This window comes from Globicephala melas, chromosome 3 (assembly GCF_963455315.2).
Source record: "Globicephala melas chromosome 3, mGloMel1.2, whole genome shotgun sequence".
Taxonomy (NCBI): domain Eukaryota; kingdom Metazoa; phylum Chordata; class Mammalia; order Artiodactyla; family Delphinidae; genus Globicephala; species Globicephala melas.
This window is the reverse complement of record NC_083316.1, coordinates 91384750-91673107: the sequence shown is the minus strand read 5'-3', so window position 1 is coordinate 91673107 and position 288358 is coordinate 91384750. Positions and strand designations below refer to the sequence as shown.

Below are 288358 nucleotides of genomic sequence, written 5' to 3'. Positions count from 1 at the left end.
AATCATAATTCAAAGTTCCACACACACAATTGCTGTTACGGCTCATTCAGTGGGGATTTGGGGGTGGGGGATAGAGGGTGCAGGGGGCATTTTTCCTAACATGAAGATGCTAAGGCAAGGAGAAAAATAGGAGGGGCATACCAGAGAGTCTCTGGAAAACGAGTCATCTTTAGAATTGGGGGGCTGTAAATCCCAAAAGTTAGACAGCAGAGAATCGGGTCACATCATCTAGAAACCTTGCACACGTTGTGCTGCCCCAGGGACATGGTGGCTAGAGGGCCTGGGACTAGAACAACATCAGTGAGATACTCACCTCAGGTGCAAAAATTAAGGCAGCACAAAAAAAAACCCCTCAATAATCAAGAAAAATACTATTTTTATGCAATATTTTTAAAACTCAAAATTAATGCAAAAATAAATAATGAACAAAAGAGCACAATTTTAAATAAAAACAGGATTCAACAATGCCATGCTAAGCCATGTTGGAGCCTGAGGCAAAAGGAATAAGATACACCCCTATATAAATGGTTTAATGTTTTTTTAAATTTTTTTTCAGAAATTGATTGTGACTATATTACCTATAATTTGCTCTATTAAATACAGGAAAGTGAAATTATAAAAAATTCTGCTTGGAGTATAAATCGCATGTTTAAACTTAAAATAATGTTGTGAATTTTTATACACCTGCTTGAACGTTCTGGTCAGAACTCTGCTGTGGCAGCGCTGCACAGAGCTGGCCCAGGAGACATGTTAAATACGTTAATATGCGAGGCTGAGTAACCAACCTGAAGACAATGTTAAGAACTCTTGTCAAAGGTGCTTTGTATTTGTGTGACTGGATTTCACGATATGTGCAACACTAGTGGACCACTGTATTAGGATGCTACAATTAACAGACAACCCACTGCTGATTACTTGACAATGAAGAAAATTTATTTTCATCTAACAGGAAGTCCAAAGGAAGAATGGCTGCAAAGTGGTGAATTCAGTAGCTCAGTGACACCAACCAGGATTCAGGTTCTTTTCATCGTTCTGCTCTGCCAAAAATAGCAGTCGGCTTTACCTTTGGCTGGCTCGTCTCACACATAGAAAGTGGCTGTCTTAGTTCCTAGAGCCCCATGTAAATCTGACAATGCCTTACAAAATGGAAGAAGTACTGTTTTTTCCCTTTTTGATCTCATTTTAAGACAGAAGAAAACTTTCTTAGAGGCCTTCCTGCAGAACTTTCCCACATCTCATTGGCCAGAAAGAGGTCACAGCCACCATTGAGACCAGTCCCTGAGAAGAGGAATGGCAGGCTTATGTTAAGGAAGATTTACCCTAAGTCACATCATGGAGGGCTAGTCACCCAAGCAAAGTTAGGGTTCTGTAACAAGGAAAATGGAGGAGATAGCTATCAACTGGGCAGCCAGCAGTGTCTGCTACAAATACCAATTATGAGTGGTCAGACATTGGGTAGAAAATACATCACAAAACTTTGTATCAGGCAAATCATTCATCATTACAGGAAATGACCATGATGTCATGTAAGACAAACTGCAGAAATCTTCAATGAAACTACATAGTGAGATCCATACCTCCTAGCTGGCAGCAGGAGAAATTCCAAGTAGATCATAGAATTAAATGTGAAAACTTCACTACTATTAAATGAACACATTGGAGAACTCTATTATAATCTTGGAGTAGGAGAAGGCTTTCTAATTATGACTTAAAATCAAGAAGCTGTAAAGGGAGGAAAAAAAATTCAGCACGGAATGAAAACACCAGAAATAAAGCCAAAAGATAACTGATTAACTGAGGGGTGGGGATTGTAACTCATATCGTAGACAACAAACTAATCTCCCTATTGCATCAGAGCTCCTAGAAATCAATAAGGAAAAAAAGTCATCAACATATAGAATAACATAGAATGATAGGCAAAGGAGGTAAACATCCAATTCACTAGGAAAAAAACCAAAAAATGTCCCTTAAACATATGAAAAGTTGTTCATCTTATTGATATTAGGAGAAATGAAAATAAAAACTATCCTGAGATGCCATTTTTCAGTTATCTGATCAGCAAAAGTGTGGTAACACTCTACTGACAAGGTTGTAGGAAAAGAAAGAGCCTGGGAGAGTAAAAATTGGCATAACTCCTATGCAGGACAATTTGACAGTATTTGTTAAACACCTATACCCTTTAATCCAACAATTATGTTTCTGAGAATATATCTATGGATCCTACAGATTACACATTCTACAGATCTGTTTGTTTACCTGCAAAAAGATTTCTCAGGGCTAATATTTAACTGGAACACATAAAGCCCAACTGGCTTTATGGAACAAATAAAGCCCAACTGGTTAATTCATGGCCAGTATCTATCCTAAAAGGTTGATGTCCTGGATGTACTGAAATTTGAAATTTTAAAATATTATCCCTTTGGGTACGAAGAAGTCTATTGTTTTGTAGAAAAGTACTGGAGACAATCCAAACAGCCAACGAAAGTGGACTAATTAAATAAGCTTTGGTGACCCATACAATGGAATATTATGCACCTGCACAAAAGAATGAATGCATATCTGTAGGTAGTGATATGGAACGTTCTCCCAAACGTGAAGTTAAAAAAAAAAAAAGCAAGGTGCTGATCAGTATGTATAATACTCCAACTTTTGTATGAAAAAGAAGAAAGTAGCTATCATAATATATCAAAAAGATGCATAGTTATATTTGCTTATAAAAATATAAAGAAACTCTGAAGGAAACACTAGAAAAATAACAGTGGTTACCTGTATTGAGGGGATGGCAAACTGGGAGGATGAAAGACAAGGATAAGAGGAAAACTTTTCACTAAAAATCATTTATTTTTCTTTTGATTTTGAATTATGTTAATATATTTATTCAAAAGTTCAAATAAAATTTATTAAAAATCTGTAATTGTTTACTGTTGCCTACAGTTCCAGTTCCAAATCTTTAACTTGGGATTCAAGACAAATCATAAATTAGCTCGAATCAACGTTTCCATGGCGAATTCCTACCAATTTCTCCTCACCTCTACCCTCAACCCCTGCCATCCACATACACACAAAACTGCCTTTCCTGGATCCTCTCCCTAAAGATAATCACTGTTAACAGTTTTCACTTCAGAAAAAAATATAATATGCGTATGCCTACATTTATATAAGCCACATAACATTTTTGGAAAATTTTACACCTGTGATCATGTTTTTATTTATTACATGTTTTAAAGATTTTTCTGTATCATGAATTTTTTTTCCATTTATTTATCTATTTTGTAACCTTTATGTATTGATACATATGGCTTTTTTTAATGGTTAGATAACATTACATCACATGGACACATCATAACTTAGTTATTTTCCTTGCACATTTAGATTGTTTCAATTATAGTTGTTTGTACAAGCTATGCTGCAATAAATATCTTGGCATATTTTTGCCATAATATCAAAGTATAATTGTTAGGCAAGTGTTATGTGCATTTAAAAGTTTGATTGATAGTGTCAAGTTGCCTTCACAAAGGTTATATCAGGGTTATATCAAAGATTATGCTTTCAAAATATGAAAATACTCCTTCTTTCCTCACTCTCTCACCAATATTATTTTGAAACTTCTGAAAGTTGCCTGATAAGCAAAAAGTATTCTTTTTATGCTTAATTAGCATTTCCTTAATTATGAGAATGAGCATGTTTTTATATGTATATAGGAATTTGTATTCCTTTTTCTGTGAACTGTCTATTCTACTTTCATGGAGTCAAATGAAGCCATTTCTTCTCTTATGACTCCAGGATTTAGAGCTTTGTTTAGAAAGACTTCTCCACTTCCACATCTCTCTCTCACACACACATAGAAATTCTCCTATATTTTCTTTAGTCTCTCATATATCTTTAAATGTTTAGATCTTTAATCCATCCAGACTTGACACGAGTGAGAGAGAGGTAGTATATCCTAAAATGAAACATTGTAACTTAATTTCTTTCCAAATGTCCCAATACAACCTCCTGTACAATCTATACCTTCATTGATTTTAATTACAATATTTATTATATACTCAATTCCCATAGGCATTAGGTCTTGTCTATTCTGTTCTATTAATCTGAATATCTCTTCTCACCTAATACCACAACATTTAAGTTACTGTAGCTTTATAGCATGTTTTTCATCTGATAAGGCTGGTCCCCACCACATAAGTCTTTCCTTTTTTTTTTCCCCAAAAGAGTCTCAGCTATTTCAGCACATTTAATCTTCCAGATGAACTTACAGGTTAATTTGAGGGAAATAATATTTTTATAATATTGAGTCTTTCTGACCGTAAGTCCAGTGCTCAAAATGTCACATGAAATCATGAGATAATTACTTAGCGAATCTGAGACCAGATGCTTGTGGACATTTCTGACCAGATTAGTTGTGTGAGTCATATGAATCTATGGCATAATTGTGCAATTCTCCTCTTTCTTGTGTAGACCCATGAGAATGACACGGGTATCAGGAAAACCAGGCCCAGAGCAAAAAAATAAACAGTCCCTGCATATCCTTCAGGAATTTTTTAATAGAAAAAGTAATCATTCACATCCTGTCTACAGTGAGAGTGGAGCTCCAGTCACAGTCAATTCTGCTGCTCATGTGTGCTGGAGGCTGCGTGCGTCTTGGGTATAGAATTCCTGGCTTGTGGCCATAACCAATACAAGAATAAATGCCATTTAATTCCCCCCAGCTGTTCCTGGGGCCCTCCGTGGGTGGGTCTGCTGAGGGGTGTTTCATTCGATTCACAGGAAAAAACGTGCCCCTCAGTTGCTTTCACAGAGCCAGATTTGCTAAGACTTTCCATACACACTACTGTGGGGGGAGGCCATGAAGACTGCTCACAGCACCGACCAACCAGCCCAAGGTGTTCTGCAGGGGCTCTGACGGTTTGCTGCAATGCTCTAAACTTGCACTTCATTTCACACTGAAAAACCAGTGCTTTGTGTTCAGTGTAAGATCTTCCCAATGTGTGAGGTTAAGGAGACATCTTTACCTATCTAAATAAATGAAGCATTGGACATGATTAAATAGAAATTACACTTTACATAGTATTAAAGGTGACATCCATCTATGTAAATTAGTGTAACAGAAGAGAATGTAATGTTCCTAATCCAAAAATATAGATCTTCTTTGCTTGACATAGGCTACTAAGTTGATATTTTGTAGTTGTGTGTTTAGGTGCCACTAAAGTAATTTTAGTTTCTGCAAAGAGTAGTCATTTCCCAATTCATATCAGATAATTCCAGTGCTGTAGTTCAAAAAGATACTTCTTCCCTTGAAAAACAAAGGCAAGGGACCCTGTATGGTTTGCTCTTTTGTTGTTTTATTTTGTTTTGATACATCTCAAGACTATGATAGAAGGTTTAGGAATTGTGCGCCATGTTCAAGGTTATACCAAGAGAGGCTAATGTGGCCAAAACCATGTGACATAGTAGGGTTGGAGGTTCTTTGGGGCTGAAATATGGCTGAATGAGCTTCGAACAGCCCCAAACCAAGGGTTCCCTCCATTTTTGCCTCTGGTAGGCAGAAACTATATGCGGACTAGACGAACAGAGAAAGAATCCTTAATGAGAACACACTTAATACAAGGTACATATTTAATCATAGTTAATCTGCACCAGACCCTGCTTTGATAACTAAGCCTCACTATTTAGGTTAGCTGTATGCATTTTAACTCATTCAACAAACTCAGTTCCAACATGGGAGATCCGTAGGCTAGCCAACCCATGTTTTAGGAAAGGAAGCGTATTCACTGAGCGCCTACTGTGTTTCAGACCTTTGTTACATAAGACCGCTGTTCACAGTTCCTAGCCCACCATATTAGCTTTTCAGTATTTCAAATTTTTATTGTTACATATTTTTAAGTATTCAATTAAGAAATACATTGCATAGTCTATAATACTTAGAGAAAAGAAAGTTGGAAATTTCCCCAAAGGAGATGTTTTAAATACAAAAAAGAATATCTTCTGAGATCTACATGCTGCAATCGAAAGGGTTTTAGAATGTTTCTCAAGCCCTACAGTGCAGCACATCATAAGAGGGGATCTTCCTTCCAAGGGACATATTTCCAATAGCAAATAACAAGGTGCGGTGCTGGGGAGAGACTGGCTTGGATATGGTTGACTCGGATGTGGTTGATTGAGTGCTGCTCACCATGCATTCAATCTCATTCTCTGTGCTTCCCCACAGCAGAGGCTGGAAAACTGAAATCTACATTTTCCAGACTCTCCTGATGCCAGAGTTCTAGATGCCTCGTGGGCTCTGGTGACTGCATGCACTTTGATTTGATTTGGAGTTTGGGAGTGAGACTGAGAGCCTCTTACTGTGACTTTCTGCTGACAAACAAGGTCTCAGTGTGTCAAGAAGCAGGTGGTGGCTGGACTCAGACTTCGAATTTCTGGACTCCAGCTTTAAGGGGCTAGAGAGGAAGTTGTGTTCACTATGGCAGTGCTTCCTGGTCGCTAGAGCCCCACTACAGCAGTGTGTTCTTAAACGCAGTATTGCAGTGGCTGCCGCTGATCCCTGCTCCTCCAGCCCTTCCAATGGTTTTAGAATTATCTAACGCCCTGTATAAAATTTGTTTCTACTTCAAATACCCAGAGTTTTCTGTTTCCTTCACTAAACCCTGACTGATGCAGGAGCTCCTTAAAAGTTTCCCGAGGTCTTCTGAATTTAAATTTATACCCCTAGTAATGAAGTATCAGCAAGAAGGACATAAATAAGAGTTTAGTATATTTAAATCACTTACTTATAAGCAGTCTAGTTCTAGAACAATTAGAAGGTGTAACAAAGTACCTTCCTTTTATTGTGCATTTACAGTCATTACTCCATTTAATCCTTACAGAAACTCCATTTTACAGAAGAAAAACCAAAGGTTTAGAGACCTTAAGAAACTTTTGTTCCGCAACGTTGTGGTATACAGAATAATGTCCTGCAACCCTCCCCCAAAGGTATCCACCTCCTAATCCCTAGAACCTGTGACTATATTACCTTACACGGCAAAAGAGCTTTGTAGATGTGATTAAGTTATGGATATTGAGATAGGGAGATGAGCCTGACTCATCCAGGTGGGTTCAAGGTAATCACAGGAGTCTTGGTAAGAGAGAGGCAGGACGGCCAAAGGGGGAGAAGGAGATGGGATAACCAAAGAGAGAGACCTGAAGGTGTCATGCTGCTGGCTTTAAAGATGGAGGATGGAGCCATGAGCCGAATGCAGGAGGCCTCCAGAGGTTGGGAAAACAGGGAAACAGATTCCGCCCTGGAGTCTCCAAAAGGAATGCAGCCCTGCTGACCCACTTTAGATTTCTGACCTCTAGCACTGTAAGAGAATAAATTCTCTTGTTTTAAGCAGCTAAGTTTGCGGTAATTTGTTACAGCAGCAACAGGAAACTAGTACAAACATTTAATAAATAATTATTGAGATCCTATCATTCAGTGCTGGGATGGTTGTAACAAAACTAAGTGCCTGTACTAATATTCCAGCTTGCAGTCTTGCCTGGAGTTTAGCAGAAGCAGGACCCAAGCCCAGGCCTGTCCATCTTGCGAGCCAGTGCTCTTAACACTGTACTCTGCCACCCTCACCATACCAGGTTCAAAGCAGGTGCCCAAGCCTGTGCCCTCTTTTAGTCTAAAGGGATCTCATGAGTTTTATTCCTAATTGGATTTTGATAAGTTGACACAAAACATCTTTTCTCATTTGTAGGGACCCGGATGATTCTCTTCCTTCTGAGAGGGCCACTGTGGTATTTTCTGCAAAGAAGGTTTCCCCTCCCCCGACCAAGTACATTTCTAGACCTTTGTTTCTCAAGTCTTTTTCTGCATAGGGGGTGCTTGTTAAAACGTCCAGCTTTTAGAGTTCTAATTCCATACATCTGTGTGGAGCCTGAGGCTGTGCGCTTTTACAGTGAAGGTGATTCTGAGGCACATCAGGGACCTCACCTGTGAAATACTGTTTTCTGTAAAATTATAGAAGAGCCTTACTTTCTGAATCCTTAGAGACATGGCTTCCAACATTCCAATCGCCTTCGTTCTTCTAGCAGGGTTTCCAGCTGACATTCTTTTCTTGATAACACATGTTTTGCAATGGCATTGGAAAATAACGGAATCCCGCACTGACTAATAATATGGGTTGTATTGTTTTGTTTCTTTGTGGTACAGTAATGCTACTAGAGTTCTCTCTCTTTTTGATATTATTATAATATTATTAATATTTAATATTACTACTACTAAAAAGTCATGTTGAAATAGTCAGTGCATTTCAACATTCTCAGACATACTCCAGTAGGACTGGATTTTTTTTAATGCCATTTAAATTCAGTTGCAGATTGTTTCACTGAAATTGCCACTTACTGGTCTGTGGTTTAAAAATTCCTTCTAAGTGAGAGCTCAGAAGCCAACTTCACTTCACTGAAAACTACAGATTATACTGGCTTCCTTTCGATATTTACAATATTTCACTGAACCAGAGAATTTTATTGCTGCAGCTAGCACCAGTTATCCAACCGAGCCCACCATTTTGCAAATGAGGTTTAAAGGAGGGAAGTGACTTGCCTAAAGTTATACAAGTAGTTAAGGGACAGAAGTGAGATTAGCAACTGCTTTCCTGATTCCTGGTCTATTCAGAAGCTCAGTCACTATAATTTTATTTCTAAATCCTCTTATGGTACATTGATTACTTCCAGTGTAACTTAATTTTTTATAGTGGATAATCTGGAGAAGATAAATTTAAAATGCTCATATTTTTGTTTTGCTATTATTTTCTTTGAAGAAATAAATTCAAGACCTCTTCCACGTTGACCCCAGTGTTTTTTTCCCCTAGGTATTCATTATTTAAAAGAGGATCATTAAGGACTTAGAAAATTTTTTGTGGATCTCTGCTGTTAGCTTTGTCTTGATAACTCTCCCATTCAAATAAAAACAATCTCTACTTTGTTAGCTTTGTCTTGATAATTCTCCCATTCAAATAAAAACAATGTCTAGGGAGTCTGAGTGAGGCCTGGAGCACACCAACCTCACTCCGTTTAATGCACCATTAAGCCCGTCATATCCAGCCCTACCCCCCAAATCCTCTCTGCCTTAGCAACAATGAAATGTGTTTCATACAATTGACTCAAGTGAAGTTCTTTGAACAGTTGTCAGGGTGGGAAACTCAACACCCCAGAAGAGTGATAACAGAGGTGGTAGTATAACAGCTGGGGGCATTGTACTGCCAGCCACAAGCTGAAATAACGTGGGCCTAACTCTCAAGTTACCATTACTCTGATTTGGATCCAGGAGCAAAAAGCCTAGAACAGTGAATACCTGATTCAGTGTGAAACTCAGAGATACCCGATCCCCGGTCTCATCAGTATAACAAATTGACCCCTGAAGTCTTCCTATTTGCTAATTCTTCTGGCCTAAATGCCTTCCCCGCCGCCCCACCCACCCACCCCCACCCCCCGCCAGTGGAAAAGCAAGGGGAAGACAGTGCTGACAGGCAGGGCATTGGATTATACCCAGCAACTGGCTATCAAATGGTAGAGGGAGCCCTCTTTCTATCAAAAGAGGAAGAAGAGAGGTGGGGAGGGGCACAGGGCAGCTACTACTGCTCCGACCTTACCTCTGTCCTGTTGAAGTCACGTTTCTAAAACAGCCATGCAGGACTTCCTGTCTCAGCTCCGACATGTAAAAAACCATACTCAGAGATTATCTTGACGTGAAGCAGAGCAGGAAATTGAAGTGGGACAGGGAGTTCTCATTGTGTCTCTTGGCAGCAGGGCTGACAACAGTCAGAGGTGGAGGTAGTAATTTTGTGGGAGAGGCTTAAGATAAGTGTTGTGTGTTTTCACAGGTCTTTTACAGATTTCCAGTTCGGGCATGAGAAACATTGGGTTGGCGCTTCCATTTATTGTTGTCTTGAATTCCAGCCCATCTGGGACAAAGTAGTCTTGTTTGGTTACATCCCACTGGAAAATTAGTTCAATGTCTTTTTCTTCCTCCAGGACACAGATTTTCTTTGTAACAATTCATTCATTCACTTGTTTATTCTTTCAACAAACAATTATTTCTATGTATGATACTTGCTAGGTTCTTGGGATATAGGGGTGATTATAGCTGCCTTCATAAAGCTTAAGGTCTTGTGAGGGAAGCATACAATCAAATAAGTCATGACAATAAAGTGCACTAAGTGTTACAGTAAGGGACGTGAAGGGATGAGTAGCTGAAACAACAATCTTGCCTACGTCCTCATCTAAAAACTGGGCATGATAAAAAGAATATCTACCTTTGGGGCAGGCATGAGAACCAGATGAGATGATGTGGTTAAAGTCTCTGTTAAATGGAATGACTCTTAGTTATACTTCCTAGTCACATCCTCTGTTGAAATCATTTAAATGCTGCCAAGAAAGATTTGTAACAACACTTCTCTTGTTTTAAGAGCCCAGGCTCTGTTTCCATAAGATACAAGAAGCTAGCCTGGCGTCATCCACCAAGTGCTAAACAAAGACTTATACCAGCCTCCGTGGATGAGTTACTCCCCGTGAAATCCCTACCCCACTTGGTGTCCATGTTCCAGAGCAGACTGCATGGACAAAGGCAGGAGCCAGCCAAGTGCAAGGCACGGAAGGATGATGTCCTTCAGGTCTGAGTTCACCATGGACCTGCCCGACCTACCTCTACTCTCCTGGCTTCCTGCCTTTCACTCAACACTTCTCACAGTTGTATTCATCTATTTATGGGATCATGTTGATCCATCTCTCTCTTCCCTGGTAGATGGTGTGCTCTACTAGGACAGAGCCCAGGGCTCTTTTGCTTCCCACTGTATATGCCCCAGCCTCTAGCCCTAGAAGAGTGAATAGTGCTGCTTGATAGATAGTGCCTGAATGAATGACAGAATGCGTGGTACATACTTTGACTTATTCCCTTAGGAAAGTATCACTTTCTATCTGAACGTTGGTTTCCACTTGACATTTCTGGATAATGAAATCCCTACAAGACTCTTCCTGGAAGATGCTACAGGCAGGATGAGGCAATGACCCAAAGGGAAAGCTCAGGTTGAAAGGGGTCAGGACAGTCACCCAGGGTGCCTTTCAAGTGCCTACAGCAGGAAATTCTAGAAAGAGTCTCACAGCCACCTCCAGCTGGGAAACATTTCCAGAAACGAGGGAAACACATCCTTTTGAAAACAAGGTATTTAATGCCCTTTCGTGTTTGGAGAGGAGCTGGGCTCAGCACCCTGCTGTGAGGAGATTTCTTCCTCAGGGGTTCTTGCCTGAGCTCCCAGTGTGTCCTGCAAGGAAATAGTAAACATACACCCTCAGCTTCTGATGTCTATTTTTATGCCCTGGTTGTGTGTAGGGGGAAAGGAGAATACGTTTTGAGTATGTGTGTTTTTCCCCTGGTGCCTGGTGACTCCCACGAAGGCTGTAAATCCCAAAATCCAAACACAAGAAGCCTATGTCAGGAGGCAATGACCCACCACTTTGGACTCCATTCAACATCTACATGAAGAATGTCCTTGGCAAAGAGCAGTTACAGCATAATAGTGGTAAAAATAACAATCATTCTCTCAATTTTCAACTAAATATAACTCCTAGTGGCTAAAGTTCTATAAACTAATCAATTAGTTTATAGAACTAATAAAATAAATGTTACCTCGGATATACAAATTCGTTATTACCTATGACATAAGATATTACGGATTGCTGTATAAGTCGTTGTTTTACATCATTATCTTAGAATTTCGAGTGTTCTAAGCTTTCCTATATAGAGTGAAGGGAGACTAGAAGAAATAGGATTTACTGTATGCATTGCAAAAGATAATGCCAAAGAGTCTATAGTTAATTTAAAGAGAGAATGAATTTAATAAACAATGGAGAATATTGGAGCCTTGAGTTCAGGTAAACCTTCTGGAGGTAAACCAAATGCTGAAGGGAAATTGAGGTTAGCTAACTGGCTCCCATGTGTTTTTGCAAAGCTCAGGGAGTGACAGCAGCATCACTGACAAATGAGTGCTTCAATAGACAGTTGCCCGATGAGAACCTGTTACTAAAGCGGAAGTGAAGTGATTCACACTGTAGGGAAAGGGGCACTGAACCAGGAGAAATAAAGTTAAAATTAGAGCAGATTGGGGAGAGTTGAAAGGCAAAAAATCATATCGATTATGGTTCCCTTTCTAAGCTCCTCTAATGAAAACTGAAGATGACTATCATGTCTGCAAGATTTATTCATTCAAGAATATCAGAATCAATCTACCTTTCCCCTGACACGGGCGATGTATTAAACCTCCGCCCTACACATTTCAACCAGGAGATAGACTAGCCTAGGTCCCCTATTATACCATTTAGAGCCTCAAGATGTTTTCCTTCTTAGCACTAAATCGGGGCTGTCATGTGAAATCTACATATGTGGTTATTTGACGGTCACTTTCCCCCATTAAACTACAAGTTCCTCAATGACAAAATTTTTTTTTTAAATTTTTTTGCTAACCATTGGTTCCTAGTGTCTGGCACATTGCCTAACACATAGAAGACATCTATTAACTGAATGAATGAACAAATGAATGAATAAAACCTACTTTTCCTTCCCCTTTTCTCTCTTTTTCATCTTCCTTTCCTACTTAGTGTTTTCTGTTTTTCTTCTATTTCATTTCATTTCATTTTCAGATCAAAATCAAAGTTCACATCAACTCTTCCACACATTGGATTCTTTTGGTCAACAGCCCTGCATAAAGCTAGGAGTAGCCTGTTTTGTCTCCAGACTACTCATATGTCTATCCCACAGAACAAAGATCAAGAACCTTAGAGAGCCCTAAACCAGCAGTCCCCGAGAAAGGTGAAGAACGTGGTGGCTCCAATTACAGACGCTGGCACAGAATACTTGGGTTTCAGTTGTACTTGGATAACTTACTGAATGCGTGATCCTCCTTGAGTTGCTTAGCCTTTCCAAGTTCTAGTTTCTACAACTGTGAACTGAGGATGGTAATAAAACCAACCACTTCCAAGGGTTATTTTAATGATAAAATGACTTACTATTAACAAACTTAAGACAAACTTAAGACTGCTCTGGTGCTGGAGAGCACTATAAGGTATCACCTATTATTATCTCTGTGACCTCAAAGCCTAAATGTGGACGTTGTTATATATTTTTGCAACTTGTCCAAAATTTGCCCCCCAAAGTGGACAAAGGAACTAAATGTTAGACCTTTGTCCCCTGCTGCCTGTCACTGCTCATTGGCAGTCTCCTTGCCCAGCTACCCAGACTGCAGGAATGTCTGCTCTGGATTGGGGGGGCCGGAGCTGTTGTCCTGGCGGCTGTAGTAGAAGGGAGAAGAACCCTGTCAAAATCAGAGCCCAATAGCCAATTGTTTTTCCAGGGCAGAGGTTTCTTTGTTTCCACTCTTGCCTTTAGGCAACTGTGGTGAAGGTATTCCCTTGGCTCTCCAGAGAGGCAGTCTGTGCCTAGGAACACAGCCTCATCCCAAGGGCTCCCCTCTCTTATAGCCACCTTTCCCAAACACCAGCAGGATCGTGTGATTGAATTCCTGTGTCACTGGGGGAAAGGAATGCTTTATAACTTTACTTCAAGCATCCGAATCTTTCTCTCCAAATCTGGAGAGATTAAGGTTTTTGTGACATGCAGCTCAGCAGGCAGAAATGGTCGGGGCCTTGGCAGGGGGGAGGGGTAAGAAGCTGCCCAGAGCAGCTAGGGGCCAGAGTCACTGCACCCACCAGCCACTGCGTGGAAGAGGGCTTTTCTGAGAGAAACAGGAAAGAGTGGATGAACTATCATTTCTGCATTTTACCCTCCAGACAACCGAAGAAATCAGGATGACCAGCAGAGTCCTCTGCTGGGGGAAAGCAGCTCTTTGCAGTCCAGTTTAGAGGGTTGCAGTGGGGAGGAAAATGGAGTCACCCTAGATGTACTTCTCTTTCTCCAGGATGTGGGAAGGAGTGGGAAAGAGGCAGCACTCCAGCACGGCTCCCAGTGGACGGCCCCTGAGACTTGAAACTGTTCGGATGGATGGGACCAGCGGTGTACACAAAGCCACACTGCAGCTTTCTAATCAAAGGTCTGTGAGATGGGAACTGAGTTGTCAGGGACCCTAGGGGGTGCTTAGAAACCACAAACCAGAAGTGCTGGGGGCTGGTGAATGAGCTGAGATGGCCTGCTTGCAAAATTGCACAGGGAAGAGAAAGCTTACGTTTGGGAGCTGTTCCAAAGGGCCTGTGCCTGGAAAGCGGGTAACCTGAAGCTGTGTGTCCAGGCTCACAAACCCCAGTGCAGAGAAGCCTTGAGGATCATTCTTGTGTATGCTGTGTGGAATCAATGTACACAATTATACAACCTCCCTTTTCACAATCGAGCCACAAGGCAGGAACTCTATGTTTTCTTAAGGTTGACTCAAAATTTCCACTTTGTGGGAAATGAGAGACAGGGGAGGGAGAGTTTCTCATCATTTTCATCCCCACCTGGTTTCTCTTCTCCAGGCCTGGTTTCAAAACACTTATACATATAATCCTCACCTTAGACATTAACCTGACTTTTAATATCTTACTGATTTTAATTTTTTTTTAAGTTTCAATTTAAATAAATCTCTTTCACCAGTGGGATATCTAATGAAAGATGCAAGGTATCTAATTTAGGAACATTTTCTTAATGGTTATACATCTTGGGAGGAAGGAGAAACTACTTAAAATACTGTAAAATTTAACATTGGATTTGTTTTTCCAAAGCTGCAAAATAATTAGAACTCTAAAGGAAAAAAGTCTTCGGGAGGGACCCTTACCCTTTATTTAAATGGAAAAATAAGTTGATTTCCGAAAGAAAAGTTCTGGAGCCCTGGGTGCTGCTAATACTTCTCTCATGGTGCTGCTAATACCCCAATACTACTTACTATCCTTAGTCAGTACTATTGTTAATACTATTGTGAAAGTTACCATTGTTAGGCAAATACTCTAAAGCCACACTGATTAATTTCAGCAACCACGTACATTTAGGGCGTCTAGATCTTGTAGGCCAAACACTCTTATTTTAATAATGCATTACATTGATGTAGCATTTTCCAATTTTTACCATGCTTTTAGATACACTATCTCACATCTATTTTTCAAAATGGCCTTCTGAGACAGACAAAGCAAGCATTATCGTTTTTTGTTTTGTTTTTAACTAGCTTCTTGAAAAATACACTCACACACAGGGCAACAAATTCAAGTAGAAGGGCATAGATAGAAAGTTAAGTCCCTCTTAACCTGTGTCCACCTAGTCTCCTCCTGAGATATGATTACTGTTAAGAGTTTCTCTATGTCCTCTATGTCCTTTTAGAAATTCTATGTACACACTAGCCCAGTTCTATCCATATGTGCTCTTTAAAGATGAACTCACACACATGGCAGGCTCTTCCCTGGTTTGTACCTTGCTTTTTTCAATTAACCAGTGACTTGGAGATCTTCAGTAACATGCAAGCTGTGCCTCATTCTTTGTTTGATAGTCTATGTAACTGGTCCCCTAGTGATGGGTACTTAGGTTATGCCCAGCATTTTCTGTTACAAACAGTGCTACAATGAGCAATATTAGCAAAAACTTAGATAGTTCTTACTTGGTGTTTTTCATGCACAGAAAGTCAGTTAATCCTCATAACTATCCTATGACACAGAAACTACCATTAGTTCATTTTAAAGATGAGAAAATAGGCAGAGAGATAAGTAATTTGCCCAAAGTCACACAGCTAGTAAGTGGCTTTGATTTGCATGGATTTGAATCCAGATAGTCTGGCTCTAAGGCCCAAACACAATGTCCTGCCTCTCGTGTTTTCCCTGTGCATTTAGATCTGAAAAGCCAGACCACACTGCATAGGTGGTGAAACAGACCAGAGGGCTTGGTGCTCACTGCTGCACAGCTGGGTAGTGGCAGAGCCTGAACTAGAAACCAGGTCTCCCAGTTCCCAGATCCTGGCGCATTCCACTACACTTCGTGACCTGCCAGTGCCTTCAGAATGTTGTCTCTTTGAATTCCTGAGAAGTTCTGAACACTTTAGGCATGAATGGAGCATCTACACTGAGAAGTAGTTGAGGTGAAGTGGTGTTAGGAGAGACCTGGGACCGTGATGAAGGAGTTCAATTCTCAGGGTCTTTCTACCACTCAGCTCCCATACTGGTAGATACGGGATAGATAGATATTGTGTTAAAGCAAATGTTACCACAGAATATCTTTGATATAAACATGTACTTTTTGAGTTGCAAGTTTAGAGATAAATTATATCAAATTTTATTCAATGTTACCACTCATTTTTGGCTATTGCCACAAAAAAGAAATTATTAAATCATGAAAGTTTCGACTGAAGAGAGTAGGCCCATTTTAACCCTACATGGCTACGTATTTACCACAGAGAAAGTGGCAGGGAACCAACATTCTCCCCTCCGGCTTGAGAACGGCACAGCTGCGCTCTGTATCTGAAACTATCTTCCAAAGTGCTGGGCAGCCCTGGAGAGTTGTGAGCAAAACTATTTTCAGTACCCCTTGAGTTTAAATAGTTCAAGAATCTCCCTCAGATGCTCACACCCGCCTGGTCTGGCCCCACTTGACTATGAATGCCTTTGATTAAAAGGCTGGAAGCCTCCTCAGAACCATCTAGTTGCATCTTTCATCATCATACGGCCTCACATTGCTTGGTATTTACTGTCTTCCGATCACTTTGCCACTTATACGTTTCTATGACTGCCCCCATGACCACCTTATGAGGTACTGTGTCTTCACTAGTTCTGTATCCCCTTCACCTAGACAGGGCTTAACCCACAGTGGAAGCTCCACAAATGTTTGTTGAATCCTTCCCTGTTTTTCTCTGCTGTCCTTAAATTTCCTCCCACTATTGTCCAACTGTTGCCCGGGAAACCTGAACTCTTCCAGCAGCGATGCAGGCTGATGGAGAACCAGGCTCCCTGCCTTTGCTGCCAAAAGAAAGAATTGAGATAGGTTTCTGGGATACACATTTAGGTTTATAATTTTTCTTCATTCATTTGTCATTTGTGCACCTACTATGTGCCAGGTATAATGCCAGGCACTGGGTGTACAGAAATGAACATTCTTGTGTGAATGACAGATACAACACTGAATACACAAATATAGGATCACAGCTCCTGGCACATGCACTGAAGGTGCTATGAGAGAGGCTACCAAAGGAGATGTAATTTAGACTGGGAAATCAGGGAAGGCAACTCTGAAGAAGTGATATTTAAGCTGAGACCTAAGGCTGTGGAAGGGATCCAGTTACTCACAAAAGAGGAAGGAGGAGAAGGCCAGCGAGGGAACAGCATATACAAAGTCACCAATGCAAGAAAGAGTTTGGAGTCAGAGACACCTCTGGTGCCCCATGTTACATCCTCTCAGCCCTCCTCTGTTTCAGCCACAGCTATGGTGGACGGTCCCTGACAGCTCAAACTCATATCCATCTGACAGCCACCCACCTCAAGCATCTGAGCATCTTTCTTCTTTCTCTGATAATGGCACAAGTGCAGCCTAGAAATGCCAGGGTATTAATGCTGTCCCCTACTCCAACCCCCACCAGGCAACCCTCAACTGCAGGGCACAGGAGCTGGTCCATGAATGTCTCAGCCTCCCCTCCTTTAGGTGAATATCACTGGGAGACATTCTGTACACTTCTCAGGAGGTCTCAGCAAAAGATAGACATGTTGCTCACAACAGCAATTTCCAAAACTGTGCTTTTTTTTTTTTCCCCTCCTTTTCTTTCTCGTTCTTCTCATGCCCTCACTCCTTTTGGATCACTGACCTGTCCCCCCACTACCAATTTGCCCCTAAGTCATTTCAAAGGAACTCAGTCTAGGATACACACACATTAGAGAACTGAATAAAGGTCTTAAAGGGAGTGGGCAAGGAGGAGAGTAAAGCCAGATGAGGCTGGAATTGTAGGATGGAAGCAGACTGTGCAGAATTGAGAATGTTATACTCCACGGTTCCGGGTGCAGACTGGGTTTAGTAGATGTGCAAAGCAGGAGGCTCTAACAGTAGTCCAGGCAACAAAAGATGGTGACTTGTACTGTAATGTTGGCAGAGGTGATAAAGGGAGATGGACAGGTTGGGATATGTTTTAAAAGTAGAATGGTCTGCACTTGCTGATGGATTGGGTTAGAGAAAGGAAGGGATCAAGGATGACTTGGCTTGAGCAACTGAGTGGATGGTGATAATGTGTCACTGAGAATGGAAGGATGGGCAAAGGAACAAGAATGAGCAGGAAAATCAAGTGTAATTTTGTACTCACAAAATCTGAGATGTCTGTGTGACATCCAGGGGGAAAACATCAAGTACGTGTTTGTTTACATGAGTCAGGAGCTCAAGGGAGCAGCCAGCAATGTAGATTTGGGATCATCTGTTTAGACACAGCGTTTAAACCAAGGGACTGGATGAGTTCACCGGGAGAAATCAGGTAGGCAGAGAAGACAGGAGGATCCATGATGGAGCCCTGAGGACCTCCATCATTTAGAATTTAGGTAGAGAAAAAGAAAAAAAAAAAAGGCAGCAAATGAAATTAAAAAGTAGCCAGCAGAAATAGAGGAGACTCGTGGTATCACACAATCCAAGAGAGGAGAGAGTTTCAAGAAGGAAGGAGTGGTCAACTGTTTTGAATGCTGCTCAGAAGCAGGATAACTTGAGGATGTAGAACTATCATCTCCCATATCTTTCATCAGCATTAAATCACAAAAGGCACACACGCTCAGGCCAGGCATCCCAAGTGCAGCCACGCTACTCCTAAAAACCAGCCGATGACTCAAGGCAGAAACTAAATACTTCGTCTGAGAGACATCTCACTCAGAGATCCTTAGATCTGTGTGCCTCCGTCTGCCCTGGCCTCTCTCTTCCTACCTTGCTTTCCAGTCTGCTGTACTTCTGGCTCTGGTCCAAGTCCTGGAGTTCTTCTAGCCCCACGGGAACTATTGTATTAGTTTTCTAGAGCACTGTATTTTCTACGGCTGCCATAACAAAAGGCAGACTGGATGACTTAAAACAGCAAAAATTTAAACCACTCTGGAGGTTAGAAGTATAAGCACAAGGTGTCAACAGAGATGGTTTCATTCTTAGGCCTCTCCTTGGCTTGTAGATGGCCATGTTTATCCTTGACTTCATAGGATCTTCCCTCTGTGTGTGTCTGTGTCCTACACTCTTCCTATAAGGACATCAGTCATATTGGATTAGGGCCCACCCTGATGACCTCATTTAACTTTAATTACCTCTTTAAAGACCCTATCTCAAAGTACAGTTGAATTCTGAGGTGCTGGGGATTAGGACACTGACATATGAATTTTGGGGGGACACAATTCAGCCCATAACAGATATATTATTCTTTCTTCAAGTCTTAGCCATGATTTAAGAATCTCACCACCATAGGCCTACCCTTTCTAGGTCACCAGATCACAGATCTATACACTTAGTCAATTTCTAAACTCTCCTCTTGACTTTGTGTTTCTGTTACTCATTGCCTTCCTTTAAAATAAATTTTTTTTTACTTAATACAATTTTTAAAGGTTACTTTCCATCTACAGTTATTACAAGATATTGGCTATATTCCCCATGTTGTACAATACATCCTTGAGCCTATCTTACACACAACAGTTTGTACCTCCCTCTCTCCCACCCCTATATTGCCCCTCCCCCCCCCCACTGGTAACCACCAGTTTGTTCTCTATATCTGTGAGTCTGCTTCTTTTTTGGTACATTCGTTAGATTGTTGTATTATTTTAGATTTCACATATAAGTGATATCATATAGTATTTATCTTCCTTTATCTGACTTATTTCACTTGGCATAATGCCCTCCAAGTCCATTCACACTGCTGCAAATGGCAAAATTTCATTCTTTTTTATGGCTGAGTAGTATTCCATCATGTGTGTGTATGTATGTATGTGTGTGTGTGTGTATATATATATATATATACCGCATCTTCTTTATCCTGTCCTCTGTTGATGGACACTTAGGTTGTTTCCCTGTCTTGGCAATTGCAAATAGTGCTGCTATGAACATTGGGGTGCATGTATCTTTTCCAATTACAGTTTTATCTGGATATATGGCCAAGAGCAGGATTGCTGGATCATATGGTAGCTCAATTTTTAGTTTTTTGAGGAATCTCCATAATGTTTTCCACAGTGGCTGCACCAATTTACATTCCCACCAACAGTGTACAAGGGTTTGTTTCTGTTTTAAGTGTACATTCATTTGTATTATGTTTTAGACTCCACATGTGAGTGATATATATTTGTCTTTCTCTGTCTGACTAATCTCACTAAGTATACTCATCTTGATTTTTAATCTCATTCTGTACATTAGTCTAAACTCTCCATCCAAATGATAAAGTTCTCTCTAGTCTCACCACCTGCCCACTGACCTAGGTCAAGCCCTATAATCTCTCACCAGAATGATTTCAATACACTTAACTGGTCTGATATAGTACCTCCTCTACTTAGAAGTCCTTCACAAGCTCTTGGGATGAAGTTCATTCCCTTAACCAACACACACAACCTCTCATGCTCCAGACTCGCTGGCCTTCTGGCTTCATCTCCCTTTCTCTTCCCTCACCATCACACACAACTTCAACCCAGTCACACAGAGCCCCTTGTTCCCTGAACCTGTCATCCCGATTCATACCTCGCATGTGCCATTACCTGGAATGTGCTTCCATGCCTCATTCGCCTACCAATCCCCATTCATTTTTTAGACTTAGCTAGAGGGAAACCTCCTCCAGGAAGTCTTCCCTCATTTATTTATTTATTATTTTTTAGTTAGGTATTGAGTTTACAGATGCTTTTTTTCTTTTTTGCAGTTTTTAAAAATCAAAGTATAGTTAATTTACAATGTTGTGTTATTTCCAAGTGTATGGCAAAGTGATTCAGTTACACACACACACACACACACACACACACATTCTTTTTCAGATTTTTTTCCATTATAGGTTCTTACAAGGTATAGTTCCCTGTATTATACAGTAGGCCCATGTTGTTTACCTATTTTATATAGAGTAGTGTGTATATGTTCATCCCAACCTTGTAATTTATCTCCCTGCCCCCACCCAGTGTTCCCTCATTTAGATGCCCCATCCATGCTTCCAAAGCACCCTATTCCTACCACTCTCAGCACTTCTTGGGCTGTTCTGTAAGCACTGCTTCCCTTTAGCAGCAGAGGCTATGTCTTTTTTATACTGATATTCCTAGTGCCCAGCATTACAACTGGCACACAGTAATACTAAAATATCCCACAAACATTTGTTCAACGATTGAAAGAAGTTACTATTGGTTTCCTGCCTGCTATTTCTCTTCCTTCTCATTTATCCTACATATTGGTCCCATAGTAACCTTCCTATTAGAACAGATACCTTATCTCTTCCCCACCCCCAAAGCCACTGATAGCTCATCATGGCTAACAAAATCCATCCTCTTCAATTTAGAATTCAAGATCCTTGGCAATCTGATCCCTACTCTGCATATAACCCAGTTCTACTTGCTATTTTGTAAGAATGTCTCCTTTGCTTTCCAAACCCTGGTTATTGACTCAAACCTGAATAGCCAGCCTGGAGGGATGCCCTTTTGTTTCCCCTCCTATGTTCTCCTATCAATGGTCAACCCATTCTCCAAGCCTCAGGTCAAATCTCATCTCCTCTATAAAAACATTCCCAAATTCCCCCTCTGCCTGAGTCATAATTAATTTTTCCCCTCTTCTACTTTTATATACTTTTGGTATCTAATTATAGTATTCATTGCTGTTTGCTTTATATTAGGGGAGTGTGTGTGTGTGTGTGTGTGTGTGTGTGTGTGTGTGTGTGTGTGTGTTCCCCACTAGATCATGAACTCCTAGATGATACAGTCCCCTTGGTACCTAGGATGTAGTTCATGCTCAGTAAATGTACTAAACTAAACCTTTTTGTTAGAAGCCCTGAGTTCCAGTCTGGCTTCTATTCCAGGCTTGGCTGCTTATAACCTTGGGCAGGTCCCTTAACTTCTTTTGGCCTCCCTTGCTTCATCTCTTAATCATATCAGGGATGCTGTGAAAATTAATTATTTATCATTTTGAAAGTGCCTTGAGATCTTTAGAGATTGGCATTTCTATTTTTGTGGCATCCTTCTCACTAGAGCTTGCAGTTCTTTTAAAAGAAACAAGCAAAGGAGAGACATGGACTGTTCAAAGAACATTTTTTTCAGAATCTGAAATAATTACACCCTGTATTTCAGACAAGGTCATCTTTTACCCTTTGTAGCAAATGATGGAGTCTTGAAGAAACCTATTTTTCCTACCAGTGACTTTAAAGTGATTACAGTATTTATGTAAAATTTTTAAAAGATGAGTAAGGATTCTATCATGCAGAGAACAGAGATTTTCCTGAGGGAAGAAAAAAATGAAGTAAACTTTAAAAACATTCCAATGTAAATGACCTTTACAGAAACAAGTCACCTGTTATATGTCCTGGTCAAGGCTAGCAGTAGAAACACTTACTTGAGTGACTTGTTCATTTCAAGATACTCAAGGTATACCCAAAGTCAAGGGCAAAGGGAGCAACGTCACTGATGTAATAACTCTTGTTTCATACACATTAACTCAATCCTCACAATACTCTCATGAGATACTCAGAGCAGGTCTTACTAAACTCATTTTATGGTTGAGGAAATTGCAAGCCACTGTGGTCATGCAACTTGTCCAAGGCCACTGCATAAGCAGCAGAGCCAGGACTCAGTTCAACCTTTTTTTTTTTGCGGTACGCGGGCCTCTCACTGTTGTGGCCTCTTCTGTTGCGGAGCACAGGCTCTGGACGCGCAGGCTCAGCGGCCATGGCTCACGGGCCCAGCCGCTCCGCGGCATGTGGGATCCTCCTGGACCGGGGCACGAACCCATGTCCCCTGCATCGGCAGGCGGACTCTCAACTACTGCGCCACCAGGGAAGCCCTCAGTTCAATCTTTTGACTCAAGTTCACGACTCCTCCTACTCACCTCACTACCTCTCAGCCCAGTGCTCTGAGCACTGTGCACAGGTAAAGGATAAGATGAAGGTGAAGGATAAGATGGGAGGGTAAAGAGAATGGGGTACTTCAGAGAACTTCCTATGCACGTCCCTCCCCACACCCAGCTCCCTTAACCACTCCGCCCTTGTAGTAGGAGTCAAGTCACAGCATGAAATGAGACGTAAGAAAATGAGCCGCAGGTTATTTCTAAAAAGATAAAAGACCTCACCTCTCCCAAAGCCAGGGGCTAACAAAGCCAGAGCTGAGGCTGCACACCAGCTGCCCATGCCCCAAGCTGCTCGCAGACCCACCGTGGCCATCACCCTGCCCAGGTCTTCACCCTTGTCTCCCACTCATCACAGCGTACCCAGGCTCCTCCACAGAGGTTTCTGCTGTAGTCCACAGCAGACCTGAATTTAGAATCTTGCTCCTCCAAATGTTGTCTCTGAACCAACAGTATCAGCATCATCTGGGAGCTTGTTAAGAATGCATAGCCTCAGGCCTCACCCTAAACCTATCTAAGCTCTGTCCTTAGCTTCTCTTCGTGATGATTCCTGACTCGTGGCCCTGGCAATCTCTGGAAAACATCTAATTTCTCTGACCCAGATTTTACCCCACCCCCGTCCCCAACTCCTTCCCCTGTGTCACCCCCACCCAGCCTGGACACACTGACCAAACCACTTTCTAGCACTCTCATGCTGGGGATATGGCAATGAACAAACATTCCCTACCCTTATGGAGCTTACATTCTGGAGGAGGGAGATAGACTGATAAAAAAAAAATAGGTAAAAAATGAAAAAGACTACAAAAACAAACCTAGCCTTCGGCAAGGTCACTTCTACTCAAGCACCAAGGTCAGGGCTGGGTCCTCTGGGTAGAGATCTATCGCCTTTGGTCCGACGTACACCTCCGCCCCCTCTCTGCTTGGCAAGAGATGACAAAGACCTTGCTGACTCCAATGCTAAAACCTGGCATAAGAGATCAGTGCTCAGCAGTTCCCAGGGCGGATGGAAACAGTTTGGCCTTGCCCAGCAACTGGTCCTTCTCCAAATGTAATTCCTTCTGGAGATAGTCACTTTTTTTCTTTTTTTTTTTTGCGGTACGCGGGCCTCTCACTGTTGTGGCCTCTCCCATTGCGGAGCACAGGCTCCGGACGCGCAGGCTCCGGACGCGCAGGCTCAGCGGCTCACGGGCCCAGCCGCTCCGCGGTATGTGGGATCTTCCCGGACCGGGGCACGAACCCGTGTCCCCTGCATCGGCAGGCGGACTCTCAACCACTGTGCCACCAGGGAAGCCCATTATTACCTTTTTTAATGAACGGGGTGTAACAGATCAGAGTTTTATAGACAGACCTAATAAGCAGGCCTACTTATTTTTTCCAGTTGTAAGACTGCTCCACAGCCTGCTTTGCTGCTTCCCTTAGGTCATTTCCACACTCAGAGAGTCACAAACATGAGAGGAGGATGCATGCTGTCGTTTCTTAAGAGCCAAAGGTGACAGCAGCCTCAGCCCCTGAGATGCCACCTGGTTGGTTTGATTTCTAAATTGGGACTTATCAGACTTCATTTTTTTAGAAGTTTTATTATCATTATTTTTGTTCAGACAAAATAATCAACTCTCAACTAATTTGGAGATTTTCTATCAAGAGAGAAGGAAAGCAGACTATAGTGAAATGGGGTTGAGCTGGAAAGGGAAGGAAGCAGAGGGAGTTTTTCAGCAGTGCGAGTGCAGTCTCAGCTCAGTCGCCTCCCTTCAGCCAGAATGAAAGAATGGTCTCTTTCTCTCTCCTTCATAACCCAGCCAGTTTACTTTTTAAAATTCTGTAGTGTTTACAGAAAGCCACCCAGGCATATGTAGTTATATTTCTTTCTTCCGGAAAGATTTTGATTTTACAATTTCAAAAAATTTACCTATAATGTCTCAGCCTAAAGGAAATAATTGTTTACATTCCTTTAGTTCTCCTAATCTTTTCCCACATATACACATACTTTTCACATGATTCGTATCATAGAGTATGTATGATTTTGTGTTTCTAATGGAGATTTTTTCTTCAAGTCATCAAGGTTGGCTTGAGACGCTATTCCCTAATTCTTACGTTTCAAAATAGAAGATTTTTATTTTAAAGCAATTTAAGTTATTATAAAAACTGAGTTGCAAGAGTTGCTTCAAGTGGAATACCTGTTTTATTTAGTTTCTGGGTTAAGAGAGTCTACCATAAATGCATGAAGTCATAACCTCCCTAGTTGTCTGATTCCGTACTTTGTTCCATCTCCTTCATGCAATATTTCTAAGAATGAAGTGCCACTGTGAACTTTATAGGAGGAAAGTACTTCTCAGCGATTTCAAACAGAGAACATTGAGACTACGAACCTTGTGATACAGAAGAGCAATCAATTCCAATCAGCTTGAAGCAGAGGGAAGACAGTAGCGGTGCTGGTGACTGAGGGATCTGACATTCCAGAGGATCCAAGAGGAGTTTTAGAAGCAGGTAGAAAAAAGCGAAGAGATTCTTGGAGACGGCATCAAAGCCTTCCCTTGTCTAGAACTTGTTAAAGTACCTCTGTCAACTAAAAGTATTAACCTCCTACCTTGTTCTCTTTATAGATAAAATGTGAAGGGGAAAGACATACTGAACAGCTTCCGTCTTCACTGTTGTCCAAGAAATAAAGTGACAAAAGATTCTCTAGGTCTCCTATGACTTACGTACAACAGAAAGGAATAAAAAGCAAAGTTTAACATACTATGCCACGTTCAAGACAAAAGAGTTAACTTCAAAGGTGTTTAATATGGTGAATTTAAATTGCATATTTTAAAAAAGGAGAGCAAAAAATAGTTTAAAATCCAGCCCCTGGCTTCCCTGGTGGTGCAGTGGTTAAGAATCCACCTGCCAATGCAGGGAACACGAGTTCGAGCCCTGGTCCAGGAAGATCCCACATACCGCAGAGCGACTAAGCCCGTGCGCCACAGCTACTGAGCCTGCGCTCTAGAGCCCGCGAGCTACAACTACTGAGCGCACGTGCCGCAACTACTGAAGCCATGCGCCGCAACTACTGAAGCCCGCGTGCCTAGAGCCCGTGCTCTGCAACAAGAGAAGCCACCGCATTGAGAAGCCCACGCACCACAATGAAGAGTAGCCCCCGCTCGCCACTAGAGAAAGCCTGCGCACAGCAACAAAGACCTGACACAGCCAAAAATAAATAAATAAAGTAAATTTAAAAAAATTTTTTAAAAAAAGCTAGCTCCAAATTTACCAAAAAGAACCTAACTAGGAAATGGAAAATCCTAATCAATTCTATTGTTTATCTATTGCTGCTTAACAAATCACTCCCAAACTTGGCGGCTTAAAACGCATTTCTTTTTAGTTTTGGTAAGTCAAGAATCTGGAAACAGCTTAGCTGGGTGGTTGTCGCTCCAGTTTTCCCATAAAAAGACTTGACTGGGGCTGGAGGATCCTCTTCCAAACTCACTCATACGCTGTTGTCCAGAGACTTCAGTGCCTTGCTGGCTGTTCACAGAATCATCCTGTGGCTTTGTCCATCGGGCTGCTGAGTGTGCTCACGATAGGGTAGTTGGCTTTCCTCAGAGCGAATGTTGAGAGGGAGAGAAAGACAGTGGGAGAGAGGAGCGAGGAGAAAGGATGCCTTTCATGACCTAATCACATACCTTCACTTCCACCGTATTCTATTCATTAGAAGACAATTCAGCCTACACTCCAGGGGAGGGGAATGCACCTCTGCCTTTTAGGGAGAGGATGTCAAAGAATCTGTGGATATATTTTTAAACCAAAGCACAACAAACTTCTAAAACTGGGCAGTTGCAAGGCTCTGTGGGCTGTATGGAGGGCTGAGGAGGGGCACCAGCTTCTAATACAGAACATAGAAGCTAGATACACAGGAAAGCCCAGCTCCTAACCTCACTCCACTCCCAGAAACTGTAGAAGATAGGCAACAAAATCCTGAGGATTCTCACCAATCTGAAGAGAAATATATTCAGTACATATGTATATCTCTTTCATCTTCTGACTGAGGATGAGTGGAAATGGATATGGAGAGAAAGGAAAAAAAAATAGAGAACGGGGCAGTCAATGGTGTTGACTATCTCTGGAAAACATGAAGGATTTGAGTTCCAGGGTGAATTGGGGAAAAAATCCAAAACCAAAGGGTATCTATTGACACTGTAGGGGCTCTGCCCACACCCCCTCAGCATTCACAGTTACCATGTTTGCTTTTCAGGTTTCCAATCGCTAGCACCTACAACTCTCTGAGCGTTTTGATTTGTTTTTTTATTTGTTTTTGACCAGCTGAGCCCACATGACCTCTTGTGGGGCAGAGAGAAGTGCTGGGGAATTAATGCCTCCTTCCAGCAAAGCTCAGTCAGTGACTGACAACCAGGGGTAAATATTCCAGTTCCTCTGCTCTCAATTATGCTGACTCTGCTGTGTGTTCTACACTGCCTCCCAGAGTTCCTACTGCCCACACAAGTAAGCTACTGGAACCACACCATTTACTGCCTTCTTCCCCTACCCTCCCTTACTTTTTCTCCCCCTACCAGTGATTCTTGGGGTCACCTCCCAAATAAACCACTTCCACTCATTTCCTTCCCTCAGGTTCTGCTTCTGTGGAAACACAACCTACAGACCACTGAAAAGAATATACAGCTATATATATATATATATATATATCACCTATATGTATACATATATCCCCATATCCCCTCTCTCTTGCGTCTCCCTCCCACCCTCCCTATCCCACCCCTCTAGGTGGTCACAAAGCTCCGAGCTGATCTCCCTGTGCTATGCAGCTGCTTCTCACTAGCTATCTGTTTTACCATATGGTAGTGTATATACATGCATGCCACTCTCTCACTTCATCCTAGCTTACCCTTCCCACTCTCCGTGTCCTCAAGTCCATTCTTTACATCTGCATCTTTATTCCTGTCCTGCCCCTAGATTCATCAGAACCATTTTTTTTTAAGGTTCCATATATATCTGTTAGCATACGGTATTTGTTTTTCTCTTTCTGACTTCACTCTGTATGACAGACTCTAGGTCCACCCACCTCACTACAAATAACTCAATTTTATTTCTTTTTGTGGCTGAGTAATATTCCATTGTATATATGTGCCACATCTTCTTTATCCATTCATATGTCAATAGACACTTAGGTTGCTTCCGTGTCCTGGCTATTGTAAATAGAGCTGCAATGAACATTGGGGTACATGATTCTTTTTGAATTATGGTTTTCTCTGGATATATGGCCAGTAGTGGGATTGCTGGGTCGTATGGTAGTTCTATTTGTAGTTTTTTTTGTTTTTTTTGCGGTACGCGGGCCTCTCACTGTTGTGGCCTCTCCCATTGCGGAGCACAGGCTCCGGACGCGCAGGCTCAGCGGCCATGGTTCACGGGCCCCGCCGCTCCGCGGCATGTGGGATCTTCCCGGACCGGGGCACAAACCCGCGTACCCTGCATCAGCAGGCGGACTCTCAACCACTGTGCCACCAGGGAAGCCCTATTTGTAGTTTTTTAAGGAACCTCCATACTGTTCTCCATAGTGGCTGTATCAATTTACATTCCCACCAACAGTGCAAGAGTGTTCCCTTTTCTCCACACCGTTTCCAGCATTTATTGTTTGTAGATTTTTTTATGATGGCCATTCTGACTAGTGTGAGATGATATCGCATTGTAGTTTTGATTTGCATTTCTCTAATGATTAATGATGTTGAGCAGTCTTTCATGTGTTTGTTGGCAATCTGTATATCTTCTTTGGAGAAATGTCTATTTAGATCTTCTGCCCATTTTTGGAGTGGGTTTTTTGTTTTTTTGATATTGAGCTGCATGAGCTGCTTGTATATTTTGGAGATTAATCCTTTGTCAGTTGCTTCATTTGCAAATACTTTCTTCCCTTCTGAGGGTTGTCTTTTCATCTTGTTTATGGTTTCCTTTGCTGTGCAAAAGCTTTTAAGTTTTATTAGGTCCCATTTGTTTATTTTTGTTTTTATTTCCATTTCTCTAGGAGGTGGGTCAAAAAGGATCTTGCTGTGATTTATGTCATAGAGTGTTCTGCCTATGTTTTCCTCTAAGAGTTTTATAGTGTCTGGCCTTACATTTAGGTCTTTAATCCATTTTGAGTTTATTTTTGTGTATGGTGTTAGGCAGTGTTCTAATTTCATTCTTTTACATGTAGCTGTCCAGTTTTCCCAGCACCACTTATTGAAGAGGGTGTGTTTTCTCCACTATATATTCTTCCCTCCTTTATCAAAAATAAGGTGACCATATGTGTGTAGGTTTATCTCTGGGCTTTCTGTCCGGTTCCATTGGTCTATATTTCTGTTTTTGTGCCAGTACCATACTGTCTTGATTACTGTAGCTTTATAGTATAATCAGAAGTCAGGGAGTCTGATTCCTTCAGCTCCGTTTTACTTTCTCAAGATTGCTTTGGCTATTCGGGGTCTTTTTTGTTTCCATACACATTGTGAAATTTTTTGTTCTAGTTCTGTGAAAAATGCCAGTGGTAGTTTGATAGGGATTGCACTGAATCTGTAGATTGCTTTGGGTAGTGTAGTCATTTTCACAATGTTGATTCTTCCAGTGCAAGAACATGGCATATGTCTCTGTCTGTTTATATCATCCTTAATTTCTTTCATCAGTGTCTTACGGTTTTCTGCATACAGATCTTTAGTCTCCTTAGGTACGTTTATTCCTAGGTATTTTATTCTTTTTGTTGCGATGGTAAATGGGAGTGTTTCCTTAATTTCCCTTTCAGATTTTTCATCATTAGTGTATAGGAATGCAAGAGATTTCTGTGCATTAATTTTGTATCCTGCTACTTTACAAAATTCACTGATTAGCTCTAGTAGTTTTCTAGTAGCATCTTTAGGATTCTCTATGTATAGTATCGTGTCATCTGCAAACAGTGACAGCTTTACTTCTTCTTTTCTGATTTGGATTCCTTTTATTTCTTTTTCTTCTCTGACTGCTATGGCTAAAATTTCCAAAACAATATTGAATAATAGTAGTGAGAGTGGGCAACCTTGTCTTCTTCCTGATCTTAGTGGAAATGGTTTCAGTTTTTCACCATTAAGGATGATGTTGGCTGTGGGTTTTTCATATATGGCCTTTATTATGTTGAGGTAGTTTCCCTCTATGACCACTTTCTGGAAAGTTTTTTTTATCATAAATGGGTTTTGCATTTTGTTGAAAGCTTTTTTTGCGTCTATTGAGATTATCATGTGGTTTTTATCCTTCAATTTGTAAATATGGTGTATCACATTGATTGATTTGTGTATATTGAAGAATCCTTTCACTCCCGAGATGAACCCCACTTTATCATGATGTATGATCCTTTTAATGTGCTGTTGGATTCTGTTTGCTAGGATTTTATTGAGGAGATTTGCATCTATGTTCAACAGTGATATTGGACTGTAGTTTTCTTTTTTTGTGACATCTTTGTCTGGTTTTGGTATCAGGGTGATGGTGGCCTCGTAGATGAAGTCTGGGAGTGTTCCTACCTCTGCTGTATTTTGGAAGAGTTTGAGAAGGATAGGTGTTAGCTCTTTTCTAAATGTTTGATAGAATTCACCTGTGAAGCCATCTGGTCCTGGGCTTTTGTTTGTTGGAAGATTTTTAATCACCGTTTCAATTTCAGTGCTTGTGATTGGTCTGTTTATATTTTCTATTTCTTCCTGGTTCAGTCTCGGAAGGTTGTGCTTTTCTAAGAATTTGTCCATTTCTTCCAGGTTGTCCATTTTATTGGCATATAGTTGCTTGTCGTAATCTCTCATGATCCTCTGTATTTATGCAGGGTCAGTTGTTACTTCTCCTTTTTCATTTCTAATTCTGTTGATATGAGTCTTCTCCCTTTTTTTCTTGATGAGTCTGGCTAATGGTTTATCAATTTTGTTTATCTTCTCAAAGAACCAGCTTTTAGTTTTATTGATCTTTGCTATTGTTTCCTTCATTTCTTTTTCATTTATTTCTGATCTGATCTTTATGATTTCTTTCCTTCTGCTAATTTTGGGGGTTTTTTTTGTTATTCTTTCTCTAATTGCTTTAGGTGTAAGGTTAGGTTGTTTATTTGAGATTTTTCTTGTTTCTTGAGGTAGGATTGTACTGCTATAAACTTCCCTCTTAGAACTGCTTTTGCTGCATCCCATAGGTTTTGGGTCCTCATGTTTTTCATTGTCATTTGTTTCTAGGTATTTTTTGATTTCCTTTTTGATTTCTTCAGTGATCTCTTGGTTATTTAGTAGTGTATTGTTTAGCCTCCACGTGTTTGTATTCTTTACAGTTTTTTTTCTTGTATTTGATATCTAGTCTCATAGCATTGTAGTCAGAAAAGATACTTGATATGATTTCAATTTTCTTAAATTTACCGAGGCTTGATTTGTGACCCAAGATATGGTCTATCTGGAGAATGTTCCATGAGCCCTTGAGAAGAAAGTGTATTCTGTTGTTTTTGGATGGAATGTACTATAAATATCAATGAAATCCATCTTGTTTAATGTGTCATTTAAAACTTGTGCTTCCTTATTTATTTTCATTTCGGATGATCTGTCCATTGGTGAAAGTGGGGTGTTAAAGTCCCCTACTATTATTGTGTTACAGTCGACTTCCTCTTTTATGGCTGTTAACATTTGCCTTATGTACTGAGGTGCTCCTGAGTTGGGTCCATAAATATTTACAATCGTTATATCTTCTTCTTGGATTGATCCCTTGATCATTATGTAGTGTCCTTCTTTGTCTCTTGAAATAGTCTTTATTTTAAAGTCTATTTTTTCTGATATGAGAATTGCTACTACAGATTTCTTTTGATTTCCATTTGCATGGAATATCTTTTTCCATCCCCTCACTTTCAGTCTGTATGTGTCCCTAGGCCTGAATTGGGTCTCTTGTAGACAGCATATATATGGGTCTTGTTTTTGTATACATTCAGCGAGCCTGTCTTTTGGTTGGAGCATTTAATCCATTCACGTTTAAGGCAATTATCGATATGTATGTTCCTATTACCATTTTCTTAATTGTTTTGGGTTTGATTTGTGGGTCTTTTTCTTCTCTTGTGTTTCCCTCAGAGAAGTTTATTTAGCATTTGTTGTAAAGCTGGTTTTGTGGTGCTGAATTCTCTTAGCTTTTGCTTGTCTGTAAAGGTTTTAATTTCTCTGTTGAATCTGAATGAGATCCTTGCTGGGTAGTGTAATCTTGGTTGTAGGTTTTTCCCTTTCATCACTTTAAATATGTCCTGCCACTCCCTTCTGGCTTGCAGAGTTTCTGCTGAAAGGTCAGCTGTTGACCTTATGGGGATTCCCTTGTATGTTATTTGTTTCTTTTCCCTTGCTGCTTTTAATATATTTTCTTTGTATTTAATTTTTGATAGTTTGATTAATATGCATCTTGGCGTGTTTCTCTTTGGGTTTACCCTGTATGGTACTCTCTGTTCTTCCTGGACTTGACTATTTCCTTTACCATGTTAGGGAAATTTTCGACTATAATCTTTACAGATATTTTCTCAGACCCTTTCTTTTTCTCTTCTTCTTCTGGGATCCCTATGATTTGAATGCTGTTGCATTTAGTGTTGTCCCAGAGGTCTCTGAGACTGTCCTCAATTCTTTTCATTCTTTTTTCTTTATTTTGCTCCTTGGCAGTTATTTCCACCATTTTATCTTCCAGCTCACTTATCCGTTCTTCTGCCTCAGTTATTCTGCTATTGATTCCTTCTAGAGTATCTTTAATTTCAGTAATTGTGTTGTCCATCACTGTTTGTTTGCTCTTTATTTCTTCTAGATCCTTGTTAAATGTTTCTTGTATTTTCTCCATTTTGTTTCCCAGATTTTGGATCATCTTTACTATCATTACTATGAATTCTTTTTCAGGTAGGTTGCCTATTGCATCTTCATTTATTTGGTCTTGTAGGTCTTTACCTTTCTCCTTTCTCTGTATCGTATTTTTTGTCTTTTTTTTTTTTTTTTTTTTTTTTGATGGGTGGGGCTGTATTCCTGTCTTACTGGTTGTTTGGCCTGAGACATCCAGCACTGGAGTTTGCAGGCAATTGGATAGATCCAGGTCTTGGTGCTGAGATGAGGACCTCTGGGAGGCCTCACTCTGATTAATATTCCCTGGGGTCTGAGGTTCTTTGTTAGTCCAGTGGTTTGGACTCAGAGCTCCCACCACAGGAGCTTGGGACTGACCTCCAGCGTGGGAACCAAGATCCTGCAAGCTTTGTGGTGGGATTAAAAAAGAAAGAAAGAAAGAAAGAAAGAGGCAGTACAATATCAAATAATAAAAAACAAAGTAAAATTTGAAAGATAAAAAATATATTAGGAAAAATAAAGCTATAATTGAAACAACTACAACAAGGTAAAATAAAACCACAACAACAAAAAAAGGGAGCAGAGGGAACAAGCCAAAAGGAGAGAACAATAACAAAGTATAAAGAATAAAATAAAATTAGAAAAATAAAAAATTTATTAGGAAAAATAAAAATATAAAAGTGTCAACAACAATGAATCTACAAGGTAAAACAATCCCAATCTAAAAGAGAAAAAAGAAAAAGAAAAACCTTGGCTATGGGGGCGGAGTTTAGGTGGGGGTGGAACTTAGTCAGGGGTGGGGTTTAGGGCGGGGCATTGTTCAAGCATGGGGCAGGACCTGTGCTTAGTACCTGCATGGAAGTGGAGTGGCAGCACTTGGAAAGGAGGGCCTCTGGAGTGTGGGGTTCTGGAGTTTGGAGTTAGGGCCCTGGGTGAGGGTGTGTGGGTGGGGTTTAGTCCCCGCTCGTTGGAGGGGGTCTCCGAGTGTAGAGGTAGGGCCCTGGGTGGGGGTGTAGGGGCGGGGCTTGGGTTCTGCATGGCAGGAGGGAGGCTCCGGGGCAGAGGATTAGGCCCGGGAGCCCAACAGGCTTCCTGGTGCCTAAATGGACAGGGAAAGCACTGGCCGTGTCCCCTTCCGTTCCTTCACACCCCTCCCCCGCCGTCTCCCCCAGAGTCTCCCCTGTCCCTGCTGGACCCCTAACCGTGGGTGGGTCCTGCTGGGTGTAGGAACTGATTCCCTCCCCCAGCCACCCCTCAGTGGTGCTGTTCTCATAGATCCGGCCTTTACTTTTGCTTCCCCTTCCCTCCCTCCCACTCCCTCAGGCCCACGTGGCTGGAGGGGGCCTAGGTGGGCAGAGGATCAGGCCCAGGATCTCAACAGGCTCCTGGGGGCCCAAGTGGGCAGGGGAAACCTGGCCACACTCCCTTTTGATCCTCTGTCCTCCCAGTGGTCCCCCAATTTCCTCTTTCGGGCGTGGGATCCCTTTCCCTCCCCCAGCCACCCCTCAGGGGCATCAGTCCCATCCTGCCTCCACTTCTCCTCCCCCTTCACTCTCCACACACCCCACAACCTACCCGGTTGCTGGGGGCTCCTCCCGTCCCTTTAGGTGTCCGTGGTCCCCCACTGGTGCCTGGTAGGTGCCCTAGTTGTACAGAAACACGAATTCCCCCTCCTCCTAGTCCGCCATCTTGATACGCCCTCAAGGTGGCCATTTCTAATCGTAGACAACTGAGGCAGAATGAGAAGGTGATGTATGCACTTTTGTAGGTGATACTCATTTGCAGTTTCCAGCCTCAAACATAATCCTGTTCTATCTGCAATTTCCTATTTCTGCCAACTTCTATCCCAGGAAAAGAAAATAATTAGGAGCCCTCAGGTTCTGCTGTTTTCACATCTGTCCTATCCCCAGATAACTCTACTCCCAGGTGGACGGTTGTAACTTAGGAAGGTAGAGCTGCTGCATCAAGTAAATAGCAAAGGACTTAATTGGATGCTAGTGTCTCTCCAGGTTTTGGTGGGAGGGATAACTAAACCTAAAGACTTTGGTAGAATTATTGATATTTTTAAGCCAATGTAGAAAGTTGCTTTAAATTGAGTGAGGGAGATAGTTAATTAAATTTTTTTTCCACTTAATCTAAAAATCAGGCTAGGAAGCTGGAATTGCTATGGCTTCAGGGGAAAGAAAAGCAAAAACTGTTTGAGGTCAGCACAATCTCAATAACCAAGTTAGAAAAGTTGGAAAGTTATGCTATTTTTCCTTAGCCTCATCTTGTTCTCAGTAATTGCTTCCTTTCAACCATAAAGTTGTTTAGTGTAGGAGAGATATTCCAAGGCTTCTCTTTATATTCACTGCTGCAAGATCCCATTTTAGCATAATTACAGTCTTGGAGTTGCAGAGACAGGCTCACTCTATCTAGCTGTGCAGCTGGCTTTCTCAAATGACAATGGGATGCTCACCAGCTTAGTGACGGCCAAGGCCGTGAGCCAGGGGGAGGCCCTCATGCGGAAATTTTGCCCTTGCTTTGTCTGCATTTCCTCCGTGAAAATGGGGAAATGGTTTAGAATTTTAAAAAGCACTGTTTTTATTCTCTTAGGGCTTTTGAAGGGATGTGCTGAGCTTCAAATGCAGATTTCAGAATCCTAAATCAGCGATTATTCATCTTTACATCTCCGACTGATATTACAGAGCAGAAACAACAAAAAAGAAAGATAAATTTTGTAGTACTCTTCTCCTTGTCCTTCTTCTTATATTTCTCTTTCCTCTTATATTTCTTATATTTTCTCTTATATTTCTTTTTGTGAGAAGATTAAAGAAAGTCTAAATTTGCTTGCCTTCTTTACCTGCAAGATAATTCCATATTCAGCTTGCTTATTTGCTACAGAAGTTCTTTCCATGATTTGCTAACCAATAACTGTTCACACTCAACCCTCAGTTATCTACTTAGAGACTTCTGCTTATAAATACTTTGATTTCCCTACTTCTCAGTAAGACCAGGGCCCTTTCTGTCTTCTACCCAGCTTACCCAGATGTACTGTCCTCTGCCCCCAAGTTCTGTACATTCTTCCTTCACACGAATTCTTGCATCCATCCCCTTTCTATTTCACTTATCACAACTTTAGTTCAGGTCTTTACATCTCTTTCTCAATTATTACAGAAGCTTCCTAAAGGGTCCATCTACCTCCAGGCTTTCTCTATCCAACTTTTAAAGGTTTCAAATCAACTTTCTTATAGCACCATTCAAAGAGGCATGAACAAAAAAGACTTATACACCATCCATGATGTGTCAAGTGCCAAAACTGACACTTGGAATACATAGGTGAAGGATACTCTCATGAGTGGACTTTCTGTTCTGATCAAATTGATGTCTTTTCTAGCTCAGGGACAGGCTCCATATATCAGTGGTTCTCAAATAGAAGGCATTTTTGATTGTCCCAACGGGGGTGGAGAAGGGAGTTACTGTCATCTAGTATTTAGAGGCCAAGGACGCTGCTAAGCAACCTACAATGTAGAGGACAGCTCCCTCCAACAAAAATGGAACAGTGCAAAGTGTCAATGGTGCCAAGATGGAGAAAGTGCACATGTTAATAGTTAATTCATCAATTTCCCCCTCAGTTCAATGCCTCCCATCTCCATGTAATCAAATCCTACTCATTCTCCAAAGCTTACTTCAACTCCCCCTCGCCCAGTTCTCTCCCTGAATTCCTAAGGCACTTTTGGTCAGAAGCACTCCCTATGTGTGTATCATTTTCCTTTGGAGATAGTGCTCTGTGTCCCATGCACCCCATCTTGTCAGAGTATTGCTGCTGAAAGTCAGTGGGTCCATATTCTACTTTAGTGTCCACACTAGCAAGCACAGGGCCCCACATATATTACACAATCAGTAAATACTTATAACTCAGAAGTTGAATCCATTAGCACGGAAATTGACAGCTGAAGTAGTCAGAAGAGAACTTGCTACAGATTTGAGATGAGGGCAATTAATCTGCAACTATCTCATTAAGAGAAAAGCCAAGGGAAAATGGGAATATAAAGAAAGGGACAAGGACATCAGGATGTACTGCCTAGGATAAAATAGTTACAGTATGCAATTAATCAGATTCTTTTATTGTGGTAAAATACATGTAACAAAATTTATCATTTTAACCATTATTAAGTGTGCAGTTCAGTGATATTAAATACATTCATATTGTTGTGCAACAATCCCCACCAACCATCTCCAGAACTCTTTTTTTTTTTTTTTTTTTTTTTGGCCATACCATGCAGTTTGTGGGATCTTAGTTCCCTGACCAGGGATTTAACCCACATCCTCAGCAGTGAAAGTGCAAGGTCCTAACCACTGGACTGCCAGGGAATTCCCCAGAACTCTTTTAATTTTGCAAAACTGAAACTCTATAAAAAATAGAAACTCGGGCTTCCCTGGTGGCGCAGTGGTTGAGAGTCTGCCTGCCGATGCAGGGGACACGGGTTCGTGCCCCGGTCCGGGAGGATCCCACATGCCGCGGAGCGGCTGGGTCTGTGAGCCATGGCCGCTGGGCCTGCGTGTCCGGAGCCTGTGCTCCGCAACGGGAGAGGCCGCGGCAGTGAGAGGCCCGCGTACCGCAAAAAAAAAAAAAAAGAAAAAGAAACTCATTTTTAAAAAAAATACCTCCCTTTTCTCCTTTCTTCCACTCCCTAGCAACCTAGAGAGTGGAAGAAAGAAGAAAAGGGAGGTACTTTCTGTCTCTATAAATTTGACTACTCTAGGTACCTCATATAAGAGGGATTATGCAAGATTCGTCCTTTTGTGACTGGCTCATTTCACTTAGCGTAATATCTTCAAGGTTCATCCATGTCGTAGCATGTGTCAGAATTTCTCTCCTTTTTAACGCTGAATAATTTTCCATTGTATGTGTATACCACATTTTGTTTATCCATTCATCCATCAGGGAACACTTGGGTTGCTTCCACCACTGGCTATTGGGAATAAAGCTGCTATGAACATAGGTGTATAAATATATGTTCAAGTCCCTGTTTTCATTTCTTTTGGATATATACCCAGAAATGGAATTGCTGGATCATGTGGTAATACTATTTTCAATTTTTTGAGGGATTGCCATACTGTTTTCCACAGCAGCTCTACCATTTGACATTCCCAAAAGCAATGCACAAGGGTTCCAATTTCTCCACGTCCCTGACAGCACGTGTTCTTTTCTGTTTTTTTTTTTTTTTAATAATAACCATCTTAATGAGTGTGATGTGGTATCTCATTGTGGTTTTGATTTGCACTTCCCTGATGACTAATGATGTTAAGCATTCTTGCATCTGCTTAAGCGGCCGTTTGTATATTTTCTTGGAGAAATGTCTATGCAAGTCCTTTTCCCATTTTTTAAAAAAAATTATTTATTTTATTTACTTATTTTTGGCTGTGTTGGGTCTTTGTTGCTGCATGCGGGCTTTCTCTAGTTGCGGTGCACAGGCTTCTCATTGCGGTGGCTTCTCTTGTTGCAGAGCACGGGCTCCAGGCTCGCAGGCTCTAGAGCACAGGCTCAGTACTTGGGGTGCACGAGCTTAGTTGCTCCGTGGCATGTGGGATCTTCCCGGTCCAGGTCTCGAACCCGTGTCCCTTGCATTAGCAGGCAAATTCTTAACCACTGCACCGCCAGGGAAGCCCATTTTTTAATCAGGTTGTTTGTTTTGTTGTTGAGTTATAGGAGTTCTTTATATAATCTAGGTATCAATTCCTTATCAGATATACAATTTGCAAATATTTTCTCCCATTCTGAGGGTTACCTTTTCACTCTGTTGATAGTGTCTTTTTTTTTTTTTTTTTTTTTTTTTTTTTGCGGTACGCGGGCCTCTCACTGTTGTGGCCTCTCCCGTTGTGGAACACAGGCTCTGGACGCGCAGGCTCAGCGGCCATGGCTCACGGGCCCAGCCGCTCCGCGGCATGTGGGATCTTCCCGCACCGGGGGCACGAACCCGTGTCCCCTGCATCGGCAGGCGGACTCTCAACCACTGCGCCACCAGGGAAGCCCGATAGTGTCTTTTGATGCACAAACATTTTTAATTTTGATGAAGTTCAATTTATCTATTTTTTTTCTTTTGTTGCCTGTGGTTTTAGTTTCACATGGCCAAATTCTATGTCATGAAGATTTTCCTCTGTTTTCTTCCCAGAGTTTTATAGTTTTAGCCCTTATGTTTAGGTCTTTGATCCGTTTTATGTGCATTTTTGTACATGGTGTAAGGTAAGGGTTCAACTTCATTCTTTTGCATATGGATATTTAGTTTTCCAACACCATTGATTGAAAAATCTGTCCTTTCCCCATTCAATGGTCTTGGCATCCTTGTTGAAATCATTTGACCATATATGAGAGAGTTTATTTCTGAGTTCCCTATTCTATTTCATTGGTTTATATGGCTGTCTTTATGCCAATACCACACTGTTTGTTTACTGGGATTTTGTACAAAGTTTTGAAATGAGGAAATGTGAGACCTCCAACTTTGCTTTTCTTTTTCAAGATTGTTTAGCTCTTTGGGATCCCTTGAGATCCCACATGAAATTTTAGGATGAATTTTTCTATTTATGAAAATAATATTGTTGGAATTTTGATAGAGATTGCATTGAATGTGGAGATTAATTTTGGTAGTATTGACATCTTAACAGTATTACACCTTCCAATCCATGTACACTAGATGGCTTTCCATTTACTTGTGTGTTCAGTAATTTCTTTCAACAACATTTTATAGTTTTCCGAGTACAAGTCAATCAGATTCTTTTTTAAAAGAAGTTATTTTTTCAAACAATATAATGAGAACAGTAATGGAAGTTTTAAAATAGGAGTTATTCATCCTAAATCTCACTTCCCAAACAATCATTTGACTTCACTTTCCCCGTCTCCTTCGAGTCTTGTCTGCATGTATATATGATATCAACAAAATTGCAATCATTTCATGAATCCAATTTTGAACCTTGGTTTATTTACTTATTATTATAACCTATTCATTTTCCATGTTGTCATATAATCACTTTAACAGATTCTAAGGATGCTATACTAACAGTGAACTCTGGGAAGGGGAAGGGCAGCCGGTGGGCTGATCTTTGGGTTAGGGGTAGGGATGGAAATACTCTTTTTTTTTTTTTTTAAACTTCCCAAAGTAGCAAAAACCAATACTTCCTTAGCAAAATGAAAGCAAGGGATTTAGAGATTGTTCTGGGGAAACTGCTTTACTGATTGAATGGGAATAGTCACAATTCAAGAAAATATATTGACTGATTTTACCAGTGCTGTCTGAATATTCTCTAACCCTAACTCTAAAACGTAGCATTTAACATTTGGAATTCATCTTGAAAGAAAAGTGTCCCAAAGCATCAAGAACATTTATTTGCTACACTTATTACAGTGGATGACTGAAATATTTATATCCATCTATAATTTTCAGTTACAGAAACTTTCAGTTTTCAATAGCTATTCAGAAATTCTATGAAACTGGATAAAATGCAAATAGGTTTTTTGTATGAAGAGGCATTTTAGTCATATTTGATTTTATCACCTTTCTTGGAATGAAAAACTAAGCTGACAGTGTTAAGTGTTGAATTGGGAGGTATGAATTGGTAAAGACAGGTTTGGGAACACTTATCATGCCAAAGTTTATAATCAGAGTAGTGAACATGCCCCTACAGCAAAAGCAGCCTGTCTCCTAGAATTATCTCTCCTCAGTTAGAAGGAGCCTGTACATACTTGACTGCACCAATGAAAACCCACTGCTTACCTTTCTTTTACAAGATTTATGCCATTTTGTGGATGAATTTAAGGACAAAATATAAGCATGGATCTTGGATTCTTCCTTTCTCTGGCTGCCTGCCACCCGCCCTCCCTTTTATTTTTCTTAATTTAGGGGCCATGTATTTCTAATCAGACTTACTAAAGATATTATGGACCAAAACTTCCATCAATTATTTTTCTTCTTCTTCTTCTTTATCATCATCATCATCATGATGAGATTTTTTTTTATATGAAATATTTTTTTATTTTATATTATTTTATTTTTTGATGGGTCATATGGTAGTTCTCTTTTTAATTTTTTGAGGAAATTCCATAATGTTTTCCATAGTGGCTGCACCAATTTATTTTCTCAACAACAGTGCACAGGTGTTCCCTTTTCTCCATAATCCTGATCAACACGTTACTTGTTGTCTTTTTTTATTATTATTAATTTTTATTGGAGTATAGTTGTTTCACAATGTTGTGTTGATTTCTGCTGTACAGCAAAGTGAATCAGCTACACGTATACATATATCCCCTCTTTTTTGGGTTTCCTTCCCATTTAGGTCACCACAGAGCATTGAGTAGAGTTCCCTGTGCTATACAGTATGTTCTCACTAGTTATCTATTTTATACATAGTAGTGTACATATGTCAATCCCAGTCTTCCAGTTCATCCCACCTCCCCCTTCCCCAGCTGGTATCCACACATCTGTTCTCTACATCTGTGTCTCTATTTCTGCTTTGCAAATAAGTTCATCTGTCTCATTTTTCTAGATTCCACATATAAGCGATATTATACAATATTTATTTTTCTCTTTCTGACTTACTTCACTCTGTATCATCAGAGATTCTTATTGTAGTTTTAAAACTATCTATACTGTCTTAATAAGTCACATTTTTCTAGTATCACCACTTTCTCCAGGTTCAAGAATTGAGACCTGGGTAAAGCAATCACAGTGTTCCTTTCAACTAATTTCTAGTGTTTGTTTCCCACTCAGTTTAAAATGGAATATTTTTTTAAACTGGAATATATTTTGACAGTCTGGGATTTAAAACTTTTTTTAACTCCTAGAGACCAGCCCTGAAAGATCTGAGATTTTACTTAAGAGGTTAAAATAACAAATACCCGCACTGAATAGCTCCTGGAGAACTGGTTAGTTTAACTTTTTATGCTGGCTGCCCAAGGTGGTCTGCTTCCATCTGTGGGGCACACACTTTATTGTAGAGCTCAGAATGCATACACTTCATCCAGTCATTTTCAACATGCACGAGGGTAGTAGATAGCTCCATTAGGCAATGTCAGAGATGATAAATGTGTCCAAATTACTAGCCAGAAATGCTTAGTAAGCATCAGAAGATGGGTTCTGCTTTCCCAATTATTAAGCAGATTATTCAGAAATACTAAAACATTCGTTTTTCATTGCAGATTGTTGACCAGAAGCCAGGGACAGCTGTCTTCCTGTAATGCCCCATGGCAACGCCCACAGGAAATTTTCCCTTCAGCGTTCAACCCACTAAAAGGTATGAAAGGATGTGCAGTCATTTAGCATCCTTGACATCTAGGATTTGACTGAAAGGTTTTATGCAGAGAAACCCATGGATCCTGGAAGGTCAGTTGTCTACCTTTAGGTGAATTTGTTTCAGTAATATCAAATTGTCTGGTTTTCTCTGCATAAAAATAATGAAATGGTCACAGTATGTGTATGCATTGTCTGCATAAATGTATCGTAGGCCATCTGTATGCATCTTTCTGGGAAGCAGGCCTTGGATCTAAGTCATGATAAATTTAAAATATGGCATTTTCCACGGAGCAACTAAGCCCGTGTGCCACAACTACTGAGCCTGCAATCTAGAGCCCATGAGCCACAACTACAGAGCCCACGTGCCACAACTACTGAAGCTCATGCGCCTAGAGCCCATGCTCCACAACAACAGAAGCCACTGCAATGAGAAGCCCGCACACCGCAGCAAAGAGTAGCCCCAACTCGCCACAACTAGAGAAAGCCCGCTCACAGCAACAAAGACCCAACGCAGCCAAAATAAATAAATTAATTAATTAATTTAAAAAATAAATAAAATAAAATATGGCATTTTGCTTTGATTCTACAAAAGGTAGAGTGGAGAAATTAACCATCTTTAAGGAACAGTTTTTGAAAATGAGGTCCTAGGACTGTCTGCATCAGAATGATCTGACTTTAACAATTTTATATTTCAGAGTTTCACCCCAGGTAGGGCCTGGGCACCCTGCTTTTTAGCAAACACCTAGGGGATTCTGATACAGATGGCCCCATCATCTCTCATCTAACAAACACTACCCTGAGGAAACAGCAGAGGACTCCGTCAGAGGAACTGAGCTGTATTCTCCCCTTGGTGGAAGGACGGAATTGAGCATTTCCAATACTGAATTATTTTAGGCAGAACTAGTCATAAAAAGGACTTAAGGGCAGTTAGTATCATTACTTTGACAGCTGTCAACTTATTCATCTTTTCTCATTCTGGCATTTCTTCAATTTTTCTCCATGATGAAATGAACCCTTGTGGTCTAGCCATGGACCCTCAGTTATTCTCATTTATGGCTTTGTAGCTCATTAAAGAGCAGAGAGCTATGCATCATCATAGGGGAATGAATCATTAGGGAATGATTCAGTTATCAAATGATTATCCTTTTATTAGTAACTAATAATGTAATGGTGTGACTAGAATTCTAGCTGGATTTTCCCTTCTGACCAGTAGAATATTTTATTTTATTTTTTAGTGCTTTCCTTTTTTAAAGTTAATTACTTTTTTTTTTTTTTTTTTGGCTGCGTTGTGTCTTCATTGCTGTGCACAGGCTTTCTCTAGTTGCAGCAAGCAGGGGCTACTCTTCATTGTGGTGTGCGGGCTTCTCATTGCGGTGGCTTCTCTTGTTGTGGAGCACAGGCTGTAGGTGCACAGGCTTCAGTAGTTGTGGCACACAGGCTCAGTAGCTGTGGCTCATGGTCTCTAGATTGCAGGCTCAGTAGTTGTGGCACACGGGTTAGTTGCTCCACTGGCATGTGGGATCTTGCCAGACCAGGGCTCGAACCCGTGTCCCTGCATTGGCAGGCGGATTCTTAACCACTGCACCACTGGGAAAGGCCCTAGAATATTTTAAATAGAAAGCGTACAATAGGAGGTATAGGAAAAATATAGGAGGTATAGGAACATTTGCTTTGAATGATTTGAAACCATTTCTTACGGAACTAGTATAAAGTAGGTAGAGTTCCTATTTAATGCTTTTCTTATTGCTTGGGAATTCCTCAATCTCCTCATCAATTCCTTTGATGAGAACACACAGCTGTCGTACTCCTCTGCTTGCCATCAACCACGTGCCCCTCCTCTTCACTAAGGGGTCTCCAACTAAAACTTTCTCTACACCAGAATTTGTTCTACTGTCAAACTGTGCCTATTCACTTATTAATAACAATGCAGAAATTATAAATTAAATATTATCAAACAAATCTAGCAATACATCAAAAGAATAACTCACCAAGTCCAAGTGGGTTTCATTCCAGAGATGCAAGGGTAAGTCCATTTTAGGAACTCTATTAACTTAATTCATTTTAATAGATCGTGTAAGAAAAGTCATCTAATATTACCTACACTGATGCTGGAAAAGCTCTTGAAAAAAATGTACATCTATTCTTCATAAAAACTCTCAATCCCTAACATGACTGAGTAGATCTGTCTTAACCTGGAAGCCTTCATCATACTTAATGGGAAACCACCAGGATTATTTCCACCAGAGTCAGAAACAAAGGATATTTATTTACTCACACTTCTCTTAAGAGGTCTTGCAGTAACTGGTAAATCTTGTGGACTTTGGTATTCAACTACCACTACCAAGGTTCAAATCCCAACCTTGCCACCTAGAACCTGTGTGACTGTGGGCAATTTACTTAATATTTCTCTGCTGAGTTTCCCTTTCTGTAAATGGGGTAATGATAATACTTACAATCTTAAGGCTGCTTGCTATGAGGTATTAACAGGTTGATAGGAACAAAGTAATTGATAGGTGCATGTAAATGTTTTGTAAATATTAGCTACCATTGCAATTATGTAACATTATTTCTGAGGCAGTAGACAAACCAAACAGAAAGAAGAAGGGATTTAGAGGTGTTAAAAGAAGAAATAAAATTATCTACATTTTAGTTACTATAATTGTAAAACTTAAAAATCCAAGAAAGTACTGAAAAACTACAACAAATAGTAAGAAAATTCTTTAAATAGCAGGGTATAAAATTCACATACACAAATCAACAGAGCTCATGTGTTTGAAGAAAAAAATGAATGAAAAGAAAGGCATAGCATGTTCCTGCATGGGAAGACTCAACATCATAAAGATGTTAATCCTCTCTAAATTAAGTTATAAGTCTGACACTGTCATTAATAAAATACAAGGAATTTTTTAAAAACTGGATAAGTTGATTCTAAATTTCATGAGCAGAACAATCATGTGGGAAGTTACAGGGAATTCCTGGAAAATAAGAGTGTAAGTGGTAATTTATTTCACCAGATGTTAAACATTATATAGTCTCAATAATTTTTAGCACACACATAGACAGATTGACTGAATAGAATCTGAGCTTGAAATGAACCTGAACTCATACAAGAATTTAGCATACAACAAAATTGTCATCTAGAATCAGTTGGGAAAAAAGGAACTATTCCCCACTTGCAAAAAAAATAGTGATGGGGTAACAGCCATATGGAAAAATTAGAGGCAGTTCCTGTCAAGAACTGTGATGAGTCTGAGATTTTACCCTGCTTGTAAGCTAACAAGTTGGCCTGCTAGGTTTTCATAGATGCTGTCAGAAGACATGAGACTCCTAGGTCAGAGACAAAAGATTTTCTTGCTCATGGACCAGCAAGAAGCATGAGCTTCACGATTGTGTTAGTTCGTCTTGCTCCCTAGGTAATGCAGAGTTTGGTCCAGATGGAAGCTGCATACACAGTGGGTTTGTGTCATGGTTGAGGAACTCTGAGCGTAGGCAATTCTCTATCTTATAAGGGGACTGCTAGCAAATCTGATCCAAAGGGAAACGTTACCTTTATCACGCTGGACAACAAACAAATCTGCCCTTCGACATGGAGGAAAACACTATTTCTGTCTCCCAAGGCTGATTATTATACAAACATCCTTGAAAAGATAGTTCAGAACAAAAGCTGTCACAAGATGCACAGAAACATGAGAGATCCATGGAGAATCAACTCCCCACAGACCCTTACCTTTCCTTTATACCAAGATAAATTCCAAATGGATCAAAGAAGTAAACGTTTACCAAAAAGTAAGCAATATAAGAATGATAAAAAGAGAGAAAATCCTCAGAATGGTAAAGGCCTTTATAAACTATAACACAAAAACATTAAACATAATTTTAAAGTACATGCTAAAATCAAATAAAAGAAAGAAACTTGGAAAAAGAATTTGCAAATCATATTATAAACACATAGCTAATTAACTTAGTATAGCAGTTACAAATAAGATGCTGAATGAAAAACCAAAGACCAATAGAAAAAGGGACAAAAGAGATAAATGGTTCACCAGAAAAGAAAATATAAAGGGCTCCTAAACATATGAAAAAAATTTCAGTTAAAATACACTGACGATACTTTTCACCTATTAGATTGGCAAAAAAAAAAAAAAAAGAAATTTGATAATACACTGTGTTAGTGCTGTGCAGTACAATAAGGTATATATGCTGAACAAGCCCATCTATTGGATTTGCTACAATATTACTGTTTACAATTTTGAGCCACAAGAAGGTGTTTTAGCTATTTCTAAAAATTAAATTTAAAAATTTTATTCATAATTACAAAAATAAAAACAACCCAAATGTCCCTGTATTAGTCTGCTGAGGTTGCTGTAACAAAATCCCACAGACTGGGTAGCTTAAACAACAGAAATTATTTTCTTGCAGTTCTTGAAGATGGAAGGTCCAAGATCCAGGTGCCAGCTGATTCAGTTTATGGTAAAGACTCTCTTCTTGGCTTGCAGATGGCCGCCTTCTCTCTGTGTGCTCACATGGCCTTTCCTCAGTGTGTGTGCTCAGAGAGGGAACTCTTGTGTCTCTTCTTCTTCTTATAAGGGCACCAGCCCTATCGGGTTAGAGCCCCACCCTTTTGACCTCGCTTAACCTTAATTAAGTTTATAATCAATTTAACCCAAAGGCCCTATCTCCAAACACAATTATATTGTGGGTTAGGGATTCAACATATGAATTTTGGGGGGGACACAATTCAGTCCACAGCAGTCCCTTAACTAGGCAATGAATAAACAAAATCTGGTACCTCCATACAGTGAGATACTATTCAGCAATACAAGTGGACAAATTATTGAAACAGAAAGTAACATGGATGAATCTCGAATTATGCTAAGTGATAAAGCCGGATTTAAAAGGTTATATATTATATGTGCCCATTTATATGACATTCTGGAAAAGACAAACCTATCAGATCAGTGGTTGCTAAGGAATGGAGAATGGTTTGACACAAAGGGATATAGACGAATTTTTTTGCTGTGATGGAAGTGTTCCATATTACCTTGTTTGTGGTGCTGGTTACGTGACTGTGTTTTTTGTCAACACTAACAGAACTGGACATTAAAAGGGCTAAAGTTTACTGAATGTAAATTATATTTAGTTTTAAAAATGAAAAAAGCTGTTCTGTATCCTATACCCCATTAGTTTGTCATCAGACTGTAAGGTTATAATGTCTAATACTGATAATAGTTCTTTCCTACTAAGGATTTCTTATTTTTGTTTTTTGAATTTAACAGAGCCTTTCAGAGAGAGATAATGACTAAAAAAAAAAAAAAAGAATCTCAGTGAAAGTTTAGGGCAATAATTTTTTCCTGTGGGTTCGGGTGTCCTTTGTGTAACCCCACAAACAGAAAGTCACTAAGTGAGCCTCCAAGCCCACGAACTAATATTTTTGCTATCAAGGTTAAAGTAGAAATCTGTGGAAACAGCCCTGAGCTTTCTTTCTGGGGGCCAGTTTTTTAAAGAATGGACAAAGGCATCAAAGGCATTCAGAGAACATGAGCCCAACCTGCTGTGTCCTGTAGCAACACCTGCTCAGAGGAGGAGAGTTGGGTTCTGTTTCACAATTGATGTCCCCTACCATGTGTCCCCACCTCTCTCCATTTTCCTGCCATCTGCCCAGTGTCCACACAGTGACCAAATAGCATTTCTGCCATGCTTTACCATCAACAAAAGAAAAATAAACTGGTGAGCAAAGTGCTTCCTTATAGCAACATCAGAATGTTTTTAAACACCACCAAGCAGGAAATAACAGATGAAAGTCACAGTCTCTAAAGGAACTTCTCTTAGAGAAAAACAGTAGCACAGTATTGATAGGCTGTCAGTTAGAGGATGTGGCAACTATGCAGGCACATTCCCTAGGGAGTGTCTCCATTTATTTGATATGCAGTGAAATTTGTTTAAAATATTTTATCATCAGACTGAAAAGGTCACCTGTCCAGGATGAAAACAAAAACTACTTTCCTCTAAAATAAAATCTGCCACCCTACTCCTTACCCTGAGATTCCTTTCATCACTTCCCCAATAGTCAGCTTTACATCCTGTGGAAAGAGGGGTGTGAGTCTGTAATCCAAAATATTTCCAAGTTGGAGGATCAGTGTGAAAAGTAGATGGGAGTGGGACTGGGGTTGTGTAAATGGGTACAGTTCTTGGAGGAGCACTGGACCCCTGTTCTCTAGGACCTGAGCCTCCAGCCCTTACTGTGGGTCTGAGGTCTCTGTTCTTTGGGGCCGGCCTGCACGGGAAGAAAGTGCAGCCACTGTGGAGAATAACTGCAAGATAGCTGGCGGTCAGGTAGCTGCGCATGTTCACTGCTGCTCTGTTGCTGCAGCTGCAGAAGCAGCTCGGCACTGCCTTTGTCAGGTCTGGGCTGCCCGATGAAACCCACGGAAATATCTACTCCTCTCCACCCCTCTCAGCCAGTCACTCATCCCTATTTTTAGGATTCCTTAGCAACTGAGCGGCCTGTTATTCCGTAACTAATATTTTGCATTCCTGATTCCATTCCTACAGTTATCACCCCCTCCTTCCTCCTAAATGTATGCCATATTGTCCCTGCAAGTTCTCCCCGTGAATGTATGTCTTATTGTTCCTGCAAGTTCTCCAAGGACAGGAAAAGCACATTCATCAGGATCTGCTCTGTGCCTCATAACTCCTGGATTCACGAAATTCTTCCTCTGTCAACCCTAAATTCCTTCTAATGAAGTTGAACCCTATTCCTCGCTCTCCATCTTCACCAGAGATGAGGAATAGCCAATCAACATTCTCTTTGTAATAAACTTTCATTTTGCTTAATCAGAAACAAGAAAAGCATGATATTTTAAAAAATCAGTTATCTGCTTTTGAAGAAGTCAAAGGGCAAGAGAGCTGCATCTGGCCCACTCTGCCCCACTACGGGAGGAGGTCAGGGGAGAATTCCTTCTTTAAGTCACCAGACCTAAGGAATACTGCCATTTTGTTGTAAATTAAAGCAGCATTTGTGCTACTGTTGCAAGATGTTATAACACAATGGAGTGGGGGGAAATCTCTGCCTTTTTTTTTTTTTTTTTTTTTTTTTTGCAGTACGCGGGCCTCTCACTGTTGTGGGCTCTCCCGTTGCGGAGCACAGGCTCCGGACGCGCAGGCTCAGCAGCCACAGCTCACAGGCCCAGCCGCTCCGCGGCATGTGGGATCTTCCCGGACCGGGGCACGAACCCGTGTCCCCTGCATCGGCAGGCGGACTCCCAACCACTGCGCCACCTGGGAAGCCCAAATCTCTGCCTTTTTAAACTTAGGATCATTTATAATCATTAAGTCTTGGCAGGTCTAGTCCCCACCCATCACTCCCTCTTACTAACAGCTTGTTCCTATTCTTAGCTTGGTGGGAATGTTTGACTATGTGATGTATTTGGGGAAAATAAACTGGAGTCACTGAACGTACAAAGGAAGAAGCTCATTTTGTAGATATTTAAATTAAGATAATGCTAACCTTAAAAAAAATAGTCTATCTTCACAATAAAATCCAATTTTAAATGTATCATATTTATTATGAACATTTCTTTCTAATGAAAAAAAGATTCTATTTGTCTTTTACCATGAGAACTTGGCAATAGCCTGTTCTATAGTGAGCTTCAACAAATACCAATGTACTTTCAAGTTGGACAGTGTGGGTTCTAGGCTCACTGATAGGGATTTTGTACTCCTGCTTTTCTGTGGCAGCTGGTATGCTCCACTGAAGAATTTTTCCTCAGTGGAGGCTGAAGCAGGACATTCTTTGGGGCAGGCCCTTCATTTTCTTGCCAACTCTTTGAAGCTTTGCCCAGTGCAAAGCTCACATCACTCTAGTACATAGTGGAATGACAAGATGGAATTTGCAGTAGCATGAGCTCTGTGAGCCCAGGAATTGTAAACTCTTTGGATATAGATTAGAATAATACCTTCACTAAGTAATACCAACACTAACTTCAGCCTAGTAAACTAAGATCGAAAATTAAAGAAAGATGTGTGGTATTCTTGGTATATTAGAGCCACTGATTGCCTCAAAGAGCCCCCTTTTACCCAGAATATTACATGCTTCCTAACAGCCCAATGGAGGAAGTCACCATTATGACTCTTACCCCTAAGATTAAGGTATGTGTAGATTTCATACTTCACTCTATAATTTTGCCATCAGAGTCTGTCTTTTAGACATTGTCATCTGCTCTTAGTAAATGCTGTGGATAAATGTATTCTAACAACTTCATCCACATTAATATATACATTTTCCTAAAAAAATTATTTTAATTCTCACGTATACTTACTAAATGATGTGAATAACTTTTATTGTTATCAAAGATAAGCCAAAAAGACTACTTTTGCGTCAGCCAGCTGTATGTTTGAACAGAATTATTTGGCAATTTGCCTCAATTTTCAGAATCACATTGATCCAGCTGACACTCTGGTAATTTTAGTCAAATGCTGCTTGGGATGACCCCGCCCAAATGGTTCACTGGGGACCTTAGGGACCCAGAAGTCTTTCGTCCCCTAAGTCTAAAAGCTTTCAGCCAAGGAGCTAGAGGCAGAAGTGGAAACTAAACCAATCCATGCTACCACCCTCACTGCCACCCTGCCCTCTGCAAGCTTTTCAGTCCAGGACAAGAGTCCATCTGAGATCTGGCTTGTTTCCTTTGTTTCAGAAAGCACCAAGAAAGGGAAGCTCTGTGCTCTCTAGGGATGCTCTTCCTAAATTCCTAGCATCAGGATTTGATGGTTCTAAGTACAGCAATGGAGCCCTCTCCCCCTCTTCTCTTCCCCTGTAACTTTCTATCTCCTCCAGCAGGAATAAATGGTGGGCATCATGTTTCTCCAACCTCAGCCAGAAACTAATTAAATTCTGGTACCCAAAGGGGCCCTTTTGTTCTTTTACTAAAGGCAAGTCCAGCATCTTCTGTGTTTAATACCTGAAAAGCCAGTTTGTAATAGAAATTTATGGGTAATACACCTAGAAACAATACATCCAAGTAGCTCCTTATGGTGAGATTTTGCCAAAATGTTCTATTTCATTCTTATGTAACTCCTATGAGCTAATTTGTGAAATAAGATTTTGGCCCTAAGCACATTTCTTAGAAGTAAATAAGGAATTTAGGTAAATATTATGCAAGTGACTTTGAGCTACTACTCCTGTATTCCCTCCACTATCAGTTTTAATAACAGTTTTTAAAATACCATGTTTTGAAGGGAGCTTTATTTTTCTCAGCTCTGTCTCCCATCTGCTACATTTAGTAACAAAGCCATAATCTGGGGTTTATGATATTAATTGCTGTGGAGATTAATGTAATGCTATGCTCTTAAGGTTTTACTGAGACAGCATGGATGAGTAAAGGGGTTTGAAACATAAATAATACACTACAGTAAGCATTTGAGAAAAGTAAAACATTTAATAAATAGAATCAATTTTAGAATTAATATGTACTCACCTTTGTACTCACATATTGCTTGGTTGCATGTACAATTTAAAGGATTAGGTCAAAGCAAATTCTGTTTGAAAAAAAAACCTATTACTTGTGAAATGAAACTGCACACAAAAGAAGAGATGATGTTATTGTATTTCAAAGTGACCTCCATTCTACATCCCAGCATAAAATATTTTTACAAAGATAATTGACCTCTCTTCCGCCTCAGAATACTAGATTAGTGACACCTGGTTATGGTGTGTGTGTGTGTGTGTGTGTGTGTGAACAAGTATAGGAGGAAAGATAGCCCTGTAATAGAAGACTTTTCTTGCTTCAATAATAATTTTCTTAAAGCCTTTTATTCCTGCCACTAGAGTGAAAGGAAACAATGCCTCTCTTTCTTAGCACCTGCCTGCCTTCCCATTCCCTCCAGTTCAAGGTAGAAGAAGAATAGGCCTGAGCCTTCCTCCAAGCTTCCTGTCTCAGGAATTTACTAACCCCTGGGAACTGGTGAGCAAATTACAACATCCATGTTCAACAACAACAACAAAAGGAACCTCTACCCTTATCTTGTGCTATATGCAAAAATAGATCATAGACATAAATGTACAACCTATAAACTATAAAACTTCTAGAAGAAATCATAGGAGAAACATTTTGACCTTGAGTTAGGCAAATTTTCTTAGATATAACACCAAAAACATGTTTTATTTAAAAAACAACTGATAATTTGGATTTCAAAATTTTAAACTTCTCCTCTTCAAAAGACACCACAAAATGAAAATACAAGCTACAGACTGGGAGAAAATATTTGTAAAATGCATGTCGTTTAAAAGATTTGTATCCAGAATATGTAAAGAGTTCTCTAGACTCAATCATAAAAAACAAGTGCCACTACACACCTATTAGAAAGACCAAATCTGGGACATTGACAACACCAAATGCTGGCAAGGATGTAGAATAATGGGAACTCTTACTCATTGCTGATGGGAATACAAAATGGTATAGCCACTTTGGAAGACAGTTTGGCAATTTCTTACAAAACTAAGTTTTGTAAGTTTCTTACTCTTACTATACAATCCATTAATCATGCTGGTATTTACTCAATGGAATTGAAAACATATCCACACAAAAACCTGCACACAGATGTTAATAGCAGCTTTATTCATAATTGCCCAAACTTGGAAGCAACTAAGATGTACTTTAGTAGATGAATGAATAAATAAACTGTAATACAGCCATATAGTGGAATACTATTCAGCACTAAAAAGAAATAAACTATCAAGTCATTAAAAGACATGGAGGAAACGTAAATGTGTATTACTAAGTGAAAGAAGCCAATCTGAAAGGGCTTCATACTGTATGATTCCAATCATATGACATTCTAGAAAAGACAACTCTATGGCAATAATAGAAACATCACTGTTTCTTGGGAAGGGGTGGTAAAGGTATAGGCAGAGCACAGAGGATTTTAAGGGCAGTGAAAATACTCTGTATGATATTCTAATTATGGCTATACATCACTATACATTTGTCCAAACCCACAGAATGTACAATACCAAGTGTGAACCTAAGATAAATATGAACTTTGAGTGATTGTGATGTGTCACGGTAGTTTCATACTTGGTAACAGATGTATGTACCATTTTGGTGAGTAATGCTAATAATGCAGAAGTTGATTCATGTAGGGAGGTGTTTGAGGATATGTGGAAAATCTCTGTACCTTCCTCTCAATTTTGCTGTGAACCTAAATTGCTCTTCCAAAAAGGTCTTTAAGTAAGTAAATAAACAAGTGGAATTATTCATAATCATTCTAAACTAAAAACAACACAAGTGTTCCTCAACCAGTGACTGGGTAACAAACTGTGGTACTGTATACTGCAATCTGTATACTGCAATAAAAAGAAATGAACTACTGATGCATGCAACAACATGAGGGAATCTCTAATACATTATGTTAAGTGAAAGTAGCTAGACTCAAAAGTCTACATACTATATGAGTCCTTCTAAATGTCATTCTGGAAAACAAAACAAAACCAGAGGGATAGGAAACATTGGTCAGCACCTGGAGATGGGGAGAGGGGTTGATCACAAATAGGCTTAAGTGAATTTGGGGGGATGATGGAACTATTCTATATCTTGATTGCAGCGGTAGTTACATGACTAGAACTCATAGAACTGTACTCATAGAACTGTACTCTATGAGGAATTTTACTGTGTATAAATTATACCTAAATTTTTTAAATGTTAAAAACAAACAAACAAAAAAACCCTAAAACAACCTCTGACCCAGAGTTGGTATGGTCACTGTTGACGGAGACTGCTGGCTTCTTAGCTCTCTACAAGTGGGGTTGCCAGCTAACCCCACACATGTTTTATTTCAGGCCACACGGGTTGTGCAATGGTTTGTCTCCTTTCTCGTAGACAGCTGCTGACTGATGTTGAAAGACAAGACAAGGAGAACTTTCTCTTTCCTTTATTTCTTTTCCATTTCTTCCTCCCCTTTCTGCTTTTCCCCCAGCTCTTTTCTTTCACTCCTTTTCCCTATTGATTTATCAGTCTGTGCCTAGCTGAAAGAGATCTGCTGGAGGCTATGGTGAGTGGGGCAAAGGGAAGCATTTGCTCTGAACAGAAGTGTATTAGTAAATGATTAACAATGAGCTTTCTGAAACACACACATGAATGCACACACAGATTTATTTTAAATTCTACTGATATAAAGGATATAGAACACATAGTTTATAAATAATAATAGAATATACATTATTCTTTAGTGTGAATTCCATATAACCAATTGATTCCCAGTGAATGTTTCATTGATTTTTGCTGAACTTTTGTATCTGTAGCCAACATACCATTGTAAATAACAAACAAGTGTAGTTTTGACAAGAATCCTGGCTGTTATTTTCACTGACATTAATGATTAAGATGAAAGTGAAACAACAAAGATATGTGTTGGAACTTGACTCATTATTCATCAATGACCTGAGTGACTTGGATGAATTTGATAATAGTTTTTGAATACTGGAGGAATAGTTCCTTGAACTTGGTGCTAGTCACAATGTAACAGCTATAGACACGACATGTTTTTAAGTTTAATCTACAGTATTAACATTTTCTCCATCACTATACAATCAACAAAACAATAAATTGAGCCCAAATTTGGAGCATCCTTCTATTTCCACGGTTTAAATACTCTCACACTGAACAATTCCAAACTACCAACGTGAAATCACTGGACAAAGAGAAGTCCTCCAGCACACCATTATACACTATTTCCACCATCCAGATACAGTAGATGGAAACAGCATCAGGAACACAGGCAACAGCAAAATGTAGTAAAATAAGTTAAAATGATGAGTTTTGAGTATGACTTTTGCTCTGAGTGTAATTTATTTAATTGAAAGCTTACATCATCGAATTTTTAATAATAACTGTGTTTAAGAACTAGCTCACAAAATTCCTGAAATTTAACAATCAGTTTTCTAGCACTTCTTTGAGCTGGCTCCAGCCCATTAAGTATCCGAGTGCAAGACTATGGGCCCCTGCCCCACCACAGATTCTGCAGCAGCAGAGGCAGTATGAAGGGAGAATGGGTGCAAACTTACGTTGCTTCCCCAAGCGCCACTACCCTCAAAAGCAGCCAGGGCTGCTTTAGCCTTGTGGGATATTTCCCTGAGCCATTCAGACTGGTTGTCAGGGCTAAAATGTCAATGTCATCAGCCACATCTTAAACTGTATGAGAAAATGGATGTGGATTTCAGTGGCATAAATGGTTTGGTGTTCTTCATTAAATTTCATCCATTAAAATATTCTCTTGTTGCTAATGAGGATTTGTTGTTCAGGGAAAATATATTATTCTGAAATTCCTTTTATTTTTAAAGTCAAATATGGGAAGATAGTCATCAAAATGTGAACAATTATCTTGGATGGTGAGGTTTCTTTCCTTCTTCTTGCAATTTTCTGTGGTTTACAAATTTTATACAATAAACATGTAACACCATGGTAATATGTAAAAAAATTGAGACAAATCTTTGGTAACTTGATATTTAAAAGTGTATTGATGTTATGCTTTAAAGACCAAAAGAATAAGTTGCATTTTCGGTAAAAGAATGCCCCTGGAAACAAACATTACTATGTTCAGTTTCATTTAAAAGCCAGATGTCCAGGAATTGGATATGGCTAATTATCAATTTCTACCCAGATGGAGTGTTTTCTTTTTTTCTATCATTAGATGGAAAAACACAGAATCTCTGGCTGCTTACTTTATTACATTTAGTCACTTTAGTTGGAAAGCTTTAAGGAATAGGTGGAGCTTAGATAAATGTCAGTTTATTCTATTATGAATGAAAAGTTGAAGCAGATACAAGAGATAGAAGGCAAAGAGTTAAAATGTGTAATTAGTTATGTGATGAAGATTTTTAAGCCTGCTCTTTGTCGAATTCCAGCAGTGTTAGAAATGGAATATATCCCTTCTCATGTATTAATCTTCTTCCTGTATTAATCTGTTGCTGTGTAACAAATTACTCTAAGACTTAGCAGCTAAAAACAATAGCTATTATTTCACAGTTTCTATATGTCAGGAAGTTGAGCATAGTTTATGAATTACTTGGCTCCCTGTAGCTCAAGGTCTTTCTATGAAGCTGTTAGCCAAGGTTGTGGTATCATCTGAAGGCTTGACTGGGAGAGGATCCACTTCCAGGCTCACTCACATGATTGTTGTGGGATTGCATTCCTTGTGAACTGTTGGACTAAGAACCTCAGTATCTTGCTGGCTTTTGGCCAGAGCCCTCCTCTGTTCCACACCATATGGGTCTCTCAATAAAGCAGCTCACAACGTGGCAGCTGGCCTCCTTAGAGCAAACAAGGAAGAGAAACATCTAAGGTATGATATTTGCTTCCTGTCTTTCAGGGCTCACTGTTCTCCACTGCCAGCTGTCCAGTGCCTCAAAAACAAACAAACAAACAAAAACATTGCTTCACATATTTCATCCAGTTTGGGGTTGTTTAAAGCTTGAGGGTGTACCTGGTACTTATTACTCCATCTTATCCAGAAGTGGAAGTGTCTGAAAATCTTTATTAATAATCCTATCATACTTCTCTGCTAGAAACAAATTTAATTTAATTTCTTATATTTTTATTTTTGTAAGCATAAGGTAATGTGTTTTAAAATTATTCTTATTGATTAAAGAAAAATTATCAGCACAAAAAGTAAAATTAGAAATCAATGTCTTAATGAGATGGACTGGGGGAATTAATAGGGCATTAATAAATGTTAAATTATTCTTTTGCTTGGCATTCAGGGCAATGAATCATTGAGAAATGCTTGCTTCTCTTTGGTAAAGTGGTGGGATAGCCATTGTGAAAATGGAGTCGAGAAAGAGAACCAGTATGACTCTGGATGCCTTCTCAGGCAAATCAGTTTTAGAGACAAAGTCATATGAAAGTTGTTGATCTGAAATCACTTCCTTAAAACCATCCCTTACACATATTATTATTTCCCACATGTGCCATGACATAAAAATGGTTGGGAAGCACTAGTGTTGACAGTGCTCCATATCCCATTTCTGTTTGTAACTATGACTGGCTAAATGTGTCTTTGCTAGACTTCTCCAAGAAGAACTAGCAACCACCTCTGCAGTGGTCCTCCGCTGGAGTCTTCCTCCCCTTATGTTCTGGGCTGGAGTCTTTCCTCCACCTTGGTTCTTCTGTCACTTCCTGTCTTACAGATACTTGTCAAAAATCTCTAATGAACTGATGGAACACTCTCCCATTCTCAACATTCATGGATGTTTTCCCTTTTATGTACACTTATTGGTCAGGGAGCAGGTCCAGGTTTTGTCATGAATAGGTTTTGGATGTGGACCTTGTCAAATGCTTTTCTGAATCAATTGATAATGATCATATGATTTTTCTTCTTTAGCCTATTGATATGTAGATTACATTGATTTTTTTTTTTTAAATGTTAAACAGTCAGGCATACCTGGAATAAGTCCTACTCGGTCATGTATATTTTTTAATACAGTGTTGGATTTGATTTGCTAATATTTTGTTGATGATATTTTCATCTAAGTTTAAGGGAGATGGTCTGTAGTTTTCTTTATTGTAATGTCTTTATCTAATTTTGGTATCATAGTAATACTGGCCTTATAAAGTGAATAGAGAAGTGTTCCTTCCTCTTCTGTTCTCTGAACAGATTGTATAAAATTGGTGCTCATTTTTCTCAGAATACTTGAAAGAATTCTCCATTTCTTTTTCCAGGGAATTATAATGACAAGTTCAATTTCTTTAATGGTTATAGGACTATTCTATTTCATCTTGTTTGAGTTTTGGTGGTGTGTAGAATTGATCTATTCTGAGTTGTTGAATTATAAGTTATTGGTGTCTGTGATATTCCCTTATTACTCCTTTAAAGGCTGCAGGAACTATAATGATAAACTGTTTCATTACTGATATTGATGATTTGTGTCTTCTCCCTTTGGCAGTCTTGCTGGAAGTCTATTAACTAGCTTTTTGTTGCATTTGTTTGTTTTGTTTTATTTTGTTTTCCAGTGTCATTGATTTCTGCTCTTTCTTTTTTCTAGCTTCTTAAGGTTATTGATATGAGACTTTCCTAATGTAATCTTTCTAATTTTTCTGAGTAATATTTAATGCATAAATTACCTTCTCAGCACTACTTTAGCTGTAACCCAGAAATTTTGAAATGTTGTATTTTTATTTTCATTCAGTTCTGTGTATTCTTTTTGTTTTAATATTTATTTATTTGGCTGCTCTGGGTCTTAGTTGTGGCATGCGGGATCTTTGTTGCTGCATGTGGGATCTTTAGTTGTGGCATGTGGGATCTTTAGTTGAGGCATGCGAACTCTTAGTTGTGGCATATGGGATCTAGTTCCCTGACCAGGGATCGAACCTGGGCCCCCTGCATTGGGAGCGCAGAGTCTTAGCCACTGGACCACCAGGGAAGTCCCAGTTCTGTGTATTCTTTTAAATTTCCTTTGAGACTTTTTCTTTGACAAGATGTGATTTTTTTGTTTGTTTTAGGCTGCACTGCATGGCTTGCAGGATCTTAGTTCCCTGACCAGAGATTGAACCCAGGCCTTCAGCAGTGAAAGCACAGAGTCCTAAACACTGAACCACAAGGGAATTCCAAAAAAGGTATGATTTTAGAGGGTGTTGTTTAATTTCCAAGTATTTGGAAAATTTCCTTTTGCCTTTCTCTTATTGATTTTTAATTCAATTCCATAATGGTCAGATACTATACTTTGTATAGTTTCAATTCTCTTAAATTGTTAACATTTGTTTTCTGACCCAGCATTTGGTCTATTATTGGTGCTTGAAGAAAAAAATATGTATTCTGCTATTGTGGGTAGAATGTCTATAAATGTCATTTAGATCCTGTTGGTTGATTGTGTTGTTTAGGTCTTCTATATGTTTGTTCATTTTCTGACTCTTAGTTCTATCAGTTGCTGAGAGGGGGATGTTGAAGTCCCCAATTATAATTTCAGGGATCAATGTTTTATGAGAGATCAATTTTGGAGTCCCTGTGTAAGAGAAAAAAATAGAAAATTTGAATACAAATTTAAGTAAGGAAGTAAATATTAATTTAGAATGAGAAAAAATCACAACAAATTATACATTTGGAATGCCAACATAAAATCCACAAATATCACAAAATCCAAAAAACAATATAGTATGTTTATTATTTTACTGTCTGACATACTTCTATAATACTTTTCCCTACATTTTTTGTCTGGATTCTCTTTACTTGCCTCTGCATATGACAGTGATTTTGTTTTATCATATTTGTATCAATTGAAAAGATCATTCAGTGTTTCTTCAAGTATGGTTGATCAAAAAATTTTTTATTACTGATAAGTTTTTTTTTTAGCTTGACAACTTGTAATTTTTTAAGATTGTAGTCACATTTGGGGATGCTTCTATTAGGTTTCATTTATAGGAGCTATAAAATTTGGAAGAATTTTCTACAGACTAGCTTCTGGCTCTGTACTTCTGGTACAAGGGCCATAGGATGTATTCATATTGCAGCACAACCTCTGGCCCTGCACCTTGGTGTTACAATACTGGGAAAGTCAGACAATGGCTGGAGGAGTATTCCTGGAAGCTATTCCTCTGCAAGGATGGCTAGCAATAAAATACTACTCACAGAAGTGACTGTGAATCATATAACTATTCTCCCACTCAATTCTAACAAATTGTATCCCAAGCTCAACTTCCCTTTAACTGGATTCCAAAATGACTCCAACCACTCTAATACTACCTGACACAAGGAGAACTGTGATAGAGGGGAAATCAGAGTAGGAAGAGACAATGCCCTTAACCAATTGTGGTTGAAATATATTACTTTTGCAGGTTTTAGAAAATCGTACGAACGCATGAACATATTGCTAAGGCACCTTCCAGGACCTTGGAAAGGGCCTGTGCAAATGGGCGTCTTTGAAGCCTAACCTTCATTAGTTTCATTGAAAATTAAGCCCTGCTGACATTTTAATGGGATACAGAGAGAAGGGAGGTAAACACTTGTACTTAGTCTGCTATCTTGAAGCAGAAGTTTCTTGGATGTCTTTTTTTTTTCTTAACTATTATGAAAGTTTCCAAGTATACCCAGAAGCACTGAGAATGGTATAATGGATATTCATGGTTCTCATCAACCAAGTTCTAAAATTATCAAATTTTGCTGATCTTGTTTATTTGGATGCTTCCAGTTCAAGACATTGTAGGGCATAGGTACAAAGATGAATGAGACATGGATTCTGCCCTCATGTATGTACCTGGTGAAGAAGATGAGGCATGAGCCCTACACACCATGTCATACTGCCCAAAGGAGGACCCGGGACTGTGGAAACAGAGAACACCTTCAGCCAGGAATGACCAGTAAAAGCTTCCAGGAAGAAATGGGCTACTTAGGAGACAAGTACATTTTTTTAATTTGTTCAAGCTAAGACAGAATTGAAGTATCTGAAATACATATTTCTGATTTTTCACTCTAGAATGTTCCTCTTGGCTTTCGGGAAATAGTTCAACCTCTTTGCTCTTTATCTAGGTCTCTAATACTCAGATTCATCCAGATTTGAGTAACGTTTATTGAATGCTTGGTAGGTGCCACGCATTTTCACATACAATATTTCATATAATCCTCACAACAAGCCTGAGAGACAGATACCATCATCCCCATCCTTGAAGATGAGAAGACAGATCCAGAGGGACAACCTGCCTAAGGCTGCACAGATAGGAAGCATAACTAAAATCCAGGATTCTAATTCCACTTTTAGTATTCTTGAAGTTATACCTGTATCTGCATGGTACTTTCCTTAAACTTTTCAAAGGATTTCCCCAGTTCAGAAACCCTCTGTGGTTCCCAGTCACTACAGGATAAGACTGATAATGAAAGTCCTTACACTACCATTTCCCTTTCTCTACAATCCAGTCTTTGTTTTCCTTCAACTTTGTCTTCCATTCACAAGACTGCATCTGAACCTTCTTCTGGTGTCTGGGAAGTTGCCTTCCTCATGAAGCAGAGCCCACCTCTCACAATGGAAATCCAAAGTCCATGCGGTCATTCTCCCAGCCTCCCTATCAGTTAGAGCTGTGCTGTCATATATGATAGCCACTAGCCACATGTAGCTATGGAGCACATGAAATGCAGTAGCGTCACAGGTTGAAATGATAATATTTTGGATATATTGGCTTAAATAAAATATGTTGTTAAAATTAATTTCCCCTTTTTCTTTAATTTTCTTAATGTGGCTCCTAGAAAATTTAGGATTATGTATATGGCTTGCATTATATTTCTATCGGACAGCATTGAGCTAGAGTGTTAACACGGGACTGGGTTGTGTCAGTCATTTGTCCCCAGGCTTGGGACTGACAGCTAGCATGGTGAAGTCACAGTGACCCTCTGTTCTAATGAGAGTAGTGGCAGCATAGTAACTGTATGTTTCCAGGGGCAGCAGTGACATCATCCAGTGTCTAGGTCAAGTGCTGTTGGTGGTCCCAGGTTTGGTTATCTGTATCCAGCAGTGGATACTGGGGTGGCTCCTCAGGACCAGTTCTGGGCATAATGTTGAGTGTTGCTCCTGTATATCCTACAGGCACCCAATATTCTTCTCACGAATGCCTTTTCTGCTAAGGTTCTTCATGAATTCTCTCCTCTCCACCCCAGTCCACAATGATTCTTCTTTCACATCAACAGTGAATAAGATCCAAACTACACACTTGACACTTGACCTGTGCTAGTTATATTATCACAGGAAAGTACCTTTCTCTTCAGCCAGACTGTAAAATTCCCCAGGGCAGGAACCCTGGTTTTTTTTGCATAATTGTTTCTCAGTAGCTGTCAGGTCATCTTGGTTATATCATCTCTGGAGGAACACTTGTTAGCTATCGCTGCAGAGCTCTGAGGTAGACAGAGCAGCTATCATAATTCCTGTTCATGCAGATCAGGAGACTTGCTCCGTGGGGTAGAGGGACTGGCCCCAAAGTCCTGCAGCAGGTTGCTGCCAAATTGAGACAGTAACCCAGAACTCCTCACTGCTCATCCCCACCTCTTTCCTCTACTTCAGGCCCTAGCATATACATATATATATGTGTGTATATATGTACACACACACACACACACACACACACACGATGGTATATTTGTTTCTAGGGCTGCTGTAACAAAGTGCCACAAACTGGGAAGCTTAAAATAATGGGTATTTATTGTCTCACAGTTCTGGAGGCTATAAATCTGAAATCAAGGTATTGACAGGACCATGCTTCCTCTGAAACCTGTAGAGAAATCCTTGCTTGCCTCTTCCTAAATTCTAGTGGTTGGCTAGCAAACTTTGGTATTCCTTGGCTTGTAGCTACATAACTCCAATCTTTGCCTTTGTCATCACATGGCTTTCTCCCTGTGTGTCTCTTTCTTCATATGGCTGTCTTCTTATAAGGACACTAGTTATTGGATTAGGGGTCCACCCTACTCTAGTATGACCTCTTTTTTTTTTTGCGGTACGCGGGCCTCTCACTGTTGTGGCCTCTCCCGTTGCGGACCACAGGCTCCCAACACGCAGGCTCAGCGGCCATGGCCCACGGGCGCAGCCGCTCTGGGGCATGTGGGATCCTCCCGGACTAGGGCACAAACCCGTGTCCCCTGCATCGGCAGGCGGACTCTCAACCACTGCGCCACCAGGGAAGCCCTAGTATGACCTCATTTTAACTTAACTAATTACATCAGCAATGATCCTACTCCCAAATAAGTTCATACTGGTTAGTACTTGAGATTAGGAATTCAACGTATCTTTTGATGGGTGGGGGAATATTCAACCCATAACAGATGTTAACCATAAGAGGAGAGAATACCATAGTAACCAAAGACATTGCCTTGATTCCAGGATTTATTCCGAGGAGGAATCATACTACAGTGGGGTAGAAGGTGGAGGAGTCTTTTTCGGTATATATTCCCACCCACTACTTGGTTTGCTTATGGACTAACTGGGTTTGGTTGACAAGTGTGTGTTATTGTGAGTTAACAGTATACAAACGATGGTGTATAATTCTGATGAGTAGATGGGATAAGTGACTGTTGCAGTAACCCTGTCACTCTTTGCCAGAGAACTGTCTTTGATGACTAAAGTATTACTTGGAACCTAGATGAAAGAGTTAGTCATACAGTAACAAGCCTAACTGAGGGGATGCAGCTAGCATTTAGGGAATGCACCCATTTTTCTGTATCTCCTCTTTGATCAAACATATAAAAGTTATTAATAAAAAGAAATACAAATTTTAAAAAGACATGAAAAGGAAATGGTAAAATGAGCTCTGCTCTAGTCTGAAAGAAAAGAATGACAGCAGTTTCCAATCAGGCCCTTTGTTGAGATCCTGCACAAGAATAGCAGTATGATTGGGATTCTTAAGTGGCAGTAGCTGAAATCGCTAATGAAAGCCTGCTAATGACACAGACTCAAATCACCAAACAAACCCATCTCGAAATCCAGTTTCTCTAGATGGGAAGGACATGGGCTTTAGGCTCGGCACTATCTCTTAATGTAGAACACTGGGCAAGTGACTTAATCTCTCTAAACTTTTCTATGTATAAAAACAAGGATAACTACCTAGCAGGGGTGTAGTGAGGATTAAGTGTCTAGCAGAGTACACAGCCCATATAATAGGTGCTCCATTAAATTGAAGCCTTTGTCCTTCTAGTTCTGCAAATATCAATATATGCAATACAGGGCTTCCCTGGTGGTGCAGTGGTTAGGAGTCTGCCTGCCAATGCAGGGGGCACGGGTTTGAGCCCTGGTCCAGGAAGATCCCACATGCTGCGGAGCAACTAAGCCCGTGCAGCACAACTACTGAGGCTGAGCTCTAGAGCCCCTGAGCCACAACTACTGAGCCCACGAGCCACAACTACTGAAGCCCATACACCTAGAGCCCATGCTCCGCAACAAGAGAATCCACTGCAATGAGAAGCCTGCACACCGCAACAAAGAGTAGCCCCGCTCGCCGCAACTAGAAAGGCTGCGCGCAGCAACGAAGACCCGGCACAGCCAAAAATAAATAAAATACATTTATTAAAAAAATATGCAATACAATCTCTGCCCACTACCCCACCATCACCTACTCTTTTTCATCTCATTCTCTTTCTCTCTCTCTCTCCCCCTCTCTCTCTCATTCCTATTTATAATCTAGGAGAGGAGACATAAACAGGAAATGACTTGCATTTAATTTTAAAAGCCAACAAGTGCAAAACAATGTAGTATACCATTGACTATTTAGGTGCTGACAAACTTCCACATTCATGAATACAACAAACATATTGAGTGACCACCCATGCCAGGCATGGAGCTAGGCATGGGGTATTCACTGGTACATGAAACATCTTCCCTCTCTCGTGGAGTTCACAGTTTAGTGGGGAGCCAGTGAAGAATAATGAACATATAATTTAAAAATATGTTGAGTGCCCTGGAAGAAATGATCAGGTGCAATGATAGAGACTAATGAGAGGTCAGGAGGGAGACTTAGTTTAGGAAGGATAGCCTTTCTGAGGTGACATTTAAACTGAAACATGAAAGATGACAAGCTAGATGTGTAAAGAACCAGAGCAAAGGTCTTCAAGACAGTGGAATCAGCACGTGCAGTGAGGCAGTCAGGAGCTAGAAGTGACTGAGGAGGAGTAGTTCAGGCAGTGTCACCGAGACAGAGGAGCCGCTTGGAGTAAACTCCAACTCATACCATGGCCTCAATGCCCCTGCCTCCCCCGACCTCATTTCCTCCCCAGGTGTCCATGCCACCTATTCTTTCTGTCCCTTAAGTGCTGGTCTCATTCCCACCTCACGCCTCTGCTTTTGCTCTTTCCTCTGTCTGGAAGGTTCTGCCACAGATGGTCTCATGACTTCTAGCCCCTATGGTCAGTCAGGTCTCAGATCAAGTGTCATCTCTGGAAAGAGATCGCTCACTAACTACCACTTCTCACTCTCCATCATCTTTTTGTGGTTTGTTATCTTCCCATCCCTTTTCACTATCGAGCATTATTTTGTTTTCTTTTAGTCTTTTATTGTTTATTTTCTCCCCTAGAATGTAAGTCCCATGAGTTTATATTACTTACTGCTATAAACCTAGAATCATATCTAGTATATAACAGACACTCAAATATTTGTTGAATTAATGCTGAATGAAATAAAGCTAAAGAGGTAACGCAAGGTAAAAGAACTGATCAAACTGTGTGACAGGGAGGACTTCCTAGAAGAGGTATGTTTTGAATTAAAATTGCGGGGTCAAGAGAGAGGAGGCCGTGTGCAGTCACAAAACAAGAATTTAGGAAATTACTCTCTCTTTCACTAGAAAAAAAGTTCGCTTTTCCACTAGATTATGAGCATCTTTAGCGCTGGAGCCGAGTTCTACTAATCTATCATCAGCGCCTAGCCTGGGACCTGGCACATAGTAGGCACGAGACAGGTTTTTGCAGAATGACTGTGAGGTGCGCAGAAGGGTGTATTAATCTGGCCGCAGTACAATTCAGGAAGAGCCGGCAGCACCCGTGCAAGGCAGAAGACAGCGACGCCAAAGCAGAACACAGCAGCCGTGCGCAGCGGCCGACACGGCTGCGCATTATATAGTTCCCTCTCCGCGAGGCTAGCGGACGCCGGCAACCTCGGCGCACGCCTGCGCACTGCATTCTTCCCGCTTCCGACAAGATGGCGGAGGCCAAGTAGCGAGGGGGCGGGGTGTGGCCGCCGGAAACCCGGCCGCTGCTGGGGGGTGGGGAGGGGAGCTGCGGGTGAAGGCCCGGGAGCAGCGGGCTGAGGCTGGCAGGATGCTGTTCCTGGGAAGCATTGTTGGCTACCGGTAAGGAAGGCGAAGCACAGAGTTGCCTTCCCAAGCCCCCCGGTGCCCCCTATGTACGCCTCCCTCGGCTCGGGTCCGGTCGCCGCGTTGCCTGCTTCGGTACCACCCTGTCCTCTCGGGTCCTGGAGCTCCGGCGGCGGCAGGGGCTGTGTCCGGCAGGAGAGGAAGCGCCGGGGCTGCGTCCGTTCTTCTGTCCGCGGGGCGAACGTCTGGCAGGTGAGTGAAGTTGCAAGCTTCGGCGTCTCCTCCTTTGGCAGACCTTTGTCGGCTTTGCCCCGCCGTTACTTAGACCCTAGTGGTGCTCAGCCGGACCCTGCCGCTCCCTTGTGTCCACGTCCCACCCCCTCCCCGCCCCGCGCCCTCTTCAGGCCTCCAGTTGGCCCCTGGCTTTGCAGGTCCTCCGTTCTCACCCAGTGGGTGGGGGTTGCGACGCCTGACGCCCTCCGCACCTTTCCTGGCTCCTAGTGAAGCGTCAGCCCTGCAAGCGGTCTCTTCTTCGCGTTAGGTGGGTGGGTCGTCCTCCTGTTTTAGTCGCCTCCCCATCTTCCTGGTTTCGTTCTTGCTTCCTTTAAAAGTTTTTAACTGGGGAGCTTAGCCGATAGCCTGGCTTACAGAGTTACAAAGAAAAAGCTTGTTATCCAGAGGCCAGTGGATTTTGTTCACCTTGTTGGGGGAATCCAGTCCCCAGGAGACTGGGATGGTTTGGGAGAGTTTGACTCCTTGACCCATCGAACTCCTGCAGAGTTGAGGAATGGTGCCGGTGACGGCAAATGATTGATCATCTAAATTAATCTTTTTCTGACTATCGCAAATCTGGTCTGTAAACTTTGGGTGGGGGACGTAAGTGTTCTAGATCTAGGGAAAGAATTGGGAAGTGTTCGTTTCTTAAAAAGAAGGCTTTATGAATGTAAGAAATGTTATAGTACAAGAAAGGGTGATTTAAGTGATTCTTTTATTCAGTGTTAGCTTACATTGTCCACTGAAGCCTTAGAATCCCGTACTGTCCAAGCCCTTTGTTTTATTTAGAAGGGACTAAAATGGAGAAAAAGCTTTTTAAAGTCAAAACGTCTCAAATTTCTTGAATTCTCAGTTGTTGCTACTACTTAACAATCTTTATAGTACTTGATATTTTCTGTTAAATTTAGCCTGTGCCAGTCTTATTTCTCCTTCCTTTAATATTGGGGCAAGAGTAGTCAGAATTATTGGTGTAAGAAGTTGTCCTAAATAACATGGTACCTTGCCAGAGTTCATAAGTGCAAACTGCAGGATCGAAGTGGTTGGGGAGGAAGTTGCCATGGCTGATTCTCCCATCTTTTCCTGTAGTTGGATAATGTGTCAAGAGCCCCAGAATGGTAAAAATGAGGTTATAAATATAAATGGCATCTTATCCATTGAGATTGCAAATGGGTGGACCTTTTAAAATTAACATTAAATTGAGTGATATCATTTTGTTGAAGCTCTGCTAGATGCTCTCCAAAGTTATTAAAGCACAAACTATCCTTGCCCTATTTGAATTCTATACTAAAAATCTTTAACAGGTGGGTTACAATTGGCTTGACAGATTTTTTACTTTTCATTCTTCATGACACACATCTGCCTTACCCTTTATTGTAGACTTTTGACTTTGGAGCTAGAATTGTTCATTTTAAAAGGAGAGGAGGTAGTTTAATGTTTGATTCCTGTATGGGCTAATTAATTCATTTGTTTGTTGCTAGCCTTCACTTTTCTACAACCAAGGACTGCATGTTTTTAGAGCTGGTCGTCTCTCAGTTTTGTGCTTTAAGCTGAAAGGAACCTGTGCTTTAAGCTGAAAGGAACCTCTTCCACCTTAATGGAACCTGTTTTCTCTCTCTTTCTCTCCCCCTCTTCCTCTCTTTAGGAAAACACCCCTCTTTGTCTCTCTATTCATTCAACCCATTAGCCTACTGCTGCAACTCATTTGCCTCCCCGTGTAACTAGGATCCCATGGTCATCGGTTTTTACCAAGCTGTCATTGATGCTTTAGAATGCTTTACTTTCTGTAGATTTATCTTTCTAGTCCCCTGTCCTGAACAAGTCTCATCGCTAGCTTTGTCAGTTTGACCCCAGAAATCCTGAAGGATACAAGAGACAGTTATGTGAGGATATTGGTTTGCTTCCATACCAATTAGTGTTCTGCTTATCTGCTGGATCTTTAGTGTTGATTGTGTTCCTTTTTGTCTTACTTCCTGAAGGTTTTTATAGCAAATAACTCTTACTTTCCTGAGAAAAATCTCAGCCATCTGAGGTATAATCTTTTCTATCTTGGTATCATTTCCTTATTTACTCATATCTCAAGAGAAGAAATGTCCTTCCTTTTTTTTTTAAAGAGCAACCTTCTCCAGATGTGTCCACGATCATCCCTCTCCATCTTTCTTTCTCCATAATTGTCCAATATCACTCCTTTTTCAGTCTCTCCCTCTCTAGCCTATATACATGTTTATGTATACCTTTTCCAGGGCTACCAAAATACAGTGCTCTGTGCTGTGCAATTCAGGGGGGCCAGTCTGAATCTTGAGCCTGTTGTGCCACTGTATTTTTACTCTTCAAGCCCAGGAGCCTTTTATAGTAGGAAGAACATTGATTTTTAAGCCACATAGATCTGGTTTTGAAGTCTGCTAAAACCAATTTACTGGCTATGTGTCTGTGGGCAAGTTACTACTGAGACTCTATTCTTTATCTATAAAATAGAATGTTACAGTTACCTCACAGAGTTGTAATAGAAGGAGTTTAACGCATGTTACATGTCTTTCCAAGGGTTTGGTACATTATGGAGTTCTTAAAAATATAAATTATTCTTTCCTTTACACTCTGACTTCCTTTACCATTTCAGCACTGAAATTGCTTTTTTAAGTCACCTATGACAGTCTAATTAGCAAATCTAATGGCCTTTCCTCAGTCATCCTTGGTTTCCTTAGACCATTTTTGAAATACATTCTATAGGAATAAAATCTGATTTCTTGGTTCTTGTGCATTGTACTTCCTGATTCTCTTACTTCTCTGAAAACTTCTTTGCATTTCCTGCACTGTCTTGATTTTGCTCTCCCCGCTAAACATAGCTGTTTCCTACATCAGTTAGGATGCAAACTGAACGTAAAAACAAAAGAAATGTATTAGCTCAGGTAATTGGCAAGTGCGTAGGTAGAATTGGTTTAAAGAGTAGTTTGTTCATAAACTTAGCTTTGTTATCAGGGCAGAGGTTCTGGTTTTCTGCTTTTCGCTAAACTTTGTCCTCCTGTTTGGGCTTCCTGCTCAGACTGGCTTCCCTTCTAGAAAAAGACAGGTGTCGGCAATGCTCGAGTTAAACTCTTCTTCATTGACTTTCAAAGAGAGAAAGCTTCTCTTCTAGCCTTTGCCCAAAAGTCCTAAGCTTTACTTTGATAGAACAAATGGAGAAGATCATGCTGCCAAGTCTGTCACAATAGCTTTGTCAAGAGGGATGGAACTATTCTAATTGGCCTAATCAGTGGATAAATCCCATCTAAAATGAGAGGGAGGTGGAATGGATCATGGGGAGATAGCAAGCGTTTTCAGGGGTTTCTTTGCTTTTCACTGTGTTCTCTTGGTGATCATGTCCTCTTTTAAATGATGTAAGTCATCATTTTTGTGTGTGTGTTTCTCAGTGCTGTAACTACTTCCCTTCTACCCCTTGCTATATATATCTCTACCTTAGATGTACTAATTTAAGCTTACCTCATACCACACTGAGTCAATTTGATTTCCATCCACCTACCGTCACCTAAGGTGTTTACATGCGCATGTGTGAAGGTATATATATATTCCTTTTCCTCCTGTTTCCTTTTTCTAACCACCTTTCTCTCAGCCACCCAGTCTTGAAAGCTTGTAGTCATCTTGGTTCTTCTCCCACTTTCATTCAGATATCAGAGCTTGAACATACCTTATATTAGTTTGGCCCCAGGGTACGTAATACTGAACTAACAGTGATTTAAACGGTATCTTGCATAGAAAGAAGTTCAGAGTTGGAGGATTCCATGGTGAGTCAGTTTAACAGCACAATGATGTTATCAAGGATCCAAATGCTTTTAATCTTTATCCACAGCTGCTGACCTTTGTGCTCAGGTTTATCCTCTCATGGCTGCATGTTGCTCTTTCTGATCCAGGCATCACTTTCTTACATAGCCACCAAAGACAGGAGGAAGTTTGCCCTCCCATCTCTTGATGAGGCAAGTAAACCCTTCACTGAAGCCCTGTATCAGATGTCATCCTGGCATGCTTATGCCCTAGTTGCAAGGGGGCTGGAAAAACCAATATCTGGCATTTCAGTCTAGAAGGAAATTAGGTGAATGGCTACAGGGAAGGTAACCAACAATGTCAGTGACATATCTTGATAGTATTGTATGGAGAAGTAAGCTTAAATAAATGAGAATTTTCAGATAGTATTAGCAAACTTAAAGCACTGAGTTGATATAAGCTATACATGGGATTTTGGCCAATCATTAAGATAATCATAGATGACTGATTAAAATTGGATTATTATATAAAATTAGGATATTTGAGTGGTATATCCCAGTTATTTTAAGGTTGTTGTTAAGTACACTTAAGCATGCACTGTGAGAAATGGATATATATATATAACAACTATTAGGGAATAGATTTGTGGTTCCCCTTGGAGGTGGGAGGTATTTGGAAATATATGGGGATATTTTTGGTTGTCATAGTGATTATGAGGTCCTACTGACAATTACCAGGTAGAGACCAGGTACACTGAGTGTCCTGTGATGTTTGCCCACAAAATAAGGATTGTCCCTTCCAAAATGCCAGTAGTACCCCTATACACTGAAATAGCAAATGCTTTGGTCTTTGAAAGAATTCCCTGAGACTCATCTGTATACTTATATTACAAGTGACAGAAAACCAAATTCAAACTGCTTAAACAGTAAAAGGCATGATTAGATCTTGTAATTGAACTTCAGCTAGGGCTTCATCCAGCCTGAAATCATCAAGGACTTGGCTCAATTTCTCTGTGATTCGTTCTGCTCTGTCATTCCCCTTGTTTTGATTTCATTCTCAAGCTAGCTTATCTCATGGTAGCAAATTACTGTAACATTTTCAGACTTAATACTCTCATTTCATATATAAGGTAAAGTGAAGAATATCTTTTGTATTTGATTTTGCAAGTATTTGTTGATTACTTCCTCCGTTATGTTACAACTTATGTATCTCTATTACATGTCATACTCTATGGGTATTATTTTTATGTCTCACGAACTACCTTGTCTTACTTATCTTTGTATTCTTAATGTCCAGAATACTCTCTGGCTTAATGGTACACAGTAACCATTTATGGAAAGAATTAATGGATGATGGAGGAAGGATATGGGAAGGGGCAGGGAAATACAAGAAGGCCCCATTCCTTCAGTAGTTGTTAATTGAACCTTGAATTACGAACATTGTACTCCTTCTACCACCAAAGTATGTGTGTAATGCTCTTGTGATTGCGTATGAATTCATTTGAAAGCCTTACTGAATTCTAGTAGTGTTTTGTCATTATTTTCTCAACAAAAACAAAACCAATTACCATCATTCATTCATTCAACAAATATTTTTGAGAGCCTGCTGTTTGCACATAATGTGACAACAGTGGGAAACAAAACAGAGCCTATGCTTTCTTTGAGCTTAAATGTTAGTGAGGGAGACAGTAGACATTATAGAGCTGTGCACACTCATTCACACACACTCACTCACACACATTAGGTAGCTAATAGGCTTTGAAGTAAAATAAAATAGGTTTCAGGGGATAAAAAGTAATGGGATACTACTTCAGCCAGGTTGGTGAGGGAAGGCTTTTTGAGAAGCCCTTTGAGCTGAGAGACCTGAATGAAGTGGAGTAAGCCATGGAACTATCTGGGGGAAAATGTTCAGGTAGAAGAAGCAGCGACTTCTAAGATAGAAGTAAGTGTCTGTGGCATGTTGGAAGAACAACACAGAGGCTAGTGTGGCTGAAGTAGAGAGAGAAGGGCAGTGTGGCAGAAGAGGTGGTAGGACAGGTACACAGAGGTTAGATCAAGTAGGGTTTTGAAGGTCATTTGAAGACTTGATTTTATTGTGTGAGATGGAAACCATTGAAGGGTGTTAAGCATGGGAGTATCCAGGTTTGACTTGTTTTTTGAGAGGTTTTACTCTGGCTATGTGTAGAAAATTGATTGTATGAGGCAAGAATGGAAGCAGGAAGACCAGTTAGGAAAATCTTACAGTAATCTAGGTTGGAAATATGGTGCTTGGGCAGGGTTGTCGTGGTGGAGGGCCAGAGAAGTGGTCAGATTTGTGGTATATTTAGAAAGTAAAGTAATGAGAATTCATTGATGGAATTGATGTGGAGTGTGAGGGAAAGAGAAATAAAGGATGACTCCAAATTTTTTGACATGAGCAACTGGTTGAAAGATGGTATATCTTATTGAGATAGAGACTATGGGGCAAGGGTTAGGGGTCGGTGGGAAGCAGGTTTGGAAACTTAAATCAGGAGATTTGTTGTGGATGTGGCTTTGTTTGAAATACCTATTACATAAACCAACTGGAGACATTCAATAGGTATATATATTCAATGCTAGAGATAAACATTTGGAACATTTGGCAACATTTGGAAATTATCAGTGTATAGATGGTATTTAGGGCCATGGGACCAGATGAGATCACCTGAGGAGTGAGAATGGAATTCATGAAACATTTTGGTACTAAAAATGGGTTCTTATATCGAAGATTAGGAGCTACTGTTTTGGACAATAATAGTCATAGCATCCCAAGTATGGAGAGGGTAGTGAGTAAATCTCTGAGAAAGAGGTGGAACTTGACCTGGACTTCAAAGGATACAAAGGATAGAAAAGGCTTTTTTCTTCTATCATGCCAAGCATAGTGCCTGGCTTGTGGTGAACAGTCTAAGGTGCTGGTGAATGAACAAAAAGCATTTAGGCTGGGGAACAGCTTGAGCAGAGGTATGGCAGCAGGCAAAGTTTACAGTGTTTTAAAAGAAAGTCAGAGAACTAAAGAAGACAGTTTGTGTTGGGTGAGTAGTGAAAAGTAGGATTGGGTTAGTCTGTTCAAGGCTTTAAATGCTAAAATGCCAGTTATAGTCAACCCTATGATCTAATGATTTTCAACTCTATTTCAGTTGTTAGCACAGTGCCTCTTAGTTCCTGGCCTCTAATAGATGCTTAGTAAACATTGAATAAGTGAATGTGGAATTCCCAACATGTAAGCTTTATCTTTACAGTATTTTCTCTCTCTCAATAAAGTATACTGGGTTGCAAAGTATAGTAGGTCATATGGGGATAACCTTATGTTTGCTTCGATTTATTATTATTTCTAATGATAAGCTTTAAAAACAGATTACTTGCGACATCTCTCAAAACTGATCAGAAAACACCAGGGTTGGCACACCGAGGTAGAAAAATGGCTGCTTAAGAAACTGAGGAGCCATTAGCAGTCTTATATTCAGAGACTAACAGTTATTTTGTTTTTATAGGAATAACTACTTGAAGCCTGTTTATAGATCATTTTCTCCTTTAGCTGTCAAGGAGCAAACTGTTGTACAATTATGGGAATGTTATTAGCAAGAAAATTGAAGATGATATATCTTTGAGGATCTAATTAAAGTTATAATATTTTAAATACTAAATAATTAGAAATTACCTCTGTTCTAAGTAATTAGCATATCATAGACTACACAATTTAAATGTTAGAAAATAATTTATCTGAATAAAATCATACTGAGATAAAAATTGAAATATTAAAGTTATATTTTAAAATAACTTATTTAATATTTAGGATACTTTAGATTTGTGATTATTTTCTTCAGTTCTTTTTTTTTGGCTGTGTTGTGTCTTCGTAGCTGCGCGCGGGTTTTCTCTAATTGCGGTGAGTGGGGGCTACTCTTCATCGCGGTGCACAGGCTTCTCATTGTGGTGGCTTCTCTTGTTGCAGAGCATGGGCTCTAGGCACATGGGCCTCAGTAGTTGTGACATGCGGGCTCAGTAGTTGTGGCTCACAGGCTCTAGAGCACAGGCTCAGCAGTTGTGGTGCACAGGCCCATTTGCTCCGCGGCATGTGGGATCTTCCTGGACCAGGGCTCGAACCCGTGTCCCATGCATTGGCAGGTGGATTCTTAACCACTGCGCCACCAGGGAAGCCCCTTTTTCAGTTCTTATATACCCCATTACTAAATTTTTATGTAGTCATTAAAGAAAATTCAGGAAATGCAATAAAAAGTACAGATAAAAAAAGAAGTACACACAACATTCATAAGCTTATCATATGAAGAAAACCAGTGTAGCTTTTGTCTCTCCCAACCCCTCCCTCCATCCTTCCCTACCCTCCCTCCCTCTCTCTCTCATTTTCTCCTTTGTCTGTGCCCAGCACTTTCCCCCCTTTATAGTATAAATATGTGTATATATTTCTAATTTTTAAAAAATTAGGTTATATACATTTCTTGGAATATTTTGTAAATCTTATTTTTATTGACTGTATAATAATCCCATTATAAAAATTATTTTTCTTAACTATTTCCTGTAGTTTGTTATTTAGTTGTTTTCTATTTTATTATCATATGGGCAATGAACATCTTAACACATTATGGATATTTTTTCTCTTTATCTTGGTCTTTTTCCTTAGGATAGGCTTATAGATGATGGAGTTAACTGGATACGGCTTCATGGCCTTATTCAATTAAACATTTTTAAGGTTTATGATACATATTGCCAAATTGTACAACGTTTTATAGGCCCAATAAATGTTAAGTGGTTTGACAGTACGGTAATCATAACTGGGAAAAAATTAGGACCTACAGAGTTGCTGAGCTTTAGTGATAGCCTAGATCAACCTTTTGTTCATCTCCAAGTATTTCTTTCTTTTTTGTCTTTAACATATATTTCAAAGAGTACATAAAATATAACATGAAGAATTTAGTGTGTTACTGTAAACACACATGAAGTCATTACTCTGGTCAAAAAATAGAGCACTGCCATCATCCCAGAGATACTCTCCCTTCTGGTTCCTGATCTCAAAAGAGAAAGCTTGGGGCTTCCCTGGTGGCGCAGTGGTTGAGAGTCTGCCTGCCGATGCAGGGGACACGGGTTCGTGCCCCGGTCTGGGAGGATCCCACATGCCGTGGAGCGGCTGGGCCCGTGAGCCATGGCCGCTGAGCCTGCGTGTCCGGAGCCTGTGCTCCGCAGCGGGAGAGGCCACAGCAGTGAGAGGTCCGCGTACCGCAAGAAAAAAAAAAGAGAGAGAAAGCTTTTACTCTTTGACTCCAAGTATGTTTGCTGAATGTTCGTTTTCTGTTTTATTTTGTTTTTGTGAAAACCTTTATCATGTTAAAGAAGTTCGCTCCTATACCTAGTTTACTAAGAATTTTGTGTTTTGTTCTGTTTGTTTGAATTTAATGCTTTTTTTGTTGCTGTTGAAGCTTTTCATTGCCATATGAATTTTCTCCTTTACTGTGTTAATATATTGAATTATATATTATTTAAAATGCTAAACCTAACCTGATTCCTGAGATAAACCTAATTTGGCTTTACCGTATTATTCTTTTTATATATTTCTGGATTCAGTTTGTTAATATTTTGCTAATGGTTTTGCATCAGTGTTCATGAGTGACGTGACCTATATTGTCCTTGTCAGGATTTGAAATCAGCAGTCAACATTATGCTAGCCTTGTAAAATGAGCTGACCCTCATTTTCTATTCTGGAAAAGTTTGTGTTCGACTAGAATTATTTTTTCTTTAAATTTTTGCGAGGATCTGGCAGAGAAGCCATCTGGGCTGGGAAATTAATTTGTGGAAAGGTTTTTATTTATTTTATTTAATATATGATTTATGTTTATTTTACCATTTTTGCTTTCTTTTTTCCAATATATGTTTTTAATTTTTAATTTATTTTTTGGCTGCATTGGGTCTTCGTTGCTTGCACGGGCTTTCTCTAGTTGCGGTGAATGGGGGCTTCTCTTTGTTGCAGTGCGTGGGCTTCTCATTGCAGTGGCTTCTCTTGTTGTGGAGCACGGGCTCTAGGCATGCGGGCTTCAGTAGTTGCAGCACACAGTCTCAGTAGTTGCAACACACAGGCCATAGAGCACGTGGGCTTCAGTAGTTGTGGCACGTGTGCTCAGTAGTTGTGATGCGCAGGCTCAGTAGTTGTGGTGCATGGGCTTAGTTGGTCCGTGGCATGTGGGATCTTCCCAGCCCAGGGATTGAACCTGTGTCCCCTGCATTGGCAGGCAGATTCTTAACCACTGCACCACCAGGGAAGTCCCAGAAAGGTTTTTAATTACTAATTTGATTTCTCATTTTTAAGCCTATTCAGGTTTTCTGTTTCTTGATTATTTTGGTATTTCCCCCCTAAGAGGTTGTCTTTTTCATCTAAACTTTTAAATTTACTGACATAAAATTGTTTATAGTAAATATCATTATCCTTTTAATGACTGCAGGAAAGAATTACCTTCGCATGTCTGCTATAGGGTTTATGTACGTTTTCTTTTTCCTTTGTAAGTCTCACTGGAGATTTAGTAGTCTTTCAAAAGAACCAAATTTTGAATCTTTCTGATCCTGTTTTTAAAATTATATATTTGTTCTCTATTGCATTGATTTCTGCTCTTTATTTCCTTCCTTCTACTTTTTTGGGATTTACTTTTTTGTTCTTTTGCTAACTTCTTGTAGATCACTATTTTTCAGCATTTATTCCTTTTAAATATATGCATTTAAGGCTAAGCATTTCCCTCTAAGCACTGTTTTAGCTACCTCTATTATTCAAATTTTAATATGTACTACTTTTATAATTCACTTTAAAATGTTTTCTTATTTTCATTGGTGTCTACTTTGACTTTTGCATAAGCTGAAAGTATTATATTTCTCAATTTCTGAACACATGGAGGTTTTCTGATTATTTTTGAATTTGTTCCTTATTTCTAACAATATAACAATGTAATCGGAGAACACTTTCAGTGTTTCAGAGGTCTGACTTCAGACCTTTAAAATTTGAGAACTACACTATGGCCCAGTATATTATCTTTTCTTTCTCTGCAGTTATTGAATTTGGTGTTCTATATATTTCCATTAGGTCATGCTTTTCAGTCCCATATTTCAAATCTTCAGGATCATTAATGACCTTTGTTTGCTTGTATTAGTTACAGACAAGGATGTGTTAAAATATCCCATTTACGATTGTGGACTTTTCCCCTTGTATTCTTTCAACTTTTGCCTTACATATTTCAGACAGTGTTAGTAGGTGGGTAGAAATGTGTAATGGTTATATCTTCTTAGTGACTTAACATTATGAAGTATTTCTCTTTTATTCTGAAAGTACTTTTTGCATTAAGGTCTAGTTTGTCTGGGATTGATACAACAGTACCAGTTTTCTTTTTATTACTGTTTGCATGGTTTATCTGTTTCCATTCTTTTACTTCCAGTCTTTCTGTATTACATTTTAGATGTGTCTCCTGTGACGTGATTGGGTTTAAATCTCCCATATTATCATGTACTTTATGTCTGCCCTATTTGTTAATTGTTCCTCTTTCTCTACTTTCTTGCCATCTAGATGAGGTGGCTATTCTATCATTTTACATTTTTCTCCTTATTATTTGGAAATTATGACTTCTTTTTCTCTTTTACTAGTTATTCAAGAAATACAATATACATTTTATAAAGTCTCATGTTAATCAATGCCTTTATCCTCTTCTCAGATGATACACTTTAATTATATTTACTTGCAGCCCTACTTATATAGTATTGTTGTGCATTTTAATTCACTCTTATTTATTCTCTTTCTCATTGTTGTTGTTATTGTTTTATACCGTCCATGTTCAGTTCAGGTTAGTGCATGTGTCTACCATGTCGTTACGTTTCCTATGATCTTCCATTTAGGGCCATTTTCCTTGATCTTGAGGACGGTGAAACACACTCTTTAGAATTTCCTTTAGTCTGTTTGCTTGGAAATGTCTTTATTTTACCACATTCTTGAAGGATATTTTTGCTAGGTACAAAATTCTAGTTTAGCAGCTATTTCAGTACATGGTAAGTTGGTGGTTACTTTATTTCAGCACATTCATTGCTGTTGAATCCTCAGCTCTTTGTGCCTCATTTTCCTTAAAAAAAAGATCTGACATTTTCCTTTGGATGCTTTTAAGATTTTTATCTTTGTCTTTTGTTTTCTGTTGTTCTGTTATGCTGTGATTAGGCATTGGATTCTTAGGGCTTCATGAATGTGTGGATTGGTGTCTTTTTCAGTACTAGAATTTTTATTTGGTTCTTTTTCAAATCTACCGTGTCACTTTTTATAATTTTCAGTTTCAAGCAAAAATAGTGAAGCTCAACTTTTATACCCTTGAATGTAGTAAGCATAGTTATTTTTCAGTCTGTGTCTTATGATTCCAATATTGTTAAGTTTTTGTGGATTTGATTCTGTTGTCTGTTGTAGAAATAATTTGATGTATAAAATGAAGTGAATTTTTCTCTAGAGAAGATTTTCATTTGCTTTTGCGAAGAATATGAGACCATCTTAATTCAATTTCAAATGTTTACCTTTTCTGGACCACCATCTGATTCTTTGTTACTCTTCTTAGGGTGCATCCCTTTGGGGTCCCAGCCCAAAGACAAGGGCATTTTTATTATCGTCCTTACCTTCGGTGGGTCCCAGACTCTGACTTTTGTCCCCCAGTCCTGCAAGGCAGGCAACAAATTATAAAGCTCAGCCTCTTAAATACTTTTTTTTTTTTTTTTTGCAGTACGCGGGCCTCTCCCTGTTGTGGCCTCTCCGGTTGTGGAGCACAGGCTCCAGATGCGCAGGCTCAGTGGCCATGGCTCACAGGGCCAGCCGCTCCGCGGCATGTGGGATCTTCCCGGACCGGGGCACGAACCCGTGTCCCCTGCATCGGCAGGCGGACTCTCAACCACTGTGCCACCAGGGAAGCCCTTAAATACTTTTTTATTGGCAAACCCACAAAAGGCAAAAGCTGAGCTTACCTGTAGAGAACAAATGTCTGGACCCAAGTGGGGAAAGTGACGATGGGGGGGAGGTGGTGGTGTGATGAATTGGGAGATTGGGATTGACATGTATACACTAATATGTATAAAATAGATAACTAATAAGAACCTGCTGTACAAAAAATAAATAAAATTCAGAAATTCAAAAAAAATAATAGACACACACACACACAAAAAAGCTGAGCTTACCTTTCTGAGTTTTGACTTCTGGTAAATTTGAACTAGTGATTCATTCCTCACTATGTTGGTAGTTATTTGATGGTAAATTTGAACTAGTGATTCATTCCTCACTATGTTGGTAGTTATTTGATGGTTTTAAGATTATTTTAATATTTTGTCTAACTTTTTAAGTTGACTTCAGAAGGACAGTTGGTCCGAATTGTGTAGTTTGCTACTTTTACAAGTGGAAGTCCAGCTATTTCTTTGACTAACTGTTCAAGGAGAACTTGACATTTCTGTTAGTCATTCCTTTGTTTTAAGGCACATTTTGTGGTACAAATGAGATACCTGGGAAAGGTAAACATTAAGGTATGGTTGCCTTTTAATACTTTAACATGTGTTGCAATAATCTTCAGTTCTTATTACTTTGCAAAGCTCCAGAGGAAGGAGGCAGACAGTATTTTATTTGATGGGAGAAGTCAGAAATACTTGTAGTATGTGGGTAGTGCTTTGAGGTAGGAATTGTCCTTTGTGTGAGCAAAGAGAATACAAAGTGAACATTTTTGAAGTGGAGATGTGTGAAGAGGGAGGGAGAATGCTCTGAACTGAGGAGGGACTGCAAACAAATTTGTCCTTTAGTATTCCTGTTGGAAGTGGGGTGCATTTCTAATAATTAATGCAACAGCTCTCTGTATGTCATGTTTTATTTTTATTTTTTAAAATATTTTTTGGTATCCCTCAGGGACAGAATATAACTTTTGAATCTTTTTACTCACATCTATTTAAACTATTATAGGTACAATTTGCATTTGATTTCTGAGATTAAATCTATTAAATAGGTTAAACACACAGGTTAGAAATCACACTAGGCAAACTAAATTAGTCTTTACATAAATTGACTTCTGTGGTTGCAAGGATGTTGAAAATTTAGTATAACATACCAATATATTTTTATTTTAAAGACACATTTGATGTTAATCACAGCTCTTAGTATGAAATGCCATCCATCAGTTTGTGATTACATTGGTGCATCAACAAAATACAAAAGCAGTTCTCTTTTAAGGAAACCTAGGCTTCTTGTATTTGTTTACTTGATTCTTTCTTTTTTTCTCTCTGCTAAAAGAAAATAAGTTGAAGATTCTTGTTAATTATAGTTCCTTCACTTCCCTGCTATGTTAGATTTAAACAGTGGTTGTTTTTGGTTTGCTTACTTCCCTTCAGAAAACTGAAGGGTGAAATGAGGTGACAGAGAATTTTAGGAATCAGTTCTCTCATGTGTGCCCCTTTCCCACACCTTTCCCTTTTTAAATATGTGAAAACAGAGGTCCGAGGTAGTCTGGGTGACTTGATTTGCCTAAAGTTACACTGAACTGATACCCAGATCTCTTCCTCATCATAGTTTCTTGAGGTTCTTTTCAGCCAGATGATTGCATTAGCTATACCAGACATAGATAAGATGATGATTTATCTGTAACTATTAAGAGCTGATAAGTTATTAATGCATCTTGATTAGCCACATGTTTATTGCAAATGCAATTAATTTTATACTTCCTAAACTCAGTTCGTGAGTCTAGTGTTTAATTTTGTAAAGTTTGCTGTCTGTGACTAAACTCAGGTGTGTCTGTCTCGGTATTCAGTCTCAGCATTTGTTAATGTCTGTGCTGTTCCTGAGTTGGACTCTTACATATATTTTCTGGAGATTTTTACTTCAATAATATCACCTGTAAAGCAACTCTTATGTTAGAGTAAGTACTTAAGACAGTGGATGAATGACACTGTTCTACTATGGTAACACATTTAGCATATTTAGTCGTTGTTAAATAACTCGTTGCCAAAATCTACAATGCTTGCCACACATTTTCCCTGTTGTATTCATCCATGTTCATTAGAGCCTGATTTTAGTACCTCTGTTTAATTAGGCCTAGGGCATTTTCTCACTGTAGTCATTCTTTCATTTCTTCTGTCTTTGCTCTAGTTTCATTTCAGAGATGCTGATATCTTTTCTAATATTTCAATGGCATTTCTTGTATGGCTTTGGAGTTCTAACACAAGAGTTTTTCCTCTGCCTTCTCTAACAAACGTCAAGTTACATATTAGTATCACTGAAAGATGATATTAGCTATCAGTTAAGAAAATAAACTCTGGTTGGAAAAATGTCACACTGGACAAAATATACAAATGTATTTTAATTATCTGCTCATTTAGTGCTCAGTTATGTGCTCACTCATATCACATTATCCTGATGAATTACTGAGTTGGGTCTCAGTTAAAACTAAGTTTGAATTTTCACAGAAATTTAATGCTTACTCAAAAACCAAAAGCCATGTGGGAGAAAAATCAGTTCTGTTGTACCAATATAATGTGTTATGCCAGCTTTAAAATCCAGCTTTGCTTCACTTTTATAGAAGAATTTACATTCTATCTGTTGGAAGTACATATTGGTAGAATTTTTTTCCCACAACTTAATGATATTTTATGATGAGTTGCCACATACTATGATTTCCTATTAGTTATATTGGACTAATGAGATTCTTCATTTAGTGTACAGTTAGGTCTTTGACAAAAAGTTTTTAATCTCAATTCTGATAACAATCAGCTAATTAAATATTATTATTAAGACCTTGAGGACTGGACTTGAACCATGACAGTTTTCTTGCCAAAATGTAAGGAATTGAAAAGAATAGCTGAATGGGGAAAAGAGTTCTTCTCATCTTCTGTAAGCAGTGTTTGGTATACTGCTTTACTATATTCCTGAAAAAAGTAGATTATTGTATGTAATTTAAAAAAATTCTGTTCTAATCTGTCTCACCATTGCTGAGTTGCGAATTAAAATCTTTTATTTGGCTTTTAATTGGTTCCTAATGAAGTTGCGTAAGGCACTGTGTAAACCTAATAGTGGAGGCTTCTTGTTTTATTACTTAGGTTACCTATATTCATCATTTAATTTAAGTTTGGGGTATTTTACACAGTTTCATCATATCTGACACTTATGTCTCATTATATTTGTCCATTTTTTATTGAAATTAAGGACCAACCAGTGGCACAGGAAGACATCTCTTTGTTAAAAGTAAATATATTTAGGTTTCTAAATCAGAAGTAATTTGCTTTTCTTCACTGGAAAATGAAACCTGGGTTCAAGTCTGGCTTGACCTTTAACTAGATCAGGACAAATCACTTGACCTTCCTGTGATTTAGCTTTTTCGTCTACGAAATGAGGACATACTACGTTTGTTTGTTTGTTTGTTTATTTGTTTAGGCTGCGTTGGGTCTTCATTGCTGTGCACGTGCTTTCTCTAGTTGTGGCGAACAGGGGCTACTCTTCATTGTGGTGCGGGGGCTACTCTTCATTGCTGTGCAAAAGGCTTCTCATTGTGGTGGCTTCTCTTATTGTGGAGCACAGGCTGTAGGCACGTGGGCTTCAGTAGTTGTGGCTTGTGGGCTCTAGAGCGCAGGCTCAGCGGTTGTGACACACGGGCTTAGTTGCTCCGCGGCATGTGGGATCTTCCCGGCCCAGGCCTCGATCCCGTGTCCTCTTCATTGGCAGGCAGATTCTTAACCACTGTGCCACCAGGGAAGCCCCATATGACGTTTTAACTACGCTTTTTTTCAAATATTTTTCTGAAGTGATATAGGAACAACTGTCATAACTTTTCTAAGGCAGATCTACATACACAATTTTAAAAATCATATTTCTCTTTTATGTTATTAAAGCCAGATTGTTTCTTATCATATCTTCTTGGTTGTTTCCGGAGTTGTAACATGTAACGTGCTTCTTGGCCTCAAACCTAAAGGTAGCCACTAGTAAGATACTGAGATAATGTCTTACTTGGTACACTTTAAAAAGTAATGAGCATGATTTTGAATAAGTACTGAAGTTGTTTTAGGTTTCTCTTATTTTAAACATTAAAAAATATAGCTTTGTCAGGTAAAGAGACTTTAAAATTTATATCCTTGAGCAGATGTTACATGCATGTAGTATACATTTCAAAAAGTACAAGAGAAAACGAAAAGAAATGAAAATAAATTTCCTACCCCTGTTCCTTAGTTGCACACATCCCCTGCACAGAGGCAATCGCTGTTAACCAGTTTCTTGTTTAGCTTTTCAAAGTACAGTCCACAGAAACCCAAATCTCACAAACATAGCTGTTGGATATTCTTCAGAAGGGCAAATATATATTGTGGTAAAGTCTAATTTGTGCTTTCATCAGAAAGTAGCATTCTGGAACATGACATACTTAAGAATTTTAAATTATAATGATAACTCATTCAAGCTCCAGAACAGTTTTTCACTTCAGAAATTACAAAGCAGATACTGGAAAAGGATAAAAAGCTTTCTACTTAAATCTGATTATCCAGTACTTCAGTGTGGAAATCCTACTGGTTTGGAGTTTAACAAAAGCAGCCCCATGATTGAAGATAATTCGGAGAAATCTGACAAGGATGGCTCATTTGCTAGCTACCCAAGAAGGTGTTTGTGAGGAATTTCCATTGTGGGTTACAGTAAGGTGAGAGAATCTGTGTGTTTTGCTTATTCCCTGTCTACATGAGCAACAAATGTTGACTGGGGCTAGAGGATCTGCTTCTAAGGTCACTCACTCACTCATTTGGCTGGCAAGTTGTTAGTGGTTTGGGCCCCATCTTGGCCTTTCCATAAGGTTACCCTGAGTATCCTTATAACACAGAGGCTGGCTCCAGAGTAAGCAATTCAGGAGACCACGGTAGAAGCTACAATGCCTTTTATGACCTAGCCTCAGAAGTCACACACTTCTGCAGTATTTTACTGGTCACACAAGTCAGCTCTATTCAGCATGGGAGAGCACTGTACAAAGGCTTGAATAGCAGAATTTAAAGATCATTAGAGATAATCTTGGAAAGTGGCTGTGATACTTCCCAACCATAGCCCCACACCTCATTTAAATAAGTATTGGATCAGCAATCTTATATTTGGTGTTTATGGTAATCTCAAGGTGAATTTATGCAAAAAAAAAGTAAGGCTTTTAGAATGCTGCACACCTTTCTATTATTTATGCACTGCTCAGGAAAATGCCTGTTTGATTGCCAAGCTTTTCACAATGATTTATTTTTTATTATGTTTGATGCCTGATAAGAACAAAACTCACATAATCTGGGAATATCTTTAGATACTAATTCTGGCTTCCTCTTAGAAATTGTAGGATACATCCTCGAGCTTTAACACAGTGCTGAAATCATCACTACCTTCTATTGATGTTACTGCTTAATCTAGCCATTGGATCCAGGTGTCATTCAGAAACCTGACTGGATATAGGGCATCTTTCATTCACAAAGTAATGAATTCTGACTATAGTCTTCAGAGATTTTAGGTGCTGGCATACTTACGCTGCTGGAATAGTATGGAAGAATAAGGCTGCCACTGTAAGAGAAAAAAAAATTGCCCTTTGTGTTGTTTTTGAGAGAAATCTTTAGAGGAGTAAGAATTTGAAGATTTAAGTTTCGTAGGGAGAGGACAAGAAGATTTGTGGATCAAGTATCTGTTTAATTTAAATGTCTCAAATATCAAAGTGAAATAATCAGATAGATAGTTGGATATTCACAGAAGGGGGTTAGGATGGAGATACAAATTTGAGATTTAACATCATATAGAAGATGGTTAAAAGCGTTAGGAGTAGGTGAGAAAACAGTGAAGAGAGAGAGCAGTCCTGGTACAAGCCCTGAGGCACTCATGTTTTAGAAGACTAGTGAAGAGACAGGTCCAATAAACGAAATTAGAGGGAGGAGGAAAACCAGGAGAATATGTCACTAGAGCCCAAGAGAAGACATCAACTTCAGGTAGAAAAGAGTGATCTGCTTGGTCTAATGTTACTGAGAGGTTATTGTACTAAGATGAGGGCAATGGATTTTGGCCACATGGTGGTCATTGGTGACCTTGATTTGAGCTTCAGGAGATTGTTGAGGATTAGGGAGGGCTAAAGAGTGAATTAGAGGTGAGAAAATAGAGACAGGAAATGAAGGCCACTAGATCAAGAGGTTTGGCTGTGAATAGAACAAAGAAATGGTCATATCTAGTGGAGGGGGTGCGTGGAGGGGAGCTAAGGTCAGGAGAGGAATTTGTAAAGATGAGTAATACTAGAGCATGTTTGTGTGTTCATGATAATGATCCAGTAGAGAAGGAGAAACTGATTATACTGGAGAGAGAGGGGCTAATCAAAGGTTTTCTTGATTAGCTGGGCTCCATTGCCCAAGTAAGGTATTGGTCTTTGATAGGAGCAGGGATGCTTTTTCTATTTTAATAGGAGAGAAGCAGTATAGGCATGGTAGGGAAATGTGAGGAAATTTCTCTTTAATGGAATGAAGTAGGTCTTCAACTGAGAGTGGCATAGGTAGGAAAATAGATGTTACAGGTTTGAGGAGAGAAAAAAGGTGTAAAGAAGTTAACTCAAGTAGTGAGAAAGCAGACTTTATAGGAAACACAGTAGGCCTGCCAGGCGGTGTTAAATATTCTTCCATGTTTACAGTTGTGAATTTAAAGTGAAACCAGCCAGACCCTATTATCTGATCATTCCCCCACCCCCACTCTCCCCAGCACGAGTGCGCGCGCGCACACACACACACACACACACACACACACAGCTGCCCTGATGAAGGCATGCAAAAGTGGAATAGTTCATTCAGTTCAACCAGATTTGAGGTTTTACCAGGTAAATATAATAGAGGGAGAGAAGAATAAGGGGTTTGAGTGAAAGGGAATGGCTATTGTTGGGTCTAAGGAAGAAAGTAAAGACGAAAAAGTGATAGTGAAAATTGATGAGAACATTGGATTGAAGAAGCCAGTGAGGTAAAAGAATGTTGTATTTGGAGATGGTAGCATAAACTAGAGGGATAGGAAGTATGCTTCAGAGACTGAAACTTTGGGAATTGAGATTTTTTTATTAAGATTTTGGAGTTGGTCAGAGTTGTCTTATCACTTCACAAGAGACTTTTTTTTTTTTAAGAACTTTGCGTTCTCTATTGTAAAAGAACAAGTATCAAAAATACCTTTTCTATGAAAATTCCAAGTGTTTTAATTGAGCAGATCTAACTATTAGTTTGAATTAAATAGCAGACCTTCTTTGGGAACAGAATAAGAAAATGCCTTTTTCATATTGTATCAAGTACAGACTGGTTTGAGAATCAAGGTGCTTATTGACTGCTGGTGTCTGTTGAGGAAGGTATTTGAATGTGAAATGAAATTTAGTCCAATTCTTAAGAAATCTTACTTTTTGCTTCTATAAAAGCTATGTGACAGTTCAACTAATTCTACCCAATCTTAGAGAACTTGGCAAAGCAAGTTTTTTAAAAGACTTAACAAAGTAAATATGAAGTTTTAGTTTTAAAAACAATCTATATTGAAAAAAGAAATTAAATGTATTAGTTTGTCTTTTTTTCTTTCTCTCTTCCCTCTTAGAACATAATGTTAAGTGTTCATGTTGAACTCTTATGAGGTGACTCATTCTCTTAATCTTTAAAATGAATCTATATATTAGATACTATTGTGGGTAGTCCAAGTCACCCAGAGGTTTCTGATTTGATTGACACAGTCCAGTAATGCAAGGTAGATTTTGTTTTTCCATTTTACTTAATAAGACATTTGGATTTTTAAGCCTATAATAGCAAACATTTATCTTCAGATATCCAGAAGTGAAATAATTTTATAGTCTGTACTGTGCCTTACATATTAAAATTCAGCATAAAGCAAGAAGGAGAGAAGCTATTCAAAAAGGAAGGAAATGGTATTATAGAATTAGGCAATACCATCTTCAGTTGGTATATACGGTGTTGAAAAAGTCATTGCTTTCTCATTCAGGGTAACAATTTGGGGATATTGTGTAAGGATAAAAGTCTTAACCCAAGGATTTGGTTTAAGGTTCTAATAAATACACACCATTACTAGGCCATAAATTTATTCTTTCATATACACCAAATTTTGTTTTTAACGTCAATTTAAAAATTGGATTTTTTGTTATTAATGTTCATGTATTTCAAGGGGTAATTTGTGTGTTATAAATTGATAAATGATTTGTCAAATAATCTAAGTATTTTATGATATTTTAAATGTTAAAATGATGGGAGTTTTAATTATATTTTGGGGGAAAGACTATTTTTAAAAAACTCATTCTGTGTGCACCTTTTTCTTGAATTCACAGTGATACCGTAAGCATTTGGTGCTGTTTTGGTGACTTAAGTCACTGAAGTCTTTAATGTTAAAATGTTATCTTTATGAATAGGGTTTATAAGTTTGTATTGTAAATTGTACCTTTGGGAGCAGTCTTACAGCTGCTTTGGGTTTTCAGTAAAGATCAAACTAAAAACATTAAACAAGACATAGTTAACACACACACACACACACGGGCAAGAATAAAATTCTGCTTTAAACATTTAGTTTTTAAAAAATCAGAATTTGGTTTTTTTTCCCCTAGGGGAAGGGTAGCTTAAAACATTGGTGGACCAGAAACTGGAACTTTATCAGATTAGGGCATGTTAAGAATTTAGAAAAAAAAATTTTCTTTACTTACATGGAAATGTTTGAATATTTGTTAATTGGGCAAAATGGTTGCCAAAGGTGATTTTGAGTTTTTTGTCTTATTAACAACATAAATTAATAAGTAAGTGTGTAGTCAAAATTGCCAAAGTAAGACCAAATAAAACAAATTTCTCATAGAGTGTAAAATTTTGTGTTTTTTTCCTGCTATTATAGTTTCCAATTGAAAAAGCCTTTGACCATTAAATAACTATAAATTAGTAATAGTATGCATTATGACTTCTGATTATTTCTTCTTTTGAGTAGGAACTAGCAATTCTGTTAATTTTTGTAGATCTTGCTGTAATCATGTATCCTTCTTTATTTGAAATGTTTATATTTTTCATTGCCTGTAAGATATCTAAAATTTTTAACCTAACAGACAAAATCTAAATCTCTGTCCTAAAATATTCCTAAACATCTTTGAAGGCTAGTTCTTTTGCTGCTTTCTCTCTGAAATCTTTCTTGATTACCTGGCCAGAAATTATCTAATCTCTCATCCTTTGATATACATGTTGCCTTGTATTAAAACTTTTCTTGTGCACATTTTAGATCCCCTATCAGATTGTAAGTTGATGTCTTATTCGTCTTTATATCATCTACATTCATGCATTCAACAGTGTTATTGAATGCTTACTGTGCACCAGGCACTGTTCTAGGTGTGAAGGAAACAGCAGTGCATGAGAATATAGGTTCCTGTCCTCATGGCATTTGTATTCTAGTTTGGGAAACGATGATGAGGGAGACAGAAAATTAAACAAACAGATAGATACATAGGTAGAACTTTTTAGACCTTTAAATGATTTGAAGAGAAAACAGTATGATGTGATAGAAATTTAAGGACAGTACCAGTGTTGATTCGATGGTCATGGAAGGTCTCTTTGAAGACGAGACATTTATGCCAAAGCTGAATGATACAATAGAGCAGTCATTTGAGGATTTGGGAACAGAGTTCTTGAAGCTGAAAGAGGCAGTGCAAAGGCATTAGAGAGAGGGAAGAAAGGGGGAGTTAGGGAGGAGGGTGGGAATGGGAGCAGGAGGTGGGTTATACAGAGTCTTGTAAACCGAGTTAAGGAATTTGAAATTTATTCTAACTTCATTTGGAAGCCAGTGAACAGCTTGTAGCTTTTAAGGGCTTGTGATTACATTGGGCCCACCCAGGATCATCTCCTCCTGCCCTCTTTTTTGTTGTTCAACAAGTATTTATTGAGTGTACCGTATGACTAGCACAATATTAGGCACTGATTTGCATTATTGAGCAAGAAAAGATTTTAACCCAAAAGTCATGTAAAAACAAGGCAGAAGTGACCTTCATTCTCAAGGAAAGTCCATGTCTAAAGGCCCAGGACTGCAGTGCTCTGGAGCTGGCCTACTTGTGTCTCAAGAGTTTGACTGCGGCTGTAAGAGTTATTCCTTACAAGTTACAAGTTTCTTTTCTCATGTCTCCACATGGTTCTTCATCTGCAATAAAGCACTTATTTTATTACATTCATACTTGCCTCAAAAAAAGCAGATGTTTTCAGTACCATTATTGGATAAATTTCAACTAAACAGAGCCACACAAATCCTGCCATTGATCACTCCTGAACTTCTGGGCAAGGATCACAATGCTCTGGGGGTCATCTTCCCCATATAAGCTCATCTTTCAGAGTGTGTTACCTCCTTTAGGGGCGCAGGATACCATATGACATGCAGAGAAAGTGCCGAACCAGTGACAGGTAGTGAATTTCATCTCCCTATTTTAAAGTCAGCCTATTAATAATTTTAATTACATCTGCCAGGTCCTTCTTACCATGTAATGTAGTGTATTCACTATTGTAACACCAGGGCGTATTTAGCCTAATACACATTTAACATATTTAACATCATACAAGGGCAGTGAAGCAGAATTAACTCTGACAGAGTAGCCTTTTTTGAGTCATTCACAGTTTTTCTGATTTCTTTTGCCTTTGCTTATATGCCCACTATCAGTCATTACCTTGTATTTGCCACACGCCCATAAGACAACCCCAAACTGTTTCTCTTTAGTTATTTAACTAAATAAGCATGACAATGTGAAAATGTCTCCTGCATTTAAAGAAATTTTGTTCTAGATACCTTCCAGAGAAATCTGTGGTTACCCATTGATAAAAATTTATGGGTCAAGGGGATTTTTTGTAGATTCCAGATTGACATTTTCAAAGCTGTTTGAGATTTCTTGTTTTCACTTATTCTGATTATTAAAAAATGTATTCACTCAATAAGGATTTATTGAGCATCTACTACTACAGAGCTAGGTGTTGCAGTAATCATCAGGATGATAATTGAACAAGTAATTTTTTATGAAGCGTGAGGCTCTGAAGGAGGAAGTACAAGCTGCTCTCGGAGATGACACACAGTCGTCCCTTGGTATCCTTTAGGGATTGGTTCCAGGACCCTGGAGGATACCAAAACCCAGGGATGCTCAAGTCCCTTATATAAAACAGTATAGTATTTACATATAACCTACACATATCCCTCCCACTATACTTTAAATCATCTCTAGATTACTTATAATACCTAATACATTGTAAATGCTATGTAAGTAATTGGAGGCTGCTTGGCAAATTCAAGTTTTGCTTTTTGGAACTTTCTGGAATCTTTTTTGTGTAGTTTTGATCCATGGCTGGTTGAATCCTCAGTGGTTGAATGAAGAACCCAAGGATACGGAGCATCTACTGTATTTAAATCTAATTAGAAGATCTAACATGACGTGCTCGTGAGACCTGGAGGGTGAGGCAGTTTGACCAACACTGGCTTAGGAGGCAGACTGCCACTTCACTATGTGGGGACCTGAATGAATTTTGAAATTTCTTTGAGCCTATGTGTGTGAACAGTGATCTTTTTTTAATCTCTATAGAAATTCAAGTTAGATGAATTTGCTGATTATATATATTTGCTGATCATAATGTCTGCTACTGGTTTAGAAGATTTATCATGAAACTAACAAAGTTTAATGCACCTAATTTCATGGACCCTTCCTAGGTTCTTTTGCAGCAGCAATAGCAATTTTGAATTAATTTGTATTTTCCTTAAGGAAGGCTCCCCCATAATTTATATATGATCCTGAACCCCACAAGATCTGGATCTGCCTTTGGCTACAGATTAGATGAGAAAGAAATGTTAATTTCTCTCTTCTTCTCATGTTATGATATCAAATTGTGTCCAAAAGGCACTTAACTTTTGGGAAAAAATACAGAAATTATGTGTGTTAGGTTGTGGAAATTTTATAAAATTAAGAAAAATTGAAAAATTTATTTTTTTCTGTGAATTTGGCTTTTTATTTAGATTCCTCATATAAGTGATTCCATGCAGTATTTGTCTTTTCTGCCTGGCTTATTTCACTTAGCATAATGCCTTCATGGCCCATCCATGTTGTCCCAAATGGCAGGGTTTCCTTCTTGCTCATGGCTGAATAATACTTCATTTTGTGTGTGTGTGTGTGTGTGTGTGAGATTTTTATCCACTCATCCATTGATGGACACTTGTTTTCATATCTTGGCGGTTAAGAATATGCTGCAATAAACATGGGAGTGCAGATCTCTCTTCCTTTGGATATATACCCAGAAGTGGGGTTGCTGGATCATATGGGAGTTAAACTTTAATTTGTTGAGGAACCTCCATGCTGTTTCCATAGTGGCTACACCAATTTACATCCCCACTAAGAGTGCACTGGGGTTCCCTTTTCACCACATCCTCCCTAATATTTGTTATTTCTTGTCTTTTGATGACAGCCATTCGAACAGATGCAAGGTGATATCATTTTTGTTTTGATTTGCATTTTCATGATGATGGGTGATGTTGAACATCTTTTTATGTACTTGTTGGCCGTTTGGATGTCTTCTTTGGGAAGATGTTTGTTCAGTTCCTCTGCCCATTTTTTAATCCAGTTGTTTGGTTTGTTGGCTGTTTAGTTGTATGAGGTTGTTATATATATATATAGATAGATAGATATAGATATAGATTTTTTTTGATATTAACCCCTTATTAGATATATGATTTGGAAGTGTTTTCTCCATTTTGATAGGTTGCCTCTTCATTTTGCTGATGGTTTCTTTCACTGTGTAGAAGCGTTTTAGTTTGATATTGTCCCACTTGTTCATTTTTGCTTTTATTGCCTTTGTTTTTTGGTGTCAAATCAAAAAAAATTATTGCCAAGACTGATGTCAAGGAGCTTATTCTATATGTTTTCTTTTAGGAGTTTTACAGTTTCAGGTATTAAATGTAAGTCTTTAATACATTTTTAGTTGATTTTTGTGTATGGTGTAAAATAGGGGTCCAGTTCATTCTTTTGCAAGTGGCTGTCCAGTTTTCCCAACATCATTTATTGAAGAGACTGTCTTTTCACCACTGTATATGTGTGGCTCCTTTGTCATAAATTAATTGACCATATTTGCCTGGGTTGATTTCTGGACTTGCTATTCTGTTCCTTGATCTACATGTCTGTTTTTATGTTTGTACCATGCTGTTTTTTTTTAATTGAAGTATAGTTGATATACAGTTATCATACTGTTTTGATTACTGTAGTTTTGTAATATAGTTTGAAACCATGAAGTGTGGTGCCTCCAGCTTTGTTCTTTTTTTTTTTTTCTTTTTTTTCCTCCAAGATTGCTTGGACTATTTGGGGTCTTTTGTGGTTCCATAGACATTTTAGGATTGTTTTTTCTATTTCTGTGAAAAATGCTATTGGAGGTTTGAAAGGGATTGCATTGAATCTGTAGATCACTTTGGGTAGTATGGACATTTTAACAATATTAATTTTTCTAATCAGTGAGCATGAAATATCTTTCCATTTATTTGTGTTCTTCTTCAATTTCTTTCATCACTGTCTTATAGTTTTCACTGTACAGATCTTTCACTTGCTTGGGTAAATTTATTCTTATGTATTTTATGCTTTTTTATGTAATTGTATATCCGGCATAACATTAATCATCTTTAAGAGTGCCAAAAGTGGGCTTCCCTGGTGGCGCAGTGGTTGAGAGTCCGCCTGCCAATGCAGGGGACACGGGTTCGTGCCCTGGTCCAGGAAGATCCCACATGCTGCGGAGCGGCTGGGCCCGTGAGCCATGGCCGCCGAGCCTGCGCATCCGGAGCCTGTGCTCCGCAACGGGAGAGGCCACAACAGTGAGAGGCCCGCGTACCGCAAAAAAAAAAAAAAAAAAAAAATGAGTGCCAAAAGTATAATTAACCAAGCTGTTGTTATCAATCATTGAGGTTGTTTCTAAAATTTCACTTGTGGAAACAATACTGAGTATCTTTGAATATAAATCTTTGTGCATGTACCTGATTGTACATAAGATAATTTCTATTAACTGGACTTATTTCAGTATAAGCATTTTAAACATTTTAAGGATTTTCAAAAGCTACTGCCTTTTTTTAATTTAATTTTATTTTTGGCTGTGTTGGGTCTTCGTTTCTATGCGAGGGCTTTCTCTAGTTGTGGCAAGCGGGGGCCACTCTTCATTGTGGTGCGCGGGCCTCTCACTGTCGCGGCCTCTCTTGCTGTGGAGCACAGGCTCAGTAGTTGTAGCTCACGGGCCCAGTTGCTCCGCGACATGTGGGATCTTCCCGGACCAGGGCTCGAGCCCGTGTCCCCTGCATCGGCAGGCAGACTCTCAACCACTGCGCCACCAGGGAAACCCTGCCTATTTTTTAAAAATGTATCCTCACTGACCCGCAATATTATTTTAAAATATCATTGCCTATTTAATAGGTGAAAATGATACTCTTTTGTTTTTGTTTTCTTTGATTCCTTAATGTAGTAGAACATATTCTGTGTATTTATTAGTCCCTATTGTTTTTCTTATGTTAATTGCTAATACATGACGAGGAAGCTTTTTGACAGGAAAAAGGAAGGTTTTTTTCCTCTGTAAGCAAATGCCTCAATCTGTATAGCACACTGAATTAAAAGGCATTTCAAAATGGTCTCCCTATCATAGTGCAGTAGGAGCTTTGATAGCAGAAGCTAGAGTGGTGGGTGGTGCTTCGCAATCCTGCCAGCACCCACCAATGCTCGGACCTCATCCTCAGAGATTCTGACTTAATGGTGTTTTTAAAACTTCTCAAGCTCCTAAAGTGATTCTACTGTGCAGCCACCTAACCTCAGAAACTTAGCCCCAAGGCTGCGTCACATATTTTTCACTTACAGGGCCTAGGGTTTTTATTTAACGCATTCCATTTCCTCTGTAGAAAGTTATACTTTGTACTAATATTCATTATTCAGCATTTGCTGTACTATTATTCCTTGAGAGCATCTGCATTGGGTCCCCTTTGGAGATTAATTTTAACTCATTCCTTCTACTAATACTTAATGAACACCTGTTATGTACAAAATACTGTGGTATACACCATGAGACGTTCAAGATAAAATCAGGTGTGGCTCTTCCCTCGGATTCTTATAGTCAGGAATGGGAAAGGAGATGTACACACAGAGCTACAATGTGTTTGTGCCATAAAAGGAGGGAACAGTGGAGGGAAAAGGAGGGTGAGGAGTCTAGGAGTCTAGGTGGGATGGTAGATTACTTCATGAAAATGTATGTTTAAGCTGAATCTTGATTTGGACCAATAGAGCAATTAATAATCTGTTACTCGTAAAACATATTTCATAGTTTATAAAGTTTGTTCACAGTTACACATTTGATCCTTATAACAGCTCTATAAAATAAGCCAAACAGTTATTCTCATTTTACAGATGAAAGAGTAGCCAAGTCTTAGGATAGTTAAGTAACATCCAGAGTCACAGAGCTACAAAATGAAAGACTCAGAACTTTAAACCTGATTCTTCAGTCTCCATATGCTGGAGCCTTCTACTGTACCACATTATAGTAAAGGCAGAAGGTTCTATGTCTAAGGTGAGTTTTAGAAATGGCTAAGTGGGGACTTCCCTGGTGGCACAGTGGTTAAGAATCCGTCTGCCAGTGCAGGGGACACGGGTTCAAGCCCTGGTCCTGGAAAATCCCATGTGCCGCGTACCAACTAAGCCTGTGCGCCACAGCTACTGAGCCTGCACTCGAGAGCCTGCGAGCCACAGCTACTGAAGAGCACACACCTAGAGCCCATGCTTCGCGACAAGAGAAGCCGCCACAATGAGAAGCCAACACATCACAACGAAGAGTAGCCCCTGCTTGCTGCAACTGGAGAAAGCCTGAGTACAGCTCGAAGACCCAACGCAGCCAAAAAATAAACAAATAAATAAATTTATTTTTTAAAAAAAGAAATGGCTAAGTGTTTAGTTTGATTGGACTGGTATTAGGATGCAAGTTCTGGAATAGTTGAAGATAAAGCTTTAGTGTGGTAGGCAGAATAATGGCTCCCTAAAGATGTCCAGTTCCTAATCCCTAGAACCTGTGAATATGTTAGATTATGTTACAAAGGGGAATTAAGGTTGCAGGTGGAATAAAGTTGCTAATGAGGTACCCTGGATTGTTGGATTATTGAGGTGGGCCAATGTAAGAACGGTTTTTAAGTCTTTAAAAGAGGGAAGAGAAGAACAAGATTCAGAGAAAGAGATAATGACAATAGAAGCAAAGTGACAGTGCTGCAAATTGAGAAGGACTCAGGCCACCACTGCTAGCTTTGAAGATGGAGGAAAGAGGCCTTGAACCAAGAATATAGTTGGTCTCTAGAACCTGGAAAGGGCAAGAAAACAGATTCTCCCTTAGAGCCTCCTGAAAGAAGTAGAGCCCTGCAGACACCTTGATTTTAGCTCAGTGAGACCCATTTTGGACTTCTGAACTACAAGACTGTAAGATAATAAATTTTGTTGCTTTAAGCCACTAAATTTGTGGTAATTTGTTACGGCGGCCATGGAAAACTTAATACCTGTAGAAAGCCTTTTAGCGTAGGCACTCTACAGTTAAACTCCAGACTATCTCACTTCCACTGTCAGTAACAGAAAGCCATGAAATGTTCTTGAGCAGGGGTGTAAAAATCTATTTTGATATTTGCTGATTAGAGAGGAGAAAGATTGGAGGGAAAAACACTAAGATTCTATTATTGGTGCTAGAAACATTTCTTTTGAGAAACTTTTGCTTTTTGAGGTAACATAGAACACATCTATATGTCTGGCTTGTAGAAGACCAGGTATATATCTCTCACTTAGTTTATACATCACTAAAAAATCCAATTTCCATTGCAATATTTCAGCTCCTTCCCATGTCCCATGAGAAGTATAGAAACAATGGGAGAATTGGGCTTTGGTCTCTGACCCACTTTATTCTGTTCTTAGGATTTTTTGTCATACCCTAACCCAGTATGAATCTGAAGACTGGAAGATTTTTAAATGAATTTGAGCTTTATTTGGTTGCTTGGCACCTGGAGAACTTACACTAGCATGTGCTTTTACAATACATAATTATTTTTAAAGAAAAAGACTTTCGTTGATCTCTTTGTAGGCATAAATCTATATTTTATTCTGCTATCAATGTATCTGAGGTCTCCAGTAAAGAAAGAGTTAAGTATTAAAGTACGAGTTGAGATAACTGAATTCAGAGCACTGATTTTAACTCTTTTTATTCTAGTTGATATTGTTGCCCATATTCTTATCAGTTTTTAAAATCACAAGTCTTAAATTAAGCCTAACAGGTTCATGTTAAAATAGAATGAAGGATTTAAGACTTTAAGAATCCTATTATTTCTCTTGAGTCATCAATTTTTTTTAAGTTACAGAAGGTTCAGAGGTTGTTTATTTTTTTAAGGTGCACTATGTGTTCATATTTATAACATTTACTTACGAATATTTATTAAAAACAGTAAAGCTAATCATAATGAGCACAGATATTTGAAATCAGGGGCATGTTTTTCAGTACAGTCTTATAATAGCCTTAATGTACAATTTATTTCTATAGCAAATTTTGATCAGAAAATACTTTTAATGCATACATATGTATGTAGCCTGAATAATAACACTTTTATACAAATAGGGATGGCAGGAGCTTTATTCTGAGATACATATAAACCTAGTAGCACAAATTAATGCTTCAGTGACCTCCATTGTTTTCAAATTTGGTCTAAAACATTTTGATTGTATATATTTTTAATTGTAGTTTTAAAAATAGCTAAGTGTGTATATATATATATATATATATTTGCGGTACGCGGGCCTCTCACTGTTGTGGCCTCTCCCGTTGTGGAGCACAGGCTCCAGATGCGCAGGCTCAGCGGCCATGGCTCACGGGCCCAGCTGCTCCGCGGCATGTGGGATCCTCCCGGACTGGGGCACGAACCCGCGTCCCCTGCATCGGCAGGCGGACTCTCAACCACTGCGCCACCAGGGAAGCCCTAAGTATATTTTTAATACAAAATTCAAATTAAACTTTTGTGGAATCTGAGAAAACTGGTTTGAAAATTTTACTGAAAAAATTCAGTTGGCCACATTGTAAAATGTAGTTTTTAGATTGGCTTGCTTTTTGATTGATTTGAGTTTTATTGATCGGTGAACATATAATGGTCATAGCTTTCTTTAAAATTTTGTCATTTGAAACACTAACTGTTACCACACATGTAATAAAAATTTAGACAAATATTTTGGCTACAAACTGGTATACTAAATAATAGCTTGAGTCATAGTCTGAGTCAAGAGTAATAGAGTTGTTTCTTAGGGTACTAAGAAGTTATTTTTAGGAGCTTCTAAAATGTATTCTTACTTTCCAGAAGTTTTAGGCCTTATGAGAAATTATTCAGAATTTGTCACAAATAGTTGATGACTGTATAAATAAGTCCTGTTCAATAAAGCATGCACTTTCAGTAAGAGAATCTTGAAAGCCTTTTGTAAAACTAAGTCATCTTGACAAAAGGGATATTTAAGATAGAACCAAATTGATTTATGTTTCCTTTATTTCAAATATCAAGGGAAAGTGTTTCTAAATATATTTAAACTTTTATGTAATATATAATTTTTCTACTTACTAGTAAATTACTAGTAATATGTGATTGATGTTTGTTCATTTGTTCATTCAACAAATATTTAGGGGGTATTTGCTATATATTAGGCATTATAATACAGAGATAAAGAAAAAAATATCCAGCAGCAGAAAGGAAAAGCAGCAATCACTCCATAATCTCACCTTCCATGGATAACCACTGTGAACCATCCATTGTGTGTACATCTAGGAGCATTTTGCTATTTGTCTATTACTTTTCTAATTTATACCATTTTTAATAAAATGAAATTGCTCCAAGTGTGCTATTTAATAGCTTGCTTGCTGCTTTTCATGCTATTAATTTGAAAAATTAAAAGATTATAGTAAATACATTTCATTAAAAAACCTAAAGTTAAGTATCCTTTTAAATTTGAAATAGATCATGAAAACTGATTCCACCCCCATCCCCATTTAAACAGAATTTAAATCCACTTTAAATTCTTGGCAATTTGGATTTTGTCCTTCTAACTCATAAAAATTAGTAATTCAGGGACTTCCCTGGTGGTACAGTGGTTAAGAATCCACCTGCCAATGCAGGGGACACGGGTTCGAGCCTTGGTCTGGGAAGATCCCACATGCTGCAGAGCAACTAAGCCCGTGTGCCACAATTACTGAGCCTGCACTCTAGAGCCTGCGAGCCACAGCTACTGAGCCCACATGCCACAACTACTGAAGCCCGCGTGCCTCGAGCCCGTGCTCCGCAACAAGAGAAGCCACGGCAATGAGAAGCCCACGCACTGCAACGAAGAGTAGCCCGCGCTCAGCAATGAAGACCCAGTGCAGCCAAAAATAAAATAAATTTATTTTAAAAAATTAGTAATTCAAGCTTCACTTGGTTAAATTTAAGTGAAATGCAGAATTTGCATTAAAATATTTAAGTCTCAGATTAGTAGTGAATAACAGCATTTACTGTGTCAGGGTCTGCTCCAAATACTGCTTCCTATGTATTAACTTCTCTATTCAACATTTCTACTCCCGTTTTGCAAGGGAAATGAAAGTGACTAAAGTCACACAGCTAGTAAGTGACGGGAGCAAAGATTCAGTCCAGACTGTGTGGCTCCATGATTCTGATCTCAACTACTCTACTCTACTGCCACCATAGCATTTCTGGAGACTGTATTTTTAATTCAAACACAGTTCCAGTGATTTACCTAACAAAAAGGTGATACGTAATGTAAAATTATTCGTTTTAATACATTTAGTGAAATTCTTTTTCTCTGTGTTGCAAGCATGTATATCTTAGAAAATAGCGAATGAGATGTAATTTATTACCCACCCACCGCCAGTATCTTGTGCTAATCTTCCTGCTCCGTGGGCCTCCCCCACCCCACCCGCATTATGCTTGTCTGCTTCCATCAGCTCCAGAGGGTTGCCCGGAGGTGGAGTCGGTGAGCACTAAGTGCCGGCTAGGGCTGGAGCCTTGGGGTGGGGTGGGGCGGGGCGGGGCGGGGCCGGGCCCTATGTCCTGCTGCGGAGTGCGGAGTGCGGGTCGGGAGTGCGGGTCGGGAAGCGGAGCGTGAAGCAGCTGTGTAATCCGCTGGATGCGGACCAGGGCGCTCCCCTTTCCCGTCGGGGACCCTCCGATTGGCTGGGCGTGGGCACACGTGACCGACATGTGGCTGTATTGGCGCAGCCCGCCTGGGTGTCACTGGAGACGGAATGGAGGTGCTGCTGAGCTCGGAAATGGGGTAGGTGCTGGAGCTACGATGGCCCGGCTAGCTGCCGGGGGAGAAGGAGGCGATTTTCCCTTGCACTGTGTAAAGCCGATGGTCTTTCCTTGGCACAGAATCTGATGCCACATGCCAAGCGGGGAGGCAGGGGCGTCTCCCCCACCCCCCCACCATTGCAGCACAGGAGATGGATTTCCTGTGCTTCTGATCCAGGGTTTTTGACAGAAGAGGAAGAAGGGGGGGAGGGGTAGGAGTGTTAAGGGGAGTCTGGTGAGAAAGAGCTGTTTTTGAAGCTAGAAGGAGGTTTTGTTTTTATAATGCATGTTGACAGAGTCGAGTGGAATAACAGTATCTAAGGAAACGGGTAGAGGACAACAAAGAATGGAGCATATTCATGGTGAGGAGCAAAAGCTTTAGCCCACTGAAAGGCTTCTTTTCCTCCCTGGCCACAAGGACACATGCAGTGGTAGCCAGGGGAGGGGTTACGAAGCTGCTGCTGATGGCTGTTATGAACCTAGTGGAAAGGGCTCCTTGGGAGAGGAGGAAGAGGTGGAGGCAGGTACTGCAGAGCTTCAGTGGTGGTTTTGGTTGATCCGTGAAATTTGGGTTACCAAAAGTGCCTGCTTTTGCAGTTCTAAGTGAACTGCCAGTGAATAGGGTGGCAAAGAGATACCAGTGTCTTTGTTAGTTTTAAGATGCAATGTAATGCCTTTTTGCAGATGACTGCAGCAGTGCTTTTCTCCCTCCCAGGCTGGAAAGATAACTGCAGAGGAATAAGAACCCTTGCAGCAATGCTGGTGGTAGAAGTCTATTTACAAAAAGCCATAGTTTATCATATCATTACAACCTGGATGGAAAGAATAACTTAGTTTTTTAAAGTAGGAAGAATATCAGGCTATGAATGTTTTGACAGTGGAATTTATCAGACACTTTGATTCTGTATCACAAAAGAGATGCTCAAATTCTTTGCTTTAAATAAATCCTATAGGAAATCTTAATAAATTATGTATGAAGCAGTGGATCTATTCCTTTGTTAGTATAGCTTTATGCTATTAATTAGGTTACTCAAGAGTAAATCACTTTATAATGTAAATCACTTTGTGAAAAGTTACAGTGGTAAATTTTTCATAGGCTTAATATTTAAGGTCTGTGTTTATTAGGTAATTTTATATTACTCTGGTCAGTTTTAGATATCATTGAATAAAGTCTATAGGCAAATATTTCAAATTAAAGCAGTATGATTTTTCTTTTAGATGTATTTCTGTTTAGTGAATATTCATAAGATATACTCTTGATATAGACTGTTTCCGTTGCACTGTATTTTTGTTTCATTAAATGTCTAAAAACAAGTTTTCAGATTGAGTAGTTTTAAATGCCTTATCTTAATGCCTATTTAGGGTAGCCAGCTTGTCACACCTCCCTACTCTCTGAACAGGGTGGCAGTGGCTTTGTAAAGCCCTCCAGGATCAATGTCTCTTAAGTAGTGTTTATGTAATAGAAAGTCTTGAAAGAACCTATAATTTTTGTTTCAGTAATTTTTTTCAAGATAATAAGGAATTGGACTGGAATAAAATTAGACTATGTAAAGTTTTCACTGATAAATAAGTGATTTTATTCTTTATTTTTAAAACTATTTTTGCTTTAAGAATTGTTTAGTTATGGGTATCAGGGTTAATAGTTCTTAGGATCTCTTTTTAAAATCTGATGGAAACTGTACCTAGAATTAAAGGTGTTGCATTAAATTTTCAAGTGAAATTTATTTATTTATTTATTTGTTTTTTGCAGTATATCCAAATTTTCCAGAAGATCCTTCAAGATACTTTTTCAATAATTTAAAACAATTTTTTCAAGTGAAGTTTAATAGCTAATACCATTCATTTCTTTGAACTCCAATTGATATAGTTTTTGAGAGTTTATGATTCTTATTTTTACATAAATTATCTTATTTTATGATTTAAACAGCTCAATGTAGCATTATTTTCATTTTAAACGTTAGATTATTCCTAATTGCATATGTTGTGACTTTATCCAAGGTCATGTATTGTATAAGGATGTAAAGAACGTAAGTCTTCTATTTTGTTCTAACGCTATGAAACTATCATCTTATTAATCAACTTAAACTTCAACTAAACAGAACAGTATTAGATAGAGATATTTTTTGGAATTAAATAAGAAATAAAGAACTAAAGTAAGAAAAGTTGATTTCTTTCCCCTTGCATTATGAAATACCTAATATAAGACTGTACTGTTGGTCTTTGAAATTATTCATTGTTAATTGATATTGCCAGAATTGAGCTATTAAGGAGTTCAAAAGTTAAACATTCATAAGTAGGTCTATGAACTGAATCAAAGCTATTAATTGCAGTCTTTTCATGCATTGCTCTTTGGATTTTTATTTTACCATTTTTCTCTATTTTTTTTCTAATTTCACATAATTTAACAGTCCTTTTATATTAAATGTTCTCTTTAATTTTGACCTCCCTCCTCTTTTTTTCTTTTTCTTTTTTTTTTTTTGATACTACACTCTGGAATTTTACATAGCACATAAGATAGGATAGGGCAATATAATATAGAAAAGATGACTTGAGGAAATACATTGACTACACATTTGAGTACCTACTAAATGCCAGACCTATAAAGGTTCAGGAGAGTCAAATAAGACATGGAAACTAACCTCTAAGAAACTTACAATAGAACTGTGTGAAATATTACTGCTATTGCATTGAAAACACTGATTGCTTTGGCTACTCCTAGGATCTTTAAAGATTTATATCATCTAAAATGTCTTCTAACTGAAAGAATGTGATGGTTTGCTCTTTGAAACACCATGCCTTGTAAAATCTGCTTGGAATAGCAGATAATTCTAAAAAGCAAATTAGTTTTGAAGTATTAAGTGCCTTGAATGTAAAATGAGGTTAGATGAAGTGATTTCTAGATCTTCTAGTTCCAATAGTCAATAATCTGTGGTTCTTGATTTCTGTAAGTTCACCTCTTAGAAGGAAAGCTACCTAGACGGTTTCTTGTTTTTGGTATAGGTGACATCTCATATGTTATATAATAGATACGTTCTTGAAAATTGTTTTTGTAAATCAAATCATGACATCAGTCCATAAAAGGCAAGCCTTCTCCCCTTTATTCCCAGGCCCTATTCCCACTCCCCTTGTAGGCACTCATTCACATATGTTCTTAAATATGCGTTAATTCTTGTGAAATATTTAGCATTTTGTCTTTTTTTTTTTTTTTTTTTTTTGCGTTATGCGGGCCTGTCACTGCTGTGGCCTCTCCCGTCGCGGAGCACAGGCTCCAGACGCTCAGGCCCAGCAGCCATGGCTCACGGGCCCAGCCGCTCCACGGCACGTGGGATCCTCCCGTACCGGGGCACGAACCCATGTCCTCTGCACCGGCAGGCAGACTCTCAACCACTGCGCCACCAGGGAAGCCCGCATTTTGTCTTTTTTATAGTTAATGAGGGTTTTTTAATTGTGGTAAAATATACATACATAAAATTTACCAGCTTAACCATTTTTATGTGTATATATAGTTCTGTGGCATTAAGTACATTCATATTGTTGTGAGTGTATCACAGTCCATCTCCAGATCTTTTTCACATTCCCCAACTGAAACTCTACCTGGTAAACACTAACTCTCCATTTTCACCTTCCCCCAATTCCTGGCAACCACCATTTTGTTTTCTTTCTCTATGAATTTGACTTCCCTAAGAACCTCATATAAGATACGTCTTCAGGTTTCATCCATGTTGTTGCATGTGTCAGAATTTCCACCTTTTTTGAGGTGGAATAGTATTCCAGTGTATGTACACCACATTTTGTTTATGCATTCATTTTTCAGTGGACACTTGGGTTGCTTCCATCTTTTGGCTTTTGTGAATAATGCTGCTCTGAACATGGATGCACAAATATCTGTTTGAGTTCCTACTTTCACTTCTTTGGGGATATGTACCCAAATTTATGTTTTTAATTTACATAACTTCTGAACATTTTTAACTCGATACTGTTTTTAAGACCTGTTTTACTTTATGTCCATCTAGTTTGTCGTTCTAACTCTGCTATCTAATGTTCTGTAGTGTCTATCAGATGTGAAGGTCCTAGGTTTTTTCCAAATCTCTTTTACCACAAACTTTGCTATGGTGTACATCCTTGTATATGACTTCTTATAGACCATTTTATTTACATATCAGTGTACAATAAATTACCCCAAATCTTAGTGGCTTAAACAACAAATATTTATTACTTTAGAGTTTCTCTGGGGCAGAAATTCAAGAATATCTTAATTGGGTATATGTTTCAGAATCTCTCATGAAGTTACAGTTAAGATGTCAGCCAGGGCTACAGTCATCTGAAGCCTTGACTAGACTGGAAGATTCACTTCCTAGATGGCTCACTCACAGTCTGTTTCTCCTGACCGTTGACAGAAGGCCTCGCTTCTTTTCCGTGGGTCTCTACGATGGGCTGCCTGAGAATCTTCATGACATTGCAGCTGGCTTCCCCAGTGATCCCGGAGAGAAAGAGCAAGAAGGAAGCCATTTATGACATAGCCCATCACTTCTACCGTATTCTTTTTATTAGAAGTGAGTCATTAAGTCCAGCCCACACAAGAGGAGATGAATTAAGCTCCACTTTTGAAGGTATAAGGTCAAAGAAATTGTGGATCTATTTTAAGATCACTACATAGTCAGTGAGATTTCACTGAAATTTATTCTTTGGAGAGGGATCACTGGATCATAGGGCATTTTTCGTATTGCTGTTGTAACAAAGTATCTCAAATTTAGTGTTTAAAACAACCCAGATTTATTATCTTGCAACGCTGGAGATCAGAATTCGGAAATGGTTTACATTGGACCAAAATCATAACAGCAGCAGTGCTGTACTTCCTTCAGAGGCTATCTGGAGAATCCATTTCCTTCCTTTTTTCCAGCTTCTAGAATCTAACTGCATTCCTTGATTCATGGCCTCTTCCTCCATCTTTGTGCGAGCAGCACAATAAATCTTTCTTTGACTCCGACCCCCTTTCCGTCTTCACATATCCTTCTCTGACGCTGACTTTTCTGTCTCCTTCTTATAAAACCCTGTGATTGGGCTTCCCTGGTGGCGCAGTGGTTGAGAGTCCGCCTGCCGATGCAGGGGACACAGGTTCGTGCCCCGGTCCGGGAAGATCCCACGTGCCGCGGAGCCTGCGCGTACAGAGCCTGTGCTCCGCAGCGGGAGAGGCCACAACAGTGAGAGGCCCGCATACCGCAAAAAAAAAAACCAAAAACAAAACCCTGTGATTACAGTAAGTCCACCCATATAATCCAGGAAAATTTGCCCATATTAAGATCCTTTACTTGTTCACATCTGCAAAGTCCCTTTAGCCTTGTAAGGTAACATATTCACTGGTCTCCAGGATTAGGACATGGACATGTTTGTGGGGCCACTGTTCTGTCTACTATAGGCATACACATACAGGTCTTCATTTGTTTTCAGACATACACATACAGTTCCTTGTTTTAAGCTGAAGTGGTTTTTTTAAAGTTGTATTTTTGTGAATGAATGTTACTTTTTGGGGTAAATTCAGATTTTCATTTACCAGATTTGTTTATAATATGGTATATAATGGTGACTAAGATAGTAAGCAGATATCCAATGAAGAATATTGAATATATATTCCACTAGCTATTTTTAGATTCTTGGTTTTATTATCATTAATTAATTGATAAATTACCTGTCAGTATATTAGCTACTTCTGACATTGTTTATAATAGAAACTGAGAAACATTAAAGCAACGTGACTTTGTACCTTTTAGTCTTGTTATCGTACCGTTTCTGTGGGTACTCTATCCAAATCTCATCTTCTTTACACTGTGAAGATAGCTAGCCACAATGTAGCTCCAGTCCATATTTGTGCCCTTACCTCCAATTTTCTCAGCAAGGTGTGACTCCCATAGACTCTATATCAATCTTTTGAACCCAGACTTGCCTCTGAATTGTAGGTAAGTTGTATCTTAGCATGGGTCCCCTGTAAGTCAGAATCTTGAGATTCTGAGAATCTTGAGGCCTTGTACGAAATACTTGCTTTGGGAAGTGATCCAGGAACAGGAGTAGTGGCTTAGAAAGTGTTAAATAGTGAAGAGGGACAGCCAGTATGTGTTCTCAAGTTGGTCACCGCTTTGGATAATTGGGAAAGTCCTGAAAGCTGGGACTTTTAAAGAAGCCATATAAAATTGTCCATCTAAAGAAAAGAATTATATTTACTAGCTCCCATTCCCCTTTAGTCAAGGATTGTCCCATCAAGTGTTCATTCTTTTATAGGCTGTATATGCATGAATGCTGGTGACCCACACTGGGTTGTCACTGAGACTAGAACAGAAAACAAAAGGATACCTGTCAGCCGTTGTGCTGTCAGTTTATATCTTGCAGTGAGCTGATTGATGCAGCAATGACTAGAGTTAAAGTGAGCCAAGAGAATGTAAGATGAGACACAAACGTCTGATTTATTTGTGTATGGATCCTATTTCCCCTTCCTACTGGAATACTACCCATTTGCTGTTAATAAGATACTTGAGAATAAGGAACATGTCAATTTATCTTTTCCCTGGTGGTGTAGAGCTGCTGTGACAGAGTACCACACACTCATGGCTTAAAATCATAGAAATGTATTCTGTCACAGTTCTGGAGGCTGGAAGTACAAAATCAGAGCGTCAGCAAAGTTGATTCCTTTTGGAGACTCTGAGAGAGCATCTGTTCCATGCCTTTCTCCCTAGCTTGTGGTGGTTGCTGGCAGTCTTCGGCATTCCTTGGTTTGCAGCTGCCTCACTCCAGTCTCTGCCTCCATTGTCACTTGGCGTTTTTCCTGTGTCTCTGTGTTCATTTCCTCACTTGGCCTTGTTTTAAGTGTACCAATCATTGGATTTAGGGCCCACCCTAATCCAGTAAGACTTTATCTTGATTACAGCTGCAAAGACCCTGTTTCCAAACGAGGTCACTTTTCACAGGTACCAGAGATTAGCTACCTGTGACTCAATGTATCATTTTGGGAAACACAATTCAACCCACAAAAATCTCCTTATAATATTTGCACGGTGTCTTGTGAATAATAAGTTCTCAAATGTTTGTTGATTTGAATCGCATAGAGAGAAATCCATCATCTTACTCTTTTAATGGGAAAGTCATCCTGGACATTCTCTGAATTTGTGCCCTCTTTTTTCTCTTCTTTGCTCTCCATGGCTGTTTATTCTTGCATGTATTTATCTTTTTGTGGCTGTCACTGAGTAAAGCATTTTGGGAATTACAAAAGCTAAGTATTAGATACAAACCTTGTCTTAAAGGTAGAAAACAAAACTTGCCAAAGTAAAGTGGAATAATTAGAGAACAGTTAAGCCAAGTTGTATAGTATTTACTGTACAATCAGCAGGAAGACTCATTACTGGCTGTAGGAGACAGGAAGGTTTTATGTAAGGCAACAGAATTGGGCCTTAAAGGGTAGCAAAGCAGAGGGGAAAAGGATGGGGCATTCAAAAAAGGAGATGAATTATGAGCAGAAGTACAAAATAGTTTGTATGGAATGGTGAAGAGGGAATTACTTAAGGAGAAGGGTTATACTGGAACTTAATAGAAAATAAGTTTGGAACATAGACTGGTATCGGGTACACCAGGTCATGAAAGCCATGTAGAGGTAGTATTACATGGTCTTAGGAGCATGAGCATTGGGAACAAATATGAGTTTGAATCCTGGCTTAACCACATGATCTGTGTTTTTACGAAAATTATTTGCCATTTTGAAGTCCCAGCTTCCTTAACTCTAAAATGGGAAGTGATACCTACCTCACAGTTGAGAAGATTAAATTACATATATATTAATATATGGTACTTACTGTATTACATGACATGCAATAAATGGTAGGCTTTCTAAGTTTCACCTGTCAAGTACAAAAATTTAACAGATATGCAGAGGATTTAAATAATATGCTACAGTCAATAAATAGGTATATAACTTTGAGAACTTTGTACACTTTTCCCTTTTCTTAAATTTCAGTGAGATAGTTAAAAAAGTTAGTCATGTTCTTGACTACAAGGCAAACCTTAAAAAATTCAAAATGGTAGCATTTGTAAGCAACAATCTCCAATCAATCTAATAAACAATAAATCAATGGCAATAAAAGGATGACTCACAAGTCATCTTATACACCTAATAATTGAGAAGAATCTTTTAAGTATCCCTGAGTCAAAGAGGAAATCAATATTAAAATTATAAATTATCAAGAAATAGAGACGGAAACATTTTATACTAAAACCTATGAAACATGGCTAAAGCTGTGTGGAGAAGAAAATTAGTACCTTAGGGACTTCCTGGTGGTGCAGTGGTTAAGAATTCGCCTGCCAATGCACAGCACACAGGTTCAAGCCCTGGCCCGGGAAGATCCCACATGCTGCAGAGCAACTAAGCCCATGTGCCACAACTACTGAGCCTGCGCTCTAGAGCCCGTGAGCCACAATTACTGAGCCCATGTGCCACAGCGACTGAAGCCCACGCGCCTAGAGCCTGTGCCCCTGCAACAAGAGAAGCCACCACAATGAGAATCCTGCACGCTGCAACCAAGAGTAGCCCGCGCTGGCTGCAACTAGAGAAAGCCTGCGTGCAGCAACAAAGACCCAACGCAGCCAAAAATAAATAAATAAAATAAATACATTTATAAAAAACAAAAGGTTGGAATACTTTGTTCCTCAAATGTTTGGTAGAAGGTGTCTGTAAAACCATTTGGATCTGGTATTTTTTGTGTTAGGAGAAGGAAAGGGGAAATATTTAACTACTGCTCCAGTTTTTCAATGTTGCAGAACTTTTAAGATTTTCTTTTTCTTCGAGTCAGTTCCCCCCACCTTTGAGTTTTGTTCATTTTAAATGTTTGGGCTCTTCTCTCTCTTTAATCATAATCAGTCTTTTCAAAAAACCAACTTTTTGCTCTGATCTTCAAACTTTACACAAAGATATACAATGAAAAGAAAAGCTTCTTCTCAGCAGACCTGAGACCGTTTTTTCCAGAGGCAATGACTGTACTTTTGTATATCCTTTCAATGACATTTTTATCTTTATACAATCCTTTTATTTTTTACTAGAACAAGATGGACAGTATGAGACATAGTGATCTGTACTCTTTTTTTGTTTTCTCCCCCTTTTTTCGGTTTGTTTTTACATCAACCTCATTCTTTTTAATGCCAATGTAATGTTCCACTGCATGGATGTATCCTATTTATTTAAAAGTAGTTAAGCTTTTATACCAAGTAAAAACTTTCGCATTTGTTTAAAGGAACCTAAGAACCCAATCTGTCACTCCTAGTCTAGTAATAGACATCATCACTTCAGAGCTCCAACAGGCCCTCCATGTGCCTTACCCATTAACTAATCAGGTAAAATTAAAATGTTCATTTGCTCCATAATAGCCTTCTTGGAAGCAGGTATATTCCATTTAAGTATCTTTAGTTAAAAACAGAACTGTTTCCATGATTTAAATGCCACGTAATGTTCTTAAACATTTAAATCCCTGTTTCTTTTGTAATTTACCCTGTTGTGTAGTATAAGGAAAGGTGCAGTTTTGTCAGTTTCCTCATGGCTGTCCAGTTTCCGTTGCCGTTTATTTAAAGTTCATCTTTTCGCGTGTGTTTGAGATTGCTACCTTTGTTATGACTAAATTTACATATATTTACTTATGGAATTTTAAAAAATGTGTTCCCAGGCTTCCCTGGTGGCGCAGTGGTTGAGAGTCCGCCCGCCGATGCAGGGGACACGGGTTCCTGCCCCGGTCCAGGAAGATCCCACATGCCGCGGAGCGGCTGGGCCTGTGAGCCATGGCCACTGAGCCTGCGCGTCCGGAGCCTGTGCTCCGCAACGGGAGAGGCCACAACAGTGAGAGGCCCGCGTACTGCCAAAAAAAAAAAAAAATGTGTTCCCTTGGTTGATCTATTCATCTGCCAATATCATAGCTTTTTTTTTCTTTTAAATTTTATTTATTTTTTGGCTAGATTGGGTCTTCGTTGCTGCGCACAGGCTTTCTCTAGTTGTGGCGAGTGAGGGCTACTCTTCATTGCAGTGTGCAGGTTTCTCATTGTGGTGGCTTCTCTTGCTGTGGAACACGGGCTCTAGGCGTGTAGGCTTCAGTAGCTGTAGCACGTGGACTCAGTAGTTGTGGCACACGGGCTTCAGTAGTTGTGACATGCGAGCTCAGTAGTTGTGGCTCTTGGGCTCTAGAGCGCAGGCTTAGTAGTTGTGACGCACGGGCTTAGTCGCTCCGCGGCATGTGGGATCTTCCTGGACCAGGGCTCGAACCCATGTCCCCTGCATTGGCAGGCGGATTCTTAACCACTGCGCCACCAGGGAAGTCCTATTACGGCTTTTTAAAGCCTTTTTATTTTTAAATAACTTTGGACTTACAAAAGAGTTGGAAAAATAATAGAGAGTTCCCATGTACCCTTCACTTAGCTTCTCCTAATGTTAACATCTTACATATCCATAGTATAATGATCAGAACTAAGAAATTAACTTACTGTACAGTACAGTTGACTTCATACTATGTTACTTATAATGGCTTTGTACAGTAATTTAATATGTGGTAGGTGTACTCCTGCTCTTTTTTCATGTTTTCCCTTTTTTGCTTGTTTTTTTCAGTTTTCTAGCTGCAGAAAACAAAATAAAAACCAGTCATATAATATTTGTATTGGGACCATGTAAAATTTATAAATTAACTTAGGGAGAAATGACATCTTTATGATACTGAATCTTTATGTACACAAACAAGGTATGTCTTTCCATTTGTTGAAATGTACCTTTGTGTCTTTCAGAAGCATTTTATAGTTTTCTCATAATATGTTTTGAACTCTTTGTTCAGTTCATGCCTGTGCTTTTTTTGTTTTTGTTTTGGTTTTGGGGGGTTTTTTGCCTGTGTTTTTTAATTATAAATAAGATCTTTTCTTCCATTTCATCTTCTATCTGGTTTCTCTTTACACATACAAAGGAAAGGTTTCTGTATATTTTGTACTACACTAAATTACTAGACTATCTTGTTGTGGTAATATTTAGTTGATTCTTTTGGTTTCTCTTTACACATATAAAGGAAAGGTTTCTGTATATTTTGTACTACACTAAATTACTAGACTATCTTGTTGTGGTAATATTTAGTTGATTCTTTTGGATATTCTAGGTATATAATTATATCATCTGCCAATAGTATTCCTTTCTAATTTCATTCTTTAATTGTGTTGACTGGTACAATGAGTAAGAGTGGTAAAAATGGGCTTTCCCTTAGTTTAGGAATATAGTATACCCAGTGTTTCCATATTCTGTGGTACTGGCTTTGGGCTGCTATATATTGTGTTTAAAAAAAAAAAAAGTGTCCTATTATATTGAGTATTTTCAACAAAACTGGACATTGAATTTGTAAAGCATCTTTTCATCACCTTTGGCATGATAATATTTTTCTTCTGTGTAGACCCATTAATATGTTGAATAATGTCGATTTTATAATAGTGATTTTTGTTGTAAATTTTAGATTTTCCATCTCTTTTTGTTGTTAGTTTTGATAAATTACATTTTCTAGTAAATTATCTATTTCATTTAGTTTTCAAATTTATTTACATAGAATTGAGCAAAGTAGTCTTTTATGACTCTTTTGGTTTCTTCTTTCTATTGGTATTTTCCTCTTTTTTCATTACCATCAACAGTACTGGCAAATACATCTTTTTTTTTTAATTCATTAAAACAAAACAATAGGGCTTCCCTGGTGGTGCAGTGCTTGGGGGTCCACCTGCCGATTCAGGGGATGCGGGTTCGTGCCCCAGTCTGTGAAGATCCCACATGCCGCGGAGCGGCTGGGCCCGTGACCATAGCCGCTGGGCCTGCGCATCTGCGTCCGGAGCTTGTGCTCCGCAACGGGAGAGGCCGCAGCAGTGAGAGGCCCGCGTACCACAAAAACAAACAAATAATAAAAGCAGTTTAACTAATTTTTTAAAAAGTGATCCCAAACTTCTTAAATTATAATAAAGAATCCTTCATATTTAATTCTAATTGCATCCTTCAGACTTAATTTTAATTGCCTGCCTAAACTTTTCTGCCTCCTTGCATTAATTTCTTAGGATACTGGTAAATTTGTTTTCCAGTCAACATTTGGATAAAAATCTAAATAACAGTCCTTTTGCTTTCTTCTCCCCTACCCTACTCTTAAGGGGTGAGGATCTCTTTACTGGGTATCCTTACTGAAAAACAAATTTAGATCTTTGTATAAGTAGCGTGAAAGATTCAGAGTTTTTCCCCATTTCATGTGATAAATTTTGATATTTTTAATGATGCTGAGTGACTTTCATTTGAGATATATTTGGTATGAAATTCATGTGATTGTATAAAAGGCATTCTAAAATAAATTAATGAGTTCTTAAATTTTTCAGTAAGCAGTTTTGACTTAGGGATGGCTGCAACATCCTGCAAGGGTATAAGGCAAAGTATTACTCCATGAAACGTCTTATTTTTCCTGTAAAATTGTATCAAAGCACCCTGCTTTCTAAAGCAGAAGTGACTTAAATGATTTGATTCTGGAGGGGGGAAAAAAGGTGATCAAAAATTTTTTTTTAATATTTATTTATTTATTTGGCTGCGCTGGGCCTCAGTTGCAGCATGCGGGATCTATTTCCCTGACCAGGGATCGAACCCGGACCCCCTGCATTGAGAGTGTGGAGTCTTAACCACTGGACCACCAGGGAAGTCCCATGATCAAATGTTTTAATTGTCCATCTGAAGGGCTGAATTCTTTTCCCTCCAGTGAAGAGCACTTTTAGTAGTCTCGTGTTCATTTTGCCCATCTGGTTCTTTTTGTGATTGTGTGAGGTTATAACCTCTGTGTCTTAGCATACTTCTGTGTACTTTGCTCTTTCTCTGTGTTATTACCTTTTCTCTTATTTTATTGTTTTAGTGGAAAATTACCTGTTAGGATTTTATTTGAAATGAAGAATTTTAGGGCTTACATTATTAAATACTGTCAGACCCCCACTTCTGTCACATGGTTTTTAATGTGCTACCTCTTTCCAGACCTGCTTATTAGTGGTATGGTGTAAAACAGATAAGTGACCCCACCTATGAATTTCTCCCTTGTTTTTGAGACATCTCTGTCTTTTTCAAGAGGGTGAATTATTCTTCACCTCTTGTCCATTGGTTGGGGGACTGGGGCTTACAACAATAGATCAACAGTAGGTCTTACTAAGGAAGTTATGTTTCAAGTGTATTTTCATAATATAACTTACACAGCACTTTTATTTTTAGACCCTCCTTTTGTTTCTTAATTCTAATAATATCCCTGTAAATTATATTAGAACAGGTAGTAAATGTCCACTGTACAAATGGTGAAGTGAATTTCAATGAAGGGGCAAAGGTAAAAACAGGACCAAGACTGAAATTAAGACCCAGATCTCCAAATACAAGTCATTCTTTTCAGCAGTAAAGACTTTTGTGAGTGATCCCCACCTCCCAGGATTCCGTTTCCTCCTCAGGAATCGGTGGGTTGCACCAGGTTTATCATTGACTCTAGCCATTCGTGAACAGACGAGACTTGAGTCCCTTGATTTCCCTTGTTAGGGACCTTCCAGTTGTTGAACCCCCAATATTGTCATGACTAGCCAGTGTTATAATTTGTCTGCCTTATTTTGTGCAGTGGATTTTTATTACAGAAACATTTTTTTTAATGTCCAGATCTTTAAGTATTGCTTGAGTACAAACTTTGTTATACTTTTTAGCTTTTAAATATAGGTAGAATTTTATGTATTCCTAAGTGAGTTTGGGATTAAACTAAAAAGAGAATCTGGGTCTTTGAAACTTGGTTAGTCTGAAGGTAACTCCTAGCATTCTCTAATTCTTCAGGCCAAGGACCTCTTGTTACCTGGCTATCTTCTATATCTTTCTTTTCTCCCCTCTTCTTTCATAGTCTTGTAATTAACAGCCAGGCTCTTCTTCACTTCTCTTTGACAGTCTCTACTGCTGAAGTCATCAGTTTTCTTTAAGTGTCTTTCAGCCTCAGTCTGAACACAGTGGGTCCCAAGATGCATATGCCATAGCATGGCCTGTTATATTCATCCTTTTGGATGAATGTATTAGAATTTATACTAGTAATTATTATCATCTTTCTATCCAAAAGATTTGAAGTCTCAATCTAAACTTCTCCCTTGTGTCCATTTTGTTAATGACTGCCTTTTTAATGATGCCTTCTTGGAACTTCATACTTCCCTATGGATAATGTTTGAGACTAGCCTTTTATCAAATGAAAAGTGGTAGAATGCAATACCTAATCTCATTAATCCATTCTGGCTTTAAAATTATGTGACTATTGGAAAAAATCGAGAAATAAATTAATATTACCAATATAAATAAATTTCTTATCAATGATTATATTTCCTAAGTCTTGCCATTTAAAATATCTTTAAAACCTTCTAAAAAATTCTAACCTGATAGAAATCTCATCCACCTGTGAAAAGACAAATGTTTTCAAACACTACTGAAGTTCTCTTCTATTTTAGCCCTATCTGTCTTTAATTAAGACCCCAGTATTTCATCCTCTTAGAAAGATGCTGCTACTTGCCCAATATTGTTTTGAGATGGAAACTACTACATAAACACAATTCTTCTTATTAAGTGTCTCCAGGGTTTTGTTTATCCCTTTCTTTGTAAACAAGCAGCCACTATATTTTTAGTAGTGAATTTCAAAATCCTTTTTAACCTTATAGGTCCAAGGGTAGCCAAGGATGGCTGCAGCTTCATATGATCAGTTGTTAAAGCAAGTTGAGGCACTGAAGATGGAGAACTCAAATCTTCGACAAGAGCTAGAAGATAATTCCAATCATCTTACAAAACTGGAAACTGAGGCATCTAATATGAAGGTATCAAGACTGTGACTTTTAATTGTAGTTTATCCATTTTTATTCAGTACTCCTTTCTGTAAACTTGGGATTAGACACTTCACTTACTTAAAAGTGTGTTGTAAGTTAAGCAGTAATATGTAAACTCTTTCTTGCAAAAGTTAACATTTATATTTTTAAACAAAATGTTTTGAATTCATCCAGCAAATCATATAAATAAAATGATTGTAAAACCCCAGTGACTCATTAGTTAGTTCTTAGTTATTTTTAAGCTTAAAAATAAAAGGCCAACTTAACCGTCACTATAGTGAGGGTGGGTATTCTGTGTAATTCATAGAAACTAGCCTCACAACCTTAGAATATATCTCAAGTATTAAATATTGCCATCATCCCCAACTCTCTCAGATCTTGTCTTCACTTAAGTGCTGCAATGATAGATGATCAAGAAAATCAGGGTGCCCTAGTGGGAAGAGTCCTGAACTGAAAGTCAGTACCTGGTCCTGTTCCTGGTTTTGCCATAAGCTAAACTACATACTCTAGGGTACCCTTCTAGAAGTTGCCTTATTTGGAAAATACAGTCATTGCAGTAGCATAGATGATTTCCATGACACCTTCACGCCCTGAAATTGGTTTCCCAAATAACATTGAAAAGCTGTGATAACCTCCACGACAAGTTATAAAATATTAAGTCTGCACTGGGGAAAATATGTTCTAATTTCAAAATAATTAAGGTTAAAACTTTAACTGTTTTAATTTCCAGCTACTTAGGCAGATTCTCCTCTCCCTGAATTTAATAACTTTATAGAATTGGAGATTCAACAAAACTGTTACCTCCTTCTCTTTTAAAAAATTCTTCCTGCTACGTGTTGTTTCTGTGCCTTGGCTATTTTAACCATCTGGGTTTCCGACCCCTTCTTCCTGTCTGCTCACTACTCTTATTCCGTATTCATTTCCTAGTCTCTTCTAGTTCTTTTTCCATGCATTTTGAGGTCTCCCTTATTCTTCAAGCTTCTGTATATCACTGAACTATTTTGCTCCTCTTTTACTTTTGTATTCATTATCATAACAGTTCAGCCTTTTACTCATATGAGCTTTTCTTTCTTTTTCTTTCTTTCTCTTCTTTCTCTTTCTTTCTTTTTCTCTCTCTCTTTCTTTCTCTCTCTCTCTCTCTTTTTCTTTCTCTCCCTCCCTCCCTCCCTCCCTCCCTATGTATCTATAAATCTTTTCCACTCTAATTGCCTATTTCTATGGCAGTAGCAATTGACAGATCTCCAAGATACCTACCTCAAGTCCTTTTGGAGATTAAGTAGACTATAAAGAAACATTTTTTCTCACCACAGGCTTTGGGTGACCTTAAAAACAGCTGACTCAATTACCTACTAGGTTAAAAAAGTATAGTCTGGTATTTTAACACAGATCAACATAATATATCTAAAATTATTGTACATGGCATGTGGTTTTAAAAGTTTAAAGATAAAAAACTTAAAATTCCCAGCAGGACTACTCTTTCATCTACTTCAGAAGTATACTTAGTAGGGAATTCTTCCTGGCATGCCTATCTCAATGTCTCTTTTGTAGTGCAGAATTCTGAGGTCCCTTTTAAAAGTTGTTGGGTTTTTTTTTTAAACTACTTGAGCAAATTCAAAATTCATTTTTGGGAAACATTTTAACCTATCTTTAGATCCATCTCTATGTTGAAATGGAATGTCTCTCAGAGTAACAATACAAGTCAGACCCTTAAATTTCTACAGTGGAATATCAGGGTGACCTCTTAGCCATGTGGTATAATATACATCATGAATATTACTATTTAATATTAAATACTAATTAAATACTAATATTGTCTGAATTCAACTGTGAATTGATTATTACTCAGCAAGTGCTTTTACAGACATCCTTGCTAAGCCATCCACGTATTTCTTCAGGATTGGGTGTATGTTATCATAGCAGTTACGACCTTGTACTGAAATTATTTATGTATCTCTCCTTTTAAGAGGCTTTATGTATGGTGTTAAAGAATAGGAACCATGGCCTGTTTATTTTGTCTTAGAATATCGAGTTGTGAAAAGACACTTGGAAACATTGGCACTTCTTACACTGGATTAAAGTTAATCCAAAACAATGGTTATTTCTCATAAAATCACTTACTAAACTTTGGAATACATCATATGATCTTGAATTATGTTTACTGATCATTAACATATTTACTCTATGGAAGGCAAGGTGTGTCTCCTCCAACTAGATGTCTCAGGATTTCTGAAGTTTATGCAGTAGTACCATCTAGTGGCAAAAGAGAATACTGCTTTGCTATTGATTACATGTCATTGATACTATAAAAGTATTTTGTGTGTGTGTGTCAGGAAAGTATGTGTACAACAGTTAGGGGAATGTGAACACTGTATATTTGAGAATATTAAGGAAATGCTTATTTTTTAGGTATAATGATGGCATTGTGGTTGTGTTTAGAAAGAATCCCTGTGTAAATATACATATCGAATTTTTTTTTTTTTTTTTTGCGGTACGCGGGCCTCTCACTATTGTGGCCTCTTCTGTTGCGGAGCACAGGCTCCGGACGCGCAGGCTCAGCGGCCATGGCTCATGGGCCCAGCCGCTCCGCAGCATGTGGGATCTTCCCGGACCGGGGCACAAACTCGTGTCCCCTGCATCGGCAGGCGGACTCTCATCCACTGCGCCACCAGGGAAGACCGTATATCAAATTTTTTTACAGAAGAAACAGTGTGTCTGAGATTTGTTTTTCAGATAAATTTGGGTTGTAGGGGAAAGGAGAAAATGGTTATGGGTGTAGATGAAAGAAGCCCATGAGTTGATAGTTACTGAAGTAAGATGTGAGGATACATAGGAGTTTGTTACATTGTTCTCTACATTTATGTATATACTTGACATTTCTGTAATTAAAATAAAATACAGATTTTGTGGGATTTAGATCAGATAAATGCAGCAATTACAGCTAAACTTAAGAGAAATTATGTATTATATTTTTTACTCCAGGGCTAGAAATGAACGTGATTTACTTTAAAATGGTGAGCATAGCAACAAGGTAAATATGGTGTGTTGTGAAGCATTTAAACTGAGATATGGCATGGTATAGAAAAAATTATCTTTAGGTAAAATATTAATCATCTATTATTATCTTTTTGTATTTTAGCAAAATGAAATATTTATAACTTGCTCTGTAAACTATAAAACCATACATGGAAAGCATCTTTTATTTTCAGAGTATAAGAAAAAATGAGAAGTAGAAATTCAAATTGGCACATTTCATAATTTATTTTGAAGATTTAATTACCAAGTGTACTTTTATCTGGTAATGAAAAGAATAAATAACTATGATATATTGAGAAAAACAGAAGTGAGTCAAGCAGAAACCCCCTTGAAATGACACAGTTGATCATTGATAAATATTTCCTATTTACTGATATGACCACAGCATATTTTGTCTCTAATAATTAAGTTTCTGATGTTTTTAAAATCTTAAAATGTTTTTTAAAATAATGTGATTATGTAATGTAACTAAGTAATTTTTTAAAACCAAACTTCCAGAGCCATGGCCACTGAGCCTGCGCATCCGGAGCCTGTACTCCGCAACGGGAGACGCCACAACAGTGAGAGGCCCACGTACCGCAAAAAAAAAAAAAAAAAAAAAAACTTCCAGAATTTATAAAGACAAATGAATATTCTCTCCTTTAAAATTTACATATTAATTTAAAAAGCTGTTGTTTCTCAAAACATTTTTTTGAAGTATTTTATTTGGAATTGCTTTGTAGTTGTGTTGCATTTTCTCTTAAACACTCTGAAATTGAGGACTTCTTTAAGGTTGTATGCAGCATGCAGCCCCAGGCAATCATTCAGTACTACTGCAGCAACTAGAAAACACTGGACAAAAAATTAAAATCGTACTTTTAAAGACATTGGAGAAGTGTGAAATCATCAAGGACTGTATTAACTAAAATTCCTAAGAGGAAAGAGCCCTTTCTAGATGAGCTGAGATCACTGGTAATTTTCTTCCCCAGGGGTATTTGCTATTTCTAGGGACAGACTGATAATTCATCACTGGCACAGGACTCTACTGGAGGAAAGAAACTGTTGGAGGTCTTGACAAACACATGGGCAGATCTGAAGTATTGACATTTAGAGGAGCTCCAAATGCATGGCTAGTTTTCCCAAATTTTCTCAAAATGCATGGGGCCATTGGCTGAGTCTTGCTGTGGGGAAAGATGCTGGGGATGGACTGTGGAGGCAGGACGTTAGGAGGCCATGTCCTGCTAGAGGAATACTCGTACAACAGGTCTCCTCAGTTTAAGTGTAGAGGAGAGAGACATTCAAGGAACTTGGCAAACCAAATCAGATATGAAGTTCACTTAAACTGCACCTGCAACCTATTTTCAGCTATTGAATGAAGGAAATCAGACCCCAGTGGTGGAAAGGGCAAACTCTTTGAGGCAAAATCTGATCTGAAGTCTTTATTATTCTTGTATACATAATGACTAGCATGCAGTTAAAAGTTACAAGAAATACAAAGAAATAGGAAAATGACTGCTAATCAAAAGAACAAATAGAAAATAGAAGCAAATCCCAAGATGATCCATGTGTTGTAATTAGTAGTCAAAGATTTTAACATAATTTAAATGTTTTGAGAAAAAAGAAAAGGTTGGGGCTTCCCTGGTGGCGCAGTGGTTGAGAGTCCGCCTGCCGATGCAGGGGACACAGGTTCATGCCCCGGTCCGGGAAGATCCCACATTCTGCGGAGCGGCTGGGCCTGTGAACCATGGCCGCTGAGCCTGCGTGTCCGGAGCCTGTGCTCCGCAACGGGAGAGGCCACAACAGTGAGAGGCCCACGTACCGCAAAAAAAAAAGAGAAAAGGTTGGATTAAATGGATGAAAAATCAGAAAATCTTGACAGAGAATTGGAATCTGTAATTAAGAAGAGTCATATAGATGTTCTATAACTGAAATATTTTTGACATTAACTTATTGGATGGGCTTGGTCACAGATTAAACACAGGATTAATGAACTAGTGAGAAGATAGAATTAGTGAACATGTAGAAAGGTCAATAGAAAAATATCCAAACTGAAGCACAGAAGAGGAAGAAAAATGGAAAACAAAAAGTATGTAAGAGTCACGAGGGACACAGGCAAATAGGTAAAAGCAAGTATAATTGAAGTCTTAGAAGGGGCAGGGGAAGAGAATGGAGCAAAAGTAATATTTAAAGGCGTAGTAGCTGAGAATTAATGTAAAGCTGTTGTAAAGTTATTAAGACAATGTGGTAATTAGAGTAGATTAGTAGACGAACAGCAATAGAGTTGAGAAAAATACCTACATATATATGGTCACCTGATTTATGATCCAGGCATCCCTGCAGATCAGTGGGGAAAGGCTGGTCTTTTCAATAAATGGTGCAGAGGCAATTAAATATCTGTATAAAGGAAAAAAACCAAAAAAGAACCAAGAGCTCTACCTCAAATCATATGCAAAAAAGTAATTCAAGTAAATCATATGCAAAAAATGTAAATGTGAAAACAGAACAGTTTCCTTCTGGAAGAAAACTTAGGGAATAGCTTCATCTCCTTAGAGTAGGCAAAGATTTCTTAAATAGAATGCCAAAGTACTAAAAATTTATCAGTGGGACATCATTAAAACCAACAGCTTTTGTTCATCAAAAGACTCCATTATGTTTCTGGAAGAAAATATAGGGTAATATCGCTTTGACCTTCATGAAGGCAAAATTTCTTAGTACACATAAAGCTCTAAGCATAAAAGAAAAAAAGGTATAAGATGAATGTCATCAAATTTAAAACTTAAAATCTATTCAAGACTTCATTAAGAAAATGAAAAGACAAAGCATAGACTGGAAGAAAATATTTGCAGTACGTATATCTGATAAAGGACTTGGTTCAGAATATACAAAGAATTTTTACAAACCAAGAATTTTTAAAGTCCAGTTTTTAAAATCTGGCCCAAAACTTGAAAAGACAATTCAGAAAGGAAGGTAAATGGTCAGTAAGCACATGTAAAGGGATTCAACATCCTTTATCCTCAGGGAAGTGCAAATATCATTTCATTCCTAATCAAATCACTAAAATTTAAAAGACTGATCATGCCAAATGTGGAACATCAAGATGCTTATACATTGCTGGTAGGAGTATAAAATGGCACATCATCTTTGGAAAACCATTCAGCAGTTTCTTTTAAAGTTAAACCCTATGACTCAGCGTTTAAACTTCCAGATATATACTCAAGAGAAGTGAGTGCATGTGTCCACCTGAAGATATGTGCAAAAATGTTCATAGTAGCATTCTTCATAATAGCCTCCAAACTGGCAACAACCCAAATGTCCATCAAGAGGGAGAATAAAGGATAAATCAGTTGAGGTGCATTCATACAGTGGATAACTACATAGCATTAAAAAAAAAATAGCTGATACATGCAACAGCATGAATAAATCTCATAGAAATTTTGGTGATCAAAAAACGTGAGACACAAAAGACTGTATACTGTATGATTTCATTTATATGCAGTTCACAAGCATGCCAACTAATAGACACAGAAATCAGAATACTGGTTACCTCTGGGAGTGAATATTGATTGGTAAGGGACAAAAGGGAACCTTCTGAGATGCTGGAAATGTTCTGTGTCTTCCCTGGGTAGTGATTACATGGATACTTAGATTACATCAGAAACTTAATATTGGTGTACTTTTCATATGTATGTTGTATCTCAGTAAAGCAGAAAAAAAATTAGGGCTAATTTTTATCATGGAATAGCCATAAACTATTCACAACAAAGTAGTGAGTAATGTAGTCATGCTGGATGATGTCATCGTGAGGGAAGGTAACTGGATCTAACTATGAATTAATAACGTGTGCTTTTTTTTTTCTTTTTTTGGTGAGGTTCATAACTCAGAATGTACAAAAAAAGTTTAATGGAACATATTGGAATGAGTAGCTTCCAAGGTGTCTGCTTTGAAAGTCTTAAAAAAAATTTTTTTAAACCTTAAATTTCAATAGTTTTATTTACTTTTGTGGTTAGAACTTTTATCAACAGACTTCTAACCACATGCACAGAAACTTAAAAAAAACATATTACAAGCTGTGCATATTTACTGTTTTTAAAAATTAGGAAATATGGGCAAACAAAAAGAGATATCAAAATCACTCATTTAAAAAATGTTTTTAATACCAGCAGTAACCTTTGATAATGTGTATATTTTTCTCTCTGTGCATTTTATGCAGGCATGCATTTAATGGGATCGTATTTTGAAGCATGCTTTTTAATTTAATATAAGTCATCTTTTTATGTCACTAAATATTTTATAATATTTTCATAGTTCTGTAATATTCCATTGTATGGCTAATGCCATAAATTTATTTAATCCTTTATTGTTGGACATGCAGGTTTATATAGCCTTTTAATTTCTATTGTTGATGTTATTTTAATTCTTCTTTATTATTTTTTAACATGTTTCTTAAAAACTGTTAATGTGCCATTAGTTTTGAAAAATCAGGTATATGTCCTATGAGATGCCAAGGATTTCTTTTTCTTGTTGTTTTTGAACTCTTAAGTACTTGTACCTTTTCTAAAAACAATATTTTTTTTGTAATACCTGTTGTTTTAAAATTAGGAAACCAAAAACAAGCAAAAAATTTTCTTGCAATTCTAACTTCCATAGAATACCACTGCGAACTCTTGATGATAGGCTTTGGAGAATAATCTTGTATAAAGAGAGACCTGATCAGAGCTGTGTTTTAAAAGGCTTACTCTGATAGTTCTGTGCAAGGTAGGACCATTTAGGAGTTTATTTTAGTAGTTTTGAGGTTAATAATCAGGATAGTGACAGTAAGAATAGAAAAGAGATGGCTATAAGAGAGATAATAGAGCTAGAATACAGAATTTGATAACTGATTGGGAAGATGAAGGAGGGGATGCTGAGGATTTGAGCCTGGAGGTACAAAAGAAGGCTACTGCCATTTAACTGAAGGAATACAAGGCGAAGAAAAGGTTTTAGTGACACAAAATGATAGTTCGGACATTTACATGTGCAGTGCATATCATCCAGATGCACTGAATGTAAAGCATCAGTCATACTGGGAAAGTGAGTCTGAAATTTGCAAGTGAGGTTAGGATTAGACATATAATTGGAAGTTATTTGAGAAAGGCAGTTGTTGAATTGTGAGACTGGGGATTATAAGAAATAGTGATAAGATTAAAGGGTCATTGAAAGACTACAAGCAGCAGTGGATGGAAGGAGAATTGGGATCCTAAACACTGCAGGTAACCTACAGTGGTAATCTCAAACTTTATGGAAGAGATGGTGTCCTGATGTTTATACTAAATGTTTTAGAGTAATCTACATTCATTCGAGAAAGGCATCCCTGTGCAAATTTATTTCCTATCCCACAGTTGTGATACACTCTGACATAATTTCTGAACGTGGATATCCGTCACCTCCATGTCCCACGTCCCACGTCTACTTATCTAAGCCTTTTAACCTCCAACATGGTCTATTATTTGAAGGTCAGATCTTAAGGTCACAGGCTATTTCTTGTTGTTAACATAGGGATTCTTTTCTTAATGCTTATAATGTCACTGTCAAGGTAAACCAGTGAAGTTGTCTTTGCTACATTTACTCACTTTTTGACAGATTTCCTTTTCAATCTATTTATGGATCATTTTTCATATAGAGGAACACTGCCCATAGCTATAAGATTGTAAATGTTCAAATACACTGTTTTGCATTTGGAAACCTAGTTGGCCAACAAAAGATTCTGCTGTGAACTAGAATGGGATGCCTCAGAATATATAAAATGTAAATGTATATAAATTACAGAAAAACTAATAGAAGATGAAAGTTCCCAACCTTCTTTGACAAAAATTTATCAACAGAAGGATTTAGATGGGAAAGGAAATAATGGATCAAAAGTCAGGAGACAGTGAGCATACAGTCACTTAACTATCTGCTGATTATAAATCAGTGTACTAGCAGAATGTACATAAATGTAGTATATAAAAGCTTGCTGTTTATTGGGGTGTTAAATAAAACAGCATACTGTGTTAATCTGGTGTTTTTCATGGCCATGTTGGTATAAGCTTAAGAGACATGGATTTTAAACAGATAACTAGCTTTTGTGCCTCGGGCAAGTCTTTGAGTCTCAGTTGATCTCTCTGAAAGATGAGAATGATCCGCTTTGCTATATTATTTCAGAAGTTGCAGATAATATATCTTAACTATTCCATATATATAGTATATTGCATGGAGACTACCCATAATCACCATTATCACAAAATATCACTGTTGTTGGGCTATAATTTATTATTCATAATTAGCAATAGGTAATATATGTAGAGTACTTTACAATTTATGATACGTTTTCAGATAGATCTGAAATCACTTTGTTCCCCAAGCAGACCTAAATGCCAAGAAATGTAGAAGCATGTCTTCAAAAAGTTATTTAGGGGACTTCCCTGGTGGCACAGTAGTTAAGAATCTGCCTGCCAATGCAGGGGACACGGGTTTGATCTCTGGTCCAGGAAGATCCCACATGCCATGGAGCAGCTAAGCCCATGAGCCACAACTACTGAGCCTACGCATCACAACTGCTGAGCCTGCGTGCCTAGAGCCCATCTCTGCAACAAGAGAAGCCACCGCAATGAGAAGCCCACACGCAGCAACGAAGACCCAATGCAGCCAAAAAGTTTTTTAAAAATTTAAAAAATTAAGTTCATATTATTAAAAAAAAATTACTTAGAATTTTGTCATGTTAATACATTCTGTTCTTTTTTACAGGAAGTACTTAAACAACTACAAGGAAGTATTGAAGATGAAGCTATGGCTTCGTCTGGACAGATTGATTTATTAGAGCGTCTCAAAGGTAGATTTATTTATTTATTTATTTATTTATTTATTTAACATCTTTATTGGAGTATAATTGCTTTACAGTGGTGTGTTCGTTTCTGCTTTATAACAAAGTGAATCAGCTATACATATACATATATCAAAGGTAGATTTTTAAAAAGTGTTTTAAAGTAATTTTTTTAAGGTCTAGTTGTCACCTTTAGGTGTATATACCCAAGTACAGCTTCTCTTGATTAGAATGTTGGTATTGGGTTTTCTTGGCTTTGAATAAACTATTTTAGATTACTTCCTTGATAATTTTCAGCTCTTTCTAAAACTCATTGCTGTTCCACTAGTCACTAAATAGGCCTTTAATAAGCTGTATGCCACAAACTGGGCCCACTGCTTCATTTGAAGGAGTCAGTGACCTTCTTTGTTCCGTCCAGGATAGAAGTGTTTTATCTTCATACATATGGCCTGATTTTTTGTGGGACTGTTTCTCTTATAGAACCAGGAGTCAATGAATTTCTCTGAGCATCAGCATTTTTGATAGGATTTCTTCTGTTTCCTATATAAATTTGCTGCTCAATAGCTGCCATAATTTAGTACTCCTACAGGCTTTATGTAATATATATAATGTATTATCAGTTATATTATAAAATGGCTTAAAATCAGAGGGCTAAAATATGAACCAAAGATTTCAGTTTTAAAAGATAGAACCGCCAGGAGGTGCTGAGGAGGGAGTCACAGGGTGGCTCACTGCGCTGTGTGTAAAGTTTTCTCCGTGGGGGGCTGCGTTCACCTGACAGGTTATCTCTGGAGTTCAAGTTTGAGTTGAAACCAGACTCAAGTTTCACCTGTCCTCACTGACCCATGGATTTCTGTGTGACCAGCTGTGTGGGTTACAGGCTCTAGGTACTCCAGCCAAGCATCAGGGCTGTGCCTCTCAGGTGGGAGAGCTAAGTTCAGGACACTGGTCCCCAAAAGACATCCCAGCTCCACATAATATCAAACGGCAGAAATCTCCCAGAGATCTCCATCTCAAGGCCAAGACCCAGCTCCACTCAACGACCAGCAAGCTACAGTGCTGGACATCCTATGCCAAACAACTAGCAAGACAGGAACACAACCCCACCCATTAGCAGAGAAGCTGCCTAAAATCATAATAAGGCCACAGACACCCCAAAACACACCACCAGACGTGGACCTGCCCACCAGAAAGACAAGATCCAGTCTCATCCACCAGAACACAGGCACTAGTTCCCTCCACCAGGAAGCCTACACAACCCATTGAACCAACCTTAGCCACTGGGGGCAGACACCAAAAACAATGGGAACTACGAACCTGCAGCCTGCGAAAAGGAGACCCCAAACACAGTAAGTTAAGCAAAATGAGAAGACAGAGAAACACACAGCAGATGAAGGAGCAAGGCAGAAACCCACCAGACCTAACAAATGAAGAGGAAATAGGCAGTCTACGTGAAAAAGAATTCAGAATAATGATGGTAAAGATGATCCAAAATCTTGGAAATAGAATGGAGAAAATACAGAAATGTTTAACAAGGACCTAGAAGAACTAAAGAGCAAACAAACAGTGATGAACAACACAACAAATGAAATTAAAAATTCTCTAGAAGGGATCAATAGCAGAATAACTGAGGCAGAAGAACGGATAAGTGACCTGGAAGATAAAATAGTGGAAATAACTGCTGCAGAGCAGAACAAAGAAAAAAGAATGAAAAGAATTGAGGACAGTCTCAGAGACATCTGGGATAACATTAAATGCACCAACATTTGAATTATAGGGGTCCCAGAAGAAGAAGAGAAAAAGAAAGGGACTGAGAAAATATTTGAAGAGTTTATAGTTGAAAACTTCCCTAATATGGGAAAGGAAATAGTTAATCAAGTCCAGGAAGCACAGGGAGTCCCATACAGGATAAATCCAAGGAGAAACACGCCAAGACACATATTAATCAAACTATCAAAAATTAAATACAAAGAAAAAATATTAAAAGCAGCAAGGGAAAAGAAACTACATACAAGGGAATCCCCCATAAGGTCAACAGCTGATCTTTCAGCAGAAACTCTGCAAGCCAGAAGGGAGTGGCAGGACATATTTAAAGTGATGAAAGGGAAAAACCTACAACCAAGATTACTCTACCCAGCAAGAATCTCATTCAGATTGGACAGAGAAATTAAAACCTTTACAGACAAGCAAAAGCTAGGAGAATTCAGCACCACCAAACCAGCTTTAAAACAAATGCTAAAGGAACTTCTCTAGGCAGGAAACACAAGAGAAGCAAAAGACCTACAATAACAAACCCAAAACAATTAAGAAAATGGGAATAGGAACATACATACCGATAATTACTTTAAATGTAAATGGATTAAATGCTCCAACCAAAAGACATAGACTGGCTGAATAGATACAAAAACAAGACCCATATATATGCTGTCTACAAGACACCCACTTCAGACCTAGAGACACATACAGACTGAAAATGAGGGGATGGAAAAAGATATTCCATGCAGATGGAAATCGAAAGAAAGCTGGAGTGGCAATTCTCATATCAGACAAAATAAACTTTAAAACAAAGACTATTTATTACAAGAGACAAAGAAGGACACTACATAATGATTAAGGGATCAATCCAAGAAGAAGATATAACAGTTGTAAATATTTATACAGCCAACATAGGAGCACCTCAATACATAAGGCAAGTACTGACAGCCATAAAAGAGGAAATCGACAGTAGCACAATCATAGTAGGGGACTTTAACACCCCACTTTCACCAATGGACAGATCATCCAAAACGAAAATAAATAAGGAAGCACAAGCTTTAAATGATACGTTAAACAAGATGGACTTAATTGATATTTATAGGACATTCCATCCAAAAACAACAGAATACACTTTCTTCTCAAGGGCTCATGGAACATTCTCCAGGATAGATCATATCATGGGTCACAAATCAGGCCTTGGTAAATTTAAGAAAATTGAACTCGTATCAAGTATCTTTTCCAACCACAACGCTATGAGACTAGATATCAATTACAGGAAAATATCTGTAAAGAATACAAACACATGGAGGCTAAACAATACACTACTTAATAACCAAGAGACCACTGAAGAAATCAAAGAGGAAATCAAAAAATACCTAGAAACAAATGACAATGAAAACACAATGACCCCAAAGCTACGGGATGCAGCAAAAACAGTTATAAGAGGGAAGTTTATAGCAATACAATCCTACCTTAAGAAACAAGAAACATCTCAAATAAACAATCTAACCTTACACCTAAAGAAATTAGAGAAAGAAGAACAAAAAAACCCCAAAATTAGCAGAAGGAAAGAAATCATAAAGATCAGATCAGAAATAAATGAAAAGGAAAAGAAGGAAACAGTAGCAAAGATCAATAAAACTAAAAGCTGGTTCTTTGAGAAGATAAACAAAATTGATAAACCATTAGCCAGACTCATCAAGAAAAAGGAGAAGACTCAAATCAATAGAATTAGAAATGAAAAAGGAGAAGTAACAACTGACACTGCAGAAATACAAAGGATCATGAGAGATTACGACAAGCAACTATATGCCAATAAAATGGACAACCACGAAGAAATGGACAAATTCTTAGAAATGCACAACCTTCCAAGAGTGAACCAGGAAGAAATAGAAAATATGAACAGAACAATCACAAGCACTGAAATTGAAACAGTGATTAAAAATCTTCCAACAAACAAAAGCCCAGGACCAGATGGCTTCACAGGCGAATTCTATCAAACAGAGAAGAGCTAACACCTATCCTTCTCAAACTCTTCCAAAGTATAGCAGATGGAGGAACACTCCCAAACGCATTCTACGAGGCCACCATCACCCTGATACCAAAACCAGACAAAGATGTCACAAAGAAGCAAAACTACAGGCCAATATCACTGATGAACATAGATGCAAAAATCCTCAACAAAATACTAGCAAACGGAATCCAACAGCACAATAAAAGGATCATACACCATGATAAATTGGGGTTTATCTCAGGAATGAAAGGATTCTTCAATATACGCAAATCAATCAATGTGATACACCATATTAACAGATTGAAGGAGAAGAACCATATGGTCATCTCAATAGATGCAGAAAAAGCTTTCGACAAAATTCAACACCCATTTATGATAAAAACTCTCCAGAAAGTAGGCATAGAGGGAACTTACCTCAACGTAATGAAGGCCATATATGACAAACCTACAGCCAACATTGTTCTCAGTGGTGAGAAACTGAAATCATTTCCACTAAGATCAGGAATAAGACAAGGTTGCCCACTCTCACCACTATTATTCAACATAGTTTTGGAAGTTTTAGCCACAGCAATCAGAGAAGAAAAAGAAATAAAAGGAATCCAAATCAGAAAAGAAGAAGTAAACCTGTCACTGTTTGCAGATGACATGATACTATACATAGAGAATCCAAAAGATGCTATCAGAAAACTACTAGAGCTAATCAATGAATTTTGGTAAAGTAGCAGGATACATACTTAATGCACAGAAATCTCTTGCATTCCTATACACTAATGATGAAAAATCTGAAAGTGAAATCAAGAAAATACTCCCATTTACCATTGCAACAAAAAGAATAAAACATCTAGGAATAAACCTACCTAGAGAGACAAAAGACCTGTATGCAGAAAATTATAAGACACTGGTGAAAGAAATTAAAGATGATACCAACAGATGGAGAGATGTACCATGTTCTTAGATTGGAATAATCAACATTGTGAAGATGACTATACTACCCAAAGCAATCTATAGATTCAATGCAATCCCTATCAAACTACCACTGGCATTTTTCACAGAGCTAGAATAAAAAATTTCACAAAGTGTATGGAAACACAAAAGACCCCGAATAGCCAAAGCAATCTTGAGAAAGAAATGGAGCTGGAGGAATCAGATTCCTGGACTTCAGACTATACTACAAAGCTACAGTAATCAAAACAGTATGATACTGGCACAAAAACAGAAATATAGATCAATGGAAAAGGATAGAAAGCCCAGAGTTAAACCCACGCACATATAGTTACCTTATCTTTGATAAAGGCGGCAAGAATATACAGTGGAGAGAAGACAGCTCTTCAGTAAGTGGTGCTGGGGAAACTGGACAGGTACATGTAAAAGTATGAAATTAGAACACTCCCTAACACCATACACAAAAATAGACTCAAAATGGATTAAAGACCTAAATGTAAGGCCAGAAACTATCAAACTCTTAGAGTAAAACATAGGCAGAACACTCTATGACATAAATCACAGCAAGATCCTTTTTGACCCACCTCCTAGAGAAATGGAAATAAAAATAGACAAATAGGACCTAATGAAAGTTAAGAGCCTTTGCCCAGCAAAGGAAACTATAAACAAGACCAAAGGACAGCCCTCAGAATGGGAGAAAATATTTGCAAATGAAGCAACTGACAAAGGATTAATCTCCAAGATTTACAAGCGGCTCATTCAGCTCAATAACAAAAAAGCAAACAACCCAATCCAAAATTGGGCAGAAGCCCTAAATAGACATTTCTCCAAAGAAGATATACAGATTGCCAACAAACATATGAAAGAATGCTCAATATCATTTATCATTAGAGAAATGCAAATCAAAACTACAATGAGATATCATCTCACACCAGTCAGAATGGCCATCATCAAAAAAATCTAGAAACAGTAAATGCTGGAGAGGGTGTGGAGAAAAGGGAACACTCTTGCACTGTTGGTGGGAATGTAAATTCATACAGCCACTATGGAGAACAGTATGGAGGTTCCTTAAAAAACTAAAAATAGAACTACCATATGACCCAGCAATCCCACTACTGGGTATATACCCTGAGAAAACCATAATTCAAAAACAATCATGTATCACAATGTTCATTGCAGCTCTGTTTACAGTAGCCAGGACATGGAAGCAACCTAAATGCCCACCAAAAGATGAGTGGATAAAGAAGATGTGGCACATACGTACAATGGAATATTACTCAGCCATAAAAAGAAACAAAATTGAGATATTTGTAGTGAGGTGGATGGACCTAGAGTCCGTCATACAGAGTGAAGTAAGTCGGAAAGAGAAAAACAAATACCATATGCTAACACATAGGAATCTAAGGGAAAAAAAGGTCATGAAGAACCTAGGGGTAAGTCGGAAATAAAGACACAAACCTACTAGAGAATGGACTTGAGGATATGGGGAGCGGGAAGGGTAAGCTGTGACAGAGAGAGTGGCATGGACATATATACACTACCAAACGTAAAATAGATAGCTCCTGGGAAGCAGCCGCATAGCACAGGGAGATCAGCTAGGTGGTTTGTGACCACCTAGAGGGGTGGGATAGGGAGGGTGGGAGGGAGGGAGACGCAAGAGGGAAGAGGTATGGGATCATATGTATATGTATAACTGATTCACTTTGTTATAAAGCACAAACTAACACACCATTGTAAAGCAATTATACTCCAATAAAGATGTTTAAAAAAATACCGTATGCTAACATACATATATGGAATTTAAAAAAATAGTTCTGAAGAACTTAGGGGCAAGATGGGAATAAAGACACAGACCTACTAGAGAATGGACTTGAATATATGGGGAGGGGGAAGGGTAATCTGGGACAAAGTGAGAGAGTGGCATGGACAAATACACTACCAAATGTAAAATAGATAGATAGTGGGAAGCAGCTGCATAGCACAGGGAGATCAGCTCAGTGCTTTGTGACCACATAGTGAGGGTGGGAGGGAGACGCAAGAGGGAAGAGATATGGGGATATATGTATACGCATATGTATAGCTGATTCACTTTGTTATAAAGCAGACACTAACACACCATTGTAAAGCAATTATACTCCAATAAAGATGTTAAAAAATAAGAAGATAATATAATTGCATTAGCAATATTTTAGAGCACTTAAAGCAATTGTTTTATAAAAACTTGTCTGTATTTTATTTAGAACTTAACTTAGATAGCAGTAATTTTCCTGGAGTGAAACTACGGTCAAAAATGTCCCTCCGTTCTTACGGAAGCCGAGAAGGATCTGTATCTAGTCGTTCAGGAGAGTGCAGTCCTGTTCCTATGGGTTCATTTCCGAGAAGAGGGTTTGTAAATGGAAGCAGAGAAAATACCGGTTATTTAGAAGAACTTGAAAAAGAGAGGTAACTTTTCTTCATTAAATAGTAAACTTGTATGCTCCAATTTTAGCTAGTATTTTGTCATTTTTTAATGATACAAGATAGGAATTATGAAGCGTGTATGGTGGTTGATCACAAACAGAGAGCATTTTGCCTTTATTATCTCAAAAACAGTATGTTGTTGATTGTACTTACCTTAAATCGAAAAAATGTAAAGGAGGCGATTTCTTGGGATTCTGAACTTCTACTTTGTCACTTAAATACTCACATGCTCTGTACATTGAGTAATACACATGATCTTAAATAACTACTAGATCCAGTATAAGATGACTGTTTCCATTATTAAAGGCCTATCACAAGGGGCCACAAATGAAGCATTTTTTAATTTATCAGTTTCCAAGTCTAAAAAACATTACTTGACATAGAATAAGTTCTGGTTTCTCAGAGCTAGCGTATTAATTCTTTTCTTCTTGAAGTTCAAATCATCTCACTACGAGTATCAGAATATATATCGTTATTAGGAACTTTGTCAAGTGTTTTGTACCTTCTAAAAACGTATAAATTCCTTTATGTGTGATAAATACCATATTATATTTATATTCCTAAAAGTTGTATTAGACTTTCAAGAAATATTCAAATGTATAAATGTTACATATTACCTCTGGGACCTTGGTCAAGTCATTAAATTTTTGTGTCATTCCCTTCTGTAAAATAGGGATGTGATTCTACCTTGTGGAGTTATGAAAAATGAATATTAATATATGGAAAATGCCTAGCATATCTCACTGAGAGGCAAAAGACCTTTTACTACTTTCCCTCTGGTTTCAGGTTTGTCCATCTCTAAAAATAGGGATAATCATCTGGACCGGAAATAGTGTTAAGCTTTCTTTACTCTTCTGAGTTTACATGAGTCTCTGTTTCATACCTTGAATCGCGACTGTTTCTGAGAGTCTAGGAAACACTATCCTGAAAAATAAGAAGCTAATAACTAGGGTCTACAATCTTCCATCTCTTTGTCCCCTTTGAGCTCTGTTAAGAGGAATGTGAGCATACTGACTTTCCTAGGAACTTACTTTGCTTCATGTAGATAAAAGTCTAATTTTATTAGCAGAGAGAGAGGGGGGAGAGTATATGTGTGTGTAGTTCTGATATATCTTGTGTCCTCTTAGTTTTCACTGTGTTTGGAGGTAAATTTAGTTCTTGTTTATGTGACAAAATCTTTATTTTGCTCTCACACCTGATAGTTTGGATAGGTCTAGGCTCAAACTTATTTTCCTTCTTCGTAATCAATGTCACTGATGAAAAATTTAGTATCGGTCTGATTCACATTCCTTTCCAGGGAACCATTTTTCTTCTTCTGAAGCTTTCAGAATGCCTTGGTATATGTGTTTTGTTGATTCATCATGCTGTATACTCACTGTGCCCTTTTTCTCTGGAAATGTATTTTCTTCAGCTTTTGAAAATTCTGTTATTTCTTTGATGATTTTTCTCCCTCTAGATATCCCTTAAGTCATAGATCAACTAGATATCGTAGATTTCTAGATATCCCTTAAGTCATAGATCAACTACCTCTGTGTCTCTTTTTTTTTTTTTCTTGTTTTCTGTATTGCCCAAGATAATTGAGATAAGTGTTAGAAAGTAGTCAAGCCAGGACTCAGACCCAGGTCCATAACCTTTCTGAACTTCAGTTTTCCAGTCTGTAAAATTAGCATAAGAATAACTACCTAGGGTTTCCCTGGTGGCGCAGTGGTTGAGAGTCCGCCTGCCGATTCAGGGGACATGGGTTCGTGACCCGGTCCAGGAGGATCCCACATGCCGCAGAGTGGCTGGGCCCGTGGGCCATGGCTGCTGAGCCTGCGCGTCCGGAGCCTGTGCTCCGCAACGGGAGAGGCCACAGCAGTGAGAGGCCCGCGTATCGCCAAAAAAAAAAAAAAAGAAGAAGAATAACTACCTTAAAAGATGTTGTGAGGATAAAATTCGATTTTTTAAAAAGTACTTAGCAGTATGTCTGATACACTCAATAGGCAGCCATTGTCACATTAGCCATTAATACATTTAACAAATATTTAAGTGCATAATACATGTGCCATGCTCTTCTAGATGATCTTGAATTAGCTAGAGGACTAAGAAGACATGAGATTTACATTTTAAAGAAGACTCTTGACAGTCACTAAATAAGCCATTAGTACACTAAACAAACCATAGAGACCCACCAGCTTCTGGGTCTGGACCTTGTTTCAGTGTTGAGTCTTAAGCGCTGTTGTGTAAGTTACAAGATCAGCTACTCTCAGCTAACCACTTGTTATCATGCTGGCTCAAGACTTGGTAACTTTTGCTTCCCCAGAGCATTTTGCCACAGTTCGATCTTAAACTTGAGAGTAACAACTTGCCCCTCTTCTCCTTAACATTTTCCTCACTCCACGACCATCACTAACATTAGCCTATCCGTTTAAGCACTTTTAGCACCCAAATCTTATTTAAATAAGCCTATTTATTGGAGAGTAATCAGAGGAAATAGCATCTCCATCTATCCCTTATTTCCCCACCTTAGTCCTGGTAGGTCCTACAGGTACTCACCAGGGAACATTGAAAAATAGAATCAGATCTCATTTTTATGTCAGTTTTAGTATCCAGCCTGTGAAAGAGATTCAAGATTTCTACATTGCTTTCTCCTGGTTCTTTCGTCAAAAATGGAAGGGAGGGGACAGCTTCTCATTGGTCAGCACACCTCCCCCACCCCAGGTTGTTACATCATAACCAGGGCCTGGCTTCCTTCCCATGGATTCCCTCACTACTGAGGTTGCCACATCAAAAGTAAAGTCTTATTTCTTATTTTTTAAATTGCTTCTCAGTAAAGGAAAGGGAATTTTAGCAAGAATAGAACCTTCCATACTCACATGCATACATATTCTTCAAGAAAATATAATCAAATAGAATTTTAAAGTAACAGTGTCAGAGTGGGGAACAACTCTGTGTAGGAGCAAACCCCAGAAGCCATAATAAAAAATATCCTCAGATCTGACTACGGGAAAATTAAAATTTTCTACATGGCAAAAACATAGTGAAAAAACAAGTGTAAACTGAGAAAAAATATTTATAACTGACAAAGTGCTATCATTCTTAATATAGAAGAGGTCCTATAAATAAGAAAAAGTCACAGAAATGGAAATACAAATGGATTTTAAACTTGAAAAAATACTTAACCTTACTCATACTAATAAAAATCAAATTACAACCATAGTGATGTACCATTTCTTAAAATCCTAGGTATGTAAAAATTTTTTAAACATTTGATAAAATGTTTGCATTGGTGAAGGTGGCAAGAGCATAAATAGGTACAATACCTAATAAGGGCAGTAATTTTAAAATTTACATACCCTAGGAATTTATCTTCTGTACATGCTTGCACATTTGTGAAATGAACTTATGTATAAGGATATTCAGTGCAGCATTGTTTGTAATAGCAAAAGATTAGAAAGATCCTAAATGCTCTCCAACATAGAACCAGTTATAGTTTATCCCTGTATGGATTCATGAATATCTTTGCAGCTAGCAGAAAACACATAGGACCTTATGTTCTGATACAGAGTGATCTCCAAGATACATTTTTAAGTGGGAAAAAAAAAGTTACAGGACAACACATATAAAAATATGCTACTATTTATGTTTTAAAAATGTACATGTAATTATATATATATATCCTTGCATTTTTATAGAGTATCTCTGGAAATATATACACGAGAGTGATAATAGTGGTTGCTTTGGGAAAGAGCCACATGAAAGGAGATAGATCATATACTTCTTGTACCTACTGTTTTTTTCCCATTAACACTCTTATTTTACATTTACCTTTATAATGGTCAGATATGGAGTATCTTGATATAGATTGTTATTGAGGACATCATCGATTAGGTTGTGAGGAATTTATACAACAAATTCATCTTCAAATTCCAAACTAAGAAAACGTTTCTCTCCCTCAGAATAATTTCCTCTTATTACACAGTGACAATATATTTCTTACTGTTTTAACTGCTGAGAAGCTGAAAGCTACATCTATGTCCAATGCAGTAGTTCCCTGTACTCTAGGTTTGTTTTTTGCATAATTACTGCTTTTCTTTACTCCTTTATTATACTTTTTATTCTTGTATTAAGTCCCACCTTCAAAAATCCAAAATTAATAAAATTTTCATTTATTCATTATACTTTAAATAGAGAACAGTACAGTTACAGCTTATCAGAACTGCTGTTGTGTGTGCTATATTAGCATTGTGTAAACTTAACTTTTTTTGAAAAACAGATCATTGCTTCTTGCTGACCTTGACAAAGAAGAAAAGGAAAAAGACTGGTATTATGCTCAACTTCAGAATCTCACTAAAAGAATAGATAGTCTTCCTTTAACTGAAAATGTAAGTAACTTGACAAAGTGACTTATTTGTAATATCTAAAAGTATATATAAATTTATAACTGCATTTATAGTTATTTGTAAACAGTAATATGTTTTATCCAACTTTAAACCTAAATATATAATAATGAATTTTGTTTATAAAGATGATAACATTTCATTAGGCTCAAGCATATTTATTTTAAGTCCCTTGTTAAGAAAACCTCTTAAGTTTGAATACTAAAGGACTCAGGGTTCTACTAGGAAACTGGTTTTTTATTCTGTGTGTTCAATTACCAGACGTACTCTGTAGAAATGTTTATTACCATCTGTCTGTTTTTTGAACTGTATTACAGGACTCATGCCAGATAATTTTTGCATTAAAAGTATCTTTGAGATAACTTGTGTCCTATTCAAACGACAGTATCTGGTGGTATGGATCTTAGTGCTTTTTGCAGGTATACTAAATTTGTTTTGCAAATATAACTATGTAAAAAAAAAATAATTTAATTCTGTCAGCCTCTTCCTCCCCACCCAACCTCTCCATGTCAACTGTTTTATTCATGGGATGGCACATGTAAGAACATTTCTGAAATACATTAATAACATTAATAATTTTAAACAAGACTATATTTTAACTGTTATCCATAAATTTTAAAATAATTTTTAAAAAGCGAAAAAATAAGCTAATTAAAATATATCTTCCGCTCCTAGCTTAAATTTTTCATTTTCTTTTCTTTGGTCCCGCCTCACGGCTCGTGGGATCTTAGTTCCCTGACCAGGGATCGAACCCAGGCCCTCAGCAATGAAAGCGCAGAGTCCTAGCCTCTGGACCACCAGGGAATTCCACACATGCAGCTTTTTATTGGGTGTATAGAGCATGAAAAATCTACAGCACTTCCTTACTCTCGTCATGGCCCATTATAACCCTGTTACCTATCATTTTGTCTAGTCATATTTTTAGCCTTTATCACCTCTTGGAGCATGTCTTTGCAAGTTTATTTACCTTGTCCTTTTCATCCTTTTTTATGCCTAGCAGTTACCACAGTACCTGGAATTTTAGTTAAAGGGCAAATAAAATTTTGAATGAATTAACACCCACTCTGTGAAGTACTTTTTTTGGTTTGTTTCAACTTGGGTTCACATTTGGATTTTTACCAAAAAGTTTGTGTTGTCTCACAATTAATGATTATATTATATAAAAGCTTTCTCTTATTCCATTTTCTTCTTTTTACAAATAGGAAAGTTCTCTCTGTTTAGTCTACATGTATACAACAGTCTGTACCTAAAATTGACGTATAAACTTAAGGATGATGGACCTGATTCTTGGTTATTCTATGTTGTCCACATTACTATTCTAGTTTTTAATAATTCAAAGTACTACCTCTTCAGAGCAGGATTATAAGGTGACTGAAGATAGGCTTACCCTAACTGGACCGATTATATATTTAATTTATTTATTTATAAAATTTATTTATTTATGGCTGCATTGAGTCTTCGTTGCTGCGTGCAGGCTTTCTCTACCTCTGGCGAGCAGGGGCTACTCTTTGGTGCACAGGCTTCTCATTGTGGTGGCTTCTCGTTGCAGAGCATGGGATCTAGGCGCACAGACTTCAGTAGTTGTGGCACACAGGCTCAGTAGTTGTGGCACACAGGCTTAGTTGCTCCGCAGCATGTGGGATCTTCCTGGACCAGGGCTCAAACCCATGTCCCCTGCATTGGCAGACAGATTCTTAATGACTGTGCCACCAGGGAAGTCCCCAATTATATATTTTAAATGAAAGTGTACAATTTAATTAAAGCTGTTTGTGACTATGGGGCAATAAAAGTGTTTCAACTCTGCATTTCACATCAGAGACCCAGTCTGAGCATAGCACCGATAATCAAGTTTTAGGACTCCTTGGAGTAAAAAAATAATTCTCTCATGCACAGTAACTTACATATTTGCTTATTCATGTTCTTTATTGGTACTTACATGCTTTTTTATTTTTACTGATAAACACACAAGATATTAATGTTTCCATTTTATTTGTGGTTTTAGTTTTCCTTACAGACAGATATGACCAGAAGGCAATTGGAATATGAAGCAAGGCAAATCAGAGTTGCAATGGAAGAACAACTGGGTACTTGCCAGGATATGGAAAAACGAGCACAGGTAACTTATTTATTATTAAACTGTGAAACAGCACTAGCTAGAGAGCTATTAAGAATCTAATGAATTACAGCTCTGTTACCATTGATTAAATTTTATTATTAGAGATATGTTAAAGTCTGTCTTTACTTTGACACTAGTTCAAAATAAGAATAATTTACCATGACCCTGATACCAAAACCAGACAAAGATGTCACAAAGATGCACAAAGATCATGCATCTATCACTGATGAACAAAGATGCAAAAATCCTCAACAAAATACTAGCAAACAGAATCCAACAGCACATTAAAAGTATCATTCACCATGATCAAGTGGGGTTTATCCCAGGAATGCAGGGATTCTCCAATATACACAAATCAATCAATGTGATATACCGTATTAACAAATTGAAGGAGAAAAACCATATGATCATCTCAATAGATGCAGAGAAAGCTTTTGACAAAATTCAACACCCATTTATGATAAAAACCCTCCAGAAAGTAGGCATAGAGGGAACATACCTCAACATAATAAAGGCTATATATGACAAACCCACAGCCAGCATCGTCGTCAGTGGTGAAAAACTGAAACCATTTTCACTAAGATCAGGAACAAGACAAGGTTACCCACTCTTACCACTGTTATTCAACATAGTTTTGGAAGTTTTAGCCACAGCAGTCAGAGAAGAAAAAGAAATAAAAGGAATCCAAATCAGAAAAGAAGAAGTAAAGCTGTCACTGTTTGCAGATGACATGATACTATACATAGAGTATCCTAAAGATGCTACCAGAAAACTACTAGAGCTAATCAATGAATTTGGTAAAGTAGCAGGATACAAAATTAATGCACAGAAATCTCTTGCATTCCTATATACTAATGATGAAAAATCTGAAAGTGAAATCAAGAAAACACTCCCATTTACCATTGCAACAGAAAGAATAAAATATCTAGGAATAAACCTACCTAAGGAGACAAAAGACCTGTATGCAGAAAATTATAAGACACTGATGAAAGAAATTAAAGATGATACCAACAGATGGAGAGATATACCATGTTCTTGGATTGGAAGAATCAACATTGTGAAAATGACTATACTACCCAAAGCAATCTATAGATTCAGTGCAATCCCTATCAAACTACCACTGGCATTTTTCACAGAACTAGAACAAAAAATTTCACAATGTGTATGGAAACACAAAAGACCCCAAATAGCCAAAGCAATCTTGAGAAAGAAAAACGGAGCTGGAGGAATCGGGCTCCCAGACTTCAGACTATACTACAGAGCTACAGTAATTAAGACAATATGGTACTGGTACAAAAACAGAAATATAGATCAATGGAACAGGATAGAAAGCCCAGAGTTAAACCCATGCACATATGGTCACCTTATCCTTTTTTTTTTTTTTTTTTAATGGTACGCGGGCCTCTCACTGTTGTGGCCTCTCTCGTTGCGGAGCACAGGCTCCGGACGCGCAGGCCCAGCAGCCATGGCTCACAGGCCCAGCCGCTCCGTGGCATGTGGGATCTTCCCGGACCTGGGCATGAACTCAAGTCCCCTGCATCGGCAGGCAGGCTCTCAACCACTGCGCCACCAGGGAAGCCCCACCTTATCTTTGATAAAGGAGGCAAGAATATACAGTGGAGAAAAGACTGCCTCTTCAATAAGTGGTGCTGGGATAACTGGACAGCTACATGTAAAAGAATGAAAGTAGAACACTCGCTAACACCATACACAAAAATAAACTCAAAATGGATTAAAGACCTAAAAGTAAAGCCAGACACTATCAAACTCTTAGAGGAAAACATAAGGAGAACACTCTATGACATAAATCACAGCAAGATCCTTTTTGACCCACCCACCTCCTAGAGAAATGGAAATAAAAGCAAAAATAAACAAATGGGACCTAATGAAACGTAAAAGCTTTTGCAGAGCAAAGGAAACCATAAATAAGACGAAAAGACAACCCTCAGAGTGGGAGAAAATATTTGCAAATGAAGCAACTGACAAAGGATTAATCTCCAAAACATACAAGCAGCTCATGCAGCTCCATATCAAAAAAACAAACAACCCAATCCAAAAATGGGCAGAAGACCTAAAGAGACACTTCTCCAAAGAAGATACACAGATTGCCAACAAACACATGAAAGAATGCTCAACATCATTAGACAAATGCAAATCAAAACTACAATGCGATATCATCTCACATCGGTCAGAATGGTCATCATCAAAAAATCTACAAACCATAAATGCTGGAGAGGGTGTGGGGAAAAGGGAACCCTCTTGCACTGTTGGTGGGAATGTAAATTCATACAGCCACTATGGAGAACAATATGGAGGTTCCTTAAAAAACTAAAAATAGAACTCTCATATGACCCAGCAATCCCACCTCTGGGCATATACCCTGAGAATACCATAATTCAAAAATAGTCATGTACCACAATATTCACTGCAGCTATATTTACAGTAGCCAGGACGTGGAAGCATTCTAAGTGTCCATCAACAGATGAATGGATAAAGATGTGGTACATATATACAATGGAATATTACTCAGCCATAAAAAGAAACGAAATTGAGTTATTTGTAGTGAGGTGGATGGACCTAGAGTCTGTCATACAGAGAGAAGTAAGTCAGAAAGAGAAAAACAAATACTGTATGCTAACACACATATATGGAATTAAAAAAAAAAAAGTTCTGAAGAACCTAGGGGCAAGATGGGAATAAAGACACAGACCTACTGGAGAATGGACTTGAGGATATGGGGAGGGGGTAGGGTAGTCTGGGAGAAAGAGCGTGGTATGGACATATATACACTACCAAATGTAAAATAGCTCATGGGAAGCAGCCGCATAGCACAGGGAGATCAGCTTGGTGCTTTGTGACCACCTAGAGAGGTAGGATAGGGAGGGTGGGAGGGAGGGAGATGCAAGAGGGAGGAGATATGGGGATATGTGTATATGTATAGCTCATTCACTTTGTTATAAAGCAGAAACTAACACACCATTGTAAAGCAATTATACTCCAATAAAAACGTTAAAAAAAATTTACGATGGCTGCTGGGCAACATAACCAGTGTTCACATAATTCTGCCTTCATATTTAATTTCCCTGATACTGTTCTGCTATGCCTTGGAATTATGAGGGAAGAAGAATTAGATGCTCCTCTTCTGGTAGCTGATAGCTAGCTTCTGTTAGCTATTTGTTAGTAATTGTCCACAGTACATCTTTCCCTCCTAACTCTCTGTTTAAATGACTCAACATGTAAGACTATGGCCAGCTAATGAGCATAGGGAAGTGGATCCTAGGAAGACCTGAAGAAGCCATGAGAAGAAAATGTGGGATCTCATTTGCAAGGGGAAAGGATGGATAAAAATTCCAAATAAAATAAGAATAGAGTAAAAGTTTTTTAAGGAATAATTATGTATCAGAAACCAGAAGCCAACTTTATATTAACTTGAATAGAGAAATAATAAGATTATTACCATTGCACTCATTAATATGGTTGGGTGCTTGCTGTCATCACTATTACTTAACTGTGTTTGGAGGTCCACTAATTCAGTTAGAAAGAAAATAAGTTGTTTAAATACTACACTATTTTCCAACTAGAAGGGAAGAGACCAAATAATTGTCATTTGTAAATTATATGGTTGTTTGCCTAGAAAAGCTGTAGAGAAGAGTCAAAAAATATTTCAGGTAATGAGAGAATTGAGTAAGGTGGCTGGAGTTAAGGTACATTACAAAAATTAAAAATTAGTAGGTTTTCTCTAGTAGCAATAGCTACCACTTGGAAATGGAAGATGGGGTAGGACGACCTGTTTACAGTAACAGGACACTTTAAAATACCTGGAACATACCCACATGAAGAAAAATATAAAATTGCTAAAGGATGCAAAATATGGCCTTAAAAATAGAGGAGCCTATGCTGCTGTCTGTATTGTATTTGGGGTATCTGGTTGAAGTGCCCCCTACGTACCTGACCCCAGGGAATCACGGAAGAGGGGCGAACCCAGTTGGTAAGTGTCATGCAGGGTATGGAGGGGTGGAGCGGTATGATCAGGCCACCCAGGATGGCTGTTGTCTTGCTCTCTGTACATCCCCTGCTCAACCAGTGCCTGCTTCACCTACACCCCATTCACATGACTGACCTTCCTGCAGGCTTGCCCCAGGCCCCAGCTGGTGATTGCTCTCATCAATGGGGCAGTGAGGGACTTCCCCCTCTGCTAGTTTCTGCTGACTTCCCTGGTAACTAATGAGCCCACCTGAGGTAATTCTCCCTATAACTAGCAAATCTCCCCTTCCACCGGGAGGGAAACCCGCTGCAATGTCCTGCCCGCTGTCCGCTGCACATGGTGGGGTGTCACTCCAGGACCTTGCTTCAGGTGTGTAAGATCCCCCAATCCATTAAACCATTGATGTCTCTGTTGCTGAAAAAAATAAATAAGGAAGCCTAGGTGGGAAGACTTTAACATCCTAAAAATGTCTTCCTTTAAAAAGTTGATATATAATACAATTCCAGTCATAACCTTAAATTTTTTTTGGAGCCCAGAAAAAGGATTCTAAAGTTTGCAAAGTAAAAATTTCCAAAAATATTTAAGAAAATTATGAGTGAGGATTTACCTTACCATTTGTTAAAACTTACTGTAAAGGTGTTGTAGTGATCACAGTATGATAGCACAGGTATAGACGTAGGCAAATAGAACAGAATAGAGACTAGAAAAAGATATAAGAAAATATGGAATCTTTTAATGATAAAAGTTATAAATTTGGGGGGAAATGGTAAATAACTCAATAAACGCATAGGTATAACTAGGAACCTGTTTGGTAGAAGAGAAATTGAATTAGATCCCTAACTCACATCTTGTACATGAACAATTATAGGTGGATTAAATATCTAAATGTAAAAAATAAACAAATTAATAGAAAATATAGAACAAGAGAGATCTTAATTAAGAATGGAAACATAAGCAATAAAGGCAGGGTGGGAAACAGGATTTATTTCATAAAAATTTAAAACATTCATCCTGCAGAAAATAAACTAAGGGAAAATATTTGTACACGTAAGGGGAAAAGGTTAATATCCCTGTGCTATAAGAATTCCTACAAACAATAAGAAAAAGACAACTCTTTTTTTTTTTTTTTTGGCGGTACGCGGGCCTCTCACTGTTGTGGCCTCTCCTGCTGCAGAGCACAGGCTCCGGATGCGCAGGCTCAGCGGCCATGGCTCACGGGCCCAGCCGCTCTGCGGCATGTGGGATCCTCCCGGACCGGGGCACGAACCCATGTCCCCTGAATCGGCAGGCGGACTCTCAACCACTGCGCCACCAGGGAAGCCCGAGAACTCTTTTTTATATGGACAGAGGATGTAATCATTCAATTTATTGAAAAGAAAATGTAAATGACCAGTAAAACATACGAATGACTGGGGAACAATTTAGGGAAAGTTGAAACAAAATCCACTCTTGCCCACGCATGTGTTAGTCTCTAGCTATCTCTGTTAACAGTTTGGTTATTTATTTTCTCCATTATTTGTTCAACACATATTTGCACCTAGTATGGTGGTGCCTGCTCTCCTCTATGCCTAATTTTTCACTGTTAAAACAACTCTGATAAACATACTTATTCATATCCTGTAAACGTGCGCAACAGTTTCTCTAGTTCAAGAATCAGTCTATTTCTTAAAGAGCTGTATGGTAAATATTTTAGACTTTGTGGCCATATGGTCTCTGTCGTAACTACTCAGCTCTGCCTTTGTAGCAAGAAGGTAACCATAGATGACAATATATAAGCAGATGGGCATGGCTGTGTTTCAGTAAAACTTAATTCATAAATACAGATGGCTACCAAGCCCTAATTTGCTGACCTCTGCTCTAGGGTGTATACCTAAAAGCGTAATTGCTGGTCATAAGGTATGAGTGTTTTGAATAGTGTGTGCCAAATTGCACTCAAAATGATTTTATCAGTTTACATTTCTCCTAGTCATATGTGAGAATTCCCGTTTCTTTTACCTGATTTTTTCAGCAATTATGAGTCACATTTTATAATTAACAGTCAGTGGGCATTTGAAGCATTATCTTGTCATTTAGTTTGTACTTCCATGAGTACTGCTGAAGCTGATTATCTTTTCATGTATTTATTAGATTTTCATTTTGTCATTTTTCCATATCCTTTGCCCATTTTCTATTATGTTAAATGTCTTATTCTTATGTATTTGAGAGGTATTTTAATATCCTCTAGATACCAATCTGTTATACATAATGTATATCACAACCCCTCCCTGCCAAATATGTTACCTACTTTAGCTTCATGATAACAAAATTAGTTTTTGTTATAAAGCTAAATTAATTGTATTGCAATATTTGTGCTTTCTTTGACCTATTTATACATCTTTTCCTATCCTTAAAGATACCCTCGTATTTTTTCCTAATAGTTTTAATGTTTTATTTTTACAATTAGGTCTTTAATTCATCTCACATTTGCTATTATATATGTTTTGGAAGTAGGAATCTAATTATATATATATATATATATATACACACACACATATGATTTTTATATCAATGTATATATACTTATTTAATATATACAATGTAATTTTGATTATTTAATAAATATATATTATTAATTATATAATATGTAATTAATTATGTATACACATATACATAACACAGATATACACAGATCGATGCATATTTATGTTGTTAACTAAATTTCCCATTATCACTTGCTGGATGTGCCACTGTTTTCCCATGGATTGGTAATGCTGTCTCTGGCATCTGAGAAGTTTGTATTTGCTGGATATTTGTAGACTCCATTCTGTTAGTCTGTTTTAGCTTCTCTGTCCCTGCGCTGATAACCACATTTGTTTTATTTGCTATAGCTTTATTAATCTTGGTACCTAGGAGGGTGAGTCCTTCTTATTTTTGTTTGTAAAAATGTGTTTATATTCTGTTTTGTTACTCATCAAATTCAAGGAAAAGCCTTATGGGCTTTTGATTAGAATTACATTGAATTTATAATTAATTTGAGGAGAATTTATAGCTTTACAATATAAAGATTGGTTCTTGGTTGAAAGGGTGACTCTGGAGCCAGTCCTCCGGGGTTCTAATTCCCTACCTGTCACGTATCAGCACTGGGATCTTGGGTAAACTCTCTGTCTCAGTTTTCCCATTGGTAAAATACAAATAATGATTCCCTGTAAAATGTGAGGATTAAATGAGTTAATATATGTAAAACACTTGGAATCCAGCAAACACTCAGGAAATATTAGGTATTGTTATTAATTTTTTATCTCTCCGTTCATTTAGGTCTTATTTTATGTCCTTCAAAAAAGTTTCGTAATATTCTTCATAAAACTCTTACACATCTTTTTTTTTACATTTATTCCTAGATATCTTACAGTTTTTGTTGCATTGTGAATGGGATTTTCTTTAATTACATTACTAAATTTGATTTATGTGTCCAGCAGTCTTCCTGAACTCTTTTAATAGATTGTCTTAGTAGTTTAAGATTTTCTTGGATTTTCCATTCCAACTGTTATTTTGTTTGCAAGTAATGACAATTTTGTCTTTTCCAGTCCTTTTTTTTCCTCTTTCTATTAAATAAGAACTCTAATACATCTTTGAATAAAAAGCAGTGATAATTTGTCTTCTTCATCTTCTCTTGGCTCTAAAAGGAATCCTTCTGAAATTTCACCATTAAGTATGTTGTTTACTCAAGGTTTTTGATACCATTTATCAAGTTAAGGAATTTACCTTCTATTCCTAATTTGTTGAGAGTTGTCCTGAATTCATATTGAACTATATTACTATATTATTTTTTTAAATCAGTTTTGCAAAAGTAATACCATCTCCATATGCCAGAACAAGTAAGCATTTTTCGTTAAACATAATTTCATAAATATTCAAGATTGTCATATAGAGAATGGAAAGAAATTCTACTGGCTTCTTCCATTTTCCTGTTGAGTAACAGAAGCACAAAGGTTGTTGTGTCAGAAATCATCAAGGCTCAGATTTGACTTCAGGATTTAGTGACCTAATAGCAATACAGAAATGTAGTTCTGTGGAGAGGAGTGTTAGATATGATTTCCTTTTTCATCCTCTGAGTATTAAAAATGTTGACTTAGGACTTTATTGGTGAAGGGGAGCTAGTTACATAGAGAGAGGAGAACAATAAAATATTACAAAGCCACTAATTGTATGTAGTTTCATTGCTTATGTAATGCCAGGAAGTATTTACCATCTGATGTAGAGGTGATCACTCATCTTTGCAGTCTCTTTAGAAAGCTACCAAAAGCACAGGTATTTCTTCTTCAGCATGTTTTCATGATGAAAATTGGATGTGGTAAAATTTCTTAATTAAAGAATACTATTTACCTTAGGTTCACTATTTTCAGAATTATGATATAGGATCAGCACAGTTATAGTGTTACAAAGGAAGGAAAGAAGGGAGGGAGGAAGGATTCTTTTTTGGTGAGTGCAACTCTTTTGAGCTTTTCTGTGTTTGTTTATCATAACATTGGAAAATAGCAACCGTAAGCATTTTTACTATGGCAATAAAATCGTAAAGACATTGTATTTCAGCAAAATTAGATATGCTCAAAGGGTAAGTTTTATATGTAAGTTTTATAACTATATATACTTAAAGCTATTTGTTACAGTACTTTTATTATTTATCTATTGAGGTATACATGCTCAGAAATCTTTTATTGATGGGTGCATAATCATAAAAGTTTGGAAATGACTCCATCTAGCTTCTAACACTTTTTTCCCCATTTTTTGCGGTACGCGGGCCTCTCACTGTTGTGGCCTCTTGCGTTGCGGAGCACAGGCTCCGGACGCGCAGGCTCAGCGGCCATGGCTCACGGGCCTAGCTGCTCCGTGGCATGCGGGATCTCCCCAGACCGGGGCACGAACCCGTGTCCCCTGCATTGGCAGGCGGACTCTCAACCACTGTGCCACCAGGGAAGCCCCCGGCAGTACTTGTTTTTAAAACATATACTTGAAAACACTTTTCCCACATTTTTTCAGTTCCACATTGTTTGATCTGTAGTTACTACTTTGTGTTCACTTGAAGGTCTCAGGATATGGGCAGAGCAGTAGCTCTTACCATCATTGTGATCTTAGTGTTGGGAATAAAAATAATGTTTAGCTGCAGTAGGTATTTGGGAAAGCTAAATCTGAAAGGTACCACTGACTTGTAATAAGAATAATTTGGGGGAAGATTATTCTTACTGTTTAAAGCCTGATGTTTTTAAAACAAATCAGCTGCTCTTTCCCTTTACAGGTATACCATGCTTTGTATAAATCCATTACACTGTACTGACATCTGGATTAATATAGAAGATTAAATTCAGATGTAATTTTCTCTTTGTTGAAGTAGTTTTTGAGACTAGCTTTTAAATACCAATTTCACACTCTATGCATCATACAATTTGATATATGACGTGTATTTTTATAGTTTTCCTAAGTAGATCTAGAGATCTGTTGTATAAAGTTAGATTTTAAAAAAAATTGAACTGATCCTAATATGTCATCAGTGTATGAATATATATGCATATCTAATTCTTATATAAGAGTGATTTGGTATAACCCTAAGCTGTTAAGTGGTAACCATAGTACGGTTATTTAAACTAATGTTTTTAATAAAAATAGATCTAATTTGGTTACTTATTTTATTTTAGCGAAGAATAACCAGAATTCAACAAATAGAGAAGGACATACTTCGTATACGACAGCTTTTACAGTCCCAAGCAACAGAAGCAGAGGTTAGTAAATTGTCTCTTTTGTTTGCAGACATAAATATAGGTAGTTATTCTAAGAAGAGGAAATAGGTATAATTAACGTGGCATCATTGAAATAGGTGCTCTAAAGAATTGAGACACTTAATAAGTTTATAAGTTTTTTCACTAAATTAAATAGATTTCAAAAACCTTTACTACTTTGGTTTCTTCTAACTTTAAGGCAGTTAAAATTTATAGAGCCATAAATACAGATACCTTACTTCAGTTATCTGTTTTCGTATAATCAGATAACTAACTTAATTTGGCTACTAACAATTTGTAAATAAGCTATCTCTTTGTATGTAATCCATAGTAAGAATTGATCATACACATATATCTATGCTTACTCTACAAACTCCATTAAAATGGCAGTAAAAGGATAAAATGAAAAATCACAAATACCAGGGGAGGTGACATCAATAAAATTTGGGGAGCTAGAAAGCAGGTAAACAAATTACTCTTCTAGCTTATGGTAGAGAGTTGACCCCTGAGTCAGCAGTAGGAAGTCAGGAAGCAACCCATTTTACACTGTGGAGTCCTACAAGTTTCCAGAATTGGTTACACCTGGATATGCTACCTCTGGATGTGGGGATTAAGAAAGAGGTTAAAAGCAAGAGGATGACTGAAAGTTTAAGAAGCCGGTGGAGCCTCCAGAACCTCTCTTCAACTCTGCATGGCTAAGTGACTGCTACTTTCCAGTCTCAGCAAAAGCTGAGAGATTATTCTGGAAAAGGTAAAACAAAGGGTCTTTGGATAAGGGTAATCCTAGTATAGTTGAAGTTGGGAGGGAGGTATCATACTAAAAACTGAAATAAGTGAAAATTTCCTTACTGAATGCTGAAACCCTCATTGGCATCCAGCTTTATAATACAGGCAAGTTTCTAGAAGCAACTTCTCTAAGAAATGTGACTAACCCAGGAAGAGACCTAAAGGTACTGACACTGGAGGATTCCTCAATAAAACATCCCAGCTAGACCACCCTACTGGATGGCTACAGCTGACAGACTCCATCCTTTAGGCATAGAGCTTCATAGGCCGTCCATTCCTAAATATGGCTAGACAGCTAAAGACCACCAGAGATTTTAAGAAAGTTTCTAATAAAAAAGATTTAATGGAAATAAAGACTATACAAGAAGAAAAAAACTTAAGAAAAGTAGAACTAACATTAATATTCTCAAGATAAAAGATAATTTATCCATAAAGTGAGAAAATAATGGTATACAAAAGGAACATTCAGAGAATTTAAAAAAGAGTTCTTGGGAATTAAAATTGTAATAGTAGAAATGAAAATCTCAACAGAAAGGTTAAAAGATAAATTTCTCAGAAAATAGCACAAAGGAATAACGCAATGGAAAATAGAAAAGATAAGAAAGTCAGAGAATCATTCTAGGAGGGTTCAATATCCAAATAAAAAGGGGGTTCCAGAAAGAGAATGGACAAACTAGAGGAAGGAAATCCTAAAAATAAATTAAAATTCCCCAGAACTGAAGGGCATAGTTTTCCAGATAAAATGGTCTCCCCAGTATCCAGTGCCACAGATGAAAATCCCACACTAGGTACATCATGATGAAATTTCATCTCACTGAGAATAAAGAGTAAATCTTAAAACCTTGTAGAGAAGGAGAAGAAAACAAATTTCACACAAAGAAACAGGAATACAAATGTCTTTAGGTATATAAACAGCACACTGGAATCTGGGAAGTAGAGTAGCAATTTCTTAAAACTTCTGTAAGATTATTTTCAGCTATGTTCCCAAACCAGTTCTCTGACACCACTAGTTGTCCTACAGTTCAAATCAGTTCTGACACTACCCAGACTTAGCGTAGACCCTACATTTAAGGGTAAAGTCATTCACAAGACTGCCCTCACTTCAGGTACCAGGCAAGTTTCAGGTGTCCCAAACCATCTGCACTCTGCCCAGCTTGTTATAAATTCTACCCAAGTGGGTGTATTGCACTACAGTTCAGTTCTGACATTAACTACTTGGAGGGAGCCTAGACCTTACAGATTAAGGGCAGAGCCCTTCACAAGACTACGCCCACTTCAGATGCCAAGCCTCCCATACTTCTGCAAATTTGGGGTGTCCTACAACAGCCTTAGGTTTGATAATTCACTTCAGTGACTCAGAACTCAGTAAAAGTTCTACACTTATGATTACAGTTTTATTATAAAGGATGCAGATCAGGAACAGCCGAGTGAGACACATAAGGCAGGACCTAGAGAAGGTGAGGGTGGAGGATGCAGAGCTTCCGTGATCTCTCATGGAATCTGGACACATCACTCTCCCAGGACATCTTTGTGTTCACCAAGCAGGAAGCTGCATTGAGCTTCAGTGTCCAGAGTTTTTATTGGGGTTTCATTATGTAGGCATGCTTGATTAAACAAGTGGCTACATGATTGAACTCAGTTTCCAGCACCCTTCCCATCCCTGGAGGTCAGTCTTGACTAGTTCAACCGTCTAGTCACATGGTTGGCCTTTCAGGTGACCAGCACCCATCCTGAAGCTATCTAAGGATCCCCCATGGGTCACCTCATCTGCATGGCAAACTCAAGAAATTCCAAGGGTTTTTGAAGCTCTGTGCAAAGAACAAAGGGACAAAGACCATATATATATATTTTTTATTATACCACACGAGCCTATAAATTTATCTCTAGTCAACTGCCTATTAAATTTGAGAATAGAATGCATTTTCAGGTAGTCAAAGTATCAAAAATATGTATTTCTCTATACTGTTTTCTGGAAGCTATTAGTGGATATAGTTAAAATGAGAAGGTAAAGCAAGAAAAATGAAGATTTGGGATCCAAGACATAAAGAATACAATACAAGAGAAAGACATGAAAGACTCCCCAGAATGAAGATGAAGGGAGATTCTGAGACTAATGATAGAGAAAGTAACAAGTCCCTGTTGGTACAGTTGAGAAGATTCTGGGAGAGATGAGTCTAAGAAGATGAAATCAGTAGACTACTTAATGTTTTTGAATTTATTGAAAGGAAAAGAAATTTACACAGTAGGAGAGAAACTGTGAGGGTGTCATAAGTACACAGAACACCAAATAAACAAAACAAAAAAAAGATACTCCGTGGACAACGAGAAGTTGTAAAGGAAAGAATCATAGTATACCACCTGTCACTCATGACTATAATTTAATAGTCAAAATAATGCAAATAGGGAACAACTTATCTAACTATAAAATGTAAATTGGACAAATAGAGGAACAGTATGAGTGTGGTGTGTTAAGGGTGGAGTATTGATAAAAGAGAAATCAGTCCTCATCTTACATAATAGGAAATCAATAAATGAGGCATTAAACTAAGAAAAGCAGAACCTAGCAACACAAGCAGGTTATTTAGAGATAGAGAAGTGAATTCAAAAAAAAAAAAAAAATCCTCTGAAGGAGATGAAACTGTTTGCCTTAAGATAGCAGGAAATGGGACAGAGCAAGCAAGTGTGAAAGACCACTGTTCATTGTCACAAGGCTTTAGAACTAATGATTATTTCAACTGTGTGTAACTATGATAAAAATAAAACATAAAAGAGCCAAGGCCATCATTTAGAAGATATTTATACTTATCTTCCTCTATAATCTGGATTGGCTTAATAATTATACCTTGATAATGGTGATTAGTAAAGAACTTAAGAGGAGCTTAGAGAAAGCAGAAACGTTGGTAGCAGTATATCCTAGGAAAAGTCATGTTTAATATACTATCAGTGAGTAACAAGAAGACCAAGCAATGGAAGTAAGGGGAAGGTACTATCTCAGTGGAACACAAATACTGTATATTTATACATGCTAGAAACTGAATGTTACTGAGGCTTGTGCATATTTGTCAGCTCTGCAGCTGAAATTTGGTTTTGATCACCATATAGAAGGATGGGGGTGTAAAAGACCATCCCCTCACCTATCTGTTTATAGCCAGCGAATTTGGGCACTTCTCACCTTGTTTATAGGTAAATAATAAGAAAACCTACATGGGTCTTAAGTGAACTATTGCTGAATAAGTCTCGGAGAAGCATGTGGGAGGCTCAGAGAAAATAAATTTTCAGGAAATTATTTGCTTCTTTAGTCAACTGCAGGAAGACCTGTCTCTGTGCAACAGGAGCAAAAGAAAAGCTGAATAAAAATCCACATTGAACAATAAACAACAGAATTGTTGCTAGGAAAAATTGGCTCAGTGTTTGGGGACAGATTTGAGACACATCAATGGAAAGTTTCTAACGTGTAGCCAGATTCAGACTCACATTCCAGATCATGAAAAAGGAAGAGACTGCAAAGAGTGAAACATCAGCATAGTGCTGTTTTCTAAATATAATTCCTAAAAACACAATGAAGCATTTATTGATATTTTTAAATGTTTATGATATACAAAGTAGCATGTACACTTTGATCCCATTTTTTAAAAGATACACACAAACATAGTATATCAGAAATAATATGAAAAGGCAGATAACCATTCTTAATACCTCCTAGTTTTTCTGGTTTGGCCAGTTGTTTTGTAACTTTTTTATACTAACGACGTCCAGTTTTTATAATGGGAGAAAACTTTTGTATACAAAACAAATTTGTCATGTCCTGTCATGGCCAGCACATATTTTCCACCTGTGGAAAATTTGATCAAATAATGAACAGTTCTGTTTTGAGCCAAAAACAGTGCAGGCCCATTTATACACAGGGAAGACAACTGTTTCTAATGTTAAAAGTACAGGTTTTGAAAGTGTAGAGTCCTTTTTAAGACTATATTCGTCCATGCTTGTCTTTTAAAATATCTTTGGATTCAGTACATCTAAATTTGAAATATGTAGAAACATGTATTTGCTAAATAGGCAGTTTAAGTACAGTGTAATAGTCATATTGCTAAAAGTAGTTTAACCTGGCTGTCTTAAGTCAATATAAACTAAATATTTGTAACATAATGATTAAGTGTCCTTCTTGCAGTGTTGACTCTTAAGGACTTTTAAAAAAAAAACCAAAAACCAGTATCTCTTTGCTTCTTTTTCAGTGTCATTGGCATTACTCTATGTGGCGTTCTGGTTATTATGACCCCTTTTGGCTTTCCAGTGTAGTTTATCTGTGTTTTGGTGGTGGTGTGTTTTTTTTTTTAATATAGCAGGTTCTTATTAGTCATCAGTTTATACACATCAGTGTATACATGTCAATCCCAATCGCCCAATTCATCACACCCCCACCCCCACCCCCTGCCGCTTTCCCCCCTTGGTGTCCATATGTTTGTTCTCTACCTCTCTGTCTCTATTTCTGCCCTGAAAACCGGTTCATTTGTACAGTTTTTCTAGGTTCCACATATATGCGTTAATAATATATGATGTTTGTTTTTTTCTTTCTGACTGACTTCACTCTGTATGACAGTCTCTAGATCCATCCATGTCTCTACAAATGACCCAATTTCGTTCCTTTTTATTGCTGAGTAATACACCATTGTATATATGTACCACATCTTCTTTATCCATTTGTCTGTCGATGGGCATTTAGGTTGCTTCCATGACCTGGCTATTGTAAATAGTGCTGCAGTGAACATTGGGGTGCATGTGTCTTTCTGAATTATGGTTTTCTCTGGGTATATGCGCAGTAGTGGGATTGCTGGGTCATATGGTAATTCTCTTTTTAGTTTTTTAAGGAACCTCCATATTGTTCTCTATAGTGGCTGTATCAATTTACGTTCCCACCACCAGTGCAAGAGGGTTCCCTTTTCTCCACACTCTCTCCAGCACTTGTTGTTCATAGACTTTCTGGTGATGCCCATTCTAACTGGTGTGAGGTGATACCTCATTGTAGTTTTTTTTTTTTTTTTTTTTTTTTTTTGCGGTTCACGGGCCTCTCACTGTTGTGGCCTCTCCCGTTGTGGAGCACAGGCTCCGGACGCACAGGCCCAGTGGCCATGGCTCACGGGCCTAGCCGCTCTGCGGCACGTGGGATCTTCCCGGACCAAGGCATGAACCTGTGTCCCCTGCATCAGCAGGCGGACTCTCAACCACTGCGCCACCAGGGAAGCCCTGTAGTTTTTTTTTTGTTTTTTGGTTTTTTTTGCGGTACGCGGGCCTCTCACTGTTGTGACCTCTCTCACCGCGGAGCACAGGCTCCGGACGCACAGGCTCAGCAGCCATGGTTCACAGGCCCAGCCGCTCTGCAGCATGTGGGATCTTCCCGGACCAGGGCACGAACCCATGTCCCCTGCATAGGCAGGTGCACTCTCAACCACTGTGCCACCAGGGAAGCCCTCATTGTAGTTTTGATTTGCATTTCTTTAATAATTAGTGATGTTGAGCAGCATTTCATGTACTTCTTGGCCATCTGTATGTCTTCTTTGGAGAAATGTCTATTTAGGTCTTCTGCCCATTTTTGGATTGGGTTGTTTGTTTTTTTTAATATTGAGCTGCATGAGCTGTTTATATATTTTGGAGATTAATCCTTTGTCCATTGATTTGTTTGCAAATATTTTCTCCCACTCTGAGGGTTGTCCTTTTGTCTTGTTTATGGTTTCCTTTGCTGTGCAAAAGGTTTTAAGTTTCATTAGGTCCCATTTGTTTATTTTTATTTTTATTTCCATTACTCTAGGAGGTGGATCAAAAAAGATCTTGCTGTGATTTATGTCAAAGAGTGTTCTTCCTGTGTTTTCCTCTAAGAGTTTTATAGTGTCCGGTCTTACATTTAGGTCTCTAATCCATTTTGAGTTTATTTTTGTGTATGGTGTTAGGGAGCATTCTAATTTTATTTTTTACATGTAGCTGTCCGGTTTTCCCAGCACCACTTATTGAAGAGACTGTCTTTTCTCCATTGTATATCCTTGCCTCCTTTGCCATAGATTAATGTACCATAGGTGCATGGGTTTATCTCTGCATTTTCTGTCTTGTTCCATTGATCTATATTTCTGTTTTTGTGCCAGTACCATATTGTCTTGATTACTGTAGCTTTGTAGTATAGTCTGAAGTCAGGGAGTCTGATTCCTCCAGCTCCATTTTTTTCCCTCAAGACTGCTTTGGCTATTCGGGGTCTTTTGTGTCTTCATAAAAATTTTAAGATTTTTTTGTTTTCGTTTTGTAAAAATTGCCATCGGTAATTTAATAGGGATTGCATTGAATCTGTAGATTGCTTTGGGTAGTATAGTTGTTCTCACAATATTGATTCTTCTAATCCAAGAACATGGTATATCTCTCCATCTGTTGGTATCATCTTTAATTTCTTTCATCAGTGTCTTATAGTTTTCTGCATACAGGTCTTTTGTCTCTCTAGGTAGGTTTATTCCTAGGTATTTTATTCTTTTTCTTGCAGTGGTAAATGGGAGTGTTATCTTAATTTCACTTTCAGATTTTTCATCTTAGTGTATAGGAATGCAAGAGATTTCTGTGCATTAATTTTGTATCCTGCAGCTTTACCAAATTCATTGATTAGCTCTAGTAGTTTTCTGGTAGCATCTTTAAGATTCTCTATGTATAGTATCATGTCATCTGCAAACAGTGACAGCTTTAATTCTTCTTTTCCAATTTGTATTCCTTTTATTTTTCTTCTCTGATTGCCGTGGCTAGGACTTCTAAAACTATGTTGAATAATAGTGGTGAGAGTGGACATCCTTGTCTTGTTCCTGATCTTAGAGGAAATGCTTTCAGTTTTTCACCATTGAGAACGATGTTGGCTGTGGGTTTGTCTTATACGGCCTTTATTATGTTGAGGTAGGTTCCCTCTATGCCAACTTCCTGGAGAGTTTTTATCATAAATGGGTGTTGAATTTTGTCAAAAGCTTTTTCTGCATCTATTGAGATGATCATATGGTTTTTATTTTTTAATTTGTTAACATGGTGTATCACATTGATTGATTTGCATATATTGAAGAATCCTTGCATCCCTGGGATAAATCCCTTTGATCCACTTGATCATGGTGTACGATCTTTTTAATGTGTTGTTGGATTCTGTTTGCTAGTATTTTGTTGAGGATTTTTGCATCTATATTCATTGGTGATATTAGTCTGTAATTTTCTTTTTTTGTAGTATCTTTGTCTGGTTTTGGTATGAGGGTGATGGTGGCCTCATAGAATGAGTTTGGGAGTGTTCCTTCCTCTGCAATCTTTTGGAAGAGTTTGAGAAGGATGGGTGTTAGCTATTCTCTAAATGTTTGATAGAATTCACCTGTGAAGCCATCTGGTATTAGACTTTTGTTTGTTGGAAGCTTTCTAGTCAGAGTTTCAATTTCATTACTGGTGATTGGTCTGTTCATATTTTCTACTTCTTTCTGGTTCAGTCTTGGAAGGATATACCTTTCTAAGAATTTGTCCATTTCTTCCAGGTTGTCCATTTTATTGGCCTATATAGAGTTGTCTGCAGTAGTCTCTTAGGATGCTTTGTATTTCTGTGGTGTCTGTTGTAACTTCTCCTTTTTCATTTCAAATTTTATTGATTTGAGTCCTCTCCCTCTTTTTCTTGATGAGTCTGGCTAATGGTTTATCAATTTTGTTTATCTTCTCAAAGAACCAGCTTTTAGTTTTATTGATCTTTGCTATTGTTTTCTTTGTTTCTATTTCATTTATTTCTGCTCTGCTCTTTTTGATTTCTTTCCTTCTGCTAACTTTGGGTTTTGTTTGTTCTTCTTTCTCTAGTTCCTTTAGGTGTAAGGTTAGATTGTATATATCAGATGTTTCCTGTTTCTTGAGGTAGGCTTGTATAGCTATAAACTTCCCTCTTAGAACTGCTTTTGCTGCATCCCATAGGTTTTGGATCATCGTGTTTTCATTGTCATTTGTCTCTAGGTATTTTTTTATTTCCTCTTTAATTTCTTCAGTGATCTCTTGGTTATTTAGTAACGTATTGTTTAGCCTCCATGTGTTTGTTTTTTTATGTTTTTTCCCCTGTAATTGATTTCTAATCTCATAGCACTGTGGTCAGAAAAGATGCTTGATATGATTTTAATTTTCTTAAATTTACTGAGGCTTAATTTGTGACCCAAGAATGTTCCGTGTGCACTTGGGAAGAAAGTGTAATCTGCTGTTTTTGGATGGAATCTCCTATAAATATCAATTAAATCTATCTGGTCTATTGTGTCAGTTAAAGCTCATGTTTCCTTATTAATTTTCTGTTTGGATGATCTGTTCATCATTGTAGGTGAGGTGTTAAAAGTCCCCCACTATTATTGTGTTACTGTTGATTTCCTCTTTTATAGCTGTTAGCAGTTAGTTGCCTTATGTATTGAGGTGCTCCTATGTTGGGTGCATATATATTCATAATTGTTATATCTTCTTCTTCTTGGATTGATCCCTTGATCATTATGTAGTGTCCTTCCTTGTCTTTTGTAACATTCTTTATTTTAAAGTCTATTTTATCTGATATGAGTATAGCTACTCCAGCTTTCTTTTGATTTCCATTTGCATGGAATATCTTTTTCCAGCCCCTCACTTGCCATCAGTATGTGTCTTAGGTCTGAAGTGGGTCCCTTGTAGACAGCATATATATGGGTTTTGTTTTTGTATACATTCAGCGAGCCTGTCTTTGGTTGGAGCATTTAATCCATTCACGTTTAAGGTAATTATCGATATGTATGTTCCTGTGACCATTTTCTTAATTGTTTTGGGTTTGTTTTTGTAGGTCCTTTACTTCTCTTGTGTTTCCCACTTAGAGAAGTTCCTTTAGCATTTGTTGTAGAGCTGGTTTGGTGGTGCTGAATTCTTAGCTTTTGCTTGCCTGTAAAGCTTTTGATTTCTCCATCGAGTCTGAATGAGATCCTTGCTGGGTAGAGTAACCTTGGTTTTAGGTTCTTCCCTTTCATCACGTTAAGTATATCATGCCACTCCCTTCTGGCTTGTAGACTTTCTGCTGAGAAATCAGCTGTTAACCTTATGGGAGTTCCCTTGTATGTTATTTGTTGTTTTTCCCTTGCTGCTTTCAATAATTTTTCTTGGTCTTTAATTTTTGCCAATTTGATTACTATGTGTCTCGGTGTGTTTCTCCTTGGGTTTATCCTATATGGGACTCTCTGCACTTCCTGGACTTGGGTGGCTATTTCCTTTCCCATGTTAGGGAAGTTTCGACTATGATCTCTTCAAATATTTTTTCAGGTCCTTTCTCTCTCTCTTCTTCTGGGACCCCTACAATGCTAATGTTGTTATGTTTAATGTTGTCCCAGAGGTCTCTTAGGCTGTCTTCATTTCTTTTCATTCTTTTTTCTTTATTGTGTTCTGCAGCAGTGAATTCCACCATTCTGTCTTCCAGGTCACTTGTCTGCTTTTCTGCCTCAGTTATTCTGCTATTGATTCCTTTTAGTGTGTTTTTCATTTCAATTATTGTATTGTTCATCTCTGTTTGTTTGTTCTTTAATTCTTTAGGTCTTTGTTAAACATTTCTTCCATCTTCTCGACCTTTGCCTCCATTCTTTTTCCGAGGTCCTGGATCATCTTCACTATCATTATTCTCAATTCTTTTTCTGGAAGGTTGCCTATCTCCACTTCATTTAGTTGTTTTTCTGGTGTTTTATCTTGTTCCTTCATCTGGTACATAGCCCCTCTGCCTTTTCATCTTGTCTATCTTTCTGTGGATGTGGTTTTTGTTCCACAGGCTGCAGAATTGTAGTTCTTCTTGCTTCTGCTGTCTGCCCTCTGGTGGTTGAGGCTATCTAAGAGGCTTGTGCAGCTGTGTTTTTTTTTTCCTTGATCAAACTTAACTACACTCTATTTTTTAAATTGTTTTTAAAGAGACAGCTTTTGTTTTTATTGAGCAGCACTGTGGGGTTTTTTTAAATTTATTTATTTATTCATTTTTGGCTGCATTGGGTCTTTGTTGCTGCATGCGGGCTTTCTCTAGCTGCGGCGAGCAGGGGCTACTCTTTGTTGTGGTGCATCAGCTTCTCATTGCAGTGGCTTCTCTTGTTGTGGAGCACGGGGTCTAGGTGCACGGGCTTCAGTAGTTGTGGCTCGCAAGCTCTAGAGCACAGGCTCAGTAGTTGTGGCTTGTGGGCTTAGTTCCGTGGCATGTGGGATCTTCCCGGATCAGGACTCGAACCCCTGTCCCCTGTGTTGACAGGCGGATTCTTTACCACTGTGCCACCAGAGAAGCCCTGTAATTTCTTTTTTGATATTTTATGCTTTGAGCTTTTGCTTCTTTCTAGCTTATTTAGTTATAGTTAGTTTTTATTCCCACCATCTTTCTTTTTTTTTCAGTACGCGGGCCTCTCACTGTTGTGGCCTCTCCCGCTGTGGAGCACAGGCTCTGGACGCGCAGGCTCAGTGGCCATAGCTCACGGGTCTAGCCGCTCCGCGGCATGTGGGATCCTCCTGGACTGGGGCACGAACCCGTGTCCCCTGCATTGGCAGGCAGACTTTCAACCACTGCGCCACCAGGGAAGCCCTCCACATCTTTCTTATATTCTGATTATTGCTATTTGGCTGCATCAGCAGGGTTTTTTTTCTATTTCTAGATCAATATTCACATTTTTTCTATTTGATTGACTCCTTTATGTGTATGAAACAGCCCTCCTTAATTCCATTTAATGCTCTTCACCTTGAATTTTATTTTGTTTGCTATTAGTATTACTGCACTGGCCTTCTTTCTTTCATCATTTGCTTGGTGTAACATATTCCCTGTCTGTATATTTCCAAATTTTACCAACTTTCTGGCCTCTGAAAATTCCTTAAAAAAATTGTCATTTGTTAATAACAATTCATTTTCCAGCACAATTATAAGGTTATGGCAGATTGGGGGCTTGTTTGTGTTTTTTGTATTCAGATTTTTATTTAGATCATTGGATTTGGGGCTAACTGTCTACCACTGTGACCTAATCTAATTCTTGTTTCTTTTTGTTATAATAATGGTCATATCATTCATAGTCTAAAATGTTTACTTTTATTCAGTGAATGAAAACTAAAAGAAGGTGCTGTGTCTTATTCGAGAAAGAAAACTCTAATTTTGCTGTTTCATGTTTCTTTATTCCATTATTATCATTTTTCTAATATAGATCAGAGAGAGAAGCTTGAAAATAGAGAATACTGGGAATCAGATACTCATAAATTAGGTCACATACAGTGAAGACAAGAAAAGATGTCTGCTAAATAATTTCTCTACCGTGAAGCATCTTATTTTTTTTTTTTTTTCGGTACGGGGGCCTCTCACTGTTGTGGCTTCTCCCGTTGCGGAGCACAGGCTCTGGACACGCAGGCTCAGCGGCCATGGCTCACGGGCCTAGCCGCTCCGCGGCATATGGGATCCTCCCGGACCGGGGCACGAACCCGCGTCCCCTGCATCAGCAGGTGGACTCTCTACCACTGCACCACCAGGGAAGCCCCTGAAGCATCTTATAACACTGTCTTTGCCCTACCTGCTGACAACTCTGGTTTAGGGTCTAGATGTGGAACATAATTCAGATGATGTAATTATTACACATGATTCAAATCTCAAAAGTTCCAAAAGGATATGTGAGGCAACCAGTGCTGCCACTTTCTTATGTATCATTTCAGACAGGTTTTTTACTGGCAAACTCGTACATTTGGGGGTGGGGGGTGCTCAGAAGGGTGCAAACTGTGAGGTAAATTATGGCATGGTTTAACAATCTCTAGAAAATAGCCAGTGAGAAATGTTTATTAAAATCCCATGCAGAGTACTCTTACAACCCATTAATAAGGAGACAACCACACTTACAAATGAGCAAAAGATTTGAATACACGTTTCACCAGAAAAATATATAGGAATGGCTAGTAAACACATGAAAATGTGCTAAACATCATTAGTCACTAGGGAAATGCAAGTTAAAACCACAATGAGATACCACGTCACACTCATTAGGGTGGCTGTAATCATAAAGAAAACAGTAAGCTTTGGCAGAGTTATGGATAAATAGAAGCCGTCATACATTGCTGCTGAGAATCTAAAATGGTTTGGCCACTTGAAAAGTGTGGCAGTCACCTGAAGTATTAAACGTACCATTATCGTATGACACAGCAATTCCACTTCTAGGTATCTATCTAAGAGAAATGGAAACATGTCCACACAGAGACTTTCACTTGAATGTTCATGGCAGTATTATTCACAATAGCCCCAAAGTAGAAAAATGCAAATGTGTATCAATTGGTGAATTAATAAACAAAATATGGTATACCCTTACAATGGAATACTGTTTGGCAATAAAAAGGAACAAATTGATGACACATACTCTAACAGAGATGAACCTCAAAAACATTTTACTAAATAAAAGTAGCTAGACACATAAGTCCACATATTCCGCTTATAATTAACGTACAGAAAAGACAAATTCATAAAGACAAAGTAGATTTATATTTACCTGAGGCTGTGGGTGGGAATTGGGATTAACTATAAAGGGTTCTTTTAGAACACAAGGGATCTTTTTAGAGTGATGAAAATGTTCTAAAACTGGAGTATTGTGATGCTTGGTAAGTTTATTAAAAATCATTGATCCGTACACTTAAAGTGGGCCAATTCTGAGATATGTAAATACCTCAACAAAATTGTTTTGTTTTTTTAATTTTTTTAGTCCTAGGATAGAAAACTGGGGAAGGTGTCCAGCAACTATGGGAATAAGGAAACTAGATAGGATTATTCTTTCAAAGGAATCAGAAACAATCTCTTTGTTCTCAGTGTTAGCAGTAGTTTTAGATAGTGATCAAAGAACACAGACAGGCCTGTAGCCTAGGATCAGTGAAAGAATAAAGGGAAGTAAGTAAGTAAAGAAAACTAAAGATAGTAAGTGTTAAATATTACTTTGTGCTCTAGAGTCAGAATGCTTGGGTTGTGATCCCAGCTCTGGCTCTGCCATTTACTAGGTATGTGACCTAAAGCCAGGTACTTATCATCTGTGCCTCCTCAGTTTCTTCATCTGTAAAATGGGGATAATAATAGTACGTGCTTCATAGAGTTGATGTAAGGATTAAATAAATCAATAGGTGCCAAGTGATCAGTGCATAACAAACATTAGATTTTTTTTTTTAACTTCATTATTTTCATCATTATCACCATCATCACTTGGGCCTGGCAGTCCTGCAGGCCTACTGTGTTTCTCTGGATCCGCCCTTCTCTGTCTACTGGAAATGACTATTTCTGATGTCTGCTAATCTTTGTCCTTCTAATAATTTCATCTCCTCCTTCACAGAGAAAACGGTAGCTATCGTCAGAGCTCTCTCTCCTTCCTACCAGGAAGCATTCTGCCTTCCTTCCTGTGCTTTGGATTTTCAGTTCCTGCCTTCTCAGGAACTTTGTACTCTTACCTCGTTTCTGTCACATGTTTATCTTCTTTCTCTTCTGTAGCATCTTTTCATTGGAATTTAAACATGCTCGAGTTTTATCTTTAAAAATAGAAAATGAACCTTCCTCAATTCCACCTCTCCCTGCAACTGTTCTTCATCTGTCCCCTTCCCGTCCTCATTGTCTTTTCCTAATCTTCACTCCAAAGGTGTTTCTAGACTCCAAGTCTGTATTTCCTCCCCACCATTCACACACACCAGTCTAGTCTCTATTCTCATAGTTTCACTGAAATGGATCATTGATAACTTCCATATTGCCAATTAAATTGACATTTTCAGTCTTCATCTTGATACTTTCCACATTACTGAACACTGTTGCTTGAAATATTACACTCTTGGCATCTTTTTTGGTTCATACGCATTCCTTAAGACAAATTTCTCTTTTCTCTTTATTTTTTCTCCCTCCCTGAGACCATCTTATTTATACTTAGGGCTTTACTCACCAGCTGTATGCTTTTGGCTCTCAAATTCATTTTTCTAGCCCTGAGCTCCAGACTCCTAAATCTGTGTACCTGCTCTGCATCTCTACTTAGTTGTCTTAAAGGCACTTTAAATCCAACATATCCAAAGCATAATTAATGATCTTCTCCTCCTAAGTCCTCCTTATGAGCCCCACATCCTCCAAAACACCCTCATTCTCCTTTAGTATTACCTATCTCTGTGAATGATACCATCATTATTCAGTCGTGTGAGCTAAGGAACACAGGAGTAATTCTTGACACCAGATCTCTTCCTCCACTTGCCATATCCAATCTATCATGTAGTCTTTCAGATTTACCTCTGTCTCCACTGCCTTTATCTGCATCACTGCTTCCCTAGGTGTAAAGTACCATTATCTAATACCTACTTTAATACATAGTCTCCAAACTTGTCTCTTCTCTTTCCTACCTACTTAGACCATTTTAAATTTGACTTTAAAAACTCAAAATACACGCACCTTTTCCTGTTAGTATTACTGGTATTAGTTATGTGAGGGCAAGAGTGCCATCTGAGAATCACACTAAATTCAGTAAAATCAGTAAGTTTTTTGTTTTTGTTTTTACCATCTTTCTGTTCTACTCTTCACACTATAGTTCTTTGATGTTCTAGAGCAAGCCATGTTTCCTCCCAGCCCAGTTTCTTTGCATATGGTCTTCTGTTTACCTAAAACCTTCACCTTCTATCCCCATCCCATTTCCTAGAACTCCTGTTGTATTTAGATGTCAGTTCAGACAACGCTTCCTAAGGGAGCTCTTCCCCCCAAGTCCCCACAACGTATGGCATCCCTCTGGTGTATATCCTTACAGCACCCTGTACCCTTCCTCAGAGTACTTGTCAAAGTTTTAACTCTATTGTCATTTCTCTCATTATTTGATAGCATCCCTGACTAGACTGAAGCTTGAAGAGTGTGTTGAGCAGTGTCTGGTTTTGCCAACGCTGTATTCCCCAGCATCTAGTGAAAGTAACCAACATGGCAGATACTCAGTACTCTTATATTGACGTCTTCAATTATGTTAGTGTCAAATCTTAGTGGATTTAGTGGGTTTTGTTTTGTTTTGCGGTACGTGGGCCTCTCACTGTTGTGGCCTCTCCCGTTGCGGAGCACAGGCTCCGGACACGCAGACTCAGCGGCCATGGCTCACGGGCCTAGCTGCTCCGCGGCATGTGGGATCTTCCCGGACCGGAGCACGAACCCGTGTCCCCTGCATCGGCAGGCGGACTCTCAACCACTGTGCCACCAGGGAAGCCCGATTTAGTGGTTTTTGATTCATTTTGTCTCTAGATTGATTTTGTATTCTCTACTTTTGTTGATTTTGTTGAATTTCTTAGTGTAATTTTCCCATGGTGATATTTTTTCTTCTGCTTCTGAATTATCGAGACTACCTCTCTTTTGCCTATATATAACTTACACTAGTTTATTGATGGAAATATTGGTAAATTATTAAGTCACATCTTAAATGGTCTAGGAAAGCTTTATGTTTAAAGAAATTCTAGTGGAAGCCATTTTGCAATACAGTTTTCCACTATTATGTCAGATTTTTTAAAGTGTAATTTTTATTTTTGCGTTATCATTTTCCTAGGGCAGGCACATTTGTGATTGTTTCTATAAAAGATAATGGAAAAGTTATTTTATTTCTTTGATTCTACGGTGATATTTTTTTCAAAGTGACTGCTTTTACTGGATATAATCTGTCACTTTCATTTTACATAGCAGATGGTGGCTACATTAGAAAAAAGGTTTTTGGTCTTTTTCAGATCAGAATCTTAAGAATTTATCTGTTGGTTTCATATGACTTTTATTAGCAGAAGATGTATTTATATATTCTGTGTATAAACATAGTTATACAGAAGGTGTTTTTAAGCTTAGGTTAATAGTTTAACTTATATTTGCAGCTCTAGTAAACGCCAGAGCCATGTGACCTTGCGGAAAAGACAGTTATTTGTTCTAGTTGGGTTATATCCCTGATAGTGATGTGAGCACAGCTGGTGGAGGATGGTGTTTCTGTGAGTCTCAGAAAATCCTTTGTCTTGTGTGGCTCTAATGCTCGAGGGACACACTTCACTTTCCTTTTACCGAAATAGTCGACAGTCAACCCTGCTGGAGCTGATGAAGTATAAAGTGCAGTTCCATGCTTTTGTAAACCTGTATAATTGAGGCATTCAAAGCTTTAAAGCAAGAACGAAGGAAAGCTCTGGGCTAAGAAAGCATACACCATTTTTGTATGTAATGATGTTAACTCCGTATTAACAGAGGTCATCTCAGAGCAAGCATGAAGCCGGCTCACATGAAGCTGAGCGACAGAATGAAAGTCAAGGAGTGGCAGAAATCAACATGGCAACTTCGGGTAGTGGTCAGGTAAATAAATTTTTTTCTTAATTTTTTTTCTAATTATTTAAATATTTAAAAAGGAATACAGAGTGAGATGATTCTCAGAAAGATCTATAAATCTTATCTACTTTCTTAGTCTTGAATGGATATCTCCAGAAGAATTCGGTACCAAAATTCTATGTCATTTTTCTTTATTATATCTAACAATAATGCTTTCAAAATTTCTAAGTATATTTTATAGCTCTAAATTGTATGTCTCTGTTTTAGCCTGAAGTGATTTGCGTGAGAAGAATTTTTTTGAAAAATAAATACTAAGCTGCATTTTGGTCATATGTGATTTGACCTAGTTATTATTGCTTGTATTTGAATAGGTTTGCTCTTTCTCTGTGGCATTCTTTGCGAAGACATTTTTATGTTTTTAAAAAATGGCCATAAGAACTTATAGTTCTTGTTTTATGTTGCACTTCAAGGTTACATAAATCCAGAAATTTAAATCCTATCACTGAAAAAGATGATTCTAATGCTCATACAGAGTAGAAATATAGCCTAATGATGTTTACTATTTTCATCTTTAGCAAAACTATAGACGTCAATTTTTTTTTTTTAATGTAGAACTATTATCTTGTTACGTTGCCATCAGTCTTCTATTAGAGTTTTATTGGAATGCATCCTACTGTGACAGTATTTTTCTTTGGAGTGTTCTGTATTCTCCACATTTTTTCAATGAATATTTTATGTTGTAAATGAATCATTTTTTTAAATACAATTTCACTAAGTTAATTTTAAGGAAATTTTCTTACTGTTGATATAAAATATTCCCTTAGTGTCTGTAGGTTACTTTTAATGATACTAGTTATTTTAAAAGAGCCTGCTTCTATTAGTTCATTGAAATTTAAAGCTTAAAGTGTCTCATACTTGAGTACTTAAATTTATTTTACTGAGTTAAAACAAAAAGATACTTCATTTTAATATTACTGGTGAGCACTGTAGTGGAGAAAACTCTATAGATGGCAAATTAGGGAAATTATATTTAAATAGCACATTTGGGTTATTTCTTTGTGTATTGTTTAGGGAATTCTTTGGGAACAATATGTGTTCCTACAATTACATAGAAAAAAGAAAAGTTCTGTCTTTTTGATAGAAAAAAAATTGTTTGCTTAGGATTAGACCCACTATTAGTGCTTTGGGTCGTATTCCAATTATTATATACTTTAACGCCTCACCTATCCAATAAGCTGGATATTCATTAAAAAAAGAGATCGAATCCCTATCACACTGCTTACATCAAAATTAATTCTAAGTAGATTAGATTTGATGTCAAAAATGAAAACTATAAAAATACTAAAAGATAAGAAGAAAATGAGGGTAGAATTTTTATAATCATGAAGTGGGTAGGAAACCATAAGAGAAAGGAACAGTAGGTTTTATATAAAAATGTAAAACTTCAATATGCCATAAAATCATAGCAAAGTTACAAGATCAAATTAATGATGCTACAGCTACTCCCAGATCCTAATGTAAGATGAGTGGTATACATCTGTGGGACTGTGATTCAGTTATGCCAAGATTCCTTTAACCTGTCTTAGTAGGGTCTACCCATATGACAGCTGCTTGAGGTTTGTTCATTTGCTTTGTTTTATTATTTGCTCCAGAGACAAAAACCATTGACACTAATGAAAACTGAAAATAATCTTTTTGACTCTCAGGGTCACAGTAGCATGATCTATCAAAGCTCCTTTCCTGGTGCCCTTACCTCTACCACTTTGTGGAAATTCATTCTACCTCACCTGGTTTCCTCCCCACATCCACTCTGCCGGAATGATCTTTACATGAGTAAATCACCCTCTTTGTAAAATCCTTTGTTGGCGTCCCTTGGTTCTTAGAATAAGGTAACCCTTTATTATGACCTGTATAATCTGGCTCCTTCCCAGCGTGTTAGCTTTATGTCACACTTTGCTCTCAGCACTTCTGCTGCGCTGAGCTTTCAGGACCTCACCTTTCCTGGGCTTTCTCCTCTGCAGCCTGTGCACCGTCTGTTCCTGTTCCATGTAGTGCTCTTCTCATCCCACTTCACTCAGTTAACATCGGTTTATATGTGTCTGAGCTTAAGCATGACTTTCTCAAGAGGCTTGAACTGTTCACATCCCATTATTAAAGGCTGTCCTAGCTTGTTCTTCTCCTTTGCAGACCACATTTGCAGTTTATGTTTATTTCTGTGATTATTTCTCTTTTCCCCAGTAGACTGTAAGCTCCAGAAGGGCAAAGATCCTTCCCAGTTTTATCCATTTTTATATCCCCACAATCCCTGATAAATAGTAGATAACAACAATAAATACATGTAGGTTGGAAGGAATGACTAACATCCCTTCTAGAAATAAGGTTTCTTGACCTGTGATTAATCTCCGCTAGAAGCTAAATGAAAAGAGAAAGCTAAAAGTAAATTATACAGATCAGATCCCTGTTTGCTTAGTATATAACTGTGTGTGTAATTCATTTATGAATTGATCCTCAGCTTTTCTGTTTAATGTTTAGAACCAGATCTCCAGTGGTATAACCAGTAAGTAGTAATGAACTTCAACAAAGAGTGGGAAAGAGAGAAAATGGTAGGAGGACCTTTTTTGCTGCTAGTAATGTGTTTTTAAACATTTTATTATGGAAAATTTCAAATATATACAGAGGCAGATAGAATAATATAGTAATCTACATGTACCCTATCTACTTGCCCTCCCATTTTATTTTTGGAAAAGATCCCAGACATCATTTATTGCATAAATACTTCACTGTGTGTTTCCAAAAGATAAGAGCACATTTTGGGGGGACTTCCCTGGTGGTGCAGTGGTTAAGATTCTGTGTTCCCAGCGCGAGGGGCTTGGGTTCAATCCCTGGTCAGGGAACTGGATCCCACATGCATGCCACAACTAAGGAGCCCGTGTGCTGCAACGAAGACCTGGCACAACCAAATACATTTTTTTAAAAAAGGAATACTTTTTTTTAATTGAAGTATGGTTGATTTACAATATTGTTAGTTCCAGGTGCACAGCAAAGTGATTCAGTTATACATATATTTTTTTCCAATTCTTTTCCCTTATAGGTTATTACAAGAAGTTGAATATAGTTCCCTGTGCTATACAGTAAATTCTTGTTGTTTATCTAATTTATATATGTGGAGGTGTGTATCTGTTAATCCCATACTCCTGTTTCATCCCTCCCTCCCTTTCCCCTTTGGTAACCATAAGTTTGTTTTCTGTGTCTAAGATTACTTTTTTTAAAATTGAAGTATAGCTGATTTACATTAGTTAGTTTCAACTATACAGCAAAGTGATTCAGTAATTTTTTTTTCAGATTATTTGTATCTGTTAATCCCATACCATTAATCTGTCCTTTTCTCCTTCCCCTGTGATAACCATAAGTTTGTTTTCTGCGTCTATGAGTCTGTTTCTGTTTTGTATATAGATTCATTTGTATTATTTTTTAGATTCCCCCATATAAGTGATATCATATAATATTTGTCTTTCTCTGTCTGACTTGCCTAACTTAGTATGATATTCTCTAGGTCCATCCATGTTGCTGCAGGTGGCAGTATTTCATTCTTTTTTGTGGCTGAATAAAATTCCATTGTATCTTCTTAAACTGATCATCTGTTGATGGGCACTTGGGTCGTTTCCATGTCTTGGCTATTGTAAATAGTGCTGCTGTGAACATTGGGGTGTATGTATCTTTTTGAATTAGAGTTTTCCTCTTTTCTGGATTTATGCCCAGGAGTGAGATTGCTGGATCATATGGTAGCTCTATTTTTAGCTTTTTAAGGAACCTCCATACTGTTTTTCACAGTGGCAGTACCAATTAACATTCCCACTAACAGTGTAGGAGGGCTCCCTTTTCTCCACATTCTTTCCAGACTTTTTAATGATGGCCATTCTGACCGGTGTGAGGTGATACCTCATTGTGGTTTTGATTTGCATTTCTCTAATAATTAGCAATGTTGATCATCTTTTCATGTGCTTGTTGGTCATCTGTATGTCTTCTTTGGAGGAATTTCTGTTTAGGTCTTCTGTCCATCTTTTGATTGGGTTGTCTGTTTTTTTGATATTAAGTTGTATGAGTTGTTTGTACATTTTGGATATTAACCGTTTGTCAGTCGCATCATTTGTGCATATATTTTCTCCCAGTCCGTAGGTTGTCTTTGTTTTGTTGATGGGTTTTTGGTTTTTTGGTTTTTCTTTGCTGTGTGAAAGCTTTTACGTTTGATTAGGTCCCATTTGATTATTTTTGCTTTTATTTCTTTTGCCTTGGGAGACTGATCTAAGAAAATATTGCTATAATTTATGTCTGAGAATGTTTGCCTATGTCTTCTTCTAGGAGTTTTATGGTGTCATGTCTTGTATTTAGGTCTTTAAACCAATTTGAGTTTATGGTGTGATGGAGTGTTCTAACTTCTTTGATTTACATGTAGCTGTCCAGCTTTCTGAACACCACTTGATGAAGAGACTGTCTTTTCTCCATTGTGTATTCTTGCCTCCTTTGTCGAAGATTAATTGACCGTAGGTGTATGGGTTTATTTCTGGGCTCTTTATTTTGTTCTGTTGGTCTATATGTCTGTTTTTGTGCAAACACCATACTGTTTTGATTACTGTAGCTTTGTAGTATTGTCTGAAGTCCCAAAGCAGTCTACAAGATTTAATGCAATTCCTATCAAAATGCCCATGACATTTTTCACAGAACTAGAACAAATAATACTAAAATTTATATGGAACCACAAAAGACTTTTGTGCTAAATTGCTAAAGCAGAATTGCTTTAGCAATCTTGAATTGCTAAAGCAATCCTGGGGAAAAAGGACAAAGAACAGTTTTTTAAAATACATAACTATAGTTATGTATTTTTGCTAAAGCAAAATTGCTAAAGCAATCCTGGGGAAATTGCTAAAGCAATTGCTAAAGCAATCCTGGGGAAAAAGGACAAAGAACAGTTTTTTAAAATACATAACTATAGTGCCATTATTACACTGCCAAAGAAATTAACAGTAATTCCTTAGTAGCATCAGATATCTAGTCAGTATTCAAATTTGCAATTGTTTCATGAATGTCATAATTTTTCAGTTTATTTGACTTGGGCCAGATAAGGTTCGTGCACAGAGATTGGTTAATATGTCTTTGAAGCCTCTTTTAATCTATAGGTTTCCTCTTTATCTCTCAGTTTTTTGCTATGTTTGTTGACTAACCAAAGTTATTTGTTTTCTAGTGTTTTCCATAGTCTGGATTTTGCTGATAACATCTCCATGGTGAAGTTTGACATGATCCTCTATCTTCTGTATTTCCTATAAATTGGTATTTAGATCTAGAGATGTGATCGGATTTGGTTTCAAGGCCCCCCCCACTTTTTTTTGGACAAGACTTTTTCATAGATGGCATTGTGGTCTTCCATCAGGAAGCACAAAATGTCTGGTTGTCTCTATTTTGTGGTATTAGCAGCCATTGATACTTAATGCCTAGCTCTATTAATTCATTAGGGGTTACAGAATTAGCTGTAGTATTTCTGTATAGAGAAACATCTCCTTATCTACTGTTTGACTACTTCCAGATACAGTTTGTATGAAAAAAGGCAAGGCAAGGGGAGTGGTTGCTTCTTCCCCCTCTTATGTCAGATTTCATGGTGAGTTGGAGACTGTTGCTACCTTTATGGTGAACCCCTTTGAGTCACTTTGTAAAGTGAGCAAGCAGAGGATAGAAGAGGGGTTCCAACCCAGCAAGTGTAATTGAAATTGACTGTATCCCAGTTGTGCTAATTTAACTGCCAGGCATAGTCCTTCTAGGGTCCCTCAGCAAACATTTGAGTGCCTGTAATGGCAATGGATATTTAAGGGTGAATAAAGGGGAATCAGAAGATAGATGCTTGATTCTAACATGTAGTGAAAAGGAATTGTATTTACTTGGAGGGGTCCCCTCCAGACAATTCATCTTATCCCCACCTCCCTGCTCCTTAGCCCATTTTTCACTCTGCTGTTAACTTTCTCCCCCAGCCCTTTTACCTGAAAGATAATATAAAACTCATCACTGTTCAGGATCTGTTTACTAAGGATCTGCATTATGCCAAGGCTGTTCTGAACCCTCGGGTGTGGTGGTGGGCTAGGTAGATGCTACCTTGTCCTCAAGAAACTTATCATCTAGAAGTAAGACAAATGAGCATTTTCCACAAAGTGTGTTAAGTACTATGAAAGGGCAAGTACGTAGCGCTACAGCACTTAACCTAGTGTTAGGGTGATTTTCATCCTAGAGGAAGTTACAAATTAATTTATTCTGACACCGTAATAATGATTGGGTAAATTAGGTACAGTAGTCTAGGTGAAAGACGATGGTGGCCTGGGAGTTAGGGAAGAATTGATAGGTGTGAGAGAGTCATTTGGTCAGCAAATATCTGAGTATCTGAGAGGATTTAGAAACTATAATCCATAAGGGTTAGTGTCAGATGCGAGGGCTGAGGAGGAAGGAGAAGTCAGGAATGACTTCCAGGTTTTTGTCGTAGGCAGCTACAAGGATGGTGATGCATTTCAGTGCTAACACTAGATGAGGAACAAGTTTGTGAAGGAAAATAATCTAGTTTCAAAAATGTTAAGTTTCAAGATGTTCATTCTGAGACAATGAAGCAGAAATGTCAAGTAGGCTATTAGATAGTGGGTTTGGAATCAAAGGGAAGGGTGAAAAATGTGATAATTCAAGGTATGGGAGATTTTTATATCCCCTGTGATTATAGAACGAGAAGATGAAGACCTGGGCTAAAAAAATCCCAAAGCAAGGGAATAACATTGTTGTTCCAAAAGAGGAAATAGTTAACAATATCCACCATTGACTGTAAGGACTTGAAAATTTTCCTTTAGGTTTCACCAAGAAAAGAACTTCAGGGCTTCCCTGGTGGCGTAGTGGTTGAGAGTCCACCTGCCGATGCAGGGGACACGGGTTTGTGCCCCGGTCCGGGAAGATCCCACATGCCGCGGAGCGGCTGGGCCCGTGAGCCATGGCCGCTGAGCCTGCGCGTCCGGAGCCTGTGCTCCGCAACGGGAGAGGCCACAGCAGTGAGAGGCCCACGTACCGCAGAAAAAAACAAAAAAACAAAAACTTCAGTGCTGATCTTGGCAAGAGCCGTTTCATTGGCTTTCTTCTCTACCATGTGATATTGGAGTGAGTTGAGGTTTAAATTGGAAGGTTAAAAAGTAGAAGAGAGCAATTTTAGCTAACTCAAAAAGTCTGAGTGTGAACTGCCCAAGAGAGAAAAGGCCATTAATTGACACAGTAGAGATTTGAGAGAAAATTGAGAGATTATTTTTCTTTTTATAAAATAGGAGAGATAAGCATATTTGAATGGTAATGGGAAGGAGCCAGTAGAGAAAAAGATTGAAGGTCCAAAAGAGCAAAGAAAAATGGGGAGGGAAAGGATCCAGAGCACACATGAAGGGACGGGCCTCAGGTAGCAGAAGGGGTGCCTCTGAAGCAATAGCAGGAGAAGATGGAGATGGGTGTGGAGGCAGGTAATTTTGTCAGTTTGGTGGCAGCAAGTTTGAGGAAGTTTTGTCTGATAGCTTCTGTTTCTCTGTAATTAGAAGGTAAAATTATTTGTGGTAAAGGAGACATATCCAAAATAGCCACTGTGAGCAAAGAAGGGAGAGCTGACTTGGGAAACACAAGGATTACAGATGGAGGACTAAGGGCCCAGGTGTATTGGTGACCATAAATGTTATATGGGCAGTACCCTGGAGAATTGTGTGATATTCTCACATGCTCAAATTTCTCAAATACTGCTCAGCAGTCCATATTAGGGTGTAGAGAAAACAGGCAGTTGGATTCATCTACAATTGCAATGTTTCCAGGCAGGTGGGATGGAATAGCCATGGGGCAAAGATATTGAAAACTGACAAGAGAATTACGGAAGTGATGGACCACGAAAAATCTCAAGGTGGAGTATGTAGAGACATCCATGCACTGGACATTCCAATCATTTTAAAGACACTTTCTTGGGGAAGGTTAAAGGAGATTGCCAGAAGAATAGGTTTTCAGAGTTACACACGATAACTAAATGCATTATTCAGAGATAGTACATTTTAGGGTGATGGAAATGGTCTAGGATACAGCCATAGATGTCAGTGACTAAAATGGAGTAGAGGAGAAAAACATCACTGAAGATACCAGAGAACTGAGAGACCACGGTTTTGAATGAGGCGTAAGTTACCCAGAATGGTGGCAGTAATTGAAGTAGAAGGAGGCCAGTGACCCTTGTGCCAAAGTTGTTTAATGATTGAAGACAGTGATTAGGTGGTTAGTAGGTGATAGCACTGGGGAAAGGGAAAAGTGATTATAACACAAGGAGATTTGGGGCTATTACCGGAAGGTGGAGAAATAGTAGTTTCAAAGTGATGTTGAAGAGTGAGGAAAACATAGGCTTATGCTACCTCCTGACGCCAAAGTACATGGGATATTGGAGAGAGGGCTGCAGGGGGAGCTGGTGTCCAATAAGAGCTAGGTTTCAGTTAATGAAATGAAAGGAGCATTATGTGAAAAGTTGAGGAGGTGTGGGTATTTATGGAGCATGGAACCTAAATTTCACAAGGAAGTTTGGATAGGAAAGAAAATAGTAGGAAATAGTGTCTTACACACGTTTTAAGGCTGAGAGTGGGAAATGATATGTTTTTGGACTTATTATGTTTTTGAACACTGAGCAAGGCTGATTTAGTGGATGTAAAATATGGCTGATTTAATAGGTCTTGAGTTTGAGAGAGAGTTAATGACGCTCATTTCTTCAGAATTTAGTCATGATTTGGGTGGGAAATACTTCTTAGGAAGGTACCATTTCTTGCAGGTTACCATTTCTCTGGTTCCTCTGAAAGGTGTCGGTGCAGGCATAGCCATAATAAAAGGGCCCAGGAAAGATTCTCAGGGCTCAAGTTCTAGGCCTATAGGTAGTGTGGGTATGGGAATGTTCTCTTGGAATCTCCTTATAGGAAATGCATCTGGATTTCTAGCTAGAGAGTTTGGGAGAACAGAGCGGTGAGTGTCCCAAAATCAAGGAGCTGTATAGAAAGGTACGGAGACTAAAGCTTAAAGATGATTTGGTATCTACACTGAAAGGAATGTCCGGAACATTTTTTAGTGTGGACATGGGTTTTCCCTTGTTTCGTAGTTTAACCTCTTATTTCTCTTTTGTTTCAAACAATGTGTTAATTATCTATTGCTGCTTGACAATTTTAGCAAAATCAGCAAACATTTATTGTTGTTTCTGTAGGTCAGGAAACCTGGTGCAGCTTAGCTGAGTGCCTCTGGTTCAGGGTCTCTCACAGGCTGCAGTCATGGTGTTAGCGGGGGCCGCAGTCATTTCAAGACTTGACTCGGGGAAGATGTGCTTCTAAGCTCACTCATATGGCTATTGGCAGGCCTCATGTCCTCAGGCTGTTGGCCAGTGATATCATGTCCTTGCCACCAGGGTCTCTACAAAGGGCATTTCACAACGTAGCATCTGGCCTCCCTCAGAGAGCACAAGAGAGGGTGCCCAGGATGGAAGCCACAGTCTTCGTAACCTTATCTTGGAAGTGACTTCTCATCACGTCTGCAGCAGTCTGTTCACTAGAAGCCATTCACTAAATCTAGCCCACAGTCAAAGGCAGGGAGATTACATAAGGGTGTGAATACCAGGAAACAAGGATCGTTAGGGATTTTGTTAGATCCTTACTACCAGAAACAGTAAAAATATTTAGGTATCCTCAAAGACGGTATGTTTGGAACTTCCCTGGTGGTGCAGTGGTTAAGAATCCACCTGCCAATGCAGGGGACACAGGTTTGAGGCCTGGTCCATGAAGATCCCACATGCCGTGGAGCAACTAAGCCCACACACCACAACTACTGAGCCTGCACTCTAGAGCCCGCGAGCCACAACAAAGACAAGCCACTGCAACGAGAAGCCTGTGCACCACAATGAAGAATAGCCCCTGCTAGCCACCACTAGAGAAAGCCCATGCGCACAGCAACGAAGACCCAACATGGCCAAAAATAAATAAATTGATTAATTAATTTTTTTTACAAAAAGACAGTATGTTTGCTTCAGGATAAGGAGTCATTCCCCTTCTACTGTAGAACAAGAGAGGCCCCTTGCCTAAGTCTTCTTAAAAAGCCCCCTGACTATTCTCTTTACCTTGAGTCTTGGTCCCTCAACTCCATCTTCTTTATTGCAATCAGAATAAGCTCTTTATCTCCAAATCAATCAGTGAATCATATTCTGTCTGTCTCTCTCTCTTTCTCTCCCTCTCTCCCTCTCTCCCTCTCTCCCTCTCCCTCTCCCTCTCTCCCTCCCTCCCTCTCTCTCTCTCTCTCCCTCTCTCTCTCTCTCTCTCCCCCTCTCTTTCTCTCTCTCTCTCTCTCTCTCTCTCTCTCTCTCTCTCTCTCTCTCTCTCTCACACACACACACACACACACACACACACACGTTCTTTCTGACCTTTGCTTATGCTTCTGCCTCCTCTGGGCTGCCCTGTGGCTAACTCTCCTCCTTTTTATTATCTAAACTCTTCCTCGTAGTTTAAAATCAGATAGCACTTTACTCTGTACTCCCAAGACTGAGTATATGCCATTCCTGTGTGTGCATGTGGCCTCTGTCAAAGCACTTACTACTGTATATTTACATGTTGAGCAACCTGTCTAGAGTCTGTGTGCGGTGAGGATGGGACTATCTTATTCACTTATATCCCTAGTGACTAGCACTGTACCGAGAAAGTAGCAAGAGCTCAGTAAATGTTTGTTGTTTGGTTGCATGTGAGTTGAAATACCATTATAGAAGCACCCAGTAGCTAGTGGCAGTGGGAAGAGTTGCCGGATGTCTACCTCTGCTGCCTGTTCTCCCTACCCTGAGGGGTACTAACCTGCCGCTCCAAATTGAGAAGTATCCCTAGAGGACTAACCAGCATAAAGCATCCAGACCCACAGAAGGAGTAGAGACTAGAAAGGGTAGCCACTCTGAGACTCTGTTCTAGTATTCTTAATCTAACCCTAGATTTCCCTACGTGGGTGTGAATAAGTGGGTCTTCATGCTTTTATATGGGGAGACATAAAAAAGACCTCTCAAGTTGCAACTTCTTAAAATCATCTTTACTGAGGAAAGACTAACATACTCATTTTAAATATATAGTTAAATGAATTTCACATTTACAGTTTTTTTCTACAGTTACATTTACAAATGTAATTTTCTCTTAAAACTTTTTTTTTTAATAGCCATTCTGACAGGTGTGAAGTAATATCTGGTTTTGATCTGTATTTCTGTAATAACTGGTGACGTTGGGCATCTTTTCATGTGCCTGTATGTCTTCTTTGGAGAAATGTCTATTCAGGTCTTCAGGTCATTTTTTGATTGGGTTGTTTTTTTGATACTGAGTCATATGAGCTGTTTATATACTTTGGATATTAATCCCTTGTCGGTCACATCATTTGCAAATGTTTTCTCCCATTCTGTAGGTTGTCTTTTGTTTTGTCTGTGGTTTCCATTGCCATGCAAAAGCTTTTAAGTTTAGTTGGGTTCCATTTGTTTATTTTTGCTTTTATTTCCTTTGCCTTAGGAGACAGATCCAAAAAAATATTACTACAATTTATGTCAGAGAGTATTCTGCCTATATTCTTTTCTAGCATGCTTTCCATATTTATCCCTTTACACAGACTCTTCCATCATTTTTCCAAAATCCAAGGCCTACCTTTAAGTATAACTTATCTTATTCAGTCTTTAATAGTTCTTAAGCAAGTAGTTATTTCTTTCTGTTTTCCCTCAGTATTTTATGCATTCTTCTTACTAAGTGCTCATGATATCTCAGTGCCTTTCTCCAATAGAGGTTTCAAGCAGTCTTTTTTCTACTCTGAGCTCCTGGAGAACTTGGTCTGTACAAAATTTACAGTTAGTTTTGTGGTAATTTAGAGCATTTCGTCACTCATTGGAGCTTTCTGCCAATCAATTTATATTTAACTGAATGTAGTTTCATGCCTTTTGATTTGTGAAAGAATATTACTCTTAGAATTTCTGCAGTGTTCGGTTACTTCCACATTGTACTTTAACTGTCTTTTGCAACAGTCTTTTTTTCCTTCAGTGTTTCTCTAAACTCTACTTGTTTATAGGTAAAAATATTCATTTTGAGCAGTTATAATGTTCACACTTTTAATGGTATATTTAGCTGTTTACCCTAAAGACAGTTCATTTGGAGTACCTTAACATGAAGTTAGCTGTATTTATCTATAATCTAAATTATACTGTCTATAATTTGCTTAATTTCTAGGGTTCAACTGCACGAATAGATCACGAAACAGCCAGTGTTTTGAGTTCTAGCAGCACACATTCTGCTCCTCGAAGGCTGACAAGTCATCTGGGAACCAAGGTAATAGATTATAAGCACTGAGCACTCCCTGTGACTTATGCCTCTGTGCCTTGCCTGCAGTGGCACACACCTCCGCTTCCCAGCCCACTGAAAAATGACCGTCAGAGTCCTAGCCAGCCTTCAGAAATCTTCTTGGGCTTTCCTTCTTTACAAAACATTTTCTGATTTCCAGGGTCCTCTCACCTCCCCTTGCAGTCTGTCTGCCTCCTTTGAATCACTACAGTTGGAGCACAGGGACTGTTTTTTATCCTTTGCAGCATCGAGCACAGAATCTGCACATAATGAGTGTTTAATAAATACTTAGTGGATGGAAAAATTATTGAAATTGAATGTTATCCTATTCACTGCTGATAAGTGAGTTTTCTTAGGGTCTCGTAGATGTTAGTAAATATTTTGGGGGACTTGAGAATAGTATGTTTGAAAAGAAAATAATTATTTTATTATTGTTAAAGCCGGAGGCTTTACTATTATATGAACAAAGATGAAATTCTAATATTACTAAGCAGTATATTTTCAGTTAAATCTAAATAATTCCACTAGTTGTTTTCACAGCATACTCTACATAGTCTTTCTTTACTTTAATAATATAGTGGCTCTTAGGAAAAGCATTACTGAAATAACTAATGTCGATTTAAGAAATGAATTTTAGAGTATCAATGGTATCGTTAATATGAAACTTAATCCTTTTAATAACTCACAATAGTTACTAATTGGGACCGCTAGGATGCCAGTAACTGCTGGGAGTTGAATGTTTATTATCTCATCTTCTCGAAAACCCTTTGAGGTATTCTTGCCCCTCTTTTTAAAATGAGAATACTGAAGCCAAAAAAAGATTCAGACAGTTGTCATGTAAATAAATTGGAATTCAACCCCAGATCTGTCCAACATCAACAAGTAGTTTTCACTATAAAGAAAATGTTTAATATTCAGCAGTACTATTGCATGAAAACTGGCAGCTAGAATACCATTTCCTTTTGAAGTGATTTATGCATGATAACATTAAGACCTTACTACATTTTTGAATGCCAGTTACTGTGCCATACATGTGTTATTTTATTTAATCTTCACAAAGAAAACCCTATTGGGTAAATATCTCCATTTTGCAGCTGAGACAACTGGGCCTCAGAGAATTCAAATAACTTGGTCGTGTCACACAACTCACTTGTAAATGGTGGAGTCAGAATTTGAAAGACTGTTTATCCACAGTTCTGTGCTGCCTTCCTAATAAAACTGTCATATCTGAGAGTAGTGTGTGTCTACACATTTAGAGTAGAGTTTCTCAGCCTCAGCATTGTTGGCTGGATAATTCCTCATTGCATTGTGGGATGTTCAGCAGCATCCCTGGTCTTTTCCTACTAGATGCCCGAAGCTTCTCCTCCTGAAGTTGTGACCGCCAAAAATGTCTCCAAGACGTTGCCAAAAGTGTCTCAGCGTGGCTAAAATTGCCCCTGGTTAAGAACCACTAATTTACAGATATGATACATTTATGTAATAGCCTCTACTTTTATGTAATAGCTCTCACTTTAAAATGAGGTTGATCACAGTGCAGGATAACTGGGTACTGTTTCCTGTTTCTAATCTGCTTCTAAGTAAATTCTTAGAATTTATGGTCAGGGAGTAATTGATGCTTACCAGCTGCTTTTAAAAAGAAATTGAATAAGAATCCTGGCTTTGTATCCCTGTATGATCAGAGCACTCTTCTTTTTATAACAAAATATGTTTACATGTATAAGGGAGAAATCATAACTTTAACAATATTATACAGTAAGTCCCCTACATATGAACCTTCAAGTTGTGAACTTTCAAAGATGGGAATGTATTGTAAACCTATTACAGTATAGTACTGAATACCAATTGTGTTTGTTGGGTCCCTGGGCTAGCTTTGTTGGACTTATGAACAAATTGGACTTGTGAACGTGCTCTCAGAATGGAACTTGTTCATATGTAGGGGACTTACTATACTTATAATCTGGTGAGGGTTAGCAATTGCTGAGAGCTAGTACTTAGTAAATAATAATTGCTGAAAAATATTTTCTCTTTATTGATTATGGTTGTAGATTAAAAATTAAAATTTTAAATTGTGTAAAGAATTTAGATAAACCACATTTCTGACTCTGTGTGTGTGTTGGTGGGGGTGGGTATGTGTGGTGCGGGGGGAGATGTGAGAGAGAGAGAGAAATCAGTTGATTGTCATTCATCATAATCAGTGGATTATCACCAGCTGATCCAGACAAACAGCAATTTAGGTTTATGCAAGAACCTACTTTCTCTTTTCCAACACTATGTACTACCACTACTAATATTTACTCATAAACAAGTTGGTGATGATTATATTATATGGATTTTGAAATAACGCTCATTACTTCATCCTGGAAAGGGGTTTTTGTTTTTGTTTTTAATGAGTTACAATAAATATCCCATTCATCACTTCATTGGTGTTGGCTTTTGGATATTAAAGTCATAATTTTGTTTCTAAACTCATTTGGCCCACAGGTGGAAATGGTGTATTCATTGTTGTCAATGCTTGGTACTCATGATAAGGATGATATGTCACGAACTTTGCTAGCTATGTCTAGCTCCCAAGACAGCTGTATATCCATGCGACAGTCTGGATGTCTTCCTCTCCTCATCCAGCTTTTACATGGCAATGACAAAGACTCTGTGTTGTTGGGAAATTCCCGGGGCAGTAAAGAGGCTCGGGCCAGGGCCAGTGCAGCACTCCACAACATCATTCACTCACAGCCTGATGACAAGAGAGGCAGGCGTGAAATCCGAGTCCTTCATCTTTTGGAACAGATACGAGCTTACTGTGAAACCTGTTGGGAGTGGCAGGAAGCCCATGAACAAGGCATGGACCAGGACAAAAATCCAAGTATGTTCCGTATGGTGCATGTTACAAAGCAAATGTAAAAGTTTTTGAAATGAAAACTTTAAATTAGGATGGTGTCTTTATGAATAGGCCTGGGAAATTCATATTAGCCATCTACACTGCTAACATAGTTTAAAGCTTAATTTCTCTAGAAAAAGTTAGCAAAGGAAAATGTTATGTGTACTACAGTGCAACCACAAAAGAACAGAAAATCAAGACAGTCATAGCATAGCAGATCTAGAAAGAACTTGAGCGATTATGTCCTCCATCTCTTGAGATTAAGCTTAAGAAAGTGACTTTACATAAGTTCCTTCAGCTGTGAGTGACCAACCCATAATCTCTTACATTTGCATATCACTCTACTCAGTGGATACAGAGCTGTGTTATATATGTTATTTGATCCTTACAACAACCTTGTGAAGTAGGAAGGGAAGATATCATCTCCATTTTACAGATGAAGAAACTGAGGCTCAGAGAGGCTAAAAGACTTGCCTGTGGCCTCACAGCTAGTGGGTGGTGGAGCCAGGATCAGAGGTCAGATCTCCTGACTCTCAGCCCAGTGCTCTTCCTACTGCACCATCCTGCTTCAGGCCATGGGGCCCCAGTTGCTGGGGTGATCAGCCTCCCAGCTCTTTGCTCAGGGAGAAACCCTTGGCCACCAGCCCCTCTCCCTCAGGAGCAGGGAACATGGGAGTTGGGACCTTTGGGGACATAACTTACTTCATTCCTGTAGCAAGAACCAAAAGCAGTAAGTATATAAGGTAAGACCTTCCTTTCACCTGATAAGAACACACACATGCGCACACACACTTGACAAAGGACTATTGTATCAGTATCTTGATTTCGGGAGTAGGAGAAAGAGTGATGATGAGAACATGATCTATAAAGATTTAGCAGATTTTTTTTAGGTAGGTATAAAAGTGAATTTATTTAAAATTTAATAGTTTTCAAGAATAGAGTACAGCAGAAATGTCCTTTATATCTATTTGTCCTAGGGATGAGGAGAACTATAAGATGCTTTACTGGAAGAACATTGTCTTTCTGGATTGTTTTCTTTGTCCACAATTATATAATGACTCGCATTTTGTGCTCTTAATACCTACTCTCAGAAAAGTTAAATAGAATAAATATTATTACTTCTGAAAAATAGACTTGCTTTTTAAATTTTTATTTCAAGTAACAGTTTTGAAACTTTGTGCATAGTATTAAATGTGCAGGTACATTTTCTTGGACACCTTGTCTATAAATTTTTGTTTACTATCTGGTATCTGTATAGTAAGCTTTCTATACTAGGTTTATACTAGGTTTCTCTACTACATTTGTATACAGCCGCATGCCTTTAAGTTTAAATAGAGATTGTAAATTAAAAGTTTTATACCAAAATGTTTTTATTGTTTCATATAGCCAATATAATTTTTAAGTTGTTATTTGAATTATAGCATAAACCTGCATGGGACCAGCAGACTTGGTCAAAGGCTGATGAGAGGTAGACATTTTTGTGGAACCAAGAAAAACCCTTACGTTTTCCTTTCCATGTTTGTAGTATATATTCATCTCTTTAGCAAATACTTGTTGATTCACTAAACTGCTATGCATTAGGGATGTATTAGTGAGCCCTGAGTATTTTTTAAGTATAATAAACGTCACTACTTTTGAGAAAACAAAGCATTATGGTTTATGTCAATTTTATCTTTCAGTGCCAGCTCCTGTTGAACATCAAATCTGTCCTGCTGTGTGTGTTCTAATGAAACTTTCGTTTGATGAGGAGCATAGACACGCGATGAATGAACTTGGTAAGACAAAATGTTTCTCAATGCCATAGAAGAATACTAAAGATTTTTCATCATTGTTGAATTAGGATATAAGGCCACTAACTTTTATTACCATCTGCTTCCTCCTTGTAGCAAATGACTATACTCTGGTTTCCAGGGGTGACAATGTCCTAAGTGGCAGAAACTGCTACCCTTGTAACCTAACTTGGATTTTTAAAATCTTAGCCAAAGGTTGGAAAAAATACTAAACGGTCCATTCTTGCCCCTCTCGTCAAGGTAGACCCTGGGTGACAGTTGATGGGGAGGGTAATTTGAATTGTTTTGAGACGTGGGGCTACGTAATTATTCTTGAACTCAGTCACTTCTGAAAGACATCAGAAGGAATTATTATTAAGATTCTCATTTATCTTCATGGTTATCTGTACTTTACTGGATTTTCATGATAAGCAGCGTGGTATCTCTGAAACTGATTAATACGGAAAAGCATTATGCTCTGATTTATGTTAGAAACATTCCATTAATTGTGGAAGGGTTACTCTTAGGTATGTGTTCTCACATACTCTAAACCTTATATAACCTGCATTTGTGGCCCCCATTTTTCATGTAATGGTTTTTCTTTGATTTCTAGGTTCATTTTGCACATGTGGTATTTATAAGTTGCATCATGCTGAGCCATCTCATGTGAACTGGATCGCTCTAGTCGTGCCACAAGCAAGAACCATACACTGAGTTTCCATCTTAGTGTAGCTGTGCCCTTGCTTTTTGTGCCGGTTATGTTACATTTCATTCAAGCCCCCACTGTGTATTCCTGCCACCCCTCATCATTATCATTCATCACTTATCTTCAAAGTGACAAAGTCATGACACTCTTAAACACAGAGAACCTGAATGGCCAAAAATGAGTGTTGTCTCCTTCAGAGTCATCACTTTGGGAGGCTGTGTACTTTGTGATTTCCGCCTGCCCTCCAGCCATGCTTTTCTTCCCACAGGCCCTAGCAGTCGGCCCACTTGATTCTCTTTCCTTCCCCCATGCCCCCAGCCTCCTGTGAAACTGAGTACGAGCTTATGAGTTCTCCCCTCCTCAGTACTGCCTCAGCATTGGTGAAATTTTAAGTTTCGGTGTTTTTTTTAACGCTAGTAATAATGGGGAAAATAATGAATCAGCGGGAAAACGAATCCAATTTTAAGCTCCCGCAAACGTTTTTATAAATGTTCCTGTGTTCCAATGAACTATAGACTAGGACTGACACATTAATCATCTGAATTTCCAAGTAAAATCTAGACTCAGTATTTGTTCCTCTTCCTTCTTCAGGTAGGAAGGCTACCCGGGGCATTTCATCACAGGAGCTAGGGCAGGGGCTTTCAGGTGAGGAGCAGGATGGGGCCTCTGGGGGTGTGACTGCTGGGGGTGTAGCCACAGGGGATTACCTTCTTCTCACTCCTAGCCTCTGAATTCGCATTGGAGCACAAGAAGGACCAAGGTGTGTGGACCGTGGGGAGATGGATTAAGACAGCACAAGGGATCTGACAGTGAGGAATAAGGAGGAAAGAAGTCCCAAGTGGATGAAGGGAAATTTCTAAGCCCAGTCAGCTAGGACCGTCATTTGTACATAGAAGAAAATTCTTACAACTATTAGGGTCATTTAAGTTTGCACCTATTAGTATTGCAAGTTTTAGACCATAGTATCAGTAATGTATACATTTATGAATTCCCAGCTCTGTCCCAGAAACTGTGCTAGGCACTAGGTATAAAAATGATTAAGATGTGGTCCTGACTTTCAAGGAATTCATAGTTAATTTGCATTAGTGTTTCCCAAACTAGATCATAATGATCACCAGAGGCAGTTGTCAAACCATGTATTTCTCTGGCCCGTGCGTGGTAAGCAAGCTTAGTAAAGTAGAATCTCCAGAGGAGGGAACCTAGGAATCAAATCTCATAAGTGGCCCAGGTGATTCTTATGATCGGGAAATTTTGTGATACACCAATATATAGAATATTGATGCTGAGCCCCTAATATTTATTTTAGAATGAGGCGTTTCATGCTAATGGTGACTATCTAAACCAAGTAAAAGAAAAGTAATGTACTTTTTAAAAATTAAGTATCATCTTTCTATTATCTCTTTTTGATAAGTTTAAATTAAGGATTTTGTTAAATGTCACCTGAAGCCATTGATCCTCTACTATCTGTAAGGTTATGAGATACCATAGGAGATAGTATTTGGTTCATCGGGACCACTATTCTCTAACATAGACACCAAGAAAATGTGGAAGGATGTGTTCATGACCTTTGCATTACCTTGAAACATCCTAATATTTCTTAGGGCAACCTATTTTTTATTGTATTGCTCATGAATTCACATCATATTTTTGTGAATCCATTTATAGTTTTAATGTATAGATTCTTTGCCTGAAAATTCACTGAAGGTTTTCTTTTTACCTGCCTGAAGTCATAAAGGGCTCTCTCTTCTATCTGATACACTAAATTTTATTGAATGTCCTTTTTTTCATTAGCCATGTTCTTCATGGTTTTATTGGCATTGACCAAATCCTTCTTTAATCTTTGTTTTTAGAATCAAGTCCTAAGATTTTTGGGTTTTCCATACAAAAGTAGTCAGGTGCCTTCTTGGGATTTTCTTTAGATCATTTCACCTTTCTCAAAACAGTATCACAGATACTGCTGTGCCAGGCAGGATTTTATGTAGGCATGAAGCATAGTATGTTTTGTTTTGGCTTTGATCGTCTGCTTTATAATCCTCAACATTTTGGTGATCTCCTCAGTACACAAGGCCACTGTCTTCAGGTCAACAATGACTCCCAGATCTGTTTCCTGGGTCAAAACTCTCAGTTCTTTTACTGGTGGTTCCTTCTTCTTTACCAAAGTCATAAGTAGTGGAATTTTTTGAAGCTCTGTACTAGGCTTTCTTCCACTCTCCCTGGGCAGTATCCTCTACTCCATGGCTTCAATTACAGTGTTTTGCAAATTCACAGCTTAATCCAAGTTCTCTCTCCTGAGATTTACACACATTTTTCAAACTGCTCATTCGACATCTTCACCTAGATGATTTTTCAGACATTTCTGACTCAGCTGACAGAAACTGAGTTTGTTGTCTCCTCCATCCCCAAATCTCTGTCTATTCCAGGGTTCCTTTTCTCAGAAAATGGCATTCCAGTCAACCCACTTGCTGAAGCCAGAATCTTAGAAGACATCCATGAGTCTATTCCTTATCCCCTATGTCTCGTAAATGCTTTAATTCTGGTTCTTAAATACATCTCATATCACTGCTCTTCTTTTTATCCCCAGCCCAAGCAAGCCTCTGTCATCTCTCCCGTTCTCCCATAGTTTGTCTTACTTGTCCCCCCACTTCCAATCATAATCCATTCTGCAGCCTACAGTCATAGGAATCTGTTTAGAACATACATCTGATTATTCCTTCCCCTGCCTTAAATCCTTGGTGAGGCACACAAAGTCTTGCATAATCTGGCCTCTACCCATTTTTGTAGCCTCACCTGTGACCCTCTCCTTGTTGCTGTATATTTCAGGCCCAGCAGTCCTTGCACATGCTGTTTCATCTGCCTGAAATGCGTACTTATTGTTTCTGCCCCACCCTTTTTAGATATTCGTTCATCCTTTTAAGTCTCAAGTTAAACATTATTTCCTCAGCCATTTTCTTGATCCTCCCAATCTAGGTTAAGTTCACCTGTTACCTTGCCCTGTGCTTCTACACAATCCAGTACACTTAAATTAGTTGTTCAGTGGCTGTCTCTGCTCTAATCTGTAAGCTCCATAAAGACATTGGCTGTTTTTTTCGTTGGTTGTTTATCTTCCCATCATCATGGGTGGATGGAGGAAAATCTTCCTAAATACGGTTTGGATTTCCCTTAACCAAATTAATTTTTACTTACCTACATTCAAACTCATCCGTCATTGGTGCTAGTTATAAAGATTTACACAAATGTTCCAAGAGTTAAATCCCTTGGCCTGGCATTCTTGACCCAAGATAGAACTTGGTCTATTTTGCAGACTTGCTGATTCATCTACATACTGACCCTTCTAGATCATTTACAAAAATGTACCGATCCTCTTTCAGATTAATGACCTGATCGTTCAGACTTACAGTATCCAAGAATTGCCTGTTTATATTCATCTTCTCTTTTTCTGTCTAAGCCACTTCTCTGACAAAAGAATGTCTCCAGTCCCATGATGATTAATATTGATGATGAATAATATTTTGAATAACCTCCATATGCATTTTTATTTTTCTTTTTATTTACTCCCTCACCATTTTGCTTCACCTTTTGTCTTTCTGTTTTGTTTTGTCTTTTTACCACCCCTTCCTTTATGTCTTTTCCTTTCCTTTCCCTTCATTTTCCTCCTTGCCTTCCTACTGCTGACCACTGTGGGCGTTGTTAAGTATACCCATTGGTGGGAATCAAGGGGAAAGAAAATACTAAATCCTAGTATTGGTATTTGACACTTCATGAGTATCAAAGAAAAGTAAGAATTAAAAAAGTAAAAATTAAAAATGGTTTTATAGAGCTTAGTAATAAGTTGAATAGGTAATTCTTTTTCATAAAAAAATAAGCTTTGCTTCATGCACAGTTTCATTTAGAAGTTTTAGTATTCCTAAGGATACTAAAAATTATTTGGGAGATAAAAGTATATTCAAGTGATTAGGCCACAGTGTGTGACAATGAAGAGTGTTTGTAAAGTCCTAATAATAAAAATAAGTTACCTTTTTCTGCTTACATTCAGGAAGACCTAGTGTTAGAAAATAGCCTTCTTCATCCGTGACAAGATACAGTGTATGTGCAGTAAATAGAGTATAATGTTCATTTCACTCAGTAAGGCAAGGGGCTGGAGGGTGGAGAAACTGGCAGAAAATGGAATAGTTGTCACTTGTACTTTATAAGTATATTACACAAAAGTCCTTTATAATATTATCTGTAGCTTGTAATTCTAAAGACAAAATTAAATTTATATATTCTCATTCTTTGAGATTTTTTCCTAATAATTTATAAACTTGGTACCCATTTGTTTTATTTTAGATTATTATCTTTTTCCTCTTGCCCTTTTTAAATTAGGGGGACTACAGGCCATTGCAGAATTATTGCAAGTGGACTGTGAAATGTATGGACTTACTAATGACCACTACAGTATTACCTTAAGACGATATGCAGGAATGGCTTTGACAAACTTGACTTTCGGAGATGTAGCCAACAAGGTATGTTTTATAAGATCCATTTCTTATGATATCTCTGGTGTGAGTTATTTTACTTTCATACAAACTACTTTTCACTGACTCTTTTTGTCACTCTCCTCATTAAACACTGACCAACAAAAACCTGTACTTCATACCTCACTGCATATCCTTACTCATTTGGTTGTCTTATGCCTAAACAAAGGCAAAAGATGGAACACAGTAGTGGATTTATGTGATCACATTTAAAATACTATTCCTGGGAATGATAGCAAAAATCTGGAAATCTTGATGATTGGTGCAAGTGTTATACGCGTGTTGGTTCCATCCGAATAAAAGACTTTAAAACCCTTTGCTTATTGTTTCTTATCATTTACTCACTTTATTTTTCCGGTTTGCCAAGAAAAGAACAAATACCAAAGGATTAGGAGGGTATTTGTCTTTCATTTATGTAATCTGGTTCTAGTTCTTTTATGGGTAAAACATTAGTTAGGATTGAAATGAGACGATTGAAACTGGATTTGAAGTTTAGTCAAAAATAAAGCATGGCTCCAGGTTGCCTTATTATTGACCCTCTGCAATATTTGATTTTACAGGCTACACTATGCTCTATGAAAGGCTGCATGAGAGCACTTGTGGCCCAACTAAAATCTGAAAGTGAGGACTTACAGCAGGTACTACTTAGAATTTCAAATGTTTTTCTTGGCTGTTAGTGGGTTAATACCCTGATTTAGATTAATTTAAGCTGTGGCTCACTGTTTAGCATCTCATGTTTAAATTGTGGCTACATTAACACCAAAATAGAGGAAAATAATTATATTGTAGGAATTCCTTTTGGCACTATATTAGCATTTAGAAGAAATTTATTTATTGATATATTTCTACTCTTAACATTACGAACAAGAAAGCAACTAGTATGAATAATTTTATAAACAAATTATTCTAAAATGGATTTATTTGCAGGTTATTGCAAGTGTTTTGAGGAATCTGTCTTGGAGAGCAGATGTAAATAGTAAAAAGACTTTGCGTGAAGTTGGAAGTGTGAAAGCATTGATGGAATGTGCTTTGGAAGTGAAAAAGGTACCTTTGAAAACATTTAGTATTACAATAGGGATTTCATCTTGGGATACTTTTTTGCTGCCATCTCCCACTCCTGAGACTCACTAATTTCTGACCCTCTTATCTTACCTATCCCTAGACTTAGACTGCTCCAAACTCCTAAAGTATTAAGCCAGAAAAGATTGTACAAGGTAGCCTAGTATAAGTCAGGGTTTTTCAGACTCAGCACTGTTGACATCTTGCACCAGATAAGTCTTTGTTTTGGAGGACTGATCTGTGCCTTGTAGGATGTTTAGCAGCCTCCCTGGCCTTTGCACAGTAGATGCCAGTGCACCTTCCCCTCAGTCATAACAATCAGAAATATCTCCACATATTACCAGATGTCCTCTGTAAAGGAAAAGGGACACAATCACCCTCCGTTGCCAATCACTGGTGTTGAGTGTTAACTCTTTGCTGCCCAAATCTCAATCTACCTGAGTCCTCAAATTCTGATAGTCACCCTGTCAAGAGGTAATCAGACCCAAAGGTGAGAAATCCCTCAAATAATAATTTGTTTACAAAAGGAAATAATCTCCAGATAGTATATCTACTTCAGAAACTAAGCAAATTTTTTTTAAATTTGAGAGGAACTAAGCAAGTCTTTTCAGCTAATCTGAATTTCCTTTCACCCAACCAGTCCTCCTTGATCCAGAGCCTACATATTTTTCTCTTCAAAATTTCCTTTTCAGAGAAGGAAGAGTCTGGGGATGTTTTGTTTGTTTACTTATGTATTTTTTCTAAATTATTTTACACCTGAAAATCCCAAGAAAATCAACTGAAAAATTGTTAGAAATAAGTATTCAACTAAATAACTGGATATAAAGTTAATATTCAAAGGTGGTCAAAAGGTACAAACTTCCAGTTATAAGATAAATAAGTACTAGGGATGTAATATACAGTATGATAAATCTTATTAACACTGTTGTATCATTATATATGAAAATTGTTGAGAGTAAATCCTGAGTTCTCATCACAAGGAAAAAAAATTTTTTTCTATTTCTTTAATTTTGTGTATGTATGAGATGATAGATGTTCAGTAAACTTATTGTGGTAAACATTTCATGATGTTTGTAAGTCAAATCATTATACTTTAAACAGTGTTACATGTCAACTATATCTCAAAACTGGGAAAAAAAGGTAATACTCAAATATACTTAGGGTCTGCATAAAGATACCTTTAAAACACTACCGAATCAGCAGAACACTTGTACTCACACTGCAGAAAAGAAGATACGTGAATAGCCAATAAGCACTTGAAAAGATACTCAACATTGTTAGTCATCAGGAAAATACAAATTACAACTACGAGATACCATTAAAGATATTACATTGGTTAAAATTTAAAATATTGGCCAAGTGTTGTCAAGGATGTTAAGCAGCTGGAATTCTCACACACTGCTGGCGGGAATGTTACGTGGCGTACAGGCATACCTTGCTTTATTGCACTTTGCAGATATTACATTTTTTATAAATTGAAGGTTTGTGGCAACCCTGCATTAAGCAAGTCTATGGATGCCATTTTTCCAACAGCATTATTTTTCAGTTAAGGTATGTACTTTTTTTTATACGTAATGCTATTGGACACTTAATAGACTACAGTATAGTGTAAACATAACTTTTATATGCACTACAGTATAGTGTAAACATAACTTTTATATGCACACCAAAAAAAAAAAATGATGTGACTTGGCTTTACTGCAATGGTCTAGAATCAAACCTGCAATATCTCTGAGGTATGCCTATCCAACTTTAGAGAACATTTGGCAGTGTTTTAAAATTAAACATTTACCTACCATACAACCTGGCCACCCAGGAGAAACAAAAACTTAAATTCACACAAAGACTTACAAATATTCACAGAAAGATTATTTGTGATAGCCAAAAACTAAAAATAACGCAAATGTCCATCAATAGGTAAATGGGTAAACAAATTGTGGAATACAATTTGGCTATTAAAAAAAAAAAAGAATGACCTATTGATACATTCAATAATCTACAATGACAGGAATCAGAACAGCGGTTGCCTGGGGTTAGGGTTGGATTAGGGGTGGCATGAGGAAAGTGGAGGGAGTGATATAAATGTTATCTTGGTATACACACACATCAAAAATGATCAAATTGCACACTTGAAATATGTGCAGTTTATTGTTCTCTAATTATACCTTAATAAAATTATACAAAAAAATTAGCCCCACGTACACTTTAAGACTCCTTTCTTATCAAGCTTGTGTGTTTTCAGAAAGATTTAACGTATTTGTAGGTATTATGGGAACTTGTATTGCTGCTGAATAGCTCATTATTTTATTGTCGCTCAAGGACCTTAAAGATCTACATACAAACTAATTGCTACAAACGAAGAAAGTTAGATTAAAAGACACATCCTACTGAGAAGCGTAAGAGAAGACCATAATAAATGGAAAGACATAGCCTGTTCTTGTAAAGGAAGAGTAGTTTAAAGACCATTTCTCCCTAAATTCATCTATAAATTTTTAATGCAAGGCCCAATCTTGGAAAAAGTAGCCCATCAGAAATTTATAATATCCAATTCTGGTTTGGGCCTGCTCTGGTTAGCAGTATTAGAATTTATTTTTTCCCTCTTTTTCTACATTCAGTGCAGCCGTCATTATGAACGTTCTTATTCTCTTTTTTAATTTGTCATCTCTTCCTTGTCAACTTCATTTACTACTAATGACCACAAGAACCAAAACTACCTTCCACGTTCCCCACGTACTGCATCATTTTACCATCATTCGCTGACTCTTACTCTTCTACACAGCAGAATCTTTCCTTCACCTGCACTCTGTGCCCTAAGCGTGGCTATTTACTCAAAGCTGTTAGTCCCTTATTCTTGTCTTCTATATCTTCTCTACTGGGTGTAGAGAAGTCGGCTTTTTTATGTTTCAGCTATCTGTAAGAAGCCCAATATTTTGAAAATGAAAACAGAAATCCTCTGTTGCTTCTTCTAACTTCTGCAGTGTTCCACTTTTTCCTGTAAGAACCAAAACCCTGAACATGTAGTCACTTGCTTCATTTGTTAACTGGCCATACCTTCTTCAGTCCTTTCTAATATATTGCTTCTAACAAAATCTAGACTTATAGATTAACTAGGGTATTTCTTTTCTACCTACACCTATATTTGATACTTTTTGATCACATTCCTTACTGAATCTCTTCCCTTTGTTTTTACCACCTGTACTTCCAACATCTAATCATTTCTCCTTGTCTCCTTTGACTATAAAGCTTCTTTGAAACAAGACCCTTGGCCCTCTACATGTAGTCTTGAAGAGCAACTTCTATGTTCCTACCTTCAAGTCTCACCTCTAGGTCAGTTGTAAGTTTAGCTCACTCCTCTAAACTCTTGCCATTTTTTTCTGTTCTCAGGATACTTTGAATGTCCCACCTTTACCTCATTCACAATGTAATTAAAATTGAGCTCTTAGCCTTTTCACATCTTCAGTGGTGAAAGCACTTCTTCCCTGCTTCCTGATAAGTAGTATCTAAACCTGCTCCTACATTGTTTTATTCATTTAATAACTTGATGAAGAGAATACAATGGCTTGTTCCTTATTGGGTTAGGCCCAAAATGTTTGCCATGACATTCAGGGCCGCCTTTTACCTCTCTGACCTTACTTCCCACAATGCCCCAGCATGGACTTTGACTTCCTCTGTGTCTTCTTTCTGTTCTTTAGTCCTCCCTTGCTTATTTCCACTTCCATGCTTTTCCTCCTACTTCCCCTGCCTTCTCTCTGAATGTACATGTCTTTTCTTCTGCAGAGCTGCTCTCCTCCATGAAATATTTTACTTATTTTATTAAATTCAGATGGCAATAATCTTTCCATTAGAGCCCTTGGTTTCAAGTATGATTTTGCATTCTTTTTTCCCCAGAGTAAACAGTTAGCACCTTCAAAGCAAGTATCAGTTGCTATGTTTTCTGGAGTGCCTCTACTTGTGATAGGCACAGAGTAGATCTCTAATGAATGTTTGTTTGTTCCCTGATTGATTTGTAGTAAGAAGAAAGACTGACATCAGGATCATGGCAAGTTTTGACCAAATATCCTTAATTGTATACTCAGAGTATTTTCTGTGGCATTTATAATTTGTCAGTTTACTGTGATACTGTATACCAGGGAGTTCTGGTTTTTCAATTACTTTGTTTCTTTGGGGATTTTAAGAAATTGGAGTTTTTCTAGTATGCTTTCCTTTTAATAAGTTACATTGTTACTTTTGAATCAACCACACATAAATATATATGTGTGTGTTTATACAAATAAGATTGCACATACTCCTCTGCAGCTTGCTCTTTTCATTTAATGATACATCTAGATATCTTTCCATATCGGCATGTAGAGGGCTTTTTCTAGCTTCTGTTGTCCTGAAAATGCTATCTTTTCAGAATGCACATCAGTTCTGTTTCATATTCTAATATAAGCTCTTGTGAGATATGCGTGCACCATCTAAACACTTAGAATAAAGTTCATAAAGGTCATTATTTTAATATTGCGTTCTGCTTGTTTCATGGGGATATCACTGTCTTAAGTTCGATTTGATATTTTATGAAAGTTTTTCTAAATGAGGAGTTCCTAATACTTTACCCGTGAAGGATGGGCAGCAGGGAAGATTTAAAGAGGGAAAAAAAAAAAGCTTCCTCAATAGAAGTAAACATAGACGTTATAAGAAGGAAATTCCAACTCTAATTAGATGACACATATTCTGTTTCTTGATAGGAATCAACCCTCAAAAGCGTATTGAGTGCCTTATGGAATTTGTCAGCACACTGCACTGAGAATAAAGCTGATATATGTGCCGTAGATGGCGCGCTTGCATTTTTGGTTGGCACTCTCACTTACCGGAGCCAGACAAATACTTTAGCTATTATTGAAAGTGGAGGTGGGATATTACGGAATGTGTCCAGCTTGATAGCTACGAATGAGGACCACAGGTAAATACAGGGTTTTATATTACTTTTAAATGAAATTTTAAGATTCATACTCTCAGAAAGACTCAACTGTAAGCAGTGTTTTGTGTAATTATGCAAGTTCTAAGCCAAATTACATTTATGACAATGAAAATATAACTATTAATTCCTGATTTATTCATTAACATATTTATTCTAATACAAGTTCATAGTATCATAAAGATGTCTAGAAATAAATGATACTTGAGAGGTACAACCCATGTGTAGAAGAAAAAATGAAAGTCATAAATATTACAGAGAAGAAAATCCTTTCCTGTATGTTAGCATGGCTTAAACGAATATGAGGTTTATAAAAAACAAAACCTTGTGGTTATGATCCAGAGAGTACGATGGTTCACATTTTTCTAGTGGTGCCGTAACATCAATAATGATAATATTTTTCAGCCAACCACCATTCATCCAATCTGTTAGAGCTGTGAGGCCTAAGAGGCACCTCAGGTACAAGGCACATATCTTCAGAACTTGAGCTCTGTATTATCTCAACAAAAATATGGGTATCTTTCACAGCATATTTATTTATTTTATCCTGTATTGTTCCTCTCTCATTTTCAAAAAGACTATGAGGTACCTTTAGTAAAAGGGCTTTGAAAAGAATGTAAACATCTTTTCTTTAAGTTTTTGATGCACCAGCTACAAGCCTTATAGTCCTTTCTTCTGTTCATAGAAGACCTCTTAGACTCAGTAAGCACTCAGGTGTCTACTGGACTGCTAGAGAGCCGCCATGGTAAAGCTTACTGCACCCTTGCCTATCAGTTTTAAAGCCCACCAGTGCCAACTGTGCTGTCACTAAACTTCATTTTACCGTGCCTTAAACAAGCCATAGCTCTTTCAGATCCTAACATTCATTATGCTGACTCTTAACTCTTGTTTTTATAGTTAATGTTTTGAAAACTTTTCTTTCAGTTTATTTTTAGAAATAACGACTACACACAATTTGCCCGAGAACACTTGTAAGGGGGAATGGCAGTATTACAAAATCAAACCAGAGGCAGAAAGATTATCTAAAAGTCATTCTGCTGACCTAGGAGCTTACAGTGTGCTCCCTGACTTCGTTAAGATCTATTGTCAATCAGTTTCTTCTGTCTACCTCTTCTGAGATGTCTCAGTTTGTCAACACTGTGGTGCCCATCCAGAGATTAAATTACCACAGCCCCTGTTCAGCTTAAGATTTCATAATACATCTCTACTCCTCAAACTGAGAGACTCCGTCACTATGTAAATAAAGTAAATATATCTACTCAGGAAAAGTGTTTAAAGCTATTGGGTCAGAATAGGAAATGCAGAATTGATTAAACTTAACGCTTTTACCCTGACAGATGAGTACTTTAAAACAATAGACATTAAATGAACTAAGATAGAACAAAAGGAAATAGGCAATGCCTGAAATTTATAGTATAATTTGGTGTAATTTTATTATGCCTGTTGTTAATAAGCTTTAGTAGTTATCTTTAGATTTAAATTTGTTTTCTGTCCTTTTATTTGTTGTTACTACGAACAGATTTTTACCTTACTTCTGTGATATTTTTATTTCAGGCAAATCCTAAGAGAGAATAATTGCTTACAAACCTTATTACAACACTTGAAATCTCACAGTTTGACAATAGTCAGTAATGCATGCGGAACCTTGTGGAATCTCTCAGCAAGAAATCCTAAAGATCAGGAAGCATTATGGGACATGGGAGCAGTCAGCATGCTCAAGAACCTCATTCATTCAAAGCACAAGATGATTGCTATGGGAAGTGCTGCAGCTTTAAGGAATCTCATGGCAAATAGACCTGCAAAGTATAAGGATGCCAATATCATGTCTCCTGGTTCAAGCTTGCCTTCTCTTCATGTCAGGAAACAAAAAGCCCTAGAAGCAGAATTAGATGCTCAGCATTTATCAGAAACTTTTGACAATATTGACAATTTAAGTCCCAAGGCATCTCATCGTAGTAAGCAGAGACACAAGCAAAATCTCTATGGTGACTATGTTTTTGACACCAATCGACATGATGATAATAGGTCAGACAATTTTAATACTGGAAACATGACTGTCTTGTCACCATATTTAAATACTACAGTGTTGCCCAGCTCCTCTTCATCAAGGGGAAGTTTAGATAGTTCTCGTTCTGAGAAAGATAGAAGTTTGGAGAGAGAACGAGGTATTAGCCTAGTCAACTACCACCCAGCAACAGAAAATCCAGGAACCTCTTCGAAGCGAGGTTTGCAGATTTCTACCACTGCAGCCCAGATTGCCAAAGTCATGGAAGAAGTGTCAGCCATTCATACCTCCCAGGAAGACAGAAGTTCTGGGTCTACCCCGGAACTACATTGTGGGACAGATGAGAGGAATGCACTAAGAAGAAGCTCTACCGCCCACACACATGCAAACTCTTACAACTTCACCAAGTCAGAAAACTCAAACAGGACATGTCCAGTGCCATATGCCAAAGTAGAATACAAGAGATCTTCAAATGATAGTTTAAATAGTGTCAGCAGTAGTGATGGTTATGGTAAAAGAGGTCAAATGAAACCTTCAGTTGAATCCTATTCTGAAGATGAGGAAAGTAAATTTTGCAGCTATGGTCAGTATCCAGCTGACCTAGCCCATAAAATACATAGTGCAAATCATATGGATGATAATGATGGAGAACTAGATACACCAATAAATTATAGTCTTAAATATTCTGATGAACAGTTGAACTCCGGAAGGCAAAGTCCTTCACAGAATGAAAGGTGGGCAAGACCCAAACATATAATAGAAGATGAAATAAAACAAAATGAGGAAAGACAATCAAGGAGTCAAAGCACAACTTATCCTGTATATCCTGAGAGCACTGATGATAAACACCTCAAGTTCCAACCACATTTTGGACAGCAAGAATGTGTTTCCCCATATAGGTCAAGAGCAGCCAATGGTTCAGAAACAAATCGAGTAGGTTCTAATCATGGAATTAATCAAAATGTAAATCAGTCTTTGTGTCAGGAAGATGACTATGAAGATGATAAGCCAACCAACTATAGTGAACGTTACTCTGAGGAAGAGCAACATGAGGAAGAAGAGAGACCAACCAATTATAGCATAAAATATAATGAAGAAAAACATCACGTGGACCAGCCTATTGATTATAGTTTAAAATATACCACAGACATTCCTTCTTCACAGAAACCAGCATTTTCATTCTCAAAGAATTCATCTGGACAGAGCACTAAAACTGAACACATCTCTTCAAGCAGTGAGAATACAGCCACACCTTCATCGAATGCCAAGAGGCAGAATCAGCTCCATCACAGTTCAGCACAGAGCAGGAGTGGTCAGACCCAAAAAGCCACCTCTTCCTCTTGCAAAGTTCCCTCTATCAACCAAGAAACAATACAGACTTACTGTGTAGAAGATACCCCAATATGCTTTTCAAGATGTAGTTCATTATCATCTTTGTCATCAGCTGAAGATGAAATAGGGTGTGATCAGACAACACAAGAAGCAGATTCTGCTAATACCCTACAAATAGCAGAAATAAAAGAAAGCAGTGGAACTAGATCAACTGAAGATTCTGTGAGTGAAGTTCCAACAGTGTCACAGCACATTAGAACCAAATCCAGCAGACTCCAGGCTTCTGGTTTATCTTCAGAATCAACCAGGCACAAAGCTGTTGAATTTTCTTCAGGGGCCAAATCTCCATCAAAGAGTGGTGCTCAGACACCTAAAAGTCCACCAGAGCACTACGTTCAGGAGACTCCACTCATGTTTAGCAGATGTACTTCTGTCAGTTCACTTGACAGTTTTGAGAGTCGTTCAATTGCCAGCTCCGTTCAGAGTGAACCCTGCAGTGGAATGGTGAGTGGCATTATAAGCCCCAGTGACCTTCCAGATAGCCCTGGACAAACCATGCCACCAAGCAGAAGTAAAACCCCTCCTCCCCCTCCTCCTCAGTCAGTTCAGACTAAGCAAGAAGTACCTAAAAATAAAGCCCCTAGTGCTGAGAAGAGAGAAAGTGGCCCTAAGCAAGCTGCTGTAAATGCTGCAGTACAGAGGGTCCAGGTTCTTCCAGATGCTGATGCTTTGTTACATTTTGCCACAGAAAGTACTCCTGATGGATTTTCTTGTTCATCTAGCCTGAGTGCTCTGAGCCTCGATGAGCCATTTATTCAGAAAGATGTGGAATTAAGAATAATGCCTCCGGTTCAGGAAAATGACAATGGGAATGAAACAGAAAATGAGCAGCCTGAAGAATCAAATGAAAGCCAGGGAAAAGAGGCAGAAAAACCCACCGATTCTGAAAAAGATCTATTAGATGATTCAGATGATGATGATATTGAAATACTAGAAGAGTGTATTATTTCTGCCATGCCAACAAAATCTTCACGCAAAGCCAAAAAGCCAGCCCAGACGTCTTCCAAAGTACCTCCACCTGTGGCAAGGAAACCAAGTCAACTGCCTGTGTACAAACTTCTGCCATCACAAAACAGATTACAAGCACAAAAGCATGTTAGTTTTACACCAGGAGATGATATGCCTCGGGTGTATTGTGTAGAAGGGACACCTATAAACTTTTCCACAGCTACATCTCTAAGTGATCTAACGATAGAATCCCCTCCAAATGAGTTAGCTGCTGGAGAAGGTGTTAGAGCAGGAACACAGTCAGGTGAATTTGAAAAACGAGACACCATTCCTACAGAAGGCAGAAGTACAGATGAGGCTCAAACAGGGAAAGCCTCATCTGTAACTATACCTGAACTGGATGACAATAAAACAGAAGAAGGCGATATTCTTGCAGAATGCATTAATTCTGCTATGCCCAAAGGAAAAAGTCACAAGCCTTTCCGTGTGAAAAAGATAATGGACCAGGTCCAACAAGCGTCTATGTCTTCATCTGGAACTAACAAAAATCAATTAGATGGTAAGAAGAAGAAACCTACTTCACCAGTAAAACCTATACCACAAAATACTGAATACAGGACACGTGTAAGAAAAAATACAGACTCAAAAAATAATTTAAATGCTGAAAGAAATTTCTCAGACAACAAAGAGTCAAAGAAACAGAACTTGAAAAATAATTCGAAGGACTTCAATGATAAGGTCCCAAATAATGAAGATCGAGTCAGAGGAAGTTTTACTTTTGATTCACCTCATCATTACACACCCATTGAAGGCACTCCATACTGTTTTTCACGAAATGATTCTTTGAGTTCTCTAGATTTTGATGATGATGATGTCGACCTTTCCAGGGAAAAGGCTGAATTAAGAAAGGGGAAGGAAAGTAAGGAATCAGAAGCTAAAGTTACCAACCACACAGAACTAACCTCAAACCAACAATCAGCTAATAAGACACAAGCTGTTCCAAAACATCCAATAAATCGAGGTCAGCCTAAACCCGTGCTGCAGAAGCAATCCACTTTTCCCCAGCCCTCCAAAGATATACCAGACAGAGGGGCAGCAACAGATGAGAAATTACAGAATTTTGCTATTGAAAATACTCCGGTTTGCTTTTCCCGAAATTCCTCTCTAAGTTCTCTTAGTGACATTGATCAAGAAAACAACAACAACAAGGAAAATGAACCTATCAAAGAGACAGAGCCCCCTGACTCACAGGGAGAACCAAGTAAACCTCAGGCATCAGGTTATGCTCCTAAATCATTTCACGTTGAAGATACCCCTGTTTGTTTCTCAAGAAACAGTTCTCTCAGTTCTCTCAGTATTGACTCTGAAGATGACCTGTTGCAGGAATGTATAAGTTCTGCAATGCCAAAAAAGAAAAAGCCTTCAAGACTCAAGGCTGATAATGAAAAGCATAGTCCCAGAAATATGGGTGGCATATTAGCAGAAGATTTGACACTCGATTTGAAAGATATACAGAGACCAGAGTCAGAACATGGTTTATCCCCTGATTCAGAAAATTTCGATTGGAAAGCTATTCAGGAAGGTGCAAATTCCATAGTAAGTAGTTTACATCAAGCTGCTGCTGCCGCATGTTTATCTAGACAAGCTTCTTCTGATTCAGATTCCATCCTTTCCCTGAAATCAGGAATCTCTCTGGGATCACCATTTCATCTTACACCTGATCAAGAGGAAAAACCCTTTGCAAGTAATAAAGGCCCACGAATTCTAAAACCTGGGGAGAAAAGTACATTGGAAGCTAAGAAATTAGAATCTGAAAATAAAGGAATAAAAGGAGGGAAAAAAGTTTATAGAAGTTTGATTACTGGAAAAATTCGATCTAATTCGGAAGTTTCAAGCCAAATGAAACAGCCCCTTCAAACAAACATGCCTTCAATCTCTCGAGGTAGGACAATGATTCATATTCCAGGAGTTCGGAATAGCTCTTCAAGTACAAGTCCAGTTTCTAAAAAAGGCCCACCCCTTAAGACTCCAGCCTCCAAAAGCCCTAGTGAAGGTCAGGCAGCTACCACTTCCCCCAGAGGAGCCAAGCCATCAGTGAAGTCAGAATTAAGCCCTGTTACGAGGCAGGCATCCCAGACACCTGGGTCAAATAAAGGGCCTTCTAGATCAGGATCTAGAGATTCCACTCCTTCAAGACCTGCCCAGCAGCCGTTAAGTAGACCTATGCAGTCTCCAGGGCGAAACTCAATTTCTCCTGGTAGAAATGGAATAAGTCCTCCCAACAAATTATCTCAGCTGCCAAGGACGTCATCCCCTAGTACTGCTTCAACTAAGTCCTCGGGTTCTGGGAAAATGTCTTACACATCTCCTGGCAGACAGATGAGCCAACAGAACCTCACCAAACAAACGGGTTTATCCAAGAATGTCAGTAGTATCCCAAGAAGTGAATCTGCCTCCAAAGGACTAAGTCAAATGAGTACTAGCAATGGATCCAATAAAAAGGTAGAACTTTCTAGAATGTCTTCAACTAAATCAAGTGGAAGTGAATCTGATAGGTCAGAGAGACCTGTATTAGTACGCCAGTCAACTTTCATCAAAGAAGCTCCAAGCCCAACCCTAAGGAGAAAATTGGAGGAATCCGCTTCATTTGAATCTCTTTCTCCATCTTCTAGACCAGATTCTCCCAGTAGGTCCCAGGCACAGACTCCAATTTTAAGTCCTTCCCTTCCTGATATGTCTCTGTCTACACATTCATCTGTTCAGGCTGGTGGATGGCGAAAACTCCCACCTAATCTCAGTCCCACCATAGAGTATAATGATGGAAGACCAGTAAAGCGCCATGACATAGCACGCTCTCATTCTGAAAGTCCTTCCAGACTTCCCATCAATAGGTCAGGAACCTGGAAACGTGAGCACAGCAAACACTCATCATCCCTTCCTCGAGTAAGCACTTGGAGGAGAACTGGAAGTTCATCCTCAATTCTTTCTGCTTCATCAGAATCTAGTGAAAAAGCAAAAAGTGAGGATGAAAAACATGTGAACTCTACTTCAGGAACCAAACAAACTAAAGAAAACCAAGTATCCACAAAAGGAACATGGAGAAAAATGAAAGAAAGTGAAATTTCTCCCACCAATAGTACTTCTCAGACCACTTCCTCAGGTGCTGCAAATGGTGCTGAATCAAAGACTCTGATTTATCAAATGGCACCTGCTGTTTCTAAAACAGAGGATGTTTGGGTGAGAATTGAGGACTGCCCCATTAACAACCCTAGATCTGGAAGATCTCCAACAGGAAATACTCCCCCAGTGATTGACACTGTTTCAGAAAAGGGAAACCCAAACACTAAAGATTCAAAAGATCATCAGGGGAAACAAAATGTGAGCAATGGTAGTGCTCCTGTACGCACCATGGGTTTGGAAAACCGCCTGAACTCCTTTATTCAGGTAGATGCCCCAGACCAAAAAGGAACTGAGGGAAAACCGGGACAAAGTCATCCTGTCCCTGCATCAGAGACTAATGAAAGTTCAATAGCTGAACGTACCCCATTTAGTTCTAGCAGCTCAAGCAAGCACAGTTCACCGAGTGGGACTGTTGCTGCCAGAGTGAGTCCTTTTAATTACAACCCAAGCCCAAGGAAAAGCAGCGCAGATAGCACTTCAGCCCGACCATCTCAGATCCCAACGCCAGTGAATAACAACACAAAGAAACGAGATTCAAAAAGTGACAATACAGAATCCAGTGGAACTCAAAGTCCTAAACGCCATTCTGGGTCTTACCTTGTGACATCTGTTTAAAAAGAGCTGGAATGATGAAACTAAGAATGTGTTAGTGTTAATTACAACTGCTATGTAGAAATTTTGTTTCAACCAATATGTATAAAATAGATAACTAATAAGAACCTGCTGTATAAAAAATAAAATTCAAAAAAAGAAATTTTGTTTCAAATGAAACTAAAAGACTGAAAAATTTTGTAAATAGGTTTGATTCTTGTTAGAGGGTTTTTGTTCTGGAAGCCATATTTGATAGTATACTTCATCTTCACTGGTCATATTTTGGGAGGCACTCTTGATAGTTAGGAAGAAAATGGTAAAGCCAAGTATATTTGTACAGTATGTTTTTCATGTATTTAAGTAGCATCCCATCCCATCATCCTTTAATTATTGCTTGTCTTAAAATAACACTACAGATAGAAGATATGATATATTGCTGTTACCAATCATTTCTAGATTATAAACTGACTAAACTTACATCAGGGAGAAATTGGTATTTATGCAAAAACCATTCTGTTTTAGTCCTTGTGAGTCCATCTGACATCATAATCATGTGGCTGTGAAATTCACAGTAATATGGTTCCCGATGAACAAGTTTACCCAGCCTGCTTTGCTTTACTGCATGAATGAAACTGATGGTTCAATTTCAGAAGTAATGATTAACAATTCTGTGGTCACATGATGTTCATATAGATAGCTATAGTGTAACAACTTACACTATTTTGTGCTCAAAACAAACAAAAAATCTGTGTAACTGTAAAACATTGAATGAAACTATTTTACCTGAACTAGATTTTATCTGAAAGTAGGTAGAATTTTTGCTATGCTGTAACTTGTTGTATATTCTGGTATTTGAGGTGAGATGGCTGCTCTTTTATTAATGAGACATGAATCGTGTCTCAACAGAAACTAAATGAACATTTAAGAATAAATTATTGCTGTATGTATAAACTTACTGAAATCAGTATTTGTTTGAAGGGTCTTATTTCACATTTGTATTAATAATTGTCAAAAGGGCCTCTTTTAAAAGCTTATATAATTTTTTTCTTCAAATTCTATGCATTAAGAGTAAAATTCCTCTTACTGTAATAAAAACAATTGAAGCTGACTTTTGGCATTTAACCATTCCATGCATTGGCACTTAACCTTTCCTGAAAAAAAAAATGTTACTGTGTGATTAGCACCAAGTATAATCAGCACTTTGCCATGCTCAGAAAATGCAAATCATGTTGAACTTCAAAGGTAGATTTAACACTATTAAGATATTCAAAAGGCTATTTAGAAACCCCTGTCTGTTAAGGGAGATTTTGTTTTTGATAGGTAGGTTTGTGGAGTATGTGTTCCAGCTCCCGCTTCCTCACACAGCAGGGAGAGAATCCTTCAGGAAGGAAGATAAACTGATAGAAGTATTTAAAAAGCTAACAGTATATCTTCCCAGAATTTGTTCTAAATGATCAGAAGGTAAGGATGATGATAAGTGCTCACATATTTGTTGAATAAATGAAAATTTATTTTTAATAATAAAATTCATGCACTCTGTGTTGGGGGGAAGGGAAAAGGTATTTGGATATAGCAGGATGCTGGGAAAGGGGGTGAGGAGTAAGCACATCTACCTGGTGTCTTTGAAATCACATCATGTAATTAATTATCTACGCTTACCTGTGTTTATCATTTACAGGTCATGACTTTTTTAAAGTCATTTACTAACATGCCAGTAAATAAGTGCTGTGATTTGAAATAAGGCATTTGACTCCAAAGCCCATACTCTTTCTATTGCACCACTTTGCAAACACCTCAATTTACTGACCTTTGGAGTATATCTGCATTTAAATTTTTGTCAAATTTTATCTGAATGAAATGGTTTGTAAGTAGTAATACTAAATTATTCTATTTTTCTCAAAGGCTGCCTTATCCAACAGGGACACATGGATATAGGTCATATTTCTTTCCTTTTCCTTTAGTCCTGATATTCTATTTTTTTGAGTTACTCGTGCCAATTTTTATAAACCACTTCAAATACTTTTATGGAAAGAGATGGGATATAAGTCAATTAGAATAAAATCGCCTTTCTCAAGGAAGGAAAAAAACAATGCTGAAAATGAAAAAAGGGTGCCTTCCATATGCCAGAAAATTCAGGAATTCCGGTAGACAGCCTACTGGGAGAAGGTGCAATCAGTCTGCATTGCCCATTGAGGAAAAAATTGCTGTATGAGACCCTCTAGTTAGAGATAATGGCTCTGAATTAGTAAAGGAGCAAATCTCAATTCTACTTTTAGAACTTCACAGAGTGCTGCCATAAGTGATAGCAGGCCAAATATTCTCAGTGTATGCTTGTTACAAACGGCATACTAAGCATACTGAGCCCAGCGTGGAGTTGCAACACCTGTTAAGAGAAGTAGGGCAGTGCCCTGTTATCTTTGGACTGCAGCAAACAGCACTCTTAAGGCAGTGAGTGGTTTTCAAACTAGAGTGCATTTGATCTTAGTGCAAATCCAAGCCGCATTTGTTTATTGTTTGTGTGTATTTTTTTAATTTATCCATACATTCATTCTGTAATGTTGTAATATGAAAACATGCTCAATATATGTCCTTTGTGGTTAAACAAAAAAACAACTAGAGTGCATTTGAATCACCAAAAATGTTGCTAAGACACACGCCCACACTTTGTGATTCTGAGTGAGGCCCAAGTATGTGCAGTTCTGAGAAGTTCTCAGGTGATGCTGATGCTGTTGGTCTAGAAACCACACTCTGAGAACCACTGCCCTGTGTCACCACAGCGAAGCTCCTTGAGTGATTGCCTTCAGTTCCAGCTGCTCTTCTCAACAACTGGACTCGACATATGAGAAAGTATACCAAACTTCCCTCTCCTTTAGGCAGGAAAGATTTGAATATTGAGCTATACAATCTGATGTAGCCCATCGCAACTCCCAATAGTAGACAAATTTGCCAGACATGAATGAACGGGTAATTCTAAAGACAATGACTGTGTCTGAGGGATTGACTAATGTTCCCTTTGGAATGGTTATCAAAAAGGTAAAAATTTCAGCAAATATCTAATTTGGATTTGCAATAAGATCAAAAGAGACACACACCAAGAAAAGGGGAAAGAAAAGAGAACTTTGAAGTGAAGGCAGATTGACTTCAGATGAAAGAAAAATGCACGCGTTTTGTTAGTATACAACCAACCAATTAACTATGGCAAATTGGCATTTGAGAATAAGCTTTACAAGTTAACCTTGCACTAGCAGGAAAGTTAATGAGAGGGAAATAATGAAATAAAAGATAAGCCCAAAAGAATCAAATTGCACTCTAAGTACAGTCAAAAAACTTTTTTTCCATAAACTAGTTACCACAAGGTTAATTAACTGAAGGGATGAGTCTTGCTGCAGAAGGGAGCCAGTTGCACTATATCTGAATTCGTGTTATCACAGGGGGTTCCTTGTATCTAAGATAGCAAAAGAACAGAGTCCCACAAATGCAAAAAGAAAATTGCCAAGAGCTGAAGAGTATTTCAGTAATCAGATCGTTCACACTTACCAAACAAAAATAATTTTTCAAAAGTCTTGATGGTTGAAATAGAGTGTATAAATTATTTTTTTTAATTTCTAATTCCTTCATATTATGCCGACTTTTAAATATTACTTTTGTAGTGTTGAAACCTATTGACTTTGACTCCTATAACCACCAGGTCATTTTCCTGCCATTCTCTGTTCTTTGGTCTATAAAACTATATTCTGGTTTTTGTTAGACCATTGATGCTTCTTTCAACCTGTATGTTTTTTTGTGTGTATAATGTTGTTCTTGGTGCTAAATACACTTCTGATATTCAGGATAACTCTACATCTGTGACTATTTGCTTATTTTCTTGAAGTTATGAGACTGTTCCTTTTTTTAATTAAAAATACTCAACTTTACGGTAGTGGTGGTGACCACTGACTATAAAGCAACAGTAGTGAAAAATGAACTAACTATTGAGAATGTTGCACACATTACCTGCCCCACCTACACCACCTTTTGGAATCCAGACACTTAGTCTCACTGTTGGTCACTGAACCCTGTACCCAGTCTTTCCCCCCAAGCATGGCTGTTTGCACCAGAGGCAGATGCCTGACCCAGGGGAGACTCATCATTAACCGACCAGTGACCAAAGACTTGCGAGGCTTGTCAAAAAAAAAAAAAAGACTGGGCCAATTTTAAATAAGAGTCAAAGGAAATTTCTGGTTGGTGATTGAGTGCTGGAACTGAAAGATCGTATAGAGTTCAGGCTGAGGTCACTATGATTGGCATCATGAAGCTAAAACTAAGAGAAAGTTGGTCTCTACAGTGAGAAGGAACAGATATGGGAGGGAGGCATAGAAAGCAAGTGAGAGACAAGAGTCACTAGCTGCTGGTGTTACCTCAGTCCCTGCCAATTCTGGGGCCTAGTTCTACTTTTCCTTGTGTTTGGGGGCATTTATGAACTTCTAAACCCACTTTGTTTCTGAAGTAGCTTGAAACTAACAGAAAACTCTTTAGACACATCTTCGTGAGGTTTTTTGGTTTTTTAATATAGAGAAAGCTTTCTAAAATCATCTGTGGGGAGAGAGGAATAAGCTGCCTACCAAACCAAAAAAAAAAATAGGTTGGCATCAGATTTCTTCTCTGCAATACCAAATGCCAAAAAAGGAAAATAAAGCAATGGAACAATATATACAGCATTTGGAAGCAAATGGAAATATTACCTAAGAATTCTGAAACCAGTCAAACTAGCATTTAATTTCTCTGGAATACTTGTATCATTTGGGATTCTTATTATAGTTATTAACAACAAGACCTTCTCTGAAAGACAAAACATTCATTTAAGGAATCTTAGGTAGCTCACAGGAGCTGTATGAGGGCCAGAAAATCAGACTTGGAAACCACAGTGGAAATAATACCCAAACCATACTGTGAGACTGCTTCAAAAAGAACTAGTTGTTGCCCCCAACCTCTGGAACTCTCTGACACCATCCTCCCCATAAATTATGATTCTGTGCAGCACTTGATTCCTCACATTGCTCACTTCTGGACTGAAGTCTTGCTTGGGTGGACATGATTGGCAGAAGCTCTGTCACATGCCTGTAGAGTCTGGGAATGCTCGGTTTGGTTTCTCCATTGAGGAAGCAGGATGCATAAGACATGAATTCTCCAAATCTATGAGGGGCATTTCTAAAGCACTGGGAAACCAGAATCCATGACATACCTCTACCATAGTATTCCTGCTGCCCAAGCAATTAAAATAAATGGGAAACTATTAAGGAAATGGTTTGAGCAATAAAACCTTTAAACTTGAATAAACGTGTAAATAATTGTGGTTAATCTGATAATGAATCTCATTGTGAATGTCCATGTAACTCAAAACTGAAAAGATGAAATGCTTAATAATTTTAATAATCTTAAATTCCAGATTATTCCAACCCAAACTGGGAAATGAGGGAGAGAAGACATAAAAGCATGCTAAACTTCTAATCTTAAGTAGGCAGTGTCAAAAGATACTATTATACTTTTAACTTGGAAAAATAAAAATTCAATTTTTTTATTTAGTGGTAACCCCAGTGTTAAAAAGAAAGAAAAATTTCCATCCAAATCATTAGTCAAAGATAACTAAGAATACTTGAACAAGATATCAAAGAATGGAGAAAATGGGAGAAGGAGAATTAGCCACAAGAAGCATAAAATGACACAGTAATACCAAATAATGAGTGGATTGAGCACATATGGTAAAATAACCACTCTCAGGTTGGAGTCAAGTAAAACAAAAAATATCCTCCAATTATATACCATTAGTAAAAGACACATTTAAAATGATCCAGAATGGGGACTTCCCTGGTGGCACAGTGGTTAAGAATCCAGCTGCCAATGCAGGGGGCACGGGTTCGGTCCCTGGTCTGGGAAGATCCCACATGCCATGGAGCAACAAAGCCCGTGCGCCACAACTACTGAGCCTGTGCTCTAGAGTGCGCGAGCCACGACTACTGAGCCCACATGCCACAACTACTGAAGCCCATGCACTCTAGGGCCTGAGTGCCACAACTACTGAGGCCCTGTGCTGCAACTACTGAAGCCTGCACACCTAGAGCCCGTGATCCACAACGAGAAGCCACTGCAAATGAGAAGCCCGCGCACCGCAACGAAGAATAGCCCCCACTTGCTGCACCTAGAGAAAGCCCGCGTGCAGCAACAAAAACCCAACACAGCCAAAAAAATAAAAATTAAAAAATAAATTAATTAATTTAAAAAATGATCCAGAATGTATAAAACTAAAAGCACAACCACTTTTGCACAGGCAAATGCAAAGAAAACAGTAAAGGTAAATTTATGTCAAAGTATAATTCTGGATAAAAGACATCAAACATAATGAAAAGAAGGTGAACATCAGTTATGACTTTCTTTAAACATCAAATAATAGAGCATCAAGTGTATGAAACAAAATTACAAACACAAAGGGATACTGACAAAAACCATGGAACCAGTGACACTGTCAGTCTTTGACAGATGACTTCGTCTATACAAAACAAAAGGAGAGTTATTATTTAAAACCACAACTTCCTTCCAGAAAGGGTGGCTCTTGTTAAGGTAAAATTCTCAAAAGGTCCTTTTCTTTAGCTGAGGACCTTGGTGGGTTTGGGATCTGTAAAGCCAAGCCTGGAGTTTGAGTGGGAGGAGGATTAGAGAAAATCTCAGAGGTGTGCTTAAGAGAGGCAAGAACTTGGGGTTCTTGGGGTACCCAGGAATGGGGGGGTTGAGGAACAGAGACAGGAAGACAAAAGGAAAGAGAAGGCAGAAAAAATGGTAAGAAGTCAAGGTCCTATGAAAACCCTGGTGATGCGGCAGGTAATGATTTTAGAAACAGAGACATACACTATTTCAGTTGAAATCTAAGTTCTTTGCAAAATCTCTGTTCCAGTAGTAACGGATTGACTTGTTTTTAATTTTCAGAATCTTTTTTTAACAATTGCAGTTATCTTCACCATCACATTATTAATAATTATTCGAATTCACTTATATAGTGGATGTAAGTGTTCACCACTGTTTCCCCTATATAGCATAGAGGAAACACTTTCTTCAAATCTTTATGTTAATATAATTTGGCTTGGCTGGAGTATGTCCTTAAATAGTTTTGTTTTGTTTGTTTTTTCCCAGAAAAGCTAAGTTGGGAATATACTTTCTAAATCCTTGCTTGTTTAAAAGAGTTTTTCTTTTGCCCTCAAACAAAGGATAATTTGGGTCACAACTTCAGTCACAGTTCATTTTCTTCAAAACTCTTAGTTTCTAATGTTTACTGTGTCTAAGAAGTTCAACAGTCAGTCTGAGTTCTTTTCTCCTATAGATTACTTTTATTTCCTACCTTGGTGTTTTTAGAGTTTTGTTTTTATCCTTAAAATAAAGCAGTTTTACTAGCTTAAGTCCATGTGTGTGTTTGTTTCCACAGCCCTATCTTTTAGTACTGAGTCTTTTCAATCTTGAGTCTTCAGCTCAGTAAATGTTCTCGTGTTATGTCTTTTCAAACCAACCAGATCTACCAAAACAGTGCTCTCCATCAGACACCAGCTGGAATCTTGGTGGTGCCTAAGTGGGGACCATATTGTCAGGAGTTCTTGGTGTCCAGAAGTTGCACTCTATTCCTCTAGAAGTGGAAGCACACCTGTCCTCTACTTTAGTGTTTGGTATAACACTTCCCCGTAAGAGTACCAAAGCAGTACTGCTTGTGTTCAAATGCCTTAAAGGATTTGTAATGAAACAGGTTCACTAAAAGAAATTTTACTTACAGTCTGCCCTCCTACACCAAGATATATCAATAGATATGAATCCAACAGAGGCTGGAGATGGAATGTAGACAAATCTTACCCATAAACACCACGTTGTGCTATTGAATTCTCCCCGTGACAGTTATCCTAGGGCAAATTCTCAGACTTCTGTAGAAACTGGTTTGGTTTGGTCATTGCATGAAGCTGTTTTTACAGGAATCTTGTGCACTTTATAAAAAAGTAAGACATTTATATACATCAGCACCAAACTAATCCACCAAACTAAGACACTAGTACAAGGAAGATTGAGAGACAGGAACTGAGGGGATGGAGAAAAATCAGGGGCTTCCAGTCAGACCAGCTGGGTATTTATGCTCAGCCATCACCAGCGTTGAATGGCGAAAATTACCCAGCCTCGCGGACACCCAAGCCTTTGGGCAGATTTTTGTTTTGTTTATTTTGTTTTTTCAGTTTTAGAAGAAAATACCTATTTTACCTTGTCCGGTTTTCTGAATAAACGGCCGCTACGAAAATAGGAATAAAGTTGTGTTTAAAGAATGGGATACTGCAACAGTGCTTTGCAATTAACCTAAGGTATGTAAAACTACAGTGAATTTTATGGTAAAGGTTTTGAAAAGTGTATAGTCAAACTTCTAACATTATACAGCACACTGAAATACAGTGCCAAGTAATTTTGCTAGTTCCATTTTTGCCAAGTTGAAAGCGACCTGCAGGGCCCAGGAGCGGTTAAAGATTAAACATAAAGGGTATTTTCTTGCCTACTCTAACAACTTGCTCGGAACTCACAGATCACCCGCGGTGTGGAGCCCTACTCTAAGGACGAGAGAGGTTAGCAGCATCCAAACGCAATGTGAAATTGGCCAAGAAAGCGCGTGAACGCTTAAGCCAATTTTAGTGACAGGGGAAGCGCCCCAAAGGCTGGTTTTGGCGAGATCTTGAGAAGCGAAGGAATTACTAACGTTCGTGGACCCTCTCGCGAGAGGTTTCGACGCCACGTCAGAAACTAGAGACCCTGACGCCGAGCGACAGGTGCTGGAACAAACCGACGGTGAAAAACGGCGGACGCAAAAGTGCTTCGGTGGGCAGGACTTCCGCCGGAAATGGGGTGGATCTCCGAGCGGAATTCAGGCTGGGTTTTTCTTGCAAGTTCGGCCTGGGGGCTGGGTGAAGATGGCTTGCGCCGCTGCGCGGTCCCCGGCCGACCAGGACAGGTGAGTCCGGAGAGAGGAAGGGGCTTGCGGCGAGCCCGCGGGTGTTGCGCAGACTTCCCCAGCCCTGAGGAAGGCTCGCCGTGGGAGCTCAGCCCCAGCGCCGGGCTCCGGGCCTGTCCTCCGGCGCCCGTTCCTCCCTGAGGCCGGCTGCGCCAGGGCTGTTCGCAGGTCCCTAGATCCCAACTTTACCTAGCTCAGTGTTTACCTTTACCTGTACGTGAGACCGAGGACTTTGGGTGCTACGTGGACATGACGTTAAGTAATCACAGTGTGAAAAATCTGTTCTTTCAGTTGTTGGTGCGTTCGGAAAGGCTCGTTTGAGTTCTTTCAAGCCTTTAATACCTCAGACTTGTAGTTTCTATATAAGAGAGCAGGCCCCGCCATCAGAAGCTTTTGACAGGCACCTGTATCTAACTGAACAGTTACGGCGTTGCTTCCTTCTTCCCTCCCTCCCTCCCTCTAGCAAGTGATTTTTTTTCCATCTAAGTTAAAGTTCGCTTTTTAAGTAGAGGGGAGGCAATTTAAAGAAAAAAAGTTAAGCACATAATAGTATAGGTGTACCGGCCATCCTGATGATGATGATGATGATGAAAGAAAGAATGAATGAACTTTTGGAAATATTTCTCGAGTGATACCAGCTGGGCTTTTCCTGTGGCAGGTTCATTTGTATCTATCCTGCTTATTTAAATAACAAGAAGACCATAGCGGAGGGGCGGCGAATCCCCATAAGTAAGGTAAGCGGGCTGATACGTCTGTCTTTGAGGGCCTGGGGAGGTTGTATTGTCAGGGCCACAAAGGCTTCTTTTACTTTACTGCATTGTTTGGGGCATGAGGAGAACGGCAGCCAACAATTGGGGTGCTTTCATTAATAATGGTGATGCAGGAGGGCACTGATTCATAACTGAAAGAATTTTTTAAGTGGTTCTTCATGAGCCTGTGTTTGAAAGAAGTTGGGGGTGGAGTGTTGTAGGGTTTGCACGTTTTTGTTTTTTTAAACTTAAGGTTATGACACTCTTTCCCTTAATAAAGGAAACCAAAATTCTGGCATTGTACAATATGATATACAGAATGCAGCTGTGTTTTTAAACAAGACTTGCAGAAAATTCACATATGTTGAGTTTTACAGTTTTATGTCCATTATCATCGTCATCGTCTTCTTTTTGAGAGGGGTAAAGTTACTTTAAAATTAATACTTCTTAAAAGTACGTGTTTATAGTTTTAAAAGAGATGATTTCTGCCTTGTGCTGTTTCAGTAGGAAAACCCGAGTTCTTAGTTGGCCTGGTGGCTTAAGTTTAGAAAGTGCCTAGTGCCAAGTGAAGGGGGTCTTTGTAGCTTTTCATTTTCAAAATTAATGTTATATTCTATTTTTTTAAGATTAATTTACATTTTGTAATCTGATGATGGATTTAAGGAACTTGGCCTGAAGCAGTACGTTATTTTTGTGTTATTTAATATCTCTCATTCTACTGCTTAAATGTGTAGAGGAAAGTCTGCTTTGCTGCTACAGGGTAAAAGAGAAGACGCCAAAGCACTGATTCAGAATAATGCCTAACATCAAGCCACATTGACAGAGGCCTCTGGAAGCAAGATCTCAAGATAATTTGGAGAATGATTGAATTGTTTTTAGTTTTATTGATTTATAGCATACATACGGAAACATACGTAAATCTTACGTGTTTATTTTGATTAAATTTCATAAAATGAGTACGCATGGATAACCAAGCACCCAGATTTTAAAAAGAACACGTTACCAGCACTCAGGAAGATTCCTTTATGTCCCTTCCCAGTCTCTGTTCCTTCCATATACACTCACTACAAAGGATGACCCCTGCCCTGACTTCCGATACCATAGATTACTGTTGCTTGTTTCTTATTTTATTTCAGTGGCATTACACACTATGTACTTTCATGTCTGTCTGATTTCAATGAATATGAAGCTTATGAGGTTTCAGCTTACAAGTGCTTATACCCTGCATTTGTGAGTGTAGTTTGTTGAATTTCATTGCTCTGTTGTAGGGTTTCCCGACAGCAGCACCACCAGCGTTTTGAGCCAGATGATTCATGGTTGCAGAGGCTGTGCTGTGCTGTGTGGGGTTTAGCGGCATCCTTGGCTTCTACCCATCAGAAGCCAGTGCCCTACCCCACCCTAGTTGTGATGATCAAAAATGTCTCCTAGCATTGCTGAATGTCAGGGGGCAAAATTACCTTGCTGAAAGCCACTGCTCTGTAGTACTGCATTGTGTGTATATACCACGGTCCAGCCTACTATTGATGGATAGTTGGGTTGTTTCTAGTTTGGGGCTATTAAAAATAGTGCTACTGTGAACATTCTTGAGATTGTCTATTTTGTATTTTTCCTCGATAACATACCTATAGCAGTGGAATTGCATGGCCATAAAAAATGCATATATTTAACTTCAGTAGATACTGCCAAACAGTTTTCTAAAGTGGTTGCATCTGTATTATGTAGACTTCTTGAAAAAAGCCCCTTGTGGCAAAGACAGCTCCTAGCATATATTTATTTAATAGACAGATGTGTCCATCAAAGTGTACCAATAATGACTACAGAATTCTGAGGGCTTCTGGAGGAGCCAGAAAGGGTACTTGGTGATCAGGACAAACACTGCTCCTCATTAAGCAATGGAATCTCCATTAGCCATACTAAGCTTTGTCTATGCTGAATATAAGGTTGTTATACCTTATAATTTGCTGAGTATGGACACTAAAGAGTAAATACAGACAGAAAGAAAGAAAGGAGGGAGGGAGGAAATGGTTGCATCTGTAATAGTTGTTTAACCGGTATTAACCCTGTGAAGTTTATGTTCTTTTGGAAGGGAGGTGGATACACAAGTATGAATCAGTGTGAGTCCCAGGAATTTAAAAATTACAATCGAAACAACTGTACCTAAAAAAAAAAAAAAAAAGGAAACCTAGGATTTTGGTATGTGTTTTGATCAGATATTTGAAATGATTTATACAACAATGTAGCAATATCCACTTAAAGCTGAGCTATTTAGTGTTTTTGTTTTTAACTTTTCAGGCTGTTGAAAATCCTACAGCTACAGAGATTCAGGATGTATGCTCAGCAGTTGGACTTAATGTATTTCTTGAGGTATGATATGGTTCTGTGTTCACTATTTTCCATACTCATCTCATTGACATAATAACTTTCTTAAAGCCTGTTTTTATTTATTTCTTTATGTTAGAAAAATAAAATGTACTCTAGAGAATGGAATCGTGATCTTCAGTACAGGGGCAGGGTCCGGGTCCAGCTCAAACAGGAAGATGGCAGCCTCTGTCTTGTACAGTTCCCGTCACGTAAGTTTTTTTTAATGAATGAATTAAGTTTGGGATAGGTTACTCCTCTACACTGTCAAAAATGTTCTAAAACTGACCTTTTGACAGGTCAAAAACGTAATTTGCATTCTATAGATTAATTTAGAAAAAGGGCTGCTGCTGATGCAGAGAGGTAAACAGTGCTTTTAACTTCTTTTAAGTTAAGGACCTTTGAGAATGTGATGAAACCTACTAATCATTTCTCCAAAAAAAACACATTGTTGCGTGAACATTTTATAATCCTCTGGAAGTCCCATCATTGTTCCCAGGTTAAGAATGTGAAATTATTAAATGGTCACACATTACTGCTATTTCAGATCCTAGAGACCCTTGAGGTCTGCTATTCATTTCTGTCAGTAAATTTAAAAAGCCATATTGAGGGCTTCCCTGGTGGCGCAGTGCTTAAGAATCCGCCTGCCAATGCAGGGGACATGGGTTCAAGCCCTGGTCTGGGAAGATCCCACATGCCGTGGAGCAGCTAAGCCCGTGCGCCACAACTACTGAGCCTGTGCTCTGGAGCCCGCGAGCTACAACTGCTGAGCCCACATCCCACAACTACTGAAGCCCGTGCGCCTAGAGCCCGCGCTCCGCAACAAGAGAAGCCACCGCAGTGAGAAGCCCATGCACTGCAACAAAGAGTAGACCTCGCTAACCGCAACTAGAGAAAGCCCATGCGCAGCAACTAAGACCCAACGCTGCCAAAAAATATATAAATAAATAAATTTATTAAATAAAAAAATAAAAACCCATATTGAGGGAATTCCCTGGCGGTCCAGTGGTTAGGACTCTGTGCTCTCACTGCCAGGGGCCCAGGGTTCAATCCCCAGTCAGGGAACTAAGATCACACAAGCTGCACAGGGTGGCCAAAATAAATAAATAAATAATTTTAAAAATTAAAAATAAAAAGCCATATTGAGCGAAAAACGCAAGAGATATGCATAGTGTGGTGCCACTTAGGTATACATTTAAATACAAAATATTACTGTTTATTGATTGATGTATATGCAGTATTGTTTATTGACATATATATAAACACTTTTGAAATGGACTAGAAGAAAACACCAAGTCTTAAGGTAGTAGTTAACCTAATGGCGAGTAGGGAGTGAGGAGTGTGGTCGGGGTGTGATGGTCAGAGTAGATTGTAGCATTAGCTCTAGTGTTTTATTTCTTAAAAAACAATGAGAACCAAACAAAACAAACTTCAGTATTCCAATATATTAACTCGGTGTATTGGGAAGATGAGTATTTATTTACATGTAATTCTTTACTTTTCTGAATTTTTTATTTGTAAAAAATATGTTCTAGGTTTTTTAAATGGAGCTGTTAATTTTTTTCTTGACACAGTAACCCCAAAGTGACAACTGAATTGTTTTTAATTGAATTAAAATAACTGGTTATTATTCTAACATAATTATTTGGTTATTAATATCTACCAAAACCTGTCAGGATTGGTAGATATTTCTAGAAACTTAAGGGTCTGACTCGGGAATGACAGGTGGTATATTCAGTGTATTTTTTCTTTTCTTTGGCATCTTCCTACACTACTTCTTACAAGTCAAAAGACCAAAAAAAACAAAAACAAAAACCATCAACCTTTTGCTTTGACTAGTTAATAACATAGAAGTAAAAACTACAGTTGAAAAGATGTTGCTTCCTGTTTCCAGTAAGAAAACAGTAAGAAAGTAAAAAACAGAGCTGAGCGGCTGATGTGTTGAAAGCAGCCACTGGAGCTGGAGGAGGTGGTTGGTGCCCAGAGCAGGGGGCACGTGGGCATAAATCATTTGGGCGTGTGAGTGACATATTTTGTAGCTTAATGACATGGGCGTTTGCTGTAAGATTGAGAGGGCCTGTGCTTCCTAGCTTAAGTTACAGTGATATCCTGACTCTGTTTTCAGCTTGTTATGTTTAGATATATTTTCCTTTGATCTTCAAGTCAATTCCTAGGACCAAGATCAAATTTTTTATTTCAAATAAAGTGTTCTAAATTTTTATTTTGTTCATTTAAATATTTCAGCATTGTTCTTAATACATTTTCTCCAGGAAAGGTCCCCACTTGAGAAAATCAGTGTCTTCATAGTCATTTGATTTTTTCTTTTTCTTTTTTTTTTGGTACGCGGGCCTCTCACTGCTGTGGCCTCTCCCGTCGCGGAGCATAGGCTCCGGACACGCAGGCTCAGCGGCCATGGCTCACGGGCCCAGCCGCTCCGCAGCATGTGGAATCTTCCCGGACCGAGGCATGAACCCATGTCCCCTGCATCAGCAGGGGGACTCCCAACCACTGCGCCACCAGGGAAGCCCTGATTTTTTCTTTTTAAATTCTTATTTTCTTGATGTGGTGATGATTTCTTAAACTTCATGATTTTCAAGTTAACGACCTTTTATGTCTTATTTCTCAGATTATACACTAAGCCTAACTTCTTGTTCCTAGGTAAGTCAGTAATGTTGTATGCTGCAGAAATGATACCTAAACTGAAAACAAGGACACAAAAAACCGGAGGTGGTGACCAGAGTCTTCAGCAAGGAGAGGGAAGTAAAAAAGGGAAAGGAAAGAAGAAGAAGTGACCTGGTATGAGAATCAAGGATGTGGTACTACTGTAAGAGACATGAATGGAGGTTTCTCATTTGTATCTGAGAGAAACAGAAACTTTCTGTTTGCATCATTTAACTGAACTATGAACATTTGTGCCTCCCAGCTTCAGCATCAGAGTTGACAATGAAATAAATTTACATCAGAAATATGCATCCAGCTCTTAGGAAGTATAAAAGAAATTTTTTCTTTTTGCCTTTTAATGCAGTTTTTGTGAAAGTAAGAATCATTTTTTTTAAATGGACAGTGGACTCTACCATAAGTTACTTGAAATCCTATATCTGTTTGTCCTCTGTGTAAACATGTTTCAGATAAATGAGTTTAATAAGATTTGAAGTACACATTTTGTTCCTCTTTTAAGTTAATGAAATAAATTTCAAACTGACTTTTGTAGCTTTTGCTTACAAATTAGTTAATGCCAGCAGAGGCGATAAAGAGAATAAAATGGGGAGTGGAAGCGTAGTGTGAGCCTAAAACCAGAAGAAAGTGCTTAAATCCTTTTGGAGGTCTATGAACAGGCAGTCTGTAGATCATATTCTTTTTTTTCTTTTTACTTGGAGTATAGTTGCTTTACACTACTGTGTCAGTTTCTGCTGTACAGCAAAGTGAATCAGCCATACATATACATATATCCCCTCTTTTTTAGATTTCCTTCCCATTTAGGTCTCCACAGAGCACCAAGTAGAGTTCCCTGTGCTATACAGTAGGATCTCATTAGTTATCTGTTTTACACATAGTAGTGTATATATGTCAGTCCCAATCTCCCAGTTCATCCCACGCCCCCTTCCCTCGTGGTATCCCTATGTTTGATCTCTATGTCTGTGTCTTTCTTTCTGCTTTGCATATAAGATCATCTGTACCATTTTTCTAGATTCCACATATATGCATTAATATATATTTGTTTTTCTCTTTCTGACTTCACTCTGTAGATCATATTCTTCTACTCAATTATTGTAATTGAATTGTTTAATCAATTACTAGTTTGTTGGCATGTGGAAAGTCCTGGAGTTTAAGCTTTAGATTTGCTTATTGTGTAGACTTAAGAATATTATTTTACTTGGAGTTCTAAAATTACCTATGCTTTAGCACCTTGACATAAACATTTTTTCAAGAAACTAAAGTGGATTGGTGATTCTAACTTTATTCCAAAGCACTGTTCTAAAAGTGGTGATTTTGTGTAAAATTTAAGAGACTCCTTATCCAGCCATATGTTTTTGTCTACTGATCATCTCTTGGGGAACTGCCTTCCCTGACTCCATATGCTTCTGGAAGGGCAGTTAATTACAGGGCTGCATCCTGACCACAGGATATGACCCAAGCCAGGCCAATGGATTATTTCTCACAAATATTAAATCTGGAGTAGAAACACAAGTACAAATGGTGATGGGAATTGTTTACAAATTTGAGCTATCCTGATTCCTGTCTTCCTGAGGCCTGGTATAGCTCTTCTGTGAATCTTATGAGCCCCTTTATGTCCTCCTTTAAATCCCCATTTCTTTAAGTTTTTATTGCTTGAGATCAAACAATTCCAAGTGATTACAGAATAAACGAAGCCAGACTTTCAGAACTTTAAAAGGGGTTACACATCCAGGCTGTATGAGATGATCCATTGGTATGCAGGAAGAAGTATTAGAATTGTTACTTAGGTTTTTTTCTCTCTAATGACTTCTGTTATTAATATGTTTTATAGTGAACATAATAGTACAGCAGTTTATATATCAGACTTACAAATAAATACAGGGTTGCAAAACATGATTCAGAGAAGCCCTCTTTGGGGAAGTGTATCACTTAGGAATGTGTTTGGCTGTGTAACAGAAAACGATGAGGGACTTAAGCAGGAATTAAATTTTTTCAAATAACGTGAAACCCAAAGGTTATTATAGGTGTTGGTTCGGTTGCTCAGTGATGCCCTCATACCTTTCTACTCCGCTATCCATGGCATGTTTCTAACATCCTTACAGTTGTTGCAAGCTTGTAAAAGGGATGATACCAGACCTGACATTGTATCAGAGTTCCACATCTGTCCCCCGTTAAAAGGAAAGCCAGAGATTTCTCAAAATCCCTCCTGGCCAACTTTCACTTAAGTTTCATTGTCAAGAACTCTGGCACAAAGTGAAATACAGCCTTTCAGTCCTGATAGTAGAGGCAGCCAAGGAAGTGAATAGTTGAGAGTGGATACTGGGGCGGTCAACTTAAAAGATTTGTTACAGAAAGATCACTAGAATCTAAAATTCTTTTACTTATGGGACAATAGGATTGTCAGAAAAGGTTTCACAACTATTGCTGTAACATATTGCTGTTTCTTCATCTTGCTGCAATCAGTGAATAATTAACTTTGCTTCTTTCCCAGTCAAGTGAAAAATAGACTCTTTTCTAATGAGCAAAATTGAGCATTTATTCATATGTTGAAATGTCATTTGTATTTATTTCAGTGAATTATGTTCACATCCTTTGCCCTTTTTTTTAAGGACTTTATTGTTATCAATATTGTACATAATTTAAAGAGCCAGCCAGTTTTAATAGTTTCGATTTTAGGCATTAACTTCCATCTGTAGAGGAGGATGATTTCGTTTTCCTTCCTTTACCCGCAACACATGCATGCATCTTTCCCATCTTCCCTCCTACCACTGTATTTTATAATTTTAATCACTATTCAGAGTTTACATTATTATCCTATACTCCATTCATAGCTGAACCATGTAGTACCTTTGCTGTTCAAAATTACAGTCAGGGATCCAGCAGCACTGGGCTCCCCCTGGGAGTTTGTGAAAAATGCAGAATCTCTGGCCCAAGCCCAGAATTTGAATGCATTTAGGAAGATCCCCAGCTGATCTCCAGAAACACTCTTGAGTATGCTGTGGTTATTTTTTATTTCTTTGGGGCTAATTTTTTTCTTTTATTTGCTCAGTTTTCTGAATATTTGTCACTAACTCAGCCATAAACTATCAGTTGTCAAAACAACCTTACAAATAGTTTGTTCACATCAGATAGTTTATTTTTTTTGTTTTTTTTAATTTATTTTTATTTTTGGCTGCGTTGGGTCTTCATTGCTGTGTGCGGGCTTTCTCTAGTTGCTGCGAGCAGGGGATACTCTTCGTTGCGGTAAGCAGGCTTCTCATTGCAGTGGCTTCTCTTGTTGTGGATCATGGGTTCTAGGTGCGCGGGCTCAGTAGTTGTGGCACGCAGGCTCAGCAGTTGTGGCTCATGGGCTCTAGAGCGCAGGCTCAGTAGTTGTGGCGCATGGGCTTAGCTGCTCCGTGGCATGTGGGATCTTCCCAGACCAGGGCTCGAACCCGTGTCCCCTGCATTGGCAGGCGGATTCTTAACCACTGCACCACCAGGGAAGCCCAAGTAGTTCATTAATTTCATCTTTTTAAAGAAGTCTCTTCTGGAGCCTTTCACCTGGCTCTAATCTCTACTAGTTACCCTTTCCACCCAGTGCACAGCTTCACTCAGGTCTCTCTTCACCATCATTCAGAGTATGACTCGCTTCACTACTTTGCTGTTTTTGGATATCCTGTATTTCTGCATGTTATGTATTCTTTCTTGAGTTACTTCTTCGTTTTGTGTAGCCCATCTTCAGGATCTTCCTGGGAAAAATGTAAGGGAGGTAAATGTTCTTAGACCTTGCATATCTGAAAGTGTCATCATTCTACCCTCACACTGTTTGGCTGGGTATAGAACTAGAATTGGAAATCATTTCATTTCAGAAGTCTAAGGGCATTGCTTCATGGTCTTCTGTTGTAGCCATTCTAGTTCATGATCTGTCGTGACTCACATTTTTCTTACTGAAACTCAGATCTCAGTATTCTTAAATATCACTTTTGCTTTGTGTGGGTCTCCTTTTGTCTATTGTACTGGGTACCTAATGGGCCCTTTCAATATGGAGACTTGTGTTCAGTTCTGGGAGATTTTCTTGAAAATTTCATTGATTTTTCTCCCCTTTCTGATCTTGGAATTGCTTTTTTAAAAAATTAGACCAACAGCTTTATTGAAAGATGAGAACAGAGCCCCTCTTCCCCTGGGGCCCTGGTGGCATCAGCCTCAGGCTCTGAGCATCTAGGCATCCTATAGCCGGAGAGCTGATCTTGGAATTCCTTATTTAAATATTGGACCTGCTGGGCAAGTCCTAAAATTTTCTTATCTTTTTTTATTTCCATTTCTTTGTCTTTATGTTCTAGTTCCTAGAATTTCTCAGCTTTATCTTCCAATCCTTCTATTGAACTTTTCATTTTTCTTGTTATTTTCAACTTCTGTAAGCTCTTTTGTCACCTAAATGTTTCCTTTTTCTAGCATTCTATTCTTATTTCATGGATGTAATTTCTTCTTTCTTAGAGGGTATGGTTTATATCCTTTTACTTCCAAGTCACTTTTTTTTTTAATTGTTTTTATTTAGATTCCTGTCATGTTTAAGTGGCTTTCCTTAATTTTTTTTTTAAGAGTGAAAGACCAAAAAAGTTGATTGGAAGTTCTGAGCATATAAGAAGGGCTTGCAGACTGTGAGTTTCACTAAAGGGATATCTGGCTGAGACATTTTGGGGGAAACTTCCAAGATCAGAGGTGTTTTCTCTTAGGCTGATGTGCTTCCCCAGAGAGAAGTCTAAGAAGCTTCCAGGAGGATAAAGATCTGGGAGCCTAGTGGGAGAAGGCAGGGTGGGGCTAATGGGTTTCAGCATTTAGTCGCTCAATCCTGTTTTTAATACAACTTCCCTCCCTTAACTCTGCCTGTGTCCCCTACTCCAAAGATCCTCTTACTATCTCCAGAGGATAAACCTCCAGTCTTTACTTGGATATGAATAGTTCTTCCCTAAACCCTTTTTTTTTTTTTTTTTAGTTTCCTCCCAACATTAAGATGCTCTTTACAGTTGTTTTGACATTGAGGGTAACTATAATGAAATTTCTGTACCCAAAGAGAGACTAGGTGGGGTAGGCAGAATGGGCCGCTCTCCCTACCACTGGCTGCCCCCGCAGAAAAAAAACAAAAACAATAAAAACAAAACCACCTGTGAGTATGTTACTTTACATGACAAAAGGCTTTGCATATGAGATTAAGGATCTTGAGCTGCAGAGAGTATCCTGGATTATCCAGGTGAGCCCAATGTAAATCACAAAGGTGCTTATAAAAGGGAAGCAGAGGTCAGAGTACCAAGTAGCCACAAACCGAGGAATGCAGGCAGCATGTAGAAGCTGAAAGCAGCAAGGACATGGATTCTCCCCTACAGTCTCCAGATGAAATGCAGCCCTGCCAACCTCTTGGATGTCTAACCTTCAGAACTGTAAGCTAATACATCTGTGTTGTTTTAAGCCACTGAATTTGTTGTAATATGTTACAGCAACAATAGGAAACTAACACACCAGGTGAACTCATGAGCTAAGACAAACTCTCCAGACCTTGGGATTCTCGACCTTACTAGTAGTCTCTACCAGTAGTTCTTGTTGGCGAAAAATTTAATCAGTTGATCTAAGAAGGAATGGGAAAATTTTATTCAAGCCAAATTTGAGGATTGAGCATCCTCAAACCCGGGAAGAGCATCTCAGAAAGCTCTGAGAATTGTTCTGCCCATTAGAAGTCAAGACACAGTTTATATTTGGTTTTTTTTAAGACAGGGCTGTATGTTAAATGATGTGTTTGTACTTGACAGTTTTCATAATCCAGATCTAAGCGCCATCGTGGTGGGTTATGTGAACCTTTATAAGCTCAGGAAGGCCTGTTATCTTTCAAGGAGTTGTCTTGTTGATGCTAGGAGAATGTTGCTATTTATGGTTGAGCAGGTATTCCTGCTAATGGGGGAGCTTTGGTCAATGCATAATGTGGGTACACAGTGCACACTGGGGGGAGAGGGGAGACCAAAGGACAGAGAAGAATTTTTATGTTTAAATTTTTCTTGTCTTGCCATAAATACGAACCTTATTTCACATTCTCAACCCTGGCTGCATGTTTGAATCACCTGAAGAGTTTTAAAATACTGGCACCTGGGTGTATAGTAGGTTAATGTTAGAATTTCTGGCAGTGGAGGCAGATACCAGTATTTTTTGAAAGCTGCTCAGATGATTGTAATGCACAGCCCAGGCCTGAAAACCTCTGTATACTAAGTGTAAAGAGAGCATTAATCTAACCCAGTGGTTTTGTGTCAAATTGTGATTCCTGGATCATTAGCATCACCTCGGATCTTGTTGGAAATGCAGATTTTTCAGCCCTGCCACAGGCTTCCTGAATCAGGAACTTTGGGGATGAGGCCAGCAATCTGTTTTACCAATTCCCGATCCCGCAACCCCCACCAAGAAATCCTGATGCACACAAGTTTGAGAACCACTAATTTGACCAAATAACCTCTTTATTTCTCTTAGTTCTCTGAGGTGTGTGTTTACAAAGATACTTTATAAGCTAATATTGTAGTAAGCAGCCAGAAAAACTTTTAAATAAGGTCATTCTCAAATATATTTACTTTCTCCTGCTGTATTATATAGAACTGTAATATTTGATGGCTAAGGATGTGAATTGTATCTATTACTCTAAACACCATGATTCTAGACATACAGACATGTAATAAGCAAATGCAGGAGATGAAGCTGACCAAAGTACGCCCTCCAGAAGTAGGTATTTTTAATAAAATCCCAAGTTCTTTTCTTGGTCTCTTAAAGTACAGAGTGATTTGGAGGCACATATGTGTTTACTACATCAAAATATACTTACATGCAAATAATAACACCAACTAGTAGTTGTATGCGACTGTGTGTAATACATTATGCCAGTAGAAAGCAGTACAGCTGACAACTATCACAGTCAACTATCCAGTGATAACTTTGCAAACAAACGGCTCTCCAGAGCTGCAGTTTTGCAACTGGATATTCAATTAACCACAGATCGTGTAGTACTGTAGTATGTATTTACTGAAAAAAATCCATATGTAAATGGACCCGTGCAGTTCAAACCTGTGTTATTTCAAAGGTCAAGAGTAGTTTAGGTTTCCTCTCCATCTCATGCTAATTATTGGTAGAAACTTTTTTTGGTTGGTATGTTTTTAGGGAAAGTCTTTTAAGCCCCATCAGATAAAATGAACTAAAACAGCTCAATGAGATAACGGAATTTTATTTATATCCATTTTCATTTACTGTATCACATCTTCAGGATAGTTGGTAACTTATTTAAAGGCTATGCTCATGTTCTTCAGGCTGTAGGCAGAAGACTCCCCAGAGTAGCAGTAATTGTCAATCAGAAGCTCTTAAGTAGGAGAAGAATTGTCGTAGGAATTCTTTGCCTTTACATATCCCCGAAATAGTGTTCATGTATAAACAAATGCTTGTCTTATAGCTAGACACAGGCTCGATTAGTTTTTCAAATACTCTAGCCATGGCAATATCTTATTTGGGAAAACGAAACAGACAGAATTGCTCAACTCATAAGTTCTCCTGTCATTAATATGTACACATTGACTGCCAAAAACAGTAACTAAAATTTCTTACAGAATGCACTGCAGGATAAAGCTATAGGGATAAAAAATATTGCATTCAGAATTTTCTTAGTATAGTAGTTTTAAAACTGATACTAGCCTGTAAAGTAGTTATGAGCAATAGTAACTTGTATGCTCCACCTTGCCTGATACTTTGTATACTAAAAGTTACATATTTTGTATACTAACAATCTGATTATATATTCTGATTAGCTAGAAGTTGCTAATTTTCATTCTTCTGTCACCAAGAAAAGCATAGTTTATTTATGGGGAAAGGGATTTAAATACTCCTAGAGGTACTTTTTAAAATCTTTAATCTAAGGCTTGATTTTCTTCCAATAACAAGTAATTCTGTTTGCTTTCCAAAAGTTTTTTAAGGTATGGTTAATAAGATGCCTTATCATCACATTCCCCCCCCAAAAAATATTATTATAATAATGGGTGTGATATTATCCATATTATTATAATATTAGGGTGATATTATCCCCTATTTTTGATATCTTTGATATTTCATGAGAAATGATTTCATGAGACATCATGATTTTACCTAATTGTTATCTAAAAGGGAACTAATCATCTTTATTTGCTTTAAGAAATATTTTACAGGCCTGGATATTTAATGTTAGTTTTGTTATGCTCTTGTTTTGGTCAGGTTAGTCTAATTCAGAAGCATCCTAGCAGTATGGTTGGTGCAAAGCTCAGATTCTGTAGTACAGACAAGTTGTCAAGGTCCCTATAAGCTATGTGGCTAATCAAGCTAGTGACATTAATTTTAACTTTGTGTTCTGTACTTAAACTATGAGGTTGTGTGCAGTTTATCAAAGTAAAGCATAAAGATGAAGGCGTGTAAATGGACTACAAATGATTCTGATTTGTAAACTAGGGAAGCATCTGGTGTTTGACCTCTAAAGGCCAGGGAAAGAAGGTGAAGGCCGTTTGTCTTAACCACTGCCAGCTGGATTATGGGTTATATCATACTTCCTTTCTTCTCCGAGAATTGCTCTTAGAGCCTGGTGTCATCATTAGCATGTAGTTGCTAATGATAAAAACAAGAATGTACATGTAATCAGAAGTGGGCAAGCCTCTGGAGGTTCCTTAACTGCTTTTAAAAAGACTGGAAAAGAAACAAGACTAAACCAACATATTATTCAGCTATGAAGGTGAAACCAGGGATGGTTTCCACTATAGCATCTTAAAAACAGACAGATTGAAAGCTTATCAGCCAATTTTTAAAAAGCTACAAGACAATATTAGTAGTTCTGCAGAACTGGGAGCTGTGATGTGTGTGTGTACCTTTCCCCATTTATCACTCAACTGACTGCTTTACAAAGCTGTTTTTGTATTCAGCTGCTACAATGTTAGGAAAACCACCAGGCCAGCCTCCAGTTCAGCCTCATTTATCACTTAACTGTTCACTCGAAACATTACTCATGTGTATTAATTTTCTAAAGTATTATTCAGATCACACCAGCACAGTGGAACCTTCAGCCTTTGGCAGGAGCTCCCCATGAGCATTACGCACAGACAGTAACATTTCCCTATGCGTGTGTATGCACAAATACATTAAAAACATTTAATACAAAATTGTACATTACATGAAGTAGACCGTTATAGAGTATCCTAAAAGTACAGAGAAAATGCATGCAGAGAGAGCCCACTGAAGTACAAAGCCTGTAGGATATATAATTTTAAGTTTATTTTTCCTGCAGGATGGTGACATGTGTCTTTTCCTACCCAGAGGCAAAATGTACTTTCCAAAAACTTGGACACTGCCCATTGCATTAAATTTAAATGTTCCCTGTGTATACAGACAGTAAAAGTAAGCAAAAAAACTTACACATTCCTTTTTTTAATATATCAAAAATGTTTCCAAGGCAACATTATTAAAATGATTATACCACAGTTCCTAATATAACATCAAGCTCTAAAAGGAAGGTACAGAGAGGGCAGAAAGGTTTCATCCAGTCAGTGATTTAGGTGCTCTTCTTTTCCTCACCCAGTAAATTCACAGCAGCTTTCTTGGCTGTTAGGAGGAAAGAAAATTGCATCAGAGCTATTTGCAATGCGGTTCTGTGCCTAATGTAGCTACTAGATTAACAACTTGGATGACTCATGCTCAGATGAGAACATACCGAGGTTTGTGGGCAGGGCTAGGAGAGTTTCCCGGAAATGGACAAGAGACCTCTTCAAGGGCAAATCCTGAGTACTTGAGCAGAGTTACTGAAGATCGTCTGGCCTAGCCCCCTTGTAGTGACTGTCACCTAAGCCATTGCCCTCTGTCCTCCTTTAAGTATCACAAGAAGTAGAGATTCCTTGAGCGTATAGTGTCCCCTGCACATTCAAGAAATTCTCCTTTGTGCCTGAGTGCTCACCTGTACAATTTCACTATGTCTCAGTCTGATGACAACAGGGTCGGCTGTCTATGCCTTGGTGACAAAAATCAGAGAAAACCATCATTCCCCGAATCAAGAAATGACGGAATACTTATATGCATGTTTATGTTTTATCGTTGTGCCACCATTTCCTTGTATGATGGGAAGAGTTTGCTTATGATGGGAAGAGTTTGCTGTAAGTGTTCAAGTTCATGGCACGAAGCTACATTCATCAGGAAAATATTCTTATATCTGTGGGAGATTAAGCCCCACCTACCCTGCCTAATTACCAAGTGGCTTGAAATGTGCCGTAAGAGTGAGTGTGATATGCGTGATGGGGCAGGGGGGCGTGTTCTGGAAGCCTCCAGGCCTCCTGAGATTCCACAAACTGCAGCTGTTCTTGATGGAGCCCCAAGGGGAATGCCAGCCAAGGAGGCCCTCCTTGTTCACCAGCTGCCTGACAGCTGCTCTCCCTTCACTCAATTAAAATTGCTGAACAAAGTTTACACAGAAACCGCAGCTTCTCTCTTAACTAGCCTTTTGCAAAAATGTCCTTTTTGGAGAATCCAGAAACTGGGAGAAAAGTCTAAAATGTGTCAGCACCTAAATTCCTCTTAACTTATTTTCATTCTCACACCTGTGTTTAGGAATGTATCAAAGTAAAATCGGATTTCAGAGTACTGAGATCTGAGAGAACCAAAGACTAAGAAATGTGGGCAAATTAGACAGAAATGACATCACCAGAGGTTGCTGGTTAGGCTAAGAGCAAGGAGGAACAGTTAAGAAATCTCTTAAAAAGGAACTGGCGATCCCAAAGCGGGAGGATGTGAGGAAACTAAAAAACGTTCTGAAGGAGACTGGAGCCATGTGCCCAGGAGCGGGCGTCGGGAGAGAACGGCCTGTTGGGGGGGTGGGGGGAGAGCACACCACTGCGGGGACACACAGCTGCCGGGGGACCGTCTGGGGGATCTTCCTTCCTCAGGGGCCAGGTCACCTCTTGTCTCCCACTTTCTCATTATTGTAGAACTTTTTTTTTTTAATTCTCTAATTCTATGCCCATTCTCCACTTTTTAAAACCCTTACTGTGCCCTCTGGAATTTAAGTCCCATCATTAGCGAGATCTCCTCTATCCTCATCCATCTCTCTGAATGTTTCCTTCACCTTGTTCCTTTTACAGAAACGTGGCTGTCCCCTAAGGACACTGCTTTCTCAAGTTTCGGCTGTTTTTTCCTTCCATGACCCTGGTACTACTGGGTCTGGAGGTCCAGAAAGCGTCCTTTGTTCTTCAGGGCCATGTTCAGAATCTCATGTCATCAAATTATCTTTCCCACTAGCCCTTCTTTTTCCAGTCCACTGACCCTTGGGCTGTGCTGCCTCATTTCTTTAAGATTTTAACTCCAAACTTAATATCACTCTCTAGCACTACTCTTACTTTATCAGTAATTACGATATTCTTCCAGCATCCTGGCCTCTTGGTTCCTCCCCTCCAAAAACCTTGACGTTCCACCCTACCTGCTCCAGCCTACCTCACGTCCTCACTGTCACAACCAGTAATGGCTGCCTCTCTCCGGTCTCAGCGCTGAGCGTCCCACTCCACCATCACCTCCTACCTTTGCAGCCCGCTCCCTCTATTTTCCTGACTCCGAGTTCTTCTTCCCCCACCACCTGGTTGTATAAGCCATCGATTCTATCACCCCTTTCACTGTTCCTCACTTCCCTTTTGTCCTCACTTCCCTCCTCCGCCATCAAACATGAACCACTCATTAGGTCCCCCTTCAGAGCTCCCACTTAACCAAGTCAACCCGGATGCAGCTCTCCATCTATCCCACAGCTGCACCCACACAGCTGGAAATGTGGCTGGAAAAGAAGACACAAGCAGACTACGCGGCCTCACTGTAAGTCCAGGAACACAAACCTCCCGTGAGCCTCTAATGCCCCCTGGCGATCACACGACACTGTCCTAGTCCATCCACTCGCCCCTGTCTTAGAGCGGCCAGCACATTACAGTCACACGCACTGGTCACCGTGTCACCTCTGGCTGTGTGTTGCGTAAAGCTACAATGGCAGGGTTGAGTAGATGCCACAGAGACCTGACGGCCGGCAAAAGCTGAAGTATTTATTATCTGACCCGTTACGGAAAAAGCTTGCTGACCCTCGTCCTAAGTAACTATTTCATACCATCTCCCCTTTCTATCACCTCCTTCCCCACCCTCTCTCAGTTGACCTTCTTAGTTTACTGAGGAATTTGATGTGATGAGAAAATCACTTCTGTAAGCTCTCACCATCACATACGCTCAGCTACCAGCATCTTCACCCATCAACACTGATTCCCCTCCTATGATTCTAAACTGTTCCTGCTCCTACGACCGATCCCTCTATTTGTACTCTAGACCCTGTCCCCTCTGGTCTATTCCAGGACAGAGCTCCAGCAATTCACCTCCTCACTCCTATCATTTTTTTGCTCTCTACTGGATCATTCCTATTAATTTTCAAACCTACTTTGTTTCTTCTACCTTAAGAAAAAGAAAAAAACATCCTCAGGACCCTAGTACCTTCCTCCAGTTACAGCCCCATTCTTCTACTCCTCTCTGCGGGAAACTTCTGAAAAGACTAATCTATGTTCTCTCATGCCCTTCCTCCCATAAAATCCATTCTGATCAGGATTTTGCTCTCACCACCCCACAAACTCTGTTTTGTCAAGACGACTAGTGCCTTCCTCACTGCTAAATCCAAGAGTCAGTTTTCGGCCTTTAGCCTCCTTGACCCGTCTGTACCGTGTGACCACAGACCCCTCCCTCCTCTTTGAAACAGTGTCTTCACTTGGCCCCAAGGATACCACAATCTCGAGTTTTCTTGCTTGCTCAACTGGCCAGTCCTTATCAGTCTGCTTTTTTGGTTGCTTCTCATTTCTTCGATCTCAAATATTGGTGCCACAGGGCCCAGGCCTCAGACTTCCTCTTTTCTAACTACACTCACTCCCTTGTGATCTCATCCAGTCTCATGCTTATTATACTGTCCATATGTGGGTAACCCCCCTCCCCCAAATTTCTATCCCTAGCCCTATCCTGTCTCCTGAACTCTCAACATCCATATCCACCTGGCTGTGCTGACTTCTACATGTACCCAGTAGACACAAAGTTATGTCCAGAACTAAATTCCTTATTTTCCCCTCTACACCTGTTAACACCCAGTCTTCCCCAGCTCAGTGGCAATTCTATCCTCCCATGTGTTCAGGCTAAAAAAACTTGGCCTCGTCCTTGACTCCTCTCTCATACTCCATGCCTGATCCATAAGCAAATCCTACTGGTTCTAACTCCAAAATATAGCAAGGATCTGACTTCTTACCTCCTACTGCTACCACTACAAACAAGCCACCACCACCACCTTCAGCCAGATCACCGCAATAACCTTTTATCTGGTCTCCTGATTTCCTTCTTGTCCCCCTTCAGTCTATTCTTAATACAGTGGCCAACATAAGCCTGTTCCAACAGAGGACGAATCATGTTGCTCCTTTGCTCACAGTTCTCCAGTGGCACCCCAGCTCACGCCCATCTCACGCAGAATAAAAGCCCAAAGCCCTTACAGCAGCCTGAAGGGTACTATATGATCTGTCCTCTTCCAGCTCCACTCCCCAGCCTCTCTGACCTTGTCTCCTTCAACTCTCCCTCTAGGTCACCCCCTGCCAATCGTACTCTGCCCACTCCCGGCTTTTGCACATGCCGTTTCTTCTATCTGCAGCTTTCTTCCCCACGGTTCCTACCCTTAACACTTTCAACTTGGACTCAGTACAGCCTTCTTTGTGAGGATTTGCTACATCACTCTATTGAAAATTGTAAGCTTCCCTTCAGCCCCTGGCACTCTCTATCTTTCTATCTGCTTAATCTTTCTCTGTATCATCTGCTAAGTATGCCATATAACTTGCTTTTCAATGGTATTGTCTCTCTCTTTCTCTCAACAAGATTGTAACCTTCATGAGTTCACTATGGTCCATTGGTCTGTCTGGTTCCCTGGTTCATGCCCAGTGCTATGAACATGCTTGGCACATATCAAGCACCTCTACAAATAAGTATTTGAATGAAAGGATCAGGAGAGCTGAGAGAGAGGGCATTCTCTTGGCCCTCTAACAAAAGCGGTGTGAACAGCATATTAAGCAGTTCAACCTGAAATGAAATAAAGAGATGGCACTTGTGTATAAATACAGATGACTCTCTGAAATCTCTACCCACCAAAGGAAAGTCATTTTTCCTAAAGTGCTGACCGAATGATGTGTTTTATGTGACATGGCAGAAGAATGTCGGGAAAAGTAAAGGCAACAGGCAAAGTCTTGGGAAAGAAATCCCTGACTAGCCCTGGCACACGGCTGAGGAAAGGTTATAGGACACAAAGTGAGGAAGCTTGTTACGTGGGCTCAGTATATCCCATGTCCTCTCACACGCTGAATCAGCTGTCCCCGAGCCATACCTTCTTTAGAGATGGCATCTGCAGTCTCTTTGGCTTTGTCCTTCAAGTCATTCACCATGTTGTCTACCTGCGACTCGTGCTTCAGGAATAAAGGACGGATGATGCGCGTGTAGAGCAGGTCCGCTCCGTTGGCCGGGCTGGGAGCCATGCACCACAACAGGAAGCCACACTGCACAGAGGAGAGGCAGCATGGTGACAGAGTGCAGCGGCATCTGACAACACACGCTGCCACCACTACTCTGGGGATGGCACTGCCTCTGCTATTTGCCCCAACAGCATTTCCAGTGTTTCCTGCAGGATACAGGTGCACTTTTCTTAGATGGAAAAAACATGACAAATAATGACCTAGTAAGGAAAAGCTGAGACTGACAAAGAAAGGCAAAACACACCAAGTCCAGCAGCTTAACTTCCTTCCTAACTTGGACCACTTTTTAGTTGACAGTTACAAGAGACTTTTATTAATTATAACTCTTAATCAATTAAAAAATAGTATTTATCTGTGTGTGTAAACCCCGTCCACGTAGGTATCTATGAGGCTTGTTCTCAACAGGCTTACCTCAGTAAGTTTGTCACCTTTATTCATCCTGTTATAGAAAAAAATATCCTGGCCATTCTTGAATTCTTCCCTTAGAGGGATCTCAGTTTTGGGTAGATCTTAGCCTTCAAGGAATCTTTACAGTCAGCTGTTCATCATCTTTCACCTTGAATGTAGATATTATCCCTAACTCTTTCTTTATGGCTCTACTTTGCTATTGAGATGAAAAATTGACAAGAGTTCTACCCTAAAAACTTACACAACAAGAATTGTCACACTATGTTTACTTTGAAAAACCTTTACTGTTTATTCAAATGATAAACAACTCAGCACTTTAAGTTGTCCAAGCAATTTATTCCTCTATAATATAATGAATGAGCAAAAAAGGGAACATTCAGAATGATATGCTCATTTCCCTAGAATGTTTGATAAACAGCATACTGTGTTCCTTCAGCTTAAAAGCTTCTAACTATATTGTATTCCACACAGCATAGGTGACTCTATAAAAAACAGGAGTCATTTCTTGAGATTCCAATTCTGTAGTTTTTACTTCTCCTCCTTAAAGTAAAATCCTTTCAACTTCTTATGCCATATATATATTTAATTCTACAGTCCTTTTACTCCAAACCAAAGAATGTATTCAAATAATCAAGAAGCTACGTTCCTTTCTAACATGGTCTTTTAAGTTTGCTCTAGAGATGCAAACCTGCTAAGGGGCTACTACTAATGACAGAGAGCTTGAGTTAAAATGCACACATTTGTGCCCAAAGCTCACCCCAGCAGTACCACGTTGGCTCTGAGAAATTTCCATTACACTTTGAACTTCTATGACACTCAAAATACAAAACAAAATGCAGGTTCTAAACGGATTAGGGCCGGGGGGCGAGCTTTCAAAAGACAGGGGTTACCAGACTGGATTTTAAAAAAACAAACTATGGCTATATGCTTCTGATAAGAAACACACCAGAGATAAAACCAATTAGGAACACTGAAAAAAAGATGAAAAAAGATGTATCTGACAAATACCAACTCTCAAATTAGCTCACATATTATAGTAATATTAATAGTACGTAAACATAAGGCAAAATAAGTAAACAGTGATAAAGAAGGAAAGCAGTTTGTCAAGAACAATTTGCCTGAAGCTATATATCTTTGAAATACGTAAAGATATATAGCATTGTATTTTTTATATTTACAATTATATAAATTTTAATTTTTATAATTATGTAGTTTATAATTATATATCACTTCCAAATATAGCTTTGAAATGTATAAACTTGAAAGTCAGAATTATATAGATAAATGGACAAAATCCACAATCTATTTTTAACATTTCCATCAGAAATTGATATATCAAAAAACTAGAAATCAGTAAGAATACAAAGCAAAATACACAGAATTTTAAATCTTGATCTAACGATATACACAGATCTCTCCACCCAACAAACTGGGGACTAAGAGAATTGTATACTACAGTATATAGAGGTAAGAGAACTGGGCTCAGAAAAACTGGTTCCAGTCTTCTTACTAGCTGGGAAAACCTTGTGCAAGTTAATTGCTCAAGTCTGTTTTGACTCTATAAAAATATATATATATATTAAAAGAAATTTTTAAAAATCTACCTCATACAGATTTTGGAAGAAAATAAGAAACACTTTGAGCATCGAGCATAGTAAGGCTCTGTCCCTCTCCCAAGAATACTGTGTCTTCTACCAACATCCGTGAAACAGTAACAAGCTACCTCATTAGAGCTTTAAACCAGGTAAAATCAAATCCCAGGACCAACATACACCCTTTTTAAACAATTATTTTGTTCTTACCTCTCCTTTTACTACCTGAAATGAAATTCAAAGTCATGACATACTTACATACACAATTACAAAAAAAAAAAAAAGTTTTCTAACTGGAATATAAAGAAAAAAAAAGTGAAAGTAATTTATTTAAAAAAATGCATTTTAAAGTGTAAATATTCAAGCCAAACTGTATTAGAAAACAATATAAAATAATAAGTAGAATCAGTGACTATTAACAGCTACAAAATTTTCTCTATGTATTCCCCAAAGGTTGCCTCCTTTCCATATCAGAGAATTCAGCCAAATGCAATTCACTGCCACAATCTCCAAGTTATGATACCAAGCCAGCCCTCTCTTCACCTCTCCCACCCCTTACGTGCGACAGACTCCAAAACTCATTTACTGAAAATGGGATGTTCAGAGTTAGGAAAGCAAAGGATGGGAAAGCATGGCAGTAGGCAGGGGAAGGGCAAAGATTCAGACTGGCCATCTCGTAGTCTCACTACAGCTGTGTGTGCAACCACCCAAAACTCCAGTGAGCCCGCACAGACACACAGTGGCGAGTAAGACCCTCTGTTACAGGTCCAAGCTCTTAAATGAAGCCAGTTCCTTGAAATATCCTCAGTCTTTAGTGTGTGTGTGTAGCTCCACGTTTACTTTTCGTTTTCCCAGTGACTCTGCTCCAGCACACACTGGGCTTGGCCAGCCATCCTTGTGAAGATGTGCCAGAGAAACCTGGTTTTCTGAACTACACATTTGCATTAACCCAAAGTATGGAACGAAGTGTGACTAAGCGTGACTGCAGTTTTCACTGGCTTTAGCTTTAATGTCCTCTGCTTACAGCCAGGTTATTAACAGGCAGACCCTAGAGACCATCTCTCTAGTTGACATTTCCCTGTGGTTTTTAGTATCCAAACATTCATGTTTTCCATCATTTGTTGTTGTTGTTGTTTTTTCCGGCCACACACACAGCATGCGGGATCTTAGTTCCCCAACCAGGGATGGAACCCGCACCCCCTGCAGTGGAAGCGCAGTCTTAACCGCTGGACCACCAGGGAAATCCCTCCATCAGTTGCTTATATAGGTAACGCTAATACACACACACACACACCCCTAAAACTTAATAAAACAATTTAGACAAGATGATATACAGGAAAAGGAAAAGTTACATTCTTGACAGAACATCGGAATTCTGTGTGGACATTGTGAAGAGAATGCAGTGTCCAAGGGGATGTGCCATGTACTACTTACTGCAAACAAAGCAATAGTTTCCCACCAACTATATTAACTATTTGGAGCGCAGGAACTATTTGGATTTAGTTTTTAGCATCTAACATCCAATAGATTTGTTATTTATACAGGGGCATCTTGCTGTATTAATATTTAGGAAATTGGTATGGAGTTTTAAGTTGACATGTAATACATTTTAATTTTTATTATTTAAAATTGTAAGAAATAGTCTCCTGGCTGGTATTCCTACGTAGAATATCTAATTGTCAGGAATGGATTATTGATGTAGACACACATGCCCACAGGCCTCAAGGTGAAGTAGAAATGACTCACTGGGTTAAGAATCAGGAGAGTTGGTATCTGTTCTATGACTTTAGGGAAATCAAACAACCTCTCTAAGAGTCGATTTTCTCTTCTGCAGGATTTTTAGGAAAGTCACAAATTAAGAAACGTACAAGATAGTAGTAGTATTACCAAGTCCTACAGTTCTTACTGTTGTTGAAAAATCTCTGAAATATTACCTGCCTATGCAGATAACAGCCCTTCAGCAACCCAGAAAAGCTGATTCATTCACCTTTTCTGGATGAATTAAGCATGGCTACCAGACAGGACCAGAGCCAAGAGTCTACATTTTTGTACCTCTGCAATGTGATTAACTTTATAGGCTATTCTCCAGGCTGTTTAGTTAGTTCTTTCTGGTACCCTCTAGCTATCGTCTTGAGACAATAAAATAATTACTGCTCTTTACCCACATCGTGAGCATTTTCCAGTTCTCATATGAAGTAACTTTCTTGTATTAAAAATAAAGTTAATTACTATTCAACTCTCAAGGTGATATTCAGCCACCAGCTTTTAAAACTCCCTTTTCTTAATCTATGTAACTACTCTACAGCCGAGGAATACCCTGAGCTACACAGATCTGGCCATCCTTTTAATCAAGCTGCCCTCAAAGTGCCAGCTGACGAAACTTCCAACGGCAAACACAAGCCCACTCAGACACAGAGTTCAGACAAAGAGTCCGGCCATGCCATTTCAACTCAACTCTCGGCACTATTAGCAATGACACACTAAATCCTTAAATTACAAATTACAACAGGCCAGATAATTCTGTCTATGATTCTAATGCTGTCACTATTCAATTTTCCCCTAGAAGAGGTATTTCCAAGGTAGGGATATATTTAATATGCACGGTTTGGGACTAGCCTGGTGAGAACTGAGAGTTAATGCCAGAAAAAATGTATTTCAACACTGACTTCCTGGTATGCTGCAATCACTTGATCAAAAACAGAAGCCTTGGGAAGCCTTTCCAACACAGCCACGAGAATAGTAATGAGCTAAAGTTAAAACAGACTGCTCAGCATGCACAAATGAAAGGTAAAAACGAACATGTGAAGGGGAAGATTTTTCTATCTTTTTTGCCTCCTACAAAGTTAAGAAGAGAAATGTTATGCTCTTTGTCAATGGGTAAAACGATACAGGTGACGGTCTGGATCAGGACTTAAACTTGCCAAAATTTATTCAACCTTTATTTTAAAAATAAATCTAGAAGATGATTCAAATGAGAGTAAAGATGAGGTGCAAAGATACTCATTGTAGCATTAGTTAAAATAGCAAGATAAATATCCTAAATGTCTATTAACTGGGGAATGAATACATTATCACCTATAATGGATTAGACATTTATGTCAAAGAATATTGAATGAGAACATACTCATAATATTGTGTTAATTGAAGAAAAGTGAGTTATAGAATCATATATCATATATATCATTGGTCCCCAACCTTTTTGCTACCAGGGACCGGTTTCGTGGAAGACGACAATTTTTCCGCGGGGGGCGGGAGGTGTGGTTCAGGTGATAACGCAAGCGATGGGGAGCGGCAGATGAAGCTTCACTCGCTCGCCCGCCACTCACCTCCTGCTCTGTGGCCCGGTTCCCAACAGGCCACGGACTGGTGCTGGTCCGTGGCCTGGGGGTTGAGGACCTCTGATATATATGGTTTCAACCATACATAGATGGTTAAGACAATAACAATTGTCTTACATCAAGCAATTTATCTGCACATTAAAAAAGAAAAGGAAGACTACCCTAAGATGATACCAGTGGTAGTCTTCCAAATACTATTTTCTTCCCTATCTAAAACATGCCCCAACACACATGCACACACACACAACACAAATGCAAACAGTATGACAGCAGGGATTTTGTTTTATTCACCAAAATCCCCTGACCTAGAACAGATTCTGGCACATAGAGGTTCTAAATAAATATCTGCTGAATAAAGAAATACACTACTTTCACAATCGGAGAAAAAATTTATTTTTAAATAAATACATTTATTTTTAAACCTTCCTGTTCAAAGATGGACCTCAGAGCAAAGCTCTGAACAGGCAGGATCCACTTTTTCTAGCAATACATTGAACAGTATCTTCTCGACTAACCCTTGATGCCTAATCATTGGCTCCTCTTGTATTCCTGCAATCTTATAGGTTGCTTTAGAAAAATGGGGGGAAAAGGCCAACAATACTAATTCTGCAAAAGATAAAATAGTAAACATGGCCTTAGTTGCAGGTCTCCTTTTCATCCTCCCACACAATCACCTTGTGATTGTAGCAATGGCGCAGGTAAGATCTATGCTAGTCCTTAAAATGGGATATTCTCCTACACACTCTGCAATTCAGAGACCTTTTCTCAGTCAGTTCACTGAAGCCACTCAGAATACGCCACTAATGCAGGAAGAAAGCATTTTTATTGACAGCATAATCAATTTTCAATCATCTCAAGTATATTATCTATTTGGAACATATGCGGTAAATTCACTCTCTCATTCTGGACGCCGTGACATCAAACAGCTGGACACTCACTACTAATGGATGTGCATTTGTTTTACCGTTAGGGAGGAAAATTTGTTGCAAAGCAATTTCTGTAATGTACTTCAAAATCAAATATAAATGACTTGGTGATTATCTTTTATTTTGGATACTTTCTACCTCAAGGGGCCTCCATTAGCAGAGGCGATCAGGAGCAGGCTGAAGTCGGGCTTGTGTTTCGGAAGTCTGAGGTCAGATACTGGTGTGAGTGGTTCTGCTGACGGGATACTGTTCAGGGCAAGCAGTGGGGCCCAAGGCAAAAGCCCAGTTTCCTTCTGTTAGAGACCACAATGTGATGTCACTGCCATCAGATGGATCTTATTAAGAGGTTCACAAATATTTTAAGTTTAAAATATGGACATTCAAATTAAAGATTATAAAATTATTTTTATAAATGCTAAATATCTTTGGATGACAAAAACACACGAAAAATCCAGCAATCTCTGGAATCTTAAATCTTCCCACAGACCAACTTTTTTCCCATTTGTTTTGAAGGAAAAATTTTCTGCTGTGTTACAGGCGTTCTGTGGTAACAGCATTCAAAATTAAGAGAATATCCATGTTTTCATTTAAACTTTTAAACTATTTAGCTTTTTTTTTTACCATAAGTGGTTTCATACTGTAATATTCTATAATTTTTTATAATTAATGAATTATGCAAAATTTCTATATCTACAAATGGATCATTTCATTTCATTTAACTGTATGGATGTACTATTAATTCATTTAACCAGTTACCAGTTGACGGACCCTGCAGGGTTTTTTTTTTTAATAACTTTTATTTATAACCAAAAGCGCTGCAGTAAACGTCCTTATGCAGCTCTCTTATTCGTGGTGAATATTTCCTAGGATGGATGCTTAGAACTGCTAGAGTATCATTTTTCATTTTGACAAGAAACTCTCAAAGCCTCCTTTAAAAAGGCTATTCCAATTTATAGCATTACCACCACACATCCATTTCCCAATATATTCACCAATACCAGATATCCTCAACCTTTTAAATACCTGCCAATGTAATGAGCAAAATATGGTATTTCACTATTTTAACTCACATTTCCCAGATCACTGACTACTCATATTTTCTTCTCTTCTGTGAAATGTCTATTTATAACCTTTGTTCATTTTTCTCCTTTTCTTCTTACTTGTAAATGTTTTTATATATTCTGGATATTAATTCCTTATCTAGTGTAAGTGTTCTAAATACATCCTCCTAGTCTGTCATGATTTTATCTTTGCTTATACTGCCCACTGTCATATAGAAATTTCTGTCTTGTTTCTATACCTCCAAGTTAAAAAACATTCTCCTATACTTTTTCTAAAACAGAGGTTTTGGCATAGAAGTCCTGCCTTGTGAGGCACTAAGGAGAACAGCTAGGGACTAAGTAGCCAGGGCAGTTCCTCCTCAAGCCCTTCTGCTCCAACCCCTAGAGCTATGAATTCCAACTTAGGAGCACCTGCTTCTAGTGCTGCTGGGGGAGCAAAGGGTGACACCTGCACCTGAAGAGCTGTTTAGTGGGGGAAGGGAATCAACTGTGGCTCTTCTGCTGCCTGGGGGTCCCCACCCTAGGACTCACACACCCCTACACTGAGCTTATGGACTAGCATGGATCAGGGTGTGGCCTCCTCCATTCTAACACCCGATGGAACGGCTGATACTCCTGGAGGAGAAGGAACTTACAGGCCAAAATAACAAGGTATTTGAAAAGTACAACCAGTTCAAAACAGAGACAGCACAATCAACTACAGATTCTATCAGCAGCAGAAATTTTAGAAGTGAATGACCAAGAATTTAAAAACAGCTATACTAAAAGAAATACAGCGACATGAAAGAAGAACAAGAAAACATAGGGAAGAGCCAAGCAAAACTACTAGGTATGAAAAATATAACAACTGAAATAACACAATGTATGGCATAAACAGCAGAATGGAACAAAACTGAAAATTGGAAGATCGGATTGAGAAAATCTCCCAGAAAGAAGGAAAATACAAATAAATATGTTTGAAAAATAGGTAAGTCCAGAGGAAAAGAAAAAATATATCCATAATTAGCAAGAATTAAAAATCAAGGTAATATCAACGTAGTGGCGGCTGCGGGGAAGGAGACCAAAGGATGACAGAGCTTCCGCTATCTAATTTCCTGTAACTACATTTCTTCAGATAGAAAATTTTAAAAGCAAGTAAATAGAAATGTAGACATTAGGACAAATTAAAATAACAAGGACACTCAAAATAGGCCTAAATATAGAAATAAGGAAACAATTATTGATTTCGGGGAAACTAAAAAACTGCAGCAACACTGCATGTACATTATATATATACTATATGGCCCAACTAAACAGTGCTTAACAAGTCATAATAATAAAAGCAGTGAAGCCCTATCTAACCAAAATTATCCCTGAGGAAGATGAAGACATCTTTTATTACTATCAAGCCTGCATGTGTGGCAGGGAGGAAGAAGGAAACAAAGCCAAATCCTTATCTTCTGGTGGGAATCAAGGGCTAATGTGTAGGGACTTCCGTTGGTGGTCCAGTGGTTAAAAGTCTGTGCTCCCAATGCAGGGGGCCCAGGTTCTATCCCTTGTCAGGGAACTAGATCCCGCAGATATGCAGCAACTAAGACCTGGCGCAGCCAAATAAATAAATAAATAAAAGAGCTAACGTGTAAAACATAAAAATTAAAAGGTAACTAAACAAGGATATTATTTAGAAACAGAGGTAAATGACAAAATAATCTGTCATAAATGAAGGGACAGTGGTTGCTTTTAAGGAAAGGCAATGTAAGGGGCAGGAGTGTAGATCATCAAAACTCTTCCAGAGCTATTTGAGTCTTTAAACTATGTCATGTGTAACCCTTACTAAAGCAAATACTTAAGCGTATGAGGGAAAAGAAGAGGACCCAGAATTCATAAGAGCTGGACTCACCACCCTCGGCAGCTTGGGAAGTCTGGGTCGGTGAACCTGAGGAACTATTTACATCCTATGCAACTAACTGGAAGCAAGCCTCTTCCATGGAAGACACCTGAGGAATCAACTGAAGACAGTCTGTCCCATTTAGAGAAAAAGAACCAACCACTCTATCAAAAGATGCAAACTTTTCATTGTCATGTGCCTTGGAGGCCAAGGCTGGAGTTGATACAGGTGCCATTAGGGACGAGTTCAACGTTCTACTCCCTTTCCTCACACAGTAATAGCTGAGGAGAGTTCTCTGGCAAACAACGCTTGGCAGGGCTGATCCCAGACTATTGCACCTGCCAGAGTTATTAAAATGACTTCCTCAGAGAGCCCGTTTCACGTCTGCTTTTTCCAAACCGATTAAGAAATAAGTATTTTTTTCCAGAAATAATGACTCCAGCACACCACTGTGAGTGACTGATGACCTGGTAAAATTTGCAATGTTGACGCATCAAACACAGACAACAGAGCATGAAGAGAGGATCTTGGCAAAGAGCAATGCTTGTGCTAGTTCACAGTATTTCCATCTTTTATTATTATCAAACACATTGTAAAGACACAATTGCTTTGGCTGTTTCCAAGATAATATACAAAATAAGTTAGACATGTTGAATCCTGTCTTCCTGTTTATTAATCTAAGGCAGAGCCACAGATGTCCTATTCCTTGTATAGAGGTCCTGAGATGGAGTTTATTTCAGGGGTAGGGAGCAAAGCAAAAACACAGATGGAAGAAAATGGCAGTTCAGGAAAGCCAACGTACCTTCAGCATGTAGTAGAAGGGGAACCATGACAGGAAGAGGTCAGAGAAGAATTCGGCAATGCTGAACACACCATACACTACCCAGTAGGTCAGCCACTGGGTATCATCTTCTTTGTTTGGACTCTCTATCGCTTTAATTCTGAAAGGCAATACAAAACCAAGTGTATCATGTAGTAAGATCTCAATGAGACATTTTCAAACATACTTTCACAGCTGCCCTCCAACACCAACTGAGAAACTCAGGCAAATGTATGCATCATGTCACTAGATGCAAAAGTACAACATGAAAACAGGCAGCAATGTAGAGATGTCAGGACAAGCCATTATAACTACCTGTTATCAGTTCTCTGGTTACCAGAGAAACCAGCACCAGTTGTCCCCTGGATCTCTACTCTGCTTGAGTCTCCACCAAGGCTCCAGGAAATACCACCAATGACTGGGAACTAGAGTAATCCCCACTCTCAAGTAGGGTCCTGCCACTAGGGATATATCAATAATTCACTCATGTAACTCAGTTCTTATGCACTTTTAATAACTGAAGTACATCATGGTGAGGAGGCATTCCATAAAAGACCTTCTGGAACATAGTTTAGGCACTGTCCAAAGTTCACAACACACTTCATTACAAAGAGGTGAAAACAAACATCATGGTGTCCATTTGGTTTCGACTGACATTATGTGATCCTCAGGCTGTGACCTTTCCTCCTCTTATCAGTTAATATGACTTTCTCAGTATCAACTACTGCTTAAACAAAATTTACTCTGTAAATGAATAGAACTAAATTTAAAATAACCTTCTTTTACTTCTGAATCACAGGAATTTCTTCCAGTCCTGGGAATCCTTTCATTCTAAACCTCAATTCCATAATCTTTTATCCTATCCTGACACATGCCTGGAAACTTATTGTAACTGAGCTGGACTACAACAGTAAACTAGAAGAAACCTGAATCTTGTTTAGCCTATGCAATGGGTTAACTATTAAAAATACATTGGCTACTTGGTAACACGGGTTCACCAAAGAGACAGGCTGATGAATCATGCTGAGTCATCCCCTAAGAAAGCCTCTGAATTAATTGGAAGTAGCTGTGGGTGTAGGTGTGAGTGCCTGCATGAGTGTTTTAAGAAGATCACTGAGCAGGGAAAAGTTATAGCTGAATGAGATGACTGCTAATGAGGAAAAGGAGAGGAGGGAGTGATTAAATGAATGCTGCTTTGAACATCAAGAATAAACACAGAATCATAAAATGAATTGAAGGCAGCTAATTATAAAATAATGGCTTCTCACATGTGGACTGTGTTTGTGTTTTAGCTTTCCTCAGGTAGAAGCTAGCTGATGTAATGGACGGCCAAAGGAAAAGCGTAGGCAAGCATGTGAACCAAAGAACTAAAAAATGTATACCCTTTACACGTAAGGTTTTTTTCCCCTCTGCGCTTTATTTGGTATAGAATATGGTTTACCTATTTATATTTAAGTGGATTTTTAAAGTTATCATTACGGTAAAAACTTGTTTCTTACACATCCATCCTGGGCAGAGGGGATACATAGTTATATTTCACTTAAGGTCTTAGTTTTGGTAACCAAAGCAGTCCATGACTAACCAGCAAACACACATCCACACACAAATTAAACTGAAACAAACATTTATGAAATCACTGATATTTTCGATTCCATTCTATGTCATTATTATTTTTTTATTGAAGTATAGTTGATTTACAGTGTTGTGTTAGTTTCTGGTGTATAGCGAAGTGATTCAGTTATATATATGTGTATGTATATATACTTTTTAATATTCGTTTCCATTATAATTTATTATAAGACATTGAATGTAGTTCCCTGTGCTATACAGTAGGGCCTTGTTGTTGTTTATCTATTTTATATATAATAGTTTGTATCTGCTAATCCCAAACTCCTAATTTATCCCTCCCCAACCCCACTCCCCCTTGGCAACCACAAGTCTGTTCTCTATGTCTGTGTGTCTGTTTCTGTTTTGTAGATAAGTTCATCTGTGTCATATTTTAGATTCCACATATAAGTGATATATGGTATTTGTCTTTCTCTGTCTGACTTCACTTAGTATGATAATCTCTAGGTCCATCCATGTTGCTGAAAATGGCATTGTTTCGTTCTTTTTTATGGGTAATATTCCATTGTGTATATATAGATATAGATAGATAGATAGATATAGATATAGATATATATACACAGACACACACCACATCTTCTTTATCCATTCATCTGTTGATGGATATTTAAGCTGCTTCCATGCTTTGGCTATTGTGAATAGTGCTGCTATGAACACTGGGATATGCATATCTTTTCCAATTATAGTTTTATCTGGATATATGCCCAAGAGTGGGATGGCTGGATCACATGGCAACTCTATTTTTAGTTTTTTGAGGAATCTCCACACTGTTTTCCATAGTGGCTGCACAATTTACACTCCCACCAACAGTGTAGGAGGGTTCCCTTTTCTCCACACCCTCTCCAGCATTTGTTATTTGTGGACTTTTTAATGATGGCCATCCTGACTGGTATGAGATGGTACCTCATTGTAATTTTGATTTGCGTTTCTCTAATAATTAATAATGTTGAGTATCTTTTCATGTACCTAGTGGCCATCTGTATGTCTTCTTTGGAGAAATGTCTATATAAGGTTCTGCCCATTTTTAATTGGGTTGTTTGTTTTTTTGTTATTGAGTTGTATGAGCTGTTTGTATATTTGGGAAATTAATCCCTTGTCAGTCGTATTGTCTGCAAATATTTTCTCCCATTCTTTAGTCTATCTTTTCATTTTGCTGATGGTTTCCTTTGCTGTGCAAAAGCTTATAAGTTTGATTAGGTCCCATTTGGGTTTTTTTGCTTTAATATTGCCTTGGAAAACTGTTATGTCATTATTATTATTTTTTTAAATTTATTTTTGGCTGTGTTGTGTCTTCGTTTCTGTGCGAGGGCTTTCTCTAGTTGTGGCAAGCGGGGGCCACTCTTCATCGCGGTGCGTGAGCCTCTCACTATCGCAGCCTCTCTTGTTGCGGAGCACAGGCTCCAGACGCGCAGGCTCAGTAGTTGTGGCTCACGGGCCTAGTTGCTCCGTGGCATATGGGATCCTCCCAGACCAGGGCTCGAACCTGTGTCCCCTGCATTAGCAGGCAGATTCTCAACCACTGCGCCACCAGGGAAGCCCTGTTATGTCATTATTTTTAAGATGTTAGTCAAGATCCACAGATTCAAAAACAGAAAAACTAATAGTTCAAGTTCAGTCTCTTAAGGAATAAGCTCCCTAACTTATCAACAATATGAATTCAAAAGTTTCCATGCTGATACACTTGGAACACTCTATAGTAACACTGAAAAGTAGGAAGAACTCAAAATTGAGCACACATATTGAACACAACTTTGTAGAAAAGCAAGGCCTGGGAAAAAAGATAGGAAAAGATCACAGAGTCTCATTAAGGTCAAGAGAATTTTTAAATAGAACTTCTATTATTGAAGCAGTTAATTACTGTTTTAATTAAAAATACCACAATGTTCATTTTTTAAAATGTGTCTACATGTCATAACATCATAAGCTAGTCAGAACAAGAAAGAACATAGAAGATAGTCTAACCCACTCAGTGTACAGTTGAGGAACCTAAGACTCAGAGATAAGAAGAAAAGTGCTTAATACCGGGATTTCCTGAACCCTATTTACGTATATACTGTCTTGTCCAAATGAGTGGATGCAAAATTGTGATTTATAAGCAAAATATATATTTGGTCATTCCAAAGACCAAAATATAGTTCTCCTATATATTTGGTCTTCATCTAGGTTCCTGCACAGCTCCCCAAACCCTTGCAATTTCTGAAGTGTTGAGAGGGATAAAGGTGTCTTTTGTTATGTTAATGAGGTGATTTTTATAAAGCACATAAGGAGGGGAGCTGGACGTCCCTGGAGCCAACTATGTGATTAGAGGGCTGGAACTTTCAGTCCCATCGCTGACCTCTGGGGAGGGGAAGGGGCTGGAGGTTAAATCGATCACCAACGGCCAATTATTTAGTCAGTCATGACTATGTAATGAAGCCTCCATAAAACCCCAAAGGACAGCTTTTTGTCCCTTTTCAGAGAGCTTCCATGTTGGGGAACCACAATGCTTCCTTGTGCCACTCATGCTGGACCCCAAACTCCATGAAGACAAAAGTTCCTTTGTTTGGGACCTCGCCTATGTATCTCTTCATCTGGCTATTGATTTGTTTCCTTTTATAATATATTGGTAATCTAGTGAGTAAATGGTTTTCCTGAGTTCTGTGAGCCATTCTAATTGAACCTGAAGAGGGGGACGTCGGGACCTCTGATTTCTAGCCAGTTGGTCAGAAGCACAGGTTAACAACCTGGGCTTGTTACTGGTGTCTGAAGTGGAAGGCAGTCTTGTTGGACTGAGCCCTTTACCTGTGCAATTTGATTCTATCTCCGGGTAGAAGGTGACAGAACTGAGTTGAACTCTCAGACTCTCTGCTGGCATCTGAGAATTGCTTGTTGGTGTGGAGAAGTGTTCGAATTTGGCCCTCTGCACATGGGTGATTCTTTGACAATGTGCTCTACTGCCATGTACCTATGCTAAATGGTATTTCAACTCGCGTATCAGAATGAGGATGTATCAACTTTTCAGGCAACACAGGGGATTCAAGAAATCCTAAGATGCGGTCTCTATCCTTAGGTCATGTGTAGTTTTTGGTCTTTAGCCAAAGTGGCAAAGCTAAAGAATGGGAAGGGTAGGAACCTAATAATTATTTAATATAACCTTCAGAATAGCCCTATGGAATAGGTAACGTTATTCTCATTTTTGAGAGGAAGAAACTGAGGCTTAGGGAAGAAAAATAACGTGGACAGGGCACCCAGCTGCAACAGCAGAGACTGGGTTTACACCCAAGACTAACTCCAACAAAGCCTGTGTCTGTTTCTCTATCCCAAGCTGTTTTCCTAATTGGGAGAACCACTCACTACCCGACTGCACAGCACTTAGCAAAGTGTCTGGTGCTAAGTGGGCAGCTACTAAATATTTATTGCATAAATATAAATACAAAAGGAGTTCATAATCTTACTTTTGGAAGGGACCAGAGTTCTCTATTGGAGAAAATCAAGGCTTAGAAAGGTTAACTTAGGCACAGAGCAAACAGGAGAAAAGGTCATAGTCTCAACATCCAGATTCCTAAAGGACCATTCCACCCTCCATCCTGCTTCCTTGAGGTGGGGGGATCATTAGAAGTGAACAGGATGGGACTTCCCTGGTGGCTCAGTGGTTAAGAATCCACCTGCCAATGCAGGGGATATGGGTTCGAGCCCTGCTCCGGGAAGATCCCACATGCCATGGAGCAACTAAGCCCGTGCGCCACAACTACTGAGGCTGCACTCTAGAGCCCGTGAGCCACAACTACTGAAGCTTGAGCGCCTACAGCCCGTGCTCTGCAACAAGAGAAGCCACTGCAATGAGAAGCCTGCGCACCGCAAGGAAGAGTAGCCCCCGCTCGCTCCAACTAGAGGAAGCCCACGCACAGCAATGAAGACCCAACACAGCCAAAAATAAATAAATTAATTAATTATTTAAAAAAAGTGAACAGGATGGTATTCTGAGTTGGTGCCCCAACCCCCGGGCCGTGGACTGGGTACCAGTCCGTGGCCTGTTAGGAACCGCACCACACAGTAGGAGGGGAGCAGCAGGTGAGCGACTGAAGCTTCATCTTCTGCTCCCCATCACTCCCTGTCGCTCGCATTACCGCTCGAACCATCCCCCACCCCGTCCATGGAAAAACTGTCTTCCACGAAACCAGTCCCTGGTGCCAAAAAGGTTGGGCTGGTTCTCAAACTTAGATGATGATCCACATCCACCTTGGGAACTTTTCAAAACTATACACGCCCAGGTCCTTCTTCAGATCTAGTGACTCAAACTCTACCATGTACAGCACAGGTATGTGCTTTTAGAAACATATGCAGGCGATCCTAACACACAGCCAAGTTTCAGAATCACTAGCTACAAGTTCCAGTTTCAGTACCACTTCGTCATGTCATTTCTAGGACAGAAAATCAAAATGATTGATTTGGGTCCCATCAGCTATAGCCAGAGGGGAGGCCACCCCTTTCCAGCAATGAATGAGAAGCCAAGAGAGAAGAAAAGCTCAATCCTAGAGGAGCTCTGAAACTGTCCCAACGGCAGCTGACAGCAATTCCACCACTCTCTCCAAAGTCCTGGGCCACTATCTCTCTAGTGCCACCTCGTCTTCAAATGGCAGGTGTCAGCAGTGACCTTGGGCTCAGAACTACTCCCAGGGGTTTGGGAAGGACACATTCACAAAAGACGGGCACCATGGTCTTACATTGCTCTCTGCCCACTGTTACTGCCACATTCTCACCACTGGCCCAAAGCCTGGCCACCTAAGCCCAGAGCTGTGGCTCCTTATTCTCTCCTGAGCCACCTGCCATGTTCTAGAGGCAGAGCTTCACCTCCCTCAAGCAGGTGGCAAAAGGAAGCAAGGCCTGGGTGAGCAGGAGATGGGCCTAGGGTGAGGAAGATGGTTGGCAATATTATGGGAGCAGCTAGCAGTTCTAAAAATTCACTGAGCAAATTAGAAATTGTAGAATGTTGAACTGGAAGATATCTTAAAGAACTAGTTCAAATTCCACATTTTATAGACACAAAAAATGAAGTTCAAAGAAGAAAGAGTGATATTAAAATGAATTTCAACTCAAACTAAAAGATTATAGAAAAAAAAGATTATAGAAGCATGTGTTTACACATTTTTTTAAGGGCAGAATGGACTGTTTAAATAAATTTAGGTATATCCATACAATGAAATATTCTGAAGCCTTTGAAAAGGACAGTAACAGGAAAAGATGTCCAAGATATAGTTTTGTGTCAAAAGAGATCACTAATTTTGTGTTTAAAAGAAAAAAGAAAGATATATTTGCATGTGTTTACAGACCAAGAATGGTATTCAGAAATATATATTTCAAGTTGTATACAGTTAATCCTGAGTATTGGGATTGTAGAATTTTACTTTTTTAAGATCTTTACAATGAGTATGTGTTATTTTTTTTAATTAAGGTACAGCCGGTGTACAATATTATATAAGTTACAAGTGTACAGTACAGAGATTCACAATTTTTAAAGGTTATATGCCATTTATAGTTATTATAAAATATTGGCTATATTCCTTGTGTTGTACAATATATTCTTATAGCTTATTTTATACCTAACAGTTTGTACCTCTTAATCCCCTACCCCTATATTGCCCCACCCCCCGTCCCTGTCCCCACTGGTAGCCACTAGTTTATTATTCTCTGTGAGTCTGCTCTCATGTACTATTTTTTTTTTTAATTTAAGTACAGTTGATTTACAATGTTGTGTTTGTTTCAGGTGTACAGCAAAGTGAATCAGTTATACATATATAGCATGTACTACTTTAAATAATGAAAGTGAGGAAAAATATTTGTTTGGAAGGAAAAAAAACCACAGGGCACCAGACTTTTTTTTTTTATGCGGTACGCGGGCCTCTCACCGCCGCGGCCTCTCCCGCCGCGGAGCACAGGCTCCGGACGCGCAGGCCCAGCAGCCATGGCCCACGGGCCCAGCCGCTCCTCGGCACGTGGGATCCTCCCGAACTGGGGCACGAACCCGCGTCCCCTGCATCGGCAGGCGGACTCCCAACCACTGCGCCACCAGGGAAGCCCAGGGCACCAGACTTTATACAACTACTTTCTCCTATGAGACTAGGTCTCTCTTTAGGGCTTTGTTAAAAACACACACTGGGCTTCCTTGGTGGTGCAGTGGTTGAGAATCTGTCTGCTAATGCAGGGGACATGGGTTCGAGGCCCGGTCTGGGAGGATCCCACATGCGGCGGAGCAACTAGTCCCATGAGCCACAACTACTGAGCCTGCGCGTCTGGAGCCTGTGCTCTGCAACAAGAGAGGCCTCGACAGTGAGAGGCCCGCGCACCGCGATGAAGAGTGGCCCCCGCTTGCCACAACTAGAGAAAGCCCTCGCACAGAAATGAAGACGCAACATAGCAAAAATAAATAAATAAATAAATAAACTCCTACCCCCAACATCTTCTTTAAAAAAAAAAACACACTAAAGTGAACATCAGACACATTTATTTAATTTCTCTCTTGAGGAAACAGCTCGTGATTTTCTAACAAACAAACCTCTCTAACAATGATCAGACACAATCTATTGTGTTTTAGGGCATTAAAAGGGCTTCAATACACACAGAAAGGCACAGAGGGAGAAAAGAAAGTCACACGGCCCATCGCATGCAATTGACTCATTCTGATTTCCTCCTTAAACAAAGCAAACTATCAAAAAATTATTAATTACACTGGACTATGAAAGAGCCAGGCTTTTCCCTTCATTTCTTCCCAGTGCTCACCTGGCTTTACATCATTTCACCATTCTTGGCTTGCAGCTTTGTATCCTGGTTCTACCACTTACTAGGTATTGGTTGGCCGAAAAGGTCATTTGGTTTTAAGTAGACACATTTTTCATTTTCACCAAGAACTTTATTGAACAACGTATTCATCAACCGAATGAACCTTTTGGCCAACCCAATACATGACCGTGGGCAAGTTATTCTGGGCCTCAGTGTGCTCATCTGTCAAGTAGAGATGATAAACCTCATTGTGTTGCTGTGAAGATTAACTTAGTTGATACATGTTAAGCACTTAAACAGGGTAAGCACTCAGAAATATTACATTAGGTAGTAACTATAATATGGTGGTGATAGTTTATTCTTATCATAGAGAGGCAAGAGATTAAAAAGAAAAGAGCAATAAGAACACTCCGGTCCTTCTGGCTAAGTAGAATGGGTAAAGGATTAACAGCATTGTTAATAAGGCTAAAGGATGATTAGGGGAATTACTCATGAATTGTACCTCACTCTCCAAATCCCAAATGCTACAGAGAGTAAATGGTTAGCTGAAATCCAAAAATCCTATTTGCAGGTCAATGGCAACAAATTTGGACGCCGCTGAAAACAGTTTTCAGGCCCATGCTACAGGGGAGGACTGGCCAAAAGTCTTGATGCTGGTATCGGATTGGTACTGATAGGGAGGTAACCACTGGCCAGCCCTTGTCCAGACCACCCAGCGCCAGTGACTGGGTACTGGCTGACTCTACCTTGTTGGCTCATCTCTTTCTTTCTTTGCTGTTTTTTCTAAACGTAAGATCACGAACTTAAAATGGCCAAAGGATAGCGTTAAACATGTGTGAAGAAACCAAAGTTTGAGCAGATATGGTCCTGGGCTACCAGCATTCTCTCCCTCCCAAATTAAGAGTCATCATTCAGAGAACCTAAATATGCTTTGACCCACAGGCACCACTAAACTGCAAGTCCCCTGAGTACTTTATTAGAACGAAATCATGTAAACTAAGGACAGTCCAGGGGGTTTAAATAATTTTGTGAGGCAAAAGGAAGGTATTTTAGAGATGAACTAGTTCAAAAATCATTAACGGAGGCAACAGTCTTGTGATACCTTGGAGCTATGGGCATGGGCAGGAAAGCCAGCACTCCAAGGTCACCAGAAAAAAAGCCTGAACATCTGCTGTCCCAGCCCTGGAATATCAACCTCCAGACTTCTTATTATGCTAGATAATTCAGTGGTTCAGGCCACTGTTGATGGAAGCAGCTGACTGAACCCTGATATAAAAGGTGAGTGGCCCCACCAAAAGCTTTCTAAACCAAATTTACGTTAGATATTTAGATATCTAGGTAACTGTCAGAAACAGCTCTGCTTCCCTTACTGAGGTTTTATCTATTGATTAAATATATCATTGTTTACAGTTAATGCTCACGTAGGAGGGCAGGAAAGAGATAACCCTCCAAACTATTTTTAGAATTATTTCAGACACAACACATCCATCAGGGAAACATTCACCTTTACGCACATCCTCTTAATTCAGATTTATGCTATTAGTAAGCAAAATAGATAAAAATGCTTTTCTATATATGAATTGTACCAACCTTTGGTACAACCTTTAGTATTTATATTTCTGTTTCTAATTCTTGTCTTTTTAGGACAAAGTCCATGTTTATTATGTGTAACATGTAAATAGCTTTCAGAGGTATAAGCAATTAACAAATATAAACAATATGTCAAATAATATGCTACCCAACTTTTTTTTTTTTTTTTTTTTCGCGGTACATGGGCCTCTCACTGTTGTGGCCTCTCCTGTGGCAGAGCACAGGCTCCGGACACACAGGCTCAGCGGCCATGGCTCACGGGCCCAGCCGCTCCGCGGCCTGTGGGATCTTCCCGGACCGGGGCACGAACCCGTGTCCCCTCCATCGGCAGGCGGACTCTCAACCACTGCGCCACCAGGGAAGCCCTGCTACCCAACTTTTACCTAATATTTACTATTATAAATATTCTATCGTTATATCATTAAGAAATTAAAACTAGCAAATAGGAAAAGCAGATATGTGGAGGAAAGCCATGTTTTCTAAGCCTTTGAGATATGTCATAGATATTTGTTACTGAGATTTTCTTCTTCCATCAATGACAACTTTAGTTATATTTATCATTGGATGGATGTTGCATTCTCTTACTTTGATGTAGTTATAAATTAAGCATTTTTAACACTATATTAACTTTTTCAGACTCAAAGGTTATTCCTGGTTAATGGGTATTTCAAAACCTTCATTCATGTCATTAAGTTGAAAAATGTCAATTTCCTACAATAGTATGAAGGATAAACTGTGTGTATATTATATTTAGTATTATATACATCTATGTCTACAATGAAGGAGAAGCATAAGATAGATCACAAACACAAAAAGCTCACTGAGAAGTTTTGCAATTATTTATTCCTATGTCCTGTATTCCAAATGGTTTACTTTAAAGGTAGCTTCTAACAGGGAATAAGACTGTCTGGCTTAATCTTCTTTGTTAAAATTTTTCTTAAGATAAAAAGGAAATGAAAAAAATAAGTAAGATTGTTTACCGTCAGTACAAACCAAAACCCTAACTGGCTCTACTTTTCTCCACTCAATTCTTAGTGGTGGGGGGTGAAGTAAAATGGCCAGAGAGGCCCTGTCTAGGTAATCCACCGCAACTGTCAGTGACAGACTCTTTTGGATGCAAGCATACGCCGAGCATTGACCATGCACTGACACTGTACTGAAGCTCTGGGGCCAAAACAGTGATGCTCAAGGACATAAAGTCAAAAACAGTCAAAAGATCATTCCATTCTTAAGTAAGCAGCACACGTGTGTGTGGGGAGGGGTCCAATGAAGGAGTTATGGGAAACTGGAAGTCTCAATGGAAACAAGACAAGTAAAAAATAGGTTTAATATTTAAAAATTGTTCGTTAAACCATGCCCAGGGCTTAGGAACATGTATACCACTGTACCAAAAGAGAAGAAAACCACTAGCCATATTTATAACTTGGAAGAAGAAAACTTTATGGTACTTTATTGCGCCTTAGAATAACGAAGCCTTAAGCTGCTGATCTAAGTACAGGAAAAAGTAAGATAAGGAACAGAAAAAGAGTAAGCGAAAAAAATAAGTGAAAGAAAATACTACTTGGGAGGTTCTTCCTTAATCATTTAAAGTTCAATGACATGGAGTTAGACAACCATGACAATGATTGTCAGTTTTCCTCTTTGTATGTTAATCAAAAGTAGCCACACTTAATTAAACACTTACTAAAATCTTGATCCTGTGCTAGAGTTTAACTTATCCCTTCCTTTTACATTTCAGAAAATTGAGTATTATAAAAGTTAACCTATTTCCCCAGGGGTTAATTCAACTAGTAATTATCAGGTCCATGTACATATGTTTTCTGATCACTCACGCCAAAGAAACTTAGGTACACACTACCTGTACTGTACATGGTTCATATGTAACTTAGCCACTACAGTTCATACTAGCCAAATGATATAAAATTAAGTAATATTATATGTCTTCAGACCACTGGCTTTACTACTGAAACCAGTTGTAGTCATCAATAGGATTTTAATTTTAATGAGTTGATTATATTACCAGACAGGACATCAAAAAAAGCAGTTCATGAAAAAAACCTATAACAATAAAAAGCTTTGAGGTGTGCTGTTGGTAAAGAACAGAAAGGAATCTACTTCTGGTCCATTTGCTTTGTTTTATTTCTAACGTGGTAAGTTATGTTTAATAACAAATATTCCAGAGTTCAAGGTAGAGTCTTTGAAGCATGAATATGAAGAATACAGACCATAATGTTTATAATCCTTTCTGATACAGCAGACACACAGTGTGACCATCCACAGTTCCCACTACGTGTAGGACTGCTTTGGGCTGTGTTTATTAGAGAATGGGAAGCAGGAATTCCTGATAGCTCAAAATAATTTTCCTATTTCCTATTACCTCTGTTTAGCAGTCTGCCATTGCAAATATTATTTGACACATACAGTGTGTCAAATTAGAAGGAAAAAAATCACACATTTTAAGACATGAACAGTATTTTATTTCCATGCCAGTAAGGAAAAGACTTTTCTTCTTCATGGAAAAAAGGTCAGAAACTATGGGCACTCAGAAAAGTACACTTGTTTTTCACTGCAGAGTAGGTGTGCTTTCAAAGCAAGAGAGAGAACCAACAGAGCAAGAGATCAAACAAACAAAGGGAAAAAACTAAACATACAATAAAACCAATTTGCTTATTTACTGTTTATACCATGCCCAATCCTCCTCCCCACACCAAAAAAGATACAATCACTAGCAGCAAATATGCCTCTTAAATATGTAGAAACTATAAGATGACTATACAAGAACAATGAAAAAATATACCATGCTCCTTTCATTTTTAATAGTGTTCTCCTATAGTATAAGATGACTGACTTAATGAAATGCATAATATAAGGTAAATTCACAAGCAAATGCATTTTAAGATGAGTCTGTAAAACATCTCTAGCGGAGATTAAATTACAAAAAAACCAAAAGCAGTCATTTACTGGTCAAATATTTTGGTGTTTAATTATACTGATCTTATTTGTCAACTGTTCACCATTTTGTTTTTTAATGCAAAATGGAAGCTTCAGTCACAGTCAAATATAAAGCATGAGGAATGCTGGCAGTGGGCAGGCCAGGGGAGTCAGGCACCCCTACACCTACGCCTGGCTTTGCCTCAACAGACTTGTGACCTGAGCCATAAAACTTCATTTTGTCTCCTCGGTTTCCAAATCTGTTAAAGATAGCTATAGCCCCAGCAGCCTGATCTCTAAGACCTCTCCTAGCTAACATTTTATAACTCAAAACAGAATGCATTTAGACTATTCAATAGACAGTTAAAAAAGATGAACGCCTGAAGCAATAAAATAGCAGATGCAAACAACAAGGTCCTACTGCATAGCACAGGGAACTATATTCAATATCTTGTAATAAACCATAATGGAAAAGAATATACATGTAAAACTGAATCACTTTGCTGTACACCACATTGCAATCACTAACACAACTTTGTAAATCAACTATGCTTCAGTAAACAAACAAACAGCAGATGCAAATCCTACTGGGACAACCCTCTGTCAATAAAATTGATGGCTCTGTATATATAATATCTATGTCAGGTCTGGCATCGGAAAATTTAACTTAGGCTCAAGCACCCTCACAACCTGCATAAGAACAACCTAAACTGACCTTTCCCAGACAAAAGAGGGCCGCATCAAGATGTAGACAGCAGTCCAGAGTTACCTCTGACGTGTAAGTGATCCCTTAACTAGATCACCTGGCCAAACTACCAGAAGCTCCAGGATATATATAGTAGCCATGTGAGAGGGACGCATGATAGCTCCACTCCCTGATTCTTCCACTCCCAGGAATCAGGGAGTGTTAGAATGAAATCAGGATAGGTTTCTGCACCCCCTGCTTATATTTCAACTGCTACAAAAGTAATTTCATTAGCAATTTTTGAAATTGTTTTTAAACTTCTGCTATAATCATTTATTCAAAAAATTAATTACTTGGTAATATTATTGATAGGCACTAAATATCTTAAAATGGCCCATAAGTATTTATATTTGTTTTAAATACTATCTGAGGATATTAAGTTGAAAAACAGAGTTCTCATTCAAAGTCCTAAAAAAGAGAGCTCTAGGACGGTACGGGGTGGGGGGGGGTGGCGGAGGGAGGCAGCTCAGAAGGACAAATAGACCCTATCTCCAGGGCCTCCATAAAGAGAACAAAAAAAGTTCATTAAAGTTCATAGGGAACACTCCAGAACAGAGTCTTAGGAATGAGATCGCCCTCCACAACTGCTTTAGAGCCCAGAAACTAGATCATGAATAAACTGTTTAAATCTTATTTGCTCCTCAAAACTTTCTTTTCTCACAGGCAAAGGGAAAAAAACAAAAACATAACCAAAATGCTGGCTTTAATTATCTACATTTAAGTTTTCTCCACAACTCCTTCCTTTTAAAATAGTTCAGTAATGCTAGCCACAATACTTAGTGAAAACACAACCAGCAAAAAGCTGACAAAGGTAAATGTTTAAATGTTTACGACTACACTGTTGCTTAAGGCATTTAAAGAATGCCAGTTGTATTTTTGGTCCAAGTGCCCAGTAGGCCAGAAAATGTGCATGTGCTTCACACTACCCAGAGAAGGAAAGTGTGGGCATGAGCTGCTCTGCCCTAAAGCGCTAGCAACAAAGAACACACAGTTGCAGAGAGAAAAGCTGGTGTAGTAGGAACATTAGCAGCTTAGTAGAAAATATATCTGCTCCCAAATGCTCATGAGTAAAAAAGAGAAAAAAAAGTAAGATAATTACAAGTTCTTTAAAAAACACAAGAAAACAAACACACCCCTTACTAATGAGTCCATGAAGACAACCACAAATACACATCCTCCAGCAACATTAGGGGAGCCTAGCTCTGCTTCAGATGACTTGCTCTTGAGAAACAGAAAGTGGTTCAGAACCATGAGTCAGAACCATGGCGACTTTCCCAAATTCTCCTCTGGGTAGTGAACCTGTTCAGGAATCTGTCATTGCAAACTGTAAATAAGTAGATTTCAACCCTTTTTAACCTATATTCCCTCATGTTATCTGCTGTGCATCATTTGCTAAGATGTTGTAGCTTTTACTTGTGGTAGACTGTCTTACAACTCTTGTAGTTATTTTGACTGTCTCCTTCAAATATTCTCCCTCACGATCCCCTTTTCTGATCTGACCTCATAGGGACCATCCCCAAACATCTCCCCCTTGAGATTCGTTGCCTCCTGACAAAGACCTAAAGACAAGGCTGCATTTCCTCAGGAGATACAATGCAGTGTGTCATCTTCAGATGGGCATGCACTGCACTGCTTAAAAAAAAAAGCAGGTCTCTGCACATGATGAGCTATATTGCTGCTGTTGTAAATCAATGCTGTACCACAGCCAACAAGAGAAAGAACTTGTTAGTAATATATTCTAACTCATGTTCACAAAACACTGCAAATGACTATGTGTGCAGATATATGATTTGGGATGGTAGTACCTTATTTGAGAACTACACTGCATGAAGGTCATGTATTTGTATTGACAGTGTCAAACTGATAAAAGAAAAAGTTACATCAGTAGTTAATTTTCATCTCTATATAAGGTTATGGCATGTATCTGTGGGACACCTGAAGAGCCATATGGGAAGCAATATAACGAAAAGTTAAAAACATGGGTTTTGGGGCCAAACTCCCTAGGTTTAAATATCAGTGTCACCGTCTACTGTTATGAGACCTTAATCAAGTTACTTCTTTCTCTGTTTCCTCACCTGTAAAATGGGAATAATCATAATACCTATATCATAGGGTTGTTATGAGGATTAAATAAGGTATATTTATAAAGCACTTAAACAGAGATATTTAAGTATTTATTAAATTAAGGGCTACACCGGTGTTCAGCAGCCGTGCAAAGACCTAAAAGCAGTAACACTCTTTGTACTGATAGCAAAAGGCTAAAATGGGCTGGTGAGGACACACAGAAGATAAAATGACACATCACTAAAGTGGGTATCAGATTTGAAAAGTGTTGCCAAACATTAAATACAGACATTAAAATTCTGGACTCTAAGCATATTTAATCTTTTCAAGCTTGGTACTAAAATATGCCTAAATGTGCTTTCACATTTCTGTGTAGGTCTGGAGCCCTCAGTTACAAGTCTAGCCTCTGTGTGACCTTGGAAAACCTTCTAACTCTCTCTGTCCCTCAGTCTTTTGAAAAGTGATCAGACTACATGTTTGATCTCTAAGGCCCACCTCTGATAGTCCCAGGAAGGTGGCCACCTGATCCTTAAGAAACATACGAAATAAATGAGAGGAAAAGTAACAGACGTTTTAATAGAATTTTAAACGAAAAGATGGCTGAGTTGGACAAAAAGACAACCCTCCTCCTTTCCCTTCTCTGCAGGGCAAAGATAAAAATAGAAAACAAAGTCATTAGACTTCTGTCATAACTACACTTGAATAAAGAAGCAGGGACAGGAGCAGCCTCCACATTCTGGGACCACTGGGAGGCAGTTACCTTCGGTCTCGGGCTCTGATTTTGTGTATGTGACGGTGCAGCAAAGCACACTCCCCGAGAGGTCTCTCAGAATGGCTTTTGTGCCATTCAAAGCAGGGCCGCCCCAGAAACCAAAAACCACGTATTATATGATTCCATTTATATGAAATGTCCAGAACAGGCAAATCCATAGAGACAGAAAGTAGATTGGTGGTTTCTGAGGACTGGGGTGTAGAAGAAATGGAGAATGACTGCTAATGGGTACAGGGTTTCCTTTGGGGTGATAAACATGTTTTGGAATTAGAAAGCGGTAATGGAGACTCCAGGAGGGCCCACACCAAGAAGTACCTCCCAGAATTTCTGCTGCCAGTGTCCTTGTCCCCGTGGTGAGCCACAGCCACCCCCCACCTCTGCAGGAGCCCTTCCAACACTAGCAGATGGAGAACTTAATGTTCTAGATGATATTTTGACTGAAGTACCAGAACAGGATAATGAACTCCAAAATCCAGAGAGTGAACAAGATAAAAATGAGAAAAAGGGTTCACAAAGAAAAAGTGACCAAATGGAATCTACTGACACAAAGCGACAAAAGCCTTCTGTTCATTCAAGACAATTGATTTCTAAGTCACTGAGCTCATCAGTTAGCAATAACAAAAGAATGGTTAGTGCAGGGCTTCCCTGGTGGCACAGTGGTTGAGAGTTCGACTGCTGATGCAGGGGACACGGGTTCGTGCCCCGGTCCAGGAAGATCCCACATGCCGCAGAGCGGCTGGGCCCGTGAGCCATGGCCGCTGAGCCTGCGCGTCCGGAGCCTGTGCTCCGCAACGGGAGAGGCCACAACAGTGAGAGGCCTGCGTACCGCAAAAAAAAGAATGGTTAGTACAAAAGGAGTCAGTCACAGAGTATAAAAATGAGGAATATCAAAGATCTGAAACAATCATCTAGAAGCTGATCGGAAAATTCGTTTGTCAAGCAGTGCCTCCAGAGAACCTTATAAAAGTCAACCTGAAAAAACATGTCTGCGGAAAAGGGATCCTGAAAGGAGGGTCAAATCCCTTACGCCAGATGGCTCTGAGAGAACTGGGCTTGAAGTGGACAGACGTGCAAGCAGATGCAGCCAGTCTTCTAAGGAGGAAGTGAACTCTGAAGAATATGGCTCTGACCATGAGACTGGCAGCACTGGTTCTTCTGATGAGTAAGGCAACAACACTGAGAATGAGGAGGAAGGGGTGGAAGATGTGGAAGAAGATGAAGAATCAGAAGAAGATGCAGAGGAAGATGAAGAGGTGGATGACGATGGAGAGGAGGAGGAGGAGGAGGAGGAAGATGAACAGGATGAGAGAGACCAGAAGGAAGAGGGAAATGTTTATGACACCTGAAGTGAGGCTAGCGACTCTGATTCTGAATCCATTTCCTTCACAGATGCGTCTGTCAGATCTGGTTCAGGAACAGATGGATCGGGTACTAATTTTTATATGTAAAGGTTTGTCTTTTTTTTTTTTAATGGACCTGACTGGTTTTTTTCTTGAATATGTTTAAGTTGAATTATAAAATTTTTGAGGCAATGGGGGGGATGTTAGTAAGACTGTCCTGTGATTTTTTTATATATAGTGTACTTTTGAGTATTATAAATGCACTTGAATAAGGTTTACATATCTTAGTAAAGGCATTTCTCAGCTACAAATTGACTGTATTATAAATGTACACTAGTCTGATTGTTTCTCTATAAGGAAATGTATTTAAGGTTTTAATGTTATAAATTCTTAGATTTCCATACTAGTCAACAGCAGCTTATTTAAACACTGACGTACTTGAAGTATATTCATATGGAACCCGTCTGCTAGGTATAACAATATTTTCATGTTAAATGCCTCTAGATTTTCATCATGTGGCAACAGAAATCAAAATAACTTTTTCTCTTGGGAGCTCAAACTTCCTTTCATTTCTGTACCTGTGGGTTGACTGGGGCAGGGTCGCCAGAGGGCTGGGTATAAAGGTACAAGATGGAAAATAAGAGTATAAAATTATTGTGGAGAGACTGGGTAAGAGGCATCTTGGGTCATTCCTTCAATATTACATGCCCTGCCACTTTATCTGACCCATGAGACTTGACTATGGGAATGGTAGATAGTTGCAGTCATTAGGCTGAGGGAGCCCTATTTTGGGGGGAAATTCAGAGGGTAGAGCAAGGAGAGGTCATGGTACTTAGAAACCGCTGGTCACTCTGTGATGATTATACTCTCATGGCTGTCTTATGTAAAGATGCAGCCAGATCTCCTACACAGGCCAAATGTACTAAATATTGGGATACAAGAAAAATTCTATTATTTTGATATAGTTGATAGTTACAATGCCTTTATTACAGAATTTTATCATTTTAATGTAGTACATTGTTAGTAAATCATATTCTTGGTATAGTGTAAACGATAAGAGCAAATGACCAGGTATTTTCTTTTTGTTTGTTTGTTTGGGTTTTTTTGCGGTACGCGGGCCTCTCACTGTTGTGGCCTCTCCCGTTGCGGAGCACAGGCTCCGGACGCGCAGGCTCAGCAGCCATGGCTCACGGGCCCAGCCGCTCCGCGGCATGTGGGATCTTCCCGGACCAGGGCACAAACCTGTGTCCCCTGCATCGGCAGGCGGACTCTCAACCACTGTGCCACCAGGGAAGCCCCGACCAGGTATTTTCTAATTGGCACCTGAAGTGCTTCTAGCCTTTTGCTCACTAGAGTTTTAGGTTTAGGAGTTTAGACAGGTTTTGAAGGAGGTTAAAGAGTTAAACTGAAGAGATGGGTAGTTGGCTTTAATATAAGAAAAACCTGTGGAATCTTTAATTCTACTATTCCATCATACTTTTTGCAAACTGATGGGACATACGTTTTATAATTTATGATAATGGATAGAGAACAAAAATTGCATTGGCAATATGAATGAATGTTCATTTACTGTGGAGAATGTGTGAAACCTGTAAAAGTAGGCAACATTTTATTATAGGAATCTTCTTTTTGGTGTCCATGTTAGGAACAATATTTCTTAGACTTGAATGTTTATCCTGTTTAAGTCAAACAAGGGAGATGTATAAATACGTAGGGCCTGAAATAATGAGTATTTTTATTTTTTTATAAATTAATTTATTTTGGGCTGCTTTTGGTCTTTGTTGCTGCGCACAGGCTTCCTCTAGTTGTGGCGAGCAGGGGCTACTCTTCGTTGCGGTGTGCGGGCTTCTCATTGCAGTGGCTTCTCTTGTTGCGGAGCGTGGGCTCTAGGCACACGGGCTTCAGTAGTTGTGGCGCACGGGCTTAGTTGCTCCACGGCATGTGGGATCTTCCCGGACCAGAGCTCGAACCTGTGTCCCCTGCACTGGTAGGCAGATTCTTAACCACTACCCCACCAGGAAAGCCCCATGTGTATTTTTAATAAATTCCTTAGATGCTGATACTTAGCAAGATACCTATTCATGCTTTGTTTTTTGTGGATTAGACATTTCAGATTGAATGGTAGCCAATCGTTCTTTTTTTTTTTTTTTTTTGCCAATAGTTTTATAAAACCTGGATATTAAAACTGTTAAGAGAGACTTACTGTTACAAAAGAGATACTTGCCTGGAACTCTTACTTTCCATATTAAAGGAAATTTGTGGCTTTTCTTTGGAAGAGCTCTTATGTGGAACATATTTTAAAGACTGTATTTAGTATGCACGACATTATTATTTTTATTTTGGAGTAGTTTCTCTTCGTAATAATGTGTGAGAGAAAAATGGGGTGGATCTGGAACTCCACCAGAGCTAAAAACAATTTTTTAAGATTTTTAAACACAAGGGATCACAGTTTAGTTTTTGTGTCATGCATTTTCTAGATTCCAGTTTATTTTACCTTATTTTTCTCAAAATTTCAGTAATTTTCTTATAAAAGTGACACACGTGGTGGCTGTTAAGGGTTTATTTGTTAGACGACTTCCATTGTTTTTTTGACCTGAGAATAATAGTTGGGAGAGGGGATCATAAACTTAAGAGCAGTGAAAGTTATTTATACAAAAAAGATTAAAAATCCTTGGAGATATTTTAATGGTAATGCTATATTTAACATTACATAAAAATTGTTGGGTGAGATCTTACTTCTGCTTCTGTTATATTTCCTGCATCATCTTTTTTTTAAAATAAATTTATTTATTAAAAAAAAAGAAAGCAGTGATGGTTGCAAAACTTCATACTAACCGCTGAATTGTACACTTTAAAAGGGTTGCATGGAAATTATATCTCAGCAAAAAATGGGGGGAGGGGCAGGTCAGCTGTAATAATAAAGGTTCCTATTATTATCCAGTAGTCTGCCTTCTCTTATCAGAAATAGAAGGAAGTAGGGAGATTAAAGTCATTCTGTCAACAGCTCTTGATAATGAGAAGTCTGGAATTATATTTCAAATTGCCTATAAAGGGTGGCCAAAATGTCTGGAAACTTAGAGGTAGAGGATTAATGGCCCTGCTCTCAAAGGGAAATAATATACGCAGAAAATAAGAGTAACCAGTAGGAAGGGGCTACCTGATAAGGCACGGGTTGCCCCGCCCCGAGGGCCAGCCAGGCCTCCAGCTGTCTAGTGCTCCAACACGACAAGGCCTGGTGTGAAGCCAGGTGCACCTGAGCCCCACCCACAGATTTCCCCAGGTAGTGAGTCACGAGAAAAGCTACGAAGCCAAATAGGCGTTTCCTTATTTCACTTCTGCACCCTGCAGCCTCTAAGCCTATCACTGACCATTAAGCACAATCTGTGGGCCATTCTATGGTGGCCCAAGGAAAGGAAGCAGCAGGAGCAAAAGCTGAAAGGTGAGAAAGGAAGGACTATTAGCAATAGTTTGGCAGGATCACCAATTCCTTCCAGGAATCACAGCAGACAGAATGACCTTAAAATGTACATTGTAACATGTCACCTCCTACTTAGAACCCATCCAAGGCAATCAGAAAACATGCAAACTCCCCACAGCTACCTGGAATAAAATGCACACTTGGTGTGCCAGCCACCAGCTGTGCCTGATGGCACCTGCACCTCTCTGGTCCTCCTTCGCCCCTCTTCCCTCTCAGAGCTTCCAACGCACCAGGTCCTTCAACGGCCCAAGCGCCTGGCTGCCCAGGGCCTGGCATTCGCTGCTCCCTCTGCCTGACTCTGCTCTCAGCGGGCAGCTTCTCATCCCTCAAGTCTTTACTCAAATAGTAGCTCAGATAAATACCTACAGGGGGCCCCTCCTGTTAATCTCTACCACAGCTCCCTGCGGGTGCTCTGTGGAGGGCTCACCACACTGTCACTACTTTACTATTTATTGCAGTCCACCCTGTAGACTAGTCATGCAAAGATGGGGAGTATGCCCAACTTAGTCCCTGGTGTATCTGAGGTGCTGCCACAGTGTCTGGTGCATGGTTGGCATTTGATGTTTGCTAAATAGATGAACCTGTATTTTTAAAAATAAAGAGATGAACCTGTATTTTTAAAAATAACTCTGGCTGGGGAGAATTCCAAGAGACAAGGAGAACAATTAAAGTGGTCACAGATCACATCTTAAGTAACACTGATTGTGGTGCTACTAATAGTACCACTTACAAGGACTTTCTTTCTGACAATTGTACAGTTACATCAGTTAAGCAATGAACAGACTTGATTTGACTAATATAACCGTGATTGCCTGAATGTTTACTAACTGGGGGTCTGCGTGCTTTTACTGTGCACACAATCCCATGTGTCCTTGAACCTCCTTCACAAAGCAGAGGCCAGGTGGGCCTGTGGACTATTCCCAGGGTTAGCAGGCTGTTCTTCTGCCCCTTTCACCCCCTCTTCAAGTGTAACAAGCGCAGGTTATGCTGCTGCTCTACAGCAGGGCTTCTCAGCATGGGCTGCACATGAGACTCTTTTAAAAATTCCAAAACCCAGGCTGCACCCCAGACCAATTACATCAGAATCTTTGGGGATAGGGCCCAGGCATCAGCACTTTTTAAGGCTCCTCAGATAATTCCAATGGGCAGCCAAGGCTGAGAAGCACTGTTTTAGTGAAAAATCCAAGCACCCAGAGACCAACCTTCACTTAATTCCCTTATGATAATAGGATCTTGTATTCATTTTAAAGGTAAAAGCTGGTTGTACCAAAAGGAAGCATCCTATGAATAAATACTAATCTAGAGATACTCATAAATTGTTTCCTGAATGTTTATTTAAATCATTAAATCCCCTTTTTTAGATTTTTAATACTCTTCCAACTCCTATTACTACAAATGTCACTTTGCCTCAGAATACTCAGATAGAAAAGTGTATCTACTTGGTGAATAAAAAAATTCTAAAATATATAAAACCCACTTACCTGAACTACTCAGATACATGACCATCTCTACCATTTCACAGAATTCCTAGCAATAGGCACGAACACTTAGCTTCTTGTAAATAAAGAGAGCCAATAATATTCAATTGACTATGTAGAAAATGAATGGAAGAATGAGTTCAAACAAATGATAAAAAACTGAAATTGACTTGCTTGAAATTACTTTTAAAATATGACTTTAAAAATGGCTCCTGCTAGAAAGAGTCACATGTAGAGAACAAACTTATGGTTACCAAGCGGGGAAGGGCAAGGTGGGATGGACTGGGAGACTGGGATTGACATACAGACACTACTATGTGTAAAATAGATAACTAATGAGAGCCTACTGAATAGCACAGGGAACTCTACTCAATGCTCTATGGTGACCTAAATGGGAAGGAAATCTAAGAGGTATATGTATACGTATAACTGATTCAGTTTGCTGCACAGCAGAAACTAACACAACATTGTAAAGCAACTATACTCTAATAAAAATTAATTTAAAAACAGACAAACAAAGTGGCTCCTGCTAGAATTAATCCACTAGGTCAAAGAAAAGCATGTCCAAGCCCTGTCTGCCTTCAGTCACATCCACTTCCACATACATGGATCTATACATCCCACCCAGAAACAGATTTTTACTTTTCTAAAGCCCATATCAATCATCTAATCACACCAACAGACAAGGTTATGTTTCTCACAAGATTACTCACCAAATAGCACAGATGTGGAAAAAATGTTTTTTATGCTCTTCAGTATTTTTAAAGATCCACAGTCTTCCCTAGTTCAAAACAATTCAAGCAGCTAGGCAGTTATTAAATGTGATCAATAAGATCTGAAGCACAAACGTGAAAAATGCTTCAAAATCTTTATTACTAAAAGAATTCTTCCAAGTAGAATACACAAACAGAAGAAAAGTAAAGGAATGTTCTACCTGGTTATTTTGTCCATTATCACAGACACAGTGATGTGCAAGCCATTTTGAACCAGTGTTGCCTACAAACTTTCTATCTACACCATCTATTATTTTATGGAGAACTGCTATTCTTATAACTTTTTCATTGATCTGAAAGTCAAACCAGTTTTTCTGGTCTGTCTTCAGAATTGTTTGGTATACACAAACAGTGTGGATGGTACTTTAGCCGATAATGCTGGAGAGGATCTCCAAATTCAAAAGCAAGTAGTGTCCTATATGTAGTTAGGATTTTCTGGAGCCACTAAGGGTCTGTACCAGACTAACTCAGTAATTACTACTTATGTAATTTCGATTTAATTTTTCAAGTCCGAACTTTTTCTAAAACACATTTCCCCTTTCTAGTCATATATTAAATTCTAGCCGGGCCTAGGATAGACACAGTCGTAATAATGTGTTATTGGTGTCTTAGCCTTCCGGCTGAAATATTTTCTTCCTTTTTTTTTTAATCCCTGGTTGAGGAAGGTTGTACAGACCAATTCAATAGAAGTAAAACCCACCAGCTTTCTTGGGAAGAACTGTAGAATACAACAAAATTTATTTGTGGGGAAGCATAATTCCTATTGAATGAATGGAAAAATGAAATTGTAGAATATTTTCAAATTAAACACACTGTAGAGTAAAAACAGCCTCAGCTAGCAGAAAAGTCAGATCGTAATCTGATAAGATTCACTTGCCATTTAGATTAATTATATAGATGGGTCATTTATATAACCAAGGAGATATATTAGGGATGCATTTTATAAGGTTTGTTTTTGTTTTTATACTAGGATAAGTGTTTCCCGTTTGCCTGTAATAAGTGGCGAGCCTTTTTAATATAAAGAAGACAAAATTCTCCCCAGTGTCTGAATTAACATTACTTCTGAATTAAAGAAGCTCTAATTGATGGGGATTTACTGTGTACATAAATATAAGGTGAAATACACACTGAAATAATTATTAGGGAGAAAGAATCGGCTCTCTGTACCCGTTGAGATCGTCCCACCAGTAAAGGTCGACTTTGCTCTGCCTTTCATTTGTGCAGCTGTTAGAAGGCATACACTCAGCCAGTTTAACCTGATGAAATATACATTTCGGCTAGTCATCGGGAGATCAGGTGTCAAGGTAAAGCTCTAAAATATGTAGCCTTAAGCAGTCAGTTACTACTCTTTGGTCCTCTGACCACTCTCCCAGGGAAATGGGGATGGTACAGCAACTAGAACAGCTCTGGATGGGGGAAGGGGAGTGAAGGGGAGGAAGGGACGGTTGCAGGGGGAGCCACTTACGAGACATAGGCTGGGTAACCAAATCCTATCAGGTTGCAGAGGAGAGAGGCTCCATAACCGAACACCAGGTACAAAGCCACCAGCCCGATGACACCTGCAGACACGAGGAGGGAAGTGGGTCGGGTGGCACACAGGCGCTCCAGCCGGGCAGCCCCCGCCAACACCGCAAAGCTTGGCCCGTTCTAGGCATTGGAGAAAAACCGCACCGAGGCTGGGCCCGCGCCTTCTCGGGGCTTTGCCTTTGGTCTGGGGATACTGGCAGGCCGCACCTTTGTACCCTTCCTTCCCCCGTCCCTCCCGCAAGGGGCCCCACGCCACGCTGCGCACCAGCTGCAGGAGCCCCGCTTCCTTCCTGGAGGGTCTGGGCAGGCCGGGATTCCGGCGCCTGTCCGCAGCCCCTCCCGTCCCGCGCCCAACTCCGCGGAGGGTCTGGCTAGGACCCGGTACTCCGCCACGGGGACCGCGCTCCCTCCAGCAGGGACCCCGCCACTCGGCGTCAGCTCTGCGCTCGGCCACAGGCACACGACACTGGGCCGCAGGGCAGACACGTCAGCGCCGGCCGGTCCCCGGCTCCACGTCCCGGGCGCCCCGCCACCGGGCCGCCCCGGGCGAGGTCTCTGGCCCCTGGCCTGTCCAGGCGGCCACTTCTGTCCCCGACGACGCCACTCACCCCCGTCTGTCACCGAGCCCGTGGTCCCAGCTGCGATGCGACAGCCGCTCCCGGGCCGGGCAAGCGGCGGGATCGCGGGCCGCAGCCCCACACTCACCGAGGGCCATGTAGCTCCGGTTCACGCCGGTCTTGGCCTCGAGCTTGGCCAAGATGTCAGTCATGCAGTTCTTCTGGTGAAGGAACTGGTCGAACCTCTGCCTCATGGCTGCAGACATGGCGGGGACCGTCGCGCCGCCGCCTGGGACTGCTCCTGGTGCCGGGTGGCCGCAGAGCGAGGTGACTGGGGCGGTGCCGGAGGCGGTCGATTCCCGAGTTCCTCCGCTCGCGCCCCGCAGCCCCCCTCCTCGCCCCGCCCAGCCGCGCCGCCCCCTCTCCCTCCCGCGGTCCGCGGCGAGCGCCACACCCTCGGTGGCGACGCTAGCAGCCGCTGCTCGCTGCTGGGCGGCCGCCCACTACCTCTGTTAACTGGGTAGAAAGAAGGTGGTGAGTCTTGTGAGGTCCCTTCGGAAATCGTACTCGAAAGGAGGGGGCAGGCGTCCTTGTTGCTCCCACCTAAAAAGTAGTGGGACTGGTTTGATGTACCTACCCTGTTCTGCTAAACCTGCTGAGACGTTTTAAATCTAGAAATTGAAATGCTCGACCATCCTGAAAGAACTCTTTGGTTGCAGACCTACTTTTCCCTTCGTTGTCAGTACTCGGCATAGTTCTTCTCACTTACAGATAGGAGTCTTTTTGAAAAGACCCTTGAAGAAACTTAACACACCTTCCTCTGGGGACACCACTTCCAAGAAAAGTCCTGCCCTACACTGCTTAAACCATTTCATGGTGGGCTTGGCATTTGCTTGGTCTCTGATACCATGGAAACTTTTCCAGACCCCGGCTGCGAAGTCAGTAGTGCGCGCTTGCCTACAAGCAAAATTACCCTGCAGAAGGTAATTCCAAATCTTTGGGCAGAACTTCACTTTGCTTCCTTCAGAATGTCGTGCTCATGCTCTTCCTCCACCTAAACTTAGGCTCTTGTTACCGCTCGCCCGTATTATTTCAGGAAACTCCCTTTGAAAGTATTCTTTCTTACTCCTGTGATCTGCACCCTGCTGCAGAGTTTTCCTGGTTGCTTAAGCTTGAAAGGCTCTCCGTTCCCTACAGACCAGAGCTCCCATTCCTTAGTATAGCATTCACTGGCCCTGTGCACAGACTTGCCCCAACATTCTCTCTTTGTCCTGTGCAACCCCTCTGCTCTTTCAAATTGACTTTACAGTACTGCCTTACACTTCAGTGAAAAGCTACCTTGCCCACTCTTAGCCTTTTCCTTTTGTGCTAATTCTCCTTCCTCTTTTCTTCCCCAGATCTTAGCTCAATTCTCTCAGTAGTCCCATGACCATCCAGGCAAATCAGTGACCAAATTAAATTAAAAAAAAAAAAGTAAATAAACCAATAATAGGATTACTGTGATAGCCTCCCCGCTGAGGTGTCCATTTCTGTCTTTGTACCTACGGGCAATTCTCAGTGTGGCAGCCAACTGGAATATTTTTAAAATGTGAGTCAAGTTGTGCTGTCTTTTTGCTCTTAACCCTCCAGTAGCTTCCCATCTGCTGGCCTCAAGGTCATAGATGATATGTGTGGTTCATCCTTCTCCCTTCTAATTTCATCTCCTATTGCCTGCTTCCTTGCTGTGCCTCAAACAAGCTGAGTCCACTCCTGCCCCTGGGCTTTTACTTTTTTGCTGTCTCAGTGGCTCTCAAACCGCAGTGATTTTGTCCCCCACAGGACATGTGGCAATGTCTGGAGACATCTTTGGTTGTCAGATGAGTGGTGACAACTGGGGTAGCAGATGTTACTCACCACTACTAGCATCTAGTAGGCATGCTGCTAAACATCCTGCGATGCACAGGTCAGTCCCCCCCACCGCCCACCCCCGCAAAGAAGAATAATCCAGCCCCAAATGTCAGTAGTGCTGAAGTGGGGAAACCCTTCTCTATCTAAAAGCTCCAGATAAGCACCTAACTGTCTCCTCCCATTCGTCAGGTCCTTGATCAAATGACAAATTTGTGAGGCCCTCTCTGATCCAGAATTGCAACCCCCAATGCTCTCTAGCCACTGTCTTGCTTTATTTTGCTCTATAACACATTACTGTCTGATAGTCTATGTGTTCTATTTGTATTTTTTTTCTTTTCCCACTAAATTATGAGATCCACAAACGTGGGTATTTTTGCATGTTTTGATTATATCTGTGTCTCAAACACCTAGAACAGTGCCTGGTACTTAATAGGTGTTCAAACTATTTGATGAATTAACGAATATCTAACATGCATTGTACTACTCAGTATTCTATGTGTTACATGTACTAATTCACTTAATCCTCACAACAGCATGGTGTAGATACTATCTATTTTATCCTCATTTAAGGGAGGGAAATGAGGTATGCCAGGGTCTCAAAATTGATAAATGTCAGAGCTAGAATTCAGACAGGACTCTTACCCCCTGCTGATACGGTTAAATTGTGTCCCCTGCAAAATGGATAAGTTGGAGTTAAAACCCCTACCTTATTTGGAGGTAGGGTCTTTATAGAGGTAATCAAGTTAAAATGAGGTTATTAAGGTAGACTCTAATCCAATATGACTGGGGCCTTATAAAATGGGGAAATTTGGATGCAGAGACAGACACACATAGAGGGAAGATGATCTGAAGACACAAAGGGAGAAGCCAGCCATCTACCAGCCAAGGAGAGAGGCCTTCCCTCACAGCCCTCAAATAAAACCAACCCTGCTGACACCTTGATCTTGGACATCTGGCTTCCAGAGCTGTGAGACAATACATTTCTTTTATTTAAGGCAGTTTGTGGTACTTTGTTACGGCAGCCGTAGCTAGTACAACTGGCTACGAGGATAACTGAATTTTGAACTTTTTAACCAGTTGTGTGTTTGTATAATTTCCTACTAAGTGAGTACAGTAATTATTCATTTGGTTGGAAGTCAGTGTCATGTTTTTGAGAACTTCAAATGATTCACAGTTTGATAATGTTATCTTTTTTAAGCCAAGGAACAACATCTTTCAAGTTAGGTATTCAAATCAGCCTAGATTTTTATGACTACGTTTCATATAGTGTCAACACACTATGCGTGAAGTATTTGGAAACATACCATTCATTTGGACTTCTTTTGTATAAATATTGCTCCCTTCCCAGTTTTCTGTGAAGTTAGCTTCCAAATTTTTTCTTTCCTCCGTCATTCTAACACTGGCAAGATGAGGCAGCAAGGTAAGGCGTAGTGTGTGTGTGGAGCACAGCCTCTGGATCCAGCCTGTACAGATGAAATCCCAGCTCCACCATTTAGCTGTGTGACTTTGGGCAAGTTACATAAGCTCTCTGTTCCTCTGTTCCCTCATCTGCAAAATAGGGGTGACAATAGAACCTATTTCATAGGGTTATCATGATGATTGAATGAGTTACTATTTGTAAAGTTTTTGGAAGAGTGCCTGTTGCAAAATAAGTGTTGGTTAAGTGTATATATTTTTTTCTTTTCTTTTTTTTTGGCTTCTGGGATCTTTAGTTCCCCGACCAGGGATCGAAACCATACCCCCTGTGGTGGAAGCATGGCGTCTTAACCACTGGACTGCCAGGGAAGTCCCTCTTAAATAATTTAAGAAAGAAGAAGAAAAAACACAGCTAGATGCTAAAATTGAGATAGAGGAGTACATAGTTCTTGCCTTTAGGAAATGACAGTAAGGTTGGGGAGTGTGGGACCCTTAGCCCATTCAGACACCACTACAAAGCTTAGACTCTTTCAGAGCTAAGAAAAAAGATGCAGAAGATAAGAGCTCAGACTTGGATCTCAAACCATTCACCTAGTTGTATTTATGGAGTATATCCTAGGTGCCAGACGCTGTTAGACCTGGGAAGCAGACAGACCAGGTCTCTGCCTGGAAGGCGATGGAGGAGGCTGGCCTGAAGCCCGCTGACTTTGGCAGTTCCTAAGAAGGAAGTCAAACCAACTCGGGATGATGCAAATGCTATTACTCTACCCTTTCCTGAGCTAGGGAAGAAATTTCTGCCCGAGACCTATGATCAGGTCACTTTTGTTCTCCACAAGCTGTTTCTTCAGGTTAAGATAATCTCTTAACCACTTGAAGTCATTAACATATTTTTGTTCTAACTCTCATGTATGTTAGGAAGAAGTTGTAGGGCATAGTTTGCCAGATAATCTCTTTGTTACCCACCCCACATATGGAGGGGGGACCCTGGCTTTTATTGGAGCCTGGCACCCATGAGGTAGCCAGCCTTCTCAGTCAGGAGACCCTCTGACCCTGTGGACACAGCCCTGTTGGACACACCCCACCTCCCTCTGCTGGAGGAGGCTAGTGGCAACACGTCATAGAAATAAAAAGAGGAAAAGACGAAGTAAACAAAACCTGAGGCACAGACGACAGGAGGAAAATGCAGAGGCTATTAATATAACTGAAGAAAGAGTATTAAAAGAAATAAAATGTGAAAATTACCATGCTTCACTGAATACATTTGAATTACATTTTGTTTGCCTCATTTGTCTTATTCCTAAACACTTTCTACTGAAAATATGGACAAAGCATTTTATTGTGTTTCCATGTATCAAACAAGAAGTTGAATTTTAGAAAATTACTGCTCACGATTGAGAATAAATCAACCTGGGAATAACCTATTGTTTAGCAAAAGATTTTTATTCTGAAATTAAATATCATATGCCATTGCTATTGCCCATAAATCTAGAGATTTTCACCAGGTATAAAATGGCCGTCCATTTCTCTTATAGTCCCTGCACAGGAGACAAATAGAAAATAAGTCACTGGTAGGTTGTTTCTCTATGTTCAAGCCATTTAGTCCAGTTCTGGACAAACCATGGCATTTGGATTCCATACTGAGATTGTCCACTGACCCTGGTGTCTGGTTCCAACCACAGAGAGCAATCCAGATTCGCCTCATAGCCTATAGGGTGGTGTGCATTTTTTGCTTTTCTTTCCATGTAGGAGAAGGAGGAGAAGGAGGAGAAAGAGTCAGACAATTTTGTGCACTTCCCTTTGTGACTAGGCATCAGGAAAATGTACTTAACTTGAATAAAGGAAGCAAGCAGTTGTATCAGTTTCTTGTGGCTGCTGTGACAAACTACCACAAACCTGGTGGCTTAAAACAACACAGCCTTGTTGTCTTACAGTTCTTTATGTCAGAAGTCTGAAACACGTCTCACTGGGCTAAAACCAACATGTCGTCAGCAAGGCTACATTCCTTTCTGGAAACTCAGGGGAAGATCTGTATTTTGGCTCATTTTGGGTTTTTGGCAAAATTCAGGCTCTTGTGGTTGTAGGACTGAGGTTGCCATTTCCTTCCTCATCTTCAAAGCCAGCAGCAGTCGGTCAAATCCCTCTCATACTTCAAATTTCTCTTCCTTTTTCTTCCATCTCATCTCTCTGACCCATCTTCCTTCTACTTTCATTTTTAGGGTCTCATGTGATTATGTTGGGTCCACCCAGATAATCTAGGGTAATCTTCCTATTTTAAGGTCCATAACCTTAATAAGATCTGCAAAGTCCCTTTTGCCATGTAAGGGGACGTAGTCACAAGTTCTGGATAGTATGGCATGGACATTTTCAGGGGAGTCATTTTTCTGCCTAACGTACCAGCCATACATGGAAGGTCCAAAACCAGTCTCAAGGTCCCTAGAAAGAATGAATATGTTAAGATCAATGAGCTGGTGTAGCCCTTTTATTCACACTGAGGGCCCACCCAGGACATGGCAAAGATTTAATTAAGGCACAGGTCCTGAAGCAGACGCCCTGGGTTACTAGCTGCAAAATCTTAGGAAAGTTCTCAAACTCCAAAAGTCCCACTTTCCTTGGTCTATAAAATGAAGGTAATGTTAGTATCTACCAGCTGTAGCCTGAATGTTTGTGTCCTCCCCAAATCCATATGTTGAAACCTAATCCCAAATGTGGTGGTATTTGGAGCTGGGGTCTTTGGGAGGTAATTAGATCATGAGGGTGGAGGCCTCATGAATGGGACTAGTACCCTTGTAAAAGATGCTCCAGAGAGCTCTCTCGCCCCTTCCATCATGAAAGGACACAGAGAGAACATGGCAGTCCATGAACCAGGAAGTCAGCTCTCACCAGATACCAGATCTGGCAGCTCCTTGATCTTGGATTTCCTAGCCTCCAGAGCTGTGAGAAATAAATGTTTGTTGTTTAAGTCACCCAGTCTATTTTTGTTATAGCAGTCCAAATGGACTAATATAATACCTCATAGGGTTGTTGAGACAAATGGCATACTTCATCTAAAGCATTCCTTAGGGCTTCCCTGGTGGCGCAGTGGTTGAGAGTCCGCCTGCCGATGCAGGGGACATGGGTTCGTGCCCCGGTCCGGGAGGATCCCATGTGCCGCGGAGCGGCTGGGCCCGCGAGCCATGGCCGCAGAGCCTGTGCGTCCGGAGCCTGTGCTCCACAACGGGAGAGGCCACAGCAGTGAGAGGCCCGCGTACCACAAAAAAACCAAAAAAACAAAAAAATAAATAAAGCGCTCCTTAGAGTGCCCAGCCTCATGAGTGCTGGCGCTAATCTGAAAGATTCATACATACGTGAAGTATCATAAGAGTCGATACCTGAAATTCCTCTCTTGTCTCATCCCTTTGATTCCAGTATCTGCTATCTGTGAAAATAAAAATACTCCAGAAGAAATAAGAGCATATTTTCATCAGCAATTACGGGAAAGAGGAAGGAAAACAAAAATTTTTACTGAGCACCTATTTCGTGTTAGCGATTTGTGTCCATGAAGGATCTAAGAGCATATTTTAATAGAGTGGAGGCACCAGGTGCTTGAGGATTTAAAAAGTAGACTTTCTCCAGGTACACAATAGTGAAACCAAGTTGCTAATTTCCTATTGCGTTTAGGACCCTTTGACTAATCAGTGGCCAAAGGAAATGGACTCGCCAGGCCTGCACAGATGCAAACAAGGAACTGACCTAACAACGCATGCCCGGTCAGGTCAAGCTGTCCTCTGACACACAGCAAGCTGATGTATGCAGCTTTTTATCACTTAACAGTCTCCAAATGCTTCCTCTCTCTCCTTGGGCTCTGTCTTTCATCCTTTTTTGGATGGGTTTTGGCCCAAGATCCTCCAGCTCTTGGACATCATTCATGCTGTGACCACACTCATTGACTCAAGAACATGCCTCTTCCTTAAAATACGTAAATAACTTTTGCTTTATTATGAGGTCTGCCGTGCACTTAGGAGAGGATGACTTGATCATGTAGCCTTTTGCTTATTATCCAGGATGGTCTCTCTAAAATCAATGCTGATGTAGATTTATAACTAGTTAGTATTGAGGGGTTTGGAATAAGATTTGGGAGTACAGGCCAGATTTTTTTGTCACTTATGTTTCTAAGAACTCCTTACCTATCGACCACCGAAAGAAAAACTCTCTGCTGAAAGTGAGAATGTATTAGTATAAAAAATTATGATGTACGTACACTGCCTCCAAAAAACATCACCTGTTGTGTGTATCATCTTAATCACCTTTACACAATTTACTGAAAGTCACAGTGTTGAGACTTTTGATGATCATTCTTAGGCAAACAGTTTGAACTTGGAAACATTAGTCATTACAGCTGTAACTTATAATTTTGTACAATTGTCACTAAATTTATGTTTAGCACAGTACACCAAGTCTACATCACCTGAATATTTTGTATGTTTATAACACAGTGACGTATGAAATGGATTAAAGGAGGAGTTTCCATTTCTGGATTTTGGGCGAGTGTGGTTACTTACAGCATATGTCTTTAACATGTAGGAGGACCTTTATACTTAGATTGCTTGATATCAAGTTCACAACTTTAATGTTAATGCCATGATTTGGTTAGATACAGATATCTTAAATAAGCCACAAAAGACTTGAGTGCAAAATTAAGTGGAGGATAGGCAGTTATCTTGATAAGCGAAAATAAAAACATTGGCTCAATTTCAGAGTAATCTATTTAACATAATTTTTTATAGTTACCTCAAATTACTTTTTCCAATTTGTATTAATTCAGAGGAGAATAAAGAAAAGAATCAACTTAGCCTGAAGACCTGCATCAGTTTATAGAGTATGATTTCTTTTCACTTGCCTTAGATTACATCCCCACTGACAGAGGAAAGTGGAGAGTTAAGCAAAAATCTTTGGATTTTACTGCTAAAAATTATATGAACAATAACTTGGTGTAGACAGCCCCATGCTATGGCGTTTTAACAGAGAAAAATTGGACATGGGTAGATTTTTCAGGATGAGTTAGAATGGTCAGTGCTGTTTTTGTCAAGTATAGAAAATATTCCAGAATATACTCCTCCACCCTTGAAGTCACTTTCCATTAATATTAGACCTAACTATTTAGATTTAATTTGCTAAAGGTTTCAGACTCATTTTCAGAAGGCTACTGAATCAGCAGTACTTAATATTCATTCATTCAACATTTATTTACTGAACACCTACTATCTGCTAGGCACTGAATATACACCAGAAACCAAGAAAGATGAGGTCCAAGCTTTATGTATCTCAAAATATTTGATATATATCAGTGAGAATTTGAAATAAACTTTAATATCTTAACCCAATACTTATGTTTTTCTTCACTAAAGAGAAAACTATTATCAAGGTCAAGAAACTTCTCCACTTGACCATTATGTGGTATCATTTGTTCATTCTTTACCAGCCACCGCCTACTCTGCTAGCAGCAAATCCTTTCCAACTCCATCAGCTTTTCTCTCCCCCTTTCCCCAGATCCAACAGGAGTTGGGGGAGTAGTGACTTCACGGGTGAATCATCATTATGCCACATTACATAATAAATTCATAAGTGCTAATAGTGGAAAAAACTAAACAAGGGGGAAAGACCCATTGTGTATCCCCCATCTTCCAGTCTCCCAGTACTTCCCTAGTGGGGTCAGTTGTGAAATGATCAGACCCGTGAGGAGTGGGAGGGAGAGCTAATCATTGACCTGACCAAGCACCTTATGTTAATAATCTCCTTTTATTCTGTAGGGAGACATTTCCAACGTATAAACAGACATATTATTGTTTTACCTTAATGTAAAATGTGTTGGCAATTAGAAATTTTTTGTTATACCAGTGAACTAATATGTTAACAATGAGATTCTGGCATCCTATCCCACTTGAGTAATTCTGAGGAAAGGAAGCCAGAATAGCAGAGTCACCCCAAAATAGCCTGAGACTACAGCTTTGGGCAGGACAACCCAAAGCCAAAATTGTGAGGTGAGCAGAGCTATTTATTCACTGACTCATCTGTTTTACGCGTATCTATATAGTGGCTGTGATGTGCTAAGCATTGTTCTTGAAGGTGAATAAGATGCACTTCCTGCCCAAAGAAATTTATAAATTTTAGCTTTCCTCTCCTGACCTTTTCTTTTTAACCTCTGTACCTCCCTCATATGTCCAGTATCCTAGTACTTCTTGTTCGTTGCTCTCTTTATTCTCTCCTGTTGTCAAAAGCTCTTCTTAATTAGCTACAAGTTGAGAATAAATTGATTGTTAATTCACACTATTGTGTAAAAGACTGTAATGGCTAAATTCATTGTATTCTACTATCTTTCTCAGAGGTGTTTGCATTGTCAGAGAAAGGAATTCCTTAATTTGAAGCAGTGACATTAACGGTAGAGCTCTAGACATTAGTGAAGCAATAATGGAGGTTTTCTCCCCTTAATGTATGTAATTTCCCAAGGTCCACCATAAATGAATAAGGCTAGTCCTGACTTTGAGTCCTGAATGATCAGTTCACTTTTTGATACGAGTCCTAGTAAACCAAGCTGGCTACATTTTTTTGTGCTAGTACAATTAAACCAAAATCTTTTAGATATTAAAGCACATTTCTCCTTTCATCTATAATTAAAGTTCTCACAACTTTTAATTTTTTTTTAATAAATTTATTTTATTTATTTATTTTTGGCTGCGTTGGGTCTTCGTTCCTGCGTGCGGGCTTTCTCTAGTTGCGGCAAGCTACTCTTCGTTGCAGTGCACGGGCTTCTCGTTGCAGTGCACGGGCTTCTTACCCTGCTGTGGAGCACGGTCTCTAGGTGCACCGGCTCAGTAGTTGTGGCACATGGGCTCAGTAGTTGTGGCGCACAGGCTTAATTGCTCTGTTGCATGAAGGAACTTCCCGGACCAGGGCTCTAACCCACATCCTCTGCATTGGCAAGCGGATTCTTAACCACTGCACCACCAGGGAAGCCCAGTTTTCATGACTTTTAAAAGTAGTTTTCTCTATTATGCACTTACTCATTCAATAAATGCTGTTGAATGCCTATAAAATGCCAGTCATACTATTAAGCAGAAATAAAAATTCCTATTGGCATTAATAACACAAAGCATAAAATAGATAAGCACAGGGCTTCCCTGGTGGCGCAGTGGTTGAGAGTCCGCCTGCCGATGCAGGGGACACGGGTTCGTGCCCCAGTCCAGGAAGATCCCACGTGCCGCGGAGCGGCTGGGCCCGTGAGCCATGGCCGCTGAGCCTGCGCGTCCGGAGCCTGTGCTCCGCAATGGGAGAGGCCACAACAGTGAGAGGCCCGTGTAACGCAAAAAAAAAAAAAAAAAAAAAAATAGATAAGCACAAATTTGACAAGATATTGTTGGACATTTTAAAAATATTTATTTATTTATTTAGGCTGCTCTGGGTCTTAGTTGCAGCACGTGGGATCTTAGTTGCGGCATATGGACTTCTTAGTTGCAGCATATGGACTCTTAGTTTGTGGCATGCATGTGGGATCTAGTTCCCTGACCAGGGATCGAACCTGGGCCCCCTGCATTGGGAGCACGGAGTCTTACCCACTGGACCACAGGGGAAGTCCCTGATGGACATATTTAAAGAAAACTACATAACTTGACTGAGGAACATAAAAGCCTTGGGACATATTCAATATTATAAATGTGTCACCTCTTCCCAAATGTATCCATAAGTTTAACACAATCCCAACATTTTGGATTTAACAAGATGATTCTAAATTTCACCGGTAAGGATAAGCATGCAAAAATAACTAGTAACATTCAAAAAAAGAAAAATATGCGGGGAGACTGTCTTATCAGGTATATAGCTACAGTAATTAAAGCCATGTATCCTGGTGCAAGAATGGACAAATGGGGCTTCCCTGGTGGCGCAGTGTTTGAGAATCTGCCTGCCAATGCAGGGGACATGGGTTCGAGCCCTGGTCTGGGAAGATCCCACATGCCGCGGAGCAACTAGGCCCGTGAGCCACAACTACTGAGCCTGCGCGTCTGGAGCTTGTGCTCCACAACAAGAGAGGCCGCGACAGTGAGAGGCCCGCGCACCGCGATGAAGAGTGGCCCCCACTTGCTGCAACTAGAGAAAGCCCTCGCACAGAAACGAAGACCCAACACAGCCAAAAATAAATAAATAAATTTAAAAAAAAAAGAATGGACAAATGAGAAATAAAACAACATATAGACAGACAACAATATATACGTAAAAGTAACATGTGAACAAAAGCGGAGGAGAGGACTTCCCTGGTGATCCAGTGGTTAAGACTCCTCGCTCCCAATGCAGGGGGCCCAGGTTCAATCCCTGGTCAGGGAACTAGATCCCGCATACCACAACTAAAGATCCTGCATGTCTCAACAACGATCCCACGTGCCACAACTAAGACCTGATGCAGCCAAATAAATAAATATATATATATATATATTTTTTTTTAATGGAGAGGAATGGTAAAAACAGACATCTAAAAGGCAAAAGCAAATCTGGAAAATATTTCATGTGTATATCACAGACAGGGTTAGTAACTATGTATAAGCAGTTATCTAAGAAAAATAGGAAAATTACAAGAAAAGTGGACAAAGTGAATAGGATAATTCACAAAATAAGAAAAATACACAACAACCATGGGAAACATGTTCATTCTCACTTTAAATCAAAAACTGCTGGTTAAAACAATGAGATACCATTTTTGACTGGTGGGTGAAAAAAAAAATTAAAATTGATAATACCCAGGACTGATGAGAAAGTGCAGAAAACATACAGGAGGATATTCTATCAACACTGTTTTAATACCAAAAGATAGGTAAAAGCCTAAACCCAATAAGTAGACAATGGATTAAATGCTAGAGTATAGCTGTACAGTGGAATATTATTAAACAATTTGAAAGATGACATAATTAAAAAGGGTGACAAATTTTAAAAGAACAATTAAAAAGGGTGACAAATATTTTAATGGACATGAAAAGCTGTTCATTATGCATACTTTTATTAATTTCTGAAACAGTACATGCCTTTTTAGAATAGATGCATATATATATATAAAGTAAAAAATTTAAGTTTCCTCTACTTATCCCCCTTCCATCCCATCCCCTGCGGTTAACAGTTTGATTTGTACCCTGCCAGATCATTTTCTGTATAAATAAAGCATATATTTGTATATCTAGGTTTATATTTGTATCTAGATATAAACATAGAATTTTAAAATGAAATACATTCATACTATGAACATATGTATTACTCAGTAACTTATTTTTTCATTCTACCACATACCAAGAATATCTATGATATATTAAGTAAAAAAGTAAGGTTGTAGGGCGTCCCTGATGGCGCAGTGGTTAAGAATCTGCCTGCCAATGTAGAGGACACGGGTTCTGAGCCATGGTCCCGGAAGTTCCCACATGCCGCGGAGCAACAAAGCCCGTGCGCCACAGCTACTGAGCCTGCGCTCTAGAGCCTGTGAGCCACAACTACTGAGCCCATGTGCCTAGAGCCCGTGCTCCCAACAAGAGAAGCCACTGCAATGAGAAGCCCACGCACCTCAACGAAGAGTAACCCCCGCTCGCCGCAACTAGAGAAAGCCCGCACACAGCAGCGAAGACCCAACACAGCCAAAAAATAATTAATTAATTTTAAAAATAGAAAATGTATTTACATAGAGTGGTGAATTTGTAGCAGTAGTAAAAGATTTTACTCCATAAAATTACTAGCCCCATGGATGTGGGTGTTTCTTTATGCCTTTGTGGGTATCTCTCTATGTATCAGTCTTTGGTTTTGCCATAAGATACTGAGAAAAATTGTGTTACTTACTGACTTCATCAAATAATTACATTTTCTATATATTTTATGCTAGGAGTGAAACTCAGTTGTTGCTTGTTTAGCGGTTTTGGATCAATCATCCTTTATATTTCTTTATAGCACTTATCACTGTCATTGTAATATTATGCATGTATTGGTATATGTCTGCCTATAGAAGGCAATCTCCCTGAGACCCAGGACTTTGTCTTGTTTTCTGCTGTACCCTGATTGGGTCCATGCGCCAGCCACCCCAGAGGTCCTTCATTTACCCTGTATCAATCCCAAACCTTTCCCTTTTGCCCAAAAGTAACCATATCTTGACTTGTATGGTCATTTCCTTACTTTCTTTATAGTCTGTCAACCAAGATACATCTCTAAACCCTATAGTTTAAAAAATGTACACCTTTTAAGTCTCTTCCAATTCTCTAAGTACATTCTATTCTTCCTTTGCCCCACCTTCTTCTTTACAACTTAGTTCTGTAAGAAACTGGGTTGTTTGATTTGCTTGTACAGTTTCCCACAATTGGATTTTGTTAATTGTATTCCCCATTCCTCTGTCTTCTGTATTTTCTACAAATTGGGAATGAGATTATGAACTTGATCAGATTTAAGTACAATTTTGTGACAGACTCCATTGTAGGTGGCATGGAGGAGACATGTAACAGCTGATTGTCTCTCTCTGTGTAATATTGAGAGCCACTGATCTACTAATTCATTAGGAGTTGCAAAATGGTGATATTCAAATTTAATCATTCTTTCTTTTTTTTAGTTGGTGAAATACTTCCATAATGAGAAACTTCTCCACTACTATTTGTTTACTTTGTATAGGAAAGGCAGCATTAAGTGTTGGATGAAAATACATTTTTAGATATGAAATACAGAAAATAAATATACAAAAGGAAAAGAATGTACTAACCATAGACCTACAGTGAGAGACCTAGTAAAAGATGTATTTCAATAAGAAGAACAGTAAACCCAGGGAGCAGAAATTAGATGCAAGAAAAAATAGTGAGCACAGAAATTAATTAATTAATTTTTATTGATGTATAGTTTATTTACAATATTATATTAGCTTCAGGTATAAAACATAGTGATTCAAAATTTTTTATAGATTATACTCCATTTAAAGTTATTATGAAAATATTGGCTGTATTCTCTGTGCTGCACAATATATCCTTGTAGCTTATTTTATACAAAGTAGTTTGTATCTCTTAATCCCCTACTTCTGTCCCTATGTTGCCACTCCCTGCTGCCCTCTCCCCATTGGTAACCACTTGTTTGTTCTCTGTATCTAAGTCTTTTTCTTCTTGTTATATTCATTTATTTGTTTTATGTTTAGATTCCACAAATAAATGATAACATACAGTATTTTTCTTTCTTCATGTGAGTTATTTCACTAAACATAATACCCCCCAGGTCTATCAATGTTGTTGCAAATGGCAAAATTCCATTCCTTTTTGTGGCTGAGTAGTATTCCATTTATATATATATATATATATATATGTATATATGTAAAATATTTCTTTATCCATTCATCCATTGATGGACACTTGGGTTGCTTCCATATCTTGGCGATTGTAAATCATGCTACTATGAATGTTAGGGTGCATTTACCTTTTTGAATTAGTGTTTTTGTTTTCTTCGCATATACATCCAGGAGTGGAATTCCTGGATCTTATGGTAGTTTTAGTTTTTCGAGAAACCGCTGTACTGTTTTCCACAGTGGCGGTTACCAGTTTACATTCCCACCAACAGTGTACTGGGATTCCCTTTTCTCTACACCCTTGTCAATGTTTGTTATTTGTGTGTGTGTGTGTGTGCGTGTGTGTGTTTTTCTTTTTAATTTTTGGTTGTGTTGGGTCTTCGTTGCTGTGCCCAGCGTTTCTCTAGTTGCAGCCAGCGGGGGCTTCTCACTGTGGTGCCTCATCTTGTTGCGGAGCACGGGCTCTAGGCACGCAGGCTCAGTAGTTGTGGCTCGGGGGCTCTAGAGCACAGGCTCAGTAGTTGTGGCACATGGCCTTAGTTGCTCCGCAGCACGTGGGATCTTCCCGGACCAGGGCTTGAACCCGTGTCCCCTGCATTGGCAGGTGGATTCTTAACCACTGGACCACTAGGGAAGTCCCTGTGTTTTTTTTGATGGTAGTCATTCTGACAGGTGTGAAGCGGTATCTCGTGGTTTTGATTTGCATTTCTATAATGATTAGCAATGATAAGCATCCTTTCATGTGCCTGTTGGCCATCTGTATATCTTCTTTGGAAAAATGTCTATTCAGTTCTTCTGCCCATTTTTTAAAATTTATTTATTTATTTATTTTTGGCTGTGTTTGGTCTTCGCTTCCGTGCGAGGGATTTCTCCAGTTGTGGTGAGCGGGGGCCACTCTTCATCGCAGTGCGCGGGCCTCTCACTGTCGCGGCCTCTCTTGTTGTGGAGCACAGGCTCCAGATGCGCAGGATCAGTAGTTGTGGCTCACGGGCCTAGTTGCTCCGCGGCATGTGGGATCCTCCCAGACCAGGGCTCGAACCTGTGTCCCCTGCATCGGCAGGCAGATTCTCAACCACTGCGCCACCAGGGAAGCCCTGCCCATTTTTTAATTGGGTTGTTTGTTTTTCTGATACTGAGTTGTATGAGCTGTTTATATATTTTGGTTATTAACTCCTTATTGGTCATATCATGTGCAACTATCTTCTCCCATTCGGTAGGTTGTCTTTACATTTTGTTGATGGTTTCTTTCTCAAAGTTGAAGATGTCAATACCCAGAAATCTACTTGTAGGCAAATACCACAGAGAAACTCCTTCTGTATCTGTGTAAGTTGATATGAACAAGAACTTTCCTTGCAGCCTATTTTTGAACCTGGGAAAAACTGGAAGTAGTTTATTTAAAGATTTTTTTTTTTGATGTGGACCATTTTTAAAGTCTTTATTGAATTTGTTATAATATTGCTTCTGTTTTATGTTTTGGTTTTTTGGCCGCGAGGCATGTGGGATCTTAGCTCCCTGACGGCTCGAACCTGCACCCCCTGCATTGGAAGGTGAAGTCCCAACCACTGGAACACCAGGGAAGTCCCTGGAGGTAGTTTGGATATGCATCAAGAAGAAAATGGGTTTACTAAAATAAAATTCTAGACAGTTAAAATAAGTTATCTGCAGTTATATTAACATGAGGTAAATTGTAAATACATATTATAAAGAGAAAAAAGGGAGGTTGCAGAATAATAAGTAGAGTATGATTACACTTAAAACTTAAAATGGGGCTTCCCTGGTGGCGCAGTGATTGAGAGTCCACCTGCCGATGCAGGGGACACGGGTTCGTGCCCCGGTCTGGGAAGATCCCACGTGCCGCGGAGCGGCTGGGCCCGTGAGCCATGGCTGCTGAGCCTGCGCGTCCGGAGCCTGTGCTCCGCAATGGGAGAGGCCACAACAGTGAGAGGTCTGCGTACCGCAAAAAAAAAAAAAAAAAAAAAAAAAAAAAAACAACTTAAAATGTACATGACAGCAATAGTACATATTATTTATGGATATATACTAATATGGCAAAAATATGAAAACATTCACAGGAATGATATACAATGACATTTATAGAATGATTTTCCAAGAAAGGGAGAAAGAGACTTTCAATACTTTAAAATAAATCTCTCTTTAGAGTGATTACTTATGGAGTGAGTACCAGATTTTGTAAATCTGCTTATAGAATGTGTGTAAGCTTACTTAAGGCAAGTTTATAATACAAGTCTAAGAAAATAGTCTGTAGTCATTAGAAGGTGCACACACTAGGTTTTCAAAATTGGTGCAGTTATATCAACAAGGCAATAATCTTTATTCCTTGGGAATCCTGGCAAATGTGAACCACATGTTGGTTTCAGCTGAGTTGTCCTTCATTTTGTTTGTGGCTTTAAATACACTCATGTTAATTCTGGTTTGCATGGCTTAGGTAGAATTAATCAGTCAACAGTTATACATTTATTGAGTGTTTTATCTGCAAAGTTCTGTAGGAAATTTAAAATAAATATAAAATATTTCCCCTACACTCAAATAAGTTAAAACCTAATTCTAGATATAAGACAGAGGACAATATGAAACCAAATATAGGCTAACTTGCATGTCATGTGTCATAAGAATTTAGAAAAATTGGAGATCAGATGAGATCTGATAGCAGTTGGTGAAGCTTCATGAAGTAAGTGACATCTGAGCTGGGCTTTTAAAAATGAGAAAAATGTCCTCTGGTGTAGAGATGGAAAAGCAAGGCTTTTCTTGGACTGTGCTCTTTTTCCAGACCTGAGGAAAATTCATTCCATAACCACTGGCACTGGATTTAAAAGCAGCTCTACTCATAAACACTGGTCCAGTGGGGAACCTTCTGGTTGGATAACTCAGTGCTCACGTCTTTTCCTGCCCCCACTGTGTACTAGGTTGAAAGCTGACATGAGAGTAAGGATCATACTAGGCCTCTTTCTGTTCCCCTTGAAGTCTGGTATAACTTAAGGCAAGGAGCAGAAACCCACGTAAACATGCAAAAGTGAAAACAAGTGCTTATTGAACACATGCTGAGGTTTAATAGACATGAATACTTGCATTCAAAGGGCCTGTGAATGGGAAAGTCAGGCTTTGAAATCTACTCTCTCTGTCTCTCCCATCTCTTTCTTTCCTTGATTTTCCTGTTTCTGTCTCCTTCGTTGTTTTCTGTCTTCTTCTGTTCCCTCACGTGGCACATAGCTCAAAATGGCAGCCTTGATCTGTCAAAACTTTAGACGCACATTCCTTTTACTTTTGCAAATCCACTTCTTGGAATTTGTGCTGTAGATATACTCACACAAGTGTGCAAAAATAAAAGTAGAAAGATCTCTAAAAAAAAAAAAAAAACCCAGAAGTAATCTAAATGTCCATCATAAGGGACTATTTAACTTTTGTGTTTTATTTTTTCTGTACGCGGGCCTCTCACTGCTGTGGCCTCTCCCGTTGCAGAGCACAGGCTCCGGATGCACAGGCTCAGCGGCCATGGCTCACGGGCCCAGCTGCTCCGCGGCATGTGGGATCTTCCCAGACCGGGGCACAAACCCGCGTCCCCTGCATCGGCAGGCGGACTCTCAACCACTGCGCCACCAGGGAAGCCCCATAAGGGACTATTTAAATAAATTATGGTATACCCATTCAATGATATGTGTGGTAGACATTACTAGTGTTCACCAACATTTCTTAATCCCTTCTCTTTCTGAGTCCATGGAAGGAATACATTTCCCTGTCCCTTTGCAGTTGAGCATGCTGGTGTGATTTGCTTTGGCCCCTGAGATTTGAGAAGAATTTTAAGAGCCCATGGTAGATTCTCCATGCTCTCTTCTGATGCAGCATTTGTAGAAACACACATTGGGAGGGAGAGTCACAAGACAGAAGCAGCCAGACTGAGCCTTCACAGCAAGGACAGCAAACTTCACATGAACAGAAAATCAGCTTTTGTTGTGTTAAGCCACTGAGATTCTGGTGTTGTTTGTTATCATAGCATAACCTAGATTATCCTGACTGATTCTGTCTACTGAGCAGCTAATAAAACATATGAGACAGATAAAAATGTACCGAAATGGAAAATGTCCAAGATAGACTAAGTACAAGAGACAAGGGACATAGATTTATATAGAATTATTCTATCTTGTGATTTTATGAAAACATATATATAGGAAAAGACAGACTGAGGAACTCTTCCAGATTAAGGGAGACTAAAGAGGCATGACAACTAAATGCAGTATATGACCTTGTATTGGATCCTGGACCAGAGAAAAATGCTTCTTCTTTTGCTATAAAAGACCTTAGTGGGGTAATTAGTAACACTTGAATAAGATCCGTAGATTAGATAACAATATTACATTGATGCCCATTTCTTTTTTTATTGAAATGTAGATGATTTACAATGTTGTGTTAATTTCTGTTGTACAACAAAGTGATTCAGTTTTTTATATATATATATATACACACACACATTTTTTGTTATATTCTTTTCCATTATGGTTTATCACAGGATATTGAATATAGTTCCCTGCGCTATACAGTAGAAACTTGTTGTTTATCCATTCTATGTATAATAGTTTGCATCTGCTAACCCCCAACTCCCAATCTATCCCTCCCCCTTGTCAACCACAAGTCTGTTCTCTATGTCCGTGATTCTGTTTCTGTTTCAAAGATAGGTTCATTTGTGTCATATTTTAGATTCCACATATAAGTGATATCATATGGTATTTGTCTTTCTCTGTCTGACTTCACTTAGTATGATAATATCTAGGTCCATCCATGCTGCCGAAAATGGCATTATTTCATTCTTTTTTATGGCTGAGTAGTATTCCATCATATATATATATGTACCACATCTACTTTATCCATTCATCTGTCGATAAATGTTTAGGTTGTTTCCATGTTTTGGCTATTGTGAATAGTGCTGCTATGAACATAGGGGTTTATGTATCTTTTTATTTTGGGGTTTTTTGTTTTTGTTATTTATATTTATTTATTCAGGCTGTGCTGGGTCTTAGTTGCAGCACGCGGGATCTTCCTTGTGGCACATGGGGTCTTTTAGTTGTGGCATGTGCACTTCTTAGTTGCAGCATGCGAACTCTTAGTTGTGGCATGCATGTGGGATCTTGTTCCCCAAACAGGGATCTAACCCCATCCCCTTGCATTGGGAGCATGGAGTCTTACCCACTGGAGCACTAGGGAAGTCCCAGGGGTGCATGTATCTTTTTGAATTAGAGTTTTGTCCAGATATATGCCCAGGAGTGGGATTGCTGGATGATATGGCAACTCTACTTTTAGTTTTTTGAGGAACCTCCATTCTGTTTTCCCATTGATGTACATTTCTTGATCTTTATAATTATACTATGGTTATAAAGGAAAATGTCCATGTTTTCAGGAAACACATAGTGATGCATTCATAAAGTGGTAAAGGGGCATCATATTTGCAACCCAATTTCAAATTGTTCAGAAAAAAAGTATAGAGCGAGAGGATAAGAAAACAAATGTGGCAAAATACTCATCTTTGAGGAGTCTGGGTGAAGGGTATGTGTTTTCTGTGCCATTTTGTAATTTTTCTGTAAGTCTGAAATTATTTCAAAGCAAAAAGCCAAAAATATATCTTTACACATATGTGTATCTGCTTGTATATGCTTAGAAATATTTTAAAACTATAAAATATAGTTATCTCTGGGTAGATGAATGCATAGATGGAAGTGAAGTTCTGGGGTAGAAGGAAGACTTTTACTCTTTCTTTCTTTCTTTCTTTCTTTCTTTCTTTTTCTTTCTTTTTAAAAATTTTTTGGAGCAGAGAGAAGTTTATTGAGGGGCCAAGCAAGGAGGACAGGTGGCTTGTGCTCAAAAACCTGGAAATGACTTTTACTTTTCTTGGAGTACTTTGATTCCATTTGGATTCTCCAGAGAAGATAAATGTTTACTGTTGTTTTCACATACAAAGTTTTGGGGTAATTTGTCTTGCAGCAATAGATAACTAATACACCAGATGACTCCTAGCAAAATAGAAATTACTGCAGGAGAAAAATGACAACCTGAACCACAGCCAAAAAGCCAGAGAATTTAATGTGATTCAATTATAGCATGAAAGAGAATTTCTAGAAATATTAAGGATAATTTTCTAATTTTAAAATTTAGCAGATAAATTTAAATAAGGGATGGTAATGTTGAAACCTGAATTAGTGGTCTGGAAAGGGAAGAAATATTTCAAAACGCAGAAGAAGAAAAGCAGTAGAAATGGTGAAAAATAAAGATATGGAAGACAGATACTAGAGATGCAACATGTAAATAGTATTACCAGAAGGAGAAAAAGGAAAAAATGGAGAAGAGGCAATAACTGAACCAAAAAGGAAGAAATTTTATATGAGCTAAAGAACAATTTGAAGATTGGAAGGCCTTCCTGAGTTCCAGTCAGATTGATTAAAACATAATAATGACAAAAAAACCAAACATATATTTACACACAGGTATGTTCTAGTAAAATTCCTGAACTTCAAGAATCAGCAGTACTAATCTTAGAATCTGTTGGATAGAAAGAAAAAGTTACTTTAAAAGGAAAGCTATCAGTCTGGCATCAGATTTCCCATTAAAAATCTGAAGCTAGAGAGAATGAAATAGAATCTACAGAATACTGACAGGAAAAAACAAAAATCCCTACCCAAGAATCTTTACCCAGCTCAGATAGCATTCATCTATTGAGGTGAAAGAAAATTCTGTATGGATCCACAAGGATTCAGAGAGCACATCACATAACTTCCCCATGATACAGACAACAAGTGAATCAGAACTGGTGCAAGGGGACCAGTATGCTATTTATTGTGAGGTATTAAGAAATCTGACTCTGATCCCTAACTGCCGTGTGTGCATTCAAGATAAAATTAATAAAAATGAATATTAAAAACACAACTATCACTTTTTTCTATTTTTTAAATTGAAGTATAGTTAATTTACAATGTTGTGTTAGTTTCAGGTATACAGCAAAGTGATTCAAAACATTCAAATAATAAATAAATATTTATTTATTTATTCTTTTTCAGATTCTTTTCCATTATAGGCTATTACAAGATATTGAATATAGTTCCCTGTGCTATACAGAAGGTCCTTGTCATTTATCTATTCCATATATAGTAGTCTGTATCTGTTAATCCCAAATTCCAAATTTATTCCTCCCCAGTCTTTTCCCCTTTAGTAACCATAGGTTTGTTTTCTATGTCTGAGTCTATTTCTGTTTTGTAAATAAATTCCTTTGTATATCAGTTTTTTCTTTTTTTTCATTCTTCTCTTTTTTTTTTTTTTTTTTTACAAAGCCTTGTGTCGAGAGCTGACTTTCAATAGATCTCAACAAGGTTGTATCATTTTTTTAGATTCCACATATAAATGATATCATATGATATTTGTATTTCTCTGACTTACTTCACTAGATATGATAGTCTATGGGTCCATCCATGTTGCTGCAAATGGCATTATTTCATTCTTTTTTATGAGTACTATTCCATTGTGTATATATATATATACATATTACATTGTATATATATACCACATCTTCTTTATGCATTCATCTGTTGATGGACATTTTGATTGCTTCCATGACCAGGCTATTGTAAATAGTGCTGCTATGAACATTGGGGTGCCTGTATCTTTTCGAATTAGAGTTTTCTCCAGATATATGCCCAGGAGTGGGACTGTAAGATCATATGGTAACTCTATTTTTAGTTTTTTGAGGAACCTCCATACTGTTCTCCATACTGGCTGTACCAATATACATTCCCACCAACAGTGTAGGAGGGTTCCTTTTTCTCCACGCTCTCTCCAGCATTTATTATTTGTGGACTTTTTAAATAATGGCCATTCTGGGGACTTCCCTGGCAGTCCAGTGGTTAAGACTCTGTGCTCCCAATGCAGGGGGCATGGGTTCAATACCTGGTGGGGGAACT

At 38.9% G+C, this 288358-nt stretch overlaps 3 protein-coding genes across 22 annotated transcripts; 2 read left to right on the top strand and 1 right to left on the bottom strand.

Moving 5' to 3' along the window:
* The first annotated feature begins 65776 nt into the window (after nucleotides 1-65776).
* On the top strand, nucleotides 65777-204629 carry APC (APC regulator of WNT signaling pathway). Of its 19 annotated transcripts, none has more exons than XM_030869879.2 (17): nucleotides 65938-66067; nucleotides 113909-114061; nucleotides 123845-123929; nucleotides 130872-131073; nucleotides 135347-135455; nucleotides 137473-137586; nucleotides 147241-147324; nucleotides 164315-164419; nucleotides 176683-176781; nucleotides 179275-179653; nucleotides 181348-181443; nucleotides 182735-182788; nucleotides 186506-186645; nucleotides 187218-187295; nucleotides 187585-187701; nucleotides 192444-192658; nucleotides 194228-204629. In XM_030869879.2, the coding sequence occupies exons 2-17, from the start codon at nucleotides 113927-113929 to the stop codon at nucleotides 200811-200813; spliced, it is 8598 nt and encodes a 2865-aa protein (XP_030725739.2). In that variant the 5' UTR covers nucleotides 65938-66067; nucleotides 113909-113926; the 3' UTR covers nucleotides 200814-204629. The 19 variants fall into 19 exon arrangements, with proteins under 19 accessions (XP_060152086.1, XP_060152092.1, XP_060152093.1 ...); XM_030869884.3 differs by lacking the exon at nucleotides 65938-66067 and adding an exon at nucleotides 99089-99176 and having other exon boundaries at nucleotides 179578-179653; XM_030869880.2 differs by lacking the exon at nucleotides 65938-66067 and adding an exon at nucleotides 99089-99176.
* A 5035-nt stretch (nucleotides 204630-209664) lies between these two features.
* On the top strand, nucleotides 209665-216627 carry SRP19 (signal recognition particle 19). Of its 2 annotated transcripts, XM_030869886.3 has the most exons (5): nucleotides 209665-209787; nucleotides 210446-210521; nucleotides 212829-212900; nucleotides 212995-213106; nucleotides 215553-216627. In XM_030869886.3, the coding sequence occupies exons 1-5, from the start codon at nucleotides 209747-209749 to the stop codon at nucleotides 215684-215686; spliced, it is 435 nt and encodes a 144-aa protein (XP_030725746.1). In that variant the 5' UTR covers nucleotides 209665-209746; the 3' UTR covers nucleotides 215687-216627. The 2 variants fall into 2 exon arrangements, with proteins under 2 accessions (XP_030725746.1, XP_030725747.1); XM_030869887.2 differs by lacking the exon at nucleotides 210446-210521 and having other exon boundaries at nucleotides 209679-209787.
* Nucleotides 216628-222781: 6154 nt separating this feature from the next.
* On the bottom strand, nucleotides 222782-266177 carry REEP5 (receptor accessory protein 5). Its single transcript, XM_030869888.3, has 5 exons — nucleotides 265938-266177; nucleotides 265171-265264; nucleotides 240135-240273; nucleotides 229996-230164; nucleotides 222782-225185 (listed from the first exon to the last, which is right to left on the bottom strand). Exons 1-5 carry the CDS (start codon nucleotides 266053-266055, stop codon nucleotides 225136-225138), a joined length of 570 nt encoding a protein of 189 aa, XP_030725748.1. The 5' UTR covers nucleotides 266056-266177; the 3' UTR covers nucleotides 222782-225135.
* Nucleotides 266178-288358: the final 22181 nt, after the last annotated feature.

What these genes read in the sequence shown, in the direction of transcription:
- APC (XM_060296103.1), top strand. Translation starts at nt 65,903, where the DNA reads ATGTACGCCTCCCTCGGCTCGGGTCCGGTCGCCGCGTTGCCTGCTTCG. An exon ending in GGACCAGGACAAAAATCCAA is followed by an intron (nt 179,654 to 181,347) that starts GTATGTTCCGTA and finishes TTTATCTTTCAG; the next exon opens with TGCCAGCTCCTGTTGAACAT. An exon ending in AAAGTGAGGACTTACAGCAG is followed by an intron (nt 187,296 to 187,584) that starts GTACTACTTAGA and finishes ATTTATTTGCAG; the next exon opens with GTTATTGCAAGTGTTTTGAG.
- SRP19 (XM_030869886.3), top strand. Translation starts at nt 209,747, where the DNA reads ATGGCTTGCGCCGCTGCGCGGTCCCCGGCCGACCAGGACAG. An exon ending in TCCCCGGCCGACCAGGACAG is followed by an intron (nt 209,788 to 210,445) that starts GTGAGTCCGGAG and finishes TTCCTGTGGCAG; the next exon opens with GTTCATTTGTATCTATCCTG. An exon ending in TCTTGTACAGTTCCCGTCAC is followed by an intron (nt 213,107 to 215,552) that starts GTAAGTTTTTTT and finishes TCTTGTTCCTAG; the next exon opens with GTAAGTCAGTAATGTTGTAT.
- REEP5 (XM_030869888.3), bottom strand. Translation starts at nt 266,055, where the DNA reads ATGTCTGCAGCCATGAGGCAGAGGTTCGACCAGTTCCTTCACCAGAAG. An exon ending in GGTTACCCAGCCTATGTCTC is followed by an intron (nt 240,274 to 265,170) that starts GTAAGTGGCTCC and finishes ATTGCCTTTCAG; the next exon opens with AATTAAAGCGATAGAGAGTC. An exon ending in CCTTCTACTACATGCTGAAG is followed by an intron (nt 230,165 to 240,134) that starts GTACGTTGGCTT and finishes TCCTCTGTGCAG; the next exon opens with TGTGGCTTCCTGTTGTGGTG.